We start from the raw sequence: 249709 nt of genomic DNA, 5'->3' as shown, positions 1-249709 counted from the left end.
TTAAAACTCTGAGTGCTTTTAAGGTACAGTGCAAGGTTACTAACCCATATTAAACTAGTGGGAGTAGAATGTGGTCCTGAGGGATACAAGTAGCTGAGATATCAAAAGCAAAGGATAAATTTCTAGTATAAGTCATAGTGGATATATTTACAGTCATGAAGGCATGGGAATATAAGCATCTCTCTAAAAGCTTTCATTGGGCCTTGAGTTTTTATCTTTATTTTATCACACTCTATCCACACACACATATGCATACACACACACGCTGCATATACGTTAAACTTCATAAAATAGAAATTATCTTTTTTTTTCACTTACCTTTCCACAGAAGTGATGTTTACTAAATTCCAAGATGTTAAATATAGTAAATGCAAAAGCCTTGCTGTTTATGGATCCTTAGGATTTGAATTCCCCCATCTCAAGGGAATTAAAGGCTGACATCGAACAGTAAAAAATTCAGGGAAGGATCACTGGACTGCCTTTCCCTGTGCTCCCTCTGGACATTCCTTCATAAACTGCCAAGGCCAACCTCTGCTGATTAGATGTCAGTTCTCTGCTGTTTGGTACAAAGGTTATCCTCTGGAGCAAGCATATTATCAATGACTCATTTCCTCCCATTCTTAAACTTCCCTAGATATTTTCTTGTTTACTTTAGTTTTCCACAGACCACTCTAAAATCAACTTATTCTTGGATCCTCTCTGATACATTTTAGTTTGTAAAATAATTTTATTGCATACTCTGCTGTGTTGAATATTTACATCCTGATTGCTTACCCTGTTTTGTGTGTTTTGCTTTCGAATAAGTTTGCCTAGCTTTATTTTTGGAACATTTTGGCAGTCTATCTTTCGGTATTTTGTGGCAAGTATGCGTATGTATTTAATTTCATAGGGAATCGTGCATTTAAAAGTCATTTAATTTCTTAAGCATTAAAAATTGAGCTTTAAGAGCCTTCTTTAAAATGTCCAATACACAGAATCAAATTCTTTTCCTAAACCGCACCCATTCTATCTCCTCCACACCTCATATTACCAAATCATTCTGGTAAAAACTTAAGCCAACAAGAGACTGGAAAGGCAAGAGGAGACAAGAAGTAGATTTCTCATATGCTGATTATACTGTCTTATTAATTTGTTAAGTAATTTCCTTCTGCGATATAAGGTGTGTCATTGAGGTAACACTGTAGAGACATTTTAAATATATTTGGGAAAATGGGATTGTACTGTTACCTCTAACACGTCACAACTTAAAAACAATTTTAACTTTCAAATCCCTTCATATGTATTGAGTATTTGATCCTAAATGCCTTTCACAAGTCTTGTAATAGAATGTGCCAACAGTGAAATGTTTGCTTATTGTGATTAATCTGGTTTCCACAAATGAGTTCTTGTAAATGGAAAGAAAACACTGGAAAGTCAGAAAGAACACACACAGTTATTTTTGAACTTAGTTCACATAGTTCCTTTCTTCATAACATTCCCCCTCCCCCCTACTCCCTCATACACATTTTTTCCTTCTTTTACTCTTTCCACAAGGTCATGAAGAAAGGTTAAATATAGTTAACCCTTGATATCCACAGGGTACTTGGTTCCGGGATCTCAAATATGGATACCAAAATCCTCCCACTATGGATACCAAAATCCGAACATCCTCAAGTCCAGCAGCTGGCTCAGCAGAACCCGTGTGTACAAAAATTCAGTCCTCCTTATAGGCAGGTTTCACATCCCACAAATATTGTATTTTTGATCTGTGTTTGGTTGCAAAAACTCCACTTGTAAGTGGACTCACGCAGTTCAAATCCTTGTTGTTCAAGGGTCAACCATATATTACTTGACATATGTGGTTAAATTTTATCTTGGAAATAGCAACAAATGCAGTTATTAGTTACTTCTGTGAGGATCAAGGAGTTAAATGAAAGTTAGAGACCCACTGTTTGATACCAAGATGAGGAAAAGGAAGCTAATTCCCTGTCACCACTTACTCCACTGCATCTCTGATCTCCCATTCTCCATTCATTTAGATAATCTTATCTACGGGTGAGTGTAGAGGTTTTGACTTCAAAATACTCCAGAGTCTGGGAGACGGTGTACAGCAGCAGCTGTGTAATTTGTTTTCAAACTTGGGGGAAAAAAGCTTTGATATTACCATTTATCATAAATCTTTCATCAGATGAAAATTATTTGACTTTGAATTTTTTTTTTTTTTTTTTTTTTGAGACAGAGTCTTGCTGTGTCACCCAGGCTGGAGTTAATGGTGCAATCTCGGCTCACTGCAGCCTCCGCCTCCTGAGTTCAAGTGATTCTCCTGCCTCAGCCTCCTGAGTAGGGACTACAGGCACATGCCACCACGCCTGGCTAATTTTTTTTTTTTTTTTTTTTTTTTTTGCATTTTTAGTAGAGACAGGGTTTCACCATGTTAGCCAGAATGGTCTCGATCTCCTGACCTCGTGATCTGCCCGCCTCGGCCTTCCAAAGTGCTGGGATTACAGGCGTGAGCCACCGCGCCCTGCAACTTTGAATCTTAATAACACATATCAAACATTGCTGTCTTGCCTTCCACTGTCTTTGTGCTCTGATTTTTTGGCGTCTAAATGTAGGCAGAAATTATACAAATTAAATTAATTTTACCACTAGTATTGTGGGATGAGTCATTTTTCCTTTTTAATTTAGGAGTTTGAGGCAAGAGTTTCAAAGGAGGGTTTCTGAACCTAGTAGGTGAATATCAGAAAACAGAATATCAATGTTTACTATTTTCTTTTTCCTTACCTCCTTCTTTATCTGCCATAGGAAAAGAGAATATAGTATTTAGAATAGTAGAAAGTCTCAGCCACTTAAATACCAAGACAATATAAATGAGACTGAAAAGGACTCAACGTTTTCCCATATAAGTGGAAAAAACATACCATTTCAACACTCATTTGCTTTTATTTCCCCTTCCTGAAAGAAATAGCAAATATTGAGGAATCTAGGGTCCATCAGAGGGAATTATATACATACTGTAACATACTGTAAAAAAATTATATACTACTTACATATAATTATTGTTATGTATACATACATACAAACAATTGCAGGGAAACCCAGTGGAGCTTAATGGCCATAATTTTTACAGAGGATCTTCTTGATTACACTTCCCTGGGACTTGCTCATATCAGAGAATTGGGTTGTTTTTTCTCTTTTAAAAAGTGTATTTACTTATTTTAGATTCAGGGGTACATGTGCAGATTTGTTACATGGATATACTACATAACAGAAAGGTTTGGGCTTCTAGCATACCCATTACCCAAATAGTGAACATTGTACCTAATAGGTAAATCTTTTTTAACCCTCACTCCCATCTCAACCTCCCCCTTTACGGAGTCCCCAGTGTCTATTATTTTCATCTGTATGTGCATGTGTACCCTTGGTGTAGTTCCCATGTATAAGTGAGAACATACAGTATTTGATTTTCTGTTTCTGAATTATTTCACTTAGGATAATGGCCTCCAGCTCTATCCATGTTGCTGCAAAGGACATGATGTCATTCTTTTTTGTGGCTGCATAGTATTCCATGGTGTATATATACCACATTAAAAAAAAATCCATTCATCCATTGATGGATACTTAGGTTGACTCCGTGACTTTGCAATTGTGAATAGTGCCATCGTAAACCTACAAGTGCAGGCGGCTTTTTGGTATAATGATTTCTTTACTTTCGGGTAGATGCCCAGTGGTGGGATGGCTGAGTTGAATGCTAGGTCCTTTGAGAAATCTCCATACTATTTTCCATAGACGTTGTGCTAATTTACACTCCCACTAATGGTGTATAAGGGCTCCCTTTTCTCCACATCCATGCTACCATCTGTTGTTTTATAATTTTATTTTATTATTATTATTATTATTATTTGAGTCTGGTCTCGCTCTGTCGCCCAGGCTGGAGTACAGTGGCACTATCTCGGCTCACTGCAAGCTCCACCTCCTGGGTTCACACCATTCTCCTGCCTCAGTCTCCCTAGTAGCTGGGACTACTGGCGCCTGCCACCACGCCTGGCAAATTTTTTTTTTTTTTTTAGTAGAGACGGAGTTTCTACTATGTTAGCCAGGATGGTCTCGATCGCCTAACCTTGTGATCCACCTGCCTCGGTCTCCCAAAGTGCTGGGATTACAGGCATGAGCCACTGCACCTGGCCTTATAATTTTTTAATAATAGCTGTTCTTACTAGAGTAAGGTGATATCTCATTGTAGTTTTAATTTGCGTATCTCTGAAAATTAGTGATGTTGAGCATTTTTCACATGTTTGTTGGCTTCCTGTTTGTCTTTTTTTGAGAAATGTCTGTTCATATCCTTTACCAACCTTTTTTTTTTTTTTTTTTTTTTTTTTTTGGCAAGAGATTGCCCTGCTATGTTGCCCAGTGTACAGTGCAGTGGTATAATCATAGCTCACTGTAGCCTCAAACTCATGAATTACCCACTTTTTAATGGGATTTTTTTGTTTTTTCTTGTTGAGTCGAGTTCCTTGTAGATTCTGGATATTAGCACTTTGTCAGAGGCATAATTTGCAAATAGTTTCTACAAGAGACTGAAAGGGCAAGAGGAGATAAGAAATAGATCTCTCATATGGTGATTATACTGTCTTTTAATTTGTTAAATAATGTGCTTCTGTAATATAAGGTGCCTCATTATTTAGGTAATACTGTAGGTTGTCAGTTTATTCTGCTGATTATTTCTTTTGCTGTGCAGAAGCTTTTTAGTTTAAGTCCCATTTGTCTATTTTTGTTTTCATTGCATTTGCCTTTGGGGTCTTAGTCATAAATTCTTTGCCTAGACCAATGTCCAAAAGAGTATTTCTTAGTTTTTCTTCTGGGACTTTTATAGTTTCACGTCTTACATTTATGTCTTTAATCAGCTTGTGTTAATTTTTGTATGTGGTGAGAGAAAAGGGTCCAGTTTCATTCTTCCGCATATGACTAGATAATTTTCCTAGCACCATTTAATGAATAGGGTGCCCTTTCCCCATTGTTTATTTTTGTCGACTTTGTCAAAGATCAGCTGGTTGTAGGTATATGGCTTTATTTTGGGGTTCTGAATTCTGCTCCACTATTCTATGTGTGTTTTTTTGTACCAGTACCATGCTGTTTTAGTTACTATAGCATTCTAGCATAATTTGAAGCAATGTAATGCCATGCCTTTGGCTTCGTTTTTGTTGCTTAGGGTTGTTTTGGTTATTTGGGCTCTTTTTTGGTTCCATGTCAACTTTAGGATAGTTTTTTTCTAATTCTGTGAAGAATTACATTGGTAATTTGATAGGTATTGTGTTGAATCTGCAGATGGCTTTGGGTAGGTTATTTTAAGGACGTTGATTCTTTCAATCCATGAGCATGGGATTTTTTTTGTCTTGTTATGTATAATTTCTTTCATCAGTGTTTTGTAATTTTCCTTGTAGAGATCTTTCACCTCGTTAGTTAAATATACTCCAGTATTGTATTTTTTTTCTGTGGCTATTATAAATGGGATTGAGTTTTTGCTTTAGTTCTCAGCTTGAAAATATTTGGTGTATAAAAATGATACTGATTTTTGTACATTGATTTTATATCCTAAAACTTTACTGAAGTTGTTGATCAAGTCTATGAGTCTTTTGGAGGAGTCTTTGAGATTTTCTAGGTATAAGATTATGTCATCAATGAACAAAGATAATTTGTTTGGATGCCCTTTATTTATTTCTCTTGCCTGATAGCTCTAACTAGTTATTTCAGTACTATGTTGAATAGCGGTAGTGAGAGTGGACTTCCCTGTCTTGCTCTAGTTCTTAGGGGGAATGCTTTCTACTTTTCTACTTTTCCAGTATGAGTATCAATTGGCTGTGGGTTTGTCATATACGGCTTTTATTATTTTGAGGTATCTAGTTTGTTGAGAGTTTTTAATCATAAAGGGATGTTGGTTTATATCAAATGCTTTTTCTGCATCTATTGAGATGATCAAATGGTTTTTGTTTTTAATTCTGTTGATGTGGTTAATCACATTTATTGATTTGAGAATGTTGAATCATCCTTGCATCCTTGGAATAAAGTCCACTTGATCATGATGAATTATCTTTTTTATGTGCTGTTCAGTTGGGTTTGCTAGTATTTTTGTTGAGGAGTTTGGCATCTATGTTCAACAGCGATATTGGCCTGTAGTTTTATTTTTTTGTTGTGTTCTTGCCTGATTTTGGTATTGGGTTGATAATAGTTTCATAGAACATCATAGAATTTGTAAACCAACTTATCAAATTTAGTAGGACAGATCAATTTACTCATTTGGGAATGTTTTAATGCTAAATTTAAATATTTATTTTAAAGTGAGGTCAAGACTATATCTACATAAAATGAATATTTTAAAATAATAAAGATAATTTGACATTCATATTAGAAATAAGTAAATTATGTTAAATCTACAAATGGACATTGTACTATTTCTGTGCACCAAGGCTTGTGTTCTTGGAAAACACAGTACAAAGTCTTTATGTCAGTGTTATGTTGTGAATGTGTTATGTATGTATTTTCATTTTAATTATTAGAGACATAATTTGGTATGCCATATTTCAAAGTTGAAAAATGTATTAAGACTTAAATTTCATTTGCAGGGATTAGCTTATTGAAAAAATGGAAGCCTTTCAATCTTGTTTGATGTAGTATATTCACCATCTAGTGGCAACTCCCTAGAAATCAAGTGCATGTAGTAAAGACAAAAATTGTCCAAACGGTATTTTGGGAATTAGCCATAAGGAAAAATGTGGCAGATATGTGTAATGCTCCCTGATTTCCTTAAAAACCACTTTTATTTTTGTTACAAAACAACTATCTAGTCTCAAGTGACGTAATAGAAAATGTAAATAATTATAGAGAAGAAGTGAGTCACTCGTATTTTCACAACCACCCAAGGATAACCACTGTTAACATTTTGGGTGTGCATTTCTCTAAAATGTTTCTGCACATATGTACATACATTTCTTGGTCTAACAGAACTATCTTTATTTAAAATTTTCCCAATTTTATAAATGCTCCTATCCTGATCAGCTGCTATTTGAATACTCTAAGCATGGATGCTGGTTGATGATCTGAGAAATAAGCCATAATTGCCTGCCAGACCCACATAATCTTGGAACCCATGAACATTTCCAGTATGCAAATGGATGATTAAACTCCATGACCTCTTGATCCAAGTTGGCCTATGCACAGCTCAAAAAAGTTACACTAGGCTAATCAGATTGCTCTGCTGAGTTCAGAAAATGAGAAACAGATTAATCAATTAGCAAGTGTAATAAAAACAAAATAGAAATGTAAAAAATAACTATTTAAAGGCAGTATTATGAGATGATGTTGTGAGGTAGAGTTGGAATCAGACAAGCCAAGGCAAATCAAAATCTCTTGCAAGTCAAGTTAGTATGAAGGTACAGAAAACATATAGGGAGATCAGTTTCCTCTGGTCCACTGACCCTGCTTCAAAGTGATACTGTTAGAAGTCAAATCCGATTATGTCATCTTTCTGCTTGAATACCCTTAAAGAGGCTTCATAGTCCCTAGAGACCTGATTCTTCCCTACCTTTGTTGTGCCACTATCAAAATGCTGGAGTCACCTATTATGCTTCATCTGTGCAGAATTTCTGTATCTAAAACAGTTACCTTTCCTGGGAAGCTTTCTCTGATTCCAACACTATAACAGGTGGCCCTACTGTGTGCTTCCATGGCTCCATGTAAGCTTCAGAGCCTAACACTAACACAGCACCTGGATCATAGTAGCCCCTCCATGATTAGACAAAGCACCAAATAGAAGCAGACATTCCACAAGTTTGCATGAGGTTCCATCCGGCCAATGAGAGAGGGAGATAGACAAGAAATGGCCCCAGATGTGGCTCCCCTTCCAAAGACTTTCAGTTCCCAGTTTAACCTATGTGATCCTTTCATTAATGCCACCATAACGCATGTGGTCCAGTCCTGTTCTTTAGGTTGCACAAAATTATTAGCACAAGCATACAAAAAGGCAAGAGTAACATTCAAAATGCTGAAGAGCTATGGTACATTAAACTGCCCTGGGGGTAAGTCTGTGTGTGCCAGGCTGCAGCAGGTAGTCTCAGCCCTGGAAGGAACAGCCTGATGGACAACATGCATCCCTTCTGGTGTGCAAGCACTATCGCAAGGAGCGCCATCTCCAAAAGGATCTGGGCCCACTAGGAGCACATGGGATGCAGTCAAGTGTAGTCAGCTATGGCCAGTCACCTGGCAGGTGCCAGGTGGTTTCTTCATCAGTACCCTCTTGGGGATCCTTTGAGCCCAAGGAAATGCTCACTGGCAGTGAGCAGTGGCTATTTACCAATCATTTTGGAAGTATTTCAATGTCTTAACAATCACATAGCCATACTGATGTTTATCTGATGAATACTAGCCTCGCAACAGGGCCGATTTAACTTGCTTTGGATATGAAGCAAAGAAGAAGGGAAAGGATCCAGAGGAATTCATTACTTAACTCTGGTACCTCCAAAACCCTGGGATCCATAAGGATACTCATTCATGCCCATAGTGAAAAGGAGGGAATGGTAAATCCCTTAAGTGCTATTGGGTTACAGCCCTCAGAGCATCCCATACTACCTTTTTTGTGATTGATAAATTGAAATGAACATTGCTGTCTGGAGTCAGTGAATCAAGCTCTATTTTCCCAAGTTCTTGTCTGTAGTAGTTGGACAATGCCCTACTTCTTGGCCTTTAGTTGTATGACCCAGGTCTCTTTGTTTGGGATGACACCAGGGACTTCTTGCAGGTGGTCTACATTCTGTACATCCGTGCATCCCACAGTTGGCCTTGGCCAAAGTGGTAACTCTGAGACTTCCATGCTTACATCCTTGGGGTGGCGACCAGTGAGCTCACTGTGGGTCAGAGAACCTTGCTCTGGCTTGGCAAGGAACGTTGGCGTCAAATACACTCTTCACTCAAAAGACCATTTTGTAAATTTTTGGAAAAATCACAAATGCAAAGGAAGGAAAACGAGTGGGTTTTAGCACATTTCCAAGAGGCATGAAAGGGGTAGAGGGCTGAGTCTTGAGATTTCCTACTCACCCCATGAACGAGGAGGCAGAGTAGAGTTGACTAGGTAACACAGCCCGTTAGAGTTAGGAAAAGGCAGGATCTCAGAGGTCCTTCCAGGTGTGGACTATTGGGACAATCAAAATAAGCATCTTGCATTTCATTCCTGGCATTCTCAGACATCCTTCATTGGTGGTAGAGCTTCAGGGAGAGGGGTTGAGACAGGGCTGGATGTGCTGAGGGGCCTCAGTCCAACAAGAATGACTTTTTGGCAGGTTCTCCAGAGCCTTCATTGATTGCCAATCATTGATTTCCAACAAAGGAAAGTAGGAGGGAGTCACTTTTCTCTCCTTCAGCCCTTGTGCTGGCTCCTGGATAATCTTTCACATGTTATGGGTTCTTACATCAAGGAGCACTTGCATTCTGACAAATAAATTTTACAACTTTATTTTTTCCACATTAATGCCAGGTTTCTACTGGTTAGAAGATAACAAAGTAATTTGTACACAAAATTTCCTTCATAATTAGTATATCAAATTTGTAAGCCCTCTTACCATGTCCCAGCACTAGGTTTTTGAAAGATTCAGACAAAATATAAGATACAGTTCATATCCTCAAGGAATGTACAATTTGAGAGAGAAAATTAGCATTCAATTAAGACAAAAAATTATGTAAGAAGTAAGTCATAAGCCAGGTGCAGTGTGTGTGCCTGTAGTAACAGCTACTGGGAAGGCTAAAGTGGAAGGAACACTTGAGCTCAGGAATCTGAGTCCAGCATGGGCAACATAGTGAGACTTCATCTTAAAAGAGAGAGAGAGAGAGAGAGAGAGAGAAGTAATGAACTATGAATTAGAAGTATAATTGAAATTCAGGTAGGAGAGCTCAGTAGAGGTTACAGTAAAATACTACTGCAGAAAGATAAGACTTGAGCCTTTAGGATGAACAAGTTTTAGAGGAGGATAAAAGAAGAATGGCTTTCCCGGTATAAGGAATTGCATGGACTGAGGAGCAGTGGCAGAACATCAACATTATATACTCAGAGGCATCCAGGAGAGATGCATGTGACAGGAAGAAGAGCAGGTAAATGGTAAATAAGGTTGGGTAGCTAAGGTGTAGCCTCGTTTCTGATGCCTTAAAGCCAGTCAGTTTGAAGGGAATGTTCTAGACCACTGTTGTTTAATACAGATACAATGTGAGCTGCATATGTAATTTAACTTTTTTTTTTTTTGAGACCAAGTTTTGCTCTTGTGGCCCAGGCTGGAGTGCAATGGTGCAATCTCAGCCACTGCAACCTTCGCCTCCTGGGTTCAAGCGATTCTCCTGCCTCAGCCCTGGGAGGAACAGCCTGTGGCTGGGATTACAGGCATGTGCCACCATGCCTGGCTAATTTTTGTATTTTTAGTAGAGACAGGGTTTCACCATGTTGGCCAGGTTGGTCTTGAACTCCTGACCTCAGGTGATCCACCTGCTTCGGCCTCTCAAAGTGCTAGGATTACAGGCATGAGCCACCACCCCCAGCCATAATTTAATATTTTCTAGTAGCCCCATTGAAAAGGTAAAAGGACACGGGTAAAGTTAATTTAAATAATATATTTTTTCTAACCCAATATATCCAAAATACTGTTACTTTAACATGTAATCAATATAAAAATTTTAACACTGCTTTAGTTTTTAAATGTAAATTTTTAAAAATTCAGTTCCTCAGTTATACTAGCCACATTTTAAGTGCACAGTAGTCACCTGTGTCTAGTTTTGGACAACATAGCTATAGACAATTGTGAGATTATTTAGCAGCTGAATAACACATCAAAAGTTGTATCCTAGGAAAATTTATTTTCAGTAAAATGCAGAATGAATTGAAGGGTGTGATGGTTGAGGGACAAGAGAGAAGTTAGATCTGGAATGAGTTACAGGTAGGTACTAGAATGGTAGCAGTGGAGGTGTTGAGAGGATAGAACAAATCTGAGAGATCTTTCAAAGAAATAACTGGTATGGCTTGATGACTGATTGGCAATGAGGAAAGAAAAAATAAAATCAAGTATGATAGCCAGGCTCCAAACAGCCTGAAAGGATCCTTGCATCCGAGTATTCGAACTCTTGTAAAATCTTCTATACTTTACTGGGGTTGGTCCACATGACCAATAAAATAAACAGCAGTGATGGTTATAAGATACCGTGGCTTCTGTCTTGGTGGCTCTTTCTCTGGGCTCTTTCTCTCCAGAGGAAGCCAGCTGCTACACTGTGAGCAGCCCCATGGAGAGGCCCATGTGGCAGGACCTGTAACCTGCCAACAACAACCTGAGTTTGGAAGCTGAGCATTCAGATGACTGCAATCCCAGCCAATGCTTTGCAGCCTCATGAGAGACTCTGAGCCAGAACCACCTGGCTAAGTCTCTCCCTGATTCCTGAGCCTTGGAATCTCTGAGAAACAATACATGTTGGTATCTTTAAGCTGCTAAATTTTAGGGGTAATTTGTAGCAGAAATAGATAATTGAACAATAATTTTAAAAGACAATATCAAACACGAATAAAAAGATAACCCAATTAGGCTGGGTGCAGTGGCTCACGCCTATAATCCCAGCACTTTGGGAGGCCAAGGCAGGTGGATCACCTGAGATCAGGAGGTTGAGACCAGCCTGACCAACAGGGAGAAACCCCGTCTCTACTAAAAATACAAAATTAGCCAGAAGTGGAGGTTGCAGTGAGCCAAGATCGTGTTATTACACTGCAGCCCGGGCAACAAGAGCGAAACTTTGTTTAAACAAAAAACAAAAAACAAAACAACAGCAACAACAAAAACCCAATTTAAAAATGGGCAAGAAAATTAAAAGAAGATAATAAGCATACGAAAAAGTGCTCAACATCATTAGACACCAGGAAAATGAAAATTAAAATCACAAGGAGATAACACCAAGCACACACCAGCATGACTAAAATTAAAAAGACTAATAAACACAAAATGTGACTGAGAATATGGAGCAACCAGAATTCTTTATTTAAAAATTAAGATGTAATTTACATACCACACAATTCACCCATATAAAGTATATGATTCAGCCAACCATCACCACTATCCATTTTAGAATATTTTCATTACTCTACCAGAAAACCCTGGACCCCTTAGCTGTCACTCTCCAATTCTCCCACCTCCTCTCCAGCCTTAGGCAACCTGTAGTCTACTTTCTATCTGTACACATTTGCTTATTCTAGACACTCATATAAATGGCATCATATAATATGTGGTCTATTATGACTGGCTTCTTTCATTTAGCACAGTGTTTTCCATGGTTACTCATGTTGTACCACGTATCGATACTTCATTTCTGTTTCTTGCCAAATAATACTTCATTGTACAGATATATAACTTTTGTTTTTACCTATTTATCAGTTGATGGACATTTGGGTTATTTCTGCTTCTTGGCAATTATGCTGCCATAAACATTATGTACAAATTTTGTGAGGACTATGTTTTCATTTATTTTGGGTATATACCTAGGTATGGAACTGTTGGGTCGTATAGTCACAACTGTTGGGTCGTTTAGCCATTTGAGGAACTGCCAGACATTTTTCCAAGATAGCCGCACCATTGTACATTCTCACCAGTAGTGTCTGAGGATTCCAAATTCTCCTCACTTAACACTTGTTTTTTAAAAAATTACGGTGGGTGTGAAGTCATTGTGGTTTTGACGTGCATTTCCCTGATGGCTAATAATGTTGAGCATCTTTTCATATGATTGTTGATCATTCATATATCTTTTTTGGAGAGCTGTATAGTATATTCAAATGTTGTCCATTTTACAATTCGGTTATTTAAATTGTGATAGTTCTTTACATATTATAGATAGCCTTTTATCAAATATATTGTTTGTAAACATAATTCCTCATTCTGTGGATTGTATGCCACCAGAATTCTTGTCCAAAATGATACAAAAGGGTCTGGCTGTTTCATATAAAACCAAACATTGACATACTCTATAAACAAGACATTCTACTTACAGATAAATATACTCAAGAGAAAAGGAAACATATGTCTACAAAAGATTTACACAAGAATGTTTACAGCAGCTTTATTCATAATAGCTCCAAACTGGCAACAGCCCAGGAATCTATCAGGAGGAGCATAGATCAGTAAACTATGGTGTATTCATATAATAAAATACTACTCAGTAATAAAATGGAGCAAATTATTGATACACATGATACACACGATATGGACAATTTGCTAAGTGAAAAATGCTATGCACAAAAAGTGCACACTGTATGATTCCATTTTATATGAATTTTTAGAAAATGCAAAACTAATTGATGGTAGAAAAAATCAGACTGGGTGCAGTATTTAACACCTGTAATCCTAGCATTTTGGGAGATCGAGGCGGGGAGATCTCTTGAGCCCAGGAGTTGGAGGCCAGCCTGGGTAACATGGCAAGACCCTATCTCGCAAAAAAACAAAAACAAAAACAAAAACAAAAACTAGCTGGGCGTGGTGGCATGTGCCTGTAGTCCCATCTACTCAGGAGACTGAGGTGGGAGGATTGCTTGAGCCCAGGGAGGTTGAAGCTGCAGTCAGCTATGACTGTGGCACTGTATTCTAGCCTGGGTGTAGAGCGAGACCCTGTCTGAAAACAAACAACAGTGGTTCTCGAGACAGAACAGTGGTTACTTCTGGGGTGGGGGTTGGGTGGGGAAGGCAGTGATAGGCAGAGAATGTCTGGAAAATCATGAGAGGAAACTTTTTGGGGTGATGACAATGGTTTATATCTCAGGAATTTTGGTTACACAAGTGTATATGTTTGTCAAACTCAGTGAATGTACACTTAAGATTTGTGCATTTCATTGTATGTAAATTTTGTGGCAAAAGGGAAAATATGTAAACAAATATTTAACTCTAGATAATAAGACACATGCCATATTTTGGGAGAAGTAAAACGATGCCTGTAATTAACTTTGAAAAGCATTTAAAAATAAGGTATTTGGGATAAGGAATAAAGCAAGACAAAATGTAAATCTAGGTAGAATCTATGTGGTGAGCACATGGGTGTTTGCTTTAAATTTTTATAATTTTGCTATATGTTTGAAAATCTTCAGAATAGAATATTAAGATAATTTTTTTTAAAGGACTAAGGTTTCTAGAGCTGGGGGCCAGAAGATGATAGCATCATTAGAAGAAATAGAGAATTTGGGAATAGGAAGGACAGCTTGGTGGAAGGTGTGGCATAACTGACAGGTCTTGATACCTACGAGGTCCTAAGTAATTTATGCACATATTTCCTTCTATATTTCAATGGATCTTCACAAACACCTCTAGTCTTTAATCATCAGCACATCCATTTTCAGATGAGAAAATGGAGGTTCTGAAAAGCTATATAATTTGCTCAAGGTCATTAAACTATTAGTGTGCTAGGGATAGGACTGATTATGTAATTTGCAGGCCTAGTGTAAAATGAAAATTTGTGGTTCCTTGTTCAAAAATTATTAATAGCACAACATTAAAACAAGCACAGGGCCCTTCTAACGATGAGGCCTTCTGAGACTCAGGTTTCACACACATGAAGCTAGGGCGGCAAGGAAGGTTTGAATCTCAGTCTGTCTAACAGGAAAGTCCATGCTTTTTCCAGTAAACCATGCTAGGTCAGATGACTGGTTCATTTCTGTGCTCAGTGAATGAGGCATGATGGTGATGTCAGATCGTGATGTCCCGTAGCCAGTTAAAAACCAAATTGCAGGTAAGGAGTTCCTTTTGTGATGTCTGTTGTCTGTCCTCTTCTCAGTGGGCATTTGGTTATTACATTTGACCTAGGTTAGAAACGTAATTTTTTATCAAAGTCTCAACAGTGTATCTCTTTAAGTATCAAGGTACTAAGAATAACTCCTTTCATGTGTCCTCTCTGAAATTTGTCACCGGATTTCTTCTTTCTGATAAATGTTTCAATACTTACTAGTGGCGATGAAATGTCTTCTGCTAGACATCTGGGTGGATCTGGAAGCAGAGGAACTTTTTCCTCAATTTAACAGTGGATCCTAGTAGTTAAGTTAAATGCGGGTTTCATTTAAGAGTAAGCTACTTTCTGAATGCAATTAGGCTTTCACTGATAACAGTAACTTTTACTTTAGTTGGGAAGACATATCTATTATCTCTTAATCAGACAACTCTTGTCTGTCTTTGAGGAAGAGTGGGGGATCTATAACTTTTCCCAAGAAAACTGAAAATGTCTCAATCCTAATGTTAAAGGAATTAGGCTATATTGGGTTAGGAATGAATAAACTACCCCGATGTCCTTTATCAAGTGTAATTCCTCTACTTGATTCTTAAATAATACTAAGTTTACATTTTAATAAAAAATTACTAAAATTCCAGAAAAGTCTTTCACATTAGTTCCTGCTGGTCAATTTTGCAGGTCAAGCCTACAACAGTTGCGCTTTACGCTAAGACAGCCTCTAGAGGGCAATCTCCTTTCCTGCGAATCCGCCCTAGTCTGCTCTATCCTCCCTCTCACCGCTCCGCCTCAGCTCGCTCTCCGCCTTCCCCCTGGCCCCGTCCCCGATCCCAGGCCCGCCCCGCACCGGTCCCATCCCCCTTCCCCGCCCTCAACTATTTCCTCCAGGCGTCGTTCTTGCCCCGCCCCTCCCTGCCGCGTAGCGGAAACGGTCGCTCTGGCTTTCTGGAGGACTTGTCATCTGTGCCCAGCGGGGCCGGACGGCGGTGGGCGGGGCTCACGCGAGGCGCTGGAAGGGTCCGCGTGATTCTCACTACGTTGCTTTAGCTCTGGAGTGTTTGGCGATGGGGCAGCGGGAGGTGTGGAGGCTCATGTCGAGGTGAGTGAGAGAGCGAGCAGCCAAGGGCAGGCTCTTCAGCGGCGCTCTCCAAAGTGGGAAAAGGGCCGGGGGTGGAGACTGCTGGCCTCGAAGTTTCGAGTCGCGCTCAGAGGCGCAGTTTTGAGACCCCAACCTTGGCCCACCCCAACCTTGGCCCTCCCCAAGCCCCAGCCCCCGTCCCTGTCTTCCCTTTCTCCCTCTAGCATCTTCTTTGCGGCGGCACCCGCGTTTTCTGCCACTCTAGCTCTTAATTCAACCTTGTCCCCACACGACTTGCATTCTTTTGGCCTCAATTTCTTTTCTTTCTTCAAAGTTGGGTGCAGTTTGGGGACACGGAGGGATTCAGCTTAGAGGAATTGTGCGGCATGTTTTGTGCAGTCAACACACACAGGTGCCTTGTCACTTGCTGCACCTCTCTCTGCCCGTGGTATGATTTTATTCAGCTTTCTTGCATGGCTCCAGCGTCAGTGCAGGCATCTGGAACTTTCAGGCTAGTGTTGAGGGACATTTAACGTGGCATGGGGGAGCATGTTTGCAAACGTTGTTTAACTTTTCAAAAGTACCCCTCACTGCACCTTGAGCTCAGCCTAAGAAATCTGGTAGCCACATCTTTAGGAAGTTAGGCTACATGCGTCTTGAACAGCCCACTGTCTGGCCCTGTACTGTCATGTCAGGTAGCAGCTGCGCCCACTTGAAGGGAGAACCATGTTTATTTCATTAAAATAAGGACAACTTAAATTATTGGATTCTTTAAGCCTTAGAGTTTGCCTTCTGGGTTTCCTGAAAAGGGATGGAGGTGTTTCTTTGAATTAAGAAGAATAGTTTCAGGGGAAAGTGTCTAGACTTCTAACACTGTATCCACAGACCTAATTCTCAGTATATATTTGTTATACATTTAAGAGTTGCTTTTCTGCTTGTTTTTTTAATACCTTAAAATTTAGTCCTTGCACGAGCTCATGGAGAGATTTAGTAAATAGTAAGAAAATCAGTACCCGTAATCGTTGCTGCCGCTTTTTCAGTGTTGTCAGCAAATAGCAAATAGAGAAACAAACTGGAAAGACATGTTCGTTAAAGTTAACTGACTTAGGACAGGATCTGTCATTTCCACAATTCAGCTTGGCTTTCTTCCACCCCACGTTCCAAGTTGCAGACTCTGTAGGTGAGGGCAGGACCATTTTGGGGGCTTTGATCTGAGATGCCTTTTCCAAACTCAGCCCTGGAGTGGGCATTATCTTGGAAAGCAGAGGCCAAAGTGGTCCAGTCCGCAGTAGCCTAACCCTCAAGCGTGTAAGGGAATACGGTGCTACGGAAAGTGTTTCTGAGAGGAGAAAAGGCCTTGGGCCATGGTTGACAGTGTTGGGCAACCCCACTTGAACTCTGGCCTCCCTTGGCTTCTTTGGTACTGGCCTATTTTTCTAATGCCACTCTCCGCCGCCTCTCCTCTTACCCCAGTGCCAGTTTAGCTCTTGGACTTTTTTTTTTTTTTGGTTCCCAAATCATCTCTCTTAGCGTAACTCAAATCTTTGTCTAATCTGACTTTCTCTGAGCTCTAGTGCTGGTCACAACCCTCTTAATATCTCAGCTGCAACTCACATATAAATTTACACTTAAGGGCTAGGCGCGGGGGCTCATGCCTGTAATCCCAGCACTTTGGGAGGCCGAGGCGGGCATATCATATGAGGTCAGGAGTTCAAGACCAGGCTGGGCAACATAGTGAAACCCCCGTCTCTACTAAAAATACAAAAAAAAATTAGCTGGGCGTGGTGGCAGGGGCCTGTAATCCCAGCTACTTGGGAGGCTGAGGCAGGAGAATTGCTGGAACCTGGGAGGCGGAGGTTGCAGTGAGCCGAGATTGCACCACTGCACTCCAGCCTGGGTGACAGAGTGAGACTCCGTCTCAAAACAACAACAACAACAACAACAAACAAAAAAAAAAAGGAAAAGAAAAACAAATTTGCACATAAATATAACCCTTATTCTTTATCTCTCTTGGCACTATCATTCTTCTAGATTCTCAAAGTTACCTAAGTTCTTCCAGACTCCTAAACCTTAACCTCTTCCTGTGGATTCAAGTTTCAACAGTAGTCTCAAAGTTACCACTTTTTCCTCTTGCCAGTGTGAATTGTTTCCGTACAAGAGTGCCAGGTTAATCTCGCTGAGGTTTTACTTTAGTGACTGCCATTCTTCTCAGAAGCTCACAGAGGTGCACTTCTGCTTATGCAGTTAAATACAATTTTACCAGCCTGAATTTCACAGATTCGGCCCCAGTATATTCATGAATGAACAGTTACCTACTGTTCTGTTCTACTTGCTGGGAAGCACAGTTCTAGGCATTTTTGTTATCCTATAGCCACCGTGGACTACTTGGTGTTCCTACTGTTCCTTGGAGTCTGAAAGGAGAGCAGATAGGAAACATAATTAGACAAAAGTAATTTTTAGTTACCAATTCTGGTAAGTGTCTTAAGGGACACAGTTATGAGAGCCAGATTAGGTAGGGAGAGGGAGTCAGGAAGCCTCATCAGAGAGGTTGCTTTTCGCTGGGTGTGGTGGTTTATGCCTGTAATCCTAGCGCTTTGAGAGGTCAGCGTGGGAGTTCAAGACAGTTCTGAGCATAGCAAGACCCCGTTTCTATAAAAAATAAGAAAAAACTAGCTGGGTATGGTGGCATATGCCTATCCTTCCAGCTTGGGAGACTGAGGTGGGAGGATCACTTGAGCCTCAGAGTTCAAGTTTACAGTGAACTGTGATTGCACCACTGCCCTCCAGCCTGGGCAACATGGAAAAACCTAGTCTCTAAAAATAAAAATGACAGGAAGAGATTACTTTTTAGGTTTTTAATAGGCCTCATTGCCTTTTCCATCTGCTCTGTACTCTGCTGAACTCTATTGTTTTGGTTCTTGCTCTTTGACTGCCTCTCTTTTTTACTTCTACTTAGTTGTTTCTTAGTTGATCAAAGGCTCAATCTTTGATGCTCTGTTAGGTTGTTTTCTGTGTTAGGAATCATGAGCCTGAGTGCAGAGGCCGAGAAGGAAGCATTGAAAGATGCTGGCTAGATGGTAGCGTGGGGAAACTGGTGAGCTGGATAGAGTGCTCTGGAGAGGAGGCAGCTTCTCAGCTGCAGGCATTGTTGCCCTTATAGAATATAGACTCAGGGTTTCCATTGCTACTGATTTTTCTGGAAAAGCTGGAAAAACTGCATTTTTAGGTGAAATCTCTTGATTTTTAAATGTTAGTAGTTTTCTTTTTCTTCTTTTTAATCTCTGCCATTCCATCCAGATAATGTTAGTAGTTTTAAAACACTGCTCAGCTGGGCATGGTGACTCAAGCCTGTAATACCAGCACTTTGGGCAGCTGAGGCTGGAGGATCACAGCCCATGAATTCAAGACCAGCCTGGGCAACATAGACTGTGTCTCTACAAAAGATTTAAAAATTAGGTGTGGTGGTGTGCGCCTGTAGTCTTAGCTGTTCAGGAGGCTTGAGTCCAGGAGATTGAGGCTGCAGTGAGCCCGTGATCATACCACTGCACTGCAGCCTGGGTGACAGTGAGACCCTGTCTCTCAAAATAAATAAATAGAATACAGAAATAAAACGCTACTGACCAATACCACAGTTGCAGTTGGCATCCTTCTGGCAGTTAGTTTTCAGCTGTAGCCTTCTCATTTATTCCTTACAGAAAACGGAGAGATTCCAATGCCTCAGTGATTGTGCATGCATGTGGCATGAGACATACCTTTAGTTCTAACTTCCCTTTCAAGCTCTAGTTGTTCTTCTGTTGAATATTTCTGCTTATGTCAGTACAAACTCAAATTCAGAATTGAATTTGTATTTCATCCTGCAAACCAGTGAGCTTCTTTCCCTGTCTTTTCTATAGTCTCCTAGTTGTCCTGGTCTGAAATCTTAAAGTCGTTTTTGACATTCTTTTCCATTGAGTTTTTACTCTATAATAACTCGTAATAATATCACTCCCTTCTGTTTCCACAGCTGCTGTTCTTCATCACCCCATGCCTAAATTATTGGCCTCCTGGACTTGATTTTCTGCTCTATTCACACCTTGCCTACTTCTGGGATAATAATTTTCATTAAGCACTACTTTGTGATGTCGTCTTCCTGCTTAAGCAGTTTCATGTAGTTGTTTAATTGCATGAGGCCATGTTTATTTTATTGGATAATTGCAAAAAGTTCCTGAGTGATAAAGTTCTCATCTAAGACAGTTGTTTATTTAAACTACACACATCATAACCACCTGGAGGATTTGTTAAACACAGATTTCTGGGCCCCACAGTTTCTTGTTCAGTAGGTCTGGCGTGGGGCAGAGAATTTCAGTTTCTAGTAAGTTTCCAGGGGATGTTGATGGTACTTGTCCAAGAACCATACTTTGAGAATTGTTCTAAAAAAAAAAAAAAAAGCCAAGTTAACATCAGCTGAAGGAAATAAGCCTGATAAAGTTAATTAAGAAATTAGGAGTAGCAGGCTGGGCGCAGTGGCTCACACCTGTAATTTCAGCACTTTGGGAGGCTGAGGCGGGCGGATCAAGAGGCCAAGAGATCATGGCCATGCTGGCTAATATGGTGAAACCCCGTCTCTACTAAAAATACAAAAATTAGCCGGGCATGGTGGCCGGCACCTGTAGTCCCAGCTACTCGGGAGGCTGAGGCAGGAGAATGGTGTGAACCTGGGAGGCAGAGCCTGCAGTGAGCTGAGATTTTGCCACTGTACTCCAGCCTGGGCAACAGAGAGACTCCTTCTCAAGAAAAAAAAAAAAAAAAAAGTAGCAGAGATGTGTGTGCCCTCTTCCTCTCCACCAGATGGCAGTTTTGGAGCCAGTAGAAAGGAGAGATCATAAATTCAGAATTACTTGGGGACACTGAATTCTCAATTACATTTTGAGATATAAAAGCTAATATCAAATTTTAAATGACAGCTGAATTTGAATTAGAACAAGTGGGCCAGGTGTGGTGGCTCACGCCTGTAATCCCAGCACTTTGGGAGGCTGAGGCAGGCAGGTCACCTGAGGTTGTGAGTTAAAGACTAGCCTGGCCAACATGGAGAAACCTCGTCTCTACTAAAAATACAAAAAATAAGCTGGGTGTGGTGATGCACACCTGCAATCCCAGTTATTCGGGAGGTTGAGGCAGGAGAATCGCTGGAACCTGGGAGCAGAGGTTGCAGTGAGCCAAGATTGTGCCATTGCACTCCAGCCTGGGTGACACAGCAAGACTCCGTCTCAAATAAAATCAATCAACCAACCAAATGGAAGCAATATGATTATATAGTATTTGGCAAGGAATTTGGTTGTGTATATATATATATTTTTGTAATTGGTCCACAGATTTTTGTGACCTATAAATTTTGTGTACAGTGGCTTTGTTTGATAGGTTTACATTAACTTTGAGTTAAATTCTGCCTTATATATAAAACTGGGACTTGGAGTTCTCTTTATTTGTTAAAACACTGCAGTTAGTACTTAAACTATTACATAAGAGTTGCAAATCTGGCAACACCTTCTTGAACTGACATTTGGGTACTGGCCTCATTAAGGACTAAAGTCATTCTGGATTTTTATACTTAAAATTTACAAAAAGATAAAATTGAGTCAAGTTGAAAACATTTTAGAAATGGTGTTTTAGGGTAGTGTAGTTCACACTTTAAAAGTAATTATGAAAACCTTATTTAGAAAATATCCCTAAATAAGATACGCTCTGTTGCTTCAGTTTCATAATTATAAAGTGTTAGTGTTGATTTTTAATGACAGCTTCCTTCTTTGAAATCATTTAGGGGAGCTTCAAACAAAGTATCTGTGCCTGTGCCCCACCTTCAGAGTTTGATTTAATTGGTCTTGGGTGTGACCTGAGCTTTGGAATTTTTACCTGTCTCCAGGTGATTTTTTTTTTTTTTTTTTTTGGAGACAGAGTCTCACTCTTGTCGTGCAGGCTGGAGTGCAGTGGCACAGTCTCAGCTCACTGCAACCTCTGTGTTAGAAATACCAAAATTGGGCTGGGCGCGGTGGCTCAAGCCTGTAATCCCAGCACTTTGGGAGGCCGAGACGGGCGGATCATGAGGTCAGGAGATCGAGACCATCCTGGCTAACACGGTGAAACCCCGTCTCTACTAAAAAATACAAAAAAAATCTAGCCAGGCGAGGTGGCGGGCACCTGCTGTCCCAGCTACTCAGGAGGCTGAGGCAGGAGAATGGCGTAAACCTGGGAGGCGGAGCTTGCAGTGAGCTGAGATCCGGCCACTGCACTCCAGCCCAGGCGATGGAGCGAGACTCTGTCTCAACAACAAAAAAAAGAAATACCAAAATTGTTAGATGATTGGTGCTGTGAAGAAAAGTCAGCATAGAGACAAAAGGATTTCTCAGCAAGCCATTTTTACTTTCTGCAGAAAGGGTGCTGAATCGCAGATGGAACAATGGCGAGAGCAAACTTGACAAAGGAAAAGCAGACATATTTATCCCTTACGCATTTATGTTGTCCTTACTGCTGTGTCGTGCATCCTTTGGCTGGAGCGGGACCTCACACTCTTAAACTGATACCCAATATGCTAATAGCCTAAATAGGTAAGTGCAGGGAAGAACAAAGAATTTGCTTATGAAAGGTTTAAGGAAGCAGTAACATTTTTAAATAAGGAAGGGCATAGGCTGTGAGCTGGAACGTGCCTGTGAGTGTGTCCAATAGTTATGCAGGATAGGGCTTAACAAGGAGTTACTAGCACAAAGCAAGGAGACCTGAAGAAAGTCTTTAAAAGAAACTATTATTTCTAACACTTAAAATTTATTCTTTAACAAGGAGAAAAACTTTGAAGAGGAAACTTTTTACTTTCTACACTCTGCCTCCCAGGTTCAAGCTATTCTGCTGCCTCAGCCTCCTGAGTAGCTGGGATTACAGGCGCCTGCCACCATGCCCGGCTAATTTTTGTACTTTTGGTAGAGACGGGGTTTCACCTTGTTGGCCAGGCTGGTCTGGAACTCCTGACCTCAGGTGATCCGCCTGCCTTGGCCTCCCAAAGTGCTGGGATTACAGGCATGAGCCACCATGCCCAGCCAAGTCTCCAGGTGATTCTAATGCACAGACCAGTGTTGGAATCACTGGGCTAGGATAAGAACATTTTACTTGTGGTGAGACAGATTCAAAAATGCTAGTTCAGGAATGTAAACTGTGACCGACTTAAACAAATAGATCGTTTCTCTCTATTGTATAATTCAATTTGAATGTAATATAAAAAGAAAGTAATATAAATTTTGAAAGGTAAGTTGGATTACAAATATTTTTATAAATCCAGTCATCCAAGTTGTGGTTACAAGTGGTAACTGGTCATACTGCCTTTTGTGAAACCTCAGGCTGTTGGTCTTTGTATAATCTCAGAGTATCCTTGAAAAATTAACAGATTGTCAGTTTATCGGTTCCATTAGATAGTATATGTATCTGCACATGTGCACAGCCCTTATCAGGCTGCTGCAGCTACTGATTCTAGCTTTGACCTCTTTCCATAGATCTTAAATTTAGTTTCTTAAACAAAAAGCATTCATCTTAGTATATTCTAACTATAGTATTTTTATGTGCACATCTGTCATTGCATTGTGGGTTTCTCAAGGGCAAGAGCTATGTCTTTTAGGAAATTTTTTAAAAAGCCCAAAGCATAATGATGCAACTTGATGAATTTTCACAAACCAAGCATACCTAAATCACCAGCACCTGGATCAAGAAACAAGCTTTCCAGAGGCCCTCCTCATGCCTCTCTCAATCAGTGCCCTTCCTGGTGTTGCCTTTTACTTTCTTATTATAATGTACATAAGGCACTTGAGTACACTGTTCTGAAGTTTATAGCTTAGTGAACTTATACCTGCAGTCCTGTAATCAGCATCAGGATAGGGACAATTTCCAACGTTCCATGTGTTTGTTCATGCCCCTTACCAGGTGACCCCACCCTCACCATTTTCATGTCCGGAGTGGTCACTTTGGTCAAGCTGTGTCTCGGGCTTTGTATTCCTAGCCCAACAAGCACTTTTAAAACAGCAAAAATAGAAGTGTGTTGTGTTTATTGTTTTGTAGCCTGCTCTCCTTTTCTGGTTTGTCATGACTGCTTTTCCGTGTTAGTATTTTTAGTGGTTGTGTAATGGCTGTGTGTATTAATAGACACGGTCTTTAAAATAATGCTCTATTTTTAGACATTTACTTTGTTTTCAGTTTTTCCATCATGTAAATAATTGTGAACATATTTATCAATCAAACTTTGGTCATATTTCTGAGATTTCCCTAGTGCACATGCTTGCAGAATTAGTGGATTGAAGGGTGTGATCATTTTAAAGGCTGTGGATTTGTATTTCCAAACTGTTTACCAGAAAGGCAGTACCAATTTATACCTCTCTCTACAGTGTCTGAGAATACTGTTTGTATTGCATCTTTAACAAACGTTTTTTCTTAAGAGTAATGACTTTATTTTTTAGAGTAGTTTTAAGTTGGTGGAAAAAATGACCTGCAAATTTGAGCAGAAAAGTTTGACAAATAATAAGGACATGTATCAACCATTACAGTATCGTACAGATAAGTTTCACTGCCCTAAACATCTCCTGTGTTCCAACTGTGCATCCCTCACTCCCCCAAACCCCTGGCAACCACTGATCTTTCTACTGATTTCATAATTTTGCCCTTTTCAGAATATCATACAGTTGAAATCAGAGTGTGTAGCCTTTTCAGGACTGGCTTCTTTTGCTTAGTAGTATGTATGTATGTAAGTTTCGTCCAATTTTTTTTGTTGTTGCATAATAGCTCATTTCTCTCTTTCATGGCTGAATAATATTTTATATGGTTGTATTGAAATTGGTGTGTCTTCCAGCCATTGAAGAACATCTTGGTTACTTCCACATTTTGGCAGTTATGAAAAGTTACCATAAAATTCATGTACCAAGTGGCTATACCATTTAAAGTTCCCACCAGCAGTGAATGAGAGCTAAACCTTTTAAAACTTTTTGTTCTAATAATACCTTTTAGAAGAGGCTGAAGCAAAAGGTGATATACTATTTGTAAACTGAAACATGACTACCCACATTACTGTTCTCATTTTATTCCACATTTGTTTCAGGTTTAATGCATTCAAAAGGACTAATACCATACTGCACCATTTGGTAAGTTTTGCGGGCATTATTTGTATGTGTAACTTAAAATGTCATTGTTAGAGAAGTAGAGAAATACTGGTATGGCAGGTTTCCTTGTCCTTGGTACATCATGGTTCTCAACTGTAGCGTCAAGACATGGCCCACATACCTTGTAGGAGGTGGCATAAGATTATGGTTAAAACCATGGTTCTTACAAGTCAGAATGCCTGGGTTAAATAATGGGTTCACTACTTCATCTTGGGTGGATTACTTGGTCTCTTACAGCTTTCCTTTTGATATATATAAAATGAGAATAATAATAGTATCTACCTTAGAATGCTTTTAAATTATAAATAAGATAATTGTATTAATCAGCGTTCTCTAGAAGGACAGAACTAATAGGACATATGTATATATGAAAGGGAGTTTATTAAGGAGAATTGACTTACATGATCACAAGATAAAGTCCCATGATAGGCCGTCCACAAATTGAGGAGCAAGGAAGCCAGTGATGGATCAGCCTGAGTCCTAAAACCTCAAAAGTTGGGAAGCTGACAGTGCAGCCTCCAGTCTGTGGCCAAAGGCCCAAGAGCCACTGGCAAACCACTGGTATAAGTCCAAGAGTTCAAAAGCTGAAGAACTTGGAGACTGATACTCGAGGGTAGCAAGCATCCAGCACCAGAGAAAGATGAAGGCTGGAAGACTCAGCAGGTCAAGCCTTTCCAACTTCTGCCTGCTTTTATCCTAGCCATGCTGGCAGCTGATTAGACGGTGCCCACTCAGACTGAGGGTGGGTCTACCTCTCCCAGTCCACTGACTCAAATATTAATCTCCTTTGGCAATACCTGCACAGACACACCCAGGAAAAATACTTTGCATCCTTCAATCCAATCAGGTTGACACTCAATATTAACCATCAAAATAATGCATTAAAAAATCTAGCATAGTCTTTGGGAGGCCGAGGTGGGCAGATCACGAGGTCAGGAGATCAAGACCATCCTGGCTAATGAGATGGTGAAACCCCGTCTCTACTAAAAAAATACAAAAAATTAGCCAGACATGGTGGTGGCCACCTGTAGTCCCAGCTACTCGGGAGGCTGAGGCAGGAGAATGGCGTGAACCCGGGAGGCGGAGTTTGTGGTGAGCCGAGATTGCGCCACTGTACTCCAGCCTGGGTGACAGAGTGACAAAAAAAAAAAAAAAAAAAAAATCTAGCATAGTGCATGGCATGTAGCAGTCATTTTATACGTTAGCTATTATTGTAATGGTACCCTTGCAAAGTTAAATATCCATAGTTTACCAGATTGTAAGGAAGAAATACATTTTATTCACTTTTATATCTCTTATAGAGGCTGACAAGTAAATTGCACGTAAAAACAATAACAGGTCATCTGATATCACTGTATTCTAGGTGGTACTGTAAGTATTTGTCGTGTTAGTAGCTCAGTTAATTCTCATGATAGTCCTCTGTAGTACATACTACAGATCTCTTATTTGCAATTCTAAAACCCTAAAACCAAAAGTTTTTTTGTTAGTTTGTGGTAAATGCATTGGCAAAATCTGACCTGGATGTACTTGAAGCTCTTTTAGTTTTTATCCTAACTAGTGTGAACGCTTATGGTTTGGTGCATAAATATAAAAACACTGTATTACTATGTAATCAAGTATTACAAGGACCTAGACTCCTCTTGGGGTATTTTATAAAGCATTTAGTATGTACTGTTTTCAAAATCTAGAAAATTTTAGGAATTAAGGGATTGTAGCCTTATCTCTGTATAACAGGGCAGAAATTGAGGGACAGAGAGGCTAAGTAACATGCCCAGATGTCACAGCTAGTAATTATGAGGTGTGATTTGAATCCTGGCTCTCTGTCTTCATAGATTTACTTTGTACGCTCTATAGCCTCTGACAGAGTGAGCACTAAGTAACTACTGCAACTGTGCCTCTGTTAAACCTAAGTGGAGATGGGGATACAAAGCCTGGCATATCCCCTCCTAACTGTGTTAGTCTGTGTTTTTCTGTTGCTTATAACAGAATACCTAAAACCGAGGAATTTGTAAAGAAAAGGAACTTATTTCTTATAGCTAATGTAGGTTGAGAAGTCCAAGGTCAAGGTGCTGCATCTGGTGTGGGCCATTTTGCAGGTGGGTCCTCTCTGTAGAGCACCAAGGTGGTACAGGACATCATGTGACAAGGATGCTAAGTGTGCTAGCTCACTTCTCCCTCTTCCTCTTAGAAACCCATAGTCTTACTCCCATACTAACCCATTGATTCATTAACTCATTAATCCATTAACCCATTAATTTATGAATGGGTTAATCCGTTCATGTGAGCAGAACTGTCATGCCCAATCACCTCTTAAAGGACTCACCTTTTAGTATTGCCACATTCTTTGGAGGGGGCAAATATTTGAACCACAGCACTACCCTTACTTATTTTATTCAGCTGTTGTACATGGAGGCTGAGGAGTTTCCTAGAAAAAAAAACTAGAAGTGGTATCAGTGACTCGTATTTAGACTAAGTACATAGGTGGAATGGGAAGACATGACAGAATCCAGATCACATGGCGACTATGGTGACATGGGGCAGAAAACACCTGGAAAAAAGATAAAGACTCTCAGGGCCTGGGGGTTGAATAGTTCTGAGTCTCAGTGTTTGTTTTTATGAGTGCCTCAAGGGTAGAGAAAATGTATCCCAGGCAATTCTTCTGTGGCCTTTCTGAGAGAGTGAGTGAGTGAGAGAGAGAGACAGAGAGAGATCCTTTTTATTTCATGGTGGAGTGATGGAAGTATGCCATTGATGGCAGTATTGCAGGCAGAGTTATGAGAAGTGGACAGGATTATTTTGCATTAATAGTGTGACATTCGTGGTGATGCTTCCAAGATAGAGGTAGGGAATAGAACCCAGAAGGGAGGACAGAATTCTCCATTTCTGCATATAAGGTTTTTCAAGCTAATGAAAGCCAGTGGAACCTGTCAGTGAAGCCTCATTTGTATCTGTAGACTAATTTGGAAATATTCTTACTACAAAAATATTCAGGGAAATACTTTTTTTTCTTCTTTCTCCATAATCTATTTTAAACTCGTGTTTTTTGTTTGTTATTGTTTGAGACAAGGTCTTGCTGTGTTGCCCAGGCTGGAGTGTAGTGATACTAGCTCACTGTAGCCTCGAACTCCTAGGCTCAGGTGATCCTCCTGCCTTAGCCTCTCGAGTAGCTAGGACTACAGGTATGGACCACCAACCCAGCTAATTTTTAAATTTTTTGTAGAGATGAGGTTTCTATGTTGCCCAGGCTGGCCTCGAACTCCTGGGCGCAAATGATCTTCCTGCCTTGGCCCCTCAGTGTGCTAGAATTATAGGTGTGAGCCACCATGCCTGGCCTATTTTAAATTCTTAAACAGCATTTTAATTTAGTGAGCAAAAGGTCATTTAATTTTGATCTGGATATGGAGAAAACTTCTATTTTCATTTTCTTTTTTTCCTTTTAGAAAGTAGTTCTATTCAGTATTGAGGGTATAGTGTTTGGAGTGCATGAAATGATACTGTGCATATCATTTTCATGACAGCACACATGTTCTTATTATATATGTCCAGATGGTGTCCTAGAATTATTCATAGCCCTTTTAATCCTACATCTGAATCTCTTTTACTCCACATCTAGATACCTAGTTCCCAAGAATACAGTAGATGATAGTGTTTTAGTCCATTTGAGCTGCTGTAACAAAATACCGTAAACTGGGTAGGTAGCTTATTAAAAACAGAATTTATTTCTCATAGTTCTGGAGGCTGGGGAGTTCAAGATCAAGGGGCCAGCAGATTTGGTGTCTGGTGATGGCCAACTTCCTGGTTCATAGACAACCTTGTTGGCCATCTTCTCTCTGTGTCCTCCTGGGGTAGAAGGGGTGAGGAAGCGCTCCAGGATTTCTTTTATAAGGGCATTAATCTCATTCATGAGGGCCAACGTGACCTAATCACCTCTCAAAGGTCCCACCTCTTCTGCCATCACCTTGGGGGTTAGGATTTCAACATACCAATTTTGGAGGGACACAAACATTCAGTCTGTAGTGCTATACAAGCTAATAGTTAGCTTGTTAATATTTCATGGATGCTGGCAGAAGACATGACAATCTTGGATTAGAAAAAAAAAATTTTGTGAGTGGTACAACGAGCAACACTGAGCAAGTTTTCTCTTGCTCCTCAAGCCTCAGGGGAGTGATACAGAGGACCCATATGAGTGTCTGCATTTGCAGAATATTGCATGACAGTACAACTGTCATGCGATTTGGGAAACCTGCTGGTTTTAGCAAGCTGTAAATAAGTCTGTTGTCTGTCTCAGAGGAAGGCCTTACCTCCTTCTTCATGGTGGCTCACAGCAAAGACCTTCTTCTTCATGGTGTCTACAGCAGAAGACCTTCTTCTTCATAGTGGCTACCTTGAAAATGACCTGGGCAAGGAGTGGTCAGGCCCTTGGGTTCATGGCATACCCATTCATAGCACATCCAGCAGGGGAAATTCCAGTGCTCATGCCAGATAGCATCTCTCAGAAGCTAAGTTCCATTTCTTGACCTAGGTAGTGGTTACAAGAGTTTCGCATTATAGTAATTGACTAAGTTCTGTATTATACTTTGGGTGGTTGTCTGTGTGTGTGTTTTATTTTACCATAGAAACATAGAAAAAAATAAGACAGCTTTATCTGTAGTAGTGACATGGAAAGATGACCATGGCATGTTGCTGAATTAACCATGGGAGGTGCAGAATAAGGTACAGCATTCTATTTTTGCTAATAGTTTATGGAAAAGTACCTGAGAAAGATAGACACTAAATCAGTAGTGTTGCAAACCAAGGCAATTTTGGTTTTCACCATTTTACCTGTGGTTGCACCCTTGAATTAAAAACAAAACATCTTACTGAGATTATGGGTTCAGCTGGATGTGGGAAATCTATTTTGCTTATTAAGAAAATGTTATATTTTATCAACTGACTTTATAGAAATAAGTTTTTAAGATAATTTTTAAAATTATTTTACAGTTTTAGATCTACAGGTAAGTTTAAAAGATAGTACAGAGTTCTTACGTACCTCTCACCCAGTTTCAGTTTCCCCTAATGCGTTTCTACATTGCTATTATGGATTGCATTGTGTCCCCCAAAATTCATATGTTGGAGTCCTAGTCCTCAGTACCTCAGAATGTGACCTTATCTGGAAATAGGGTTGTTGTATGTGTAATTAGTTAAGGTCATAATTGAGTAGGGTGGGCCTTGATCCAATATGACTGGTATGCTTATAAAAGGGAAATTTGCAGATGGTCATGTACACAGGATAATGTCATGTGAAGATTGGAGTTATGCTGCCGCAAGCCAGAAAACTATATGAAGCCAGGAGAGAAGCCTAGGATAGATCCTTCCCTAGCACCTTCAGCAGGAGCATTGCCCTGCTGACCCCCTGATTTCAGACTTACAGCCTTCAAAACTATGAGACAGTAAGTTTGTGTTGGTTAAGCCACTTAAGTAGTGGTACTTTGATATGGCAGCCCTAGCAAACTGCCTAATATTCTTACTATGGTACACTTATCAAAACTGAGAACATTGGTTTTGTGGTTTGAATATTTGCCCCCTCCAGAATTCATTTTGAAATTTAATCCCCAGTATGGATATATTGAAATGTAAGGCCTTTGAGAGGTCACTGGGTCACAAGGCCTCTGTCCACACGAAGGATGAATCCATTCATTGATTAATAGGGTTATGGGAGTGAGACTGGTGGCTTTGTAAGAGAAGTAAGAGAGACTTGAGCTAGCATGCTTAGTTAGCTTCCTTGACATATGATGCCCTGTACCTCCTTGGGTCTCTGCTGAGTCCCCACCAGCAAGAAGGCCCTCACTAGATGTATCCTTTTGACTTTGGACATCAGCCTCCATAACTGTAAGGAAAGGAATAAATTCCTTTTCTTTACAAATTACACAGCTTCACATATTCTGTTGTGAGCAACAGAAAATGAACTAAGACAATTTGTATATCACTGTTAACTCCAGACTTTATTTGGATTTCACCACTTTTTTTTCATTAATATTCTGTTCCAGGAATCAATGACACTGCATTTACTTGTCATGCTTTTTAGTCTCCTCTAGTCTGTGATAGTTTCTCAACTTAGCTTTCCATATTTTTCATGCCCTTGACAGTTGTAAGGAGTGCTGGTCAGGTAGCCTGTAGAATACCATCTCATCTGGCCTTCTCTGTTGTGTTTTTCACAATTAGACTAGAGTTAAGGTTTTTGGCAAGAACATGACAGAGGAAAATTGCCCTTCTAATCACATCATATCAGGGAGTATTTGTGAGTTTTGATAAATGCATCAGGGAGTATGTGATGTCTACATGACATCATTGGTAATGCCAACTTTTATCCCTTTGTGTAAGTATCATTTATTGTTTTCCACTGTAAAGTTACTATTTTTCCCTTTCATGCTCTGCTTATTGAAAGCAAGTTAGTACGTCCAGCCCACACTCAAAAGGTGAGGGGACAAAGCTGTGTCTCTTGAAAGGGAGATAACTACGTATGTCATTTAGAATTCTGTAAGGAAGATTATCTTTTCTCCTCCGTTTATTTATTCTGTGTGAAGTCATGGATATTTATTCTTTGGGCTATCATCTAATATCAAATTATTGATTGTTTCATTGTTCCAGTTCTGGCCATTAGGAATTCCTTCATTTTGGCTTCTGTATTTCTTTCACGTGACCCCATCCTTTTAATTTTTTTTTCTTTTTGAACATTTCCTTTCTGGTGCTAGAAGGTGTGCTCTGGACTCATTTTTTGTTTTCTCTATCTTAGTGCTGGAATCAGCCATTTCTCTAAGGAGCTCTGGTTGCCTTTATTGGAGAATTGCATTTAGAAATCAAGATCTAGACTCTGGGAGTGCTCTTTGCTACTGGGTGTCATGCCTTTCTCTCAGAGAATAGAGCTAGGGTAAGGTATGTATGTGTAATAGAATACATATACACTATGTACTTACCCATATATTCATGCATATCTATAATTGTTTCTGTACTTATTCTGTGTATGTATATTAAACTAAACATGAGTTCATAGTGATGTCTTTGTCTTTAATCCAGTACCATAGGTCAGAGTTCATTCTGTCTTTCTCTTCTAGTTCTAACTGTAACTCTGCTCCTGACAGTGAGAGCCAGGCTCCATTACTTACTAATTTAAACCTAGTATATATGCAAAGCAGTTGCAGAATTGTTACCTGCTCCCCGCTACCAGGAAAAGCCGTGTTGATAAGAGTACATTGTTGATGTACAGTTCCTTTATCATCCATATAGTTTTCAGTCATTTCACTGATTTCCAAAGTTAGTTAGCTTCCTCATCACCACAGTCACTTCACTGAGGTTATGTCATAATGTGTAATTCAGTTAGGTTCTGAGAAAGAAAAAATCTGTTTCCCCAAATGACTAGATCCCCCTCTCAGCCAAGGGGACCCCAGAGAAAGCTGAAAAAATGAATTCCTGGCCAAGATAGATTGGGAGCTTGGACATACTTTGTAATACTTCCTCCCTCGTTAGCCACCATTAGGCTTTCTTCCCTAAGAGTTAAACAGAATTTTTCCCCTGCTAATTTCAAGCAACCACCTAACTGTTGCCTTCTTTTTGCAATTTTGACACAGCAGCTGACCAGCATTCCTTCCTAATAAAAGACCAGTGATGATGGAGTGGTTCTGGCCAGTCTGTGGAGGGAGGCTGCACACAGTGGGACTCCATTTCCTCTGTTTCATCTTTTGATGTATAGGGCCTAATTGTGATACATTTAATTGTTAAGTCTCCAACCCAGAGTTAACGTGGCATGCATGTTGCATATATGTTGGCTTACTGTACATGCATGTGCCTCCTGTTTGTGAATATTCATAGCTCCTCCTATAACCTCTTGAATATGTTTGTGTAGCCAGCCAGTTCAGCATAAATTCCCATTTCATCTTTCCCTGGCTAGAAGTGCTTGCTCTTGACTTCTGCCAGAGGCTGTGCTTCCCAGCCTGTGGGTTGGTCAGCCTGCAGCCTCTTTTATGAGAAGTAAAGCTGTCTTTTCCAAACTTACGAATCTCTGATTCTTCAGTTGACAGTTCATCTGTCATAGTCTGCATGCCGTATTGGAATTCCCTGATATCCTGGGTAATTTTTTTCCTTTTTAAAAGATAGTTCATGCTATGGTTTGAATGTATGTGTCCTTCCAAAATTCATATGTTGGAGCCTAATACCAAATGTGTTGGTATTAAGAGGTGGGGCTTTTTGGGAAGTGATAAGTCATGAGCACCCCACCCTTATGGATTAGTGTTCTTATAAAAGAGGTTGAAGGGAGTTAACTAGTCCTTTTTGCCCTTGTCCTTCCTTGTGCCATGTGTGGATACACAGAACTCATGAAAAATAAGGTCTTACCAGTCTCTGAATCTTGAACTTGAACTTGCCTTGATCTTGATTTTGAACTTCCTAGCCTCTATAACTGTTAGAAACAAATTTCTGTTCTTTATAAATTACCCAGTTAAAGGCATTTTGCTGTAGCAGCAGGAATGGACTAAGACAGTTGGTGTACATTAAAGTTCACTGTTTGTGATGCACATTTCTGTGAGTTTTGACAAATTTATAAATGGTGTGCCCACCACCCCAATACCACGCAGAGGAGTTCCATTCCCTTACAATTTTCCATGCTTCCACTTTGTAGTCAGCCGCTTCCCCTTCCCCCAACTCCCTCTCCCTCCTCTGGGGATTGAGATTGACTGCCTTGTTAAATTTTCCTTTTCTTTTGTCCCCAATTCCTTTTCTTCAGCTGTTGTTGACAAGCACTAAGGTCCTTAGGCTATGGTCTTAAAGTGCTTCTCTTTTGAGATGAAGACTTTTATTTAGTAGGCCTCTATTTCCTTCCCCCACTGGAATGAGACATCAGAGCCCTAGGGCTACAAGCTTGAGGTTTTCCTTCCCCTCCCTGCAGATAAAGCCTTTTGTTCTGTGTGGGAGATAAAGGGAAAGGATTTAGCAGTAATCTCTGTTTCCCTCCTGAGCCCGCACCCTCTGGCTCCTGTCTTTGCTAGGAAAGCCTGGTTGGGTTCCAGGAAAAAAAGTCAGGAAGAGAGTGGGAAATGTTAACTAAGATTAACATTTTTAGTTAATCTTTCTTATGGCTTATGCCCCTGGTAAGCAGGGGCGGCTGCTTCACTTCTAATTACAACATTCATGTAGATTTCTCTTTAGACTAATTTATAGCCATTGAGACAGACAAGTGTCTGATCTTTGACAAACCTGACTAAAAGAAGCAATGACAAAAGGATAACTTATTCAATAAATGGTGCTGGGATAACTGGCTAGCTAGATGTGGAGAATTGAAACTGGACCCCTTCCTTAGACCATATACAAAAATTATCTCAAGACGAATTGAAGACTTAAATGTAAAACCCAAAGCGGTAAAAACCCGGAAGACAACCTAGGCCGTATCGTTCTGAACATAGGAATGGGCAAAGATTTCATGACGCAGATGCCAAAAACAATAACAACAAAAGCAAAAATTGACAAATGAGATCTTATTAAAGTAAAGAGCTTCTGTACAGAAAAAGAAACTATCAACAAACATACAGGCTACAGAATGGGAGAAAATGTTTGCAAACTATGCATCTGACAAAGGTCCAATATCCAGCATCTATAAGAAACTTAAATTTATGAGAGAAAAAAAACTTTTCAGAAGAAGATACACATGCGGCCAACCACATATGAGAAAAAAAAAAAAAAAAGCTCAGTATCACTGATCATTAGAGAAATGCAAAACAAAACCATGATGAGATACCATCTCACACCAATCAGAATGACTATTATTAAAGTCAAAAAATAACAGATGCTGGGAGGTTGTGGAGAAAAGGGAACGTGTATACACTGTTGATGGGAGTGTAAATTAGTTCCACCGTTGTGGAAAGCAGTGTGGCGATTTCCTCAAAGAGCTAGAAACAGAACTATCATTCGACCCAGCGGTTCCATTACTGGGTGTATACTAAAGGAATATAAATTATACTACCATAAAGACGCAGGCACACATATGTTCACTGCAGGACTATTCACAATAGTAAAGACATGGAATCAACCCAAATGCCCATCAGTAGCAGATTGGATAAAGAAAATCTGGTACATATACCCCATAGAATACTATGCAGCCATAAAAAAGAAGAAGTTGTGACCTTTGCAGGAACATGGAGGGCATCATCCTTAGCACACTAATGCAGGAACAGAAAACCAAATACCGCATGTTCTCACTTATAAGTGGGAGCTAAATGACGTGAACACATGGACACAAAGAGGGAAACAACAGATACTGGGGCCTACTTGAGGGTCGAGATAGGAGGAGGGAGAGGCGCAGAAAAAAATAACTGTTGTATTCTAAATTTATGTGACAGTCTGTACAACAAACCCCCATGACATGAATTTAATTATGTAACAATCCTGCGCATGTACCCTGGAACTATAATAAAAGTAAAAAAAAAAAAAAACCTTAACACTGTTTCCTAGCATTTAGAAAAATAAATCCATGTGTATCTATCTGTGAAAAAAAGTGTCAGACTGTTTTTTTCAGGTTCTGTAAGTTTATCCTTCCCCAGTACGTTTGTTTACTTGTACTCAAGAGTATATCGGGGGGGTGTGTGTGTGTGTGTGTGTGTGTGTGTGTGTATCAGACTTTGATAATTGTCAATATGATTACAAAATATATCTTACTATTGCTAAAGTTTTGATTTAAATTTCTCATTAGAGAAACTCAGAAATTCAGATGAAATTGAACACAACTTTTTCTGTTTAATAATTGTTCCTGTAACTTTAAGCGAATATAAATTATTTCTATTTTTATCTGATAATTTTAACAAAAATTAACTCCAATATTAAATGTGCAACTTGATTTCATAAAGAAGAACTTAAACATTGTGTAAACATGTTGCTTAATGCAGTCAAAATATGTACTTCTAGTTATTAGATTTTTGCTAATAAGTATGCTGTTTAGTTTTAATTGGCATTCTCCAGTTAAAATTTTCCAATTTCAATTTTCAATTTTACATTACACACTTTTCCCATGCAAGATTTTAAGTGTTGGCTTTACATAAAGGAATGTGTTAAGAATGGTGGTGCCATTTTCAACATACCTGACACAAACAAGCAATGGGGAAAGGATTTCCTATTTAATAAGTGGTGCTGGGAAACTGACTAGCCATATGCAGAAAGCTGAAACTGGACCCCTTCCTTACACCTTGTACAAAAATTAACTCAAGATGAATTAAAGACTTTTTTTTTTTTTTTTTTTGAGACGGAGTCTCGCTCTGTCACCCAGGCTGGAGTGCAGTGGCCGGATCTCAGCTCACTGCAAGCTCTGCCTCCCGGGTTTACGCCATTCTCCTGCCTCAGCCTCCCGAGTAGCTGGGACTACAGGCGCCTGCCACCTCGCCCGGCTAATTTTTTGTATTTTTTAGTAGAGACGGGGTTTCACCGTGTTAGCCAGGATGGTCTCGATCTCCTGCCCTCGTGATCCGCCCGTCTCGGCCTCCCAAAGTGCTGGGATTACAGGCTTGAGCCACCGCGCCCGGCTGAATTAAAGACTTAAATGTAAAACCCAAAACAGTAAAAACCCTAGAAGAAAACTTAGGCAGTACTATTCAGGATATAGGCATGGGCAAAGACTTCATGACCAAAACACCAAAAGCAATTGCAACAAAAGCCAAAATTGACAAATGGGATCTAATCAAACTAAAGAGCTTCTGCACCACTAAAGAAACTATCATCAGAGTGAAAATGAACAGGCAACCTACAGAATGGGAGAAAAGTTTTGCAATCTACCCATCTGACAGAGGTCTAATATCCAGAATCTCCAAGGAACTGAAACAAATATACAAGAAAAAACAACCCTATCAAAAAGTGGTCGAAGGATATGAACAGATACTTCTCAAAAGACATGTGTACGGCCGACAAACATGAAAAAAAGCTCATTACTGGTCATTAGAGAAATGCAAATCAAAACCTCAGATACTATCTCACGCCAGTTAGCATGGCGATTATTAAAAAGTCAGGCAGGCTCACGCCTGTAATCCCAGCACTTTGGGACGCCGAGGCGGGCGGATCACGAGGTCAGGAGATTGAGACCATCCTGGCTAACACGTTGAAACCCCGTCTCTTTAAAAATACAAAATATTAGCCCCATGTGGTGGTGGGTGCCTGTAGTCCCAGCTACTTGGGAGGCTGAGGCAGGAGAATGGCATGAACCTGGGAAGCGGAGCTTGCAGTGAGCTGAGATGGCGCCACTGCACTCCAGCCTGGTCGACAGAGTGAGACTCCGTCTCAAAAAAAATAAAAAGCCAGGCAACAACAGATGCTAGTGAGGCTGTGGAGAAATAACACTTTTACACTGTTGGTGGGAGTGTAAATTCAACCATTGTGGAAGACAGTGTGGCGTTTCCTCAAGGATCTAGAACCAGAAATACTGTTTGACCCCGCAATCCCATTTCTGAGTGTGTACCCAAAGGATTATAAATCATTCTGTTACAAAGATACGTGTACACATATGTTTATTGCAGCACTATTTACAGTAGCAAAGACTTGGAGCCAACCCAGATGCCCATCAATGATAGACTGGATAAAGAAAATGTGGCACATACACACCATGGAATACTAAGCAGCCATAAAAAAACAATGAGTTTGTGTCCTTTGCAGGGACATGAATAAAGCTGGAAGCCATGATTCTCAGCAAAATAACACAGGAAAAGAAAACCAAACACCATATGTTCTCACTCATAAGTGGGAGTTGAACAATGAAAACACATAGACACAGGGAGGGAAACATCACGCACCGGGGTCTGTTGGCGGGTGGGGGGCAAGGGGAGGGAGAACTTTAGAACAAATACCTAATGCACACAGGGCTTAAAACCTAGATAACAGATGGGTGCAGCAAACCACCATGGCACATGTATACCTATGTAACAAACGTCCACATTCAGTACATGTATCCCAGAACTTAGAATAGTGATGCCATGAGTCCTGATGGTTGGGTATAGCAGAGTCCTGGGAAATCACTGTGTAGTTAAAACTGTGTTCCTGACAGGTGTTTTATTAGTTAGTACTGCAAAATCAATTATTAAGTCTGTCGTATTATAATCTGGCTGCAAACTACTTATTCTGCCTACCCTTTCACCACTCATTTCCTCAGCTAGCCTTTGTTCCACTAACGTTTTAACATCTTAAGAAACATTTCCAAATAATCATTGCTTATGGCTTAGCATGTGCGGTTTCCTCTACCTGGAATTCTCATCTCCCCTTTTTCTTGGGATACATCAAGCCCCAACTCAAATATTCTCTCTATTTTCAAGTTGACCATAGCTACAATAGTAAGAATTATTTGCCCTCTCTTATTCATCTTTGCTCTCTCAGCATGTAACATAGAGCTTTATATACAGTAGTAAATTAAAAGATTTAAGAGTATTTCAAAGTCCAAGAAATTCTAGACTGGGGTCTATAGTAAGTCAGTTTATTCAGTTGGCTCAGAAATAAAAATTTAGGAGGTGTGTATGATTTGCTTTGGAATCGTCCATCTACATAATCTAAATAACTTTAGAAACTTGTAAGATGTACCTATTCATTCCTTTAGTTGCCATTAATATGCAAGATTTGCATTTGATATGCATGTTTTGATGTTGGCTTGTGATAAAAACTTAAGAAATTTTATCATAAAGTTATTCTTTGTTTATACAGAGAATGTCCAAGCACACAGATGCAGCAGAAGATGTGCTATTGGAAAAAAAAGGTTGTGCGGGAGTCATAACACTAAACAGACCAAAGTTCCTCAATGCACTGACTCTTAATATGATTCGGCAGATTTATTCACAGCTAAAGGTTTGTAATTTTCTTATTGCAGTTATATGGATTCTTCTCAAAGTATATCATAATAGGACACTTCTGGTATTTTCTCCTATAGAATCACATAATTATCTGGGATCTGCATCTCAGTAAGCCCCACTGATTCTTGAGGTTTCAGTGTTTCCCCTGTGCAGTTATTCTTGAGCATCCCTGGTGATAGGGAGCTCACTGTCTCCTGAGGCAGATTCTTTGACTTTTATATAGCACTGATTTGTTTGCAAGTTTCTTTTTGTGTTCTGGCACTCTGTGTTTCTCTGACCTTTAAACTAGTGATACTTTTTCTGCCTCTGAGAGAATGAGTGTACAAATCTAATCTGCTTCCACCTGATGACCTTTTCATTTGAAGACAGCTGCTTTTTTTTTTTTTTTTTTTGAGACAGAGGAGTCTTGCTCTGTCGCCCAGGCTGCAGTGCAGTGGTGCCATCTCGGCTCACTGCAAGCAAGCTCTGCCTCCCGGGTTCACGCCATTCTCCTGCCTCAGCCTCTGGAGTAGCTGGGACTACAGGCGCCTGCCATCACACCCGGCTAATTTTTTGTGGTAGAGACGGGGTTTCACTGTGTTAGCCAGGATGGTCTCAATCTCCTGACTTCGTGATCTGCCCACCTCGGCCTCCCAAAGTGCTGGGATTACAGGTGTGAGCCACTGTGCCCAGCCAGACAGCTACTTTTAAACTGCCTGCTTTTTCTCAGAGAAGGCCATAAACTCTCATAAGTGAACAGCATGGAATAGTAGAAAAACAGGACTTAAAGTCAGACTGTCTGGTTTGAAACTTGGATTTCTATTTATTAACTGTGTAAGCTGGGAAAGTTAATCTCTCCGTACCTCAATCTCCTCAGCTCTGAAATGGGGATGATGATATGTAAAGATTAAGTGAATAGTGTATTTAAGTACCTAATGTAGTCTGCCATGCAGATGTAGAACAAATCCCAGTTTTCCCCTGACGACCAATTCTTTAATTCTTCATTTGATGAGTCTGTCTTCCATTCTTGTGTTTCTGTTTGAGATACCATTATAATATGTCTCAAAATGTGATACATAGAAATAAGCCAAATGTTGCAAATAATAGAGTTGGGCCAGAGTGGAAGAAATTAGAAATGTTCATGTTATAATAACATTTCTATTAATGTAATTAATATAGTCCAGTATTGCGCGAACCGTTTGGACAATCACGTCTGTCCAGCTACGTCTTCCTTGTGCGTTACATATTTATTCTGTAGTACAGGTTGAACATCCTTAATTCAAAATGCTACAAAATTCAAAAACTCTATAAGTATGGACATGACGCCGCAAGTGGAAAATTCCACACCTGGCCTCATGATGGGTTGCAGTCAAAACACAAGTGCCCGACACACTGTTTATTCAGCATCCCTAAGGGAAAAAATTAATTACCTTCAGGCTATGTGTATGAGGTATATATGAAACCTAAAGGAATTTCCAATCCCCAAGATATGTTATTCTGTATATGCAAATATTCTAAAATCTAAAAAAGTCTGAAACACTTCTGGTCCCAAGCATTTCAGATGAGGGATACTCAACCTGTATAGATTGATAGAACCCCTGTTAAGTTTTCTGTCTGTAGGTAACTAATTTTTCATTTCGTCCATTGTTCTGGATTTTCACATTTTCATTGGCTCTTGATTCTTTCATCCTACTTATTTGTTAGCTGTCTTTACCAATCCCAAATCCCTTGGATTTTTTATCAATATTATACGTGGTTTCACTCTGTTACTTATACATTAAGAGTAAGACAGTGAGCCCTGTATCAGCACAGTAGAAAGGTTATTGCTATATTTATCAGCAGTCTTTGGGTCGATTTGTTCTCCAAATTTATACGTTTATGTAACATCATTATTATGCCCATATTTGTTCATCTTGGTATCAAAGTTATGGCAAAGATTTCAGGTGCCATCTTGAAATTTGGATCACACAATGTACTCGTCTAGCAACCTTTTGAAATAGCCTAAGCCTCTACTTTATCTGGGAAAAGCAAATGAAGTTCATTCAATGAAGAATGGGATGAGATTTGTTCTTCTGGATATCCCTTATATAAGAATATGTACTGTCACACACATATATGTATATGAATATATTATTGTGTATATGTGCATATGCGTATAACTTTAATGAGTTTGTGTTTATAATATGTTTATATCATTTTCTGTTACATTTGAATAGAAGTGGGAACAAGATCCCGAAACTTTCCTGATCATTATAAAGGGAGCTGGAGGAAAGGCTTTCTGTGCTGGGGGTGATATCAGAGGTAAAAACTTTTCCCTTTCACCTGAATGCTTCCCCGCCCCACTAAAACTGATCAAGTATTGTCAAATTTTTGTAGTAATTTGTAATTTGCTTTACTTCTTTGAACTTTTTATTATAAAGTTAATACATTCTTAACTTAGAAAAATTTGAAGACTTAACTTTCTGCAGTTAGTATTAGCAAACGAGGAGAATAGCTGATATTTTTTCTCACTACACAAATACCCTTTCGAAATTTAAATATGTTGTCTCTCTCCCTGAATCATCACAAATAAAATGTCCAGTTAGGGTATATTTGTCCACTTTATATTTTAGAACAGCTGATATTAAGCAGTTCTGCTAGTCTTATGACCTATCTGGCCATGTTGACTTGCCATTCTCCAAAAATGACGTGCTCTCACATGTTCATAATTTTTCCTATGCTTCCCACTAGTCATGATCCCAAAGCAACCATCTTCTATGTACTTATTTATAGCATTTATCCTGTTATATTGTAAATATACTTTACATGTGTTTAAACATGCTGAGATAAAAAGAGAAACTGTCTTTATTTTTCATAGTTGTTCAGGTCAGTCTGTCTATACACATTTAAATGTTAAAGACAAAAGAGAAGAAGTGTCTGTTCTCAGCATCATTGTCATGGTCATAATCACTATAATCATGATTATAGTATAATCAGAGTATATTATATTATATATAGTATATTATACTCTGAGTATATATAGAGACACTGATGCTGAGAACAGACATTATAGTATAATCATGATTATAGTCATAATCACTATAATTGTCCATATTATATATACAGTATATTGAAACTTTTTACATTTTGTATTTTGTTCCTTGTGGAATTGGTAGGGTTCGGGGATTGTTTTTTTGTTTGTGTTTTAATTTTATTTGTTTGTTGTATTAAGACAACCATCTTTGGGCTTGTTCACCATACTTATGTAAACCATTACCTTAGGAACAGGAAAAAAGCTGGATTCAGGATATAATTTCAGACACTTATTAATGAATTTTAAAATTGCAGTTTAATGAAAACTTTGCTTAAACTGATCTGTTAACTGAATTGTTTTTGAAATCTGTTGTTTTGCCTACAACATGCATTTTTTAATTATTATTTATTTATTTATTTATTTACTTTTTTGAGACAGAGTTTCACTCTTGTCACCCTGGCTGGAGTGCAGTGGCGTGATCTCTCCTCGCTGCAACCTCTACCTCCTGGGTTCAAACAATTCTCCTGCCTCAGCTTCCTCAGTAGCTGGGATTACAGGTGCCTGCCACTATGCCCTGCTAATTTTTGTATTTTTGGTAGAGACGGGGTTTCACCATGTTGGCCAGGCTGGTCTTGAACTCTTGACCTCAGGCGATCCGCCTGCCTCAGCCTTCCAACAACGTGCATATTTTTAAAATACTGTTTTTCAGCCTTGAGTTAGCCTTTCATCTGGCCTGTGATCTTGTCAGTTTTGTGTGTTGAGTTTATTAGCTGCTTCTGACTGAGCTATTTCTGCATATAGGCCTAATTTTATACTGATGTTTGGAAATAACAGTTACAAATTGTAGAATTATTGTAGTTTACACATATAAAGCAGTGGATTCAAGTCCAGGAAATGTAGTTCCTTGAAAGATTGTAGTCCAAAACGATAAGTGGACACTCAGAAAATTTTCAAAAAATGATTGTGAAGGACATTTAACTTTAATTTAGATGGAACTAATTGATTAGAATAAAAATTAGAATAAAAATTAGGTCAGAAAAAGATTTGAAGGAAATTTGAGAAGGTTTTTGAGGTAAAAGAGTTTCATTCCAAAGGCGATAAAACTTATGTTCCTTTCCTTTTAGAATTGGTAAGCAGTTATAAGAGCTGAATAAAAGATGATAGACAATGACAGTAATTTTTTGTTTGTTTGTTTAGGTATATATGAGTGAAACCTCAGAGTGGTAAAAGTAGATGTCAGATCTTTCTTTTAAAAACCAGTAAAAGGGCTGGGTGCAGTGGCTCACAACTGTAATCTTAGCACTTTGGGAGGCTGAGGTGGGAGGATTACCTGAGCTCAGGAGTTCAAGACCAGCTTGGGCAACATGGTGAAACCCCGTCTCTACTAAAATACAAAAAAGAAAAATTATCCGGGCGTGGCGGCATGCGCCTGTATTCCCAGCTACTTGGGAGGCTGAGCCAGGAGAATTGCTTGAACCTGGGAAGTGGAGGTTGCAGTGAGCCGAGATCACGCCACTGCACTCCAGCCTGGCGACAAGGCAATACTCCGTTTCAAAAACAAACACCCCAAAAAACTAGGAAAAGAAGTCAACATATGAAACATTTTGAAGGAAGAGATAACAGAATTCTAGAGTTAGGAGGCCCAAGCCGGCAGATCACCTGAGGTTGGGAGTTTGAGACCAGCCTGGCGAATATAGTGAAACCCCGTCTCTACTAAAAATACAAAAATTAACCGGGCTTGGTGGCACATGCCTGTAATCCCAACTACTTGGGAGACTGAGGCAGGAGCATTGCTTGAACCCGGGAGGTAGAAGTTGCAGTGAGCCAAGAGCCAAGATTGTGCCACTGCCCTCCAGCCTGGGTAACAAAGCGAGATTCTGTCTCAGACAAAAAACAAACAAGAGAATTCTAGAGTTAGTGTAAAAATCGGTAGACAACATTTTGTGTGTAATACTTTCCCATAAAGGAGGAAACATATTTATGAAATGTTTAGTTTGTGTTTTAATAGATAAATCTCAAAGGACTTAAAGATAGGAAAGGCATATGAGTTGCAGTATATAGAAGAGGAAACTTTGTTAGCAGTCTTGAGATTGACTGGAGGAAGAATATGGTAGGAGATGTGAACTCTGGGTAATAGAAGATTGCAATAGAAGTGAAACCATTTGATAGTGTTCACTATTCAGTAGATATTTACTGAGCATTTGTTTTTTAAGCCAGGTAATGTTATGCTGTAGCAATGTCTTTGAGAAGTTACATTTCTATTTATGTTAGTAAATAAGAATGTCAGTATATTATTTACCTGTCTAGCCTCACCTTTTCCCTTTGCCCTTTAGTCTTTTAAACTGTTTGATTCTTGATTTTACTCTTCTTTCTTGACTTTGAGGCTTTGTAGGGTACTACTTCCCCTACTCAGAATTTTTCTTCCTGTCATTTTCTAGGAAATTCCTATTTACCTTTTCAAACTTGGCTTAGGGTTACCTCTTCTAGGAAGCCTTCTTTTAATTAATTACACATCTCCTGCTCCCATTCTCACAGCACCCCAATTCTTATAGGAGAAAGAATATGTTTTAGTATCAATCTGAACTCCAGGACAGCCATCTTGTGTTGCTGTCTTTATTATCTGCAACACCTAAAACATTACTTGGTATGTAGTAGATGCTCAGTAAATGTTTCATGGGGGAAATGAATGTGACAGAAGTATTTAAGGACATGGGGTACATTGTAGCGCTATACACACACAGGTATAATATATTTTGTATTAAGATATATTACCAAAAGAAATGTATGTCTAGCAAATGTTAATTTAAGTGCTAGAGAAAATAATCAAAAGCAAATGTGGTTTGCTACAATATATTATTTTTTTTTTTTAAAGACACAGGGTGTCACTCTTCTGTCCAGGCCAGAGTACAGTGGTATGATCCTGGCTCACTGTAGCTTCAGTATGCTGGGCTCAAGTGATCCTCCCGGCTCAGCCTCCTGAGCAGCTGGTACTACAGGCACATGGCACTGCAGCCAGCTAATAAAACATTTTTTGTTGAGTCTCACCAGGCTGGTCTCAAACTCCTGGCCTCAAGGAATCCTCCCACCTGGTTTCTCAAAGTGCTGCAATTACAGGTTTGAGCCACCATGCCCAGCCTGTAATTTCTGATGTAACATTTTGTAAGAAGCATGGAAGACAAGAATAGGAATTTTTGCCTCGAAGCTTTGACATTGGACTATGGATCTGTGACTATAATATAATTTCTGTGGCAGGGGCAACTTCAAAACTTTAACAAGTCATTTTAGAGTACTCCCTTTCCCCCAGTATTTAATTATCATAATACTTTTGATCTAGTTGACAACATTGACTATTAAATCGTTTTTTTTTTATTTGTAATCTTTCCTTCCTAGTGATCTCGGAAGCTGAAAAGGCAAAACAGAATATAGCTCCAGTTTTCTTCAGAGAAGAATATATGCTGAACAATGCTGTTGGTATGTGTGTTCTGCTCAGAGCTTTGGAATGGAATAAAGAAATGAGGTGGACAACTGGGTGCAGTGGCTCACGCCTGTAATCCCAGCACTTTGGGAGGCTGAGGCGGGCGGATCACGAGGTCAGGAGTTCAAGACCTTTCTGGCTAACACAGTGAAACCCCATCTCTACTAAAAGTGCAAAAAATTAGCCGGGCGTGGTAGTGGGTGCCTGTAGTCCCAGCTACTCGGGAGGCTGAGGCAGAGAATGGCATGAACCTGGGAGGCGGAGCTTGCAGTGAGCTGAGATAGCACCACTGCACTCCAGCCTGGGCGACAAAGCGAGACTCCATCTCAAAAAAAAAAGGAAATGAGGTGGATGTATGTACTTTGTTAAAAATGTAATCAATAGGCAGTCTTACTTAAACTTTTAATACCATGTGCCAGGCGTAAATAAAGTTGATTAAACAATTTTGAGTGCTTATTTAAAAACAGTAACCCTTTAATATTAGTAGGCTATACTTAACTGCTGTTTGTTAAAAAATCAATATGAGGCCGGGTGCGGTGGCTCACGCCTGTAATCCCAGCAATTTGGGAGGCTGAATGGGTGGATCACCTGAGGTCAGGAGTTTGAGACCAGCCTGGCCAACATGGTGAAACCCCATCTCTATTAAAAATACAAAAATCAGCTGGGTGCGGTGGCACGTGCCTATAATCCCAGCTACTCGGGAGGCTGAGGCAGGAGAATCAGCTTGAATCTGGGAGGTGGAGGTTGCAGTGATTTGAGATCGCACCACTGCACTCAGCCTGGGCAACAAAGCGAGACTACGTCTCAAAAAAAAATCAGTATGAGAATATGGATTTCTGATCATGTGGTAGCTTTAGCTTTCTTGGGGGGAAAAACCTTGGGTTCCAGTTTTCTCTATAAAATGAAGTATATAGTATCATTTCCTAATTCTTAAAGAACTTGGGAATAAAAATTTCTTTATATTCAAGGTTCAAGGTTTCATTGGAGGTGAAGCAGTGTTTTTATCAAGCATGTGTTTCAAAAGTTAAGATACAGGAAGTAACATAATAAGTACTTGTGTACCCTCTAGCCCAGAATTAACAGACATCAATATTTTATTTTTGCTTGATGATTTAAAATGTCTTCAAAAGAAATATAATACTGCAAGTCTGGAAGTTACATTTCAGTTCATTTTTTTGCTTTCCTCAGTGCCATTACTTTCCCCAGAAGCAACCATTTATCCCTCCTCAAAAACAACCATTGTCATTAATTTTCAGTGTATTCTCCTAGACCATATTTGACATTTTTACTAAATATTTATGAACTAAAATATCTTAAGTTAGAATTTGATTGAGTACGTGATATTAAAGTATTTTGACATAGTTGAAAAAATAAATTCAGTTTTTCTCACGTGCCTTTTAGACAAACGTATTTATATATTGGCATAAAAACATGGATTAATATCTAGTAGATTAAACACATGGGGATATATATGTTTTTGTAAAAACATGAATTGATGAAAATAATTACTAAGTGATGAAAAAAGCTGTGCAATAATTTAACATTGAAGTATTTAAAATAGTAAAACATAAGTTTATTTTAATTTTATTATTTATTCATCTATCTTTTGAGACAGAGTCTTGCCCTGTCACCCAGGCTGGAGTGCAGTGGTGCGATGTTGGCTCACTGCAGCCTCTGTCTCCCAGGTTCAAGTGATTCTCCTGCCTCAGCCACTTGAGTAGCTGGGATTACAGGCATGCACCACCACACCCGGCTAATTTTTGTATTTTAATTAAGGACAGGTTTCACCATGTTGGCCAGGCTGCTGTCGAACTCCTGACCCTAGGTGATCCACCTGCCCCGGCCTCCCAAAGTGCTGGGATTACAGGCGTGAGCCATCGCACCTGCGGTGTATAAGTTTAAATGTATAAGTTTAAAGACAAAATAGAAATGCAGAACATTGTATCATATTTTATACAGCAAAGTAGACAAATAGAGGCTGCCATTTTTTAAGCTTTCCAATTCCTTTTGTTTTTTAGCTTTTATTTTAGGTTTGAACTAAAAGATTTTTACTTTGTATTTAGAAATTTACATAAATACTATCTTACTGTGTATACCATTCCATAAATTGTTTTTAACAACATGGAATATAACTGTTCTGTGGTGTCCAATATTATGATTATATCCCACATTAATTATCTGTTCTACATTAATGGATATTTTAGCTTCCAATAGTTACTAACATAGATAGTTGTACTCTTGTACGTGCTCCCTTATTTCCCATGCGCAAAAGTTTCTCCAGAAATAATATGTAGAATGGATAGATCATAGTGTTTATGCATCATTACTTTGTTTCCAAATTCTTTAAGATGCGTTTTCTACGTGTCTTTTGTCTTGGCTGCTGTTGGACTTTGGGTCTTCCATATGAATCTTAGAATTGTTTCATCTGGTTTCACAAAAGTTTCTACTGAGATTATGATTAGACTTAGAATGAATTATGGGTTAATTTGGAGAGAGTTGACATCTTTGAGATGGAGTCTTCTCAACCATAATGTAGCATAGCTCTTCCTTTTTTTTTTGTTTTTTTTAAAGATAGGGTCTTGGTCTGTTGCCCAGGCTGGAGTGCAGTGGCGTGATCACAGCCCACTGCAACCTCAACCTCCTATGCTTAAGTGATCAAGTGTTCCTCCCACCTCAGCTTTCTGAGCAGCTGGGAGCACAGGTGCTTGCCACCACACCTGGCTATATATTTTTTAAGAGATGGGGTTTTGCTGTATTGCTCAGACTTATCTCATACTGCTGACCTCAAGCAATCCTCCCACCTTGGCCTCCCAAAGAGCTTAGATTACAGGTGTCAGCCACCACACTGGGCCCTGGTTTTTTGTTTAAAATCAAAGGTTAAGTTGTTAAATGATAACGAATAGATAGGATTGTGTTGGATTGACATTTAAAAATACGTATTTTATAAGCCATACATTTAGTCATCTTTGGTGTTTCTTGCTAAAATTTCCTAGGAAGAATCTTGAGTATATATAATGTGGGTTTTTTTTTAGAAAAAGGGAATGTATTATAAACACTGTAACTAAAATTACAGCTCTATTTCTTTCAGGTTCTTGCCAGAAACCTTATGTTGCACTTATTCATGGAATTACAATGGGTGGGGTAAGTAGACTTTTTACTCCAATCATTGATGTGAGTTGTATTAAAAATAAGTTAATAATTATTAAACAGAAGTGAGCTGATGAATGTAATATAATAGACCTCGTTGAAACATAATTGTGTGGATTTTGGATCCTGACAGATTTGAGATAAAATATTTGCTTATAGCACTTTTAGACTATCCCAGCCCAAAAGAATGTTTTATGTTCTTAATTATGTTATATGGCTGGGCATGGTGCCTCACATCTGTAATCCCAGCACTTTGGGAGGCCAAGGTGGACGGATCACTTACGTTAGGAGTTTGAGACCAGCCTCGCCTACATGGTGAAACCCTGTTTCTATTAAAAATACAAAAATTAGCTGAGCATGGTGGCACACACCTGTGATCTCAGCTACTCAAGAGGTTGAGGCACGATAATTGCTTGAACCCAGGAGGTGGAGCTTGCACTACTGCACTGAGATTGCACTACTGCACTCCAGCCTGGGTAACAAAGTGAGACTGTCTCAAAAAATAAAAAAAAAATACACACACACACACACACACACACACACACACATTATATGCTATTTTAATTTTTGGAATTAGCAAGTTTTTTTAAGCAATGGAAACTTTTTATCTTTTAATATATAGAGCCTTTTTTCTACTTAAAAATAGGAACTTCAGAAGAGAAACTAGAATGTTGAGTTTTTTTTTTTTAATTCAGTATTAGAGATTTGGTTGCCTAAATTGTACCTGTTACTCAAAATTTCACCTTAGTGGAAGTGTTTGGATTCTTTATGAAGTTCTCTATAACTGCATTTCTGTCAGTTGACAAATATTCTGCCTCTGTGCTATTACAGAGAAGTCTAAAATGTAACTGACATTGATTAACTTGACCTGGAGTTAGAGAAAACATGAAATAATTACAAAACAATTGGTAAATTGTAAGGTACTGACAAAGATTAGCCTTTAAAGAAGTGAGGGGTCAGAATGGGTCTTCATGGCAGGAAAGGGCTGCATGGAGAAGATGGTGAATTGAACTGAGCCTAGAAAGGTAGTGGAGGAGAGAAAAAGTAATGTCTTTTCCTCACCGATTGCAGGGGTCATGGCCAATATCCGTATAACAAAAGACAGATTAACAATAGAGAAGCATAACACATTTATTTAATCAAAGTTTTACATGACATGGGAGCCTTCAGAAATGAAGACCCAAAGACCCACAGATCCAGGAAAAACTGTGTTTTTGTGTGTAAGTTCAACGAACAATGGATGGTCACATAGAAGTATGATTGTACAAAAACGGTATTATTCATTAGTAATAAATGGGGGAACTTAGGTAGGCTTGTTTGTTGAGATTCTTCTTGGCCTCTCTGTGTAACATTCCTTTCCTCCAGGTATAGAATGGGGCCCTTGTCACATGAGGGTTTAATGACTTTCAAGGCCAGGTGTCGTGGCTCATGCCTGTAATCCTAGCACTTCGGGAGGCTGAGGTGGGTGAATCGCTTGAGGCCAGGAGTTCGAGACCAGCTTGGGCAACATGGCGAAACCCCATCTCTACTAAAACTACAAAAATCAGTTGGGTGTGATGGTGCGCACCAGTAATCCGAGCTACTGGGGAGGCTGAGGCACGAGAATTGCTTGAACCCAGGAGGTTGTAGTGAGCTGAGATCATGCCATTGCACTCCAGCCTGGGTGAGAGAGCGAGACTCTGTGTCAAAAAAAAAAAAAAAAAAGAGACATACTTTCAGAAGAGGTAGGTTAGAGAACTTCTTTATGGCCAACTGTCCCACAAAAAGGTGGGGGAAAGTCACAGTGGCCTCCAAGTGGCCATAGTTTGGGGTAGCATGTCCTGAGCCATGACAATAGGTAGGACATAGGTAGGTAGGGCCCAGGTAGGTAGAGTCTAGGTAGGTAGGTAGTATGAGGCCAAAAGGTGGAATTTTTGAAATTCCACCTGTTCAGTGTTTTAAGGAACGATTTGGAATACAGGTAGTTCCCCACTTTGTTCTAGTAGAACCACCCTAAATAAGGACCGGAATTGCTTAGATCTTGCACATCATTTTGGGAAGGGATTCTACTAGCAAGGGCGATCTGTACCTCTGTGCTTCGCAGAAACTGAGTGTGGGTTGGTTGTGCTTTAACCTGGGGAAGATGAAAGCTCTCTGAAAAAAAATACTGTAGAATAAGAGGAAGGGAAAGAATCTGAAGCATTGAAGGAAGAGCTGCCCTGTGAATGTGAAAGAAACCAGGAGGAAATGAGGACAAAAACAATGGGCATACCCAACAGCATGAAAAATAAATGTGACCCCATTAAAACAGGAAAGAAATCCCATAAGGAGAGAGCAGACTCAGGTGAAAGGGCTACAAGTTGAAAAAGGGAAACAGATAACAGGGAGGATGACGGGGAACTAATACACAGTAGCAAAACTGACATTCTATTTTAATGGCATTAGATTAGAAAGAGAGGAATTTAATATTACAGATAGTGAAGTATCTGTGGAGAGTAAACTTGAGAAACTCTCACAAAGCATAAAAAAAATATGTAAGTGATAAAAATGAGTGTTTTGAGGTAATGACTATGAAAGAAAGTTACTGGGAACCCAAAAAAGGAGTGATAAATACTCCATTGAAAGTAAATCAAACACTTGGAACAGAAATAATGATCAGATATGATGAAATAAGACTTTAAGTAAAAACAAAAACTCCCAAACTCAGATATGTATAATTAAAGGAAACACAGAATTTCATATAAGCGAAAAGAGACCCACACCTAGATAAAAGCTCAGGTAAATTTTTTAAAATTATAAACCTTAAGAGAAAAAAGCTAATTGTGAGTAGTCAGGCCAAGGAATCAAGGTAAATGGGGTGATTAGTGAATGCATGTTATATACAGATTTCTTCAGATTGCTCTGTTACACAGTGTGACAGAAGTCAGTGGGTTGAGAAGTTGTGAAGTAGTTAGGATCCAAGAGTTTTCTCCCCAACTAAGTTGTTATTAGTATAAATATAAAATAAAAATATTATCAGGAATGGTAAATACATTGCTGACATATTATTGAGAATATTTCAATAACTATTTGGTCTAGTTGACCAAGAGATCACTTAAAGTTATAACTCAAGACTCTTTCTGTTATGAAAGGATTGGTGAACTGCCCTTGGTGCTATTAAGTGGGCAGAACTTCCATTTTTTTACAGAAGCCTGAGAATTATATTGCTTTAGCACAGCATGTCTGAATGCACTGGCCATGTTCTTCAGTACTGGGGCTTGTATAGCGTTTGTATATATTCCTCATGTATAACAACCAAGAATATTTATTTCAAAAGAAAGACTGCAGTGAAACAGACCAAGATAATGTTGTCTTGAATAGATGAACATGCTGCTGCTTCTTCATACTGGTCTCTGTTTTCAGTATTTAAAGAACATAAATTACTTTCAAATAAATATATACTTTATATCAGCCTTTCTTAACCAGAATTCCACCAGAGGATTAAGTCTTAATGCCCTAAAATGTTCTTGGGTTTGCCTAGAGAATCCGTCTCTAGACTGGGGCCTAGCAGTCTGTTTGAACAAGCCAAGCTCTGCAAGTAATTCTGAGTCATGTTAATTTGAGAAATAGGGCTCTAAGCCATCCCTTGAATATAATTAATTAGTTCCTATTTCTGTCCTGTGCTTCTTGAATGGTACTAGTTATGTACTATCCTTGGAAGAATTGAGAATATAATCACATCATTTGCAGTGATCTGTGGTTCAGATGAGGAACCCCTGAGAAAGTTTGTTTTATACTGTATTTTATCTGCTCCCTTAAAAAAATTGTGTCTTTTCTTCCATCAGGTATGCCCAACCACATGCATCTCCTTAAAGACTGAAGTTCTACCCTCTTTTTTAATAGTCATACATAGTATGGATTGAGCATCTCTTGTCTGAAATGCTTAGGACCCGGAGTGTTTTGGATTTTGGAATATTTACAATATGTTATAAATAAAGTTTCAGTGCTGCAAAAGAAATAGCACTCGAATATAACATTTTATTTTTAATTCTCAGCAAGGCGATGTACTTCTATAGAAGGGTGTGCCCTTACAGATGGAGCAGTGGTGAGCACACACCTGGAAAAGGAAGGGGGAAGGAGTTCTTATTCCTGATAAACATGGCCCCTGCTGCTGTGTCATTCCCCTATTGGCTAGAGTTAGACCAGACAGGCTAAACTAATTCTGATTGGCTAATCTAAAGAGAGTGATGGGGTGAGTGGTTTGGCAGAAAAAATGGTTATGGCAGAGCAGTAAATTGGAATGAGTCAGGGTGGAGCAGGTAATCGAGAAAGGTTGCGTTATGGGGAAGTTAAGTTTAAAAGTAGAAGGCAAAGAATTGAACATACTGACACTGATCCTTTGAAGAGAAATTTAGAACTCCTATCTAACAACTTAAATCTTAAATCCAAAAATCTGAAATCTGAAATGTTCCACAATCTGAAATATTTGGAGCACCAACGTGATACTCAAAGGAAATGCTCATTGGAGCATTTCCGATTTCAGAGTTTTGGATTCAGGATGCTCAACTTACACTACAATTAGATGTGATTTCTTCTTCCATTGAGTCAGTGCTTTCAGTCTGTACTCTAAATTTGGTGTTTGTACTTTATTGTTACTTTATATCTCATCTTCCCAATTGTATTAGATGGTCTGGAAAGGGCAAGGATTATCCTACCTTTTTTTTGTTTTGGCCTTACCATAGCAACTAGGAATGTACAGTTATAGAAAAATTTTTAAACAATTATACCCTAAATAATAAACATCTTGTATGGCCTTTGAAAGGGTAAACAACAGGCTGGAAGTGAACAGTCTCTTTCTTTTAGTAGTGGGGTTTTGTGTTTATCTTGGTTTTGAAGGCCACACTTTTCACGTCTGATTTACAAACTTCTGTGATTTGAGCATGGGTTGTCCCCACCAAAACCCATGTTGAGGCTTGTTTCCAATGTGGTGGTGTTGGGAGGTGGTGCCTTTAAAAGGTGATTATGTTGTTAAGATGGATTAGTATCTTTCTTGCAAGACTGGGTTAGCTCTTGTGGGAATGTTAGTTTCTGCGAGAGCAGGTTGTTGTAACGTGAGGTTGCTTCCTATGTTTTGGGCTTTTTAAATGTGCCTGGTACCTCTTCTATTTCTCTGCCATGTTTTCATGTAACATAAGGCCTTCACTAGAAGCTGCCAGATGCAGCCTCTCAATCTTGAACTTTCCGGTTTGTAGAACCATCACCTAAAAAAACCCGTTTTTAAAATTTGTTTTATAAGTTACCCAGTCTGTGTATTCTGTTACAGTAGCACAAAATGGACTGAGACAGAAAATTGGTACTGAGAAGTGTTGCTAATAACAAATACCTGAAAATGTGGAAGTGGCTTTGGAATTGGGTAATGGATAAACACTTGAAAGAGTTTGGAGGAGCAGGATAGAAAAAACCCTGTATTGCTGTGAATGGAACATTAAGGGTGATTCTGGTGAGGGCTCAGAAGATGACAAGGCTGGGGAAGATGTGGAACTTCTTAGAGATTATTTAAGTGATCATGGGCAGAATGCTAATAGAAATATGGACAGTAATGGCCATTTTGATGAGGACCCAGATGAAAATGAGGAACAAGATATTGGAGTAAAGGGCATCCTTGTAATAAAGTAGCAGAGAACCTGGCTGGATTGAGTCCATGTCTGAGGGCTTTATGGAATTCAGGATTTTAGAGCCGTGAATTAGAATGCCTGGAAGAAGACCTATCTAACCCGCAAAGCATTCAGGCTGCTGCATGGCTACTTTTAATAGCTTACATGAAGCTGTGAGAGGGAAAAAAATGACTGAAGATGAAATTTATAATCAAAAGGGAAAGAAAGCAGAAAGATTTGGAAAACTCTCAGCCTGGCCATGTAAAGAGTGAAAAAATTTTTTGGGAGAGGAAACCAAGGTGTGGCCCATCAATTTTTGCTAAGGAGAGTAGTACTTAATAGAAGGGATTATCAAGACAATGGGAGAAAGACCCTCAAGGCATTTCCGAGATCTTTGAGCCTCCCTTTCTCATCACAGACCCAGAGCTCTAGCACAAATGGTTTTGGGTGATGGACTTGGGCCTCTGTCTATAAACTTACTGCCCAGGGCTACTTTGGGCCTCTGTTCCCAGAATTCCAGCACAGTGTTCCTCAGTTGTCCCCACTATGGCTCAAGTGGCCCTAGGTGCAACTTGACCTGCAGCTCCAAAAGATATAAGCCATAAGCCTTGGTGGCATCCATGTGGTACTAATTCTGCAGGTTGTCAGAAAGCAGAGCTAGGAAGTCATGTGAGCCTCTACCTAGATTTCAAAGGATATATTATAGACAGTCTGGTGTCCAGGCAGAGACTTGTTGCAGGGGTGGAGCCACCACAGAGAGCCCATTCTGGAGAATGCCAAGTGGAATTGTGAGGTCAGAGCTAGAGCTGCCCTTGAGATTCTAGAACTGTGACCCACTGGCAGCGCATGGCACCAGTTTGTAACTTCAACTGGAGAGAGCTGAAGTGTGGGCTTGTTAGCAGTGGTGGATCCATACAGGTCTGAAGCAACTTGATTCTTGCCTCCTCGAAGGAAAGAATTTGTCCAAGGGGCGTAAGGCAGAGTGAGAGACCAAGGCAAGTTTTTGAGCAAGAGTGAGAGTTTATTAAAAAGTTTTGGAACAGGAACAATGGGAAGTAAAGTATTCTTGGAAGAGGGCCAAGCAAGCAATTTGAGAGATTCAAGTGTTCTCTTTGGCCCTTGACTTGGTGTTTTATACATTGGCGTGGTTTCGGGGTTTGAGTTTCTCCTGCCTTGATTTTTTCCTTGGGCTGGGCTGTCCGCATGTGTAGTGGCCTGCCAGCACTCCAGAGGGACCACATGTTCAGTGTGTTTACTCAAGTTGTGCGCATGCTCATTTGAGGCATTTTTGCCTTGCTAAGTTGAACATTTTTAGAGGAAGGGTCATATACCAGTTAAACTCTGCCATTTTGCGTCTTAGTGCACATGCTTGGGCCCACTCGCCTAACTCCTGAGATCTTAATGGGAAGCTGCTGATCACCAGCTTCAGGTGTTTTCTGTCTGCTGGGAGACTGCCTTTCCCTGCTGCCAGCTGGGACCAGTTATTTTAGGGAGACAGTTTAACAACCACCTGACCATCACTTGATGGTCACCTGACATTCTGGGTGTGGGGGAGTCCTCTGCCCTGCTCATGTCTGCCTAGCTACCTACTCTTAACTGGTTGAGCCCAGAAAGCTCTAGGAGTAGGGTTGCTTGATACCTTGCGAGCCTACCTCCCCAACCCCACCCCAGTGTGCACAGGATTCAGACATGGAATGGAGATTACTCTGTAGCTTTAAGAGTTAATGTCTTCTTTCCCAGGGTTTAGACTTACTTGAGGCCTGTTACTCCTTTCTTTTGGCCTATTTCTGCCTTTTAGAATGGGAATGTTAGAAATGCTTGTTCCCCGGTGCTGCAAAGAAATAGCACTTGAACGTAAATTTAATTTTCTCAGCAAGGCCATTTTACTTTATGCAGAAAGAGTACACTTGCCAGCAGTTTTGCCACGAGAGTACAGCGAACAGAGGAGACAGGGTCATTTATAACCTGACACGGTCACCCTACTGCTGTGTCCGGTTTCCATTGACTGGAATGGGACCTCACATTCTGTATTTGTCCCGATTGGAACTTTCTAAAAGAGGCAAAGGCAGAGGAGAACAAAGGAAGGAGGAAGTAACTTGTGGAATGCTGAGCAAGGTAAAAACACCTCCAAATAAGGAAGAGGAACAGGATATGACCTAATGCTTGCTTGTACCAGTATAAGCATGCCAGGGCAAATATTTAGGCTAAATTGTGGGAGCTAAGAACACAAAGTACATTGATTTCTTTATTAAGGCTAGCAGGTATCTAAGAATGTTAGCACAGGTCTTTGAATAAATTTTGCTTCTAAGAGAATTTACTATTTATTCCTAATTAGACAGGGAGGAAAGTCTCTTTGAAGAGGAACCTCTACTTTAGTTTTTACAGGAATACCCTATACCTGTCCTACCATTGTATCTTGGAAGTAGATAACTTGTTTTGATTTCACAGGCTTCACAGATGGGACTCTGGACTTTGGAATTTTGAGTTGGTGCTGAAACAAGTTAATACTTTGAGGATATGGAGCTAGAGTGAATGTATTTGTATGTGAGAAGGATATGAGTTTGGGAGGTCAGGGATGGAATGCTATGGTTTGAGTATTTTTCCCTACCAAAACTCATGTTGAAACTTAATCCTGAATGTAACACTATTAAGAAGTGAGGCCTTTAAGAGGTGATGGGGTCCTGAGGGTAGAGTAGTTTGATCCATTCTTGGATTAATAGGTTATCACAGGAAGAATGGTTTAATTACCATGGGAATGGGTCTGTTTTAAAGGCCAGTTTGGCATGCTTTTGCCCCCTCACCACATGATGCCTTGCACTGCTGCTGGGCTCTGCAGAGAGTCCCCACCAGCAAGAAGCCCCTCAACAGATATGGCCCCTCAACCTTGGATTTCCCAATCTCCAGAAGAGCTGTAAGACATAGATTCCTTTACTTTGTAAATTACGCAGTCTCAGATATTCAGTTACAACAACAGAAAATTTAAGACACCAGCATTTCTTAATATAAGATGTTTTATGAACTCTAACTTCTGAAAATGTAATCCTCTAGATCAGTGGCACTCAACCTTGTTTGCACTTTAGAATCATTTGGGAGTCTTTTTAAAATTCCAGTGCCTAGGCTTTCCTTATCTCCCATAATCATCAAATTGGATAGTGGAGTGAAACCTAGGCTTTTTTTTTTTTTTTTTTTTTTTTTTTTGAGATGGAATCTTGCTCTGTCGCCCAGGCTTTAGTGCAGTGGCGTGATGAGACCTAGGATTTTTAAAGCTCCCTGGTGTTACCAATGTGAAGGTAAGGTTAAAAACTGCTGCTCAGCAGGTTCTTATGTGTGGTTGTGTCTCCTGTGACTTTTTTCTAAATCTCCCAAAGACTGTTTTTCACGTTTTAGTTTGTATCAGAATAACCTGGAGGGCTTGTGAAAAAGCAGATTCTAGGCTGGGCATGGCGGCTCATGCCTGTAATCCTAGTACTTTGGGAGTTCTAGGCGGGTGGGTCACTTGAGGCCAGGAGTTCAAGACTAGCCTGGCCAATGTGGTGAAATCCCATCTCTACTAAAAATACAAAATTAGCTGGGTGTGGTGGCAGGGTCCTGTAATCCCAGCTACTCCAGAGGCTGAGGCAGGAAAATTGCTTGAACCTGGGAGGTGGAGGTTGCAGGGAGCCAAGATTGTGCCATTGCACTTCAGCCTGGGCAATAGAGTGAGACTCCATCTTAAAAAAAAAAAAAAGCAGATTATTTCCTTGCCCCATTTCTAGTTTAGTCTGGAATGTGGCCTAAGAATTTGCATTTCTAACAAGTTCTCAGATAATGATGATTCTAGGGGGAGAGGAGTTCACTTTAGGAACAATTTTTGTAAGGTGTTCAGACTACAGTTTGTTCAAAAAGCCCTTATTTTCAGAATTTTTAGTAGAATTTTAGAATTACACATAATTGCTTAGTGTAGGCTTAGTATAGATACATTTTTAATCTGTTAAAAGAAAAACTTCACACAAATTTAACACTTTATCTGAGCAAAGAACAATTCATGAATCAGGCAGCATGCAGAACCAGAAGAGGTTGAGAGAGCTCCACCTTGCAACATGAGCAGTGAGCTTCCATAGGCTGAATGTGGAAGCAAATTAGAGAAATTACCTGATTTGCTACCACAAGGCATTTGCCTTATTTGGGCATGATGTGATGAGATGTTCACCCTGTATTGGTATGGTCTGATCAGTTGGCTGCCTATGATTGGCTGAAACTTGGCTGTTTGTTACAAAACTATACTCTTAAATTAGGTTTCAGTTTATTTCTATACTAAGTTTGCAGTTTTTTATGCAGGAACTCAAAGTGCAGAGAGACAGTCTCAGTTCAATGACTTCTGCTTATTTAACATACCCTAGTACAGAAAGAACTGTGAGAATAATATGGAGCTGGGATTACAGGCCCCTGCCACCACACCCAGCTAATTTTGTATTTTTAGTAGAGATGGGATTTCACCACATTGGCCAGGCTGGTGTTGAACTCCTGGCCTCAAGTGATCCACCCGCCTTAAAAGGCATAGGAATAGTACTTGTTTGATTCTGGTCAATAAATTTTTTCTTACAATAATGTAAGAAAGAATTTTGTTAAGAATTTGTACAGTCCAAAAGATGGCGCCATAGAGCTTGGTTCCCCCTGCTTTCCTTTTGTTTTTATTATAGAAGGTATTATTTTTTTCCAGTATAGAAAATGACAGTTTTATTTTCTCTCGTTACCCACCATGAAGAGTAGCACAGCATTTTGTAGAGTCCCGGGATTGCTAAATTCTGTTATCTTTAAGATTTTAGAAATTCATTTACTCAGTTTTTTGAAATACAGTAAAATAAAAATGTTACTGAGTTCTCCACATGGTAGATCAGAATTATGTGAAATTATTCCAGTGTTTCTGAAACAATTTTTTTATGAATAGATACTTAAATGACTAAATTTATTCTGTTTCTGGGGAAGACAAATTTTGTTACCCTTTTGCCCTTTATATAAAACATCTGGGGTTGCATTTTCTTAAGCTAATATGAGGGGACTTCAAAAAGTTTGTGGAAAAATGGAATTAATTAAGATAGAAATAAAAAATAACTTTTTTTCTCAACATAAGCTCCATCAAATTTAAGATATTTCTTTTGTCAGCAGTGATACCAGTCATTTAGTCCATCCCTAAATAAATGAGGGTCCTGGGAATTTAAGTAAAAGGAGTCTTTTTTATATTGGTAACTGAAGAAAAAAGGGTGCCATTTACAGATTTTTAAAGATTGGTGTGTTACTCTGTTTGGGTTGCTATAAAAGAATACCTGAGGCTGGGTAATTTATTTGGCTCACAGTTCTGCAGGGTGTACAAGAACCATGGCACTAGCATCTGCTTCTGGTGAGGGCTTCAGGTAACTTCCAGTTATAGCAGAAGGGGAAGGAGAGCTGGCATATCACATAGCGAGAGAGGGAGTGAGAAAGAAAGGAGACGCCACATTCTTTTAAACAGCCAGCTTTTGTATGAACTGATAGAGCGAGAACTTACTCATTACTCTGGGGATATACCAAGCCATTCATGAGCGATCTGCCCCCATGACCCAGACACCTTCCATTTGGCCCCACCTCTAATGTTGGAGAATAAATCTCCACATGAGATTTGGAGGGGACAGATATCCAATCTATATCAATTAGGAAACATAAAGGAGTCAGAAGGAACCAGATCGGGTTATAAGGTGGATGCCTAATAATTTCCCATTGAAACTCTCAAAATTGCCCTTGTTTGATGAGCAGAATAAGCAGGGGCATTTACGTAGTGTACGAGGAGTCTCTGATGAAACTTTGGGTGTTTTTCTGCTAAAGCTTTGGCTAAGTTTTTATGATAGTTCTTTGGTGCTCCAGAAAGTCAACCAGCAGCCTGCCTTTGAGCATCCCCAAAAATTGTTGCCAACCTTTGCTCTTGACCAGTCTGCTTGTGCTTTGACTGGACCACTTCTCTTGGTAGCCATTGTGGTTGTGCTTTATCTTCAGGATCATACTGGTAAAGCCATATTTCATCTGCTGTTACAATTCTTCAAAGAAATGCTTCAGGATCGCAGTCTCACTCAAAATTTCCGTTGAAAGATCTGTTCTTGTCTGCAGCAGATCTGGGTCCAATGATTTTGGCACTCATCGGATGGAAAGTTTGCTTAGCTTCAATTTTTTAGTCAGAATTGTGTAAACTGAACCAATTATAAAAGAATTGTGGCATTAGCTATTGTTCATGCTGTTAGCCATTGATCATCTTCAGTTAGGGCACAAACAAGATGAATTTTTTTCCTCACAAATTAATGTGGATGGTCTGCCACTGTTGGCATCTTGAACATTTTCTCGTGCCTTAAATGAGTTATCTATTTGTAAACTGTTGATATCTTTGAGGCATTTTCCTCACAGACTTTTCACAACTCACCAGTGAGTTTACTTTTCTTCCACACAAGCTTTACCATAAATTTGATATTTGTTCTTGCTTCAATTTTAGCAGAATTCATGTTACTGTGATAGGGGCTCTTTCAAACACTGTCTTATCCCTCTTAGGACCTCAAGCTAGATCCTGTTGTGGTATGTTATGACAAGTTAGTAAGAGTTTATGTTCATACAAAAAAATTTGAAGTTCATGCATAGTTTTTTTGCAATAATGCATATTCCGTGAACTTTTTGAAGATTCCTTGAATATAACAGAAATGCATATTTGTTTAAAAAATAAAATTAAGTAGATATAGAACAGAGGAAAATCCTTAAATTTTTGTTTCATACATGTAGTACCACTCCTATTTCCTTCCCCAGCTGAATTGGATTTAAAGAACATTTTAGGTTCTTCTCTCCTTCTCTCTCTCCCTCTAGTCTTCCTTTTCTCCACCACCTCTTGCATTTTAAAATAGAAATGAAGTTGGCTACCCAACCTAACTCAAAATACGGCACAGTATGGTATTGTTTTTGTGTTTCTCAGAGTGCTCTTAAGATGCTGCTAGTGAGAGGATTTTGTGATTATAGGAGACCACAATATGCCACCCTAAATATGCCACTTTGGCATATAAGGATTATTTTGAGCAGATTATTTTGAGAACCAGCAGACACAGGGTCATCTCTGAAAACAGTACAAGTTACTTTTTTGTAACAGAAATGTGTACCTAGAAAGGAAATCTCTATTTGTAAGAATGTCTCCCTTTCTGGGGAAGAGAAGGATAACCAAATGGCAAGAGACGCCTATCAACAGAGGCACCAACTTAATTCTGCAAAACAATCGTTTCTCTTATTTACCATGCTTTTTGTGGTTACCTTCCTTCACATTCTTCTTTCTAGTTGAAGTTGTTATGTAAGCTGGAGTTCTAGGCCCCCTCTTGGAGAGTTCTTATTTCTCCCTGGATAATCTCCTATGTATACATGAGGTGTACATGTTAATAAACTGTTTTTCTCTTGTTGGTCTGTTGTTACAGCAGTCCCAGCTAAGAACTCAGAAGGGTAAGGGGAAAATCCGCCCCCCTACCCACAATCAATAATAGAAAATTAAGTTTTAAAGCATATTTTAGAAAGGGCATGTTGTCATGACTAGAGAAGTGGGAACTGGAATGGAATAAAAATAATGAGCATATACATTACCCAAATGACTTTATTGCAGTACAAACCACCCACGTGAAAGTTGACTAGTGCTCAGTTAAATGGGAACTACTGAATCAGATTGTTTAGCCACTGATTAATGTCATTGAAGACATGTTCTTATTTTCATAAAAAGAATGAACAGTGCTCAAAGATTGAATTATGTTAATGTATTGCAAAGATTTGTTAGACATAATAGGTACCTTTTTCAGTTTTAAAAGGTGTTCTGTTTTTTGCTATTAGTGACAGTTGAATAGAAGACATTTTAAGAAACCATTTTTTAATTAAATAATAAAGTGCTGCGTTTTTCATAACAACATTTATTTTACTTAGTATGGAACCTGAGAGGCTGGGCGCAGTGGCCCATGCCTGTAATCCCAGCGCTTTGGGAGGCCAGCATGGGAGAGTCACTTGAGACCAGAAGTTCAAGTCCAGCCTTGGCAATATAGCTAGACTCTGTGTCTCCAAAAAATTAACCAGGCATTGTGGTGCATGCCTGTAGTCCCAGCTACTTGGGAAGTTTGAGGCAGGAGGATTGTTTGAGTCTAGGAATTCAAGGCTGCATTGAGCCATGATTGTGCCACTGCATCTGAGACCCTGATGCAGGGAAAAAAAAAAAAAAAAAGAGAACCTGAGAGTTTATGAAAGAAGAGATGAAATAATTTTATTAAGATTTTTAGAGAAACTTGTGAGTTCAGCGTCCTTTGGTATACTTCTTCCCACTCACCTATGTCATTTAAATCTCTTTAAAAAAAAAAAAAAAACTGGAAGATATGAAAAGAGCTTTCTTTAAGACTGAAATATCAGTAACACAGCAGGAGCTGAGAGAGGAAAGATAGAGGGAAATTTCCCTTGGATTTCTAAGTGTATAGGTTGTATGTTTATATGCATTTATTTTTATCTATATCGATTATTGAACTTTCTCCAACTATGGATGGATATCTTGTTTTGATAGAGAGCGGTAGATCTCTCCTCATTCCCAGATGAGATTCTCTTAGATTTCCTTCTGTCTTATTAGGGGAGAGTTAGGATTGCTTTTATTTATTTATTTATTTATTTTTATTTTTATTTATTTTTGAGACGGAGTCTTGTTCTGTCACCCAGGCTGGAGTGCAGTAGTGTGATCTTGGCTCACTGCAACCTCCACCTCCTGGATTCAAGCAATTCTTCTGCCTCAGCCTCCCGAGTAGCTGGGATTACAAGCGCGTGCCACCACACCTGGCTAATTTTTGTATTTTTAATAGAGATGAGGTTTCACCATGTTGGTCAGTCTCCCAAATTGCTGGGATTACTGGCATGAGCCACTACGCCTGGCCGTAGGATTGCCTTGAGTTGCGTAGTTTCTTACAGTAAATTTTTCAGAGTCATTTAGTGTCTTAATGAGATTTTTTTTTTTTTTTAAAAACAGGTAAGCATTGGGTTATATTGATTTTTCAAGATGTAATGGCTTATCATCTAAGTGATGTTCCTCTGGTGCTTGGCAATATACCACAGATAGTCTGTTTAATTGTATTTTACCACTTGTCTGTCTTATTAGATAGAGCCCTGTTTTTTACTTTCCTATACCCCATTTCCATCTACCCTTTAGCCCAGATGTCTAAGTTGGAGAGCGCTTTCATTTTCTTACCAAGAACTTGACTTCACTGCCTTCTGTCCCCCTGCCTCCCCATTAAGGTATTGTATTCTGGGAAATTTTTGACTTGCTGGGAGTATAGATATTCTTGGCAATTTTGACAAACTTACAGATTCTGAGATGTACAGGGAGTTTTTTTTTTTTTTTTTTTTTTTTTTTCCCCGTGGCCATTTCCTGTGGCTATATTGGTCAGGTTTTGGGTTCCTTTCATTTGTAATATGAAACCACCCTAGATTCAAGGTCAAGTGGCAGGCACTTTTGCCCTGTGCCTTTCTCATCTGGCCTTGATTCTGCCCCAACCATGTTGGTTTGGATGATTTTTGGTCTAGAGGTTTCTGTTTCTTACTGAGGCATGAAAGTATTTCAGAGAAGAAAAGTGGAGGAGAGCTCTTTGCCTGTAAAACGAGCTCATTCCCCTGAGGATATATGGATATGTGAGCTTCGAAACTAACTAGAGCCTGATTATTAATGACTTTAGCCATCATTTGAGATTGTTCTCAACTATTTTACTCAAGAAAGTGCAAAACTTACTGGATGTCTAGATGTGCTCGATCCTGGTTGGGCTCTGGTGATAAAATACTGAACAAAACAGGCATGTTTTCCTTTCTCCTAGAGCTTACTGTCCAAACAGGCAAATGTGGGGTAGTCTGGAAATACATTAAACAATACTAGCCTTAACTGTGTGTATGTGTGAATAGTGTAGTGATGGGGGTAGTGTAGGGAAAGCCTCTTGGAGGAAGTTATATTTGAGCTGAGACTTAAGGAAGGAGGAATTTAATGAAAAGTCGAGAGTAGTAAAAGAATGCAATATAGTTGGTTCATTTGTGTGAGGGTTTGATGCAGTGTTGAATGACAGTGTGTGAGTGGGAAGATAATAGCATATGTGAAAAAGAGGTAAGAGAGAATTCATATTTGAGCAGAGTTCAGTGTGCCTACATTTTAGACTGTGGAGGAGATAGGGGTTAAATTCTGAGGCCATAGAGGTAAACAAGAAGCCAGATCAGCTCTCTTATAGGACGTGTTAAGTAGTTGATCTTCAGATCAATATGGAGAGCTAATTAAGTGCCTTTTAGCAGGGTCAATGTCTAGAACAGATTTGCATTTTAGAAAGATAACTCTGGTGTGAAGAATTGACTGGAGGAGGGTGGGATTGGAAGTAAAGTGATTATTTAGGAAGCTGTTGCAGGGAACTGGGTGAGAGATTATGGTGATTAAACGTAAGATAGAGGCCAGACACGGTGGCTCACGCCTGTAATCCCAGCACTTTGGGAGGCCGAGGCAGTGGATCACCTCAGGTTGGGAGTGTGAGACCAGCCTGGCCAACATAGAAACCCTGTCTCTACTGAAAATTCAAAAAGTTAGCTGGGCCCAGTGGCACTCACCTGTAATCCCAGCTACTTGGGAGGCTGATGCAGGAGAATCGCTTGAAACCTAGGAGGTGGAGTGAGCTGAGATTGCACCACAGTCCTCTAGCCTGGATGACAGAGCGAGACTCCCTCTCAAAAAAAAAAAAAAAAAGAAAAGTAGGGTAGAGATAATGAAAGGGTAGATAGTTAGATTTAAGAGGGAGATTTTGGAGAAGACTTGATGGGTTTTGATGATGGATTGATTGTATGTGATGGATAAAGGTGAGTAAGAATGACTTTCAGGTTTCTAGGCTGGGCCATGGGATGAATGGTGGCACTATTTACTAACATTTGAGAAGAAAAGTGGCTATGGAGTGAGCTGGGGAGAGTGAAGGGAGATGAATTTAATTTTGGGCTGGACCTCCTAGAATGGTAGACTGTTAATACGTAAATAAGTTAAATATTTTCTCTCAATTATTTGTTGTTGAATATCATTTTTGTCATTTTAAAAATAACATGAATTATACATACCCAATAGCAAAAACTGTTTGGTGCTAATCTCTATGTGTTAGTCCATTAAAATATATTATTATATAATCAATATATTAATATGTATTAAGATGCAATATGAGCCCATTAATATGAGAAACATAGTAAAAAGTCTTTGTTTTTACTTTGCAGCCTGCTGTTTTGTTAATCTAATGCATGTGGTCCCAGAGATATATTAAGAAACTTATTTAATAGTCATAATAGTAACTTTTATGCCATACTGAAAGCATGTGTGATGACAAATCTACGTGAATTTCTAACAAAAGAAATTGAAGTGGTGCTATTTCAAAGCACCATTTATCCTGAGTGATAGTGGTAGGCTATCACATACTGTCCAATACTGTGATGCAGTGTTTATTCTGGGCAGGAGCTTACTCATTCCCTCTGGTTAGATTTAAATCCATGACTTTTTGTGTAAACATCAGTCATGTCACCCCATTGTGTATCTTTATGAGTTTGTCATCTTCTTTACTCTGGTTATTAACTGTTTACTTTGGAATATTTACTTTTCGAGCACCAAGCTGAATTGTTTATGTGTGTCTGTGTTTATGCATTGAGGGATTAATCTTGCCATTAATATAAATCATGGGTGGTTAACTATGCCTTAAAATAACTTTAAATATCTTTTTTTAAAAAAAAAACAGGCGTAATAACAATTTATTTTTACTAGTACTTTTTAAAATTTTTATTTTACTTTAAGTTCTGGGATACATGTGCAGAACATGCAGGTATACATGTCCCATGGTAGTTTGCTGCACCTGTCAACCCATCATCTAGGTTTTAAGCCCCGCATGTATTAGGTATTTGTCCTAATGCTCTCCGTCCCCCTTGCTCCCCACCTCCTGACAGGCCCCGGTGTGTGATGATCCCTTCCCTGTGTCCATGTGTTCTCATTGTTCAACTCCCACTTATGAGTGAGAACATACGGTGTTTGGTTTTCTGTACCTGTGTTAGTTTGTTGGAAATGGTGGCTTCCAGCTTCATCCATGCCCCTGCAAAGGACACGAACTCTTTTTTTTTTTAATGGCTGCATAGTATTCCATGGTGTGTATGTGCCACATTTTCTTTATCCAGTCTGTCATTGATGGGCATCTAGGTTGGTTCCAAGTCTTTGCTATTGTGAATAGTGCTGCAGTAAACATATGTGTGTATGTGTCTTTATAGTAGAATGATTTATAATCCTTTGGGTATATACCCAGTAATGGGATTGCTGGGTCAAATGGTGTTTCTGGTTCTAGATCCTTGAGGAATCACCAAACTGTCTTCCACAGTGGTTGAACTAATTTACACTCCCACCAGCAGTGTAAAGCATTCCCATTTTTCCCCAGCCTTGCCAGCATCTGTTGTTTCCTGACTTCTTAATAATCACCATTCTAACTGGTGTGAGATGGTATCTCATTGTGGTTTTGATTTGTATTTCTCTAATGACCAGTTATGATGAGCTTTATTTCATGTGTTTGTTGGCCACATAAATGTCGTCTTTTGAGAAGTGTCTGTTCATATCCTTTGCCCACTTTTTGATTTTTTTTTTCTTGTAAATTTGTTTCAGTTCCTTGTAGATTCTGGATATTAGACCTTTGTCAGATGGATAGCTTGCAGAAATTTTTTCCCACTCTGTAGGTTACCTGTTCACACTGATGACAGTTTCTTTTGCTGTGCAGAAGCTCTTTAGTTTGATTAGATCCCATTTGTCAATTTTTGCTTTTGTTGCCATTGCTTTTGGTGTTTTAGTCATGAAGTCTTTGCCCATGCCTGTGTCCTGAATGGTATTGCCTAGATTTTCTTCTAGGGCTTTTATGGTTTTAGGTCTTACGTTTGAGTCTGTAATCCATCTTAAGTTAATTTTTGTATAAGGTGTAAGGGTGGTCCAGTTTCTGTTTTCTGCACATGGCTAACCAGTTTTCCTAGCACCATTTATTAAATAGTGAATCCTTTCTCCATTGCTTGTTTTGTAAGATTTGTCAAAAATTAGATGGTTTTAGATGTGTGATGTTATTTCCGAGGGCTCTGTCCTGTTCCATTGTTCTATATATCTGTTTTGGTACCAGTACCAAACCAGTCTTTGTAAATTACAACCAAACTTGTAATTAACCAGTCTTTGAAAATTAATATTGGGCTACTCTGAGCACATTGCCTATGGGTTAGCCCTGCTCCACAAGGAGCAGTTTTAAAAAATTGCTTTTTGTCTAGAATAGTAATATCTGGACATATGGGAGTGAGTGCTGATTCCTAGTTGCAGATTAACATATTTATATGTTTGAATGGATTTAATTGTCTTTTTAAAGTAATTATAATGAGATGTTCTTTTAAAGCCAAAAATAGAGCTGTGTCAGCTTTTTTCTCCTATTGAACAGTCTGAAAATTCATCTAGCTAGGTTTCTTAATTAAAAAGTAGAGTCTTAGGTTGCCTAAATTTTGCCTTTAGGGATGCCAAAAACTTAAATAGGAAGTCATTTTTATAGCGACAGAGTAGGAGTTTGAGTACAGTCACATCCTTCTTCCATTTGTGTTCAAATGTTAATTATGCTTGTCCATATTAACATTCTTTATAGTAGATTATGTTACTACCTGAAGATGATTGTTTAATAATAACGCAGTTAAGAAACAGTGACTATCAGAGTGCTTGGGACAGCATAAATATAAGGCACAGAAGGGTTAAAAGAAAGAAGATAACATACCACACTAACTAGAGGAAAGTGGTATAACTTTTTAAATATCACATGACGTACATTTTATGACAAAAACTTTTATTTGAGGTAGGACATACCATAATTGCAGAATGGTTAGATAGTACCTTTAAATTTTAATGTCCTATGAGTCTGTTTCTGTTGTGTCTTTAGCTGTGGTCTTTTCTCATATGTCTGATTATTTCTGAGTTATTTTTGAGTATTTAAAATGCAGATATTTTTGAGTCCTAGGATGATATTCTCTCTCCAAAGAAGATGGACCTTTGTTTCTGGTAGGTGTTCAGGCTAAGGGCACTAGCAGTCCCAGATCATCTCAGTCTAGTCAGGACTTCAGAGAATTTGAAGTTGGACTTAATTCTAGGTCATCCTAGAATGATGTCTTGAATCTAGGCTATCCTAGTTCCTGAGGTGTAGCACTTAGGGGCCAAACTTGGCAAGCCCTAGATTTCCGTTTTTGCTTCTTTAGAAGATAAGGCTTAGCTCAATCTGTTTCAAACTTTATTCAGCTTTTTACCATTTTAAGATCACTGATTATTGAGCGCAGTCAATACTTTATAATCGATCAACTGCAGAAAGATACTTTGTAAGTACTTGTCGAAAAGCCTTGGTTTATAACTAAATATGAAGCAGAATTACTTAATGAATTCCATAGTGAACAATATGGCACTAGTACTAAAACGGAGAAACTATACGAACAAACCTTTGCCTATCTGAAATAACTCTCCTGGTATGATATTTTCAAACATTTTTAAATGACTAATCTTGGCAGGGTGCGGTGACTCACGCCTGTAATCCCAGCCCTTTGGGAGGCCGAGGTGGGTGGATAACCTGAGGTCAGGTGTTCGAGATCAGCCTGGCCAACATGGTGAAACTCCGTCTCTATTAAAAATACAAAAATTAGCAGGGCACGGTTACATGCGCCTGTAATCCCAGCTACTTGGGAGGCTGAGGCAGGAGAATCGCTTGAACCCAGGACACAGAGGTTGCAGTGAGCCGAGGTCACACCACTGTGCTCCAGCCTGGGTGACAGATGGAGATTCTGTCTCCAAAAATACGAAACAAAACAACAACAAAGTCATGAGATTTATAGATGCTGTCTTCACCTCACTCTCCCCATCACCCCAGCCTCACCTAAAACATTCATACACTGTGGACAGAATTGGTCTTCTAAAAATTAAAAATAAAAATAATAAAAATAGAAATGACTAATCTTGGCCAGGTGCAGTTTCTCATGCCTGTAATCCCAGCACTTTGGGAGGCTGAGGCAGTTGGGTCACCTGAGGTCAGGAGTTTGAGACCAGCCTGGCCAACATGGCGAAACCCCGTCTCAACTAAAAATAAACAAATTAGCCTGGTGTCATGGTGGACGCCTGTAATCCCAGCTACTTGGAAGGCTGAGGCAGGAGAATTGCTTGAACACAAGAGGCGGAGGTTGCGGTGAGCCGATATTGCGCCACTGCTCTGCAGCCTGGGCAACAAAGCAAGACTCTGTCTCAAAAAGATAAATTAATTAAAAATAAAAATAAAATAAAAATGACTCATTTTGTGACCAGGTGCAGTGACTCATGGCTGTAATCCCAGCTTTGGGATGCCGAGGCAGGTGCATCACCTGAGGCCTGGAGTTGGAGACCAGCCTGTCCAACATGGTGAAATCCCATCTTTACTAAAAATACCAAAATTAGCTGGGTGTGGCAGCGCACATCTGTAGTCCCAGCTGCTCTGGAGGTGAGGCAGGAGAATCACTTGAGCGCAGGAGACTGAGGTTGCAGTGAGTAAAGATCGCGCCACTGCACTGCAGCCTGGACGACAGGGTGAGACTTTGGCTCAAAATAAATAAGTAAATAAAAATGACTAATCTTGTAAACAAGTGGAAAACTCTAAAAGGGGAGATAGGTAAAACCACAATCATAAGAAAGAAAAGATTCAAACATATTTCTTTCAGTAACAGATGAAACAAAGACATACTGAGTACATATATTTTCGTGCACATATTTTATATGCACATATGTGATTTGAATGAACATTGTTTAATAAGCTTGACCTAATGAACATGCACTCAGTAACTACAGAATTCACATTCCATTTCACGTGTGTATTAAACACTTGCCAAAATAGGCCATGGAATTCGTCTTAATATATTTTAAAGGATTAGTTTTACAGAATATATTATCTGTCCCCAGTGGAATTAAGGTTGCAATCTGTAATAGAAAGATAACAGGGAAATCCCAAATGTTTGGAACGTGAGCAGTAACCTTATATGACATCACAATGAAATGATCAAAATACAAAAAAAAAAAAAAAAAAGAAATTTAAAATCAATAAACAGTAAATATCAAAGCTGAAAATTATTTTTATAGACCATTAAAACTGATAAATCCTTAGTGATAAGTTGTTAAAGACAAAGGTAAAAGCAGAGTGTGTTACAAATCTAGAAATGAAAAATAGCACATCCCTATAAAACCCATAGCCATAAAAAAGATTACGAGAGGATGTTATGTACAACTTTATGCTCATATATTTCAAAATTTTGATGAAATGGTCAAATTTTTATATAATCCGTAACTGTTAATGAAAGTAAATCTTTAAAAACCTTTTCACAAAGAAAATTTCAATCCCAGGGGTTAGGGAGGGATTACTTAAATAATACACTAAATGTACCGTAAGCAAAGTGAACAAACTGTAATGTGTTAAGAATGAGAACTTCTGTTCATTCCAAGCCATCCTTGAAAGAGTGAAAAGGCAAGCCACAGACTGAAAGCATATTTGGTACATATCTGATAAGGGAATCATGTCTAGAATATATGAATTTCTACCAATTCAAAAATCCAGTTAAAAAAAAAGAGCAAAAGATTAGAACAGACTTTTCACAGCAAAAGGTTAGACATTTCACAAAGATACCCAGATAGCTAATAAACCTGAAAAAGCTCTCAACTGCATTAATCATCAAGGATATGCAAATTAAAACTGCAGTGAAATACTAACATATAGTCATTAGAATGCCTAAAATGTGAAGGACATCTTGAAGTGTTGGTGAGGATGTAGAACAGCAAACTTGTATACAGCTAGTGGAGTAGAAATTGGTACTACCACTTAGGAAATTTTGATATATTTTAAAGTTGAATGAATCAATAGGTTTTTTTGTTTTTTTGTTTTTGTTTTTTGTTTTTTTTTTTTTGAGATGGAGTCTTGCTCTGTCCTCCAGGCTGGAGTGCAGTGGTGCAATCTCAACTCATTGCAACCTCCACCTCCCAGGTTCAAGCGATTCTCCTGCCTCAGCCTCCTGAGTAGCTAGGATTATAGGCACATGACACCATGCCCAGCTAATTTTTGTAGTTTTAGTAGAGACAGGGTTTCACCATGTTGGCCAGGCTGATCTTGAACTCCTGATCTCAGGTGACCTGCCCACCTCGGCCTCCGAAAGTGCTGGGATTACAGGCGTGACGTGAGCCACCATGCCTGGCTGATTAATAACTCTTTGACCTGACACTTTTACTCATATCTGACCAAAATGTGTGCACTTATGCACCAAAACATATGCAGAATGGCCACTGAATTGTTATTTGCAGTAGCCAAAATGGAGACAACACAAGTAGCCATTCATATTAGAATGGATTAACAAATTGTTTATTCATACAAAGGGATGCTATGCAATGAAAAAGAACAAATTACTGCTATATGCGAGAACATAAAATCACAAACATAATGTTGACTGAAAGAAGTCAGATAGTAATATATATTCTGTGATTCTATTTACATCTAGCTAAGCCAGAAAAAGCTCTAATCCTTTGTTAGAGGTCAAGGTAGTAGCTACTTGAAGGATGGAGGGTGTAGTGACTGACAGGGTGCATAATGCAATTTCTGATAGTTTTTATCTGAGTTTTGGTTACATGGGTGTGTTCATTTGGGGCCAACTCATTGAAACTATATGCTTGCGAACTTACTATTTGTTACTGTTTGTGTACCTTTAAGTGGATATTATACATCAAGAAAGTTAAAAAAAAAAAAAAAAAAAAAAAAAAAAAGGAAAGCCCATGTGGCTTACTGGAGAGAAAGTGAGAAAGTGGGGAATGGTAGTCTATAAAATCAGGAAGGTAGAAAGGGACCAGATCATATGGGACCATATCAGTCATGATAATATTTTAGTGTGATGGGAAGTCACTGGAGACTTTTGGGCAGGAGAAGGACATGAGATGTTTTACATTTGAATAAGCGTGCTTTGACTGGTATGGAGATGATAGATTGTGGCAAGAGTAGAAGCAAGATACACTAGCCCGGGCAAGAAAGGATAAAGGCTTCAAGTAGGGTTGTAATGGTGTGGGTGGTGAAAAGTGGCCCAGTCCAGGATATATTTTGAAGTTAGAGCTCTCAGGATAGTTCATAGATTACATTGTGGGGTAGGAAGGAAAGAAGGTAATGCTGAGATGTTTGACCTGAGCGGCTTGGTAAATTGTGGTGCTATTTACTGAGATGAAGACAGAGGGAGGAGCACACTTAAGCAGAAATCAAGAGATTTACTTTTGATGTGTGAAGGTTGAGATACTTACTAGACATTCAAGATGAGATGTTAAATAGCTGAGTAGAGAAATCAGGGATGGGGAAATAATTTATTAGTGTTTTAGGTGGTGCTTAAAATCCTAGGGCTGGAAGAGATCTCCTAGGGAATGAATGTAGACAGGACAGAGTTCAGTGGGGTAGAGTGAAGTGGAGTAGAAAGATGGCATCTAATTATTGTGGCAGATCAACACTTTGATATCAGGGAGAAATGAAAGAGCAAACTAATGAGTTAGATTTCAAAATAGGAATGTATGGTGTCTCAAAATCCAGTAAAGCATTTCATAAAGTAGGAATGAGCAACTGTCATATTACTGAGCTGTTTAGCTAGTGGTCAGCTTGATGAAAAATGAGATTTGACTACTGGGTTTGGTAGGTTTGGGGGAGAGTATTTGGGGAGAGTAGGAATTGGAATAAAGTATTGTATTTGGAGAATGAATCTGTATAAAAATTAGCTAATACAATAAAACTTGAAGACTTTGGAGCCTTTTTAATCTAGCAAAGGAGTATCAGCTAAGATTAATGGTCAAATAAAATGTAAAATCAAATTTCAGAAGTTAAGGGGGACTGCTTACAAGTAACCTATAATAGATTCTTTGATGTAAGATAGAAAAATTAGTTATGAATCTGCCATTAGGGTTTTACATTTGAAATGGTTCAGCGTATTCCTAGTATCTTCAAGTGAAGTGGCTTGACTATTCTGAACCTTCATCTTTATTGAAAGGCTTTAAAATTGGCTCTTAATGATACTTTTGTCTGTGGTCTCTTATTCTGATAGTTTTTCATTAATAACTTTTTACTCAAATCCTGATGTCTTTTCTTTAATTCACTATTATCAGCCAATGCTGAAACAAAACATACTATGTAATACAAGATAACGAATGGAATCAATGGATCAATTACTCTGCATGGATCTGTAGTTTCTATGTGAAGTAATATGGGGCTTTTAAGTTTCTTTTTCCATAGAGTTCAGGAGGTGGAGAGGGCCCTCTGTAGAGAATTTGGTCTGTTAGGTTGTTCTTTTGTAAAGGAGTTAAGATTCCAGAAGATGTGATGGGAATGGCTAGTCAGGGACACCAGTGTTAGGAGGTTGTGTTGGGAGGGAAAGCACAGGACAGTATTTCAGTGAATATATGCTGGGGGCCCAAATACTTATGTTGTGTGTTGCTGACGACAGGATCTAGGTCTAGTTCTAACTGAAAATGTGGTAAAGAGACATTTTAATTTGGAAAGAACAGAGACTCACTCAAAAAGATCCTCAAAAGAGAATGGGGCAGTTATTAGACAAGTTCAGGGACCATAAGCATTGCTTATGTTCCTGAAAATTGGACTGCAGGTGTGGGCTTAAGGCAAATTTAAGTTGTGTGTTTATTTTTCTATCTCCGCTTCTTTTTATGTGTTTGTTTTGTCTTCTGTCTTGTACAGACTACAGCATTCTCAGGGTTTTTTTTTGTTTTTTTTTTTTTTTTTGTCTCTACCGCATACAATAACAGCTTTTACTTGGCTATCATGTCATCTTTAACTCAAATGTCAGATGACCTTTAAGCTTCACTGCCTGTCATCAGCTGACAACTGCGCACTGTGTTTTAGTTTAAGTACCTAGGAGTAAGAACCTTGTCTAATTCACCCCTGCCCCTTTGCGCCCCAGGCCTCTGAATTCTGGTTAGTCTCCATTGGCTGCCCTTGGGTCCATTGCCCATCCCTAGTTCAGCCCTTCCTGGGGAAAGGAAAAAAAAGTCTCTGGGAAGAGCAGATTCCCTTAGAGAAAAACAGTGATTGAGCAGGCAGTGGCCTTCTCTAGTATGTCTTCTTACCTTAGAGGTTTTATGATTAATTGAAATTGTAAAAGCTTAAAATTTTGGAGGAATGGCATGAAGCCTCCATGGCTAGTGGAATGAGTGCGGGAAGAGTGATGGGAGATAAAGTCAAAGAGTTAGGCTAGGCCAGGTGTTGTAGAGCCTTGCAGGCCATGGAATAGAGTGTGACTTTTATATATGTATAGTTGTATATATTATTATATATAAAATATGTATCAGATAAGTATATACATTTATTCAAATATAAGAAATACATAGGGAAAAAAATCTGTGGGTTACTTACCAAATTGATAATAGCTATGTGTCTCTGGAGGAAGAGAATGACCAGACTAGGATGGGTGTGTGGTCAGACTTCATGTGTAAATGTTTAATAAAGGGGAATATAGTCATGTGCTGTTCGTGGAATTCAAAGTTAATTGAAGGAGGTGGGGACAGCCTATCTCTGAAGCAAGTTCCTGTGGAGTATAAAGATAATTTACTTGCTTCGTACTTTGTAATGTAATGTTTGTAAGTTTGTGAATTGTTTGCTTTTTAACAACATTTTTAATCCCCCCCTTTCTTTTTTTGCCTTTTTTCTCTAGGGAGTTGGTCTCTCAGTCCATGGGCAATTTCGAGTGGCTACAGAAAAGTGTCTTTTTGCTATGCCAGAAACAGCAATAGGTAACAACCAGAATTTTTTTAATAATTACTTTTAGCATCATCTTCTTTTGATACATTTCAGAGTTTACTATTGTTGAAGGAATTGAGGAATCTTGTGTGAGATACAAGGAAAGGATTTTAAAAAAGAAATTAAAGAGGAAAAGTCAGTATCAGCTCAATAATTGTATCTGAAAACACAAAACTGAGAACATTAAAGGAGACAACACACTATAAATAAAACATTAACACTATAGATAAGATATCATTAAGGGAATATATTTTTGCCTTTAGATCTGTGCAGTTTTGAGTTCTGATCAAAACTCTCATATGACACTTTTGAGTTAATTTTTGTATATGGTGAGGGGTATGGATCATCTGTATAAGTCAAAGTTTATTTCGTATATGGAAATACAATCATTCCAGTACCAACTGTTGAAAGAGTATTGTTTTGCCACCGAATTGTCTGTGTAGCTTTGTTACAGTTGTCTGTAGATGTCAATCATGGTTGTTGTCTTGGTTAGTGTTGCTTTATAGTAAGTCTTAAAATCAGGTGGTGATAATGTTCCACCTTTGTTCTTTGTATCTCACCAAGTTGCTTTGGCTGTATAGGTTCTTTATATTTCCATATGTATTTTAGAGTTACTTGTCAATTTCAACAAAAAAGCCTGCAGGTGAATTTAGAGAGAATTGACATCTTAACACTATCGAGTCTTTTCAGACCTGTGGTCAAGATATATTTCTCCATTTATGTAAGTGGTCTTTAATTTCTCTGAGCATGGATTTTTAGTTTTCAGTTTATAGGTCTTATCTTTTGTCATATTTATCCATAAGTATTTCATATTAATGATATTTTTGGAAAAGCTTTCAGTTCTAATTGTTATTTACCAGTCTGTGGAAATACAGTTGATTTTTGTATTTACCTTTATCATGCAGACTTATTAAACTCACTTATTAGTTTTAGTTGCTTTAGAATTAAATAGAATTCGATTCTACTGTACTGGAATTCCTAAAGAGACAGTTATGTCATTTACAAGTAACAGCAGTTTTGCTTTTTCCTTTCTAACCTGGATACCTTTTATTTCTTTCTCTTACCCTATTGCGTAGAATAGAACTTCCAATATAGTGTTGAATATAAGTGGTGAGAGTGGACATCTTTTCCTTGTTCCTGATTTTAGGGGAAAGCATTTAATCTTTTACCAATTAAGTTAGATATTAAGGTATATGTTTTTCATTTAAGATCAGGAACAAGACAGTGATTCCTGCTCTCATTGTTTCTATTCAATACTGTATTGAAAGTCCTTGCCAGAGCAATTAGGGAAGAGAAGGAAATAAAAAGGATCCAAACAGGAAAAGCAGAGGTGAAACTGTCACTGCTGATGACATGCTCTTATATATATATATGTAGAAAACTCTAACAGCTCCAACAAAAAACTGTTTGAACTAATAAGTAAATACAGTAAAGCTGTAGGATATAAAATCAACACATAAAAATCAGCATTTCTATACACTAACAGCAAACTATTTGAAAAATAAGAAAACAATTTCATTTACAAAAACATCAAAAATAATAACATACTTAGAAATAAATGTAACCAAGGAGGTAAAATCTGTATGGCAAAACCCCATCTCTACAAAAATAACAAAAAGTAGTTGGGCGTGGTGACGTGCGCCTGTGGTCCCAGCTGCTCAGGAGGTGGAGGTAAAAGGATGGTTTGAGCCCTGGAAGCAGAGGCTGCAGTGAGCTGAGATCACGCCACTACACTGTAGCCTGGGCAATACAGCCAGACCATGTCAGACACATACACACACACAGACACATACACACACACAGACACACACACACACACACACATCTGTATACTGAAAACTACAAAACTGATGAAAAAAATTGAAGACTCAAATAAATAAAAAGATGTATTCCATGTTCATGGATTGGAAGAATATTTTTAAAATGTTCATACTACCGAAAGTAATCTACAGATTCAATGTAATCCCTATCAAAATCCCAATGTCAGTCTTCAAAAAAATAGAAAAAACAATTCTAAAATTCATATGGAACCAAAAAAGACTGCAGATAACTAAGGTAATCTTGAGCAAAAAGAACAAAGCTAGAGACTTTGTACTGACTTCAAACACTATTGCAAAGCTTTAGTGATCAAAATAGCATAGTACTGGAATAAAGATGGATACATAGACCACTGGAAAAGAATAGCAAGCTCAGAGACAAATCCATATATTTGCCGTCAAGTGATTTTTAAGAAAGATGCGAAAAATACATAATGGTGAAAGGACAGTTTCTTCAATAAATGATGTCAGAAAAACTGGATATCCATGTGCAGAAAAATGAAATTAGACCCATACCTCATATTATATTTAATAAAAAACTGAAATGGATTAAAGATGTAGTCATACAACCTGAAACTGCAAAATCACTAGAAGAAAACATATAGGAAAATGATATGACATTAATCTGGGCAGTAATTTTTTTGCTTTGACCCCAAAAACTCAGGCAACAAAAACAAAAATACACAATTTCCTTTGAATCCATCCAACATCCAGTCTACACTGATGCAAGGGGTGGCTCCCAAGGCCTGTGCACAGACAAGTAGAATTACATCATGTAAAATGCTTCTAGAAGCACAGCAAAGAAAACAGTTAGCAGAGTGAAGAGGCAACGTCTTCCAATCTCTGCTTGTTGCCTAGTTCCCAAGTCACTTCTACATTTTCAGTTATCTTTATAGCAATGCCCTACTTCTCTGGTACCAGTTTTCTGTATTAGTCCATTCTCACATTGCTATAGAGAGCTACCTGAGACTGGGTAATTTATAAAGAAAAGAGGTTTAATTGGCTCACAGTTCCACAGGCTGTACAGGAAGCATGACTGGGGAGGTCTGCAGAAACTTATAGTCATGACTAAAGATGAAGGGGAAGCAAGTGCATCTTCACGTGGCTGGCAGGAGAGTGAAGGGGGAAGTATTGCACACTTTAAAACAACCAGATATCATGAGAACTCACTATTATGAGAACAATGGGGGGACATCTGCCCCCATGACCCAATCACCTTCCACCAGGCCCCTCATCCAACACTGGGGATAACATTTCAACATGAGATTTGAGTGGGGACGCAGAGCCAAACCATATCAGGGCCTTTCAAGGAATTTGTCAATTTGTTAGCATAAAGTTGTTCGTAATTGCTTTTTTGTATATATCCCCTGAAGTTCACGTGTTGGAAACTTAATTCCCAACTCAGCAGTGTTGAGAGTTGGGACCACTAAGAGGTGAGTGGGTCATGAGGGCTTTTCCAGTTTTTGCAGGTTGGTTCCCGATACAGGGATAACTTCAGCCCCCTTTCCTCCTGCTCTCTTGTCCTATCTCACCCTTGCCTTTTGCCATGGGATGATGCACCAAGAAGGCCCTCGTGTGATGTTGACACCATGATATCGGACTTCCTAGCCTCCAGAACTGTGACAAATAATTTTTTTTTTCTTAATTACCCCAGTCTGTGGTATTCTGTCATAGCAACACAAAATGGACTAAGACAATAATATTCCCTTATTATCTTTTTAATATCTGTAGACTCTGTAGATATTTCTGGCTCTCATTCTTGATATTGGTCATTGTGTCTTCTCTTTTTCTCCCTGATCAATCTAGTTAGAGGTTTATTAATTTTATTGATCTGAAACAGATTTTTGTTTTCATTTATTTTTTATTTTGCTGATTTCTGCTCCAGTATTCATTCCTCCTTTTTTTCTGCTTATTTTAGATCTTGTTTGCTCTTCTTTCATTTCCTCAGGTGAAACCTGAGTTCACTTGTATGAGATGTGGGTATGGAATTAGATTCTACTCTGGTTTTTAATTTCAGTAATTTAAAGATGTTACTACACTGTCTTCTCATTTAATTTCCTACAAAACATCTTTTCTCTTCTTTATTTTTGTTCCTGTGTCTTTTTATTTTCTCTTGCTGCTCTTAAGATTTTCTCTTGATCACATGTTTCAGGCCATTTGGTTATGATGTGCTTTGGTGTTCTTTGTATTTCTAATGCTTATGGTTGTTGAGCTACTTAGGTTTATAATTTCTGTCAAATTTGGAAAAATTTTTGCCATTATTTCTGCAAATATTTTTCTTCCACCCATTCCCTTTTCAGGAGTTCTGGTCATACTTCTGTAAGGCTCACTTATGCTTTGTTCATTAAAAAAATTTTTTTTCTCTCTTTCATTTTAGATAGTTTCTGTTCCTATGTCCTTAAGTTCATTAATCTTTTCTTCTACAAGATCTCATCTGCCCTTAATCTCATCCAGGTATTTTTCAGCTTATACATTCATTTCAGTTTTCATCTCTAGAAGTATGATTTTTTTTTTTTTTTTTTTTTTTTTTGAGACGGAGTCTCGCTCTGTCACCCAGGCTGGAGTGCAGTGGCTGGATCTCAGCTCACTGCAAGCTCCGCCTCCTGGGTTTATGCCATTCTCCTGCCTCAGCCTCCTGAGTAGCTGGGACTACAGGCGCCCGCCACCACGCCCGGCTAGATTTTTGTATTATTTAGTAGAGACGGGGTTTCACCGTGTTAGCCAGGATGGTCTTGATCTCCTGACCTCGTGATCCGCCCGTCTCGGCCTCCCAAAGTGCTGGGATTACAGGCTTGAGCCACTGCGCCCGGCTGGTTCTTTTTTTAAAAAGAAAAATCTTCTGTGTCTCTATTTAACTTCTTGGATATAGAGGTTATGTTTGTGATAACTGTGTTAATGTTTTTTTCTACTAGTTTTTATATTTATGTCAGTTCTCTTTTTTTAAATCACCTCTTTATGGTTAGTATTTTCCTGCATCTTTAGATAGCTCATAATTTTTTATCGAATTATAGATATTGTAAACTTTGTTGGGTGCTGGATATTTTTGTATTCTTTTAAGTATTTTTGAGATTTCTTCTGAGATGAATTTAAATTCCTGGGAAACATCTTAATGTTTTCAAGTGTTATAAGATTTATTATTAATATTTTTTTGCAGGATTGGAGCAATGCTCCAACTAGGGCTAATTATTTCCCACTACTGAGGCAAGATCTTTCTTTGTGTTCTGTGCAGTGCCCCATGACATCAATCATGAGTTTTTCTAGTCCAGGTGGTGGGGAACATGCTGTTTTTAGTCCTGTCATGGGTTCCCAGTACTGTTCTCTGTAATCATTTTCTGTATTTCTTTCCTTAGTCTCATGTAGTGGTATGGTTAGGTGTTGTGTCCTCCCCCAAATCTCATCTTGAATTGTAATCCCCGTAATCCCTACGTGTCCAGGGAGAGATGTGGTAGGAGGTGATTGGATCGTGGAGGCAGTTTCTCCTTTGATGTTCTCATGGTAGTGAGTTCTTACGAGAGCTGATGGTTTTATAAGGGACTCTTCTCCCTTTGCTCCTCACTCTTTTCACTCCTGCTGCCATGTGAGAAGATCCAAGCTTGCTTTGCCTTCTGCTATGATTGTAAGTTTCCTGAGGCCTCCTTAGCCATGTGGAACTATGAGTCGATTAAACCTCTTTCCTTTACAAATTACCCAGTCTTGAGCAGTGTGAAAACTGACTGATCATGTAGTTTCTTCACACACACACACACACACACACACACACACACAGTCCTTTCCTAAGCTAAGTACTTAAAAGAGACACCCTGCAGATCTCCAGGGCTTTCTCTCTGCAGCTCTCTCCGCTCTGGTACTCTGTTCTGGGATTTCTAGCTCTCTTGATTTCCCTAGACTCTTAGCTTCATCTTCTCAAATGAGGGACTATACTGGGCCTGGGAACTCACTCAAGGCATGAAGTTGGAGCTGTTCTAGGATTTACCTTGTTTGTTTTCTGATATTCAGAGACCACTTTTCTTTATTGCTTGATGTTCAGTGTGTTGAAAACACTATTGATCCATATATTGTGTTTGTTTTTATAGTTGTTTCAGGTAGGGGGATAAGTCTGGTTCCTGTTACTCTATCATGTCCAAAGTGTAAGTCTCCCAGATAGCTACTTTAAATTGGATGATTAAATATGCTCTCAGTGGAGTTGTCCTTTAAGCTGAAATTTGAATGATAAGAGTCAGCTGCATGAAGAACTGAGAGAAGAATATTGTGGCATTGAGAAAAGTTAGCTCAAGACCCTTAGGTAAGAATGAACTTGGCCTGTTAAAGGAACAAAATGGAGGCAATCTGTGTCTGAATCGAGGGCAGGAGTGATGTGACATGCTCTCAAAAGGGTACATGGGGGCCTCTGGTGAGGAGTTAAGATTTAAACCTAAATATGGGAATTTGTGGAAGAGTATAAAACAGGCAATGACATAATCTAGTTTGTATTTTAGTACCATGATTCTGGCTGCTTTGAGGATAATGGATTGTAGGGGTTGCAGAGTAGAAGCAGTGAGATTGGATAATAGGTTATTACATTAGTCTAGAGCTATATTGTCCAATACTGTATAGCCACTAGCCACAAGTGGCTTTTAAAATTTTAATATACATTAATTAAATTTAAAGAAAAATTCAGTTCCTCAGTCACACCAGCCATATTCCAGGTGTTTAATAGCTACATATGGCTAGTGACTATCTTATTGGACAGCAGAAATTATAGATTTCATCATTGTAGAAAGTTCTGTTGGACAGCACAGTCTGGAGAGATTTTGGCTTTGGAGTAGTGTGGAGGTGTAGAGTTGAATACAGTGAATAGATTTGAAACATGTTTTGGGCTTAACTGACTTGCTGGTATAATGAATCAGGAGTAACTCCAGGGTATTTAGCTTGTGCTACTTGATGGATGAGGCTGATTAGGGAAGGAGCAGGGTAGTTGGAGGTTTGTGAATTAATAGTTGTACTTTTGCCACGTTAAATGTGAGATACTTATTATCCATGTGGTTCTGTTTAGGTGGCAGTTTTAAGAGTTCGGTATTCAAGGGAAAAGGCGTGACTGATTTCGTAGTATATTATGCTTCTAGGGCTGCATAACAAAATACCACAAACTTGGTGGCTTAAACTGCTGAAATTTTTTTTCTCACAGTTCTAGAGACTAAAAGGCTGAGATCAAGGTATCAGCAGATGGTTCTCTTGAGCCCTCTCTCCATGGCTTATAAACCGCTGCCTTCTTGCTCTGTCCTCATATGGCCTTTTCTCTGTTCACATGCATCCCTGGTATTTCTTCCTCCTCTTATAAGGACACCAGTCCTGTTGGATTAGGACCCCACCCTTATGACCTCACTTAACCTTAATTACCTCTTCAAAGGCCCTGCTTCCATATACAGTTACATCAGGGTTAGGGCTTCAACATAGGACTTTTCGAAAGGACACAGTGCAGTCCATAGCAGGGAGTAATCAGCATACAGATGCTATCTAAAGTCATAGGAGTTAAGGGAAATGTGTATGTAGGAAAGAGGAGATAGCCTAATATGGAGCTTGGGCGCAGTGAGCGAGAGGTCAAGCAGAGGAGGTAGCGTCAGTGAGGGAGACTGAAAAGAAGCAGAATTGGGGCAAAGGGGAAAAAAGAGAGAATGTGGTACCCTGGAAGAGAAGAACGTGTTGTCAGGATGGAGCATTTTTCCACTTGGGCAGCATGCTGCTAAGGCTCTGGGGCAGGAAAGAGTGTAGAATGTTAGGGAACTGAAAGAAGACCAGAGTGGCTGGAGTATAGGGAGTGAGTAGTAAGGGATGTAGTGGAAGAAGTGGTAAGGGGCCTTGAAGACTTTGATAAAGCTGTTTGTTTTAATCCAGAAGAAATAGGCAGCCATGGGAGGGTTTTAAGCAGTGGAATGCAAGACTCTAGTAAGGATTTGTGTTTTAAAAAGATCAAATTTGGCTATTGTGTGGAGAACAGTTTGGAGGGGAAATCAATAAGACGTGATCACTGATGGGGATTAAGGGGATGGTGTGAGAAGGTGTCAAGGCTGGATGGTTGCATCCTTTATTGAGGTAGGTGATGCTGGAGGAAGATTGTGGGAATGGCACGGGGAGGTTATGAGTTTATCTTGAGACCTAGCTAGTTTGAGGTACTAAGAGATATTTCTGTTTACAGGAGCATGATGCTTTTTCTTTTAAGTCTAGAACCTTTTTGTAAAGTAGAACTGGAGAGAATTTTAGTTTAGTGTTTGCATTTTTATCCCAACATAATTAAAGGAAACTTCAGAACAGATACATAAATTATAAAACTAGAGGGTCACAATTGTTTAAGATCTTAAACACCCAAAGGAATATGCTGGTAACTACTTGTATATATGCTATTTTCTTTATTTTATTATTATTATTATTTTTTATTTGACATAGAGTCTTGCTCTGTTGCCCAGGCTGGAGTGCAGTGGCGTGATCTCGGATCACTGCAACCTCTGCCTCCTGGGTTCAAGCGATTCTCCTGCCTCAGCCTCCCCAATAGGTGGGATTACAGGCATGTGCCACCATGCCTGGCTAATTTTTGTAATTTTAGTAGAGACAGGGTTTCACCATGTTGGCCAGGCTGGTCTTGAACTCCTAACCTCAGGTGATCAGCCCTTCTTGGCCTCCCGGCCTCCCAAAGTGCTGGGATTATAGGCGTGAGCCAGGTACCTGGCCTTATATGCTATTTTCAGTTGTTACCAGTAGAGAATTTTTAAATACTGGTGGTTAAGAAAAAGGTAAATACAAATGATTTTATTAGGTATAAACCTGTTCATTTAGTAGGACTCGTGGTTTTTGCATCAGTATTTAAACATCTTGAATATTAGATAATTGACTAAGTTTGGGAAATGATTTAAATGGTAATAATTTTGCTATAATAGGCCATAGATTATGTTTTTTTTTTTCCTGCGCTGATTTGGAAATAGTTTTTTGAAATTTTTACCTATTTTGGAGATTCTTCAAAAGTAAATCAGTGGTGAGAAAATTTAGGTAACATACTTCTAATATACAAAACATTGTGTCATCAAATACTTCACTGACTTCTATAGAAATGAGACATGAAGGTTTTGAAAAATACCCAAGTTAGTACAGTTTATTATAGCAAGTCTTTTGTGATATTGATTGCACTGTATAGTACTTAGTTTAATAATATTTGTAATGTATATTCAAGCTCCAGAGAGAAATGATTGTGTGATCTACAGCAAAGAGGTTATATTTATCTTTTTCATTTGAATCACCATTATCTCTTTTTGTTACATTTAATTACAGGACTGTTCCCTGATGTGGGTGGAGGTTATTTCTTGCCACGACTTCAAGGAAAACTTGGTTACTTCCTTGCATTAACAGGATTCAGACTAAAAGGAAGAGATGTGTACAGAGCAGGAATTGCTACACACTTTGTAGATTCTGAAAAGGTACTTTTTCGGATGTTTGCATTTTGTATTGTTGGAATAACAAGACAAAATAGTGCGCGGGAAGGTACAGTGGGTGGTTGAGATCCACAGACTTTTGGTGAAATCGTGGTGTGAATCCTGGACCTCTTAGTTTATAGCTGTGTTACCTTGGAGAAAGTGCATAAGCTCTCTAATTCTGTTTCCTCATATGCAAACTGGAGATAATGATACCTGGATTCAGGGTTGGTACCTTCAGTGAGTATTTTTAAGTGAACAAGTAGAGTCTCTTAAATCAAAAGTCATGCCTACCTTAAGAAAGTCTAATGTGTACAAATCTAAATTTATATATAAAAAGATAGCCTTTATTTGAAGACATTTTGAAGGCTTCTTTTGGTTATGAGTTTCCCTAGTGCATTGAAAGTAATTGACTTTGGCTTTTCTGAAATACATCTGTTACAAGGAACACATGTTACTTATCTTTGCTTTTTTTAAAAAAAAAAAAACAAAACCAGTGTGGCCAATTTTCTCAGCACAGGATAACATAGTGGAAAAGAATATGTAAATAGTCTGAGTTTAAATCTTAACTGGAACTTAGCCTCTTTTGACCCCCATTTTCCCATCTGCAGAATGGAGATGACACTATTACATAGTCATTGAAACTCCTTCTGTTACATGTGACAGAAGACCCAATTCAAGGTAGTTTTGCCTCAGAATTCCCAGCAAGAGACTTAGGATGTATTTTGCTTCACCTGGCTTAGTTCACTCTGACCGAACTGGCTTATCTCATTCCTGAACCATATGAGTAGGTAGAATATACCTTCTGGCCTATCCTAGGTAATGCATGCTCTATCCTTGGATCTGTGGGGTAAAGTCAGCTTCCAAGGAAGCACATGGTCATCAGATCAATAGTTGATCTGAAAGGAAGGGTGTTTTAGGATATGGGAAGGAAAGCTATAAAATTATATTAGAAAATTTATGTTACATGCTTAGCCCAGTAACTGACGTATAGTAAACACTCCAAATTTAATTATTATTATACTTTTAATGCAGTTTTATATTTTTAGAGGTGACCAGATTTTTCATTGAGAGTCTCTTTTATATTACAAAGGATGACACTTTTTATCCTCATATCTGTAACATTCTTCTGTTTTGGGTAAGGATGCCAGAGATCATACTGACAGTTGGACTATCATGTGAGTCCCCCCAAGGACGTTTTACAAATGATGATGGTTTATTCTCACACGTCCTCTTTGGCCATTGAAGTAAAACAGCTGGATAGTATAAAAATGTACTGTTTGGTCACTAATAGAATTATCTTCACAAACTTTATAAATTGGCTGTGGAAATTTTTATGTTGATGAGCTTTGATCTTGCTTCTCACACTGTTACAGATTCTGTAAAATGTATGAAGCATACAAAATTGAAGGTTGTCTCTGTACACTGTTATGAAGGCCTTCTGTCACGTTTGGCCGAAGATTCAGATCTTTGTGTTGTGGGCATCCTCAGTCACATTGAGTAATCTCATGCTTCCCTTGAGCTATAACAGGAAGCAAACATGGGCATGCGATTATCCTGTCTGAAAGGGACACCCTTAATTACAGTGGAATTTAGTTTAGAATAAGAGAGAGCTGATGCATAACCCCTTTCTTTGTCAGTGTGTTCAATACTAGTATCTGCAATGAGTAGACAGACATCCTCAGGGCCTGTAGAGGATATGAAAAAGAGAAATATACTTTGGGGATGTAATTAGAAGTGGGTACAAAAGATAAATAACCATCTTTCTCATCTGGCAGAGGTAAAGTGGTAAGTGTAAAAACAATACAAAGAAAATACTCAAAGAATTGAAAGGAGGAAGAGCTTACCTGTAAGAAAGGACTAGAAGCCTTTTCATAAAGGTTGCAATACAGCCAGCCTTAAGGTGAGTATTATCAGGAAAAGGTATTGTCAGGTAAAGGAAACTTTTAATGAAATCACAGGGGCAAGAAAGCATTAGCTATGTTTGGGGAATAGTAAAAAGTCCTATTCGGCTCAGTGTAGGGTAGATTAAGTGAGGGATTAGATGGAGAAATAAGTGAAGCTGCATTATAGTGTTGTGCGTTGACTGTGGTAGCCACTAATCATTTGTGGCAATTTTGGTTAATATTAATTAAAAATAAAATAAAATTTATGATGTAGGTCTTTGGTTCCAAGTACTCAATAGGCTGAGAGAAATAAAGATAAATGTCTCTATTTCTCCTCCTTAATTTCTTCCATCTTTTTTAATTCCTTTGAAGGCTAGATTTGCTGTATGGGAATACCTGTTCATTCAACTTAAGTCAAAATTTCTTTCAGTGATTCACCTGAAGAGAGAGCATCATAATTTAAAGTCAAGAATTCTAAAAAAGAAGATGAGATTTTATAAAACTTTCTGTTTCTATTGGATCTCAGATCTTTCCTTTTTTTCCCCCTCCCCTCTAGTTGGCCATGTTAGAGGAAGATTTGTTAGCCTTGAAATCTCCTTCAAAAGAAAATATTGCATCTGTCTTAGAAAATTACCATACAGAGGTAATCTTGTTAATATTCTAACCTCAGGTTTTAATTCATGGAGAGGGGAAGTAATTTAAAAACTAGCAATTGGTGAATATTATAGTTTGTAAATATAAGTAAATGTACTAAGGATTTATTTAAAGCGTGGTAGAAGAATCAGTGCTTCACAGTTGTTAGTATAGCCAGCTAATAAGATGACTTCTTTCCTGTGCAGCTGCATAGCTGTCTTCCCACTGCTGGTTAACTTCAGTGCATAACCTTGTGATCAATCTTTGCAAGGGTTTTGGCATTTCTGTAAAAGGTGTTCAATGTTAACGCTATTTGTGGAGCTGTAAACTCTTGACATTTATTTATATTTAATAAAGTATATTACAGCATGTATTTTTAATTCCTTACGTTGTCTGACTTAAATTTTCTTGTAAGAGCCAAGAATCTTTAAAAACACTCTATAACTTCTAGTTAAACATGATTGAATACGTCCTGCCTCCTAAAACACCATTCAAAATTGTAATAAGTGAATAAAAAAGGCACAAACCCACAAAGACAAGTAGAACAGAAGAGGAGACAGTGGCAGACATGAGATGTTAGTATTTTGGAAGCTTGAAATCAGCAGGATGAGTGCTGCTAACTTAAACCAAAGAACTCTGAAAACCAGTAAGAAGTCAGCTGATTCTTGCTGTAGACCCTTTTAAAGGGACCAAGTCCCTCTGAAGACTAGTGTGTAGAATGGGGCAGAAAAGCAGGAGGATTTACTATAAGTTTGGTTTTTTTTTGAAACAATCTAGCTCTGTCACCCAGACTCGAGCGCAGTGGCGCAATCTCCGTTCATGGCAACCTCCGCCTTCCAGATTCAAGTGATTCTCATGCCTCAGCCTCTTGAGTAACTGAGATTACAGGCATGCGCCACCATGCCCAGCTAATTTTTGTATTTTAGTAGAGACAGGGTGTCACCATGTTGGCCAGGCTGGTTTTGAACTTGTGACCTCAAATGATCCACCCTCCTCGGCTTCCCAAAGTGCTGGGATTACAGGCATGAGCACTGCGCTGGGCCCCTCCACAAGTCTTCTTGTACAACTAAGAGTAGCTGTCTTCCAGTAGCCTGGCAGAAGAGTAGGACTTACTCCTTAGAGAAACCAAATCAGGCAGGTCTAGCTGACAGTAGAGATTGGCGAAGTACTGTACTGAAGAGAGGTGAGACATACTGAATTGGAAGACCTCTGTCCCTTTTCCCTAGTTGGCTTGCAGAACCGCTGCATCCCACCCCACTCCTAAGCGATACATTGGAAGAAAAGAAAAACCCATAGACATTGAAATTAATGGACCCCTTAACACATCTTGCCTGATCATCTTACAGTGTATCATACAATTGAGAATCCCACAACTGCAATTGACATTAGACACAAAGCTTCCTAATTTTAGTGCTTTGCATAGAAAAACAAATATTCCTAGGCCAAAACAAACAACAAAGGCACTGGAAGGAAACAGTTAATGCAAGAAGAAGGAAACTTAAAAAGACAAACACCAATCTATAACTGTTATCTTGAGATAAGAGGAAAATATTTTACCTGTTAAACAACAACAGATGTTATAAAGATAATTCAAAGAATAATATAGGCATGCCTCAGATAATCTGAATTTGGTTCCACACCATGGCAATAAAGCTAGCTAGTCACATGAATGTTTTGGTTTTCCAGCACTCATAAAAACTTTTACACTGTACTATAGTCTGTTGAGTATGCAGGAGCATCATTTCTAAACACAGGTACATATCTTACTAATTTATAATTATAAAATAATTTGACTGAAAATACTAATGATCATCTGAGCTTTCAGTGAGTCATAATTGTTTTGCTGCTGGAGGGCCTTGCCTAGATGTTGATGGCTACTGGCTGACCTTGGTACTGGTTATGCCTGTAAAATTTTAAAAATGATAACAAAAGTGGGGAATAAAAAACCCAGAACAGATGAAAATCCGTCGTTGAGGAAAACTCTAACAGAAAGGGATAATGAAATAGAAAGGGAGAGAATGGAAAACTCTAGAGGTATTATTCCAAGAGGTCCAAAATCTAATTATTAGGAATGCATAATAGAGAAAATGGAGGGGAGGAAATATTTAGAGAAATAGTACCAAAAAAATTACCCAGAACTGAAGAACATGAGTACAGATTGGCAGGGCCACCAAGTACTTGGTGGAGAGAATATGAATACACAGCGCATGAGGATTTCACTTGTTTTTATCAGAGCATTTGATAGTCTCCTGCTGTCGAATTGAGTAAATATGGGATGAATTATGGTTTGTGGGGGTTGACGGGCTTATCAAAGAGTTCTACTAAATGTATAGGAGTTAGTTTGTAGGGAAGTCATCTTAGAATTATTCAGTATTTTTCGCAAGTGATTTGGAGACCACTGATAACATTTTGATCAAGTTGATTTAGAACTAAGAAAAATAAATTAGGAAAAAGAATGTGGATGAAAAAAACAACCCTTAGAGTTTAGAGTGATCTGCCCAATAGTAACAATGTGAAATTTAAAAAAGATAAGTGCAAATCTTGTGTTTTAACCCAAAGTACTAAATTCATTAAGTACAGAATAGAAGAAACAGCCTACAATGGAACAGGTTAAAAAAAAAAAAAGTCTTATTTAATTGGAGCTTAGTGTGAATCAGTTGCAATCATAGGCCTGTCTCAACACTAACTCAGAGTTAGTCCAATTAAGAAAAGTATATCCAAAGCAATCAAGGGCCTGCAGAACCCTCTTGTACTTTGCTACCATCCAGCCACACTTGCAGCTAAGATAAGTGTCCTGTACTTGGGAGAATGACCTTGATAAACTGGAACTTGACCATAAGAAGGACCTGGATCATGAGGGGACACAAAATTGTGTCATGTGAGAAGTGGTTAAGGTGAAACAGATTAACTAGAACTATAAACACGGTAGCATTGGTTTTTGTTCCAGAATTAACAACAGAAACCTCATTACTCGTTGTTCCAGCATTTGTGAGCTCCTCCTTGAGAGGTGCTGTTTTCTCTCCCTGAAGGTCAGAGCTGCAGGCATACCAGGCATATGGTGGGAATTTCTGACTAGGATGGAAATTTGGGCAGGTTGATCTTTCAGGTCCCTTACAATCCTTAAATTCACAGATATATTTTAATGATAATGTGTTAAATGTAATAGTGGTTACATATATTTATACATGTAAATAATAATACTAAAACATTTTTGCTGTTGATACTTTTAAGAGCTAGTCTAGAGTTCTACATGCTGTCTGAATTTTGATCATACAGTGGTAGTTATTTATGAGACAGTTAGATGTAATTTGAAAGTGACAAGTGACAATCTTTCACAAAGGGTATCATTAAATATGAATTTTTAAGGATTAAAAAAGTGTGTTCAAAGTTACTAAAAAATTTTTCTTTTCAAACAGTCTAAGATTGATCGAGACAAGTCTTTTATGCTTGAGGAACACATGGACAAAATAAACAGGTACCTAAAAAGAGATCTCAGTTATATATTCCTTTGGAAAGACTATGTTAAAATGAATTTACTAACATTGTAATTACCATTTTAATTACACTGTGTTTGATAGTGCACTGAATTCTGAGATCAGATAGTATAGCGTTTTCTTTCCTTCCTTTCCTTTCCTTTTTTTTCTTTTCTTTTTTATTTTCCTTTCTTCTTTCTTTTCTTTCTTTCCTTTCTTTTCTTTTTTTCCTTTCTTTCTTTCTTTCTTTCTTTCTCTTTCTTTTCTTTTCTTTTCTTTTCTTTTCTTTTCTTTTCTTTTCTTTTCTTTTCTTTTCTTTTCTTTTTTCTGTCTTGTCTTGTCCTGTCCTGTCCCTCGCTCCTTCCCCCAGGCTCTGTCCCCCGGGCAGTGGTACAATCTCAGCTCACTGCAACCTCCACCTTCCGGGTTCAAGCAGTTCTTATGCCTCAACTTCCTGAGTAGCTGGGACTACATGCACCTGCTACCATGCCTGGCTAACTTTTGTATTTTCAGTAGAGACAGGGTTTTGCCATGTTGGCCAGGCTGGTCTCCAACTCCTGATCTAAGGTGATTCGTCCTCCTCGACCTCTCAAAGTGCTGGGATTGCAGGCGTGATGCCTGGCCAGCATAGGACTTTTTTTTCACTTACCTTTGAAAGTAGCTTCTTTCCCTCTCTTTCTGGGCGAAATAAATTCATTATATTTAAGTCATCTACCATGAGAATTCATCCTAGTACAAAATACCTTTTTTTTTTTTTAAGTGGGGGAAGAGCAGCTAGAAAATAATTGAATTAACTTTTATTTTTGTAAATTCGCCTTCTCTGAAGATCTTAACAAGCTGAACAGTAAAAAGATTTTGTGCAGTGATTTGAATTTATATTTGTACAAAATATCTTTTTTTTTGAATTGGGGAAGAGAAGCTAGAAAATAATAATTGAATTAACTTTTACCTTTTTAAATTCATCTTCTCTGAAAGTCTTGATAAGCCGATTAGCAAAAAAGGTTTTGTGCAGTGATTTGAGAGATTGACAGACTGGCTTTGGGAAACAGGAGGAAAAGTATTAGAAAATAAGACAACCATCTCTACAATTTAGAAGCATCGATGTTTGATTGTTGAATTATCTCTTTATATGGAAATATAATAGATGCAAAAATGCAAAAGAAAATAAAATTTAGATTTTATTTTGTTAGTGAAGGTAGACTGCAAATGCTTACCCAGGGAAGCAGTGCTCTCTTTCTTTTTTTTTTTTTTTTTTTTTTTTTTTTTTTTTTTTTTTGAGACGGAGTCTCTCTCTGTCGCCCAGGCTGGAGTGCAGTGGCCGGATCTCAGCTCACTGCAAGCTCCGCCTCCCGGGTTCACGCCATTCTCCGGCCTCAGCCTCCCGAGTAGCTGGGACTACAGGCGCCCGCCACCTCGCCCGGCTAGTTTTTTGTATTTCTTAATAGAGACGGGGTTTCACCGTGTTAGCCAGGATGGTTTCGATCTCCTGACCTCGTGATCCACCCGTCTCAGCCTCCCAAAGTGCTGGGATTACAGGCTTGAGCCACCACGCCTGTCCTCTCTTTCTTTTTACATCCTGTTAAAGAAGTTAGACAATTCTTCATTATTGAAACAGAGGTGTGGGAAAGCCTATGTTCAGATTCATCAGTATGTTAGAAATAGGAAATCACTTACACATTGGTGAAGTCACATTTCCTTTTTTTACAGTTGTTTTTCAGCCAATACCGTGGAAGAAATTATTGAAAACTTAAAGCAAGATGGTTCATCTTTTGCCCTAGAGCAATTGAAGGTAATATTGGAATCCTTTCTGTCCTGACTGAACACAGTGAAGTCCGGTGACAGGGAAGCCTCTCTAAGGGGGTATTCGTGCTCCATTGGTGGTGACATAGCCCACGCATTGTGTTTTCTTTTTTCCCAAATTTAGGTGAGCTTCAGAAATCAGTTCTACTAACCTTGACCTAAATCCAAGTGCCACGTCTACCTGCTGGTTGTTCAGGGCAAAGCCAATCTAGTTTTATGTCCTTTGAATGTAACAGAGGACTTTAGTAAGCATGCTTCATTTCCAAATAGTCCTCCTTGTCTTATGGAGGAAGGTTTTTAGGGACACTTTAATTAGAAGGGCTGGGTCACTGGAGAATAGTCACCTTATGATACATTGCAATTGTGACATCGATCTATAAATTCTACTTAATATGGTCTTTCTAAACAGGAGGTTTAATTAAAAAGCGATGGTTTTAAACAAGTGAGAGACTCCATCTCTTGCCATAGCTGAGTCTTATGTAGAGTTTCTGTGTTAGGTACACTTTGATCTTTTTGGCACATAACTGTTAGGAGAAGAGCCATTTTTGTATAAATGTGTACATACTAGGTATTGACATTCATGGACCTCTAGTATGATTATGAAACTTGGAGTACTTCAGACTTCTGGACAAAGGAAAGAAAAGGTATGTTTCCTTTTACTTAAAAGGTGTTTTAGCTTGTCTTCATCTGATTGCATTTTTCATATATATATATAAAATTACTTTAAGCTCTACATCATGATTCCATAATGTTTTTCTGTTTATAGATGTAATCATAGCATTTCAGTTGTCAGGAAACATATTGAGAAAAAATTTTAATAGTCTTACCTGTAAAAGTGAAAACATTTCCTCCATTGTCACTGTATTTTTTTGTTTGTTTTCCTTTTTTTGAGACAGAATCTTGCCCTGTTGCCCAGGCTGGAGGACAGTGGTGCAATCACAACTCACTGCAGCCTCAGCCTCCCAGGCTCAAGCAATCCTCACACCTCAGCCTCCTGAGTAGCTGGGACTATGGGCGTGTGCCACCACGCGTGGCTAATTTTTTGTATTTTTTTGTAGAGACAAGGTTTCACCATGTTGGCCAGGCTGGTCTCGACCTCCTGGGCTCAAGTGATTCACCCACCTCTGCTTCCCAAAGTGCTGGGATTACAGGCGTGAGCCACCACACCGGGCCTTTTACTGTATTCTTAGGGGGGAAATCCAAAGTTAATTTGTCCCATGGGATCTTATACAGTATTAGAATTTTATTAACTTTCAAGGATAGGCATAAATTAGAGCAGGTAGACCAGCCATTTATTTCCCTAACTCACAAAAGTAGATTATTATTGTTAACAACTTCCAGGAATGTTTGCGTAGTCATTTTGTAATTCAAGGAATCTGACTTTAAGTTGGTGTATTAGGGTTCTCTAAAGGGAAAGAACTAATGGGAGATATGTATATAAAGGGGAATTTATTAAGTATTAACCTGCATGATCACAAGGTCCCCCAGTAGGCTGTCTACAAGCTTAAGGAGCAAGGAAGACCAGTCTGAGTCTCAAAACTGAAGAACTTGGGGTCTGATATTCAAGGGCAGGAAGCATCCAGCATGGGAGAAAGATACAGGCTGGGAGGCTAGGCCAGTCTCTCCTTTTCACATTATTCTGCCTGCTTTATATTCTCTGGCAGCTGATTAGTTTGTGCCCATCAGATTAAGGGTGGATCTGCCTTGCCCAGCCCACTGATTCATATGTTAATCTCTTTTAGCAACACCTTAACAGACACACCCAGGATCGATACTTTGTATCCTTCAATCCAGTCAGATTGACACTCAGTATTCACCATCACAAGTCCACCCCTTGTCAACTTGAACCCATACACATCTCCTGAGGCTTCAAATAAAGACAATAATAAGGTCATAATTATGCCTAACATAATGCAACTATCCTTTGTACAACCAGAAACGCACCAATTCCCAACCCAAATACTATTACATAAAGTTAGCAGTACTTCAATGCTAATATGAAGTCAGTAAATCTTATGTCACATGATAAAGGAAAAGGAAATAAAGATATTTTCTTAGTATAAGTATATACATGCACAAACATGTGTTTAGCAAAAGGTGGAGGAAATACTCATGACAATTACAGTCTCCATTTCTGTGGCTGATCACATGGTTGTAACTAGTATTGATGACTACCTTCTTCTACTACCCATTCTGTATTCCCTATGTCTTTAGCAAGCACCTCACATCAACAAAAAGTACACCCACACAAAAAACTCCATTCAGAAGCCATCAGCATCAAAGATCAAAGGTAAATAAACACACGAAGATGAGGAAAAGCCAGTGCAACAATGCTGAAAATTCCAAAAACCATAATGCCTCTTCTCTTCCAAATAAATGATTACAATTCCTCTCCAGCAAGGGCACAAAACTGGATGGAAATGAGTTTGATGAATTGACAGAAATAGGCTTCAGAAGGTGTGTAGTAACAAACTCCTCTGAGCTGAAGGAGCGTGGTCTAAACCAATGCAAGGAAGCTAAGAACCTTGATAAAAGGTTATAGGAACTGCTAACTAGAATAACCAGTTTAGAGAAGAACATAAATCTTGAAGAACAAGTATCAGTAATCGAATCAATCAGGCAGAAGAAGGGATATCAGAGATTGAAGATCAACTTAAATGTGAAGACAAGATTAGAGAAAAAAGAATGAAAAGGAATGAACAAAGCCTCCAAGAAATGTGGGACTATGTGAAAAGACCAGACCTACGATTGATTGGTGTACCTGAAAATGACAGGAGAATGGAGCCAAGTCGGAAAACACACTTCAGCATATTGTGCAGGAGAACTTCCCCAATCTAACAAGACAAGCCAACATTCAAATTCAGGAAATACAGAGAACACCACAAAGATACTCCTTGAGAAGAGCCACCCCAAGACACATAATCTTCAGATTCTTCAAGGTTGAAATGAAGGAAAAAATGTTAAGGGCAACCAGAGAGAAAGGTAGGGTTACCTACAAAGGAAAGCCCATCAGACTAACAGCGGATGCCTGTGCAGAAACCTTACAATCAGAAGAGAGTGGGGGCCAATATTCAACATTCTTGAAGAAAAGAATTTGCAACCTAGAATTTCATATCCAGCCAAACTAAGCTTCATAAGTGAAGGAGAAAGGAAATCCTTTCCAGACAAGCAGATGCTGAGGGATTTTGTCACTACCAGGCCTGCATTGCAATAGCTCCTGAAGGAAGCACTAAATATGGAAAAGAAAAACTGGTACCAGCCACCACAAAAACATACCAAATTATAAAGACCACCAACACTATGAAGAAACTGCATCAACTAATGGGCAAAATAACCCACTAGCATCATGATGACATGATCAGATTCACACATAATAATATTAACCTTAAATGTAAATGGGCTAAATGCACTAATTAAAAGACACAGACTAGCAAATTGGATAAAGAGTCAAGACCCATCAGTGTGCTGTATTCAAGAGACCCATCTCACATGCAGAGACACATACAGGTTCAAAATAAAGGGATGGAGGAATATTTACCAAGCAAATGGAAAGCAAAAAAGCAGGGGTTGCAGTCCTGGTCTCTGATAAAACAGACTTTAAACCAAAAGCAATAAAAAAAGACAAAGGCATTACATAATGGTAAAGGGATCAATATAACAAGAAGAGCTAACTATCCTAAATATAGATGCACCAATACAGGAGCACCCAGATTCATAAAGCAAGTTTTTAGAGACCTACAAAGAGACTTAGACTCCCAGACAATAATACTGGGAGACTTTAACCACCCTACTTTCAATATTAGATCAATGAGACAGAAAATTAACAATGATATTCAGGACTTGAACTCAGTTCTGGACCAAGTGGACCTAATAGACATCTATAGAACTCTCTACCCCAAGTCAACGTAATATACATTATTTTCAGTACCACATAGCACTTATTCTAAAATCAGCTATATAATTGGAAGTAAAACACTCCTCAGCAAATGCAAAAGAACGGAAATCATAACAAACAGTCTTTCAGACCACAGTGCAATCAAATTAGAACTCAGGATTAAGAAACTCACTCAAAACCACAAAATACATGGAAAGTGAACAACCTGCTCCTGAATGACTACTGGGTAAATAACGAAATTAAGGCAGAAATAAATTAAGTTCTTTGAAACCAATGAGAACAAAGATACAATGTACCAAAATCACAACACAGCTAAAGCAGTGTTTAGAGGGAAGTTTATAGCACTATATACCCACATCAGAAAGTGGAAAAGGTCTAAATTCGACACCCTTACATCACAGTTAAAAGAACTAGAGAAACAAGAGCAAACAAATTAAAAAAATAGCAGAAGACATGAAATAAGCAGAACTGAAGGAGATAAAGACACAAACCCTTCAAATAATCAATGAATCCAGGAGGTGGATTTTGAAAAGATTAACAAAATAGACCACTAGCCAGGCTAATAAGAAAAGAGAGAAGACTCAAATAGACACGATAAAAAAAAATGATAAAGGGGATATCACCACTGATCCCACAGAAATGCAAACTACCATCAGAGAATGCTGTAAACACCTCTCCACAAATAAACTAGAAAATCTAGAAGAAATGGATAAATTCCTGGACACATACACCTTCCCAGGACTAAACCAGGAAGAAGTCGAATCCCTAAATAGACCAATAACAAGTTCTGAAATTGAGGCAATAATTAATGGCCTACCAATCAAAAAAAGCCCAGGACTAGACAGATTCACAGCCGAATTCTGCCAGAGGTACAAAGAGGAGCTGGTACCATTCCTTCTGAAAATATTCCAAACAATACAAAAAGGGGGACTCCTCCCTAACTCATTTTATGAGGCCAGCATCATCCTGATACCAAAACCTGGCAGAGACACAAGGGTAAAAAAAATATTTCAAGGCTGGGTGCAGTGGCTCACACCTGTAATCCCAGCACTTCAGGAGGCTGAGGTGGGCAGATCACCCGAGGTCCAGAGTTAAAGACCAGCCTGACTAACATGGAGAAGCCCCATTTCTACTAAAAATACAAAATTAGCTGGGCGTGGTAGCACATGCCTGTAATCCCAGCTACTCAGGAGGCTGAGGCAGGAGAATTGCTTGAACCTGGGAGGCAGACGTTTTGGCGAGCCGAGATTGCCCCATTGCACTCCAGCCTAGGCGACAAGGCAAAACTCTGTCTTGGAAAAAAAAAAAAATATATATATATATACACACACACACACACACACACACACACACACACACAGGCCAATATCCCTGATAAACATCAATGTGAAAATATTCAATAAAATACTGTCAAACATAATCCAGGGTCACATCAGAAAGCTTATCCACCACCAATCAAGTCAGCTTCATCCTGGGATGCAAAGCTGGTTCAACATAAGCAAATCAATAAATGTAATCCATCACATAAACAAAACCAGTGACAAAAACCGCATGATTACAATAGATGCAGAAAAGGCATTCAATAAAATTGACCCCTTTGTGCTAAAAACACTGAATAAACTAGATATTATGGAACATATCTCAAAAAATAAGAGCTGTTTATGACAAACCCACAGCCAGTATCATACTGAATGGGCAAAAGCTGGCAGCATTCCCTTTGGAAACTGGCACAAGACCAGAATGCCCTCTCTCACCACTCCTACTCAGCATAGTATTGGAAGTTCTGGCCAGGGCAATCAGGCAAGAGAAAGAAAGAAAGGGTATTCAAATAGGAAGAGAGGAAGTCAAATTGTCCCTGTCTGCAGATGACATGATTGTATATTTAGAAAACCTCATTGTCTCAGCCCCAAAACGTCTTAAGCTGATAAGCAAGTTCAACAGAGTCAGGATACAAAATCAGTGTGCAAAAATCACAAGCATTCCTATATACCAATAATAGCCAAATTATGAGTGAACTTCCATTCACAATTGCTACAAAGAAAATAAAATAGGAATACAACTTACAGGTGACGTGAAGTTTGGGCACGGGGGCTCACGCTTGTAATCCCAGCCCTTTGGGGGGTGAGATGGGCAGATCACCTGAGGTCAGGAGTTCAAGACCAGCCTGGCCAACATGGTGAAACCCTGTCTCTATTAAAAATACAAAAATTAGCTGGGTGTGTTGGCGCATGCCTATAATCCCAGCTACTCAGGAGGCTGAGGGAGGAGAGTCACTTGAGCCCGGGAGGCAGAGGTTGCAGTGACCTGAGACTATACCATTGCATTCTAGCTTGGGCAGAGGAGGGAGACTCTGTCTCAAAAACAAAACAAAAACAAAAACAAAAAAGGAGAACTGCAAACCACTGCTCAAGGAAGTAAGAGAGGACACAAATGGATAAACATTCTGTGCTTATGGATAGGAAGAATCAATATCATGAAAATGTCCATACTGCCCAAAGTAATGTTTAGATTCAGTGCTATTCCCATTAAGCTACCATTGACTTTCTTCACAGATCTAGAAAGAATTACTTTAAATTTCATATGGAATAAAAATAGAGCCCGTATACTGAAGAGAATCCTAAGCCAAAAGGACAAAGTTGGAGGCATCATGCTACCTGACTTCAAACTGTACTACAAGGCTAGAGTAACCAAAACAGCATGGTATAGTGGTACCAACACATATATATAGACCAGTGGAACAGAACAGAGACCTCAGAAATAACACCACACACCTACAACCATCTGATCTTCAACAAACCTGACAAAAACAAGCAGTGGGGAAAGGATTCCATATTTAATAAATGTTGGGAAAATTGGCTAGCCATATGCAGAAAACTGAAATTGGACCCCTTCCTTACACTTTATACAAAAATTAATTCAAGATGGATTAAAGACCTAAACATAAGACCTAAAACCATAAAAACTCCAGAAGAGAACCTAGGCAATACCATTCAGAACATAGTCATGGGCAAAGACTTCATGACTAAACCACCAAAAACAATTGCAACAAAAACCAAAATTGAGAAATAGGATCTAATTAAAGAGCTCTGTGCAGCAAAAGAAACACTCATCAGAGTGAACAGGCAACTCACAGAATGGGAGAAAATTTTTGCAATCTATCCATCTGACAAAAATCTAATATCCAGAATCTACAAGATTCTTAAATTTACAAGAAAAAACCCCATCAAAAAGTGGGTGAAGGATGTGAACAGACACTTCTCAAAAGAAGACATTTATGGCCGGGTGTGGTGACTCACGCCTGTAATCCCAGCACTTTGGGGGGCCATGGCGGGCAGATCATGAGGTCAGGAGTTCAAGACTAGGCTGACTGATATGATGAAACCGCATCTCTACTAAAAATACAAAAATTAGCCAGGCATGGTAGTGCACGCCTATAATCCCAGCTACTGTGGAGGCTGAGGCAGAAAAATTGCTTGAACCCGGAAGGCAGAGGTTGTAGTGAGCCAAGATTGCCCTACTGCCCTCCAGCCTGGGTGATAAGAGCAAGACACTGTCTCAAAACAAACAAAGACATTTACGTGGCCAACAAACATACGAATAAAAGTTCATCATCACTGATCATTAGAGAAATGCAAATCAAAACCACAGTGAGATAACCCATCTCACACCAGTTAGAATGGAGATCATTAAAAAGTCTGGAAACAACAGATACTGGTGAGGATGTGGAGAAATAGGAATGCTTTTACACTGTTGGTAGGAGTGTAAATTAGTTCAACCACTGTGGAAGACAATGTGGCAATTCCTCAAGAATCTAGAACCAGAAATACCATTTGACCCAGCAATCCCTTTCCTGGGTATATACCCAAAGGATTATAAATCATTCTACTCTAAAGACACATGCACACGTGTGTTTATTACAGCACTATTTATAATAGTAAAGACCTGGATCCAACCCAAATGCCCATCAGTGAGAGACTGGATAAAGAAAATGTGGCATATATACGCCATGAAATACTATGCAGCTGTGAAAAAAGAATGAGTTCATGTCCTTTGCAGGGACATGGATGAAGCTGGAAACCATCATTCTTGGTAAACTAATACAAGAACAGAAAACCAAACACCACATGTTCTCACTCATAAGTGGGAGTTGAACAGTGAGAACATACTGACACAGGGAGGGGAACATCGCACACTGGGGCCTGTCAGGGTAAGGGGCAAAGGGAGGGAGAGCATTAGGACAAATACCTAATACTTGCGGGGTTAAAACCTAGATGACAGGTTAATGGGTGCAGCAAACCACCATGGCATGTGTATACCTATGTAACAAACCTACACATTCTGCATATGTATCCCAGAACTTAAAGTATGTGTGTGTGTGTACATGTATATATATATGAACTTAAAGTGTGTGTGTATATATACGTGTGTGTGTGTATATATATATATGAACGTGGGGCACCTAGAGCTACACATTGCAGCAAGAATGCAGTTTGGCAGTGTCTTACAAAGTTAAACTTACCAAGACCCAACAGCCCCACTCTGCGAGATTTATCCAAGAAAGTGTAAACACGAATGCACACAAATGCTTGTATTTACAAGTTCATTGGAACTTTGTTCATAATAGCCAAAATCTAGAAACAGCTGAATGCATATTAATTACTGAATGAATGAACTTATTGTGATTTATTTATACAATGGAATACTACTCTCTAAGAAGGAATGAGCTACTGATACAACATGATAAATCTTGGAAGCAGTATGTCAACGAAAGATGGTGTATGCAAAGGACCACTCCTTGTATGGCTTTGTTTTTATGAAATTCTAGAAAAGATAAAAGTATTTGAATAGAAAACAGATCAATTGCCAGGGGGCAAGGAGAACTCCTTGGGGTGTTAGAAATGTTCTATATCTTGATTGTGGGGATAATTATACAACTGTATACACTTACCAAAACTCATAGAACTTTGCACTTAAGTGAATTTTATTATATATAACTAACATCAGTAGAACTATTTAAAAAATAAAAGGACATACTAACAGTTTGACCTATAGATGTATGCATTATATTTGCTGAATGTACCCATTATAGTATACCATTTATTGCTACTAATGAGAGCAGTTTAATGCCAGTGTTGATGGATACATTGTGCTTTGGGGAAAGAGTATGATAAAGGGAAAAATGCATCCGTTTATGTAGACAAGAAGAGAAAATAGTTTTCTGGTTCACTGATGGGCCTTAGTAACCTTTAAATGCTATCATTGGCATTTAGGAAACATAAAATAGTAGTACTTGTATCTTTAGATAGTATCTTTTCATTTTATATAAATTGTTAATGTCTTTAAGAAGTTAATAGAAAAGTCTTAAGATCAGGTTGCAAAAGGCAGCCTTCTTGCACTGGCTCTAAACCTTTTATTATAAGATACAAAAAAGAATATTAGTACCATGTTTTGAAGGTCTGTTTCGATCTTTGTATAGTAATATGACGTTTCAGATTGGTGAAAATATACTAAAAAATAGAAATATTTCTGTGAAACTGAACTAGTCAGTGAAATAGACATTAACTTGTTTAAGTATTTTGTATTTGTATCAGTTTATTGTCAGTTGGAACACCTCTGGAAATGATTTATAGATATATGTATATAAGGTATAAGATGATTACTTAGAAAAATATTTACAATTAAAAGCAGAACATAACTCTTAAATATGGTTGATTTAAACTAGTTTAAAAAATTAAAGACCATTTAACAGAGTATAATAGAGCTTTTGTCGCTTGGTTTTAATATAACAGATGATATGATTTGTTATTAAAATACTTGTGAATTAAATTTGACCTTCAGCTTAGTTTCATTTAACCCTAAGGACAAATGCCAAGAGACATTTCCCATATAAACCTTACAGCAACACAACACAGCTCCAGATCTTTAGTGGCAATATTGTAAAACACCTTAAAATGACAGTGTTAACTCCATGAAGGTCTCTGCACCTCTGTCTGCTTGTCTCCATTCTATTATGTGTCTTTTTCTCTCAACCTTTTACCTTTTTGCTTTATTGAGTGATATCTAGCACACACCATTAACTCCTGGAAGCTTGTTTAACCCTTATCTCCTGGCACCTATGACAGAGTATTTACATGGTATGTATGATGAATGAATGAATGGGTAAGATGCCATAGCAGCCTCTGAAGTATGAAAATGACAATCCAGTATCTGTTCTCAGGGAGTTGGCAATCTAATGAAACACATATATAAATGAACAATTACAATACAGTGTGGCAAGTGCTGCTAAAATAGAGGCACAAATTATGGATGTCCATAGAACGATGGAGGGATTCTGAGAAGCCTCATGAGGAAGTGAAATCTGAGCAAAGTCTAAAAGATGAAAGTGAGTTGCCAGGTGCCAAAGGGTGTTCCAGAGAGAATACCACATACTCACACAAATGTTTGGAAAGTGCAGAGCAAGGAACAAGGAGTAACATACCAGGAAATATGGCCAAAAAGATGACTGGGGGCAGATCGTAATGGTCCTTATATTATACTTAATTGCTTGAATTCTGTGAGTTTTTCCGCGTATGTGTATTTTAAGAACTCACATTTTTAAAGTGTAACATACAGAAAAATACAGAAGTCATGTATATATACCTCAATATTTTTTCACATGAACATAAGAAATGTTGGAGGCCGAAAGATTGAGGGTCGTGATCCACTCAGTATACCACTAGAGGCCATATGAGTAACAGCAAACTGTTCTCATAAACGCAGAATGTTGGCAAAGTGACAAACTGTATGCCACCCATAAGGAATGCTGAGGGCAGTCATGCCCAAGTGCAGTGTTTCTTTTGATTAGGTACATCTGAAGCCTGTTATTAATAATATGAACCTGTGATCAATTAAGCAGCTGACCAATCATTACCTCTTCCGCCTTGCTCTTGTTACCCAATAAATACAAAGGGCTGTAGAAGCTCAAGCACTGCCTTTGCTCACTAGAAGCAGGGAGCCCTCTTCTTCTTCCCCAGCCCCTTCCTTTAAAATAGTTACTTTTGTCTTAAGTTTTTACTTCTATGTTCCTCCCCCTTCATTCAGTCTGGTAATGACAGTCTCAAGTAGTAACAGTAGTAATTGTCATAGTGAGGGTCTCAAGTAGTAATTGTGGCAGTCTACCACAAAGAAACATTTACAGAGTGCCCCAGATGTCTTACTTGTGTGCCCTCCCACTCGCCACGTGTGTGCCCTCCCACTCGCCACGTCTTCTCCAGGATAAATAAATAACCATTGTACTGGCTTCTCACATCATACATTTTGTTTGAGGGTTTTTGTTTGTTTGTTTGTTTTTTTAAAAGACATAGATTTGCTGTGTCACCCAGGCTGGAGTGCAGTGGCACAATCTTGGCTCACTGCAACCTCCGCCTCCTGGGTTCAAGCGATTCTCCTGCCTCAGCCTCCCGAGTAGCTGGGATTACAGGTGCCCACCACCATGCCTGGCTAATTTTTGTATTTTTTAGTAGAGCTGGGGTTTCAACATATTAGTCAGGCTGGTCTCGAACTCCTGACCTCAGTTAATCCACCCGCCTTGGCCTCCCAAAGTGCTGGGATTACAGGCATGATTGTTTGAGTTTTATATAAATGAAATTGTATCATTTTGTGTCTAGTTTCTTTTGCTCAGCATATTTGTGAGATTCATCCACATTGTACCTACGTAGCAGTAGTTTGTTCATTCTAAGATACTCCATTGTTTGATGTGTTGCATTTCACTTACTCATTTCTACTGTTGGACATTTGAAGTTATTTGCAGGATTTTACTGTAAGAATTCTGCTATAAACAGTTTTGGCCTTGTGGTAACATAGACACAAACTTCTATGGGTTATATACCCAGAAGTAGTGCTATAAAATCATCAGGTAGGTGTATATTCCTCTTCAGTAGTTATTGTTAAATAATTTTCTAATATAGTTGTATCAGTTTACATTTAAGTACTAGTTGTTCCACATTCTCACCAGCATTTTTGTTGTTGTTGTTGTTGTTGAGATGGAGTTTCACTCTTGTTGCCCAGGCTGGAGTGCAATGGCGTGATCTCAGCTCACTCCAACCTCTGCCTCCCAGGTTTAAGCTATTCTCCTGCCTCAGCCTCCCAAGTATCTGGGATTACAGGCATGTGCCACCATGTCCGGCTAATTTTTGTATTTTTTAGTAGAGACGGGGTTTCACCATATTGGTCAGGCTGGTCTTCAACTCTTGACCTCAGGTGATCCACCCACCTTGGCCTCCCAAAGTGTTAGGATTACATGTGTAAGCCACCATGCTGGCCTGAAATTAAATTTTATGTATTGACCTTGTATCTAATGATTTTGCTGAACTGACTTATTTTTTAAGTGAGTTATTTATGGTTTGCACATTACTTTGAATTTTCATCATTTGTATACATAATGTCATATTTCCTTCTTCCTTTATTCCTTCTTTTCCTTTTCTTCTCCCTTCCCTCTCTCCCTTTCATACCCCCGTTATTTCCCCTTTCTCACCAGCTTCCTATACTGGCTAGCACTGCCAACAAAATGTTCAACAGAGGTGATGATAGTGATAGCCATCTTTGTCTTATTCCCAGTCTTAAGGGGAAAGCTTTTAAGAACATTAAAAATGTTGATTTTTGTAGGTTTTCTGTGGATATTCTTCATCAGTGTGAATAAATTGATTCTATGCCTAGTTGGTGAAGAGCTTTTTCGATAATTATTGTTTTGAACGAGTGTTGGATTTTATCTTGCTTATTTTTCTGCGTCTATTGAGATGATCGTATGATTTTTTTCCCCTTTATTAATGGAAATTACAATAATTTTTGATGATCAAATGTTTTTAACTTTGAGGAAGTCTAATTTATCTTTTTCTCTTTTATGAGTATTGATTTCTGTATCCTAAGAAAACTTTAGCTACTTACAGAATATCTTCCTGTGCTTCTGGAAGATTTCTAGTTACTGCTTTTTCGTTTAGGTCTAGATCTACCTCACATTAATTTTTTGTGCATAGTGTAAAATATAGAAGTCCAGGTTAATTTTTTCTCACATTGTTACATAATTGTTCCAGCACAGTTTGTTGAAAAGACTTCTTTCTCTTTCTTCCCCATTGCATTGCATTGGTGCCTTTTGTCAAAAATCAAATGACATTGTAGATAGATGGGAGTCTGTTTCTGGGATAATGGCTTTTCAAAGAACAAATTTTTATATTTTTGAAAGAAGCCTTATTTTTTCTTGATATGTGTTTTACATATTGTTGGATTTGATTTGCTAGTATGTTTAGGATTTTTGCATTATGTTTATGAGAGATTGGTCTATAATTTTTCTTGTAATTGTCATGTCAAGTTTTGGGTAATAAGGTTATGCTAGACTCATACAATAAAGTAGGAAATATTTTCTTTTTCCCCTGTTCTCTGGAAGAGTTTATATAAATTTAAAATACAAATTTTATTAGTAAAGCCATCGGGGACTGAAGTTTCCTTTGTGAGAAGGTTTGTAATTATAGATTATATTTCTTTTTTTTTTTTTTTTTTTTTTGAGATGGAGTCTTGCTCTCTCGCCCAGGCTGGAGTGCAGTGGTGCAATCTTGGCTCACTGCAACCTCCACCTTCTGGGTTCAAGTGATTCTTCTGCCTCAGCCTCCTGAGTATCTGAGACTACAGGCACGCACCACCACACCCCGCTGATTTTTGTAGTTTTAGTAGAGACGGGGTTTCACCATATTGGCCAGGCTGGTCTTGAACTCCTGATCTTGTGATCTGCCTGCCTTGGCCTCCCAAAGTGCTGGGATTACAGGCATGAGCCAAGATTATATTTCTTTAATAAAGAATATGTGACTTTTTTTTAAGTTGTCAAATTTATTGGAGATGTTGTTCATAATATCTTTTGATGTCTGTGGTACCTGTAATGATTCCTTTTTTACTATTACTGTTTTTTTCTCTCTCTCGTCTACCCATCATCCTCATTTACTTTATCTTTCCATCTTTATATTTTCAGGCTCTTTATTGGTCAGAATTATTAGTTGTAGAAAAGAGAGTTCACACCAGGTACTCTTAAGCAGAAAAAGTATTATTAAGGGACACAGACAGCACAGACAGCTTACAAAAGCATTAGGGGACCCAAACAGAAACCCTTTAATTTTACTGATTAGAATGGGGAGCTTACAACAGAGGCAAGTATTAACATGAGACGGTATTCAGAAGATTGTGAGCAGGCATATATGAGAGATTTCATTACAAGCTCTCTGCAGTAACCAACCACAATGCAGAATAGAAATTCATTACTTTGGGCTTTTGCTACCTCTCAATTTAACTGTTATGTTTTTACAGACTTGTTAAAAAAAATGATTGGATAGACTTTTTGATGTTCCTTAAAAAAAAAAAAAATCCAGCCATATAAGATGCTTCTAACAGTAGTGTCTCTTAGTTTAGTTTTATTTTCTATGCACTGTTTGCCCTTGTAGAAAACATTGTTTCTGCTGAAAATGCTTTCAGGTAATGTATGTTTTGAACTGTTTTGCATTGATTTATTTCTCTTGTGCCTTGCAAGTGTTTAAAAAATTTGCAATTCATATTATTTCTGTGGTATAATATGAACAAGTGCTTTATCCTCCCCTCTGACCTCTGTAATGGGGAAAGAACATTCATTATTTCTTAATTGGTTGCCGTCTGTGGCTTACTTACACTTTTTTCTTGATGATATTTTTAGCAGTTCAAAGAAAGTTTTTAGAAATAGTGAATTTGGTTTCTGAATTGAAGGATTAGAAAGTTTATCTCACAGCATGTTAGCGGATTTGAAATATTCTATGGCCTTTATTCAGAGGAGAGCAAAATTACATCCATGTATATATTCTTCCTACACCTTTAAGCATTCCTTTGAGTTGGATAGGAGGTAAGCCCATTTTTTTTTTCTTTAATTAGACTCTTAAGCCCTCATTTGCTGTTCATTGTCTCTACTCTGTACTTAACGGAAGTGAATATCAGTTCTGTTTTTAATGCATATTTTTTAAAGTAAATTGATCTTAAGTAGAAAGCTGAAACTGGATCCCTTCCTTACTCCTTATACAAAAATTAATTCAAGATGGATTAGAGACTTAAATGTTAGACCTAAAACCATAAAAACCCTAGAAGAAAACCTAGGCAATACCATTCAGGACGTAGGCATGAGCAAGGACTTCATATCTAAAACACCAAAAGCAATGGCAACAAAAGCCAAAATTGACAAATGGGATCTAATTAAACTAAAGAGCTTCTGCACAGCAAAAGAAACTACCATCAGAGTGAACAGGCAACCTACAGAATGGGAGAAAATTTTTACAATCTACTCATCTGACAAAGGGCTAATCTCCAGAACCTACAAAGAACTCAAACTAATTTACAAGAAAAAAACAACCCCATCAAAAAGTGGGTAAAGGATATGAACAGACACTTCTCAAAAGAAGACATTTATGCAAGCAACAGACACATGAAAAAATGCTCATCATCACTAGCCATGAGAGAAATGCAAATCAAAACCACAATGAGATACCATCTCACACCAGTTAGAATGGCAGTCATTAAAAAGTCAGGAAACAACAGGTGCTGGAGAGGATGTGGAGAAATAGGAACACTTTACACTGTTGGTGGGACTGTAAAGTAGTTCAACCATTGTGGAAGACAGTGTGACCATTCCTCAAGGATCTAGAACTAGAAATACCATTTGACCCAGCCATCCCATTACTGAGTATATACCCAAAGGATTATAAATCATGCTGCTATAAAGACACATGCACACATATGTTTATTGTGGCACTATTCACAATAGCAAAGACTTGGAACCAACCCAAATGTCCATCAGTGGCAGACTGGATTAAGAAAATGTGGCACATATACACCATGGAATAATAGGCAGCCATAATAAAGGATGAGTTTGTGTCCTTTGTAGGGACATGGATGCAACTGGAAATCATCATTCTCAGCAAACTATCACAAGAACAGAAAACCAAACACTGCATGTTTTCACTCATAGGTGGGAATTGAACAGTGAGATCACTAGGACATGGGAAGGGGAACATCACACACCGGGGCCTGGTGGGGGGAGGGGGGAGGGATAGCATTAGGAGATATACCTAATGACAAGTTAATGGGTGTAGCACACCAACATGGCACATGTATACATATGTAACAAACCTGCACGTTGTGCACATGTACCCTAGAACATAAAGTATAATAAAAAATAAATAAATTGATTTAAAAAAAAAAGTAAAATGATCTAAATATACATGAATTCCAGACAATTAGAGTTCTGTTTTAGGGTTCTCTAGAGAAATAGAACCAATAGGAGATACATAGGAAATCTCAGGATATAGCCTCTACCTTTGCATACCCCATACAGTATGCATGTCACACTGTATATTTTTGGATGTTCTGGGAGTCTTTTGAAGGGAGCGCTAAGGGCAATATCCTGAGTTTTCCTTTTTTTTTTTTTTTTTTTGAAATGTCCCATGTCTTGATAAAACTTGTCAAAAGAAGGGTTCTTTGGGGTGTTACCCAAAGGGCAGTGATTATAGTTCTGATAATGCTTTTTAAGTGCAAGAACCACGTCCTGTTTGTTATTGTCTCCTCTGTAGTGCATTGTAGGTGCTCAACAATATTTTTGAATTGAAATGAGAATATGAATTGCTTGTTAAAGGAAAAAAGAAGTTGTCTCTTTGACAATAGGAGACAACTGATTTTCCTTCCCCCTAATCTTTAAATCTTTAAAGGGTCAGATAAATGGGTTGGGCCACTGACCAGTGTTCCACAAGAAGTAGAAATGTGTTCACTAGGTTGTATGGGTACAAAATTATATCAATATACATTTCTGGCATAGCTAAAGATCCCAATAATCAAATATTCTAGAACAGTCTGTGTTCTTTTTTTTAAATTATACTTTAAGTTCTAGGGTACATATGCACAACGTGTAGCTTTGTTACTTATGTATATATGTGCCTTGTTGTGCTGCACCCATTAACTCGTCATTTACATTAGGTATATCTCCTAATGCTATCCCTCCCCCATCCCCTCACCCCAAACAGGCCCCGGTGTGTGATGTTCCCCACCCTGTGTCCTAGTGTTTAGTTCCCACCTATGAGTGAGAACATGTGGTGTTTGGTTTTCTGTCCTTGTGATAGCTTGCTCAAAATGATTTGCTATTGTGAATAGTACTGCAATAAACATACATGTGCATGTGTCTTTATGGAAGCATGATTTATACTCCTTTGGGTATATACCCAGTAATGGGATGGCTGGGTCAAATGGTATTTCTAGTTCTAGATCCTTGAGGAATGGTCACACTGTCTTCCACAATGGTTGAACTACTTTACAGTCCCACCAACAGTGTAAAAGTGTTCCTATCTTTCCACATCCTCTCCAGCACCAGTTGTTTCCTGAGTTTTTAATGATTGTCATTCTAACTGGTGTGAGATGGTATCTCATTGTGGTTTTGATTTGCATTTCTCTCATGGCTAGTGATGATGAGCAATTTTTCATGTGTCTGTTGCCTGCATAAATGTCTTCTTTTGAGAAGTGTCTGTTCATATCCTTCATCCACTTTTTGATGAGGTTGGTGATTTTTTTTCTTGTAAATTTGTTTAAGTTCTTTGTAGATTCTGGGTCAGATGGGTCATTCTACCCCTTTGTCAGATGGGTAGATTGTAGAGATTCTCTCCCATTCTGTAGGTTTCCTGTTCACTCTGATGGTAGTTTCTTTCGCTGTTTAATTAGATCCCATTTGTCAATTTTGGCTTTTGTTACCATTGCTTTTGGTGATTTGGTCATGAAGTCCTTGCCCATGCTTATGTCCTGAATGGTATTGCCTAGGTTTTCTTCTAGGGTTTTTATGATTTTAGGCCTAACATTTAAGTCTTTAATCCATCTTGAATTAATTTTTGTATAAGGTATAAGGAAGGGATCCAGTTTCAGCTTTCTACATATGGCTAGTCGGTTTCCCCAGCACCATTTATTAAATAGGGAATCCTTTCCCCATTTCTTGTATCTGTCAGGTTTGTCAAAGATCAGATGGTTGTAGATGTGTGGTGTTATTTCGAGGGCTCTGTTCTGTTCCATTGGTCTATATCTCTATTTTGGTACCAGTACCATGCTGTTTTAGTAACTGTAGCCTTGTAGTATAGTTTGAAGTCAGATAATGTGATGCCTCCAGCTTTGTTCTTTTGGCTTAGGATTGTCTTGGCAATGTGGGCTCTTTTTTGGTTTCGTGTGAACTTTAAAGTAGTTTTTTCCAATTCTGTGAAGAAAGTCATTGGTAGCTTGATAGGGATGGCCTTGAATCTATAAATTACCTTGGGCAGTGTGGCCATTTTCACGATATTGATTCTTCCTTTCCATCAGCATGGAATGTTCTTCCATTTGTTTGTGTCCTCTTTTATTTCGTTGAGCAGTGGTTTGTAGTTCTCCTTGAAGAGGTCCTTCGCAACCCTTTTAAGCTGGATTCCTAGGTATTTTATTCTCTTTGTAGCAATTGTGAATAGGAGTTCACTCATAATTTGGTTCTCTGTTAATGGTGTATAGGAATACTTGTGATTTTTGCACATTGATTTTTGTATCCTGAGACTTTCCTGAGGTTGCTTATCAGCTTAAGGAGATTTTGGGCTGAGATGATGGGATTTTCTAAATATACAATCATGTCATTTTAAAACTGGGACAATTTGACTTCCATTTTCCTAATTGAATACCCTTTATTTCTTTCTCCTGTCTGATTGCCCTGGCCAGAACTTCCAACACTATGTTGAATAGAAGTGGTGAGAGAGGGCATCCCTGTCTTGTGCCAGTTTTCAAAGGGAATGCTTCCAGTTTTTGCCCATTCAGTGTGATAATGGCTGTGGGTTTGTCATAAATAGCTCTGATTATTTTGAGATACATCCCATTGATACCTAGTTTATTGAGAGTTTTTAGCGTGAAGGGCTATTGAATTTTGTTGAAGTCCTTTTCTGCATCTGTTGAGATAATGTGGTTTTTGTCCTTGGTTCTGTTTATGTGATGGATTACGTTTGTTGATTTGCATATGTTCAACCAGCCTTGCATCCCAGGGATGAAGCCAACTTGATTGTGGTGGATAAGCTTTTTGATGTGCTGCAGGATTCAGTTTGTCATTATTTTATTGAGGATTGTTGCATCAATGTTCGTCAGGGATATTGCTCTAAAATTCTCTTTTTTTTGTTGTTTCTCTGCCACACTTTGGTATCAGGATGATGCTGGCCTCATAAAATGAGTTAGGGAGGATTCCCTCTTTTTCTGTTGATTGGAATCGTTTGAGAAGGAATGGTACCAGCTCCTCTTTGTACCTCTGGTAGAATTTGGCTGTGAATCCATCTGGTCCTGGAGTTTTTTTGGTTGGTAGGCTATTAATTATTGCCTCAATTGTAGAGCCTGTTATTGGTCTATTCAGGGATTCAACTTATTTCTGGTTTAGTCTTGGGAGGGTGTATGTGTCCAGGGATTTATCCATTTCTTCTAGATTTTCTAGTTTATTTGTGTAGAGGTGTTTATAGTTTTCTATGATGGTAGTTTGTATTTCTGTGGGATCGGTGATAATATCCCCTTTATCATTTTTTATTGCGTCTATGTGATTCTTCTCTCTTCTTTATTAGTCTTGTAGCGGTCTATCAATTTTGTTGATCTTTTCAAAAAACCAGCTCCTGGATTCATTGATTTTTTTGAAGGGTTTTTTTGTGTCTCTGTCTCCTTCAGTTCTGCTCTGATCCTAGTTATTTCTTGCCTTCTGCTAGCTTTTGAATGTGTTTGCTCTTGCTTCTCTAGTTCTTTTAATTGTGATGTTAGGGTGTCAATTTTAGATCTTTCCTGCTTTCTCTTGTGGGCATTTAGTGCTATAAATTTCCCTCTACACACTGCTTTAAATGTGTCTCAGAGGTTCTGGTATGTTGTGTCGTTGTTCTCATTGGTTTCTAAGAACATCTTTATTTCTGCCTTCATTTCGTTATGTACCTAGTAGTTATTCAGGAGCAGGTAATTTAGTTTCCATGTAGTTGAGTGATTTTGAGTGAGTTTCTTAATCCTAAGTTGTAGTTTGATTGCACTGTGGTCTGAGAGACTGTTTGTTGTGATTTCTGTTCTTTTACATTTGCTGAGGAGTGCTTTACTTCTAACTATGTGGTGAATTTTGGAATAAGTGCGATGTGGTGCTGAGAAGAATGTACATTCTGTTGATTTGGGGTGGAGAGTTCTGTACATGTCTGTCAGGTCCGCTTGGTATAGAGCTGAATTCAATACCTGGATATCTCAAAACTTTGTCTTGTTGATCTGTCTAATGTTGACAGTGGAATGTTAAAGTCTCCCATTATTATTGTGTGGGAGTCTAAGTCTCTTTGTAGGTCTCTAAGGACTTGCTTTATGAATCTGGGTGCTTCTATATTAGGTGTACATATATTTAGGATAGAATTGATCCCTTTACCATTATGTAATGGCCTTCTTTGTCTTTTTTGATCTTTGATGGTTTAAAGTCTGTTTTATCAGAGACTAGGATTGCAACCCCTGCTGTTTTTTTTGTTTTCCATTTGTTTGGTAGATCTTCCTCCATACCTTTATTTTGAGCCTATGTGTGTCTCTGCATGTGAGATGGGTCTGCTGAATATAGCACGCTGATGGGTCTTGACTCTTTACCCAATTTGCTAGTCTGTGTCTTTTAATTGGAGCATTCAGCCCATTTACATTTAAGGTTAATATTGTTATGTGTGAATTTGATCCTGTCTTTATGATGTTAACTGGTTATTTTTCTTGTTAGTTGATGCAGTTTCTTCCTAGCATTGATGGTCTTTACAATTTGGCATGTTTTTGCAGTGGCTAGTACTGGTTGTTCCTTTCTATGTTTAGTGCTTCCTTCAGGAGCTCTTGTAAAGCAGGTTTGTTGGTGACAGACTCTCTCAGCATTTGCTTGTCTGTTAAGGATTTTATTTCTCTTTCAGTTATGAAACTTAGTTTGGCTGGATATGAAATTCTGGGTTGCAAATTCTTTTCTTTAAGAATGTTGAATATTGGTCCCCACTCTCTTCTGGCTTGTAGAGTTTCTGCCGAGAGATCCGCTGTTAGTCTTATGGTCTTCCCTTTGTGGGTAACCTGACCTTTCTGTCTAGCTGCCCTTATCATTTTTTCCTTCATTTTAACTTTGGTGAATCTGACAGTTATGTATCTTGGAGTTCCTCTTCTCAAGGAGTATCTTTGTGGCGTTCTCTGTGTTTCCTGAATTTGAATGTTTGCCTGCCTTGCTAGGTTGGGGAAGTTCTCCTGGATAATATCCTGAAGAGTGTTTTCCAACTTTGTTCCTTTCTCCCTGTCTCTGTCGGGTATACTAATCAGACATAGATTTGGTCTTTTCACATAGTTCCATATTTCTTGGAGGCTTTGTTCATTTCTTTTCACTCTTTTTTCTCTAAACTTCTCTTCTTCCTTCATTTCATTCATTTGATCTTCAATCACTGATACCTTTTCTTCCACTTGATCAAATCGGCTATTGACACTTGTGCATGCGTCACGTAGTTCTCATGCCATGGGTTTCAGCTCCGTCAGGTCATTTAAGGTCTCTATGCTGTTCATTCTAGTTAGCCATTCATCTAATGTTTTTTCAAGGTTTTTAGCTTCTTTGCTATGGGTTCGAACATCCTCCTTTAGCTCAGAGAAGTTTGTTATTACTGATCATCTGAAACCTTCTCTCAACTCCTCAAAGTCCTTCTCCGTCGAGCTTTGTTCTGTTGCTGGCGAGGAACTGCGTTCCTTTTTAGGAGAAGAGGTGCTATGATTTTATAATTTTCAGCTTTTCTGCTCTGGTTTCTCCCCATCTTTGTGGGTTTATCCACCTTTGGTCTTTGATGATGGTTTAGTACAGATGGGGTTTTGGTGTGGGTGTCCTTTCTGTTTGTTAGTTTTCCTTCTAACAGTCAGGTCCCTCAGCTGCAGGTGTCTTGGAATTTTCTGGAGGTCCACTCCAGACCCTGTTTGCCTGGGTATCAGCAGCGGAGGCTGCAGACAGCAAATATTGCAGAACGGCAAAGGTTGCTGCCTGATCCTTCATCTGGAAGCTTTGTGTCAGAGGGGCACCTGGTTGTATGAGGTGTCAGTAGGCCCCTACTGGGAGGTGTCTCCCAGTTAGGCCACTCGGGGGTCAGGGACCCACTTGAGGAGGCAGTCTGTCTGTTCTCAGATCTCAGACTCCATGCTGGGAGAACCACTGCTCTCTTCAGAGCTGTCAGACAGGGACGTTTAAGTCTGCAGAAGTTTCTGCTGCCTTTTGTTATTTTGAGGCCTATGTGTGTCTCTGCACTTGCGACGGTCTCCTGCATACAGTACGCTGATGGGTCTTGACTCTTTATCCAATTTGCTAAGCCCTGCTCCAGAGGTGGGGTCTACAGAGTCAGGCAGGCAGGCCTCCTTGAGCTGCGGTGGGCTCCACCCAGTTCAAGCCTCCCAGCTGCTTTGTTTACGTACTCAAGCCTCAGCAATGGCAGACTTCCCTTTCCCAGCCTCTCTGCCGCCTTGTAGTTTGATCTCAGACTGCTGTGCTAGCAGTGAGCGAGGCTCCGTGGGTGTGGGACCCTCCAAACCAGGTGCAGAATATAATCTGCTGGTGTGCCATTTGCTAAGACGGTTGGAAAAGTGTAGTATTAAGGTGGGAGTGTCCCAATTTTCCAGGTACCATCTGTCACTGCTTCTCTTGGTCGGGAAAGGGAATTCTCTGACCCCCTGTGCTTCCCAGGTGAGGCAGTGCCCCTCCCTGCTTCAGCTCACACTCCATGGACTGCACCCACTGTCCGACAGCCCCAGTGAGATGAACCCGATACCTCAGCCGGAAATGCAGAAATCACCCTTCTTCTGTGTTGCTCACTCTGAGAGCTGTAGACTGGAGCTGTTCCTATTTGGCCGTCTTCTGTGTTCTCTTTTTTAACAATTGAAGATATATTACATGCACTCCTTTAGCTTTCTTCATCTTCCCTTCTTTGATTTTCTCTAACATGTCCCTCACTTCCTTGCCAAGGGAAATAGCCCTTTCCATGCTCTCATTCTATCCTTTCCTGCCTCCTCTAAGAACTAATTATATTAATTTTCTCCCTCTTTCAATCTCTTCAATTTTGCCTTCTCGGATTAGTGGCACATTTTCTTCTACCATTATTTTCAGAAAGCTTTTGTAAACAAATCAAAAAGCCTTCCCTTGACTCTGTTTTTCTTCAAGCCTACCATCCCAACTCAGCAATATTTATTGAGTGACTACTACTTATCAGGCATTGTTCTTGGAGCTAAGGAAATAGTGGTGAACCAAAAAGCAGTTACTTAGTAGGGCATGGTGGCATGCATGTAGTACCGTATACTCGGGAGGCTGAGGCAGGAGGATCGCTTGAGCCCAGGAGTTTGAGGCCAGCCTGGGCAACATAGCAAGACCCTGTCTCTTATTTATTTATTTATTTTATTATACTTTAAGTTCTGTTTTACATGTGCAGAACATGCAGTTTTATTACATAGGTATACATGTGCCCTGGTGGTTTGCTGCACCCATCAACCTGTCACGTACATTAGGTATTTCTTCTAATGTTATCCCTCCCCTAACCCCCAACTCCCAACAGGTCCCAGTGTGTGATGTTCCCCTCCATGTGTCCATGTGTTCTCATTGTTCAACTCCCACTGATGAGTGAGAACATGCAGTGTTTGGTTTTCTGATCTTGTGATAGTTTGCTGAGAATGATGGTTTCCAGCTTCATCCATGTGCCTGCAAAAGACATGAACTTATCCTTTTTTATGGCTGCATAGTATTCCGTGGTATATATGTGCCACATTTTCTTAATCCAGTCTGTCATTGATGGACCTTTGAGTTGGTTCCAAGTCTTTGCTATTATGAATAGTGCTGGGTAAACATACGTGTGCATGTGTCTTTCTTGTAGAATGATTTATACTCCTTTGAGTATATGCCCAGTAATGGGATGGCTGGGTCAAATGGTATTTCTAGTTCTAGATCCTTGAAGAATCGCCACGCTGTCTTCCACAATGGTTGAACTAATTTACACTCCCACCAGCAGTGTAAAAGCATTCCTATTTTTCCACAACCTCTCCAGCATCTGTTTTTTGCTGACTTTTTAATGATCGCCATTCTGATTGGCATGAGATGGTATCTCATTGTGGTTTTGATTTGCATTTCTCTAATGACCAGTGATGATGAGCGTTTTTTAATATGCTTGTTGGCTGCATAAATGTCTTTTTTGAGATCCTCACTTCTAATTATTACCTGATGCAATGTTCTCTTCTTGGGTTTTTTTTCCCCCTGTCCTTTTTTGACTTCTTCTGCCTTTGACATTCTTGAACCTTGGACAAATTCATATGGAAGCAGGAAATTTTCCCTGATGCCTTCATGGGTGGTAACTATAGTGCACAGGTGCTAGGACTCGCTGGCTGTTTCTGTGCCAGCAGGGACAGACTCCATTCGCTTTGTCCTGCTACTTTCCACCCCTCACAGGAGGTGGGAAACGCAGGTGAGTGGGTGCAGAAGCTGGGGTGAGTGCTTTTGGGCACTGACAGGAGCAAAACTGTGCAGCCCAGCAGCAACGTCTTGAGGGGTACCTGTGACCCCTGAAGCCCAAAAAGAGTGTAACAGTCAGTGCTTTTTTTAGCTTTGCCGTCTGCTGATGGTTGAAGTGTTAGCAGCTCAGTGGAGGGTCAGTGTGCCAGACTTTGGCACCTGCACCTGAGTGAGTTCTTGTCCGATATCCAGGGGGAATGAGGTCTCATGAACATATTGGAGATGGTAGTGTTTCTCAAGGAAGGGGAGCTGAAAAGGGAACAGAGCGGGAAGATAATCTTCCCTTGGAGTCTGGCCGTCCCTGGCCAAATTCCTCTCCAGAGCAACACTGTCAAGCCATCCCTCTGAAGTCAAGCGGCTTCTCTCCAACGTCCAACTGTAGTCTCCATCATCTTGCTGCTTCTCCTCTCTGCTGGCTGAGGTTTTTATGGGAACTGGATGGGGGGCGGGGCAGGCCAAGGGTGATTCTGAAAGAGGCAACATTCGAGCAGAAAAATAGGAATGTGTGTTCGCACTTTGGGCCATGGTTTCACGCTTGAGGGTGGGGCTCTTACGGGGGGTCCCACCCTTTCCCAGAATTTCTGTGCCTCCTGTCCCTATCCGTATCACAGCAGGGTTTCCTCATCTGTAAAATTTGTATGCTGCCATGCCCTTTCCCAAATTGTGATTGAACATGTTAAAGTATCCTCATGATAGCTAAGGGAAATGTGTTTAGTAAATATTTCTTCTCGTCCCTGTTTTGCCTGGTTTCAGTGCACTGTCATGCACTGCCATATCATTTTTATGAGGTTGGCAGTATTATTATCCCTGTTTTACAAATGAGGATACTATGGTCAGTCATCTAGAAGGTGGTGAAGCCTAGGATTCTAACCCAGTGCTCTCTGACCGTAGAGTCCAAACCCGAAGCCTCTGCTAAATTGCCAGCATACTAAGAGTTGTTAGAAACTGTAAGGATCCTTAATTAGAATTTTATGAAATCTCTGAACCAACAGAGCTTTTAAAATAAGGTTTTCTTCCTATTTGTGTGTGTGTGTGTGTATGAAACAAGCACAGATAAATGGGCCCTGTGTGGCCTTTCTTATGAAATTAATTGATAACCAACTGAGGAAATATAGCAAAAGACAGATTTTTGTGTTTTGAGAAATCCAGGTTACATATAAAGCACTAAACCAAGAAATGGAAACCATAAGCAGTAAACCATAATGGTAGTGCTGAGGAACAGTTGTGTGCTTGCACCTGGCAGCACTGTTAGAAAGGGAATTGGAGCTTCATTGACCTTGCAGATGAAGCCAGAAAGTGGTCATGTCACTCCCTTAAACACACCTTTTAGCATTGTCAGTGAAGTTCTTCCAGGTTTTCACCTAAGGTAATAGGGGTATTGTTCCCTGCTAAAGAAAACTAGTGATTTTGTCAGCAAAATGGACTCAGTGTCTTCTGCTTGCCTGTGGAAAGGGTGGGGCCTTTTAGCACAGTGTGCAGACTGCCATGGATGCCCTGCAACCAGAAAGGCCAGTGGAGTACACTGTAGTCGGGGGCATTAAATGGGATAATGTTCATAAAGCACCTAGGGCAAATAATGAGTTCCATGAAGAACCAGTTTTATCAACGCCCTTAATCATTTTTCTTTCCTTCTCATCTTTTATCTTCAGCAGCACTGTGACTGTAGGTAGGATACTGATTTTCCTTGAACTTTTCCTGTACAGCAGTCATCTGTTTAAAGCTCTGGCAACTGCTATGTAAGATACTGTCCTATCCATTTACTCTTCCTTGAATCTGGTTGCCAGAATTAAGGATGCTGCCAAGAATACAGAATCTTGAAGTAGGGAATTCTTGAACTCAGGTAAAGTCTAAATCTTTGACATAATCATTCAACAATAAACTTGAAAAGTATCTGTTGCAATTATAAAGGAAAGCACAGTCATCATATGTACGTAGCATGTAATGACCTCTTGCAGCAGCTGTTGAAGTCACAATCATAGATATGTCTTGGAACTAGTGATAGCACATTTAAATTCAAAAGGAGTGACATAGCATTGTAGCCAACAAGTCAGGTCTGTAATTTTTATTTTATTAAATACTTAAATGCTATAGAAGAGTGCTGTATGCTATCTTGAATTGTTTTCTCTCTTTCCAAGGTGAGTAGATTTATTTTTAGGTGAAGACTATAGTTAAGACACTTCTCTGGAGTCAGAGTAGGAAAGAGCTACTCTATTTCTACTTCTTCATCTTCTTTACGTTGTAAAATAAAATATCCTCTTTTTGAGAAACAAATAAAATGTCCTCTGTTTGAGAAACAAACTCACCCATCCAAACCCACAGAATGGACTCAGAGACCCACAATAGTGAAAGTGAGACTTTTAATGATGGTCTTGCAAGATTGTGTGTCTGATGTGCAGGCACACCCAGCACGGTTTTAACAAGCAGTTTATCCCCTGGTGCACAGGACCCTCCCCCGATTCCTTATAGGCTAATTACTGTAGGGTCACAGTCTTCCCGGACGTCACCTATTGATTGTTAGTCAGGGCTTTAGGTGTGTTTTTAGGGTTGTCTTGCTGCATTTAGTTGTAGCCCACAATGCACTGCAATCCTAGTTAGCTCAGGGGCTCTTCAAGTATTTGATTTATGACCTAAGTTGCTGGGCAGGCTGGTAAGAACAGACAAAGTGAGCTATCTTGCAGACTAATAAAATTTTATTTTAGACTAAACTTATTTGGTTCGGGTGAGGGAAACTAAGTGGTGGAGGAAGTGGGAGGCCGACAAGCAGACATCAGCTATCCAAGCAGGGGCCTGGTGTATCCTGTTTCTTCTGTGGTTTGCTGACCTAAGCCGATTCAGGGCACTTTGTTTTGGAAATGGACCATGGTATACATTGTTTCCTTCAATTCTCTCCTTTTTATCTTTCTCCTCCTATTTGTTTCATTTCTGCATTTATTTTTGTGTCCTTTAGTTCTTAAATGTATTAGGTACTCTTTTACAGACTCCTATTGAGTTAATATAAATGTTAGAATTAAAAGAATTCGTTAGATTTCTCCAAATTCAGTGGCCATGTGGATTCTTGGAGATCTTATGGAATGCCAAGGTGAATGGAATGGCCACGTGAACTAAGGTACAAGTCCCAGTCCAAATGGACGGTAACAGGCTATGGAGGTTCCCTTTATAATACCACCAGACATTAGCCTGGGTTATATGAAGAGCTGAGTAGTTGCCTTTGTTTGACTTACCAGTAACATTTAGGATGTGGGTACAAGTTGAGAGTTTTCCCACCAGCTTATTGAACTCTGCCCCCTGTCTAGAGAGGCAAGAGGAGTGGTTTATGTTCCCTATGGAGAAAGAAGGGATCGCTCTAGGATTTGAGCTTTGCAAGGTGGGAAAGAGCAATAATAAACTTTTCAAGTCTCATTGCGCCATACATCCCTATCCTGTTACAGAGCCAACATGCAATGCATTCCTTTGGGATTGGTATCCCATTTTAGGGGAAACGGAACTACCTGTGCTTGAGGCCGCCCAGCAGAGCATGCGTAACTGTTGAGCATGCTAGTACTGAAAATTTGACCCATTCAACCCAGGCAGTTACATCCCCGTATTTTTAATTTTTAAAGTTTGCCTTAAGTTAGTTGTCTTAATTATTTTTACTCTTTTAGGGTCATTGTCTGGTAGGTTAAAGGAAGTAGTGAGACCAGGAGTTCTGGTAATTCTAGGTGGGCTTGGGGTGGAGTTGGTGATTTGTCTGAGAGCTAACTGTCCCACGGAATCCCTTCCTGAGATATTTATTCCTAATTTATACCTCCAGGGTTCCTGGTCTAGAGTAGCTGGGTTGTTTATGGTAATTAATATAGGATTGCATTTTAAATGTTTACAGCTAGGTAGCATGGAGCCCTTATCTTTTATTCTTTAAGGGTTTGTTTTCGGAAGAATGACTCAGCTGGCCTTGATATTGTGTGGTCCACCAGACCTGATTCCAGCTAGCACAGGGCTTTTTTGAGAGGGTCCAATAACGGTCTGTTTTAGGACATAGATATTTGTCTGCTTGTGACAATTGCCTTTGGTTCCATAAATTCCCGCAAGGTAAGACTTGGCAGGCATTAAATTTTATAGTTTGGGGGCTGGGGGTGGAGGTTTTAGTTATGTTGACTATTAGTTTGATTAGATATTTCCTACTTTCCACCCCTAGTATTGGGCTCTATCAGGTACTTAGGTTTCCTTTCACCCCTTGTGTTAGGATTAATCCTAACTGTATCCACCCCCAATGATGGAGCCTGCTCATAGCTTCCTTTTAGGTTTTCCTTAGAGTAGCTTTAAGGCTTTCTTAGGTGATTTATACACTCCCCATTCACCCTTTTTCCTTTCTTTTGGGGGTTCTTTTACCAGTCTCTTGACCCGAGTGTAATGTGCTCACCCCTGTTGAGCTGTTCCTATGGCTGTTTTAGTGATCAGGAGTACCTGATATGGGCTTTCCCAGCTTGGATGGAACATGTCTTCTTTCCAGGTTTTAATTAGCACCGAGTCACCAGACTGGAAGTGGCTAACTGTGAACTCAAGAGGCAGGGTTCAAGTTAGAAGTTTTTTTAACCTAAGGGATGACAGGGTGGAGGATATGCACAGTATATAATTCTTAAAAAATTGGTCATTGGTTTTCATAGTAGAAAGGTTAGTAGTCCTGTCTAAATATGGCCTTAACCCAGGAGGTCTTTTTCCAGTAGTCTGGTTTTGTTGTTGTTGTTGTTGTTGTTGTTGTTGTTGTTGTTTTTAGACAAAATCTCGCTCCGTCGCTCAGGCTGGAGTGCAGTGTGTGATCTCGACTCACTGCAACCTCCAGCTCCTGGGTTCAAGCTATTCTTCTACCTCAGCCTCCCAAGTAACTGGGATTACAGGCATGTGCCACCACACCCAGCTGATTTTTATAGTTTTAGTAGAGACAAGGTTTCACCATGTTGGCCAGGCTGGTCTTGAACTCTTGGCCTCAGGTGATCCACCTGTCTTAGCCTCAGAAAGTGCTGGAATTACAGGCTGGAGTTAGATTAGGCACTTCCCCAGGGCCCATTGACCCCAGAAGGAACTTGGGGAGGCAAGGGACTTACCAGCTGGCTTCTCAGGGTACCTTTGATCAGGCCCTGCTGGGTCTGGCACTGGGCCGAGAGCTGCTGGTTTGAAGAGCTAACAGCCTATGGTACCTTTCCTGAGGGGCACTTTCGTTAGGAAAAGCATCCCTGCTCCACCCTCACTTCCTCTTTCTTTGCTTTGAAGACACCATTCCTCTCCCTGGCAGGCCGAAAGCTGCACTGTTTGTATTCCACGCCACCCCTGCTGGTGACCCAACAACTGCAAAGGGTCTCTGGTTTGTCCCGCTCTGGGAGGGGACTTAGTGGCTTTTCCTCCTCCTCAGCTGCAAGGATCCTCCCCCAGGCCCAGCCAAGCTCTGGGAAACAGAACTTTTATATATCCCACCTAAAGCGTCTTGGCAGACTTCTCCCCAGCAAGAGCTCTCTCTACTTCAGGGATTGCAAACTGGCATCCTCTTTTGCCTGTATTGGGTTTTTAAGTTTTTTGAACTGATAACCAGCATTTAAAAATCCCATTTTACATAAAAAGTTAGAATTCTGGCCTCTGACAAAGCAATTTGGCATCACAGCTGAGTGGCTGTGGCCCCTTTAACAGGGTGTGCCCTCTTCAGTTAGCCACAGTCCCCACACAGCCCTGCAGCCCTCCTTCTTATCATTTACTGGCCCTATAGTCATTTGAGTTTACTACCCTCTGATCTAATTTATGTAGCCCCCCCAGACCTTCTGCAGCCTTACTGACAGCTGCCCCTGGTGGACTTACAGCCTCTCAGTAAAACAGCAACAAAACCTTACTGGTCATTTCATCCATTTACCCTTCCATAACCTGAAGGCTTTCTACCACCTTCTGACAAACAGCCATCTAGTCTTTGCCATATGCAACCCACTACTCCTGATCCTGAACTTTCCTCCACATCCCTTTCTCACTTGCATCGCTCAGTTCCCGGGCTCTGTCCCTCCTCAGTGGCCACATTGCACCCTTTCCCTGCACCTCCTTGTTGCTTGAACCTCTAGAACCTTCCCCCAGCCCTGCCAACCTCTCCACGTTCTCTCACCTCCTCTTGTACTTTCTTCTTTTTACATTATTTCTCTCCCCAGTCTCACCTGTGTCTCTCTTTGATCTTTGTCTTTTCCAGTCTCTCTCTCGCTCATTTTCTTCTTTTATCTGTCTCTGTCATCCCCTATTTCCTTTTTCCCTCACACTCAGTTTCTTCTTCTTTCCCTCTCTGGGCATGAGCTGAGCCTTGCTGTGCCCTGGCTCCCCCATGTCTAACAGACTCTTTTTCTCTGGGCACCCAGTGTACCTGCACAGTGTCTTACACTGCCTTACACTGCCTTCCCTGTCTCGGCTGCTTAGTCCAGTGGCTCCCCCACACACAGCTGTGTACCGGGCTTTCCCTTGCTTTCAGGGTCAGCAGCTTACCTCTTTTTCTGGCCCTCTACGTTTCCTCCCCTTTATCTTTCCGATTTCCTTTCTTTATATCTTCTCCCTTTCTTCTTACAAAAACCTTCTGAGCTTCCCTTAGTAATTCCTTAATTGGTTTTTCATTCCATCCATTAACCTTTTGCAGTTTCTTAGTAATATCAGGCCAACTTTTAGTCAGAAAATTAACCTTTAAAATTAAAGGCCTTGCCCTACTGGGTCCTCTGGATTTAATCCTGAATATTTTCTCATTTGATCCCTGAGCCTCTGCAGCAACACAGAGGGAGTCTCCTCTTTTTTGCTGTTGAATCTCAAATGCTTTTGAGACGTTTTATGACGGAGGAGTGGATTTTTTAATCCCTGTAATTATTAGTTCCCTTAGGTCCTGCATGTGGGCCCGATCTCTTTATTGTTATCCCATCCAGGATTTGCATTTGGGAATTTCTGCTCATTTAGCAGGACTTCTTACCCGGGAGGATGCTGTCTTTCCCAAATGGTTATGGCTGCCCTTATAATTAATCCCCTCTCTTCCCCAGTAAACAGGATATTCCTGATTGATGTCATCTCAGCCCAAGTATAAAAATTGGGTCCTAAAAATTGATCTAGCTGCTTTGCTAAACCGAGGGGATCTTCCAAGAATGGCCTCATTTCCTTTTTAAAATTCCTAACCTCAGTACTTGTTAGAGGCGCATTCACAAACCCAACTCCTCCCTGTCCCATAGGGACTTTTCTAAGAGAGTATATATTAGACGTCTACTGTTCAGAAGAAATAGGGAAATTCTCAATGTCCTTCTTACATTGTTCTAATTCTTTCCTCAAGTTCGGATAAGGATTTAAGGAGCATTGGGTTTAGCTCCTTTATGACCCCCAGATTTCTCTTTCTCCAATTTTCCTGTTGCCCCCTGATCTCTCTGTCCTCTACCTTGTGAGATGTTTGGGGGAGGGGCAAGCATGTTGGGGGGTCCTAGGGCTTTTCATTGGGTGAGGGCTCTTTACTGTGCTCTTCCTCTTTAAGGGGGAACAGGGGGTTCATTCACTAATCCAACAAAGAACATAACCCACATCCTCTTGTGTGGATGGGTTTTATCATTCACGTAGAGAATTAAAGCTTGGCACACCCAATCCTCATCTGAGCCAAACTTAGGCCAAAAGACCGAAGGCTGACATGGGCTTTTTGGGCCAGATAAAACAGCAATACTCTATCATTTTTTGCTTTTCCTTGTTCCTGGTTTGAGGATTATCCATTCAAACCTGCAACATTCTCCCCAACGGACTATCTGGGAGAATGTCAGAGGGGGTCTTTTTAGTTCCCTCTTTCCTTTGTTCTCTAGGCCTAAAATTCCTGTTTCACATTTTCAGTTAGTCTCTGTGTCTGAGATTTTCCCTGTGTACTCAGCCCCACTTACTGGAGGTTTCTTGCACACCCCGGGTTCTCCAAAAATGCCCCACCACCAAGGCAGGGCTCATAGTCCAACTTTCCTACCTTGAATCATGCACAAGGTTGGCTGGTTGCCATGGTGCCTGCTCTTCTCCCTGTGTCACCTCCGCTGCCTCCTGAATAAGTCTCGAGTTTGTCTATGGCTTCTGTGGGGAGCCAAGACATCCAGAGCAGGCCACATAAATCAAGTGGGGTGCATCTCCCTTCTCGGCTGGAGTCTTAACTCCATACAGGCACAGAGATAGCCGTATGGGCCACCAGGTTGTGAGAAACAATTCAACCGTCCAAACCCACAGAATGGACTCAGAGACCCAGACAATAGCGAAAGCGAGACTTCTAATGACGGTCTTGCAAGATCGGGTGTCTGGCGTGCAGGCACACCGCGCACAGTTTTAACAAGCAACTTACCCCCTAGTGTACAGGTCCCTCCCCTGGTTCCTTATAGGCTGAATGCTACAGGGTCACAGTCGTCCCGGACGTCACCTGTTGAGTGTTAGGCAGCGGCTTTAGGTGTTTTTTTGGGGTTGTCTTGCTGCATTTTGTTGCAGCCCACAATGCACTGCAATCCTAGTTAGCTCAGGGGCTCGTCAAGTATTTGACTTATGACCTAAGTAGCTGGGCAGGATAGTAAGAACAAACAAAGTGAGCTATTTTGCAGACTAGTAAGCTTTTATCTAGACTAAACTTTGGTTCGGGTGAGGGCAGCTAAGTGGGGGGAAAGGGGATGAAGGGGGAGGCTGACAAGCAGCCTTTGGCTGTCCAAGCAGGGGCCTAGTATATCCTGTTTCTTCTGTAGTTGGCTGACCTATGCCAATTCAAGGCATTTTGTCTTGGAAGTGGACCACTGTATGCGTTATTTCCTTCACTCCATGAATATGATTGGTTTGTAAGGTGTGTATTGATTTTATTTAAGTATAATTGCTGTTTGCTTAACTAGTTGGCATAATTTATGCTAGGCAGACTACAAATATGGATTTATTTTACTACTTTAGTCACAGGTACAGAATTTTTTTCACTTGTGGAATGATGTTTTGTTTTTGTAGCAGATTAGAAAACTTCTGTTTGGTGCTTTGGCAGGATTAAGCTAGGGTATAATCTTTTATGAGATTTTGGCATATTTTAATATTGTTTACATAGATACTCTGCTCATTTATTATAGACAGTAAAGGAACTATTGGACTAACAGTAGTACATTTTTTTCCCCCAAAAGGTAATTAATAAAATGTCTCCAACATCTTTGAAGATCACACTAAGGCAACTCATGGAGGGGTCTTCAAAGACCTTGCAAGAAGTACTAACTATGGAGTATCGGCTAAGTCAAGCTTGTATGGTAAGAATTTAAAAAAAAAAAGTAATTGTCATTTTTTAGTTCTGAAAGTAACATACATTTATTGTAGAACTTGTAAAATACACAATTGCAAACAAGAAAATTAAAACACCTGTAAATTTACTCTACAAAAACACAACGGGCCAGTTAGTTTTAGATGTGTGGAAGTATTGCTATCCAGATTGTTACTAAGCCTTTATAAAATAGCAATTACATTTGTATGTCAGTATAAGAAGCTCTCTAACTTCATCTTAGAGGAATTCAAAATAGAAATTAATGTCTTTCAGCGATGGTCTCTGTGACCTTGGGCAAGGCGTGTAAACTCTGTAAATGTGAATTCCCTCATGGGTAAAATGAAGAGGCTTATTTGTAAGCAGATATATATAAAGTAAATGCACAAATGGAAGTTATTAGTCTGTTACATGTTTAAAATAATTAGCATTATTAAAGTACCATTGTAAACATAAAGTGGACAATAATCACATGGAATATTGATTTCATGAAACATTTCATATTTATATTTGTTTCTTCTTCCAGATGACAAACTCTTTAAAGGCAGAGTCATCCTTTATTTTCAGAGGGCCCCTAAGAAGCATCTTATTATTTAGACTAACATATGGACTAAAGGGAATATTTGGCTTAATAGCTGGAAAGCAGACATTCCTAATGACTTTAATTGTTATTAAGATGTTCAGTGTAGTTCATCTAGTTAGAAATAACTCTATTAGCCATGTCTTAAAGTCACTCCTTGTGGGATGTAAATGGCAGCTGATGTCTATTGTTTATTACCTGCAGGTACTATGCTAGGCACTTTATATGCATTTACTCCATTAAATCTTACAGTATCTCTAGAAGGATAGGTACTGTTATTGATTCCATTTTACAGATGAAGAAATTGTGATATAGCGGTCATAGTGGTGTGACCGGCCTAAGGTTTTGCTGCTATTAAGTGATAGACATATGGCATATGAAACCAGATAGTCTTACTCCAGTGCCTGCAGTCTTGACCACTGTCCTGTATACCTCACAAATTCCATGTTTTTCATTACACTTTCACTGCACTTTCTAGATTGATTGATTCTTGCCTTCATTCTCTCAGCAAACATGTTAGCTATGTGCCAGGCACTATGCTTAGTGTTAGCCTTATGTTGTTGAATCAGAAGACAAGTCCTTTATTTTCATGGAGTTTAGTCTACTGAGACTATAAAGAACAAGTAAACTAAGTAAAATAATTATAAATTGTGATAAGTACTTTAAAGGAAAACATACAGGGTTGGTGGTAGATTGATGCAGGGACAGGAGGGAGTTGGGGGGCAATGGGAAACTTCCTTTAGGTAAGTAGGTTAGGGAAGACATCTTTGTGATGTCACTTCATTTGTGACCTAAAGGATGAGAAAGGAGTATGTTGAGAAGCCTCTTAGGCTTAAGCAGGAGGTGATTTGATTTTTCATTTGATTCGGTTCAATTTGCTTTAAGAAGGAAATTATTGCTGCTATGTGGAGATAGGGTTGGAAGGGTTCAAGAACAGTTTAGAGACCAGATAATAGATGTCCTGCAGTGATCCAGGTGTGAAATAGTAGTGCTTAGACAAACGTGGTGGCATTGGAGAGAAGTAAATGGATTTGAGACACATGTAGGAGATAGAATTGATAGGACTTGCTGGATGTGAGGGAAGGAATGCATTTAGGAGTTAGAGATTAGAGGAATGCGTTGGAGATTTAAATCTGAAAGACACCAACAACAATTAAGAAAACCTTGGGGATTCATTATTTACTAAACAAGAGTGCTTAGTATGTGGTAGATACTGTTAGAGATACCCAGGTACATAGGTTCCAGGTACATAGGTGTGCTCCAGAGGTAGAGGTTGAAAAGGCAGAAAACAGTTTAAATCATTATCTTGGGGAGTAGGGAGTAGGATAACAGACAAAATCCCTGCCCTCATGGAACTTACTTTATAATGGGGAAATAGACTGTAAACAAGATTAATACATAAAATATATATTATATGATTGTTAACTATTAAGGAGAAAAAGGAAGCAGGATATGTGATATAGGGTAACAGGGATGAATTGTAGATGGGATGATCAGAGGAGGCCTCACTGAGATGTTCTTTGAGTGAATTCCTGGAAGAAGTGAGGAAGTAAGCCATGCAATTACCTAGAGGAAGAGCATCCCAGGCAGAGGGAACTGCAAGAACAAAGCTCTGAGGCAGAAGCATGACTGCCTATGCCAGGGACCACAAAAGGCTGTGTGGAAGGGGGTGGGGGGCAGAGGTTGTGGTGAGTGAGAGATGAGGCCAGAGTAGAGAAAGGCTGTGCAGAGCATGCAGAGCCTTGAAGGTCTCTATAAGGACTTTGGCTGAGTAAAATGGGAAGCCACTAGATGATTATGAGGAGAGGAATGCCATGATCTTACACTTTAAAGAACTGATCACTCAGGCTGCCATGTTGAGCACTGAATAGATAAAATCATATAGAAAGAAAATGAGAGTCCAGACCTGAGCCCTAAGGAACTCCAACATTTTGAGGTGTGGTAGAGAAAGAGCAGTAGGAAGGAAAAAAAGGATGGAGAGGTAGGAGGACCAGAGAGTGTGGCGTCACAAAAGGAAGAGAGGAATGTTTCGGGGAGGAGGGTATAATGGACAGTGTTGAACACTGTTGAAGTGTAGATGAGGTTTGAAGTGTCATTTGATCTTGGTGATGCCGACATCATGGGTGGTTTTGGCAAGCCATTTTAGAGGAGTGGGGGCAGAAGTTAAAGAGTAGTAAGTTGAAGAGGGAAAATGGAATGTGAAGAAGTGGAGAGAATATGTGTAGATGAATACTCTTGAAAGTGAAATAGGAAAGAAGCTGGGACTGTGGAGTCAAATGAAGTTCCTTTTTTATTTTGTAAGATGGAAGGTACTAGAACATGTTTAAAAATGATTGGGAATGATCCAATAGAGAAAAAAGATTATGTTGATGATACTAATGGTAGTTAATATTTACTGAACACTTAGTGTCAACCACTGTGCTTGGATGTGGATTAAAATAATCCTACGATGGATGTATAAATTACCTTTTCATGTAAAGAAACTGGGGTTGGAGAAATTACTAGTCCAAGGTCACATAGTTAATATGTAGCTATCAGGATGTGAACCTAGACATTTGAACTGCATGCATTTAGCCACTCAGTTATATTGCCTACATTGATGATTCTAGGAAAAGAAAAGTGAATGACCACATTAAGCAAAGTCCGTCCTTGAGAAGGCAAGAGGAGATGTGAATTGGAATGCAAGGGAGGACTGGTCTTTGAAAAAGGGATGGTCCTTTCCTCCACGGCATTGAAAGGGAAGGCAGGTGCAGATGGCCGCAGTTGCCTACAGGCGTTTTAGTGGTGGGAAGACAAGACTTCATATCTAAGGGCTTCTTGTATTTTTAAAGAAGTCAGAGGTTAAGTAATTGACTGAGACTATAGTAAGAGTGTGCTCTAGGGGTAGAGGTTGAGAAGGTAGAAAACACTTTAAATCATTATCTTGGGGAGTTGGGAAGAGATCTTTGATTGTTTGGCAGTTTTCTGTGCCTGTTTGAGATTTTTGATCATGAATTTTAAATGAAACCAGTCACAGTTGTATGATTTTCTGCAGCAAGACTTAGCTGCTGAAGTGCAGGCAGGGGCACGTGGTAGGGTTTAGTTGTTGCCAGGATTTTGCTAGGATTGTAAAAAAGAGAAAAAGGTTTGAGGGAGATGATGGCATTTTGACAGGTAAGTGACCATATTAAAGGACTGGTGAAACTGGGCTGGATGAAGAGCAGAGTGAAGCCAGCACAGATGGGGAAAAAGTCATAGGATCAGTGGACTTCAGTAAGATCAAGGATGTGTAGCAGTGGAGATACTTGAGCAAATAAGATTAGGAGGTGTTGATCAGAGAGTGGGCTGTCAGAGGTGGTTCAGTCTCTGAATGTCATGATTCAGGTTGTGGCCATGGAAGTGGAAGGCTGAAGTGAATAGAGGAGAGACAAGAAAACCCAGAATAAGGACACCCAGAAATTATCCCCATTTAATCTCAATTTTCTTTCAGAGAGGTCATGACTTTCATGAAGGCGTTAGAGCTGGTAAGTGGCAAATGGGAACTTACCATTTTGGAGAAATGGGATTTGTGAGCATATGCTGTTAATTAAAGAAGATACAGATTGTGCATCCCAAATCGTGAAATCCAAAATGTACCAAAATCTGAAACTTTTTGAGCACCAACATGACACTCAAAGGAAATGTTCATTGGACTGTAAGTATAATGCAAATATTCCAAAATCTGGAAAAAAAAAAAAAACCTGAAACACTTCTGATTCCAAGCATTTCAGATAAAGAATATTCAACCCATAGTTGTTTTAGTAGTGAAAGTTAAACTTTTATGAAGGTTGAAAAATTGTGTATGTTTTTAAAAAATGTGTTACCATCTGGGATATGAAAAGGAGGATCAGTCTTTGATAATTGTTTTAAAAATTCACATAACTTGGCCACTGTTCCCTAATTTATATATAAGGTAATCCTGCCCCTACAATCATGGACTACCTCTGATAAGTGCAGCATTGAGCTTGTAAACTCATCCTGCTGCCATCCTGCTGCTGTGTCCTTTGAGACATGCATTTATTCCCTTACAGAAAGCCCTCAAATCCCCTACCCTTTCTCCCTCTTTTGTGCTGGTCTGGCAAAACTGACCAGTGGTCTAACCCTACTTTCCACCTGCCCGTACCTCAGCAGTTAAACATTGCTGGGGAAAAAGACTGTATGACATCATTAGTAACATCTACAGATTGTCTTATTAATACTTTCCATTTTGCTTATTATCTCCAGTGTCAGCAGATTTAGAAAAAGCAAGTGAAGTGCTTGACTTTTTTCTAGCAAACTTGCAATAATTCCTTTTTATGTGTAACTCTTAGCCCTATAAAAAGCTGTTATTTATGTTGTATAAAATGAGTTGTTCCTTCTCCATGTATTTTGCATATCTAATGTTCCTGTTTTTATTATTTTACTATAGTAGTGCAGACTCTGGATAAATTTTTTTTTTGAGACAGGGTCTTGCACTGTCACTCAGGCTGGAGTACAGTGGTGCAGTTTCAGCTTACTACAAACTCCACCTCCCAGGTTCAAGTGATTCTCTCATTCCTCAGCCTCCTGAGTAGCTGGGACTACCAGCCCGTGCCACCATGCCTGGCTGATTTTTTTATTTTTAGTAGAAACGGGGTTTCACCATACTGGCCAGGCTGGTCTCGAACTCCTGATCTCATGTGATCCGCCTGCCTCGGCCTCCCAAAGTGCTGTGATTATAGGCATGAGCCACGGTGCCCAGCCTGGATATACTTTTTTATCTTAATAAAAGGTTGTGTTATGTTCTCTGAACTCTTAAGCTTTGATAGACAATCACTCTTCATGGAGTTATTTTCATTTCTGACATGATACAATATCAGAAATAAGGACTTGATTGAAATCTTTTTAGGATTCAGCACATGGAGTGTCTTGTAGACAGAGGAGATGGCAATGTGTCTTGTAGAAACTAAGTAACATAGGCATTTTCCTCACGAATTCTCTGCACATTCTTGCTGCATGTGGATTACAGCCTAGACCTCTGATTTTAGAGGACCTATAAGCATACAGGGTTATATCGTTCAAGTATTCATTATATGTTGTAATAGCCCTTCTTTAAAAGAAAGATATGTTTTTAGATAAACACTGTTATTTTGAGGAAAAAATGTTGAAACCAATCAGCATCAAAGTTCTGATTCATAAAAGAAGTGCTTATTATGCTACTTTTTTTGTTTTGTTTTTTGAGATGGCGTCTTGCTCTGTCACCTAGGCTGGAGTGCAGTGGCAAAATCTCAGCTCACTGCAAGCTCCGCCTCCTGGGTTCACACCATTCTCCTGCCTCAGCCGCCCAAGTAGCTGGGACTACAGGTGCCCACCACCAGGCCTGGCTAATTTTTTTTGTATTTTTAGTAGAGACGGGGTTTCACCATGTTAGCCAGGATGGTCTCGATCTCCTGACCTCGTAATCTGCCCGCCTCAGCCTCCCAAAGTGCTGGGATTACAGGCGTGAGCCACCGGGCCTGGCCTGTGCTGTTTTTTAATGAAGAGCAAGTATATTGCCGCCTCTTTCAGAAAGCAGTGTCTGTTCTTGAGAGTGAAAATTGTAGTGTTCTTACATAGGCAAATGTTTGCTGCAGTTTGCTAATAATAAAAACACATTAGCAAGTTAAAGTAAGTTAGCAAATTTAACAGTTGTTAAAAATTCTTATTGTTAACATCTAGAACAAATTACTTTCTGGCTATAGAAGGAAAAAAAAAAGACTATCTTACTGTAGCTGGATACCCACTCAAACTCCATGTAGTGGCTATCTCAGGAGACTTGCAAAACCTGAGCTGTCTACATGGCACAAACTTATGTTATATCTATTCTGGTAAAAAAATTGTTAGCTTGAAATAAAATAACAAATTTGATTAATAGTCTCTTTCCTCTGATCCTTCAGTGGGATCTCAAGGAGACAGGTAGTATTGACCAGAAGACTTAACAGTGAAAAGGATTCTTGTGGAAAGAATGTGCCAGGGTTGTTCTTCGTTTACACTGTCCATGGAATATAAAACTTTCAAATAGTAGGGGTCAGAACATCAGTGTTTAATATCCCACTGATCTGATACCAGAATCTCATAGTAGGTAGTTAAATCTTAAAAACAAAACCTCCAGTATCTGCATTTAATTGTGTGTAAAAGCTTCCTTCTACCTACCTTCTTCCTTGGTTCCCATACTGCTTCTTTAACTATTTTAGCCTTTAAATGCTAAATTAGGTTTTTCTAATTCACTATAGTTTGCACATTTAAGTATTTCCATTCTTCACAAGAATTATGTGCCTTTAAAGCATGGTTGAAATTTGCTACCACAACCATAACTTAAAAAATTTGAGATCATTGTAGATTCATGTGGTTGTAAGAAATTATATAGAGATCTTGCATACCTTCCTCCCAGTCTCCCAAATGATAACGTTTGTGTAACTACAGTATACTGGACATTCCTCCCCCCTTTTTTTAAGAAGTTACAGATTGCCTCATAATCCTGTGGGGATACTATGTGGCTATAATGAGTGATGACTACACTGAAATAGAAGAACTAGAAGGTTTCATGATAACCTGATTTTTTTAAATCCAGAGCTGTCTGAACTGGAGGATTCAGCAGAACAACAGTATCCACATTTAATTATGTATGAAGTCCTCTTTTCTCTACCTTAAGCAATTAATTTCGTCCCAAAATTCAGTGTGGAGGAGGTTAGAAGGCACACCTGGTCCCTCTGCCCTCCCCTGCCTTTACTTTAAACCACTGGTTTTAGCTGTTTTGTATGTGGAGGTTTCATTTGCAATTTTATTTCAAGAAGAAAAAAAGAATTCTGTTGTTTAAACCACTGGATTAATTCAGTAGGCTTTATTAAAGCTAAGACATGAGGCTTAGGAAGTTAGAAAATATCCACCCACTCATCAAAAGTATATTGCTGTCCATCCCTGGAGGTTTAATTTAAAAGATAAATAGAAAACATATAAGAACTTTGCAGGAAAAAAGTATTATAGAAAAATGTGCCTAGTATAAGAATTTCTGTCAATTCAGTAAGTAAAATCTGGTAATATTAGAAAAAAAAAATAGTACTAACATTTGTATCTTCTCTTGACAGTTTTAATTGATAAAGACCAGAGTCCAAAATGGAAACCAGCTGATCTAAAAGAAGTTACTGATGAAGATTTGAATAATCACTTTAAGTCTTTGGGAAGCAATGATTTGAAATTTTGAGGTAACAGGCTTTTAAGGTATATTTCATAGCATGGGTTGGCAATCTACAGCATGTGGCCCAAATCCAGCCTGCTGCCTGTTTTTATATACCCTGCAAGCTAAGAATGGTTTCTGCGTTTTTAAATGGTTGGGAAAAGAAATCAAAGACTCATATTTCATAACATGAAAAGTATATGAAATGTCAGAGTTCACAAATAAAGCTTTACTGGAACTAGCTATACTCATCTGTTTATACATTATCTGTGACTGCTTTGAAATGAGTAGTTGCAATAGAGAAGGTAAAGCCTACAAAGCCTAATTATTTACTGTCTGGTTTTTGTCAGAAAAAGTTTGTCAATCCCTGTTTTAGAAGATGGAAAAATGTGAAGGTCTTTAGAGATTCTCTAGAGTAGTATATCTAATTGAAATGGGATCTTTGTTTGGCTTTTGGTAGTGGCTTGTATGTTGATGAAATCAAGTATAAAATATAAAAAATAAAGACCCTGAAAATTGTTTTGGATACTGTGTTAATGCCTCATAGAATTTTCTCCATATATGAATGTTTTAAAGTAACTGAGTTACTGTAGCAGAAGAGCTCCTTTTATAAATATTAGAAACCAAAGAGAAAAGATTTTTATTAACGTCCCTCTTCAGTATTAACTCAGACTTGGTCTTCCCTAAAATAATCAGAATACCATCCCATGGTGAAACTGAAAGCATTATTTTCTTGTTATTTGTGATATTTGTTAATCTAGTATAATGAGAAATTAGGAAACTCCAATCTCTTAGATAGAGACACTCTGTTTTTTTATAATTTACGTAAGACTTTTGTGTGATAATTATCCTTACAAACAAGGTTCAAGTCAGGAGAAAAAAAATAATTGAAAGCAAGAAGACTTTTGTTCAAAAGATATATTCAATAATTAATATTGTTAATAAGTACTTTTTAAGGTATGAAAGAACTAAAAGGTATTCCAGACTCAGAACCTTAAAGTTCTAGGCAAGAATAATTTTTAAACTAAAGGTAAGTTTATAAATTAACAAAATAAAATTTATGATTTTGTTTTTTGTTTGTAATTTTTGTTTAAATAATTTTAAAGGTAAGTTTATAAATAAAATTTATAATTTTTTGTTTGTAATTTTTGTTTATAAACAAAATAAATTATAAACAAATTTTTTGTAACTTGTTATAGTTTCTCCTTCATCCCATACTCTGAAAAAGACATTAAAGATCATGTCCTGCACCCTTCTCATAGATGAGGAAGTGTCAGCCCAGAAGGTACTGCTTTATGTTTTCTCAGTTCTTACTCTGTTTTACGTGAAGCATTTTTCTTTCGAATAATTCAGTAACAGATCTGGAATAAAGATGCCATGATATTGGATACATTTACGTTTATACTCTTAAAGATCCTAAATTGGACCTGAACGATCCAAGAAATTATTTGTATAAATGGGTTTTTGTTCTCTGTATTTATTAACAATGCAGAAAATGTCTTTTATATTGTTAAAAAATTCAAAGTACACAATGTCAGAAAGCATTTGCTTCAGTTAAATAAGAACTCACACTACTTAATTGCAACTGGACTTTTATTGTGCAGTTACAACAAATGTTTTCAGAAAAATATTTGGAAAAAATATACCACTTCATAGCTAGCTAAGTCTTACAGAGAAGAGGATTTGCTAATAAAACTTGAGTTTTGAAAATTAAGATGCAGGTAGTGCTTCTGAACTAATGCCCATAGCTCCAAGGAAGACATGTCCTATTTAGTCATTCAAATACAAGATGAGGGCATTGTGATTAAGCAAACAATGTATTTGTTAGAACTTTGTTTTTAAATTACTGTTCCTTGACATTACTTATAAAGAGTCTCTAACTTTTCATTTCTAAAACTATGTAATACAAAAGTATAGTTTCCCCATTTAATAAAAGGCCAATGATATTGAGTAGAATATATGCGTATCATGCTACTTCATTCAGTGTGTCTGTTTTTAAAACTAATAAGGCAGTTTGGCAGAAATTATTTCTTTGGGACTAAGGTGATCATCATTTTTGTCCCCTTGAAAATTGTGCTTTAAATGCTAATAACCACAGGCAGATTGCAAACTGATAAGGCAACAAAAGTAGAGAATTTTAGGATCAAAGGCATGTAACTGAAAGGTAACAAAAGTACATAAGAGACAACTGGGGAAGGCAGCAGTGAAGCATATTTGTGGGGTTGAGTTGTTGTAAATAAGGAATTTGCACTTTTATTTTCTCTGATAACCTGCTTCCACAGTTGCCACCTGGAGGTTCTTTGTTGTGCTGGTAGAAGCCCATTTGCCCTTACATTGGATGTTCCAAATGTTTCCCTTTCCAGGAGCTAGTCAGTCTTTCAGATTCTTTCAGTCATCTGTTTTATATGTCTCCTGCCTTCTCAGACTGTCCTTCTACTCTCTTTTATTGTTCATGAAAGACCTTCAAATTGAAGTAAAACCCATATTTCAATATAAAGATATGAAAGAAGGCTAATATCCTATTAGTGATATTCTCATCCATCTTGAATGCCAACCTATATCGTGATAACTGTCACATGTAATGTAAATTTGTTTATTCATCTCTTATTCATTTATTCATCTTTTTAATGCATTTGCTTATTCATCTTTCTCCAATCTGCTCCTGTCTTGATTTATCCACTAGCTCACTGATTATTCAAGCCTTGTAGTTCATATATGTCATGGATTGACATACAATACAGCATATATTTCAGACATAAGTTTTTCGGAAATATTGTACACAAGATATCGTACTCTATTAAAATGTGATTCAGGGACAAGGGAATGGTGCTTGGTGATAAAACTATACTGCCATAGTTGCTGAGGAAGGGCAGCAACAGAGATCAGACTTCTAGCTAATATGGATCTGGCAGGCATCCCACTGTTACACCCCTGGGAAATAGTGGCCCAGGGCACAGAAGGAACCTGAAATTAAAATATTTAGATACAACCAAAACTCACTTGTCTCTGTCCCTATGTACACTGAAAAATTTAGTGGGACATGCTGCTTTATGTGGCTTTGTGTTTTCACCATTGTACTTATTTTATATACCTAACTGTACATTTTAAGCAGCAAATGACCTTGCAGCAAAAAAATGTCGTGGTGTGAGATGCAAAATGAATGAAAAACAACCACATCTATGCTTTTGTCACTCAACCTGAACTACTCTTCATGACCTGGAAATGTTTTATACTTACGGGAAACTTTCTGCCCTTAACCTTATAACTTCAGATCCTTGTATGAATGGGTTTGGTTGTTTTTCTATTAATTATATAAATTGTAGATTGCAAGTACAATGGGACAGTACAAATCCCAGGACTTGGTAAAATTAGAGTTGAATGATGACGTGTCCAAAGGCAACTGAAATATGACATTTCAAACAATGTTTTCCTTGCTCATGTAACTTGGAGAATTCACTCTGTTTGATTGTGGGTTTCAAAGTATTAGTGTTAAAATTAGAGGTAGAGTTTCTGCGTGCTTACAAGACAAATACATATTTATCTCATTAAAGAGGTAATAAGCCTTTTTTTTAACCTTTATATTTTCAATACCAGTGGTGTATTGTGGATCTAACACACACAGGCTTAAATAATTTCCTTTCCATTTAAACTCATTGTGTACCAAATCTTGATGAAAAGATAATTCTAGAAAGTCAGGTCTTAATTTTCCAACAAGTTATGTCTTAATTTCTTCTTCCCCCTTCCAAATTTTCTGTTACTACTGATCTTCAAACAGTACTGATCTTCAAACAGTACTTAATCCCTTAAAACAAAAAGGTGTGTATGTGCTGTGACAGTAAAAATGAAAAAGAAAAAATACTTCCCTAAAAGGTAGCTAGGCTTATGGAAACAGTATAATAGGTGGCTATAAATGCCCTATAGGCTTGTGTTACCACTAAAAAATAACAAAAACCCAGAAAACGAGTACTCTCCTCAAAGGACAGTTTTATCTTTTCCGTTTTGCGATACAACTGTAAATCTTCATGCATTATCTGGTCTCACAGTAATTTTAATGGCGACCGCCTCACTAGTCAAGAAAAAACTGGGAATAAATGCCCATATTCCAGCTCTCTGTACCTCTGAGATAGTAAAGCTTAATACACAATTAAAACTGAAACTTTCTACCTTGCAGACCAAGTTTCTGTTATTTTTAAGATTCACTGGATTGCTCTTTATAAACGGTACCCATACTTGTTTTCTTGTATAGTTATATCACTGGGCTTCTTAATTCAATGCAATAAACACTAATGTCATGGCTTCTATAAACTGTTATCTTTAAGATGGCTTTAGGCACAAAGTCGGCAAAGTCTGAGTCGTCCAATAACAGCTGTAATTAGTTAGGGCCCTGAGGTCCAAGGTGGTAGTTACACTTCTCATCTACAAAAATAAATATCTTATTAAAGACAGGGTTCATTTGTGTCAAGAAGTAGAGATCCTTGACAAACAAGACTTACTGTTAATCACTATGATTTGAGTGCCATTCCTGTGCCAAGAAATTTTAGAAAAGCCCTTTTCATATCTGGACTTTTTTGGGTATAAATTTAAAAAAATTGTTATTTTAAAGGACAACCTTTAAAATAACCATTGGAATTTGGGGCAGTTTTTATTCCTTAGCATTTTTTTTGGTGATGCCATTACTTAGGAAGAAGTGCTATGACATTCAGTTGATTATTGGGTATCACAGGACCTCTGTTCAGCCCTTCAGATGACTAAAATCTAAGAGTAAACAGAGAGAAATTTCTGTTAACATAGAAGTACTTAAAATGCATTTCATCCTAGGTGTTCTTATACTAGTGACATTATCGTAGACACATTTTTAAATCCAGATAGGTATTTGTACTTTTTCACACCAGTTTTTGCTTTTGTCGCATGTATTCAAACTAGCACCTCCACAGTCAAAGTGTTGTCATCCTACAGCCTCAAGGCCCCTCACTCTCAATGTATGGAATGTCATGGTACTTGATATTATTGCATGCCCATTGCTGCAAGGCATCACACAAGATATCCTGAGACAGGCGGTGTGCATATTCCAAGATCACAATATTGGTCCCTGGGGGTTCCTTCACTTCCTCTTTGACATTAACTGGAGAAGTCATCTTAGGTAGACATCTCTCTTCTGGCATAAAGGGTTCTTCACTCTCATGCTGCTTCTCACCTTCATATATAGTAGGAAATGGGAAAGTTTGCTTTGATTTCATGCAGCCCATGTTATGAAGAGCTGTTTGTGGAGGAAGCAGTGGCAGACTACTTCCAGGCCATCTTTAGAAAACAATGAAATTTGTCCATGTGATGTTAACCAGTGCTTTCCCTCTCCAGGCCACTTCAGTATTCAATGTTCCCTTTCACCACTCTTCACATGTAGTTTACCTGTCAAGAGAAGGTAGGTTTCATTTTGAAGTTACAGAATGCAAAACAGTGTATGATTGAGTGGCATCACTTTGGTCACGTGGAAGAAATCTGAGGTAAAGACAAACAGCTTTATCTTACCAGTGGAAGAAAAAGATAATCACTTAATAAAAATGGCAACTTGCAAAACAGGAAAACATTTTTTTCAAGATCTTGCCAATTTTATTAAACTGAAAAAATTCAATTTTTGCTAGCTTAGATTTATCTATACCAAGGGTTAGCAAACCAGTGGGCCAAATTCCAGCTACCTATTTTTATACAGTCATGCTCACGTGTTTACATGTATCCATGGCTGCATTCATACTACGACAGCAGAAGTGAATAATTGTGACAGACTATGTGGCCCACAAAGCTTAAAATATTTACTGTCTGACCCTTTACAGAAAATGTTTGCTGAGTCCTGATCTATGCTGTCAAGCAAAACAAGCACATCAAAATTTGTTCCTCCCGAAACCTCATGAGCCTACAGACCTGCGACTACTGTTAAGAGTCTGGCTTTATCCCCTGGTCACGTATTTACAACTGAAAGAGTAGTAAACAATGTTTGCTTTACTCTAGTGCCACTTCTAAACAGTATAGATTACATATAGCAAAGCCACCTATTTTTCCTTCTGACTGTTCCCTGTGAAATTGTACAAAAGCTCAGATTAAGGTTAAAAGTTTTTCCTACTAAATGTATCATTCCTACCCTTGTTTGATGTTTCGTCAGTAAATAGATGACAATGTTTGTGACGTGCCTTCTAAGCCTCCCAAGTGTGTGTTATCACAGAATGAACTTCTCTTAAGGGACTTAAGGATAACTAAAACAATACAAGACAGCTTCATTTTAAAGAGGACTAACCTGTAAGAAGCACAGGTAAATCTCTATAAATGAGATTAATGGTCCCTGATTGTATCTTAGTTTTGGGACTAAAAACATAGCTCTAAAAATTCATAAAATTTGTTTCTGAAAACACTTTTTTTTTTTTTTTTAAGACAGGGTCTTACTCTGTTAGGCTGGAGTAAAGGATGCAATCATGGCTCACTGTAGCCATGGTTCAAGTGATCCTCCCACCTCAGCCTACTGGGTAGCTGGCCTGCAGGCACAAGCCACCATGCCTAGCTAATTTTTTGTAGAGACAGGGTTTTGCCATTTTGCCCAGGCTGGTCTTGAACTCCTGGGGTCAAGTGATCTGCCCACCTTAGCCTCCCAAAGTGCCTGGATTACTGGCATGAGCCACTGTGCCTGGCCTGAAACCACTGATCTTAAGGCAAAAGCTTACGTGCATCTCATTCATTTTTTTTTAATAGTTTGTAATTAAAGATGTCCAGAGGAGGTGATGTTTGCCAGGTCTACCACCATATATTATTCTATAAATTCTACCTAGTTTCTCATAATACTATATCTGTTCCTACCCCTAATGAGAGTGATATGAGAGTAAGAAAGGAAAGGCAGTCTTCTGCTTTTAATTGCCTTTAGTTCCGTATGCCCTACTTCATGCTGCAAACTCAGACATGTTACTTTTAAAAAGGAAACAGATATATGTGGTGTCTGTCTTGCTTACTAGCCTAAACTGAAGATGGGGACTGTCTTGGTTGTTCATCATCACCATGTTATGATTTTTTGTAGTGTCTATTTTTTACTGTGAAGGATGGTTAAGAGAATTGGACATGGTTAACCTGAAAAAAGTTACTTGGAGAACTCAATGAGTGTCAGATAAATGAAAGGCTATGAGTGGAACCATCAGTGGAACCATCAGAATATTCTGTGTTTTTTAAGACCTTTTGTTTTGCAAAAACAGCTTTTTCTTACCCTAACAAAGTAACTAGTGCCAGATTTGTGCATTTGCCAAAACCAGTTTTAAAACTGGACAAAATATATGTTGCCATGTATTTTCAGGCATAGAGCAACAAGCAACACTGGATTGTGATCCCTGAGAGAAGAAAAACACAAGATGTTAACTCCCCCAGATGGTCATTGTGGGATTCTACCTGGGGGTATTTTCCAGCATTACCATGGGAGTTGAGCCCCAGGAGAGTCAGAGAGTGGCAACTCTGATGGAACAGAGGTTTGGGTACTAAAACAGCTGAAATTTATAAGATAGAGTTCAAGATTGGGAAGAGAGGCAGAAATCTGCATGAGACTTGTCAAAGGTACTGGGATGTGCATGTCCAGGATGAGGCTCTGCAAAGTCTTAGCAAACGATTACTTCCTCTAGGACTTAAGGGTTGAACAGTGACACCAGAAGTTATACAGTACTTAGAATCCTTGGAATTGCAGCCTGAGTGGAGCAATCTCATTGAACACTTCTGTATTTAGTTACTACTCAAGAAATGTGACACCTTAGGAATCAGTAGCATACCCTATGCAAGGGTTGGCAAGTGTTTTCTTAAAGGGCTATGACTTAGGCTTGTGAGCTAGGATGTTTGTGGCTTCTCCAAATTCATATATTGAAACCTAATCCCCAACGTGGTGGTATTTGGAGGTGGGAGCTTTGGTGATGATATTAGAGTGTTAGTGCTCTCATAAAAGAGACCCCAGAGAGCTCCCTTGCCCCTACTGACATGTGGGGCCACATTGAAAAGCTGTGAACCACAAAGCAGGCCTTCACAAGATACCATATATGCTCATGCCTTAAACTTGGACTTCCCAGCCTCCAGAACCATGAGAAATAAATCTGTGTTATTGATAAACACTCAGTCTTATAAATACTCCATACTAGTCTCTGGTATTTTGTTATACCATCCTGAATGGACTAAGACACATAGGGTCTATGTCACAACTACTCAGCTCTGCTATTATAGCACAAAAGAAGCCAGATAATATATTAATATTAAACAAATGGGCATGGCTATATCCAATAAAACTTCATTTACAAAAATAGGCAGCCAGCCTATGGACCACATTTGACTAAGTTCAAACAGAAATAGTCCCCTTTAACAAGAAATAAAACAATACCTTTTAAAGAAAGATAAGCCAGATGCCTTACAAGTTATTAATCACAATGCCTACCGTTCAATTAAAAAATTACTAGCCATACAAAGAAGCAGGAAAATCTGACCCATAATCAAGAAAAAAAAAAAGACCCAGCATTTCTTAATAGAAATTAATAATAGAACTTTAAAGTAGCTATTTAAGTATGCCCAATAAAATAAAGGAAAAAACTGGTGAACAAAAAAAGAATTTCAGAGAAATGGAAATTGTAAAATAAAAATGGAAAATCAATAACTGAAATGTACAAGACGTGAAATGAAAAATTCATTGTGTGGACTACTGAATGTTGGAAAAGATAGGATTAGTGAACTTGAACATAAATCTATAGATGTGTCCAATCTGAAAAATGGAGGGAAAAGATTTTAAAAATAGAGCAGCAGCCACTAAAGAGATAATGCAAGTATGACTTATGAGGAAAGGAATTAGACACATTTAACCCAGAAGAAGACAGGAAAGGAAGAACATTGGGGGTTGGGAGGGACAATTAGAAAACAAACATATGAAAAAGCCTCTGTATGAAAAATTACCTGAAAGAAAAATGGACTAAAAATAACAATTGAAAGGCAGAGATGATCAGACTAGTTTAAAAATCCAAACCACACATATATAGTCTTTTCAACACTGAGTGCTGCAACAACCAAATCATCCATATGCCAAAAAAAAAAAAAAAAAAGCTGGACGCAGATCTTAAATCCTTCACAAAATTAATTTGAAATGGATCATAGACCTAAATATAAAATAGGACTCCTAGAAGATAACATAGGAAGCAATGTAGATAACCTTGGGTTTGGTGACAACCTTTTAGATTCAGTGCCAAAGGCATGATATGTTAAAGAAATAATTGGTAAGGTGGACTTCACTAAAAATCTGCTCTGTTTAAGACATGGTCAAGAAAATGAGAAGACAAGCCACAGACTGGGAGAAAATATTGTAAAAGCTTATTTGATAAAAGATTGTTATCTATATTTGATAAGATTGTTATCTAAAGTATACAAAGAACTTCTGAAAGTCAGCAATACAAATATGAACAAGCTAATTGAAAAATGGGCAGAAGATCTGGACAGACACCTCACCGAAGTCATCTTACATATAGATGGCACATAAATGTATGGAAAAATGTTCAGCATCATGTCATTCAGGAATTGTAAATTTAAACAGTGAGATAATGGCAAAAGCAACAGAACTCCCATTCATCGTTGGTGAGAATGCAAAATGGTACGGTTATCTTGGGAGGACAGTTTGGCAGTTTCCTACAAAACTAAACATATTCTTACTATACGATCCAACAGTTATGCTTCTTGGTATTCAACCCAATGAGTTGAATGCTTAAATCCATGCAAAAATCTGCACATAGATGTCTGTAGCAGCTTTATTCATAACTTTGAAAACTTAGAAGCAAGCAAGATGTCCTTCTTGGTGAATGGGTAAACTGTGGTACATCTAAACAATGGAATATATTCAGCATTAAAAATAAATGAGTTAGGCTGGGCATAGTCACTCATGCCTACAATCCCAGCACTTTGGGAGGCTGAGGCGAGTATCACTTGAGCCCAGGAGTTCAAGACCAGCCTAGGCAACATAGCAAGACCCCATCTCTACAAAAAAATTAAATATGAAAAAAATTAGCCAGGCATGGTGGTGCACACCTACAGTTTTAGCTACTCAGGAAGCCGAGGTCGCTCAGGCCCAGGAGTTGGAATTGAAGGTTATGGTAAGTTAAGATTGATTGCACCACTCTACTCCAGCCTGGGTGACTGAGCAAGACTCCATCTTAGAAAAATAATAATAATAATCCAGCCATGGAAAGAAAAGGAGGAACCTCCAATGCTTATTACTGAGGTAAGCCAATCTGAAAGGGGTACATGCTGTATGATTACAACTATATGATATTCTAGAAATGGCAAGACTCTGGAGGCAGTAAAAAGACCAGTGGTTGCCAAGGGTTATGGAAGAGGCTGAGATGAATAGGTGGAACAGACAACTTTTAAGGCAATGAAACTATTCTATATGATACTAATAACGGATTTCTGTCATACATTTGTCAAAAACCATAGATTGTACACCACCAGGAATGAACCCTAATATAATGTGGACTTCAGGTGATTGTGATGTGTCTAGTGAGAGATGCTGCGTGTGTGTGTGTGTACACAGGATATGTGGGAACACTCTACTTCCTGCTCCATTTTTCTGTTAAAACTACTCTGAAAAACAGTATTTTTTTAAAAATACACCCACTATATGCTATCTATAAAAGATACACAACTTAAAACTGACAAACCCAGAAGCATAGCTGGAGACTTAAAACATTACTAGAATATTCAAAGAAAAAATAATATGCATTCTGAACAACATTACGCTCCAACTTGAGTTGATATTCACAGAACACTATACCCAACAACTATTACATATTCTTATCGACTGCATATGGAACATTCACCAAGATAGACTATTGATAGTCTCAGCAGATTTCAAAGGCTTAAAACATTACACAGTATATTTTCTAACCACCCCAGATAGTAAAATATCTAGAAAAGCCTCATATATTGGGAAGCTAAACATATTTCTAAGTAACCCATGGGACAAAGAAGAAAATCACAGGAGAAATTAAAATATATTTTCAACTAAACAAAAGCTGAAACATCAGAATTTTGAAATGCATTAGTTAGAGCTTAGAAATAAATTTATATATTTAAATGCTTAGAAAAGAAGAAAAGTTTAAATCAGTGACACAAGCTTTTACCTTAAGCTTAAAAAAGAAAAGCAAATTAAACCCAATATAAGTAGACAAATAGGTAAGAACAGAAATCAGTGAAGCATACCATAGAGACAACAGAATGAATGCTGGTTCTTTAAAAATATCTAATAGATACATCTCTATACAGACTGATCAAGAAAAATAAGTCACATATTAAGATGTGTAATGGGTATTATGACATCTATATACATTTAAAAGGCAAACAGGAATAATATAAACAATTTTATGCCAATATCAAATTACCAAAATTGGCACAAGAAGAAAATCTGATAGCTCTCCATCAATTAAAGAAATTGTATATTCGGCAAAATTCTAGCAGGCTTTTCTGTAGACATTGACAAATGGATTCTAAAAGTCCAATCAAAATCCCAGCACTCCGTTTCTTAAAATGTTAACCATGCACTTACCCTGTGAACCAGCCATTTCATCTCTAGATATCTATCTAAGACAAATAGAAACATAGGTATTTTAAAAATCTGTATACCAACATCCATAGCCTCTTTATTCACAATAGCCAAAGCTGGAAACAACCCAAATGTCCATCAGGAGGCAAATCAAATGGATAAACAAATTGGGGATATCCTTAAAATGGAATATAACTTGACAATAAAAAAAGGATGAACTATTGGTATGTCAAACCACATGGATGAATCTCAGACATGTTGAGCCAAATAAAAAAGATGGATCATATATGAATTTCAAGATCGGACAATAGTGACCCTATGAATAGAAATAATAGTGATTCCCTTTGGGTGGGAGGTAGTAAAGACTGTTTGGAAGAGGCCCTGAAATACTTTCTAGGCTATTAAAAATATTCTATATCTTAATTGGTATGTTAATGAGGTATATGTTTGTTAAAACATGTTAGATCGTACCTTTAACATCTGTGTACTGTATTTCACTGTAATTTTTACTTTAATAAGTATAAGAACCATTTTTGAGAACATTCTGGGGCACCTAAAGCCAGGGGACTGATGTATTTTATCTGAAAAAGACTGCCTGTGGGCAGCATCCAGAGCAGAGTAGCTCCCTGTGCTGGAGGACTCCAGTGTGAGGCCTGCTGCTTCCTTTCTGCACCGACCTAAAACCAGCCCAACTCTGGTCATAGTCTTCTGGGCCTACCGAAGAACAAAAGCCTACTTCTAGTTCTTCCAGTTGCCAGTTAAAGGGCTTTATTTATCTGTCACTTCCTTTGGGAACAGGTAGAGTGCTTTGATTTAGAATGACGGCAATAAATGAGAAGCCAATTTGAAATTGGGTATGAGAGTCTTCTGTCCGTCCTTTATTGTGCTGCTCCTGAACTTGTAGCTAAGGAGGGTAGAGTAGGGAGAGGGATCTATAACCTTATCCAAGGAACCAGATTAGTAATATTTCATCCCCACCACACTTTAATTTGCACATATTTCTAGAGTATCGGACATAAAAAATACCTAGATAGTAAAATATTTATGTTGTTAACCTTCAGCTGGTTTAGCCATATCTATTAAGTATAGAAAACAACCGTTCTTCAGTTACTTATCACATCTGCTTACTAATTTATGTTGTTTATCATTTCTTCCCATCTAATAGATGAAACAGGCAGATAGGTCTGGCTCTTTCACTTGCTGACCCAGAGTTCACATGGCAAATAAGAATGGAGCTGTCACTCCGAATTCCAGCCTCTTCTAAAAGTGCTCCAACAATACTTTATCCAATCCAGCCTATGTTTTTAAGTGTTAACTTTCTCTCTTGAACTTATAGAACCTCTGTCCCAACTTTGAAGTTAATTCTTGCCAGTAAAGACCAAGATAGCTCCTTCCCAGGGTCTCTGTTTCTCTCTCCTCATTGCCCCTGTCCTTGACCTGATCTCTGGACTGTCAGCAAGAACTTGATGGCCCAGACCTTCCCAGTCTCCCAAACAGGTCTCTGGGTACTACTGCTCCAGGACTAGCTGTCAAATCTGGCCTTCAAGTCCTGTGTTGGGAAAAATGACACTGATATATTCATGTAATTAGGTAATCATCTGCTCCAGTAACTGGCTATCTAATGGAACTGCTCATGGCATGTTGAGAAGGTGCAATTGCCTTAATTGAATGGGATTAGTAAACTGCCACCACATATTTGTTAATCAGATTTTCGTGCTATAGTTTCCATTCCACAGAAGCCTCTTAAGTTTTATCATGAATAAAAAAGCATGATCCTTAAAGTAAGGGCCAAGGGGGAAAAAAAGTTCATGTGCAGCATCTACTGTTCATGGTAGCAGCTGTTTAAATACTTTTAAATACTTAAAAGGCAGTTACAATACAGAACTTTAAATACTTAAAAGGCAATTACAGTACAAGCCTGCACGCCATTGAAGAACAAACTTTGTATAATTTCAATCACTCCTAATAAGATAGTTGATTCATAAGGAGGAAATAAAGTTTCAACAATGTTAGCCATTAATGCAAGTCAGTGGCTAGGCAGCTATGATTAGCCTTAGCAGGTGTGATCAGCTGTCCTGAATTAATTTTTAGTCTTATTCATTTGGGAAGTTACTATGGTCATCAGTTGAAGGTGTGATACATTAAATGCTGCATATCAACCAGGAAAAGTGTTTTGGCCTTCTTGTCATTTTAACTGGCTAATTACAGAAATATAAAATGTTTAAAAAACACAGTTTCTCAAAAATATTTAAATCAACCTTTTATACCTTAGTTCTCAAGATACACCAAAAAACTATCAGAGCATCCCTTAACCATCCAACCAGTCTATATTGAGTGTCTACTATGTGTTTGGAACCTGTGTCCATAGAATGTAAGTGCTTCCAAAATTAACAATCAAAAGGAGAAAGAGAATATAATTTATTCAGGCTGTAAGAACATCTAACAGTGCCCTTCCACCCACCACTCCCTCTCCCTCTGTCCCCTACCCCTCAGATCACAATGCACAGACACATACACACACATTACAGTCATACATGACGAAAAGAAAGCCCCTTTATGTGTTTCAATGTTATTTGAAGCCTCAAAGCACTAAAAATATAGAATGAGCCCTGACAGTATCCTCAGGAAGAGGTCTAGCAACAACTGGGGCTTCTGTTGGGTCCGTCAAAGAAAAAATGTGATTTACTGCAGCTCCCCACCTTTTTTCCTCCTAGAGCCAGGTTCTCAGTCCATCGCCTGGGCTGGAGTACAGTGGCCAGTTGTGGCTCACAGCAGCCTCACAAACTCCTGAGTTCAAACTGTCCTCTGGCTTCAGCCCCCTGAGTACTTGCGACTATAGGCACATGCCACCATGCCCAGGTAATTTTTTATATTTTTTGTAGAGACAGGGTCTTGCCATGTTGCCCAGGCTGGTTATGAACTCCTGGCCTTAACTGATCCTTCTGCCTTGGCCTCTCAAAGTGCTGGGATGATAGGTGTGAGCCAACATGCCTGGCTAGCCCATTCTTTGTAGTTCATTTCGTAGCTGTGTTCCTCCATTCTGGGTGCAGTGTCATCAAAAGGAGTAAATTTCTTGGGAATATGCCAGTGGAAGGTATCACAAAAAGGCCATAATTTGGACATAAGCTAGACCCAAACACAAAACTAGCCGGGAAAAAAAAAAAAAAAAGTAACTTCCAAAATCTGCTCTGTAAACGAATAGGCTGTAACTCCCAAGAAGTCCATCTTAAACACTAGATTAACAGAGATGGTTTATTTTACCTTTGTCCCATTTTATGTCATATTCTTAAGCCTTTACACAGGTTTCTAATGCCTTATATCTCAAGTTATGGCTTAAAATTGGTCTCACCCTGAATTAATGTAAATATGTAATAAAAACCATGTTATAATCTTTCAAAAAGTTTTTCTTTCCAATTTCAGTGTAGATGTGATTAATAGAAATACCAATTCATTAAAACATAACTCAAAGTGGGCAGATCACCTGAGGTCAGGAGTTTGAGACCAGCCTGGCCAACATGGTGAAACGCTGTCTCTACTAAAGATACAAAAATCAGCCAGGTGTGGTGGCAGGTGCCTGTAATTCCAGCTACTCAGGAGGCTGAGGCACGAGAATCGCTTGAACCTGGGAGGCGGAGCTTGCAGTGAGCCACTGCACTCCAGCCTGGGCAATAGAGTGAGACTCAGTCTCAAAAAAAATAAAAATAAAAAATAAGTATAAAAAATATATGTAACTCAGTTTCTAGTAATATGTTTGTCACTAATAATGGATACTGAGAAAGAATATACTTTCTTGTAGGGCTCTGTGAAAACTGGACAGTAAATGGAAGTCTGTACTGGGAGTATTGAGAATCATTCACTTGGACTATAAATTCACAGCAGGATCCAATGACACTGGTTAAACAGGCAAACAGAAATGGACACAATTTAAACGTAATGTTCTTAGTCTTTCACCAAAAAGTAAAAGCTACAAAATACTGTAAATATGACTTTGGTCAGTATGAAGGTCACCAAAAGAACACTACTATAGGGTCCTTAGAAATGGAGAATTTGGTTTTGTCCTCAGGCACTTAGAGCACACACAGTGTACAGCTGCTCACTGACAGGATGGGCTCAGGATGACTCCATGTGGTCACTCTTGGGGCCAAAATTTCTCAATAGAGTGGCAGAGAAAATAACCTTGTTAAGAAATGAGACAATGGAGACAATGTTTGAGATTCTAATAAACCTGAATAAAGCGGTATGGTATGATTTTATCTGTAAACTGGGCTCTACCTCAGTCATCTAAAAATTGTGATTTTGGTCAGGCACGGGGGCTTACACCTGTAATCCCAGCACTTTGGGAGGCCAAAGTGGGTGGATTACCTGAGGTCAGCAGTTCATGACCAGCCTGGCCAACATGGTGAAACCCCATCTCTAATAAAAATTTAAAAATCAGCCGGGTGTGGCGGCACACGCCTGTAATCCCAGCTATTAGGGAGGCTGAGGCAGGAGAATCGTTTGAACGTGGGAGGGAGAAGTTGCAGTGAGCTGAGATCACGCCACTGCACTCCAGCCTCAGTGACAGAGCGAAGACTCCGTCTCAGAAAAATAAAAATTGTGATTCTATATGTAAAGCATCTAGAACTTCCTTGGAACATGGAACATGTTCTGTGTTATTTCCATTCCTTCTCTCTCCAGTGTCTCCTAAAGCTACTAACATTTAATTATTAAGTGTTCTATTATATCTCCAGATTATAATTGAGGAAAGAGAAGTATAATCTAAGAATGACAACAGTAATTTAGGATTTGGAACAATTAGATGATAGACTAACTGTTGAACAGGAGATAGATGTCTTAAGTCCAGGTATCAATACTTCATCTTATTTACCAGGTCCTCCAGGTAGAGGATAAAAACCACACACATACTCAAGCAGGTATTTCCCTAAGCCCTTCTGGGTGTCACTCTGGCTACCAGGTGGCTTCATCTGGCCACTCCTGTTTATGACCATGAATGTTGACCTTCAATCTGCAGCAGTTCCTCCAGCACCATAATATAAATCCTCACAGAAAAATGAAAAGGAGCTCTGACCAACTAGTTAAGAAAACCTGATCTAGAACCTCTCCTCGCTCTATCATTTTGTTAAATTGGCAGATAAGCCCCAAATTCTAACCACCTCCTTGAGTCACATTTCTTTTGCAAACTCCTGTGCATATGTGTGTTTAAATCTGTTCTATTTATGCCATTACTCTTTTATCAGTTTGATTCACAGGCCTTGGTCACAAACCTAAGAGGGTAGAAGAGCATTTTTCCTCCCCTACAGATTCAATTTCTATTAGTCTTTAGTAAAACCACTTCATTTTAGAACAAGTAGGAGGCATAAATTAATAAAAGAGTGTTAAGTGCTATGCGCTGAATTAAGTTCTAGGCAGCAGTATATGTAATTTCGAGCACTGAAAAGAATCATTACTCTGGTATAGAAACATGGAAGAACAGTGTTCAAATTCACTAGGACTCTAGGTCAGAGGACCAAGAATTCAGAAAATTTTGCCATTTAAAGTTTCATAGTTCTTTCATGATCCATATACTCCACTTCTTTACCTAAGGAGTTATTGTAGGGCTCTTATTTTCTGTGGCCAACAGTACAGTGTCTCGGGGGCAAGAGAGGTACATTTAATATAAACATTTTTTTAAAGCCCTGTTTTTACCCAATGGACTTAATTTCTCACTAATACAAGGAAATTTCCTCTCCCATCAAGTGAGTCTGCTTGGCTCACCCATGCTCATTTCCTACTCCTAGTCCTCCTTTAAGCTGAAACACACCACCTCGCCTTTATCTCCACCCAGCACCCTTTTTCCTGTTCCCTACTTAAACCCAAGTACTATCTTTGAGGATAGGGGAAGCCCCATCTCCTTCCTGCAGACTTCCCAGTCCTCCTCCCACCCTTCCTCAGAATTCTGTTCTTGAACTGAAGTCTCGTCTTTAATGTATAAATGCTGTCTCCCCAAATGAGATTAGATATTCCTCAAAGGCAGGAGTTTTTTTTTTTTTCTTTATTTTGTACAGAACAGTTCTCTACATCAAGGTGACTAATGAATGCTTATTAAAGTTTTCCCATTTGTCAACTCTCCATATGCCTGCAGTATGTTAGATGTTGGGAATAAAACAGTGACATTTCCATAGTTCTGCCTCTTGCAGGCTGTTTACATGCAAAGGCTACAAACTTGCAGTAGTGTTTGGGCCAGTGCAGTGTTGAAACTGTTCTGAATTAGAATACTTCTAAGCTAGGCATTCACTCTTGGGGTCACATATCTGTTACTCCCTCCCATTCAGCTTCAGTAATTTATGTTACCTTCAGCGCCTTGTGAAACACTCTTAATTTCACAACTTTTAACTTACAAGGAATAAATTCATTCTTAAAATACAAGGCTCTTCGCATGTGAGGTACTGATTAGAGTTATTTACTACTGCCAAAACTTTCAACATTATAACACCTTGAGTGGTTCTATTTCTCAACCACCGACTTAGTGCATGTTGTGCATAGTATACTTACTATACGGAAAATGTAGTAAGAAAGGCTCATTTTTAAAATTCTCAAATCCAAGGATAGATGGCGTATTAACTAATGAGAAAGAAAACAAAACTGCTCAGCAACTGTTTTGCTGCCTTAAAAGCAAATGATTTCAAGCTGGAAAGCATGGAAACCTCACTAAGAGAGAACTAAGGTGCAAGAAGAAGAGGTCACTTTAAAAGAATCCATGCCTTCACATTCTGGTGAATTATATTCCAGGGTACCAGGAGAACCTGCGGATGTCAGCACAGAACTATCCTGGCAACCTCTGGAAAAACATGGAGAAGAAGGGCAGCCTCAAGAGGCTACAGATTCAAACACAACTTTTCCCCCCAGTGTTTTTATTTTTAATATTCAAAGCTAAAGGAAAGAATTAGAATTCCTAGATTTCACAGACTAATAGTTTGACATCTATCTCTAGCAAAATTCAAACTTAAACATTAAACAAGGAACAATGGGGGGTGGGGAGAAAGACTGGGGATTTCTAGGAACTAGCAGTGTGCTAAGAATCATTCATTTTTAAACTCATGTTATTTACTTTTGTGGTAGATCAGGGAATATGCAAGATCTTTACTTGTCAGCAAGACATTTTTCTCATAATGTCTTTATGGAGAAGACTGCTCTATGGACTAGAATAGTTTGATAAGAAAGGGCTGAGTCCAGCTAATTCATTAGTTCAAGCAAAATCTACTGAAGGCCAACTAGATTTCCAGCCAATATTGTACCTGGCGCTTTTATTACTTTGAATTTTAACAACCACCCTGAAAGGCAAATGTTACCTCATTTTATTGATACTGAAAATAAGTTTCTCAAGGTCACAAAGCTAATAGGTATCAGGGCCAGACTCCAAAACCAGCCTCCAAAAATCCAGGACCATTCCTACTGTGCCACAGGTTTCTAGAGGTACCACAATCATAGCAAAAGAACATGTCCTATCTATTGTCAGTGACTTGAATGTCTGGTGAATAAACTCAGCAAATGTGTAGGTGACACAAAACTGAAAAGTAGAATTAACATGATGAATGACATAAGATGAAAACATCTATCTAACAAACTGCAAACCATACAGAGGCTTTAAGTAATACAAGCCAACAGAAAAAAAATCAGATTCAAGAAATGCTTAACTGCATAATTAAAAAATTAATAAAGCCTACCTTTATTTTTGTCTCCTTTGCTTGACAGCAAAGCACATGGGGTATGGAGGTGAGGTTTTTAGTCAACTTCTGTGTATTTACTACAAATGCCAATTAAGCAACAGATGATTTCATTTGAAGATGGCAACTCATTGCACCCTGCACTGTTTGGGTTACACTGACTTATTGAATTCAATTTTAGGCTAAGGATCTTTAGCAGAGAGAAGGGTCGTGGGTAAGGAAGGAAACATAAAAAACTAGTATTTATTGAAGATAACATTTACTGACTCCTAGGCACCTCTACTAAGTACTTTATTAAAAGATTATTAATTTAATCCTCACAGTAACCCTAGGGTTAGACAAAGCATATTATTCCCATTTTACAGATGAGAAACTGAGGCTCAGGGATCTGAAAGGCTGTCAAGCAAAGGAGACAAAAATATTATTTTGTATCACTTTAGACCTTTCGTTTCTTAACTATTTTTGGGTTACGGACCCTTCTCAGACTCTGACTAACGTTTCAGATTTTTTTGCAGAAAAATCTTGTTTCTAAGTTCACAGTTGGAGCGCTATTCGCCAGGTAGGACTAATGAGAAACAGGTGCGGCTTCCTAAGGGGTTGTCAGTTCAGCGTAATCAAGGCCTTGCTAACAACAGAAAAGGAGGAACCCCTCAAAATGTAATGAGCTCCCTGTCACTGAAGTGTTCAATGAAAATGTGGCTGGCCTGTCAGGAGTGCTATAGAGGAGATAATAAAATGGATTGGAGGTTGGTCTACAATTTTAAAGCACCCTTTTGTTACAAGATTGTGTGAACCTAAATAAGTAATGCTTATAATTTTTGTTTAATGGCAAAACAAAATTAAAACAAATTATTCTTCCAGACCATGCTCCTTGAAAGCAGAATGCATAAATAATGTTATTTCCCATCTATTTATGATAGCCATATTAAGTGCTTGAAAACAGCCTCATCCAAAGGGAAAAAGAGCCAACTGTTGATCTTGGTTTGATTTATACTTTGTCATAATACAAGTAGATTCCATATTCCTCTGAATTCTTATCTAAAAATTTCCCTGAGAGAGCTGTCACATACACTAGATCCTAAAAAGATGGTCTTTGATAAGAACCTTTACTAGTTTACAATTTTATGTTAACGTAATCCCCTAAAGGATAGGGGAGGGGCTGGTGTCAGACCAGAGACATAAGCGAGACAACGCCAATTGTTCTGCTTTGCTGCTTTGACCCCTTCACTCATGGCAGGATCTTACCTGTCTACTCCTCTTAATTTCTTATTTGCATCATTTCACCTCAATATTCAGCCTCCCACAGCTCCAAAGAGCACAAGAGCTAATACTTTGCTCATGATATGCCATTCAGAGCACAAGCCTGACAGCTTGGCATATCAATGCAATGTTCATGAGCAAATCTCTCACCTGAAAATCTTCACTCACTCTTCAGATAGGAAGCAGGGTGGAATTGCAACTCATAATGAGGTACCTTTCATTGGGAAGCCCAGAACAAGATTGAGGCGGTGGGGGCTAACTCTTCTCCATTAGGGGACGGAGATGTGAGGCTCTATCCACGGCAGCGGGCTGAGAAAGGTCTCGTTTAATTAAAGCCTCCTGTAACTCATGGGTTTCTGCCATTGAAAAATCTAAAAGGCACAGCTGACAATGACCGACACACTGTCGCCCTTCATCAGTCACCCACCTCCCAGATGTTCACTTACACATCGCCTGGCAGCTGCGCGCCCATGGCACGTCCGGACAGCCGTGCGGACCCCGGAGGCAGCCTGCGCTCAGGCCCGGGGCGGGTCTCCGAAGCTCCCGGGGCGGTGCTGCAGGGTAAGGGGGGCTTGCTGGCGTCTGGGCGGGCGGCAGCTGAGGCCCGGCGGGGGCAAAGTGCAGTCCAGCTGCCAGGGCAACGGCGCCGCCTTCTCGCCGGCGCCCGGCTCAGCCAAGTGGCAGCATGTGGAGGACGGGGCGTCCTTCGGCTGCGCTCGGGCTCCCGGCCCCTCCTCCTGCCGTCGCCGCCGCGCCCGCCGCGCGCTCCTCGCGGGTTTGCGCCCCGCATCCGGCCCCCAGACGGCCGCCTAGGGGCGCTCAGCTTCAGGGCGCGCCCTCTGGGAGCGGCCCACGAATTTCGGGTGGCAGAGGGTTGCCTGGATACTTCCTCAGGCGCAGGGTCCGAGACAGGGACGGGCGGGGCGGAGCTGGGTTGTCAGCCGGTCGGTCTGGGCCACCACCCTCACGCCCCCCGCAACTACCAAGCAGCTGCCGGCGCCGCAGCGGGAACAGACCCGCAAAGATCAATGAAAGCAGAAGCCAGTGAGGCATCGCAGAGGTCAATGAAAGAAAGAGCCAGGGAGGCATTTCGCTGTCCCGGCCCCTGGCCCTTCCCCTGGTCTCGGCCACCTGGGCTGCGAACTCTCCTGAGCTCCGCCCTGGTGGGAGGGGGCTCTGCCCTCCAAGGCCTCTCCCCCGCGGGGCCTGCCTTGGGACAACAGGTGCTAGGCCGCGGCGCTGAGCCGGCCTGCAGGGGGCCCCGCAGCCTGGCCGCGGCCTTCCCAGCTAAGGGTTCCGCGCTCGGGCCAGGCTGAGCTGCCAGACCTGCTTTGACCTGAAACCCCACTCTTGCAGAGCTAGGCCAGGGATTCCGCCCTTCCCACCTCATTTGCACCATGAGTATGCAAACCAAAAGTGTTGGAAGTACTTAAACATTTAAAGGACACATGCATTTTATACTTTTCTATACAGAAATACTCAAGAACATTTTCCAAGCTTGTTTCTCTTTCAAACAAAGTATCTCTAAAGGCCATTTTCTCACTTTTTAAAGCATTGAATATCACTGCCTCAAAACATGGCCATTATTCAGTTACATTTCCCCGCACAATCCATGTGATGCCTGCATCTGCCCAGCATGATTCTTAGCAATAGTGAAAGTCCCAAGAGCACTACAAAAGAACCATTATTTTCCTTGTGTTCTACAACAGATTATTCAATGCAAAATTCATGCTTGAAGGGACCTTAGTGATAATTTTGACTCCACATTACAGATGAGGACACAGAGGCCCAGAGTTCAGCAGTACAACGAAAGAGAATGGAACTTAAAAAACCAACAATCTATAAACTGAGACTTAGCTCTTTGAAGGTACATTACAGTAAAAAATAAACCTAGATTGCAGAAGAGTTGAGAAATGTAAGTTATACAAAAATTTAGCGCAGAATCTCTTAGATTTTAAATGAATCAAGCATTCTTATTTTTCTCCAGGCTTAAATTAGCTAAAGTTATATTCAAACGCAGTGGCCCAGAAATGTAATTTTTCTTCATGCTAGTATGATTAATGGGATTGGAGTTGGTACATCCTGGCAATCATAGAATGTGAGTATACCTATACGAATTGATTTGTCTGATAAGTATCAATTTTTTTTTCTTTTTCTTTTTTTTTTTTTTTTGAGACAGAGTCTTGCTCTTGTCACCCAGGCTGGAGTGCAATGGCGCGATCTTGGCTCACTGCAACCTCCACCTCCCAGGTTCAAGCAAGTCTCCTGCCTTAGCTCCTGAGTGGCTGAGATTACAGGCGCCTGCCACCATGCCAGACTAATTTTTGTATTTTTAGTAGAGACAGGGTTTCACCATGTCGGCCAGGCTGATCTCGAACTCCTGACCTCAGGTAATCCACTCGCCTTGGCCTCCCAAAGTTCTGGGATTACAGGTGTGAGCCACCGCGCCCAGCCAGTATCAGTTTTAATGTATACAAATTGATTATACTTACATAAAACAAATTATTCAGTTCTATGTATTTCAGGCACACCATGCTAAATAGTTATGCTCAAATGCAAGGTTCCACTTATAGGCCTAGTTCTTCACTTAAGTTATGTAATTTTCTTGTGCTCTTCCTTCCCCAGCTTTAAACTTCTATCAACCTAGTGCTGGAATCATCCTTAGGAGACCCCTGGGTTCCACACTGAGGGGATGGTGTCAGTTCTTGATGTGATCTAGGCAGAGGAGACACTTAGAAATTTGTGTTTTTTACTTCCCGGTTACCAGTTCAGAAGGAAAGAAAAAGTGGGTGAGAAGGTCTCTGGCCTCCATCAAAAGAGAAACCCATGAACTTGCAAATTTCTTTCACTCAGTTTGAGAACAAACTGGACCAAGTGTTAGTCCTAGTCAGCCTTTGGTCTACCAATGAAGCAGGCCACGAGGGAGCGAGGCCTACACACCAGGCCGAGCTGCTCCTGCCAGGCTGGAGCCGGACCCTTCCTTCACCATCTCAGGGGGCCAAGGCGATCAGGTCTGGCAGGGATGACTAAGGGAGAACTAGTCTGGCAGGGATGACTAAGGGAGGACCTAGCCCGTGGCCTCTGCGATCTGCTTGGCTGCCCTCATGGGTGTGCACTGGAGAGAGTGGAGCAGGGGGGACAAGCCTGGGGCTGGTGGGGAGACGGCACTGCCACCCTTCTGTGGGTGGCCCTCTCCGCTCTCCTCTCTGCGGGGCCTCCCTCAGGTCCAGGCCAGTGTGAGCAGGTCCTTGCGGGTTGGGCCTGGAAAAGAGCCTTGACTTCTCTCCTCAGGGCTGCAGGCCATGCTTCTGGTCAAGATGGTGCCATGTAAGACTTGGAGGGAAGATGCGTCGAGGGAACATGGCGCCCTCTGCTGCTGGGATTCGGGAAAGCTGGCTCTCCTCCCAGCCGCCCAGCCTAGAACTGGGAGTCAGGGCACAGCATTTCTGACCCTCTGTCCTCACCTGGGCTTGAACAAGGATAGAGGCGACAGGAACCAAGAACTCCTCAAACTGGTAGTGGCAGAGACCAACTGCAGGATTTTGAAAGTGCTGATACAACTTTTTAAAAGCTGGGGAATGAAGCTGGGGTGAGGAAGGACCCAGCAATGGCCTGAGGCGAATGTGGTTAGGATGAGGGGCTCTAGCAAGTGTTTAGTGGCTTTGTTTTCTCCAGAGTTCATGGAAGTAAAAGCCATAAAAACAGCAATGATAAAATCCTGGAATTTGTACGTAAGCAATCTCACCCTAGGGTCCATGCTGTTGACAGGAAAGAAATACTGAGCTGGATTGAGGATTGCGTGTTAAATAGTAAACTTGCAGTTAACAGAATCAAATCAAGGCACTCACTTACTCTTTGCTCTGTAAAGAACTCCCATTTCCATCCCCGGCCCCAAGAAACTTCCACATCAGACAGACCACAGAGGTACATAGCTGACTCCCTCCACTGGTTTCTCTACTTAAAGGAGCACCTTTAACTTCCATTTTTGCCTCAGGGAGACCAGTCAGAGCTTGCACCTCTGGGAGAAGCAAGGGACGTTATGCCAGTGAGGCAGAAGGGACCTCGTTTCTAAAAGTACTCTAAGCAGTGAGATGATGTGACCTTGTCAGGAAGGATCCAGGCCCTGGGATTCTTACAAGCATATCAGAGAGTCAAATGTCTCAGTTGTTTTCTGATAATGAAGTGGTGAGGACTGGAGAGGGAGTTGGCATAGTTTGCGAGTGTTCATTCAGATGGAGACTAGAGAACTCATGTACGCTAGAGAGAGGTAACGCAAATCAGAGAAAAGATTTATAAAGAATAGAAAATGACACTAATTCCCCACCTGCTCCCATCACCTCCACCCCTACGCCCAGAACTTATCTCAGGTTACAAAATAAAAAGCCAAAGCCAACTGAGCGGACAGATGAAAATTTAAATGCAAACAAGATAAACTTACTGAGGAGACAGAAAAAAAAAATACCATTATGGGATATGAACCCTGATAGAACAGCACATAGGTATGACCATTGAGGAAAGTCATTTTGAGATTCTGCCTCTTCGTTTCTCATATAATAATAGTCCACTGGTCTAGGGAGAAAAAAAAAACTTTTAGTGGTTATTGGAAAACATGGCTATTTCTTACATATATTTCTCATTGATCCAGGTTTTATGTGCTAGTTTTTGTGTGTTCAATTTAAAATGATCTCTCCCAAACAGTGAACTTATCTCATATTTGCTAAGATTTTATTTGGATTTGGCTGAGAGGCCCAGATATCTTCTCTGAGTAGGCAACAGACACATTTTCATGTCAGACTCTAATTAAGGTTTTAGGATAAAAAGCTTTAAAAATTCAGAAGCAAAAATGGTGTTATTGATTCTTTAACACTTTCTGTAACTCAAGACACCTAAAAATATTTCTTGATGAAGAACTAGGAGTAGGTATGAAAATGATGTCTTGGCTGGATGCAGTGGCTCACGCCTGTAATTCCAGCACTTTGGGAGGCCAAGGTGGGCAGATGACGAGGTCAGGAGTTTGACACCAGCCTGGCCAACATATTGAAACCCTGTTTCTACTAAAATACAAAAAATTAGCCAGGCATGGTGGCAGGCACCCATAATCCCAGCTACTTGGGAGGCTGATGCAGGAGAATCGCTTGAACCTGGGAGGCAGAGGTTGCAGTGAGCCAAGATCACGCCATTGCACTCTAGCCGGGGTGACAGTGCGAGACTCTGTGTCAAAAAAAAAAAAAAAAGAAAAGAAAAGAAAGAAAGCAAAAGAAAATGATGTCTTATCCTTTGCTCCTGAAATTTTTCCTTAACTCTTTTTTACTACTCCTAGTTGTTTCTATGCCCAAGCAGGCTTTAAAACCTTGTTGTGAACCTTAATGACACTGTGGGAAAGACCTCTTCTTATTTACCATTTTCCCAGTATCAAATTGGAAATCATTAGATTACCTTGTATAGGTACAGCCAAACAAGTGAAAATGTAAACCTACTAGCAGAGTTTCTGTTCTAGTACATTCTGTGCTACTGTGACAGAATACCTAAGACTAGATAATTTATAAAGAACAGAAATGTGTTTTCTCACTGTTCTGGAGGATGGGAAGTCCAAGATCATGGCATCAGCAGGTTTGGTAGGTTTTCTGGTGAGGGCTGGATCCTCCAGATGTGGGGAACCCTAGCTAAATGCTGCAAAAAGCCTCGTTTAAAGGGGTCTTAATCCCATTGACAAGGGAACAGCTCCAAAGGCCTAATCACCTCTTAAAGGCCCTACCTCTTAATCCTATCACATCGGCAACATCTGAATTTTGGAGGGAACATTCAAACCATGACAGTTTCCCATAGTATTTTAATATATATCATGATATGATTAAAAGCTCTTATGAATTAAATTTTCTAAACAGTACTGTAGGCCATTGTAGTCTTATTCATTATGTCACTGAAGTGAGAAGTGATTGACATTATCTTCCTTATGTGGAAGACGAAAATCAAATAGCCCCTCCAAGCTTCTCATTCTTGAAGAAAAAAATTCTTTAGTTTTTCTCACAGAATTTTCTTTACTCCCATTTGTCAGGCTTCTCTAGACCCATTCTGGTTCTCCAAGTGTAACTAAATGTCTGGCAACCCAAACTAGGGAACAGTTCCAAATAAGAGTTTAATGCAGAGCATGACAGTATTGTGGAACAGTATCTCCTGACCGTGTCATGTATAATCCAGTTCTGCTCATTATATTTACAACTCTATAAGCTGTCAACTATACTGTCAGTCTATTTCCTATCACTTGTTTGCTTCTTAAAGTTGTTCTGCATTCATTTTTCTGTTGAGTTTGCTCTTTAAGTTTACTGATGTGCATCTGTCAATAAACAAGCCTCATGTTCCTATACAAGATCTGTCAAAAGATCTTTATGCTGAACTTAAATACATTTTGAAATCTTTAAATCATCATTAATAGACACTATATTTCTATGGTATAAGTAGATTTAACAATCCCCAAAGAGGTAGACATGCCTAGAAATAAAGAAGCTTCTGATATTGTTGTTATTGTTGTTGTCTTTTATGGTTACCTATATTTGTTCTACCATTCCCCCCAACCAAATTCTGAGCATCTTGAGGATAGGAACTATGTGCTCTGTGTAATCTATGTATCTTATGTACTTATTTCCAGCACCTGACATATGGAAGGCATGAAATGTTTGTGGAGTTGAGCATGATTCTTTGCTTTGGTACTTTATATCATTTCATCTCAGTTTAAACAGAGAAGAAAAGCATTACTGCTTAGGCCCATGAATCCAAACTTCTATAAGTCTTCACCTACATTTATTTTGATAACCATTTTTGGCGTTAAGATGGGGCCAACTTTTATTTGCTTACAAATGTGAATATAAGACATAGTTAAAAATCAGATAAATACTGCAGTAACCATTGGTCCAAAATTTACTATTTCAAATTTCATATTATATTGCATGTTTTGTTTTTTTACTTAGGGCATATGTGCCTTTCAATATGAGTCACTTTCCATTGTCTCACTGCCTTGGGTGTTAAAAACAATCTGTCCCAATTTGATCAAAATAGTTTAGCTTCTCCCTGGAATTATGGACTTTCACATATTTATTAGCTCATGATTTTTAAATTAAATATTTGACTAATATAGCTTGAAAGGGGGCATAGCCACATAACTGAAGACATTAGAATATTTATCCTGAAGAAGTTAAGGGGAATGAGAAGAGAGATCTGAGGGGTATTCGTATGGACAAGGGACTGTATTTAATCTACATTGCTCTGACAGGCAGAACTAGAACCAGCAGGAAGAAGTCATGGCAGTGTTGGAAGTAAATGCTCAGTGCCGCCAAGTGAAAATAGCACTCAGGCAAAAGTTTTCTCAGCAAGGCAATTTACTTATATAGAAGGGTGTGTTTTGCAGATGGAGTAATTGCGAGAGCACACTAGACAAGGGAGGGGAAGGGAGCTTATTCCTAATGCAGCTAGTCCCTACTGCTATGTCTTTCCCCAGGTAGGGTTGGACCACACAGTCTAAGCTAATTCTGATTGGGCTATTTTAAAGAGAGCAAAGGTAGGAGCCAGAGTGGCAGGGTGAGCAGTTTTGGTGGGAAGGATGGTTACAGAGCAGGTGACTAAGGATGACTAAGGACAGAGCAAGTGACTAAGGACAGAGCAGGTGATAGAGGGTAGGAGGGGGTTGTTTACTGAAACTCGGGACAAAGAGACGTAAAGAACAAGAAAGACGTTGAGATGGAGAACAAAGAACAGGGAAGCTGAACATACTGACATATTGGTTCTTTGGAGAGGAACTCAGAACTCATTGTACTTAACAATTTTCTCCGTCTTGAATTTTAAAGGAAGTTAATAGGCGAAACTTTGAAGAGGAATTTACTGTATCCTACAGCAGGAAGTTCTGGATTTAATTAAGAGAGGACTGTCTATTGGTTATAATTTAGAAGACGATGGTCTGGTTTGTGAAATGATGAGCTTCCCCTTCAACCAGAAGTCAGGTGATCTATCTGGGAAGCTATGAGGGAGATTTTTACAAAGAAGAATAAAATTTCTCAAAGCCAAGATTCTATCATTTTAGGAGTTGTTTCACAATATAAATTCATATGCACTTGGCATTTGAAATGCATTCATCCCAGCACTACAGGCATTATCTTGACGTCTTACAGTATATGCCCTCTATGAGGACAGAGTGAGTTCTGCTGTGGTCCTTGGCTAAGGAGGCAGTTTTCAATCTTTTGAACATTTTTCCTTAGAAAGCAAACCAACTGCCAAATGTTGAATGAATTGGTACTCACGAATTCCAGATAATTCAACATAAGAAACTATCTATGTAGTCGTATTTTATGGTGTGTGATATTTCACCTAACTGCTAACCTTATTGGATATAGTGGAGAATTAACTCTAACTTAGAGATAATAATAATAGTTACTATTTACTGAGCATCTACTATGTGCTGAGAACCATAACAGCCCTTCACATGCCATCTCATTTTTATTTTATTTATTTAATTTTTTTTTTTTGAGATGGCGTCTCTCTTTGTTACCCAGGCTGGAGTGCAGTGGCATGATCACAGCTCACTGCAACGTCTGCCTCCGGGGTTCAAGCGATTTTCCTGCCTCAGCCTCTAGAGTAGCTGAGATTGCAGGTGCCCACCACCACGCCCAGATAATTTTTTTGCATTTTCAGTTGGGATGGGGTTTCGCCATTTTGGCCAAGCTGGTCTCCAGCTCCTGACCTCAGGTGATCTGCATGCCTCAGCCTCCCAAAGTGCTGGGATTACAGGCGTGAGCCACTGCACCTGGCCATGCCATCTCATTTAATCGTCACACTAGCATTGTGAGGTATGTATAATTTCTGTTTTAAATATGAAAAAATGGAAAAAGTAAGGTAACTTAATATGTACTAGAACTTGAATTTGAACCCAGGCCTGAGTCCAAAGCCAGTGCTCCTTCTATTATTCTGTGTTGCTTTCCAACATCTCAGGTGTCCTCAGAATGGCCTGCTAAATCTGGCCCTAGTTCTAGGCAGCAAACCTCCTATCTAATTCCTAATCCCTTAATTGTTATGAGCAGTATCCATTGTAAAGGTGTGGAGATTTGGAAAAATGATGGGTTGTCAACAAAACTAGTAGACTTCTGATGGTAGAATATTTGGCTTGAATAGGGCGATAAAGTATTCTGAACAATGATATTTTCTAGGTTTTCTGTATTTCTGGACAAGGATCTATACCATGGATATTATATTTCATATTACACGGGCAATTCCAACATACAGCCAGCCACAGAGATAAGATAGTTATAAAATAACTAAAGTGTAGCTATAAGCAAACAAACTAGTAAATGCATAATAGTGGGAGAGGACAGAAAATACTGTAAAATGCAAATAACAGGTCAATGAGAAGTGGGTAAGTTTGGATCGTGGGTAAGGCTATATGCACTCATTCCCTTCTTTCAACAATTTAAATGCTAAGATCTTAGCTGAAAGAAGGGAATGAGTGTTAGCATTTAAATTGTTGAAAGAAGGGAATGAGTGCATATAGCCTATGCCAAAGAACAGGTGTGGCAATGAGCATAGAGCAGATAGAACACATATGGACGGGAAAAAATGAATCTATGAGAGAATAAACTAGCAAAGCATGTTCAACCCGCTGGTGCCAAGCTAGGGTGATTTGTTAACATAAGTAACAGACACCCACTGAAAGTTCTTAAATTGTAAAAATGATGTAAAAAATTGTTCTTGAATAGATTTAGGGTTAATCTGGCAACTCTGAGCATGTGGGTAGAGATCAGTGGCATGAACCAATCATGCCACAGAAATCCAGATGAAAAAGTATATTGACCTGGCCTACCACAGTGCCTGAGACAATAACGAAGAAATCAAAGAAAATGTTTTGTTTTCCCCAGCAAGTTATTTCCTCCCCTAAACTTAGTCTATTTGTGGATATTCTTGCCACTAACTACCAAGATCTGAAGCTCTTAAAACTTAATGGAATCACTGTCCATTGAGTTTAAGTATTTCCAGTAATATGAATTTTTTTTTTTCTGGCCAAAAAAAGAGAAATAAATATCCACCAATTATATATGTATTGAATAGAGTTGAAGAAAAATGGAATCACGTCAGTGCTCAGTAAAGCGAGGTAAAGTTATTAGCTGAGACTGTGAGAACTAAGAATTTTAGAGAAAGGCTTGTATTTTTTGAACTTATAAAAAAAGTTTACAACACAGATTGATTATACTTGTAGTCAGAAAAAAAGTCCAATAAAATGATTTTCATTTTGAAAAGTTGAATAGAATAGTTTTGGATTACCTCTAAGAAAACCATGATCATTTTAAGGTGTCCTTAGGTGGGAATGAGCTACTAGTGCAGTTTTCTCGCCTCTTTTGGCCTCATTTTCAGGCCTTCCTTCACCTTCAGTAAAATATTTGAAACAGTATGAGAATTGCACTGTTTTTTTTTTAACTTTTCTTCTATTTTACTTGCATTTTGTAATAAAGAATTGGAATTATTGTTACAAGAGGCAATTTATGGATAACCCATTCTCTATATGAAAGGACACAAGGTGCTTGTTTGATTGGCTTCCTAGAGGTCTTTCTAAGAACCCAAATATACTTCCTGGTTTTGAACTAAATTACCATCTCAATTTAAAGGACTAGCCACCAATTAAAGACAGTTCCTGGGAACCCATCAGATAGTTAAATTAAAATTTTATTTCCCAAGAGAGTGGTTAGCTCAGTTCCAAAGATAGTTCAATTCTTGAGACATTGCTACTTTATCTGATCTAAGACTACCCAGTTTTTATGTACAAGGAAGTTCAATGTACACAGTCTCTTATCAACATTCCAGACTCCCAACCAGCCTGATCTGAAAACTGAGTTTGACTCTACACATCTAATTTATGTAAAGTGATGAGAAAATAGTGAATCTAACCTCTTTATCACAATACATCATCCCAATTTGAGATTACATGTGAACAATTAGGCTGCTGTCTCATTAAAAAAAAAGCTTCATAGGAATTTCTATGATTAATATCAGTTATCTTCTCTTTTCTAAGAGCAAAATTAAAACCCATCAATATGACATAGTCCATCTTTGGGTCCTGGTTGGGGATGGGGGATGGGAGGCAGCGGATGAGGAGACAGAAACATAAGGAAACTAACATTGCTTGGATTGAATCCCCAACAGCAAAAACCCGAAACCATGAAAAACAGGTAATAATATATGCATACATAAAAGATGAAAAAACAGTTCAGAGAGCTAAGTATGTCTCTTCCCAGTTCCAAAGTTGATGTTCCTGGCAATATGCCACTGACAGAGAAAATCTATACCACATCTGATCATAATAAATAACTCAGCTAGGAATCAGCCCTGTAAGTCTATGATGGCCTAAGTGTTTGTGTTTCCCCCTGCTCCCAAATTCATATGTTGAAACCCTAATCCCCAATGTGATCATGTTTAGAGATGGGGACTCTAGGAGGCAATTAGGTCATGAGGGTGAAGCCCTCAGGATGGAATTAGCACCCCTATAAAAACAGAAACCAGACAGCCTGCTTGCCCTGGCTCCTTGACAGCCCTCACTAGAACCCAATTGTGCAGTCGCCCATGATCTCGACTTCCCATCCTGCAGAACCTGGACATAAGTTTCTGTTGTTTAAGGCCACCCAGTCTGTGGTATTTTTGTTACATTAGGTTGGTGCAGAAGTAATTGCTGTTTTTGCCATTACTTTTAATTGCAAAAATACATTTGAACAGCTCCTATCTTCTTGTGTTCTCTTCTTCAAGGACAAACAAGTGTCTTGGCAGGCTTAATTTCAAAACAACCTGTACCAGTTTAAGGCTATTAATATTTCTCCCACAGAATCACATCTGATAAGTCTTGCCACTTAAAGCCATTTGTTCTACTCTTACAGCATCCAGCTAATATGCTGTATCTTAAGCCCAAACCACCTAAGCCTAATCAGTGTTACCACGTGGAGTCATGCTAACCCAAGTCCCCAAAGGCAAATGCATATTACCTCACTGAGGGAGTAGCTGATCATATTTTATAATGCTTAAACATCTTCTCCTAAAATGTGGTGGAATAGGAAATGCAAATATCCAACTTGGCTTCCCTGTTATTTGTTCATAAGAAGCCTGGCTACCTAATTCTCTAATGTCAAATTTTGGACCTTTTCTCTATCTTGTAAATCACAGCAAGTGTTAGTTACTCTGTTATCAGTGAAACTGAGAAGGTCAGGCCCTAATCTTCCATATCTTTATCAGAGTGCCTCATGCTCTTAGTGAGATGGTCCCTCACATTCAGAGCACCTCACCAGCTTGAGCTGCAGGATACAAGGGACTATACAGCAATGCTATATGATATGGTTTCGCTGAGTCCCCACCCAAATCTCGTCTTGAATTCTCATGTGTTGTGGAAGGGACTCGGTGGGAGGTAACTGAATCATAGGGCAGGTCTTTCCTGTGCTGTTCTCCTGACAGTGAATAAGTCTCATGAGATCTGATGGTCTTGAAAAGGCCTTCCCTTGTCCAGCTTCCCTGGACAAGCTCTCTTTTCTTTTGTCTGCTATCATGTAAGATATGCCTTTCACCTTCTGCCATGATTGTGAGGCCTTCCTAGTCATGTGGAACTGTAAGTCCAATAAACCTCTTCCTTTTGTAAATTGCCCAGTCTCACATATGTCTTTATCAGCAGCATGAAAATGGACTAATACAGTAAATTGGTACCAGTAGAGTAGGGCACTGCTGAAAAGATACCTGAAAATGTGGAAGCAACTTTGGAACTGAGTAACAGGCAGAGTTTGGAACAGTTTGGAGGGCTCAGAAGAAGACAGGAAAATGTGGGAAAGTTTGGAACTCCTAGACTTGTTGAATGGCTTTGACCAAAAATCCTGATAATAATACGGACAATGAAATCCAGGCTGAAGTGGTCTCAGATGGAGATGAAGAACTTGTTGGGAACTGGAGCAAAAGTGACTCTTGTTAGGTTTTAGCAAAGAGACTGGTGACATTTTGCCCCTGCCCTAGAGATCTGTGGAACTTTGAACTTGAAAGAGATGATTTAGGATACCTGGTGGAAGAAATTTCTAAGCAGCAAAGCATTCAAGATGTGACTTGGGTACTGTTAAAAGCATTCAGTTTTATGAGGGAAGCAGAGCATAAAAGTTCAGAAAATTTGCAGCCTGACAATGCCATAGAAAAGAGAATTCCATTTTCTGAGGAGAAATTCAAGCCAGCTGCAGAAATTTGTATAAGTAATGAGGAGCCAAATGATAATCCCCAAGACAACAGGGTGGGGAGGGCAGTGGAGGGGTGGGGGTGGGATGTCTCCAGGACGTGTCAGAGGTCTTCACGACAGACCCTCCCATCACAGGCCCAGAGGCCTAGGAGGAAAACATAGTTTTGTGGGGCAGGCCCAGGCTACCCATGCTGTGTGCGGTCTAGGAACTTGGTTCCCTGCATTCCAGCCACTGCAGCCATGACTAAAAGGGGCTAAGGTATAGCTGGGGCTGTTGCTTCAGAGGGTGGAAGCCCCAAGCCTTGGCAGCTTCCACATGGTGTTGAGCCTGTGGGTGCAAAGAAGTTAAGAATTGAGGTTTAAGAACCTCCACCTAGATTTCAGAAGATGTATGGAAACACCTGGATGTTCAGGCAGAAGTTTGCTGCAGGGGCAGGGCCCTCATGGAGAACCTCTGCTAGGGAAGTATGGAAGGGAAATGTGGGGTTGCAGGCCTCAGAGTCCCTACTGGGGCACCACCTGGTGGAGCTGTGAGAAGAGGACCACCATCCTCCAGACACCATAATAGTAGATCTGCTGACAGCTTGCACCGTGTACCTGGAAAAGCTGCATACACTCAATGCCAGCCCATGAAAGCAGCTGGGAGGGAGGCTGTACCCTGCAAAGCCACAGAGGCGGAGCTGCCTAAGACCATGGGAACTCACTTTTTGCATTAGCATGGCCTGGATGTGAGACATGGAGTCAGAGGAGTTCATTTTAGAGCTTTAAGATTTGACTGCCCTGCTGGATTTTGGACTTGCATGGGGTCGGTAGCCCCTTTGTTTCAGCTAACTTTTCCCATTTGGAACAGCTGTATTTACCCAATGCCTTTACCTCATTGTGTCTAGGAAGTAACTAACTTGTTTTTTATTTTACAGGCTCAGAGGCAGAAGGGACTTGCCTTGTCTCAGATGAGACTATTGACTGTAGACTTTTGAATTAATGCTGAAATGAGTTAAGACTCTGGGGGACTGCTGGGAAGTCATGATTGGTTTTGAAATGTGAGAACATGAGATTTTGGAGGGGCCAGGGGCAGAATGATGTGGTTTAGCTGTGTCTCTACCCAAATTTCACCTTGAATTCCCATGTGTTGTGGAAGGGACCCAGTGGGAGGTAATTGAAACATGGGGAAAGGTCTTTCCTGTGCTGTTCTCGTGATACATCTCATGAGTACTGATGGTTTTTAAAAGGGGAGTTTCCCTACACAAGCTCTCTTTTCTCTTCTTGTCTGCCACCATGTGAGATGTGCCTTTCACCTTCTGCTATGATTGTGAGGCCTTCCCAGTCACATGGAACTGTAAGTCCAATAAACCTGTTTCTTTTGTAAATTGCCCTGTCTCGCATATGTCTTTATCAGCAGCGTGAAAAACAAACTAATACCCTATATTTTTCTTATATTTTGGATGGTATCCAAACTTGCTGAACTTTCAATAATTCTAATACATCATCTGTAATTTAAAAATTTTCGATGTAGACAATGTTCCATCAAATAAATAATTGGTCTTTCCTTTCTAGCCCTGATGTCATTCATTTTTCTTTTCTTTTTTTGCTGGCTATAATTGCATAGTAGTAGCAATGGCAGAGTTATTTTTGTTCCTGCTTTTAAAGGGAATATTTCCATGTTTTACTACAATGTTTGTTGTAGGATTTGGCAGTTAAGAAAATCAGATTAAGGAAGTCCCATTCTATTCCTACTTTCCTAAGATATTTTTATGAATGGGTGATTTTTAAATAAGTTTTTCCATCTGTAGAGATAAGCAAATGGTTTCTCTACTTTGATCTGTTAATGTGATAACTTATATAGATTTTCAAATGCTAAATCATTTATTCATTTCTAGAATAAACCAAACTTGGTTGTAATTCTTTTTAATACATTGCAGGATTTGGTTTGCATATGTATTTTCTTATTTTTGTATTATGTTCATGAGTGATATCAGCCTATAGTTTTTAAACAGTTCTCCTGTATTGGTATTAATGTTATAATGGTTTTGTAAAATGAGTTGGAAAGCACTTCATTTATTTTAGTCTTTGGAACAGGTTATATAAGATAGGAACAATCTGTTTTGCAAAAGTGTAGCAGACCTCAGCAAAAAAAAAAAAAAAAAAAAAAAGTGGATTTTTTTTTTTTTTATTCCTTCACATTTTCAAGTTTCACACATGCTGGGTCAATTTTGGAAATCTGTATTTTTCCAGATGATTTCCCATTTTCCCTAAGTTTTAAAGTCTATCAGCATTACATTGCTCATTTTATTCTCTCATATTTTATTTAAATAACTGCTTTGCATGTTTCTCTTTTTCATTTATAATATTAATTTCTTTGTTCACCAGTGCTTCTTATATAATATTCCTTTGTTCTAGATTTAAGTTTCTTCTGCAGTTAGTACATTCTTTAGTAATCTTTCTGTCAAGATCTAAGTGGTAAACTCACTCTTTTTCTAAACACAACCTTCTTTGACATTCCTTCTGAAATATTTTAGCTGGCTTTTCAAGCCTAGACCAATAGGAATGTTCCCTTGGCTCTTTGAAGATATTATTCCTTTCCTTCAATTCCTTTGTAGGTAATCTTTATAGTTTCTTTAATATTCTTTCTTATATTTGGTGCTCTAAAATTTTATGTGTAGGTATGGGTGTTTAATTATTCTGTTTGGAATCTGCTGAGTTCCTTAAATCTGAGGATTAATGTCTATCATCTAACATAAATACTGTTCAGCTATTATCTCTTTGACTATTGCCTCCCCCCATTCTCTCCTCCTGGAACTTCTCTCTGACATATGTTGGACCTTCCCATTCTACCTTCAATGTCTCTTAACTGCTCATATTTTCCATCTTTATATCTTTGTGCTGCATATTGAATAATTTCTGTAAATTGAAAGTTCTATAAATTGTCTTCAGCTATGTCTAATTCTCAACTTAGGTCATGCTTTGGGTTAATTTTTGTTACTGTTATTTTTTTTTCATTTCTTGAAATTCTACTTGGTTTTAGTTTTTGTTTTGTTTCATTTTGTATTGTTTTTGAGATTGAGTCTTGTTCTGTTGTCTAGGCTGGAGTACAGTGGCAGGATCTCAGCTCACTACAACCTCTGCCTTCCAGATTTAAGTGATCCTCCTGGCTCAGCTTCCCAAGTAGCTGAGAGTAGAGGCGCCCACCACCATGCCCAGCCAATGTTTGTATTTTTAGTAGAGATGGAGTTTCACCATGCTTGCCAGGCTGGTCTCAAACTCCTGACCTCAAGTGATCCACCTGCCTCAGCCTCCTGGGATTACAGGTGTGAGCCACCAGGCCTGGTCTCTATTTGGCTTAACTTTTTAAATTTAATTCTAATGCTAATAATATAATCAGGGTTCTGGTTCTTATAAGATGAAATAAATGCTTCTGGAATTCTTTTATACCGTAAATGAGAGGAAAACTTGGGGCAACCACGTTGGGAAATGCTTAGTATTATCACCTAAAGCTAACACATACCTATGATATGACTTAGAAATGATAATTTTTAGATGTATAACCAACAAAAATCGTGCACATGTACTCTGAGAGATAAGACTATCCATAACATCTGTGTTTATAATAGTTCCCAAACTGGAAATGCCTGCTAACATTAGAATATCTGGCAAATATTGTGCACTCAAGGAATATAAGTTTTATTTTTATTCTTTTTTATCCTATGAAAGTTTGTCCATACTTTGTATATTCCAAAAATCTGCCCATCTGAGAACTAATAGCATTCCTCTAAAATACCTGATTAAATATATTTGAAAATGGCTGAATAATTCTTAACTGAAGAATTATTAAACATTTGTGGTAGATTGAATCACTGAAAAAATTTATTTTCAAGTACCAATATTCTAAATAAATCACAAATAAATTTTATTTGCCATTAATTAATTAATTAATTTGAGACAGAGTCTGGCTCTGTTGCCCAGGCTGCAGTACAGTGATGCAATCATGGTTCACTGCAACCTCCACCCCATGGCTCAAGCAATCCTCCCACCTCAGCCGCCCCAGTAGCTGGGACCATAGTGCCAACATGCACAGCTAGTTTTTTGTATTTTTAATAGAGACAGGGTTTCACCATGTTTCCAGGTTGGTCTCAAATTTCTGAGCTCAAGTGATCTGCCCGCCTCAGCTTCTCAAAGTGCTGGGATAACAGGCATAAGCCAATACATCTGACCGATTTGCCTTTATTTTTAAGAGACATACTTTTATCATACTATAATAAAGCCTTTTCTTCCTATTGAATCGCAGGACTAACTTTTTCAAATAGATATCTTGTAAGGAGACAAAACAATTTTTAAATGAATTTTTTCACTATAAATCACCAATTAACCTATTCTGTCTCGCAGTTAAAAGAAAGAAAAAAACCCTGAAGTTACCAGGTTCACTAAACTGTCTCCACCAGTCAGTCTCATTCAGTAGCTGTGAGCCCAATATATGGTTTCTGTGTAGATCACAGTGCCTTGCTTTTCAGTGCTTCTCATGTTCCCTTTCTAAGTGAAGGCTGAAAAAGATTTAATAGATGCAATCTGAATCCTAAAATCACTGGTTTAAAAACTTATACAATGCAAACATATGAGTACATGGAACTTAGTATAATGTTATTGGTTAAAATTCATGCATATTCTTTCTGGAAAATGGGGAAATGAGTCATTCAGCTAGTAGTAAAGGGCCTAGTTATACTAAGTCATTGATTTAGATCTTTCCCCTATCTTCCTACTACATTTTATGTATGTATCAATAACAATAAATAATTATAATAAATTGTATTTAGTATCCTCACTCAAATGGCAGAAATGATGTATTTTAAGTATTCCCAGTTCCTAGTTGAGTGCCCGGTAATCAGTGGGAACTCAAGATATGTCTGTTAAATAGATGAAAACTAAAGGAAGTTGTAAATATATTAGGAAGTACTGTGAATTTCAGGCTAAGATCTCAGATTTGTAAATCACAGGGCAAGACTCCATTTTATAGGACTTGATATCTCCTGGATGATCTAATAAAAATCTAATTTCTACAACTATAAAATCAAGAAACACATTGGTTGCATAATGTTTACATCAAGATGATCCAATAATCTGGCGAGGTCAATCCTGAAACAGGCTTATGCATATTTAATATAATGCACTCCACTTGCTTTTTAACAGTATTTGCTTATATAAGAACTTTTGTTCTTTTATTTTGGGTAGAATATGAAAAATAGATTTACTCTCAAATATCTAGACAAATATATAATTTCTCAGCTATAAATTTACCTTCATTTTTTTCCAGGCAAGAAATATTCTTGTTAAAATATCTCCTAAAAAAATTGCTTCCATGTGCTCAATGTCTTAAATAAGAAAACTCCAAAGGAATCCTCTGATATGTCCATCAGAGCTTAAATTTGAATTGTATTTATTATTGTTAAACCTTAAATAAGGCTCTTAAATAAGCAGCTTACTATTTTCCTGGTATTTTATTAAGTAAATATGGGAATATTATCATTCCAGTTTTACTTATGGAGAACACAAAAGAAATAAATCCTTATTGCCTTACCTCAATAGTCATAAATGTAGTAGCAGAGATTACAGTAGGATTTGCTTCTCTCTTTTGTGAGAAGCACGGTATTGTTTTTGTGGCACTATTAGCAATTCTACTTTTTCCCCAAAGCTTCTTTTCATTGACTTTTAATTACAAGCTTCTCTTCTGTACATATTCAACATTATTTTGGGCCTTGTTTTCCTTCAAAAGATTTTAACTCTGTTTTTCCCCAACTTAGACTACTATTACTGAGAGTGGTTGGGGAGAAGAATATTCTGCTTAAACAGAAAGTGATAAAATCAATATGTGTATAAGCAATTTAAAATATTACTGTATTAGAATTTTAAAATTACTCATATTTACAAGACAATAACTTCTCTATTTCCTTTAAGCTATCCTAATTAATCTTGCTTATGAATCTTCTACTCTACTAGTCATAAAGAAGGTAAGGGTAAAATTATGAGAAGAAAACACATTTGCTCACATAATCATCTTAATCCAGAGGTATTCTCTGGATTTAAATGTCATGCCCTTTGCACCACAAAGGAGCATCCTAGGTCACAATTACTTTGAGGAAACTTGATTAATAGAGATGTCAATTATAAACTAGGTGAAATGTCTACCAAAAATAAACACCTTGACTTTAGGATAGTTGATCTGAAGCCATTTTCTTCTTTCTGGCAGTGATTAGAGAATAGAACCAGTAGTCTCTAAGTCGCTCCTAGTTCCAGATAATAAACTCATATCATCTGAATATGGGTCTTTGCTTTTTGGTGGCTGAGAGGGAAAAAAGTGAATGCAACTTGTTTATCCAAAAGTAAGTCCAGAACACATTCCTATTTTAATGAACTGGCAAATATTTTCTTATCCAATAAGAGAATACTTCTACTGCTCAGTTCCTGCTTCTGCATAAGCATCTGTAATGGGGGATCAATACTGAGCTACTGCATTTTGTCTTATAACTGATTTCTAAGCCAGGAGTCAAAGGCTGATGAAAGGTCAACAAAAATAAAAATAAGGATATTTTATGTTGAGTCTAAGAGATCTCTCTATAAGATGACATGACAATAGTAAATAATGGAATGGTTATACCTAGAGTCTACTTACTTGCTACTTGTTTAGAATGTGGGCCTGAGAAGCTGGGATGTGTTGCTTATGGAAAATAAATTTGGTATGATTTTAGATGCCTATTAATAGGTATGCTACTTGATAGGGTAAAGAAATGCCTTTTAAAAGCTGGTATAAACTACATTCTGAGTTCAGGCCTACTGGACCATCCATGTAGGACTGATTAAGGCAAATAAAGTGACAAATTAATATGTCACTGTAGGAAGTGACATATTGGTAATTTCTGAAGGCAAGAATTTCCTAGCATGAGGTCTTTCTTCAAGCACGAGCACAAAGAACTTACTGCAATTCATGGAATTCTCTTTCCACTATGTATATTTTATTTTAAAAAGTTTAATTTAATGATATCTAATAATCCAGAGAACTGAGTTGAAACCCTGGTTTTGGCCCTAAAATATTGGGGAGCTTTAAAAAATGTTCCAGTCTCTTAGAGACAGTTTGCTTATCTATAAATCAAGGATTTTCTAATGAATCATCTAAGACCAAATATAAAGTTAACATTTAGTGTTCTTCATCTGTAAGTACTCAATTAGATTTCATTTAAAGCAAGTATGATTAGACTTTCATGTAAATGTAAATAAGAAAATGTCACTGTCATATTATGAATTAAAAGTTACTTATCCATGCAATTCTTATACTTTATCTGTCTTGGAATCTTTCAAACATTTATTATCCCTCATACTGAAATCTGTTTATAGTTAATATTTAGTATCTGTCTTTAATTTTTCAAAGTTTCTTCTTTTTTTAAAAAAAATCACAAATGAAGAAAGAGAGTTAATTACCTAAAACATTTTGCCTTAACATCACTTTCCTGAATCAGTGTAGGTCAAAAGTCTAGTCATACTTTCATTAAATGGGAAAGAAGTATATCCCAATATTCCAACTTGTTTCCCATTCCATGAGTTAAAACATGAGTTTCATTTAGTCATGTTTTATAAACCTCATGGGAGAAAATAAATTTTAAAGTCTACCATTTTAGCACAGATAAGGTATGCAATTTTCATAAGAACTATAAACAAAAGGCCAAGAGACTAATATTTGGGTTTGGCATTTTGATATAGGGATCACTAAAGAGAAACATGGACGAATATTACTATGACCATGGTTTAAAAAAAATCTTATTCTAAGCCTAGTGCCAACCAGACAGGTAGGAAAATCAGATAGGAGCAGAGTTTGGGGATATTAGAACAATGTCAAATAGCAGCCCATAAATGACCATGTTATTTACGAACTCTGAGACCATTAAATATGTAGCTGTTTGCAAAGCAACTTAAGAAATAGAAAGAAAAGATCAAAATCACCTAAGATTGAAAGTCACATCAAAACTAGATCCATGAAAACCTCAACTAAGTCCTGATTGTCCCTCTTAAATTCTCATAACTTATATCTTCAAAAATGAACTTCCCCTGCCTGGATCTAAAGAAATGTTTCAACTCTACACTGAAATACTAAAAGAAAGTATTTGATGATGTTTTATTGGCAATGACATTTTAAACTCATAAAATTGCTTTCAATTTGGCATTGGCAAATTCTAGTTCACAATAGCTTAATGTTTTCAGATACAAAGACAGCAGTTTCAGAAGTTAAAAGAACAGACATTTAGAAGTGGCCAACAATGGCTCTTAAGAACAGATTGTTGCAACTTGTCTTTTCACATACTTTCTTCATTGGCTTCCATGTATGCCAAAAGACTGGTTTTATGAGTCAATGAATTTAGCCTTTTTTCTTAAAGTGATCTCTCAGAGATTACAGAGTTACTGGCAAGCTTTGTTGGTTTACATCATGTTGGCTAGAAGAATGTGGTTACGAAGCAGTCATCAGCCAAGGACCTTAGGGACGAGAGAACTTGGAACACTGAGCTTCACAAAACAAAGGGAGCTCAAAGAAATGAGTTTCACTCACAGCCAAGTATGACAGAACCACGACACTCTAGCAGTCCACATCCCAAGTTGAAGTAGGGCACGTCCTGAATTCAGGGAAGAAAACCAAAAGTCCCCAGAAATTGAGTCTAAAGAGTTTCACTTGTAAGTAGAGAGTAGATGTTTTATATTCATGAAATAATCATTGTAAGTGATTATATAGACAGTGAGAATACAAAGGCTCAGCACAACAGTACTCATCAACCCAGAACTCTAGTGAGCCTCCTGGGAGACTTTGCCCTTCCGCTCCACCGCTGTCACCGTGCCCATATAACAAATACTGGAGGCAGGTCCAAGTGCCTGGGACCCTTAGGCAGTTATGGCACCAATATCATTTGTACACAGTTGGGTGGAGGCCAGTTGCTGGTAATCATAACTTTCCTTTACAGGGAGAAAGGCAAGTGCCTAATCCCAGCTCAGACCTCCTACCTTGTCTAGTGCCCTACACCCTTCTCTATTTTCTCAGCTTTGGTAACTCCCACTATTATCCTGCATCACAGCCCCTTGCACTGCAGCCTTTGGAATCCTAATCCCTTGCTAATCAACTTCCTACATCCTCATCTTGTCTTAGAAGTCTCTTCATCTCCAGGCTCTACAGGAATCCTGAGCCTCCCCTGAGGATAGCCCTTCTCCTGCAGCCTTCTCTCCAAAATGGATAGCAACAGAAATTCTCCTGCCCACTCCTGACTCCAAACGGATGTTTCCCCTGCTTCTGTGAGGCTTCTGCCCTGTGATCATATCTGCTCTGCCTCATCACTTTTAGATCTGCCTCTTACACATGCTTTGCCATTGAGAGAGAACTTTGGGACCTGGGTCCACTATTTCTCTCCCCAACAGGGTCTGCATAATGCCAAGGCAATGATAGCCCGGGAGAACAGAATCAAAAAAGAAAAAAATAGCTTAAATGATAACACGATACTATGAATCCCCTCAGAAATTTACAATGTAATCAATATCATTAAAAGTAATGTAAATACAGTTTGTTTATGGCAAAATACATTTAAAGTATATAAATATTTACATAGACTCTATATACAAATTCTTACCATTTCCTATTCAATAGGTGAAACACACTGTTAAATTTACTTCATATTTGTTAATGTGAGAAATACATCACCAATTTTTTAAAGGAAACTGCTTGTTTGAGAGGTCTGCATACACTAAAATGTAGATTAAATTTTACTTCTGCTAAAAAACCCTGCTTTCAAGACCTGTTTGGAGCATTTCATTTTAAGCCTTATATGTAATAACTAAACCTTTTCTTGTCAGCATTAATTTGTTTTAAGTTCTAGAGACATGGGAGACATAGTCTTGAGGCAAATTTATAAAATTATCATTATGTCCCCATTAATATAAATTTTTCCCACAATGGATATAGTCTCCCCTTCCCTCAATTATCTATGCTCATTTAAAAAAATACAATTAAGTAATTAAAAACAAAGGCAAAAATAAAAATTATATAGAATCCATCCCCATCAGATAATCATGAAAAGTGGTAATTCCTTTATACAAAGCTTTATGAAATTATATCCAGCATTTTTCTTTTTTACCATGAAGAGTAAATGTAGTTCTTCCAAAAGTAAAAATGTTAAAAACCTAATATTTAACCTTCTTTTCTGGAGTACAAACCTACTCTAGATATATAGCATCCTGTGATGTGTGTGTATGTGTGTGTGTGTGTACAAGTTTAGGGAGTCATTTGTTTCATAATAATGTGATCTTATTTTCAACTGGCATAAAGAGAAAATTGAGAGATTTTGAATGTAGGTCTGTGAGGCCTTGGGTACGTTTTCAAAAACTCTCTGTGCTTTAGTTTCCTATCCGGTAAAACTATTACCACCTACCACATAAGGTTGTGGTGAGGATCAAAAGAGGGCCTAGCTCAGGGGAAGTCCTTAATAAGAACTAAATTGATTTCTTTTAATGGCTGTATGATACTAATGATATGAGTGTGCCATAATACAGTATATTGAGCCATTTGTCTACTGAGGGGCACTCACTCTGTCTCCAGTCTTCCATTAGTACAAACAATGATGCAATAAACGTAACTGGGTGCATACCTTACCTAGTAGTGATTTTATTTCCATGGGATAGATTCCTATGATGGGATAGGTAAATGTATTTTTAATTACAATGGATAATACCAGATTACATTTTTGAAAGACTGAAACAATGAACATGTCCACATACATGAGAATACTCTTCTTTTTCAGCAGCAATTTTCACTGTTGATTTTTGCTAGACTAATGGCTATGACATTATATATTGTTGTTATTTTATTTGCATGTCCCTTACTCCCAGCAAGGTTGAGCGTGCTTTCATGTTTATTGGCCATTTGGATTCTCTTTTCTGCAAATCTCTTTTGCCCGTTGTTTCTTTTTGGTTATTTATGTTTTATCCATTTGTAAGCACTTTTGTATAGTCCAAATCTTCTCTATCATGTGTTTCAAATAAATAATTTCCCCTAATTTATCATTCCCTTTTTAAAATTTTTCATTAAAGCATAGCACTCATTTTCTTTTGATTTAAATTTAATCATCTGTCAACAGATTTTGAAATTATGTGTGTCTTGTCCTTTATAACTTCTAGGTCCTATCTTGGTTAATCAACAACTTGAAGGATGTTTGTATGTATATAAAATCTATTATTTCTTTTTTCTTTTCTTTAATCAATCTGGAACTTATCTCAATATATTAATACTTTTTACCAGATTAACAGGATGTTGGATCAGCACCATTTTTAAAATAACCCATCTTTTCTCCTTTTAATTGAATATCAAATATCCACATGTACTGGGTCTATTTCTGAGGCCTCTATTCTATTCTTCTGACTTATCTTTTTTTAAGCCAAAACCAAGGCCAATAAGGAGGTCATGATATGCTCCAATCTGGTGAGGCAGGTCACTCCTCACCAGTTTTCCTTTTTACGTTAATTATTCCATATAGCCTTTAAGATCACTTTATCTAATTCCCCAAAACCCTATGCAAATTTAAATTAGAATTGTATTACATTTACTTAATTTGGGGGGGCATTCATGTTTCTATGATAATAAATATACCTAAAAATTTATTATTTAATGTCCTTATGTATCATTTTATTATTTTTCAGGAGGTCCTTTAAAATTTTTTCCTCTTTTATAGCTTGTTGCTAGCACAGAGAAAAGTATTTTTAATCTATCCACCTTAGGTTAATTTCAACCTTAGTATTCCAATGACCATTCTAAAGCTCCTCGATGTTCAAGCTACTCTTTCTCCCCATTCTTACTTCCTACTTCATTAAAAAAAATTGAAGTTATTAGCTTTCCAGACTCCTGTCTGCACAATCACACTGAATAGCCATCAATGTACTCTGAGGAGTGCAAGTTCAAATGCTGGCTTTCTCTTCCAGTGCATGTATGGTTCTTAAGAAAGCCTTAGAAAAGCAGGGGAAGTGTCTCCCTACTGCACATTTTACTCAAGTAGGAGACCTGCCTCCAGACACAGATCTCTTCTATACTCCCCAGTTAGCTCTTACATAGGCAGTCCACCTCACAGCCTGGAGTAGATCTGGTCCCTACCCAAATGGCCACAATATTGTGTAACTTCTCCCTAAGAGTGAAGTTTATTTATACTCTTTGAATCTAGACTGCCAGGTAACTTGCTTTGGTCAGTGGAACATAGTTAGATGTGAATTTTGGGATTTGTGTGCATGCAATAAGTCATATACTTCTATCATAAAGCAAAATGTAGCCCTGTGTTGTATACAAGAGACACTTCTAAGACAAGACAATTCAATCAGGATAACACTATGAGCAAATATGAACTAAAAGAAAGCACAGGCAGTGATTTTAATCAGTAAATATAGGACTCACACCCAAAAGCAATTTATAAAGACTTTTAAAAAATGCTAAGTATGAGAATTCACAAGGAAGATAAGTTATGAATATCTGTGTACCAAACAACTTAGCAATTACTTGCATGAAGTCAAAGCTGTAGAATATACAAGGAGAAACAGAAATACACTAAAAATAAGACAGATGAATTCACTTTCCAAACTAAAATACAGCAAATGGTTAAAAAAATAAGAAATGAAAAGAGTAACAGAAACAAAAGGGATTATGAAGCTGCTTTGCACAACTCTGTGCAAATAAACTTGAAAACCTGGAAGATGAAACAAATGATTTTTCCAGGAAAACTAAATCATTCAAAACTCATCCCAGCAGACTTAGAAATTCCACAGGGGTCAATTACCATAGAAATTAATATATTATAGAAGCATAAGCATAATCAAAAATATCAAGGTTAAATGCTGTAAGATAATACTGAAATTTTGTGTTGAAATTGAGGGAAATCCTAAAGAAGAGGTTGCAAAATAGCTTAATTATTGCTTACATATGTTGCAAATATCTCCTCAACTCCAAAATGTACCCATCTCATCTCACAGAGGAATCTTTAGAGAGTAGGCAATGCTATTTGAATTGTTCCAGATTTTAGAAAAATGAAAAATTCCAGACTATAAGTTATAACACTGATGATACTAAAGCCTAATAGATTGCAAAAAAAGAATTATCAGCTTTAGTTATGAATATCAATTCAGAAGACTTAATAAAATATTAACAAATTAGCACATTAAGAGAATAATATACCATGATCAAGTGAGATTCCTTCTCAATGCTTGTGTAAGAATGCAAGAATAACTCAATAATACAAAATATATTAATGTAATTTACCATATTAATAAATTTATGGTGGAAATTTTTGTTTATATTTATAGTTGCTAAAAGGAATTTAATAAAAATCAAAACTATTCCTGATTTTTTAAAAAGCACTCAAAATAAGAATTGATGAAAACTTTATACTATTATACATATTTTATCTTAACTTTAAGGCTGCTGATTTCCTAGTGGAGAAACACTGAAGATATTCTTCCTAAAGTCTGGAACTAGACAAAGATGCCCAAAATCACCCCTACTAGTTAACATGTTCTAATTGATTGCCTATACCTCCAATACCATAGAAAATTAGAGGTATAAAAATTGGGGAAAAAAATATTTCTATATTTTCGGATGGTATGATTGTACACCTGAAAAATCCAACAGATACCAAATGAAAATGATTATAAGAAAATTCAGCAAAGTAGCAGGATATAAAATTATTAATACACATAAATTAATAGTCTTCATATATGTAAACAATGACTTAGAAATAATGGGCAAGTGGCCAGGCACGGTGGCTCACGCCTGTAATCCCAGCACTTTGGGAGGCCGAGGTGGGCAGATCATGAGGTCAGGAGATTAAGACCATCCTGGCTAACATGGTGAAACCCCATCTCTACCAAAAATACGAAAACTTAGCTGAGCGTCGTGGTGGGCATCTGTAGTCCCAGCTACTTGGGAGGCTGAGGCAGGAGAATGGCATGAACCCAGGAGGCAGAGCTTGCAGTAAGCGGAGATAGCTGCACTCCGGCCCGGGCTACAGAGTGAGACTCCGTCTCAAAAAAAAAAAAAAAAGAAAAGAAAAGAAAAAAAAAGAAATAATGGGCGAGTAAATCCCATATCAATAACAACAAATGACAAAGTATTAAGAATTATTTAAGAAATATTCAGAACCTAGAGGAGAAATTTTCTAATAAAAAGGATACAAAAGTTAACTTAGACAAATGTAGACTGTGTTCTTTGACAGAAAGACTCATTATCATAAAGCAGTTGTATTATATTTATAAGTTACTAAGGAACAATAATAACAAAAAATACAGATTTTCTTTCCTGGAACTAGACAAATCAATTATAAAATTCTTATGGGGGAAAAAGTGAACAAAACATAGCCTATGAAATTCTGATTAAAAAAAGCAATAAAATTACTATTCTTTTTAGGGGTTTAAACATACTGTAATGCATCAATAGTTAAGAGTGTGGGATTGGCTTATGAAAAGACAGACTAATGAAACAGAATAGAAAAAGTCCAGAGAAAGACTTAAATGCATATGGGGATTTAGTGCACAATGAAGGCTGAATGCCAAATCAAAGTTACGATGGACTTTTAAATAAATAAACAGCGTTGGGAAAATGGAGTGGCAAGTTGAAAGAAAAGAAAGCCAGTTCTGTACTCACGCTATGTTATGGGGATACAGAAATAGGTCCAAATGGAGCAATGATTTGAATGTAAAAAAATGAAATGTTAAAAGTATTAGAAAACAACATAGGTGATCTTTGTTAGAATCATGGGAAGACCTTTCTTTCTTAAATTAAAAATATTTTTAAATTTTTTGTAGTGATGGAGTCTCATTCTGTTGCCCAGGTCTCAAACTACTGGCCTCAAGCAATCCTCCCAATTTAGCCTCTCAAAGCACTGGAATTAGAGGAGTGGGCCATGGAGCCAGGCCAAGACCTCTCTCTCTCTCTCTCTTTTTTAAATTGAGACAGTCTCACTCTGGAGTGCAGTGGTGCAATCCCAGCTCACTGCAACCTCCGCCTCCCAGGTTCAAGCAATTCGTGTGCCTCAGCCTCCCAAGTAGCTGAGATTACAGGCGCCTGCCACCATGCCTGTCTTATTTTTTATATTTTTAGTAGAGACAGGTTTTCACCATGTTGGCCAGGCTGGTCTTGAACTCCTGGCCTCAAGTGAACTGCCCACCTTGGCCTCTCAAAGTGCTGGGATTATAGGTGTGAGCCACTGTGCCTGGCCTGGCCAAGACCTTTCTAACTATAAATCAAGTCTGGATAGTTGCTTAGTTTGTTCATTGCAGCAATATTCACAATAGCAAAGACATGGGATCAACCCAAATGCCCATCAATAATAGCCTGGATAAAGAAAATGTGGTACATATACACCATGGAATACTATGCAGCCATAAAAAGGAACTAGATCATGTTCTTTGCAGGGACATGGTTGGAGCTGGAACCCATTATCCTCAGCAAACTAACACAGGAACAGAAAACCAAACACTGCATGTTCTCGCTTACAAATAGATGCTGAACAATGAAAACACATGAACACAGGGAGGGGAACAACACACACTGGGGCCTGTCATGGGGGATGGGGAAAGGGAGAACATCAGGATAAATAGCTAATGCATGCGAGGCTTAACACCTAGATGATGGGTTGATAGGTGAAGTAAACCACCATAGCACACATTTACCTATGTAACAAATCTGCACATCCTGCAAATGTATCCTGGAACTTAAAATTAAAAAAAAAAAATCTGGATAGCATAATAGTCAAATGTAAACACAAATAAACCAAACATTTATGTATGTCAAAAATATCCCATTAGCAAAATCAAAACAGAAATGACAAATAGGAAAGACATTTGCAATTCATAGCACAAACTGAGTGCTTATATGTATTCTTATATAAAAACTTCTAGAAATAGTGAATGAAAAGGCTAATTTTATAGATAAGTAAGCAAAGAATATGCACGAATAGTTCACAGAAAAAAGAAATACAAAGAGCCACTAAAAAAAATGAGATGATGCTAAACTTCACCAATAAAAATGCAAATTAATATTACACTGATAGAATTCCTCAACTATCTGATTGGCAAAATCCAAAACTCCTATAGTACTTATTGGAGAGGCTATGGGGAAACAGACACTTTTAAATATTGCTGGTAGGAGTAGAAAAATGGAATAATGAAAAAAAAAAAAAAAAGCAAGAGATCTTGGCAGACGGGAAGCAGGACTAGATTGCAGCTCCGACAGAGCAGTTTGCAGAAGCTGTCATTTGAATTTTAGCTCCAGATTGGCTGCAAGAACAAACCTGCAATCCCGAGAGGACCCACAGACCCTCTGAAGGAAGTGGACTGATCCTGCAGGACCCAGGACCCAAATACCGTAAGTGCCCCAACTGCAGAATTGGGAAAGGGAGACCCTCCTCTCCCAAACACGTCCCCACTGGAGAGGCTGAAGGTATGTTTGTGGGAGAAATTTCTGACTTTACCTGGAGCTGAGTCAATTTGGAGAGCCGAGTGATGTACAGTAGTAGAGGAAGCTGCGGAAAGGACCTGGGAGCTCGCTGCATCCCCTAGCAGGCCATTCCTGCCTGGCACCACAGAGATCCATCAGGAGGGTGACCAGAGGAGCAGGGGGTGAAACTCCACAGGGAGAAGGAAATCTCTAGCTGAACTTTGAAAGAATTTGAATGGGTTGAGAAGCCTCCTGGCCAGAACTCGGGGGAGGGTACAAATCCAGTGTGCAGCCAAGCACTTTTCTTTTGCAGCTGGAAGGTGGGTAGCCCAGGGCAAGTTTTCAAAACTGTTATGCTCTCTGCCTGGAAAAAGACTGGGGGCTGTTGTGGGGGGCACAGTGGGAGGGAAACTGGCCCTTCGGTTTGCATGGGAGCTGGGTGAGGCCTGTGACTGCCAACTTTCCCCCACTTCTCGGACAACTTGCATGACTCAGCCAAGACAGCCATAATCCTCCTAGAGATAGGCAGCAACACAATAATAGTGGGGACTTCAATACTCCACTGACAGCACTGGACCAGCCACTGAGACAGAAAGTCAACAAAGAAACAATGGATTTAAAGTATACCTTGGAACAAATGGACTTAACAGATATATACAGAGCACTTCATCCAACAACTGCAAAATACACATTCTATTCAACAGTGCATGGAACTTTCTCCAAGATAGACCATATGATAGGCCATAAAACCTCAATCAATTTAAGAAAACTGAAGTTATATCAAGCACTCTCTCAGACCACAGTGGAATAAAACTGGAAATCAACTCCAAAAGGAACCTTCAGAACCATGCAAATATATGGAAATTAAATAACTTGCTCCTGAATGGACAGTGGGTCAAAAACAAAGATGGAAATTTAAAAATTATTTGAACTGAATGACAGTAATGACACAACCTATCAAAACCTTGGGATACAGCAAAGATGATGCTAAGAGAAAAGTTCATAGCCCTAAGCACCAACATCAAAAACACTGAAAGGGCACAAACTCACATTCTAAGGTCACACCTCAACAAACTAGAGAGACAACAACAAACCAAACCCAAATCCAGCAGAAGAAAGGAAATTACCAAGATCAGAGAACTAAATGAAATTGAAACAAAAAAATACAAAAGATAAATGAAAGAAAAAGCTGGTTCTTTGAAAAGATAAATAATGGGCGTAGTGGCTCTTGCCTGTAATCCCAGCACTTTGAGGGCAGAGGAAGGTGGATCACCTGAGGTTGGGAGTTCGAGACCAGCCTGACCAACATTGTGAGACCCCATCTCTACTAAAAATACAAAATTAGCCAGGTGTGGTGGTGCATGCCTGTAATCCCAGCTACTCAGGAGGCAGAGGCAGGAGAATCGCTTGAACCCGAGAGGCAGAGGTTGCAGTGAGCTGAGATTGAGCCATTGCACTCCAGCCTGGGCAACAAGCGTGAAACTCTGTCTCAAAAAAAAAAAAAAGAAAGAAAGAAAAGTAAAGAAAAGGTAAAATTGATAGACCATTAGCAAAATTAACCAAGAAAAGAAGAGAAAAAATCTAACCTCACTAAGAAATGAAACAGGAGATATTACAACGGGCACCACTGAAATATAAAAGATCATTCAAGGCTACTGTGAACATCTTTACACACATAAAGTAGAAAACCTAGAAGAGATGGGTAAATTCCTGGAAAAATATAATCCTCCTAGCTTAAATCAGGAAGAATTAGATACCCTGAACAGACCAATAACAAGTAGCGAGATTAAAATGGTAATTAAAAAATTACCAAAAAAAGTAGTCCAGGACCAGATGGATTCACAGCAGAATTCTACCAGACATTCAAAGGAGAATTGGTACCAATCATTTTGATACTATTCCACAAGATAGAGAAAGAAGGAACCCTCCCTAATTCATTTTACAAAGCCAACATCACCCTAATACCGAAACCTGGAAAGGACACAACCAAAAAAGAAAACTACAGACTGATATCCTTGATGAACATTGATGCTAAAATCCTTAACAAAATACTAGCTAACTGAATCCGGCAACATATCAAAAAGATAATCCACCATGATCAAGTGGGTTTCATACCAGAGATGCAGGAATAGTTTAACATATGTGAATCAATAAATGTCATTCACCACATAAACAGAATTAAAAACAAAAATCATATGATTATCTCAATAGATGCAGAAAAAGCATTTGACAAAATCCAGCCTCACTTTATGATTAAAACTTTCAGCAAAATCAGCATACAAGGGACATACCTTAATGTAATAAAAGCCATCTATGACAAAGCCACAGCCAATATAATACTGAATGGGGAAAAGTTGAAAGCATTACTGAGAACAGGAACAAGACAAAGATGCCCACCCTCACCACTCCTCTTCAACATAGTACTGAAAGTCCTAGCCGGAGCAATCAGACAAGAGAAAGAAATAAACGGCATCCAAATTGGTAAAGAGGAAGTCAAACTGTCACTGTTTGCTGATGATATGATTGTTTACCTTGAAAACCCTAAGGACTCCTCCAGAAAGCTCCTAGAACTGATTAAAAAAAAAAAAAACATCAGCAGTTTCCAGATACAAGATGAATGTACACAAATCAGTAGCTCTTCTGTACACCAACAGCAACCAAGCAGAGAATCAAATCAAGAACTTTTACAATAGCTCCAACAACAACAACAAAACCTTAGAAATATGCCTAATCAAGGAATTGAAAGACCTCTGCAAGGAAAACTACAAAATTCTGCTGATAGAAATCACAGACAATACAAACAAATGGAAACACATCCCATGCTCATGGATGTATAGAATCAATACTGTGAAAATGTCCATGCTGCCAAAAGCAATCTACAAATTTAACACAATCCCCACCAAAATACCACCATCGTTCTTCACATAGTTAGAAAAAACAATCCTAAAATTCACATGGGACAAAAAAAGAGCCCGCATAGCCAAAGCAAGACTAAGCAAAAAGAACAAATCTGGAGGCATCACATCAAACTATACTATAAGGCCATAGTCTCCAAAACAGTGTGGTACTGGTACAAAAATAGGCACACAGACCAATGGAACAGAATAGAGAATCCAGAAATAAACCAAAACACTTACAGCCAACTGATCTTTGACAAAGCAAACAAAAACATAAAGTGGTGAAAGGACACCATTTTCAACAAATGATGCTAGAATAATTGGTAAGCCGCATGTAGGATAATGAAACTGGATCCTTATCTAGCACCTTATACAAAGATCAACTCAAGATGGATTAAGGACTTAAACTAAAACCTGAAAGTATAAACATTCTAGAAGATAACATTGGAAAAACCCTTCTAGACATTGGCTTGGGCAAGGATTTCATGACCAAGACCCCAAAAGCAAATGTAATAAAAACAAAGATAAACAGCTGGGACCTAATTAAAGAGCTTTTGCATGCCAAAATGAACAGTCAGCAGAGTAAACAGACAACCCACAAAGTGGGAGAAAATCTTCACAATCTACACATCTGACAAAGGACTAATATCCATAATCTATAATAAACTCAAACAAATCAGTAAGAAAAAAATAAACAATCCCATCAATAAGTGGGCTAAGGACATGAAAAGACAATTCTCAAAAGAAGATACACAAATGGCCAACAAACATGAAAAAATGGTCAACATCACTAATGATCAGGGAAATGCAAATCAAAACCATAATGCAGTACCACCTTACTCCTGCAAGAATGAACATAACCAAAAAATCAAAAAACAGTAGATGCTGGCATAGATGTGGTGAACAGGGAGCAATTCTACACTGCTGGTGGGAATGTAAACTAGTACAGCTGCTATGGAAAAGAGTGTGGAGATTCCTTAAGGAACTAAAAGTAGAACTGTCATTTGATCCAGCAATCTTACTACTGGATATCTACCCAGAGGAAAATAAGTCCTAATTTGAAAAAGATACTTGCACATGCATGTTTATAATGGCACAATTCACAATTGCAAAATCATGAAACCAACCCAAATGCCATCAATCAATGAGTGGATAAAGAAACTGTGATATATATAAATGACAGAATACTATGCAGTCATAAAAAGGAATGAATTAACAGCATTTGCAGTGACCTGGATGAGACTGGAGACTATTATTCTAAGTGAAGTAACTCAGTTATGGAAAACCAAACATCGTGTGAGAGCTAAGCCATGAGGACGCAAAGGCATAAGAATGATACAATGGACTTTGGGGACCTGGGGGGAAGATTGGGAGGGTGGTGAGGGATAAAGACTACAAATATGGTACAGTGTATACTGCTTGGGTGATGGGTGCACCAAAATCTTACATATCACCACTAAAGAACTTATTCATGTAACCAAATACCACTTGTACCCCCAATAACTTACAGAAAAATAAAAAATAAAAATAAAAACTTTAAAAAAAAGAAAAATGGAATAACCATCAGGAAAGGGTTTCTAGAAATACCTATTAAAATTTCAGATGCATTTACCTTTATTTCTAGCAATCTCATTTTTTAAAATATATATATGGTTATATATATATATTTTATATATACACATATACATATACATATATATTACACCCACATATATATATAGAGAGAGAGAAAGAGAATCATGAGTTTCTTAATAACAGAAATACATTCTGAGAAATGTATTATTATGAGATTTAGTCATTGTGTGAACTCACAGAGTGTACCTACACAAACCTAGTTAGAAACTTAGGCTGTAAGGTATAGCCTATTGCTCCTAGGCTACAAACCTGTACCACGTTACTGTACTGAATACCAGAGGCACTTGTAATACCATCTAAGTATATGTGTATCTAAACATAGAAAAGGTACAGTAAAAATATGGTATTATAATCTTATGGGATGGCCATAGTATATGTAGTCGGTCGTTGACCAAAACATTGTTATGCAGTACATGACCGTATATTAGATAGACAGTATCTGTGCTAATATGATAGTTGTACAAACAATTGCAATGTTTTTGTTCATAAAGCAAAAAATTAGAACACAAGTATCTGGCAGTAGGGAACTGGTTGAATAAATCACAGTATATCTGCATCTGCAAAAAAAGCAAAAGGAAGAGTTCTATCTACTACTGACTTGGAAACATCTCCAGAACAAGGTCTCACTTTGTCACCCGATCTCTGCTTACTGCAACCTCCACCTCCTGGGCTCAAGTGATTCTTCCATGTCAGCCTCCTGAGTAGCTGGGACTACAGATATGGGCTACCAGGTCTGGCTAATTTTTAAACTTTTTTAGTGGAGATGAGGTCTCACTATATTGCCCAGGCTGGTCTTGAACTCCTGGGTTCAAGCAATCCTCTTAGCCTCTCAAAGTGCTGGAATGGATTACAGATGTGAACCACCATGCCCAGCCTTTCCAGAATAATTTTGTTTTTTTGAGACAGAGTTTCACTCTTGTTGTCCAGGCTGAAGTGCAATGGAGTGATCTCAGTTCACTGCAACTTCCATCTCCTGAGTTCAAGTGATTCTCCTGCCTCAGCCTCCCAAGTAGCTGGGATTACAGGGGTGTGCCACCATGCTTGGCTAATTTTTGTATTTTTAGTAGAGATGGGGTTTTACCATGTTGGTCAGGCTGGTCTCGAACTCCTGACCTCAGGTGATCTGCCCACCTCGCCCTCCCAAAGTTCTGGGATTACAGGCATGAGCCACCACTCCCAGCCCAGAATAAATTTTTATGTTAAAACAAAAGCAAAGCATAAAATAGTGTATATTCTAGACTACTTTTATATAAGACCTTTTATATAAGACAGGAGGGAAAAGGATGCATTTATATTTGCATAAAGAAATACTGGAAGGGGCCGGGCGCGGTGGCTCAAGCCTGTAATCCCAGCACTTTGGGAGGCCGAGACGGGTGGATCACGAGGTCAGGAGATCGAGACCATCCTGGCTAACACGGTGAAACCCCGTCTCTACTAAAAATACAAAAAAAAAAACTAGCCGGGCGAGGTGGCGGGCGCCTGTAATCCCAGCTACTCGGGAGGCTGAGGCAGGAGAATGGTGTGAACCCGGGAGGCGGAGCTTGCAGTGAGCTGAGATCCGGCCACTGCACTTCAGCCTGGGCGACAGAGCGAGACTCCGTCTCAAAAAAAAAAAAAAAAAAGAAATACTGGAAGGATAAAAAATACATGAATACAAACATTAAACTATAGCAACTAGAGAGAAAAAGGGTGGAAAGGCAAATATTGGAATGAGATTCCTGTGTGTTTTTTTCTTTTTTAACATATTTTTATATTTGAATCAAAGAATTAAAATGAATAAAATTGAATATTTTCTTAGAATTTGGTGCCAAGTTTTAGAGCAAAGATATCTGAATAAACTTCAGCAAAGTAATGCGGTTTAGATTACAATACAGGGAAATTGCCAGTTGTTTACAGCCAATTTGCTAACTTTTTATTAGAGTACTTTATTTTTTAGTGAGACTTGAGAACTCAAAAAATCTTGAAGAAATCCTTTATGTCAGACACTGAGAACACAGTAATATGGATAGAAGTTCTTGCTCTCAAAGAGTTCAAATCAGGGAGACAAAAACATAAACATATGATTATAAGGCACAAGAACACCAAAAGCTATACACAAGGTGTAATGTGATCAACTACTCCCATTTGCCAAGAAAGGCTTCCTAGAAGAGATGAGAGCCAAGCTAGATCTACAGGATGACTAGGAGCTTGAAGGTCATCCTGCAAAGGGGGGACATTTCAAGCACAGGGAACGGCACATGCCATGGTGTTTAGGGAACTATAAAGTTCAGGGTTGCTCTATAAAGTTCAGGGTTGCTTTTTTTTTTTTTTTCTCCCTACAGGATAAAGTTTGACAGGAATAATACAGGGTGGTTTCAGGAGAATAAAAACACTCCAGGCAGCAGTTTCACATGACTAGAGACTATGGGCTGATAAAACCCTGAAAAACAAGGTGTGGACCAAGCTAGCTAAGACTGACTGGACCCAACATGGCACTGGATTTGACCTAGGTTTCACAAATAGGACCTTATTATATGCTCATTAACATACTAAATCACACACCCCCACCCCCCAGTGCCATGACAGTTCCAAGAACATCCATATTTAGTATAAAAATGGGTGGCATTGCAGATTCCCAGAAATCTCCACCTTTTTCCAGGAATTTTCATGAATATTCCACCCCTTGGTTAAGGAAACACATAAAGGTAGCAGCCCCAAACCCCCTTGTGGGTGACTCTCTCGAGTACACCCACACTCCCTTTTACTGAGGGTGTACTTTTCCCTTTGCAATTAATCTGTGTAACCTTCACTATTTTCTGACTTGTCCTTGAATTCATTCTTGCGATGGTATCAAGAGCCTGCACAGTGGCTGCAGTCAAGGTCCCACCAGCATTTGGGGACCTCCCCCAGCCCACTAGTATCAAAAGTACCAGTTCGTTAGCCTCAAAGCAACCCTTCACAACTTGGCTTTCTTTTCACCTCATTTCTTACCACTGTGGAGGCCTACAAGTTTACTGGCATATAAGATTTCACAGATAGGGAAGCCTCTGGTCCAGGGAAGCTCCAAGAGTGGCCCCTTGGAATTGTGGATGTCAAGGAGTTCTGAAGTGGGAACACTGGTGAGCTAATCAAAGTGTGGTGGCAAGAGTTTGGGTAGAGAGCAAAACTGTGACCCAGGTACATTATACCTCATAAATACTGGAAAGCAAGGCCCATGTGAATATAACTTCATTTACCAAGCAAGTATTGTGTTCCAAGCACTGTCCTCAGAGATCTTTTAATTGCATAAATGATATTACACCTTTACTTAAAATCATTGCTTCTCATGACATTTTAAATGGAAGTAATGAAACTGTGCCACAAAGAGTTAAAGAAGCCCATAACTAAAAGAAAGTCTTGAGTTTGCAGGATGGCAGATAAGAGAAACAGCTTGCTGAAACACTGAAATTCCCTCCACTTGTAAGATAATGAAGCCGGCTGAAATCAGTTGGAACCAATATGACCGATTGGAGTCTGCACAGAACAAGCCTGCTGACATCACCTGAATTTCCACTGCATGTTTCATACTAACTCGCTCTTGAATATGCACATGGGACCCATGAAGTAGCATGAAGAGGTAACTGCACATGCCTGAGGACTTTCCAGACCTCACCTTTCCTTCTGCCAATCACCTGCTAATCCCAGAATCCTCCCACTAAACCCTTTTAAATAAAATTACTGCCTTAAAATCAGCATGAGGAGAAAGATTTGAGCTTGACTTGTGTCTCTTGTGAGTCAACTTGCAATATAAAGCTTTTCTCAAAAACCGGGTATCATATTATTGGCTTCTAGCACATTGGGCAGCAAGCCCCCTTTACTCAACAACAGTAAAACTCCTTTGATATGGTTTGGCTGTGTCCCCACCCAAGTGTGATCTTGCATTGTAGTTCCCATAATCCCCACATGTCATGGGAGAGACTCCGTGGGAAATAACTGAATCATGGGGGTGGTTACTCCCATGCTGCTGTTTTCTTGATAGTGAATGAGTTCTCATGAGATCTGATGGTTTTACAAGGGGTTTTTCCCTCTTTGCTCAGCAGTGCTCCTTGCTGCCACCATATGAAGAAGGATGTGCTTGCTTCTTCCACCATGATTGTAAGTTTCCTGAGGCCTCCCCAGCCCTGCAGAATTGTGAGCCAATTAGACCTCTTTTCTTTATAAATTACCCAGTCTCAGGTATTTCTTCACAGCAGTGTGAGAGGAGACTAATATAGTAAACTGGTACCAGTAGAGTGGGGTGCTGCTATAAGGATACCTAAAAATGTGGAAGCAACTTTGAAACTGTGTAACAGGCAGAGGTTGGAACAATTTGGAGGGTTCCAAAGAAGACAGGAAAATAAGGAAAAGTTTGGAGCTTCCCAGAGACTTGGAAAGCTCAGAAGACAGGAAGATGTGGGAATGTTTGGAACTTCCTACATTTACTGAATGGCCTTGACCAAAATACTGATAGTGATATAGACAATGAAGTCCAGGCTGAGGTGGTCTCAGAGGGAGATAAGAAATTTGTTGGGAATTGGAGTAAAGGTCACACTTGCTATGCTTTAGCAAACAGACAGCTGGCATTTTGCCTCCACCCTAGAGATCTGCAGAACATTGAACTTGGGAGAGATGATGTAGGGTATCTGGCAGAAGAAGTTTCTAAGTGGCAAAGTGTTCAAGAAGAAGCAGAGCATAAAAATTTGGAAAATTTGCAGGCTGACAATGTGATAGAAAAGAAAAACACATTTTCTGGGCAGAAATTTAAGCCCGTTGCAGAAATTTGCATAAGCAATGAGGAGCCAAATGTTAATCCCCAAGACAATGGGAAAAATGTCTCCAGGTTATGTCAGAGACCTTCACAGCAGCCCCTCCCATCACAGGCCTGGAGGCCTAGGAGGAAAAAATGGTTTCATGGGCCAGGTCCAGGGCTTCCCTGCTGTATGCAGCCTCAGGACTTGGTGCCCTGTGTCACAGCCATAGCTAAAAGGGGCCAAGGTACAGTTTGGCCATGGCTTCATGGGGTGCAAGCTCCAAGCCTTGGTAGCTTCCACATGGTGTTGAGCCTGCAGGTGCACAGAAGTCAAGGATTGAGGTTTGGGAACCTCTGCCTAGATTTCAGAAGATGCCCAAATGTCCAAATAGAAGTGTGCTGCAGGAATGGAGCCCTTGTGGAGAACCTCTGCTAGGGCAGTGCAGAAGGGAAATGTGGCATGGGAGCCCACACTGAGATCCCACTGGGGCACTTCCTAGTGGAGCTGTGAGGGGTCCTGTAGACCCCAGAATGGTAGATCCACAGATAGCTTGGACCGTGCACCTGGAAAAGCCACAGACACCCAACAGCAGCCCATGAAAGCAGCCAGGAGGGGGCTATACCCTGCAAAGCCACAGGGGTAGAGCTACCCAAGACAATGGGAACCCACCTCTTATATCAGTGTGACCCAGAGGACATGGAATCAAAGATCATTGTAGAGCTTTAAGATCTGACTGACCCACTGGATTTCAGACTTGTGTGGGGTCTGTAGCCCCTTTGTTTTGGCCAATTTCTCCCATTTTGGATAGGTGTATTTACCCAATGCCTGTACCTCCATAGTATCTAGGAAGTAACTAACTTGCTTTTGATTTTACAGGCTCATAGATGGAAGGGACTTGCTTTGTCTCAAGATGAGACTTTGGACTTGGACATTTGGGTTAATGATGGAATGAGTTCAGATATTGGGGGACTGTTAGGAAGGCATGATTGTGTTTTGAAATGTGACAACATGAGATTTGAGAGGGGCTGGGGGTGGAATGATATGGTTTGGCTGTGTCTGCACCCAAATGTCATCTTGAATTGTAGTTCCCATAACCTCCACATGTTGTGGGAGGTAATTGAATCATGGGGGTGGTTACCTCTATGCTGCTGTTTTTGTGATAGTGAGTTTTCATGAGATCTGATGGTTTTATAAGGGGCTTTTCCCTCTTTGCTTGGCACTACTCCTTGCTGCCACCATGCAAAGAACAATGTGTTTGCTTCCTCTTCTGCCATGATTGTAGGTGTCCTGAGGCCTCCCAGCCCTGAAGAACTGTGAGTCAATTAAACCTCTTTCCTTTATAAATTACTCAGCCTCAGGTATTTCTTCACAGCAGTGTGAGAATGGACTAATATAGCCTTCATATTCAGGTCCCATAAATTCTGCCCCAGCCTACATCTCTGACTGCACTCTGTAACACCTCTCCCTTTCATAATGGCCTTTTTTCAGTATCTAGAAAGTGCCAAGCTGCCTTATGTCTGTAATGCCCTCTATCCTTTGCTCCTTTGCCTAAATCCTACTTATCCTTCTATTGTAACTTTAAATGTTACCTCCTAACCAAGCCTTTCTCCTAACCAGCTCACCACCATCTAAATTTTACTTCCAATTAAACACTTGATATATTTTCTTTCATATCAGATTTTGTCATTGTGTTTATGTATTTACTTGTTTAAAGAAGATTTTATTCCCCTCATGAAACTACAAGCTTCATGAGAGTAGGAATTATTTGTTTTGTTGAGTACTTTAAAAAGTGCCTGGCACATAGTAATCCACAAAGGCTTGTGAAAAGAATGTATAAATTTAATCCTCGTAACAACTTTGCCAAATGATATTGTTATCCTTCTTTTCAGATGTGGAAATTGAGGCTCAGAAAGGTTAATATCTCCAAATAAGGGTCTATATCCAAATCCTATGCTCTTAAGTCATATATTGTCTCCCAAATGAAGACAGGCTTCTCGTGAAAATGGCCTAGAAGTGGCATGGGGAGCTAAAGATGATAAAACCTATCTCTTGGCTTTGGCTTATGAGGTATGGACAAAGAACAGCCTCTGTTGGAGGGAACTGAGAATGAAGTAAGGTCCTTGGGGTTCCAATTTTAAAAGATGTGATGGAGTGCCCTGTGAAAAGGTTGAGGGCACAGAGGAAGTGGGTTTACAGATAAATAGGAATGAGTTAGGAGACTGGACAGCTGTAAGAAAATGAGCAAGGAGAGTGGATGAGACTTCTCGGCAGCCATGGGGATAAAAGGATGAATGCATGGTTGACTGAATGCAAGTGTACACTTAAGTATTTAGTGACTGTGTGAACAAGAAGCTTGGACAGAATTAGAGGAGCTGAACTGCCTAGGAGTATCAGGAAGTACTCAAACAGTATTAGGCTATAGTACTTACTGTATACTCCTTCAATTTTTGTGAGCACTATTCTCCCTGGAGGGACTTCTACTCCACTAATGTGGCCCATCTGCTCCTCATCAAGTTCTGGCATAACCTCTAGTTACTCTACCATCTACTGCTTCACTTCTGTTAACTTAGCTCTATAGTGCTGCAAAGGTCAGGGGCAAGAAAATAAATCATGATCAGTAGGGAAAGTAGTAACTACACAAAGAAGGCCAGGAATGAATTTTTCAGAGGATGAGTTAAAAGTTTCTGAAGCATGTTTCATACCACCTCTTACACTCTCAGTAGTAGGTAGAAACCTGGGTGTAGTCCTAGACCACTTAAGAATGTGCTAGAGTTTAGACCTAAAAGGAATGGACATCAGTGGTTTTTAAAAACATGAAAGTACCCAACTTCAGACATATATTCCATTATAGTTAAAAAGCTGTATACTTTTTACATTCAGAGATGGGTAGAAAGTGAGGGTTTAGTGTGTCAATCACTAAAAAGCAAAATATTTAGTACTGCCTTAAGAGTTGCTAAGAAAAACTGTACCTTACAACTGGAATCCAAATAATCCAAAACAGATGTAAAGTATGTAGAAATAGGCTGATAGCTCCTGAATGATGACAACAGCTGGCTCCCAGCCACTCTGCCTAGAAACAGTTGCTAGGCAGCATGAGATTTGCTCACAAATGCACTTTTCACCCAATAATCAGTATTATAACACACATGCCACTCTCCAGTTTTTCTGCTCCTGTGTAGTTTAAAGGCAAAAGACTCTGGTAAATATTATTTATGAAGGCTAATGGTCTCAGGGACAGTAAACCAGGCTAGGCTATTTCCTGCACAAAAAGATGAAGACCTTTGTCTTCTAGGTCTAGGAGTGCTTTATAAAAGTCTGAAAGCTACATATTTCATTTGTTCTTAATTTATTTCAGGCTGAGTATAAATGTTATCTAGGGACCAGGATAATGAAATAATAGAGCTGAAACTTACTCTCTTTCAAGTTCTTTTTTTGGTTCACAAAAAGCCAATACTGCAAACCATTTCATTTAAATTCATTTAAAACATATCTAGGTAGACAGAATTTGAGAATTTGAACTATACAAAGGAAACAAAGATATAATCATTCCAGAATTTTAAAGTTTTCCTTTGTTTTATATTTTCTTACTGCTCATCAAAAATTTGAAGTTCAAATTTTTATAGATTCAACCATTTTCCACACAAAATTGACATTATTAGGATAAAGCAAAGCTGGATTGCCTAGCTTATGGATGATATGGATGACATAATGTGACAATTTTGAAAGTTTGATGCTAGTAATGTGCTCAACAATACAAAAAATAAAAGGTAAACATATGATTGTCCCTGTTCTGAATGAAGTGCATTCTGCTACATCAACACATTTACTGGAAGTACTACCTTCAACACTTCCAAAAGCAATCTTTTCCTCAAAGGAGCTTTTACCATATTCCCATTTTTGCCAAAAGCACCTGGTCCTTCAGACTTAAATCTTAGAGTCATAATTGCTTCCTGCACTACATATTCTCCAAAATCTAATAACCAAATCTTGGTTCGTATCCCTTTTACTTTCTCTTCTACTAACCCATTCCATCTACTAATGCTTTTCTGTATTTACTTTATTTTATTTTCCAGAAAAGAATACAATTTCTCTATTTCTCATAGTTAAATGTGGGAGATTGGTCAGAGTGGTGGGAGAAACTATAGGGAAAGGAGCAGGCCTTCTGAAAGGTCAGAAGGCTTTGGCTCTGCATGGCTTTGGGGGAGAATAGCTGAAGGCAGCTGTTCTCTGACCCTGAGGCAGAGGGCAAGGAGTAGGTACAAGGAAGTGTAGGGGAATTTATCTGAAACAGGCTTGTTTACTTATGTTGTCCAGAAACCAACCTTTGATCATCTGCGTGCGTGACTGCTCCCTAAAAGTGGGAACAATAATGTTAATTACCTGCAGATTGTGTTTGCTCCAGGCTTTTGGCATTATGTCTGTGCTGAACGAAGCAAGCAGCTCCAGCTTATGGAGACTACTCACTCTTGGGCTGCTAGTGCCGGGCAGTCCCCTAGCTGCTCTTACACTTCATACCTGTGTCTGAGTACTCCTTTCATCCATTGCTTGGCCAGGGTCTGTGGGATGGACCTGGCAGTTAAAGCTAACATTTTTAAGTTTGGAATTAAGATGATTCAATCTTAGCCCCTGAGCTGCCTAACAAACTTTCTGATTCTAGCCACTCTATCCCTTCCTCAAAATTCCTGGCACATAGTAGACACCCATATATTTATTTATTCACATGTAGTAGACACCCATATATTTACTGGTTCCTTAGAAGGAAGACACCAAATAAATACATCATTGTCTACTACATGCCAGGAATTTTTGTTTCACCTGGAATGCCCCTAATGCTTTTGTTTCTAATCAGTCTCAAATTTAGTTACCCCATAAAACTGTTCTAAATTCCCACTTTCTCCATGGCACTTTCCTCACTCCTTCAAACTCATACTAATGATGAGAATGCCCCAACTAGTATCTTTCAAGTAAATTGGCATCTTCATGTGTTCTAGAATGCTAGTCAATCAAGAATCTTAAATTATGAAGAGTTCATGTTTGTATAGTGCTTATTCTGTACCAAGCACTAATCTACATACTTTACATCTATTACATTTAAATATCACAACTTCTTGAAATAGATACTATTATAATCTCTATTTTTCAAATGAGGAAATTGGAGCATGGAGATGCTATATGATCTGCCCAAGGTCACACAGTAAGCAGTAGAGCTGGGACTCAAACTCAGACAACACTGGTTTCAGAACCCATGCTCTAAACCAATAATCCTTATTATGAGTTCCTTCCAGTTTTAAAATTTCTACACATTATTTGGCCAACCCCATCATTTGACTGAAGAGAAACCAAGGAGGAGAGAGATTCAGTGACCTGCTGAAAGTTGCATAACACAGAATTTTTCAAAATTTAGTGTGCATATAAATCACGCAGAGCTCTTTAAAAATGCATACTCTAGTTGAATAGGTATAGGATGAAGGCTGAGATTCTACATTTCAAACAAGCTCCCACATGATACTGATTTTACAAACCATGTTCCACACCTTGAGTAGCAAGAACAAAGGGAAATGCTAGCTGAGACTGGAACTCAGTTCTGATTTACAGCATCCAGTGCATCTGGTACAGTAGGTAGGAGGGAGAAAATGTGACTGAGAAGTTACCGGGAAAAAATCTACCTCATTTTCAATCACCCTAAATTTATTCATGCCGAAATAGATAACAAATTCACCTTTTAGTAATCCAAATACTAAACATAAAAAAGTTGCTTAAAATGTTTTTGATTATTAAAGTAGTGACAAATGAATAGTAAATAAGATGCCTTCAATGAAGACTCTGTTAAAATTTTAAATCCTGAAAGTTCCTGAAATTTAAATGATCCCATAGCTTTGAAGAGTTATAATATCAATAATTCTCCTTATAGGAATATATCATAATAAATACTCCAAACAAAGAAAAATATTTATGCACACTGATACTTATCACTGTTCATAATCATTTATAAACAACTGTAACCAACTTCAGTATTTAACAATATAGAATAGTAATACAGAAAGATGCACCCTTGGGAAAACATAGATTAACAAAATAGATCTAATTTAACTTAACAGAAGGATAAATTAAAACACACACATTTAAAGTTAACTTCCCTGCAGAGACTTAAATAACCATTGGCGATCTGGGAATAGGAAATAAGCTTCTTATTTTTAAATCCATCCTATTTCACTATGCCTTTTAAAATTTAAGAATTTTCTAAAAATATTAAAGGTTTTATTACTGGCTTCTGTGTAAATAATTACAAGATGTAATGGTTATAATAACCTTATGACATTAAGTATTAAACTAAAAGATACCCATGTTATAAATACATTTTTAAATCATTCAACACCTTTGGTAATAAATAAATTTATTACCAAATAAAGGTATTACATAAATACATTTTTAAGAGCATTTAATAAAATACCAATAATTGATAAACTTAAACCAACCAGTTCTATGTTAATCCTTTCTCAATTTGTATAGTTTATTTTAAAGCTATATCCCACAAAGCATCATTCAATAAAACTATTGCATTCCTGGTCCCAGGAGTAACATCAATTTCTAGCAGGGTTCACCTTTAACAGTAGTATTTTATATTTTCAATGAACAAGACCCCATATAAGTTCAAACACCTTTCCTATGTACTCTGTCTTCTAATTCTGTTTTTAGTTCATGGGTTTCATTTGTACACTCTCACTAACCAGTCCTAATGCTACAACTATTTTTTAAAAATTGACAAAAATTATATATATTTATGGTGTACAACATGATGTTTTGAAGTATGTATACATTGTGGAATGGCTAAATTAAGCTAATTAACATATGTATTACCTCATGTATTTGTGATGAAAACACTTAAAATCTACTCTTTAAGCAAATTTCAAGTGTATGATACCTTTTATTAAATACAATCACCATAATATACAAGAAATCTCTTGAATTTATTTCTCATAACTGAAATTTTGTGTCCTTGACCAACATTTCCCCAATATCCACTTTCTACAACCCCAGACCCAGGCAGCCACCATTCTGCTCTCTGCTTCTATGAGTTCAGCTCTCCTAGAGTCCACATTTAAGTGAGATCATGTGGTTTTTGTGTTTCTGTGCCTGGCTTATTTCACTTAACATAATATTTTCAAGGTTTATCCATGTGATTGCAAATGGCAAGACTATCTTCTTTTTTTAAGGCTGAATAGCATCCATTCATCTGTTGATGGACACTTAGGTTGAATCCACATCTTGGTTATTGTGAACAGTGCTCAATGAACATAGGGGTGCAGATATCTCACCAACATACTTTCCTTTGCTGGATCATATGGTAGATCTATTTTTTGAGGAACCTTCATACTGCTTTTCATGCTTATATTCCCAGGAACAGTATATATTCCCTTACCTTCCACACTTACTCATCTTTTTGATAATAGCCATCCTGATGGATGTCAGGTGATATCTTATTAGAGTTTTAATTTGAATTTCCCTGATGATTAACGATGTTGAGCTTTCTTTTTTTCATATACTTGTTTGGTCATTCATATGTCTGTTTTGAGAAATATCTATTCAGGTTCGTTTGCCTTTTTTTTTTTTTTTTTTTTAAGATGGAGTCTCACTCTGTCGCCCAGGCTGGAGTGCAGTGTTGTGATCTTGGCTCACTGCAAGCTCCACCTCCTGGGTTCATGCTATTCTCCTGCCTCAGCCTCCTGAGTAGGTGGGACTACAGGTGCCCACCACCATGCCCAGCTAATTTTTTTTTTGTATTTTTAGTAGATATGGGGTTTCACCATGTTAGCCAGGATGGTCTCGATCTCCTGACCTCGTGATCTGCCCACCTTGGCCTCCCAAAGTTCTGGGATTACAGGCCTTTTGCACATTTTTTAATTGGCTTATTTGCTTTCTTGCTATTGAATTGTTTGAGTTGCTTATATATTTTAGATATTGACCCCTTATCAGATGCATGATTTGCAAATATTTTCACCCATTCTGTAAGTTATCTTTTCACTCTGTTGATTATTTCCTTTATGTGCAGAGCTTTTTAGTTTGATGTAATCTCATTTGTCTATTTTTGCTTTTGTTGCCTGTGCTTTTGAGGTCATCTCCAAAAAAATCATCCCCCAAAGCAATGTCGTAGAGCTTTCCCCCTGTGTTTTTTCCTAGTAGTTTTGCAGTTTCAGATCTTATGTTTAAGTGTGTTTCATCTATTTCGAGTTGATTTTTTATATGGTGTGATCTAAGAGTCTGATTTCATTCTTCTGCATGTGGATATTCAGTTTTCCCTACACTATTTATTGAAGAGATTGTTCTTTCTCCCATTGTGTATGCTTGACATCTTTGTCAAAAATAAATTAACTATAAAGGCGTGGATTTATTTCTGGGCTGTCTATTCTGTGTCTGTTTTTAATGTCAGTACCATGCTGTTTTGATTACTGTAGCCTCATATTATGTTTTGAAATCAGACAGTGTGATGCCTCCAGCTTTGTTCTTTTTGCTCAAGATTGCATTAACTCTTCAGGGTCTTTTGTGGTTCCATACAAATTTTAGTATTATTTTTTCTATTTCTGTGAAAATTGTCATTGGAATATTGATAGGGATTATGTTGAACCTGTAGATCACTTTGTAATATGGACATTTAACAACATTAGTTCTCCTAATCCATGAACACAAGATATCTTTCTGTGTCTTCGATTTATTTCATAATGTTTTATAGCTTTCAGTGTACAGATCTTTCACCTCTTTGATTAAATTTCTTCCTATGTTTTGGTAGCTACTGTAAATTGGTTTTCTGGATTTTCTTCAGATAGCTCATTGTTAGTATACAGAAATGCTATAATTTTTTATATGTTGATTCTGTATCCTGCAAAATAACTTAATTTATTTTTTAGTGCAAATTTTGTTTTGGTGGAGTCTTTAAGGTTTTCTATATGTGAGACTGTTGTGATATAGAAAAACCCGAGTGTTTTTCCTACTCTCTACTTTCACACAGTCACTCAACACCTCTGACGTCAGATGTGTGGATATTTGTTTTCCTCTACATACCAAGCAATTTTCTGGCAGATTCTGTGGCAGACACCAGCTCTAATTCAGTTTAATTCTGATACTGTCCCACAGGAGATAGTATCAGATCCCACACGTTAAGGGTTTGATCCTACAAGACTGCTCCAACTTCAGATGCCGACTGCAGACCCCAGGCTGTGGCCTGATCAGCTGACTATAAATTGGAGTTCCAATGTCTCCCACCTTGAATTCTATTAATTTGCTGGAGCAGCTCACAGAACTTGGGGAAACACTATATTTACCTCCACTCATTTACTATACAGAAAGGATACAAAGAGCCAGATGGAAGAGATGCATAAGGTAAGGTATGTGGGAAGGCACATGGAGCTCCCATACCCTCTCAAGTCACTTCACCCTCCAGGAATCTCCACTATCCATTCTGCTATCCAGAAGCAGTTCCCCAAACCCCATAGTTCAGGGATTTTTATGAAGGTTTCATCATGTATGTATAATCAATTATTAACTCCATTTCCAGCCTCTCTTCCCTTTCCTGATAATGGGGAATAGAGGAGTGAAAGCTCCAATCTTATAACTATGGCTTAGTCTTTCTGGTGACCACTGCCCATCTAGGAGCCCACTAAGAGTTGCCCCATTAGAACAAAAGATGCTCCTATCACCCTGGAAACTACAAGGGATATTTAGGATTGCTGTGTCAGGAACCAGGGTCAAAGACCAAATATTAGAACAAAAGATTCCCCTAGCATCCCTATCACTCACGAACTTACAAGGATTTTAGGAGCCCTGTTCCAGGGAATGGGGGCAGAGACCAATACGTATATTTCTTATAATTTCACAGCCTTCACTCTGGTCTCTGGCCATGGACCCCTTACAGCAAAATGATCATATCTATCTGAGCATTTATATTTAGTGTCACATTTATACAACAGATATAGCAAATACCTAACATTTGGAGAAGCCAGTGTAGGGTAGGGGTAGATTTAAAGAAACAATGAATTTTCCCTAAAAATCCATTATATACAGTTTCATATTCTGGCCCCAATTTGCTTATTCTCTTTCTCTGTTGATCTACTGCTGTTTGTACCTTACGATAAACTTGTGCAGAACTATTTAGCATAGGAATAAACTGATGGCTAGCTAGATCCAGGTCCTTCTCAAGCCAGTCATTTTCTATAGATATTACATCCTAAGGAGGCTTTACTTCAATCTCTCTGTACATTTTTTTTTTTTTTTTTTTTTTTTTTTGTGAGACGGAGTCTCGCTCTGTCGCCCAGACTGGAGTGCAGTGGCGGGATCTCAGCTCACTGCAAGCTCCGCCTCCCGGGTTCACGCCATTCTCCTGCCTCAGCCTCCCGAGTAGCTGGGACTACAGGCACCCGCCACCTCGCCCGGCGAGTTTTTTGTATTTTTTACTAGAGACGTGGTTTCACCGTGTTAGCCAGGATGGTCTCAATGTTCTGACCTCGTGATCCGCCCGTCTCAGCCTCCCAAAGTGCTGGGATTACAGGCTTGAGCCACCGCACCCGGCCTCTCTGTACATTTGATCATCAATACGGTATTATCCTAAGACTTATTTACATGAGGTAGTTGAATCTTACCAACAACACCTATATTCCACTATACTGCAGGGGCAGCAGAAGAAAACCAGCATGATTTAGCTTTTTAAAATTTTTTTGCACTGCAACTACTGTATGTATCTACTAAATTAGAAACTTGCATCTAACTAAAATGATATGTTTGAATATGGCTGGCTTGATGAACAAAAAGATTAGAATTTGATGTTCTCTGTCTCCAATGTGTCTTCCTCCTTATTTGTTCCCAACATCTAACTTTCAATTCTAGTATTAGAAAATTTCCAGGTCAAGGCCTTTTCCCCAGTTAAAATTCAAATACCTTAGAGACACTGAGACCTAGTCATCAATTATTACACTCCCTCTTTGAGAAATTGAGAAGGAATTTCAGTAGACGGGTGAGAAAAAAATACCTGGAATGAATGATAAGAGTACTAGTTATAAAAACAGTTTATAAAATCTCTCTGTATGATCTGTGATAGGTCACTTAGCCTCCCCTGGTTTCAGTTTGTTCATCTGTAATATGAAAAAATTGAACTAGAAGTCTATTCCTGTTGTAACATACTACTTCTTCAGGCCCCAAACTCAGCCCCATTTACAAGAATGAATAAGCATAGTAAAATAGAAGAAGGCCCCTGTAAACCAAGTAACCACAAGATAGAAAAACATCCTGGGCTGGATGGGAAGGGATCTCTTAAAAGGAGGAGAGGCACTCAGAGGAAGAAGAAGGACAGAGAAGGTTCACAGTCATACCTAGAGCCAGTTCTCTTTAGAGATAGGTCTATCTTTGTGAGATTATTCATGTAGGTATTCTGAAGGTCCTGCTAGCTACAGGATCTTCTGATCATGGTGACTTACACAAGACTCACATCTCTCTACCTCTCCACTTGTCTGGTTTGGTTACTTGCTAATATTATTGCCTCTGTTTTCTTCTCCAACAGATGCTGAACCCCACCAAGAAGAACATTAGACTATACTATGCCCACATTAATTACTTTCCCCCTCATCACCTTAGAAAATCCTTTCATTTTTCAGTATTGTGTGGACACCTGTGAGCTGGTTGTTTTGAAAAAGGAAAAATCCAACCAATTAAAATGGACTGCTCTATTAAAGAACATAACATGATCATGGCAGATGGCAAGTATTTATTTGTTTTTAAAAATAAGTATGTTGAGGGATGGGGGTGATTCTATCAGATATTTTACAAAGATATTCAGAAAATCATTTATATTTTGTCTGTGAATAAATTTTAATTACACAAATAATTTATGGGTCCAATTTTCTAATTGAAATCTTCCAGCATAACTTTTCACGGTTGCAACCACACTTTTATAGAAAAAGTTTAGATGTAATCCAGACATCCATAAATAAGGAATTAAATTATAAGGCATCGGTAAATGGAGTACTCTACAGCTATTAAAAAATGAGGCAGATGTACATGTACTGATTTGTACAGAAGCCAAATATATGCCAGTTGATGTACATGTACTGAATTCTAAGACACTGAAATATATGCCAGTTGTAGAACGTTATGTACAACCTAATTTCAATTGTGGTAAACACAGGTATACACATATAATGCTTAAGTCATATCATTAAAAATATTCCAGGTTCATAAACAGAGCTACCATATACGGTAAGTGTTTTCTGAAGTGCAAGGAGACATCATTCATAGTCTTCTATGATAATCAATTGACTGGCATCCCCTCAAGGGGGATGTGCAACATGGAAATCCTATAAATATACATAGCTCTTAAGTTTAGTATGTCACCTTTAGATTGTTATACTATTAGAGACTTTTCTTCTTCATACATTTCTACGTTGAGGGGTTTTGTTGTTTGTTTTGTTTTGTATAATATGTATTACATCCGTTTTATGAATATATAAACATGCAAAGAAGCATGTAAACAAACCAAAAACCTATGATGGCAAATCTGGGTAGGAGGAAAAGCAATGCATTTATTAAGCATTCATTGAAGATGTACATCATAAACATGTATTATCTCTGTGTTTAAAATATCCCGATTTAAATGGGCTGCCCTGGAGCATATGACCAATCTTTGGCAGAACCAGCACTGGACTCCAGTGCCATTGCGCTCCCTCTCCTTCTCCGTCACAGTTCCTGTAGCACTTGCCCTTTGTCAAGACCATAGATTAGCTGAGTAGAGGTTGGCCGCCTTCTGTGCCTTCTGAATAGATTTCTGATTAATCCATCTTTAGCTCTAAACACTCTTGGTTATTACCATGTCCAGATTCCCTGTAAAAACACCCTCTGTATATTCCAAGCATTTTTAAGTTCTTTAGATGCATTGGTTTCTTTTTTGACCTCTCATTGGATTTTTGTCAGTTTGATTAGATAGGGCGTGTGGACACCCTAAATAATGCTCTCTAAGACTCCAGTGAAAATTGCTATTTCACTTTCCTAAAGAGACATGAGCTCCGTTAGAGGAAAAAGACACAAATGCTATTTCATACTAAGAATCAGTTTCTTTCCCTGTAATATATAGCTGTATTTCCACATTGAGTGCCACCCTCACATTTTTCCCCTCTGAGTGCCACCCCTACTGTTATTTCCTTATTACTTTATTAAATTGACTCACTTTATTTTGTATAAACTTATTTAAATTTTATATCTGTGAATTTGCAGGTTGATGTGTTTCATTATATTGTTTTATTATATATATTGACTGTAAAAGTAAAACCTCCTTGAATCACATAAAACCATCTGAGGTACCATCAGCACCATATGTACCATGCTTTGGGAAACATTGTTTATGGTCATCTGGGACTGTTGGTGGAATGGCCAGAGAAGGGAGAAATAAAAAAGATATGAAACAAAAATGATGTTGATATAAGTTTACAAAAATATAACTCAATTTATAAAATAACTTCAGTGGTAGTAAACATTGCCTTCTTGGTATGGTTTGACTCAGATTTAGATTAATACATTATTCATGTTCTAATATAATACCTGAATATAATTTCCTCCTACAGATCTTGAGTGGCTAATAAACTTTATGGTGCTTTTTTACATACATTTTTATTTCGTAGTAGTATAAAAGCTACCTTTAGACAGCTTTAATATTTGCCACATCTCTCAAATACGCACAAGTACTCAGCTTGTCCAGGATATATTATCCATAAATCCATTATTCACTTCTCAATATCCCATTGACTTATTACTCTTGGTGGTCATTTGGGGATATGGGGTTAGAAGAGGAAAAACTCTGTGGGTGGAACTGGGCTTCCCAAGATCCTAGAAAGCTAGAAGTCTTCCAGGAGGACAACATATGGAGGTGGAAACAATGATATTGATGATTCTGACCCTGTGTAGCCTAGGCTAATGTGTGTGTTTTTGTCTTAGTTTTCAATGAAAAAGTTTAAAAGTAAAAAATAAAAATTTTAAAAATAGAAGAAAAGTTTATAGAGTAAGGGCATGAAGAAAAATATTTTTGTACAGATGTATAATGTGTTTATGTTTTAAGCTAAGAATTATTACAAAAGAGTAGAAAAATCTTTAAAAATTAAAAACGTTTTATAAAGTAAGAAAGTTACAGTAAGCTAAGAGACAGGGTCTCTGCCACCCAGGATAGAGTGCAGTGGTTTGATCACAGCATACTGCAGCCTTGAAATGCTGGGCTCAAGTGATCCTCCCATCTCAGACTTCTGAGTAGCTGGGGCTACAGGTGTGCATGACCATGCCTGGCTAATTTTCTTATTTTTTGTAGAGATAGGGTTTTACCATGCTGCCCAGGCTGGTCTTGTGCTCCTGCCATTTTAAAATCTTTTATACTGTAGTTTTAAAGTACCTTTTCTATATTTAGATATACACATACTTACCACTGCATTACAGTTGCCTATAGCATTCGGTAGAGTAACATGGTGTACAGGTTTGTAGACTAGAAGTTATAGGGTATACCATATAGCCTAGGTGTGCAGTAGGCTACACCCTCTAGGTTTGTGTAAGTATACTCTGTCATGTTTGCAAAGCGATGAAACTGCCTAACAATGCATTTCTCAGAACATACATCTGTTGTTAGGTGACACATGACTACACAGATATGACAGGGGACTTATCAGGGGAATTGGCTCACACTATTATGGTGATTAAGAAGTCCCATGACAGGCCATCTGCAATCTGGAGACCCTGAGATGCCGGTAGCATGGCTCATAGTCTGAAAGCCTCAGAACCAGGGCAGCTGATCATATAATTCTCAGTACGAGGCAGAAGACCTAAGAACCAGGGACACTGCTGGTGTAAATCCTTGAGTCCAAAGGACTTGAGTCCAGAAATCCGTGGAGTTCTGTTGTCTAAGGTAGGAGATTAGTGTATCCCAGCTCCAGGAGATACATCAATACATTCATCATTTCTGTTTTTGTTCTCATGAGTTCCCCAGCTGATTGGATGGTGGCCACTCACATTGAGGGTGGATCTTCTCCACCTACATGCACTCAGACTCATGCTAATTTCCTCTGGAAACACCCTCTTAGACACAACCAAAAATAATGCTTTACCAGGTTGCTAGATTTTTCTTAATCCAGGTTAGCTGGCTCCTAAAATTAGCCATCACAGCATCATTACACTGACAGGGGTGGGCTTTCTGTACAATTTACTGTGGTAAGTCTTGCAATCCTGAGCTATCAGCAAAGCTATGGATTCACACCTTCCAAACTTAGAAGCATATACATTAGAGATAATTTGACATTTTCTGAAAATACACTTAAATTAATGTGGAAGATCTGAAGTGGAGAAAGAATTTAAAAGCTAATAATATTATCTTTTGATAATCCTTATGAAAGCACAGGACTGATTTTACAGCACACAGAATAACCAACCTTCACACCTAAATATCAAGCTTTGCCAGGGAAAAACATTTGGAAGGAGGAAACAAACAAATCACAGGTAGTTTTGCAGGTAAAATAAAATTATATAAAGGAAAGTTAATATAAGCTAAGTAAAAATCAGAGTGCTAAGGAGCAAGGATGATTTGACAATAAAAATCAAGAAATGGGGGGGCACCGAAGATGGCCGAATAGGAACAGCTCCAGCCTCCAGCTCCCAGCATGAGCGACACAGAAGACAGGTGATTTCTGCATTTTCAACTGAGGTACCGGGTTCATCTCACTGGGGTGTGTCGGACAGTCGGTGCTGGTCAGGAGGTGCAGCCCAACCAGGGAGAGCTGAAGCAGGGCAAGGCATCACCTCACCTGGGAAGTGCAAGGGGGACAGGAATTCCTTTTCCTAGCCAAGGGAAACTGAGACACACAACACCTGGAAAATTGGGTAACTCCCACCCTAATACTGCACTTTACCAAGGGTCTTAGCAAACGGCACACCAGGAAATTATATCCCACACCTGGCCCGGAGGGTCCTACCCCCACGGAGCCTCCCTCATTGCTAGCACAGCAGTCTGAGATCTAACTGCAAGGCGGCAGTGAGGCTGGGGGAGGGGCGCCCACCATTGCTGAGGCTTAAGTAGATAAACAAAGCCACCAGGAGCTTGAATTGGCTGGAGCCCACCTCAGCTCAAGGAGGCCTGCCTGCCTCTGTAGACTCCTCCTCTGGGGACAGGGCATAGCTAAACAAAAGCAGCAGAATCCTCTGCAGATGTAAAAGCCCCTGTCTGACAGCTTTGAAGAGAGCAGTGGTTCTCCCAGCACAGAAGTTGAGATCTGAGAACGGACAGACTGCCTGCTTAAGCAGGTCCCTGACCCCTGAGTAGCCTAACTGAGAGACATCCCCCACTAGGCACAGTCTGACACCTCACACCTCACATCGCTGGGTACACCTCTGAGACGAAGCTTCCAGAGCAAGAATCAGACAGCAACACTTGCCGTTCAGCAACATTCTATCTTCTGCAGCCTCCGCTGCTGATACCCAGGCAAATAGAGTCTGGAGTGGACCTCAAGCAAACTCCAACAGACCTGTAGCTGAGGGTCCTGACTGTTAGAAGAAAAACTAACAAACAGAAAGGACACCCACACCAAAACCCCATCTGTACATCACCATCATCAAAGACCAAAGGCAGATAAAACCACAAAGATGGGGAAAAAGCAGTGCAGAAAAGCTGGAAATTCAAAAATCTGAGTGCATCTCCCCTTTCAAAGGAATGCAGCTCATCACCAGCAATGGAACAAAGCTGGATGGAGAATGACTTTGATGAGTTGAGAGAAGGCGGCTTCAGTCAATCAAACTTCTCAGAGCTAAAGGAGGAACTACGTAACCAGCGCAAAGAAACTAAAAACCTTGAAAAAAGAATGGAAGAATGGATAACTAGAATAATCAATGCAGAGAAGATCATAAAAGAACTGATAGAGATGAAAACCATAACATGAGAACTACATGAAAAATGCACAAGCTTCAGTAACCAACTTGATCAACTGGAAGAAAGAGTATCAGTGATTGAAGATCAAATGAATGAAATGAAGCAAGAAGAGAAGTGTAGAGAAAAAAGAGTAAAAAGAAATGAACAAAGCCTCCAGGAAATATGGGATTATGTGAAAAGACCAAATCTACCTCTGATTGGTGTGCCTGAAAGTGATGGGGAAAATGGAACCAAGTTGGAAAACACTCTGCAGGATATCATCCAGGAGAACTTCCCCAACCTAGTAAGGCATGCCAACATTCAAATTCAGGAAATACAGAGAACACCACAAAGATACTCCTCGAGAAGAGCAACTCCAAGACACATAATTGCCAGATTCACCAAAGTTGAAATGAAGGAAAAAATCTTAAGGGCAGCCAGAGACAAAGGTCGGGTTACCCACAAAGGGAAGCCCAGCAGACTAACAGCAGATCTCTCGCCAGAAACTCTACAAGCCAGAAGAGAGTGGGGGCCAATATTCAACATTCTTAAAGAAAACAATTTTCAACCCAGAATTTCATATCCAGCCACACTAAGTTTCATAAGTGAAGGAGAAATAAAATCCTTTACAGACAAGCAAATGCTTAGAGATTTTGTCACCACCAGGCCTGCCCTACAAGAGATCCTGAAGGAAGCACTAAACATGGAAAAGAACAACAGGTACCAGCCATTGCAAAAACATGCCAAAATGTAAAGTTCATCGATGATAGGAAGAAACTACATCAACTAACGAGCAAAATAACCAGCTAATATCATAATGACAGGATCAAGTTCACACACAACAATATTAACCTTAAATGTAAATGGACTAAATGGTCCAATTAAAAGATACAGACTGGCAAATTGGATAAACAGTCAAGACCCATCAGTTTGCTGTATTAGGGAGACCCATCTCACATGTAGAGACACACACAGGCTCAAAATAAAGGGATGGAGGAAGATCTACCAAGAAAATGGAAAACAAAAAAGGCAGGGGTTGCAATCCTAGTCTCTGATAAAATAGACTTTAAACCATTAAAGATCAAAGAGACAAAGAAGGCCATTACATAATGGTAAAGGGATCAATTCATCAGAAACAGCTAACTATCCTAAATATATATGCATCCAATACAGGAGCACCCAGATTCATAAACCAAGTCCTTAGAGACTTACAAAGAGACTTAGACTCCCATACAATAATAATGGGAGACTTTAACACCCCACTGTCAACATTAGACAGATCAATGAGACAGAAAGTTAACAAGGATATCCAGGAATTGAACTCCACTCTGCACCAAGTGGACCTAATAGACATCTACAGAACTCTCCACCCCAAAACAACAGAATATACCTTCTTCTCAGCACCACATCGCACTTATTCCAAAACTGACCACATAGTTGGATGTAAAGCATTCCTCAGCAAATGTAAAAGAACAGAAATTATAACAAACTGTCTCTCAGACCACAGTGCAATCAAACTAGAACTCAGGACTAAGAAACTCAATCAAAACTGCTCAACTACATGGAAACTGAACAACCTGCTCCTCAATGACTACTGGGTACATAATGAAATGAAGGCAGAAATAAAGATGTTCTTGAAACCAATGAGAACAAAGATACAACATACCACAATCTCTGGGACACATTTAAAGCAGTGTGTAGAGGGAAATTTATAGCACTAAATGCCCACAAAAGAAAGCAGGAAAGATCTAAAATTGACACCCTAACATCACAATTAAAAGAACTAGAGAAGCAAGAGCAAACATATTCAAAAGCTAGCAGAAGGCAAGAAATAACTAAGATCAGAGCAGAACTGAAGAAGACAGAGTCACAAAAAAACCCTCCAAAAATCTATGAATCCAGGAGTTGGTTTTTTGAAAAGCTCAACAAAATTGATAGACCACTAGCAAGACTAATAAACAAGAAAAGAGAGAAGAATCAAATAGATGCAATAAAAAATGATAAAGGGGATATCACCACCGATCCCACAGAAATACAAACTACCATCAGAGAATACTATAAACACCTCTATGCAAATAAACTAGAAAACCTAGAAGAAATGGATAATTTCCTGGTCACTTACACTCTCCCAAGACTAAACCAGGAAGAAGTTGAATCCCTGAATAGACCAATAGCAGGCTCTGAAATTGAGGCAATAATTAATAGCCTACCAACCAAAAAAGTCCAGGACCAGATGGATTCACAGCTGAATTCTACCAGAGGTACAAGGAGGAACTGGTACCATTCCTTCTGAAACTATTCCAATCAATAGGAAAACAGGGAATCCTCCCTTACTTATTTTATGAGGCCAGCATCATCCTGATACCAAAGCCTGGCAGAGACACAACAAAAAAAAGAGAATTTTAGACCAATATCCCTGAGGAACATTGATGCAAAAATCCTCAATAAAATACTGGCAAACTGAATCCAGCAGCACATCAAAAAGCTTGTCCACCATGATCAAGTGGGCTTCATCCTTGGGATGCAAGGCTGGTTCAACATATGCAAATCAGTAAACGTAATCCAGCATATAAACAGAACCAAAGACAAAAACCACATTATTATCTCAATAGATGCAGAAAAGGTCTTTGACAAAATTCAACAGCCCTTCATGCTAAAAACTCTCAATAAATTCGGTATTGATGGAACATATCTCAAAATAATAAGAGCTATTTATGACAAACCCACCAATATCATACTGAATGGGCAAAAACTGGAAGCATTCCCTTTGAAACTGGCACAAGACAGGGATGCCCTCTCTTACCACTCCTATTCAACATAGTGTTGGAAGTTCTGGCTAGGGCAATCAGGCAAGAGAAAGAAATCAAGGGTATTCAGTTAGGAAAAGGAGAAGTCAAATTGTCCCTCTTTGCAGATGACATGATTGTATATTTAGAAAACCCTATCGTCTAGAGCCAAAATCTCCTTAAGCTGATAAGCAACTTCAGCAACGTCTCAGGATACAAAATCAATGTGCAAAAATCACAAGCATTCTTATACACCAGTAACAGACAAACAGAGCCAAATCATGAATGAACTCCCATTCACAATAGCTTCGAAGAGAATAAAATACCTAGGAATCCAACTTACAAGGGATGTAAAGGACCTCTTCAAGGAGAACTGCAAACCACTGCTCAGTGAAATAAAAGAGGACACAAACAAATGGAAGAACATACCATGCTCACGGATAGGAAGAATCAGTATTGTGAAAATGGCCATACTGCCCAAGGTAATTTATAGATGCCATCCTCATTAAGCTACCAATGACTTTCTTCACAGAATTGGGAAAAACTGCTTTAAAGTTCATATGGAACCAAAAAAGACCCCGCATTGCCAAGACAATCCTAAGCCAAAAGAACAAAGCTGAGGCATCATGCTACCTGACTTCAGACTATACTACAAGGCTACAGTAACTAAAATAGCATAGTACTGGTACCAAAACAGAGAGATAGACCAATGGAACAGAACAGATCCCTCAGAAATAATACCACATCTACAGCCATCTGATCTTTGACAAACCTGACAAAAACAAGAAATGGGGAAAGGATTCCCTATTTAATAAATGGTGCTGGGAAAATTGGCTAGCCATAAATAGAAAGTTGAAACTGAATCCTTTCCTTACTCCTCATACGAAAATTAATTCAAGATGGATTAGAGACTTAAATGTTAAAACTAAAACCATAAAAATCTTAGAAGAAAACCTAGGTAATACTATTCAGGACATAGGCATGGGCAAGGACTTCATGTCTAAAACACCAAAAGCAACAGCAACAAAAGCCAAAATTGACAAATGGGATCTAATTAAACTAAAGAGCTTCTGCACAGCAAAAGAAACTACCATCAGAGTGAACAGGCAACCTACAGAATGGGAGAAAATTTTTACAATCTACTCATCTGACAAAGGGCTAATATCTAGAACCAACAAAGAACTCAAACAAATTTACAAGAAAAAAACAAGCAACCCCATCAAAAATTGGGCAAAGGATATGAACAGACACTTCTCAAAAGAAGACATTCATACAGCCAACAGACACATGAAAAAAATGCTCATCATCACTCGCCATCAGATAAATGCAAATCAAAACCACAATGAGATACCACCTCACACCAGTTGGAATGGCAATCATTAAAAAGGCAGGAAACAACAGGTGCTGGAGAGGATGTGGAGAAATAGGAACACTTTTACACTGTTGGTGGGACTGTAAACTAGTTCAACCATTGTGGGAAACAGTGTGGCGATTCCTCAAGGGTCTAGAACTAGAGATACCATTTGACCCAGCCATCCCATTGCTGGGTATATACCCAAAGGATTATAAATCATGCTGCCATAAAGACACATGCGCACGTATGTTTATTGCAGCACTATTCACAATAGCAAAGACTTGGAATCAACCCAAATGTCCATCAGTGACAGACTGGATTAAGAAAATGTGGCACATATACACCATGGAATACCATGCAACCATAAAAAAGGATGAGTTCATGTCCTTTGTAAGGACATGGATGCAACTGGAAACCATCATTCTCAGCAAACTATCGCAAAAACACAAAACTAAACACCACATGTTCTCACTCATAGGTGGGAATTTAACAATGAGATCACTTGGACACAGGAAGGGGAACGTCACACACTGGGGCCTGTTGTGGGGTGGGGGAGGGGGGAGGGATAGCATTAGGAGATATACCTAATGTAAATGACGAGTTAATGGGTGCAGCACACCAACATGGCACATATGTAACAAACCTGCACGTTGTGCACATGTACCCTAGAACTTACAGTATAATAATAATTTAAAAAAATGAAGAAACACTGAACAAATTCTTAAATATATGCTTAAAAAGGATTGATGAGAAAATGAGAAAAATTAAGATAAGATACACATAGATTTTAAAACTCAGAATAAGTTATATAACAATTAAAATATTCAAGTTCTTATACTTTGTTTCTTGAATATTCTATATTTAGTGTGTGTGGAGGTCTGTAATCCCAGTGCTTTGGGAGGCTCAGGCAGGAGGATCACTTGAGGCCAGGAGTTTAAGACCAGCTTGGGCAACATAGCGAGACCTTGTCTCTATAAAAAATTTTTTTAAATTAGCTGGGCATGGTGGCATATGCCTATAGTCCCACCTACTCAGGAGGCCAAAGTAGGAGGATAGCATGAGCCTAAGTGTTCAGGGTTACAGCGAGCTATGATCATGCCACTGCACTCCAACCTGGGTGACAGAGAAAGTCCCTGTCTCTAACAAAAGAAAAATAAAAGAGAGAGAGAGAGAGAGAGAGGTGATCATCATTAAAAGAACAAAGTCTGAGCATTACCATGTCAATAATATTTTCCATATTAATACAATGCAGTGTGAAAATAATAAATATAGTTAGTAATAAGCGTTTGCAAGGAACAAAGGCTACATTAAACAGTAAAAACCCAAGGACTATTAAGGAGTCAAAGAATGAGAATGACATTTAGAATCATCTTGGAATCCTCTCACATGAAAAACTTACTGGAATTAAAGAAGAGTATGATCTGAATTACCTTAATTACAAAAATAAAAGGAAACAGAAGTCTGTTGTAAAGTGAAACTGATTAAACAAATAAACTAAGTGCAACCAGTGTGAGAAGATAAACTATGGTGGTTTTGTCAAGGTCTTCATCTTTAAAGAGACAAACTGATGTAAGTGAGCAGAAGCTTCTGATAAAGTAGAAAATACACAAAATTAACAGCCTCAAGGATATGGTAACAGCCATCCTTTCCCCATTTTTAGCCCTGCTCCACCATGATTTCAGATCAGTCTTCACAAGGGCACAATGGACTTCTGCCTGTTCATTTTCATCTTGAATTCAAATGCCCCTTTTATCAATGGCCTAGAATGAATGCAGTCACTTTTTTTTCAGTTACAAACTCACCACTAGGTTGCAGTCTTAGCTCAACTGCTTCTTTTAAAATATCTATCCACAAATACTTTGTCATTTTATTGGTTAAATAATTGTTACTTCTCCCTTAAGACAAAAGCTGATACAAGCCATACTCAGTTTATCAATCAGTTCAGTAGCCTACCTAGATCCCGTTAACAGATACCTTGTTTTTCAAGAGCATTAAAACTCACAAATTTCCCCTCAAAGAACTTCTCACTCATCAGCAAAACACATGATCATGTAGTTAAAAAAAAAAAAAAAAGAATCTCGTGGGTATTTTAAGCTTCTAATTTCAATATAGGGCCAACTTCTAAGTAGTAAGTATATACTTACTGCTCTCTTTGTTTCCATTGCTTTCTTTGGGTCCTAAAATTTCCACGTAAGAATCAGTCTTGCTGACCTGATTCCTTTGAAAAGTCTACCTGTCTATAATCATTATGGTACTTCCATTAGTAGTTCCCCAAATGAGCTTCATGTAATATTAATTCCTTAATCCCCAAAAGCATATTTTAAAGGAACTTGGCACTTTTTATTTTTAAAGGGAAAACCCAGAGATAGATGAAAATAAAGTAAGGAAATGAAACAATATCATATTTATTAAAATTCCATTTTAATACTTTTCCAATGGAAGTGCCCATAAATGTGGTGTTTCCATTCCATGAATAACTCATAAGTTTTGTGAATATTTTGGAGGGGGTAGATAGCTATCAAAAATTGTTCTGAAGAAAATAATAGACCAGGCCTGGTGGCTCACACTTGTAATCCCAGCACTTTGGGAGGCCAAGGCAGGAGGATCACTGGAGCCCAGGTGTTCATGACCAGCCTGGGCAACATAGAGAGACCCTGTCCTTACAAAAAATTAAAAAATTAGCCAGGTGTGGTGGCACATGCCTATAGTCCCAGCTACTTGGGAGGCTGGGGTGGGAGGATCACTTGAGCCTAAGAAGGCAAGGCTGCAGTGAGCCGTGATACACCACTGCACTCCAGCCTGGGTGACACTGCAAAACCCTATCTGGAAAAAAAAAAAAGAAGGAAAAAACTTAGATTTTTAGTTTGGAATACATTAAAAAAAAAATCCGACATTAATAATCTAACAAATTTTAATTATTAAATAAGTCATACATAATCACACGAACTCCCCCAAATTCCTAAAAGAATAAGCAACTGGTAATAGTCACATAAAACAGAGAACATTCCTTAAGAACCTAATGCATATCAGATCTCATAGTTGGTGTTGACATGCACTACTTCTTTCAATCTGCCCAACAATCCTGTAAAGTAAATTCCTTTAACATCCGAGCAATCTCTGCCTTGCATGGAAGTGTGGGACTTTAAAAATGACTGTGCAACCTGAAACTGTGCCAAGAGAGCCTAATAATCAAAGTCAAAAATTAGAGTTGCTCTACAACTTCAAAAAATTCTGTCAAAACTTAAAAAAATTTCCTACTGCTGGTTATAAATATATAGAGAAATTTAAAAATTTATAAAACAAGTTAGCATACTGCAATTTAAAGCATCAAAAACATACAGAATTAAAGTGATTTATGTCTTCAAAAATAATCAAGAGTAGTTTGGTTCCAGTCTTGTTCTTCCTATCATATAACACAATACAGCGCAGGTATATCTATGCCTTGGCAAATTTTTATACTCCTTTCTAAGTTTGTATCAGCTTTAATTTTATCCTTTATGCTTTCAATGTCGTCAAATATCTCTAAGACTGCCTTTCGTGTGAAGTTTTCTTGCCAGCATCACTTCCTCTGAGACAGGGTCCTCCAACCTTTTTGGCACCAGGGATTTGTTTCATGGAAGACAATTTTTCCATGAAAAATTAGGGGGTGGGAGTGGTTCGTTTCGGAATGAAACTGTTACACCTCAGATGATCAGGAGATTCTCATAAGGTGTGTGAAACCTAGATCCCTCTAGGGGTCTTTAAATTGTAAAGCAGTTTACAATAGGGTTTGCCCTCGTATGGGAATCTAATGCTGCAGCTGATCTGACAGGAAGTAGAGCTCAGGCTATAAACAAACTTGCCCCCTGCTCACCTCCTCTTGTGTGGCCTGGTTCCTAACATGCCATTGACTGGTACCCGCCCGCGGCCCTGGGGCTGGGGACCCCTGCTCTGAGACAGCAGCATCTTTTCCATTACAACTACTTTACTCATTTGTGTTGATAAGTTTGCCTTTACAAAGTTCCTCTAGTTATATATCTAGGGTCTTTCATACGGCAATAATATTAACATTCCCTCAGTCTACTATTTCTCCTATAACTCCATTTATGTTCGATTTGAATTTCATTTCCAGCATTATCACTTTTCGTTTATTTGCTGCACTTCATCTTTTTGTCCAATTTTTTCTTTCGAATATCTGTTTTTTTCAAAATGTCACATGGGTTTATCACTGGGAGCCAAGGAGTTAACACTAACTGTGGTAGGAGTTAATAATTAATTATTTTAGGCAGAGAGAGAGGAAAAAGGGGTCCTTGGAAGGTTTTTTCGCAGCTCTTGTCTAGCATGAAAGCCCTGGCTCTTAGACTCAGGCTGGCAACCTTTAATATGCAAATGCAAGCCGTTAGAAACTGGGTCCAGCCAACATGGCGATTCCCACCATTGTCCTCTTGCCCTTGCCCCCACATGTGCCTGGCAGCATGGCCGCCCCCACATATCCCTAAGTGTGTGGAATATCATGGTGCCCTGCATTTGTGTATTAAAAGACTAAGGTGGGAGGGCCAGTTTTTTTCCAGGGGAGCGGCTACGTGAATGACACGTCTAGTCAAACCAATACCCTGAGCCTTATGCAAATCAGACACTGCCTCCTCCAGTCATCACATATAACTGGCTGATATTACCTAAGCGCGGGGTTCCCTCTTTAGGCTTTAGAGCCTGCCTCCCTCTATCTCTGTACAGGGGAGCCTCTTCCTTCTGCCTTCTCACCTATTAAACTTTCTGTTCCTTAAAACCACTCCACGTGTGTCCATGTCATTTTATCTAAATCGGCGTGAAGACCAAGAACCCTGGTGTTCCTCCACTCATTGGAGCTGTATCACAACTACATGTTTTACTGTTTGAGTGTGAACTGAATGATAGATGCACAGTGACTAATGGCCATCAGGCTTTAAAAAAAAAAGATGTGACTTGTCACTAATCAAGATATGCATTATTATTTACATAGTGATTTGAGGACTTAAGGAGCTGATAGCAGTTTGTATTTTATGCAGTTACTCACAGTTAATGTAGCATGGTAACCAAAGTTTGAATCATGCTGTTGGGCACTGGCATTATTTAACTAAACCATGGTAACTGAACTGTACACATAAAAGAAATGTGAGAAGTGAGGACCACCTTATGGACTTTATGTAGTAAGGAGGATTAAAGAAATCAAGTCATTTTCCCAGTATTATACTGCTAGGATTCAAGCCTAATTCTTTCTAGCTGTAATACTTAGGTTTTAATAGTTTTAATTGCTTTGATGATAGTTGCCTTTTATTCCTAGAAGTACGTGAGTTCTGTTTAAAGATGTGCCTTTTACCTTTCAGTTTAACAAAGGGATAATATCTCATATTTTGAGGAATATTGAACTATTCACTAGCCTGTTTTCCAATCTGTGTTTCCAGGAAGTTACTAATAGTTGTGGCAAAGGCCTTAGGGCAGTGTGCCTGGGGGTTCAAGGGGCATGAAGGAGGCCAGTGTGGCTGGAGGAGGGAACATGGGAAGAACTAGGGATGCAGGAGCATTCCCAGGGGCCTAGGAATGCAGGATCTTATAGGCCTCGGCTTTTATTCTGAAAGAGATGGGAAACTACTAGAATATTTTTAACCGTCTGGGCATGGTGGCTCATGCCTGTGATCCCAGCACTTTGGGAGGTCAACTCAGGTAGATTACTTGAGGCCAGGAGTTTGAGACCAGCCTGGCCAACATGGTGAAACCCTGTCTCCACTAAAAGTAAAAAAAAGTAGCAAGGCGTTGTGGCGCATGCCTGTAATCCCAGCAACTCGGGAGGCTGAGGCAGGAGAATCGCTTGAACCCAGGAGACAGAGGTTGCAATGAGCTGAGATCATGCCACTGCACTCCAGCCTGAGTGACAGAGTGAGACTCTGTCTTGAAATAATAATAATAATCATAAATAAAAACAAATGATTACGGTGTAGAAAAAAATGAAAGAACATCCTTCCCTTTCTCAGGTCTGGTAGTTAAGGGAAGGAGATGCAACGGAGAGAGGCAGAGAGTGACAGAAACAGATATGTGGACCACTTTCTGCTCTCTTGGCTTTGGCCTGGAGATGGAGAGGAGTGTTCAAGAAGTGAGGGGAACACCATGGGCAGAGGAGCAGCTCTTGTCCCCTAGAAGGAATTCTCTCAGGCTTCCCCCAGGAGCAGTTGCATCCAGGAAGCATTGATATGGCATGGTCAGGCAGAGGGAAGCCAAGAGGTCGAGCTTTCCTGAGCTACCTTGAATCCTGGGTGTTACTTAGTCTGGCTGAGAATCTTTCCAATGGTGGTTGTGGCAGGGAAGGTACCACGAAGAACCATAGCCAGAAGGTGGCTAGAAGGTGGACTTCTTAGGCAGGACTTTATGAGAGTCACAGGTTTCAGAGGGGAGCCTTACTATCTGGAAGTATGCAGAAAACTTTTATTTTCAGTTAGCATCAGCATCAGCATGACCTAGGAGCTGCTTAGAAGTTTAAATTTGCAGGCCTCACCCCCAAACCTACTTCATCAGAATCTGCGGGGGTAAGGCCCAGGAATTTGTGTTTTAGTTATTTCTCCAGGTGATTCTTATTCATGTTCAAGTTTGAGAAGCACTAGTCTATAGCACCAACAGGAGCTAAAAGGCTGTTAGTCAGTGGGTATCACAGGAAGCTTTGCCTAATCCAGAAGTATCAGTAGCCTAAGTTAGCAAACAAACAAAAACGGGACCTTCCCAGACTACAAAGGAGACAGCGAATGTAGCACATTCATTGTGGATCCAAAGAGTCCGTCTTCCTATATGCCTTCAGATTCTACAAGCCACACACTTCTCTCCTCATATATCTGGCTTTCTTTGGGGGAGCAAGAGGCTAGATAAGAGACAGAGGCTAGATAAGAGACAGTATTTTATGCAAGAGAAGTTTAGTGCTATCTAAAATAATTATTTAAAATATTGGATAGAACTTTAGATTGGATTGGGCATTGTTGTTTTTGTTTTGTCCTTCTAAGCAGTGGGTGATGGGCACTGGGAAGACCAGATCCACTACAAAGTAAAGAAGCTACAAATTATCTGCACACTTAAATTACTGTGTTACAATTACAATATGTTAACATGTATTGTGAAACTCTAAGAATGAAAGACTGTGTGTGTAGCATTTCCACATGAATTTAAACACAGAACCCTACTTTTTTTTTCCTTCAAGAATAATAAAAGCTAACTCTATTGTATACTTACTATTTGCCAGGGTCTATATTAATTAAAAATATTTCACAATAACATTATAGGATAACACTAAGTTAGAATCTATTTTCATTCCCATTGTAGCCTGGGAAATTTGCAGTGAGGCTCATGAAGATTTCAGTCTCAGGGGTTCTTACTTGCACAGGCCCTTTTAAAATTTTGTAGTTTTCTCTTTAAGAAAGCCACTATATTTCAGCTCCACAACACCTTGCCACCTGACTGCTGCTTACATGATATGGAAGGTCCACAACACAGCCTAGCTGGTAAAGAAAAATAACAAGGGGAAAAGATCTGTATTATCTGCTTACATTTTAGAGATCAGAAAACTGAGATCTAGAGAGATTAAGTAACTCATTCAAAGTCATACCATTAGTGAGTCTCATGAGCTGGGATGTGAACCCTGGTCGGCCATCTGACACCATACCTTCATACCATTAATCACTAGGCTATACTGCCTCTCTTCAGCTGGATCTATTATTTCCATAGTAAGCTAGTTTTTAAATTCATGTAGTAGAGTAGTGTGATGGGCCTTGGGGAAAAAGTATGAATCTGCCTAAATACATTCCTAGAAAGTTAAATAGCCATACAAGAGTTTAAGAATAAATCAAAACCAGGTCTGGGTCAGACGGGAAACTAAGACTAGGCTGCCAGCTCCTGCCTCACACCCAACTCTGGGCACACCAGAAGAGAGAAATGGAAATTTATAAAACCCAGAGCCATGCTCAGTAGTGAAAACAAACCCTGTGAGTGGTCCTTAGGAATTAAAAGGTAGTCCCAATGTAGAGAGAAAATGATGGTGAAGATGGAGGGCAGGGCTAGCAGGCTACAACTGGTATATGGATTGAGGTAGAAAATGTGATATAGTTTAACTGTGTCTCCCAAAAGGCATGTGTTGGAAGCTTAATCCCCAATGCTACAGTGTTGGGAGATGGGGACTAGTGAGAAGCATTTAGGTTTATGAGAGCTCTACCCTCATGAATGGATAAATGATGATTATAAAAGGGATTGAGGCTGCAAGTTCAATCTCTTACTCTCTCATATGCACTCTCTTGCCCCTTTGTTTTCTGGTAGGGAATAACTGCAAGAAGGCCCTCACCAGATGCAGTTCCTTGATCTTGAACTTCCCGGCCTCCAGAACTATGAGCCAATAAATTTCTGTTCATTATAAATTACTTGGTCTCAGGTATTTTTTAATATAAGCACAAAATGGACCAAGAATGCTAATGGCATACTGTTATTTTTCCCTTTTTTTTCCTGTGGTATCACAATACTGGAGGTACAATCAGAGTCAGTCAAGCTGTGGCCAGAGTGAGAACATACCTCTTCATACCCTGTTGAAAGTTCGACAGGGGATTGCAGGTTTGCATAGAAATTAGAGCTGTGCAAAACAGAACATGTGGAAGGCATCAACATGTACACATACACATGTATATAGTGCATGAGTATGAACTTCCTAGAACATTGCCCATTACTTTCATCTCATGAAGATGGAAAGCAAGAGTATCAACTGGGGGCGGCCATGTGAAAATAGGATAGAGCCTGGATCTAGCTGGAGTGAGGAGTCAGAAGAGGTAGTGCCCCGTAGGCCCCTGACCATTTCTCCCATTCCTCACCTCATTCTCTGACCAGGAAAGGACATCACAAAGAAAGGCATTGTTCTGAGACATGAACAGTGTCTCTAGTGGAGGGACTGAGAATATTCCAAGGGAGAAGTAGACCCTTGAAAGGGAAAATAGGAAATAATGGAATCCAGATTAAAATATATGCTCTTGCCTTTTCTCTCCTTCCCTCTCCTTTCTACTTCTCCTTCTCTCTCTCTCTCCCCCTCTCCCTCTCCCCCTTCTCCCCCATACACACACTCACACACACACACACATACACACACTCTCTCTCTCCCCCTACCCCCTATAAACCAAAGCCTAGGCTTTTGTTCCAGGTAAATGTCATTAACCAAGGGAATAGATTATGCCAAGGAATAAAGATGATCCTAAGGTGAAAAACAATTAGATCTCTAAGGAACATGAGCATTTTGAAATAAAGATAACAAATTACAACAAAATTTAACAATATCAAAGACTAAAAGAAAATTCTAAAAGCTTCCAGGCACAAAAAGAAGATAACAATTTCAAAAAGATCACATTAAAAAAACAAAAATTAGGCATCAGACTTTTGAATAGCAACACTGGTTAGAAGAAGACAATTATATTTTCAAAGTTTGGAAGGAAAATACATTTACTCTTAAAAACTTTCTTTTTGGCCGGGCATAGTGGCTCATGCCTGAAATCCCAACACTTTGGGAGGCCAAGGTGGGTGGATCACCAGGTCAGGAAATCAAGACCATCGTGGCTAGCATGGTGAAACCCCGTCTCTACTAAAACTACAAAAAAATTAGCCGGGCGTGGTAGTGGGCACCTTTAGTCCCAGTTACTCGGGAGGCTGAGGCAGGAGAATGGCATGAACCCAGGAAGTGGAGCTTGTAGTGAACCGAGATCGTGCCACTGGACTCCAGCCTGGGCAACAGAGCGAGACTCCGCCTCGAAAAACAAAAAACAAAAAACAAAAAAAATCCAAACTTTCTTTTCTAGCTAAACTATAATTTAAGTGTGAGGAGAAATAAATTTCAGAAAATGTATTATACATCCCTTTTGAAATAACTATTATAGGCCATACTCCAGGAAAAAAGAGAGATGAATCCAGGATTAGGCAGTGAGATATGATAAGTATGAATGAGTAAAGAATTATAGAGTTTCTTATTGTCTAAATGAGAAATTACTACAAATAAACCCACTCAATCTTTATGAATCCAGAATTAAAATGCTAAATGACACAAACAGGAACTTGGGGCATATGGATATAGATCAAAGTATAAGAACCAATGAAGCTTATTGATTTGTTTGGGGAAAAGACTGAGATATCAAAAAGCTTTAGCTATTTTCCCTACTCTTAGGTGGTGCAGTAACCTAAGAGTAACCAGCAGAAGAATAAAAGTAAAATAAGAGTAACTTTCAGAACAACGTAAGCAAATTGATTATCCAATAGATGGTAGGAGAGGAAGAAAAGAAACAAAACCCAGGAAGAAAGCAGTGTCTTATCCTAGTTTCCTTTAAAAAGAAAGCCTGAATCAAGCTCTTGTATGCAGGCAGATTCCTTTGTAAAAGTATCTCAAGGAACAGGGGCAGGGGACTGGGAAGAATGAAACAGGAAAGGAAAGCCAATTTATGGGTGCATCAAGTTGATTACCATAGTGGGCAAACTAGGACTCCATCCTCTACGGAGGGACTTCTGAGGAGTCATGCAGAATGCACTCCAGAATTGTCTACTCCTGGGATAGAAAAGAGGAATGTTTATCTTCTAGCTCCTATACTTCACTGATTAATGGTTATCCACGGGTGTTAATTCCTCTGCACTTCTTGGTTTGTCCATATGTCATAAGGGTGAGAGGTTCTTGCAGGTATGCCAGGCAGTGGTGATAAAGAAGGCCTGAAGTAGAACTCTAGAGATCCATTGTGCAGTTGAGACGATATGCTGTCTGGAGTAAAATGATGACCCAAAAGATGACAGCAATAATTATAACACTGTTAATGGGCTCAACTGATCATACTGTTAAAGAAATGCAGTACTACGTTAAACTTGGAAGAATGCATACAAATATATTAACACACACACACACACACACACATAAGTTGAGTGTCTTTTGTGAAACTCTTGCCCATTCTATTAGATTGACCCTCTCTCAGTTACTGATTAAAGAGATAACAAATTAAGGAGAACATCATGAGGAAAATTTCAAAAGACTTCACACTAAAGGAAAACGCTGAACAAGAGAAAAAGGAAGGAAGGTGTGAATAAATAATATAATGCACAAAAAAGTGAAAATAGCTGAAAGACTTATAGGATTTCTTAAATTTTGAGAGAATACCCTGAATTTTAAGTTAGTAAATTTGAAAAAAAAAATTGATGAAACAGAAATAAGTTTTAGAAAAAAATAAAATTTCAAAATTTCCCAAGGTGAAAGGAAACTTGAATAGACTAATGGAACTAAGAAAATCTGGCCAGTTATTTAATAATAAAAAAGACCTTCCAAAATTGGCCACGTCTAGACTGTTTTACAGTTTTCCCAATTAGTGGGAAAGCTACTGAATTCATTTTGTAGTACTAGCATAGTCTTCACACTAAACCTGATACAGATAAGAGAAGAAAAGAAATTATGGGCAATTTCACATATAAGCATAGATGCAAAAGTCCTAAAATATTAACTGAATCCAAAATGCTGTAAATAATAATAACAATAATACCACATCATGATCAAGTATGGTTAAAATCAGAAAGGCCAGATCTAAAGGAGGAAAGTCATTTGACTAACTCAACAGATGTAGAAAAAGAATTTGATAATGTTCAACAACTACATATAATAAAAAGCTTATCAGAAAATTAAAAATGGAAGGGAATTCCCTTACTTTGATAGTTATCTATCAAAAACCTATTAAAAATCATATTAATAGAAAAACCTTAGAGGCATTCCCTTTACATTCAGCATTTGGGAATAAGACAGGTCCTTATTTTTGACACAGAACACTGTAGGTCCTGGCCAACAAAAGACAAGCCTGAAACTAAGTAAATACAAAGAAATAAGAAGTAAATTTGAGATCAACATATAAGAATCTATAGTGTTCCTCTTTCTGACAATTAGAAAATAAGATATCACTTACAACTGCAACAAAAACATTAACAAGTCTCCCTACATAAATCAACAATAAAAAAATGTAAAATTCTATTAAAGGTTACAAATAAGGCCAACATAAATGGATGAATATACCATGTTCTCATGCAGAAGTGGGAAGAAAACACTTTTTTGTAAATCTAGCAATATGAAAAAATTTTAAAACATGATGTTGATCCTGGCTAACACGGTGAAACCCCATCTCTACTAGAAATACAAAAAATTAGCTGGGCGTGGTGGTGGGCACCTGTAGTCCCAGCTACTCAGGAGGCTGAGGCGGAGAATTGCTTGAACCCGGGAGGCAGAGGTTGCAGTGAGCTGAGATCGCGCCACTGCACTCCAGCCTGGGCGACAGAGCAAGACTCCATCTCAAAAACAAAACAAAACAAAACAAAACAAGCAAACAAACAAACAAAACACAAGAAAACCCATGATGTTGAATAAAATAAACAGAAACAAAGTATATAATGTGTGTAAAATTTAAAACAAACACAAGAAACAATTGTTTTTAGGTTTTGTGTGTGTGTACATGTGCACATTCTGGTATGAACTCTGCTACTTTCCCCCATACCCCCAGGATATAGATCCTGAGAACTCTGCTTCTTGATATCTCTTCTTTTCTCTGTCTCTCTGTCTGTCTGTCTATCCATGTAATTTTAAGGCAGGGAGGCTTATTATTGCCTGCATAAGTGCCTTAAATGGTAACCTAGGCTGGTCCTGGAAGACTTAATCTCTCAAAATACCTAGCTCAGTTTATCTAAGGTTGAAAGAGACTATGCTGGCACTTTCATTAGGTTAGAATGATAATAAAAATTCTCCCAATGCATTTACAGTGTAATATCATACCTCTACTTAGGTTTATTAATGTAATATCACTTGATGGCTAATGGACACTGGGCACTCTAAGGCTCAGTCTTCTATTTGAGATGATGCACCACTCAGTAATTTGATTACTGAGTCCCAGTATTGGGACTCAGCCATGAGAAGGAATCTGATTTCATTTCTGGGGTGGAAAGAAGCAAAGCAACAGATATGTTCCAACACAGGTTTTGTTTTGTTTTGTTTTGTTTTCAAAGTAGGCATTTTCATGTGATATCTGGGTCACCTGGTAGATCCTATGCCTTTCTCAACTGGTAACCTCCTTGCTGCTAGCAATCCCCTTGCTATGCCCATGTATGCGTCAGGGCTTTCCCTGTGCTCTTGGAGGGGGGGGTGCTCTCTGCTCTCCCAGAAGCCTAAATCACCTGCCTTTGGCACAAAATTAGAATCACTGCTTTCCATTTCTCTACCCATTCCCTTAGAAAGATTAAGAGTCATAAAGAAATAGTTCTGATCTTGTACCCTGTCTTTAAGCTTCTAAGTGCTTTGAGATTAGCACCTGGGGCACGGTGAAAGCTCTCTGCCCTACAGTGACAGCACCCTACATTCTTCATCTCCTCCTTATGGTAGACTTAGAGTGCGTAATAGAGACGAAGGACATTCTCAGAGATGGGCAACACGGCATCGCAAAGTGGCAGCATACATTAACAGCTATAAGGCTATAAGACATGACCAGAAGCATTTCATTCTCCAACTTTATCTTCCTATGTATCACTGATTGCAACATTATTCTTGAGACAAGGTAAATCTGTGATAATAAATAGTGATGTTATTTAAGTGACAAAATTGTCCTATGTAAGAGAAGGAAATAAATGGCCAAGTTTTCTTACTATTCTGTTATCTAAAACTGAATTTATTCAATAATATTATTATTTATTCTCTTTATTATAACTCTGGTTTCAACTTATATCTGAGCAGAATCTGGGCTAACTCCAGGATTAGCTATTGGGAAAGAGCCTTTAAAGGAAAACATGCTTAATTCACTTCCTGATACACAAGGGAAAATAGTATTACAATAGAATGCAAAGACCACTGTTTTGTATGGCCCTGGAAAACAATGCTCTTTATTCTCTGTGAAAATTTGAGTACAGTTGATGCAATGGGGAGGCTTGGCAGTTTTTGAGATGACTCACCATCTCATACTGTGATATTTTATCTGAAATGTTTTCCGTTTTTAAGATAAAGGTAGTTTTCAACTTACTGCAAACAGCTTTACATTCCTTGGCTAAATATACCCTCACTATGTGACACTTACGAAGCAGCATGTTTCACTGAGTAATCCAGACATTCTGATGTTGAACTACTACATTTTGTTGTGATTTTCTCTAGGTCTCATCTACACCAGGACTAGAGTTTTTCAAAATGTGGTTCTTGAGCCATCAGGATCACTGTCATCTGGGAACTTGTTAAAAATACAAACTCTCTCACCCTACCCCAGACCTACTGAATTAGAAGCTCTGGAGCCAGCGTTCAGCGATTTCTATTTTGTAAACATTCCAGGTGATCCTGACGCATACTAAAGTCTGAAGTAAGTCAGGCAGTAAGATACTGCCCTAGGCCAATCACACCTTCAATTGTGGCACCTGATAGTAGCACCATGGATATCTAAGTGAACCAGATTTTCTGATGTTGGATTATTTCATTTTGTTATGTGAGCCCTGTTTCCCTAGGGCTCGCAGGGCAAGTCCACACTCTGAAGTTACAGGTTTCTTTAGAAGAAAATGGACAGTACCATTTTAAGGACTCTAGAAAGAGGCAGATCCTGAAATAGGCAATAGTGACCAAGACACCTTAGCTTGCAGGTGAGTGGAGATGATTTCCTTCTCTCTGGATTTGATGATTATTTAGGCCTTGAGGAGTGGAGGGGAAGTCCCCTTCCTGCTTAGGAAGAGTGACCAAGTCGGCAAGAGTCCCCCTCCCAAGAGGCAGGCGTATGGTGGAGCAACATCCGCAGCAGAGGATCTGCTGGAGTTCTGGAGTTCTGAAAGACACTGTCTACCCCATGCGGAGGGACTGCATGAGGCCCCTGTCAGCGGAGGGGGCAGCATGGAGGTCTGATTAGGAAGGTGTCTGTGTGACAGTTCTCTTTCTGACACTGTCAGAAAAAAAAAAAAAAAAAGCTGAGAAAATATAGAGGCTAAAGACAGGATGGTGGCTGCAGGTATTGTAATATTGACATCATAAATAAATGTTGCACCCACAGACTGGTGAAACCTAGATATACTGTTTACACCTGCTGAAATGCTTCATTAACACAAATTCTTTCACTTCTAGTTTGTTGACCTACAATTCTAACTCTTGATGCCTAGAGTTGGAATCATAGCTTACAACACGCCTATCTTTTCTGTTGGCTCCGGCATAACATATGCAAAATCAATGAGAATTGAAAGGCAGAAAATATAATTTCACAGAAGTCCAGGATACTATGAAAACAGATCTTATTAATATAGATTCTTCCTTCATTTCTCTCACAATATTACAAACCAACACCTATGAAGTAATCAGAGCCAAAGAAAGCAGAAATCTCACACAAGAATTTTGCCAACCTATGAAGTCTTTGACTTTTCTTTGTAAGTTAGTCTTCTGTTTAAAGTTTTTTAGAGAAAATATTTTCTCCTATATCTCGAAATGAGGGCTTTATGGAATTTTACTAAGAATTCCAGAAGTTCAAAAAACAAACCAACCACAAACAGGCAAAATAGCCTCTACTACCAGCTCTATCACTTCCTTTCCATTCTAACTTCTTAATCTCCCATTCTCCTTCTGATTCCAATAGACCACTCTTAGAGATTTATTACGCATTTCATATCCAGGCTGCCAAGATGAAGATCTTATTTGAGACCTTCTCATACTCATTGCCCCTGAATCCAGTCATTTAAATCACTTGAGCATTCTTTCAGGAGATAGCCATATTCTACAGGGAGAATCTGCCATTTAAGCACCAAGGATAATCATAGACAACTCACACCCAGGCAAATCATAGACAAGAGCTTGTGGTCTTTGCAAACATTTACAAGAAACTTTTGGCCGAGCATAGTGGCTCATGCCTGTAATCCCAGCACTTTGGGAGGCTGAGGTGGGTAGATCACCTGAGGTCAGGAGTTTGAGACCACCCTGGCCAACATGGCAAAACTGTCTCTACTAAAAATACAAAAATTAGCCGGGTGTGGTGGTGCATGCTCGTAATCCCAGCTACTCAAGAGGCTGAGGCAAGAGAATTGCTTGAACCTGGAAGGTGGAGGTTGCAGTGGGCCAAGACCGCGCCATTGCACTCCAGCCTGGGGACAGAGTGAGACTCAAAAAATAACAACAACAACAACAAAAAAAACCCAGAATTTTTTTACAATAATAAATTTAACAACCTTTATATAACTAGAAATGATTGCATTGGTTTATTATCGTTTTGAGCTTCCTTATGTAAAATTTGGACAACTTCTTAAATTTCTACAAGGACCAGAAATTGTTTCATCAGAAGAGTTGCATGGCAAATGTACTGGATTGTCAGTAAAGAGAAATGCCTTTGTTAACTTGAGCAAGTTACTTAACTTCTCTAAGCCACAGTTTCTTCATCCATAAAATGAAGGCATTGGGTGCTGAAAGGAGGGCACTGGACTCTGACCCTTCACAATGTTTAAAATCTAGGAAGTCTAGTCCAAAGATAAATATTTTGAAGCTATAAAATTATATTATTTGATCTGTTCTTTTGCATCACTTCACGTTGTCTAGTTAAGTTTCTTTGCACAGAATAGCAATAAATGTTACTGGATGACCCATGTTTCCAAAACTGTGCCCTGGCATTGATTTCTTGAGATACCCACGCCTGACTTTGTATGACCCCACTCTTTCAGCAATACACTTCTGGAACAAGCAGTACTCATGCTGCTGAAGGATGAGGCTGGACATCATCCTGAAATCAAATAGACTCATCTAAATAGCCTACTCCTATTGGCAAACCAGTTCAATTCCATATTTCTTAAACTAAAATGAAAATCCATTTAACTTCCTTCTCCAACTTGAAATTTTGAGACCAAGTACATATGGATGAGTAAGAAGACAGAAAAAAAAAGTGAAATCACAACTTGAATGAGAATTTGTTTAAGTAATTGCCTATTTTGTACCAGATGTTCTGTCAGGTACTTTGAATTTCTTTTAAAATTTATTATCTTAGCAAGCCAGTGAAGTATTATTTTTTTCCATTTTACAGATAAAGACATAGTCTCAGAGAAAGTTGGTGGCTTGCTAAAAGTCACACACCTAGTAAATGTCAGAATCAGTTAGAACCCAGGTCATTCTGAAGGTTCTTTCCACTACATCACCCTCCTCTCACATTTTAGATATTGAGTAATAAACATTTAACATTAAAATACAGAAGAATATCACAGATATTTGAGTAAGAAGAGCATTATTTCATATAAATATGGCTCTTCTCCTCAGTACACCTAGATGTGGCCCACATCATTGCCAAAGATTACTTGGCAGTCTCTAATTTCAACTCTTCTCTCTCCAGCTTATGTTTCTTGCTGGCAGAATAGTAGGATCTAGGAATAGAATCTCCTCAGTTGGTGAATTTAAGCTGTTCCTCAGTGATGGTCACCACTTAACATTACCACAACAAAAAACACACTTATTGAGTTGCTAGACGATTGTTTACCCTAAATCCTAATGAGAAAACACACATTATAGTGAAGTAGTAGTACTTATTTTTTTAAGATTTTTAGACACAGACAAATAATATAGTCCCTGAAAAGCATATTGTTGAATCTGCTGAATTTCCTGGATATTTAAGATGATGATTGCAATAAGATACCTCAGTTGGACTATGACTAGGATTGGCACAGACAAGAATTAATCTCTATCAAAGAGATAAATGCCCCATGGTTAGCAAATTCAGAATAATCTAGAAATTCAGATAACTGATGATAAGGAGATAGGCCAGGAATTTAAGACTACTAATGGTTAAGAGCTTGAAAACAAATTAAGAACAGGAAAGTCACCAGAGGTAGGGTAGGAAAAACGAACAGTGAACAAGCAGAATTAGGATTAGGATTAGCCTGAGTACTTCCACATAATGGCCCACATGGTTAGAAATGTAGGAAAGAGATTTTCCTAAGGTAGAAAGTAGAGCAACCCAGTAAAACTGAATGTATTTTACAAGGCTGAGAATGTATTTTGAATATATAAGCTAGCAACCTCCAGTGACAAAATGTTCAGATATCCTTGAGTCTCAATGTAATTTAGGCTCCTCAGAACAGATATCATAGAGGCATATGAGGCCATTTAGATGTAAGCACAAAAATACAGTTAAATCCTATGTTGATGTAACTATACTTTCAATTATTATTATGTCTCACATACCTTATAAATAAGAAACAAAATATATGTTTGTCTCTTTTGCCATAGTTTGAAAAGTTTATGTCAGGTGTTAATGTTGTCACACAATACGAAAATTGCAATTAACTTCTTTTTTCCTACTTATGCTTCTTGCATTAGTACCTTGTTATTCATTCCAGTCCTCATTCATCCATTTTTCATGCACTTATTTCCCACACTTACAACATGCTAGGAAATGTGCTAGATGCTAGAGGAATAAAGATGAATAAGAGAAGGGCCCTATCTCCAAGGAATTCTGTTTAGTGTGATAAACAGATATACAAACACAAACCCCAAAACAGTGTGATCAGTGCTAGGGCAGAGTCATGTCTGAGGTTTGCCAGGATTTCAGAGACAGGAACCACATGGGAGCATTACCAGGAAGCCCCGAGGGCTAAGCTGAGATCGGAGACAATGAATTCATAGTGACATCAACTCACTCTGCTGGTAAAGAAAAATCACAAAATATATCAATGCAGGTAAAGAAGCAAAGAAATCAAGTGGATTATTTCAGACACAGAGATTTTGCAAGGTTGCAAGGCAGAGGAAAAAAAGAGGAATAGTGAAATATAGGGTACTTTTCAACAAAGAGCTCAGTCTAAACTGGCTAGGTAAGAAATAAGGCTAAAAGATGTCTGGGGAGAGTTTGTAAATTAGAATAAAATAAGAGGAATCCAATAAACCAGGAGTCTCAATGAGATTTTATGAGAAGGAATAGGAGACAACAAATTAGGTATTTTGGTTCAATAAATCAATCAGCCAGTAATTATGGTGTTCATACAACTTATTACTCAAATTGAGTGAAAAAGAGTGAAAGAGACTATTAATAATTAGTTGAGGCAGCCAAGTAGAAGCTGGGATGATCCCAGGTGTATAAGTTAAGTTGTCCAGGCCAGGGGTGGTGGCTTACACCTGTAATCCCAGCACTTTGGGAGGCCAATGCCAATGGACTGCTTGAATCCAGGAGTTCAGAACCAGCCTGGGCAACATGGCAAAACCCCGTCTCAACTAAAAATACAAAAAGTTAGTCCAGGGTGGTGGCACATGCCTGTAATCTCAGCTACTCAGGAGGCTGAGGTGGGAAAGTCACCTGAGCTGGGATTTGAGGCGACAGTGAGCCAAGATTGTGCCACTGCACTCCAGCCCTCCAGCCTGGGCAACCAGAGTGAGACCCTGGTTCAAAAAAACAAAACAAACAGAACAAGCTGCCCTGTCAAAATTCTGTGTTAGGCACTGGGCATAAAGTGAGAAACAAGGCAGAAATTGTCACTGTTATTATGGAGTTTACAGTCATCCAGCAGACACACTTGGAAAAAGAAAGTAGAACTGTAATAAGTATTACTAAAAAGAGAGGTTAAGGAACCACGGGAGTTCTTAACAGAGGAAACCAACATCTTCTTTCCAAAGGGTCCCCTTAAGAAATGACATTTAAGCTGAGACTACAAAAATGAGTGGAGTTTGAAGGTGAAGAAATGAGGCATAAGTGTCTGGGCAGAGGGAGGAACATTTACTACACCCTTGGGATGGGATAGAACATCATGTTTGATTTCTACATTTTCTACTAGGTTTTTCAAAAATTATTTTTTCTTTTTTAAATAACTTCAACTTACATCTTAGATTCAAGGGGTACATGTGTAGGTTTGTTGCATGGAAATACTGCATGATGCTGAGGTTTGGGATATGAATGATCCCATCACCCAGGTAGTGAGCATAGTAGCCAACAGTTTTTCAACCCTTGCCCCTACCATTGGTCTCCAGCTTCTATTGTCATATTTATGTTCATGAGTACCAGATGTTTATGTCCCATTTATAAGTGTGAATATTGGCATTTGGTTTTCTGTTCCTGCATTAATTCACTTAGGATAATGGTCTCCAGCTGCATCCATCTTGCTACAAAGGACATGACTTCATCCTTTTTTATGGCTGTGTAGTATTCCATGTTGTATATAGAGCACATTTTTCTATATCCAATCTACCATTGATGGGCACCTAGGTTGATTCCATGTCTTTGCTATTATGAATAGTACTGTGATTAACATATGAGTATATGTGTCTTTTTGGCAGAACAATTTTTCTTTTCGATATATGCCCAGTAATGGAATTGCTGGATCAAACAGTAGTTTTAAGTTCTTTGAGAAATCTCCAAACAGTTTTCCATGGTGGCTGAACTAACTTAGATTTCCACCAACAGTATATAAGCATTCCCTTTTCTCAGAAGCCTCACCAGCATTTGCTGTTTGTTCATTTTTTAATAATAGCCATTCTGACTGTCATGAAATGGTATCTTATTGTAGTTTTGATTTGCATTTCTCTGATGATTAGTGATATGGGGCATTTTTTCATGTTTGTTTGTCTTCTTTTAAGAAGTGTCTGTTCATGTTCTTTTCTCACTTTTTAATAGGTTTTGCTTTGTTTTGTTTTGTTTGAGACAGGGTCTTGCTTTGTCACCTAATCCAGGGTGTGGTGGTGCAGTTATGGCTCACTGCAGCCTCAACCTCCCAGGCTCAAGCAATTCTCCAACCTCAGCCTCCTGAGTAGCTGGGACTACAGGAACACACCACCATGCCTGGTTAATTTTTGTATTTTTTCTTGAGAAGGGGTCTTGCCATGTTGCTCAGGCTGGTCTCAAACTCCTGGACTCAGAGATCCAGCCACTTGGCCACGCAAAGTGCTGGGATTACAGGTGTGACACACTGTGCCTGGCCAGGGTTATTTGTTTTTTGCTTATTGAACTGTTTAAGTTTGTTATAGATTCTGGATATTAGACCCTTGTCTGATGCATAGTTTGTGAATATTTTCTCCAATTCTGTAGGTTTCCTGTTTACTCTGTTAATAGTTTCTTTTGCTCTACAGAAGCACTTTAGTTTAATTACATCCTACTTGTCAATTTTTGGTTTTGTTGCAGTTGCTTTGAGGACTGAGTTATAAATTCTTTCCTAAGGTCAATGTCCAGAATGGTGTTTCCTAGGTTTTCTTCTAAGATTCTTACAGTTTGAGGCCTTACATTTAAATCTTTACTCCATCTTGATTTAATTTTTGTATATGGTGAAATGTGGGGGTCCAGATTCATTCTTCTGCATATGGCTAGCCAGCTATCCTAGCATCATTTGTTGAATAGGGAGTCCTTTCCTCATTGGTTATTTTTGTCAACTTTGTCAAAGATTAGATGGCTGTAGGTGTAAGGCTTTATTTCTGGGGTCTCTATTCTGTTCCATTGATCTGTGTGTCTGTTTTTGTACCAGTACCATGCTGTTTTGGTTACTGTTACCTTATAGTATAGTTTGAAGTCAGGTAATGTGATTCCTCTGGCTTTTTGTCTTTTTGCTTAGGATTGCTTTGGCTATTTGGGCTCTTTTTTGTTGCATATGAATTTTAGAATTTTTTTTCTAATTCTGTGAAAAATGACATTGGTAGTTTGATAGGAATAGTATTGAGTCTGTAGATTGCTTTGGGCAGTGTGGCCATTTTAATAATATTTATTCTACCAATTTATGAGCATCGAATATTTTTCCACTTGTTTCTGTCATCTGTGATTTCTTTCATCAGTGTTTTGCAGTTCTCCTTGTACAAATCTTTTACCTCCTTGGTGAGATATATTTGTAGGTATTTTATTTTTTTGTGGCTATTATAAATGGACTGTGTTCTTGATTTGGCCCTCAGCTTGAACAATATTGGTGTATAGAAATGCTACTGATATTTGTACATTGATTTTGTATCCTGAAACTTTACTGAAATTATTTACCAGTTCCAGGGCCTTTTGGCAGAGTCTTTGGGACTTTCTAGGTATAGAATCATATGGTTAGCAATGAGATAGTTTGACTTCTTTTCCTATTTGGATGCTTTTGATTTTTTTCTCTTCCCTGATTGCTCTGGCAAGGAATTCCAGTACTATGTTGAATAGGTGTGGTGAGAGTAGGCATCCTTGTCTTGTTCCACTTCTCAAGGGGAATGCTTCCAGCTTTTGCCCATTCAGCATGATGTTGGCTGTGCATTTGTCATAGATGGCTTTTATTATCTTGAGGTAGGTTCTTTTCATGGGTAGTTTGTTGAGGGTTTTTATCATTAAGGGATGTTAGGTTTTATCCAAGGCTTTTCCTGCAACTATTGAAATAATCATAATGCTTTTGTTTTAAATTCTGTTTATGTGGTAAATCACATTTGCTTTGCAAATGCTGAACCAGCCTTGTATCCCAGGAATGAAGACTAGTTGATTGTGGTGAATTAACTTTTTGATGTGCGCTGGATTTGGTCTGTAGCATTTTGTTAAGGATTTCTATATCCATGTTCATCAGGCATATTGGCCTGTAGTCTTCTTTTTTTGCTGTGTCTCTGCCAGGTTTTGGTTTCAGGGTGATGTTGGCTTCATACAATAAGTTAGGAAGGAGTCCTTTCTCCTTGATTTTTTGGAATAGTTTCAGTAGAATTAGTACCAGCTCTTCTTTGTATGTCTAGTAGCATTTGTCTGTGAATCTATCTGTTCTGGTGCTTTGGTTGGTTGGTAGGTCTTTTTCTTTTTTTAATTACTGATTCAACTTTGAAACTCAGTATTGGTCTGTTCAGGGTTTCAATTTCTTTCTAATTCAATCTTGGCAGGTTGTGTGTTTCCAGGAATTTATCAGTTTCCTCTGGATTTTCTAGTTTGTGAGCATAGAGGTGTTAATAGTAGTCTCTGAGAATCTTTTGTATTTCTGTGGGATCAGTTTTAATGTCGCCTTTGACAATTTCTGATTGTGCTTATTTGGATCTTTCTTTTTCTTTGTTAATCTAGCAAGGAGTCTATTGATTTTGTTTATCCTTTCAAAGGATCAACTTTTGATTTCATTGATTCTTTGTGTGAATTTTTGGGTCTCAATTTCATTCAGTTCTAGTCTTTTGTTTAGTTATTTCTATTCTGCTAGCTTTGGGGTTAGTTTCTTGTTTTTCTAGCTCCTCAAGGTGTACGCTAGATCATTAATTTGAGATCTTTCTAATGTTTTGAGGTAAGTGTTTAGTGCTATAAACTTTCCTCTTAAGACTGCTTTTGCTGCATCCCAGAGATTTGGGTATATCTGTTTTCATTTATTTCAAAGTATTTTTTATTTCTGCATTGATTTCATTGTTTACCCAAAAGTCATTCAGGAGCAAGGTGTTTAATTTCCATGTGTTAGTGTGGCTTTGAGAGATCTTCTTTGTATTGATTTCTGTTTTTATTCCACTGTGATCTGAGAGTACGGCTGGTATTATTTCCATTTTTTAAAAAATGTATTGAGATTAATTATGGCAGAGCATGTGGTCAACCTTGGAGAACGTTCCATGTATAGCTGATAAGAATATATATATTCTGTGGTTAATGGGTGGAGGTATTTTGTCAATATCTATTACATTAGACAGGTCAAGTGTTGAATTTAAGTCCAGAATTTATTTGTTAGTTTTCTGCCTCAATGATTTGTTGAATGCTGTTAGTGGGATATCCAAGTTCCCCACTATTACTGTGTGGCTGTCTAAGTGGTTTTATATACTAGAAGTAGTTTTTTTTTTTTTTTTTTTTTTTTTTTTTTTTTTTTTTTTTTTAATGAATCTGGGTGCTCCAATGTTGAGTACATATATATTTAGAATAGTTGTCTTCTTGTTGAGCCTTTTATCATTATGTAATGACCTTTGTCCTTTTTGACCTCTGAATGCCTGGTGATCTGCCTGAGCATAGAGGGGAGAGCCCTGCTGCTCCAGGAAGGTAGGAGGCTGAGGCTGCTGGTCCAGGCAAATGTGTGCTCTAAATGCCTGGATTTCTGCCTGGCGGTGGAGTGGAGAGAGCCCTGCTGCACCACAATCTCAGGGGAGCAGGGTAGGGCACCCAGCAATGGCACACACAGACTGGTTCCAGGTTACCAAGCTGGTCCTGGCTGCAAGACTTGTTGCCCAGGGGATGCCACAACTGTAGCAGCTCTCCTCCTGCCACAGGCCTGTGACAGGTGAGAACATAATTCCAGGGCCTACTGGTGAGGTACTTTCCACAATTCTGGCCTGTAGAGGCCCCTATCTCACTCCAGAGCAAGCACTTCAATCTCTGGCCTGAGACAAAAATGTCTGCTTGGCCACACTGCCAGGCTGCCAAAGAATGGCTGACTTTCTATGTGTCTAGATTAAAAATGGCATCCTGCTCTCAATCCTGGGTCTGGGAAATTGCCTGCAGCTTTTCCCAATGTCTTTCCCTCATAGTATCTCCAAGCCTCTCCCAAGTTAGCTCCAGGGCTTGGGAGGAACAAAGTACTCTTTCTCAGCCTGGGGTGCTTGGATCCCCAGTGGAAGGGTGAGTCATAGAGGGAGGCTCTCTGCCTCTCTCACCTACTAGGGCTTCACTCACTTTTATCAGCTGGACACCATCATGGGGCCAGTGTTCTCCTCCCTATCTGGAGTATCTTTCACAATTCCAGTGGATTCTGATTTTGCTTCTTGAATTAAAGCTCACAGTTGATCTTTATGTACTATCTTGCTATTTCCAAGTGGCTGAGGCATGCTAAAACCCTCTAATCAGCTGTCTTGGAAAAAAAAAATTCTTATTGTTATTTTCTTCCCTTATGGTTTATAATCCTTCCTTCAGCCCTGTGCATATTTTAAACATACTTTGTAAATATTTCTGTCAGGTTATTCTACTCTTTTAAGCCTTGGCTTAGATTTCTTTCATCTGCTGAGTCTCAAACGTACTTACTTGTTTTATGGTATGATTTACAATGTTTGACCATGACCTACTCATTAGAAGAGAGTTCTCTGTGGAAAGTAGTCTATAGGATACTTTTCCTTTGTCTCAACTTGCAAGAAAGAACTGGATTCCTTACAGAAGGAGCAGGACTGAAAACCAAACCAAACCAAAACAACAAAAACGAACTGGATCCCTTTTAGCTGATTTCCCGGCTTCAAAGTCCTTCCACATAGGCAGCATGATTTCAGACTCCCCATCTGGGCATGGCACATACCTGGGTTTTTTTTATTTCTTGCAGGTGATATTTTCTCATTCATCATCCTGGGATACTAATAAACCTTCTTGTTGCTTAACTGGGCTGATGGGCAGAGTTCCCTTATTCTCCATTTCAAAGTCAGCCCAACGCTTTATGACTCCCAGATTTATCTAAATAGCTGTTTCAGCTTCAATCCTAGAGTCTGAAGCCTGTAATCTCCTTTTGGGGAGACAATTAGTAGAACCAACTCCAGTGTTTAAGGCCTATATCTGATTGCAACAATTCTATGAGCAGTTTGGGCATAAGATTCTGCTTAGCACTCTGACTTTAAGTTCCCTTTTTAATTCTAATACTCGGGGGACTTTCTTTCTTGATTTCAAACTCAGCTTCATACCTAAAGAAGTTTTAGCCATATGTTATTCTATGTTTAGAGCAGAAGAGTTAAGGATTAATTCCCATCAGCTCATGTTATATCATGATAAGTTTGAGAAAATTTTCAGAAAATGTATTTACTTATCAAGAAAAGTATGGAGCATCTACAATGTTGAAGCACAAGCACACCTCATTTTATTGCATTTCACTTTATTGTGCTTTACAAAGACTGTGGTTTTTACAAATTGAGTTTGTAGCAACTCTGCATCAAACAAGAATATTGGCACCATTTTTCAACAACATAAGATCACTTGCTGTCTCTGTCGCATTTTGGTGATTCTTGCAATTGATTTCAAATTTTATTATTATTATTATATCTGTTATGGTGATCTATGATCAGTGCTTTTTTGATGTTACTTTTGTATTTGTTTTGGGGCACCTGGAACAGTGTCTGTATAAGACAGTGAACTTAATAAACGTTGTATGTGTTCTGATTGCTCCACAAACTGGTCATTACCCTGTCTCTTTCCTTCTCTTTAGGCCTCCCTAATCCCTGAGATACAACAATATTGAAATTAGGCCACTTAATAACCCTACGATAGCCTTTAAGTGGCTGAGTGAAAGGAACAGTCACATGTGACTCACTTCAAACCAAAAGCTAGAAATGATCAAGCTTAGTGAGGAAGGCATATCAAAAGCCAAGACAGGCTGAAAGGTAGGCCTCTTATGTCAAATAGTTAGCCAGGTTGTTAATAGAACAAAAAAGCTCTTGAAAGAATTAAATGTGCTACTCCATTGAATACACAGATAACAAAAAAGCAAAACAGCCTTTTTGCCAATAAGGAGAAAGTTTGAGTGGTTGAGACAGAAGATCAAACCAGCCACAACATTCTCTTAAGCTGAAGCCTAATCCAGAGCAAAACACAAACTCTTTTCAATTCTATGAAAGCTGAGAGAGATGAGGAAGTGCCAGAAGAAAAGTTTAAAGCTAGCAGAGGCTGCTTCATGAGGTTTAAGGAAAGAAGCAGTCTCCAAAATATCAAAGTACAAGGTGAATCAGTGAGTGCTGATATGGAAGCTGCAGCAAGTTAGTTAGCCAGGAGATCTAAACAACATCATTGATGAAGGTGGCTACACTAAACAACAGATTTTCAATGTAGATGAAACAGCCTTATATTGAAAGATAACATCTAGGACTTTCACAGTTAGAGAGAAGTTGATGCCTGACTTCAAAGCTTCAAAGGATAGGTTGACTCTCTTGTTCTAAGGGCTAATGCAGCTGATGACTTTAAGTTGAAGCCAATGCTCATGTGTCATTCTGAAAATCCTAGGGCCCTTAAGAATTATGCTAAATCTACTCTGCTTGTGCTCTAGAAATGAAAGAACAAAGCCTGGATGACGGCATATCTGTTTACTGACCATTTTAAGTCCACTGTTGAGACCTACTTCTCAGAAAAAAAAAGATTTCCTTCAAAATGTTACTGCTCATTGACAATGCACCATTGGTGCATTGCTCTTGGGTGACCAGAGCATTGGTGTACATCCTCAGAAATACAGAGAGCTTAATGAAGATGTACAAGAAGCTTAATGTTGTTTTCATGCTTGTGAACACATCCATTCTGTAGCCCATGGATCAAGGAGGAATTTTGGCTTTTAAGTCTATTATTTAAGAAATACATTTTATACGGCTATAGATGCCATAGATGGTGATTCCTCTGATAAATCTAGGCAAAGTAAACTGAAAATCTCTTAGAAAGAATTCACCATTCTAGATACCATTAAGAATTTTAATTCATGGGAGGACATCAGACTCTCAACATTCACAGGAGTTTGGAAGAGGTTGATTCAAACCTTCGTGAATGACTTTGAGAGATTCAAGACTTCACTGAAGGCAGTAACTGCATACGTGATGGAAATAGCAAGAGAACTACAGCCTGATGACATGCAGTCTCATGAGAAAACTTGAACACATGAGGACTTACTGCTGCTTCTATCTTTTTTTCTTTTTCTCTTTCTTTCTCTCTCTCTCTCTTTTTTTTTTTTTTTTTTTTTTTTTTTTTTTTTTTTTTTTTTTTTTTGGTAGAGACCAGGTCTCACTATGCTGCTCAGGCTGGTCATAATTCCTGGGCTTAAGTGATCCTCCCACCTTGGCCTCCCAAAGTGCTGGGATTATAGGCATGAACCACCACCACACTCAGCGAGGACTTGCCCCTTATGAAGGAACAAAGAAACTTTTTTTTTTTTTTTCCCTGAGACACAGTCTCGCCCTGTTGCCCAGGCTGGAATGCAGTGGTATAATGTCGGCTCACTGCAACCTCTGCCTCCTAGGTTCAAGTGACTCTCCTACCCCAGCCTCCCAAGTAGCTGGGATTACAGGTGTGCGCCACTACGCCCAGCTAATTTTTATATTTTTAGTACAGACAGGGTTTCACTATGTTGGTCAGGCTGGTCTTGAACTCTTGACCTCATGATCCTCCCGCCTTGGTCTCCCAAAGTGCTGGGATTACAGGCGTAAGCCACCGCGCCCAGCCAGAAACTGGTTTCCTGAGATAGAACCTACTCCTGATGAACATGCTGTGAACATTGTTGAAATAAAAGAAAGAATTTAGAACATTCCATAAACTTAATTGACAAAGCTGCAGCAGAGTTTGAGAAGATTGACTCCAATTTTGAAAGAAGTTCTACGGGTAAAATGAAAGAAGTTCGATGGGTAAAATGCTATCAAACAGCATTGCATGCTACAGAGAAATCTTTTGTGAAAGGAAAAGTCAATCTATGTGGCAAACTTCATTGTTTTCTCATTTTAAGAAATTGCCACAGATACTCCAGCCATCAGCAACTACCACCCTAATCAGTCAGCTGCCATCAATATCTAGGCAAGACCATCCACCAGCAAACTAATGCAGGAACAGAAAAACAAACACTGTATGTTCTCACTTATAAGTGGGAGCTCATTGATGAGAACATATAGACACATCGGGGGAAACAACACACATTGGGGCCTGTTGCGATAGGGGTTGGGGGAGGGAGAGCATCAGGAAGATTAACGAATGGATGCTGGGCTTAATACCTAGGTGATGGGATGATCTGTGCAGCAAACCACCATGGTACACATTTACCTATGTTAACAACCCTGCACATTCTGAACACGTACACCTGAACTTAAAAGTTGAAAAAAAAAATAAAATTTTGAGACTTGGAAATTTGAGAAGGGAATTGCTCTGGTTTGAATGTCTGTGTCTCTCTCCAAAATGCACATTAAAACTTAATCCCAGTGTAACAGTATTAAGAGGTGGGGCCTTTAGGAAGTGACTGAACCACAAGGGTCCTATCTGCCCTCATGGATGGGACTCATGGGAGTGAGTTGGGCTGTCTGTCGCCTTTCTGTCTTCTACCATGTAAGGATGCCATGAGAAGATGACATAGATGGAACAGGCCCTCACTAGGTATTATATACAGCTACAGCAGAGTTTGAAAGGACTGACTCCTACTGGTGCCTTGATCTTGGATTTCCCAGCCTCCAGAACTGTGAGAAGATACATTGTTTAAAAATAAATGATCCAATCTGTGATATTTTGTAATAGTAGCATACATGGACTAAAACGTCAATTATCGGGGAAGAAGAAAGGGAAGCAAAATCAGAGCAGAGTCAGTGATAGCATGAATTAGTTAACAGCAGCGAAACAAACCCAGCACCTTGCTCTCCAGGCCAACACTGACAGGCAGCAAACTCCCTGAAATAGGGCTACATGACCTAGGCTTCATACCTGCTAAATGTGCAGGGAGACAGCAAGACCCCTAAAAACAATGGCAGTGTGCTACGTTAGTCAGAAGGCATCTGAATTCGTCTCATGAAGAGTTCATTCTATTTTGGCCAAAAGCATTTTGTCCATTTTATTCTAGTGCTATACACATAATAATCATTTCATTTACTGTGGTAACTTTGTAATGTACCAACATGGCTAGCCTGAACTAAAGTCTCAAGTTTCCCTTTCCTGTATGTTTCTCTTGTTAGGTTGGGCCACAGGAGACCTTCGTGGGAGACATGGAGGGCAGACATGAAGTGGCAGCCATTTTGCAGCCCAACCATGTTGTCACTTATCTAGGAAGTATTAGAGGCCATGGACACTACCAAAACTGCCTCACCTTTTCCTAGACACTCCTTTAGCTTCTTTGACTCCTGAGACCAGGATGGGTGTTTAGCTACATAAAGAAAAGCCCAGCTTCTGTAGGCCACCCACACCACCAAGGTCTAAGACAAGAACTGACGTGGTTTCAGTCTGTCCTGTGGGCTCCACCTTATTTATGCTTGTGGGGTCCAGCTTGTTCTTACTCTCCCCTTCTTTACATCTATCTTGCCTTCACACCTGCCTGCCTTGTAGACTTACAAGTTCCATCGTCAGATGTGAAGACAGCAGCCTTACAGAGACTGCCCAGTTACATAAGCTCAAATTATTGTGATAAATTCCTTTGTGTCTATCATATATAACACACTACAAGACAATATAGAAATACATACATCCACTCTGCTCCTCTGATTGAATCCTGAGTTCCCACCATATTTGTTTCTGATTGTGTCAGTCCATTTGGGCTGCTATAACAAAGTACTAGAGATTGGGTGGCCGATAAACAACAGAAATTTATTTCTCACAGTTATGGAGCCTGGAGGTCCAAAACACAGTGCTAGGATGGTCAGGTTCTGGTGAGGGTCCTCTTCCAGGCTGCAGACTGCTGTCTTCTCATTGTGTTCACACACGGTAGAAAGAAACAAGACAGTTCTCTGGGGTGTCCATCGTAAGGGCACTAATCCCCTTCGCGAGGTCACTCTCATGACCTAATCACCTCCCAAAAGTCCCACCTTCAAATACCATCACACCAGGGATTTGGATTTTGGCATATGAATTTTGGGAGGGACATAAACATTCACTCCATTGCACTATTACCAAAGGTATTTTTCAATTTCTGTGATGTATAGCAATTATATTTAGTACCTTTCATGGATCATTGTCCTGGTTATTTACTTTTTTTTTTTTTTTCTGAGACAGAGTCTCGCTCTGTCACCCAGGCTGGAGTGCAGTGGCGTGATCTCGGCTCACTGTAACCTCTGCCTCCCAGGTTCAAGGATTCTCCTGCCTCAGCCTCCCGAGTAGCTGGGATTACAGGTGTGGGCCACCACACCTGGCTAATTTTTGTATTTTTAGTAGACATGGGGTTTCACGGTTTCACCATGTTGGTCAGGCTGGTCTCAAACTCCCGACCTCAAGATCCGCCCACCTCAGCCTCCCAAAGTGCTGGGATTACCGGCATGAGCCACTGCGCCCAGCTTATTTACTCTTTCAATTTATCCCTCACTGTCTTTGAATACTATTTTTCTTGAACCAGCAGAATTGGAATGATCCATATTCAGAAAAAGTAATCATTTGTTTCCTACTTAAAGTTATCTATAAAATGCCTGACCCCACCTCTCCCTTATCATCCTTGCAAAAGCCTTGAAAGGATCATTCAAAATACATAACTCGGATATAATGCTAATGAGGAACCAACAATCTATAAATTATGAATAGTGACAGAAGGCAAGGCAGTGTTTGTGATTCAGCTCAATAGGCTTTGCTGGCAGGAAAACATCCTGTAATAAATCCTTTGATTGCTGAAAAACATGGTTCAAATAAAAAATCAAGTAATACTGCGTATCTAAACAGAAATATAAGAATAAACACTTGCAAACTTTGAACTCCACTCCCCTGACCTTTTTAAACAAAACTTAAGCTGCATGGAAAGAGTAAGGAATTTTGTAATAAATCAGGTGTGGGTCTCAATCACGGCATTTTTGAGCTCTGTGACTTTAAGCCAGTGATTGAACTTTTCAGAAGCTGAGTTTTCTTACCTACAAAATGGCAGTAACAGTATCAGCCTCACAGGACTGGTGAAAAGATCAGAAATAATACACAAAATTTCTGGCATACTAAAGGCCCTGGGGGAATGCTTTAAACAGCATGTTTCCCCTTTTGAAAAAAAACTTTAAAGATATTTCTCTGAAAATGATGTCCTAGAAAATCCCTACAAAAGGAGATATACTTTCCTGTTGCTCAAGCCCACTCATCTTGCTTTCCAGCCACAAGATTCCTATTTACCAAACCTTTCCCCAGTTGGTGGGAGGTCAAACTAAAGAAACCTAGGAGCTTACTCTGTCGCTGTGGAGAGGATAAACATTCTTGCAGGGATGTGGGGCCTTAGAAAATGCAAGGCTCTGGTCCTTAATAAAAGAGCTGCTGCTTTTGCAACAGCACCATGTGCTTGGTCACAAGACAGATGAGGACAAATAGAGGGTAGGTCCTTCTTGACCCAAGTTGGAGATGAGTGGGTGAGTAGACTGCTATCGTCTCTGACTGCTGCTAGCCATGTTTCTACCTTCCTGATTGTGGTCAAGCTACCAACGCAAGAAATTCCCAAAGTGAAAATATACTGACAGCTGTGTTTGGAATCTATTAACAACCTTTCAACAATTACACACAGGGGCAAATTTGACCTTGACATTGTAGAATTCATAGTTCCAAAAGACTGAATGAAAGTGAAGAGATCACATAAATAAAAATAATCCAAAATGAAATGAAATTATGGATGAAGAAGGGGAAATACGAAAGCAAAATATCATCCTATTAGAGGCAATAGTTTAAAATTTTATCAGGCCAAGAGTATGAATCTTTATTCTATAACCTTAAACAAAACTCTGTTTTCCTCTACTTCTGCTATAAGTCATCCAACAATGTTTATTTTCTGATTCTTGTCTTATACATTAATATTTTAGTTTAGTATTTAATTACTTTTTTGTTTTTTTTTTTTTTTTGAGACAAAGGCTTGCTCTGTCACCCAGGCTGGAGTGCAGTGGTACAATCTTGGCTCACTGCAACCTCAACCTCCCAGGTTCAATTGATTCTCCTGCCTCAGCCTACCAAGTAGCTGGGATTACAGGAATCCACCACCACTTGCAGCTAATGTTTGTACTTTTTTTTTGTAGAGACGGCGTATCACCATGTCCCAGGCTGGTCTCAAACTCCCTAACCTCAGGTGATTCACCTGCCTTGGCTTCGCAAAGTGCTGGGATTATAGGCGTGAGCCACCACGCCTGGCCTTAATAACTTTTTAAAATGTAAGCATTCATCTAGTGCCCTGATACTTATACCTATACTAACCATATACTTTCTACCTATGGTTTGAAGTTTCTTCAAATGTGTGGTCCAGAAAAGCATCATCTTCATGAATACAAAGTATTATATTCCTGAAAAAGAAAAATTTACAACAGAGTATTTCTGGTACTTTCCTTTTCCTCTGCTTCTAGCAATAGACTCGCTGTAAGTAAAACTCATCACAGAATTTAGAATTAGTCAGTAGAACTCTGGTTTTAGTACCTAGTCCTCTCCTTTGATCTGGTATAAAATTATCCTCACAAGAAGGAAATAATATTTTTCACAGATCAGACCGACAATGATTTCTTAAAAGGCTATTATTCTGGACTGGCAAGGATTTGGGGGAAACACGTGCTTTTGAATACTTCTGTTAGACTTCTAAATCAATATATCTTTCTGAATGATAATTTGGAAATCTGACTCAGATTCTTAAAAATATATGTATTAAAATGTGTATGTTTTTAAATAATACATATACATGTTGTTTTGAGGTGGACAGGTCTATGCAAACCTACCCCAAAAAGTCCAAGGAAGCGGAGAGGCCAAAGAAAGAGGCTGACACCCCAGTTTCTCAGAAAGAAACATTTGATAGGGACGTAGGAACAGAAGCCATGCCTGTGTCTCAGGAGTGGCGAGACAAAATGGTGGATCCCTGTGCCCTTAGCCCGGACACCCAGGACTTAACAGAACATAAGTTAATGGTAGGTGTGATTCAGAAGGAATGTGTAGGACAATTGATGTATAATATCAAGGTTGTTTTGACCTAAGGGCAGAATTTACAGGAAGTACATTCTCTTACACAAGGAACAATCAATAAACTGGAAGTCTTAGAGGCCTTCTTGGAACTGGAGTTAATCAGCAGTCAACATGGCAAATTAGCATCCAGATAATGTTGCTTTAGCCTCCACACACGTATTTACAAAAAGATTTGCCATCAAGTATGTGTTTTGAATTTTATTATAACAAAAATTTGAAACAATCTAAGTGTCCTACTGTAGAATATTAATGAAATAAATTGCCACATATTAACATGACATAATATAGTATAGTCATGTTTAATGATAATACAGTCATTAAAATATGTAAAAATATTTAATTTCTGAGGATGATATTGTAGTCAGTCAATTTTAGTTTACTTACTGAGTAGATAAACAAAAATATTAATATCAATTATTCCTGAATAAAGGAATTATGAGTGATTTTTAGTTTTGGCTTTGTGTTTTCTATATTTTATACATTTTCTGTGATGAATATGTATTACTTTGCAATCATATTATTTCAAGTATTAAAAACTATTTTAGAAACCAAGAATTTTAAGCCCACTTATATTTTCTGTGTTTATAATTAGAATCCTAAAATTTTGTAGTTGAAAGAGATCACAGGGATATTCTGGTACAAACTCAAGATTAAAAGTTTGGCCTCTAGAAATTGAAGACATAATTTACACAATCAATTAGGCTTTGTAATCAATAAAGTAAATTACATGGCCTCTTCAGTTCTTAAAATGGTTCTATTTGGGCTACTTGTATGTGTTCTTTTTTAATAAAAAGAGGATAAACTCTACTAATTTGATACAAATAAATTCTTTTACTTTAAGAAACATAGGAAACAGTTCTTTACTTTCAAAAGTAGGTCACTCTTGCAGCATATTTCAGAACAGCTTGAATAAATTCCCTTCAATTATTATCAAAGTATCTCTTAATGTTAGAATTCCTGTGAGATAGCAGACTTTCTGAAATAAATTCATATGTGTCAAACTGAAAATTTCTGTAATAATATTTTTTCAGTCTTTTAGAATTAAATTTAAAATGAGTTTCTGTTTCAGTCCCTGAATGTAGACATGTGCCAGTGACACACTGACAAGTTATCTGATTTACATGGCACTAAAAAGTTTCTTTTTAAAGGCAGTACATTGTTGAACTTTATAGGCATTTGCTATTCTTAGAAATATTAAGCAAAGTGTCAATTGGTAAAGAGCAAAATTCAGTTCTCAAATTGTGTGGATGGTTCTTCTATTAATATGTTAGCAACTATATGGTAAAAATATCAAAGTTTTTTTAATAAGGTGTACACATTCAAAACAAAGTTATTCATTTATTACAACAAAAATTTATGTTATTACCTACTATGTGCCGGTATTGTGCTAGATGCCAGGATATATCTGTAATAAGCTAGAGTCCATGCCCTTCAGGAGCCTACAGAATAGAGTGAATATTAAAAATAATCAGGCAATTAGACTACAGTATGCTAAGTATAAGTAGTGTTATAAGAAAGTACTAGTGGTAGGGGAGAAGCAGGACAGGACATTGATAGAAACTATTTGAAGGACCTCTTTGGCTCACACACTTTACCCTGGGAGTCACCTTCTGCCTTTTATCAGAGCCTTCTCTGAACTATGTACCTCCATCTTTCACACATGATCGGGCAAGGGACTAACCTTACGCAGGCTAGGACTCAAAGACACGTGATCAGTTAGCTATGTTGGTTATATAAAATCAAGAGGTGGTTGTTTGAGGCTATACATAAGTAGAAAAAAGACTGTTCTGAAGAAGTCTGGAGAAGAGAGGAGACTCAATCCTCTTGGGAAGAATCTGCTTTGAAGGTAGGTATCTCACTAATGTGCCTGGCAAATTGGTGCTGGCTATTGACAGGAGGCCTCAGATCTTCTCCATGGCACTGCTTGAGGCATGGCAGCTGGCTCTCAGTGAGCAATCCCAGAGACCAAGGCAGAAGCTGCAATGCCCTTTATCACCTAGTCTCAGCAGTCATACACTATCACTCTCACTGTATTTGTCACCAGGCCATCCCCCACTTACTGTGAAAGGAGTGTATAGAAGGCTTTCCTCACTTGTTAACAACTGGAAATAAACCCAACTACCTGCCTAGATGAGGACTTTAACACAATAATATTGGAAATAGCAGCAGCAGCAGGAGCGCTGCAATTGAAAAGGGTAACACCAATCTCTGCCAAAGGAGCAGGCAGGTAGTTAGAAGGAGGAAAAGGGACAATGAGATTACA

General features: G+C 38.9%; 2 protein-coding genes and 2 long non-coding RNA genes across 5 annotated transcripts; 3 read left to right on the top strand and 1 right to left on the bottom strand.

Annotated features, from left to right (window-relative positions):
• The first annotated feature begins 15788 nt into the window (after positions 1-15788).
• On the top strand, positions 15789-133951 carry HIBCH (3-hydroxyisobutyryl-CoA hydrolase). Of its 2 annotated transcripts, none has more exons than XR_013402082.1 (14): positions 15789-15847; positions 24930-24972; positions 38683-38823; positions 41024-41108; positions 45211-45291; positions 48384-48436; positions 74827-74905; positions 84026-84171; positions 86608-86694; positions 90101-90159; positions 91865-91946; positions 125529-125648; positions 129706-129909; positions 133337-133951. XR_013402082.1 is itself a non-coding variant. In XM_015110551.3 (14 exons), the coding sequence occupies exons 1-14, from the start codon at positions 15813-15815 to the stop codon at positions 133450-133452; spliced, it is 1161 nt and encodes a 386-aa protein (XP_014966037.3). In that variant the 5' UTR covers positions 15789-15812; the 3' UTR covers positions 133453-133951. The 2 variants fall into 2 exon arrangements, 1 of the variants encoding a protein (XP_014966037.3); XM_015110551.3 differs by having other exon boundaries at positions 129706-129739.
• Positions 133952-134585: 634 nt separating this feature from the next.
• On the top strand, positions 134586-139606 carry LOC144333436 (uncharacterized). Its single transcript, XR_013402083.1, has 2 exons — positions 134586-134710; positions 139254-139606. It is a non-coding gene; the product is annotated as an uncharacterized LOC144333436 (long non-coding RNA).
• On the bottom strand, positions 137415-154551 carry C12H2orf88 (chromosome 12 C2orf88 homolog). The gene is given in 2 exon segments (NM_001194771.2): positions 137415-138831; positions 154394-154551. A coding segment is annotated over 1 exon segment (288 nt). The 5' UTR covers positions 138672-138831; positions 154394-154551; the 3' UTR covers positions 137415-138383.
• A 47529-nt stretch (positions 154552-202080) lies between these two features.
• LOC114671380 (uncharacterized) lies at positions 202081-204688 on the top strand. The gene is made up of 2 exons (XR_003721355.2): positions 202081-202326; positions 204497-204688. It is a non-coding gene; the product is annotated as an uncharacterized LOC114671380 (long non-coding RNA).
• The last annotated feature ends 45021 nt before the right edge of the window (positions 204689-249709 follow it).

The sequence above is a fragment of the Macaca mulatta genome, chromosome 12 (assembly GCF_049350105.2).
Source record: "Macaca mulatta isolate MMU2019108-1 chromosome 12, T2T-MMU8v2.0, whole genome shotgun sequence".
NCBI lineage: Eukaryota > Metazoa > Chordata > Mammalia > Primates > Cercopithecidae > Macaca > Macaca mulatta.
This window is presented reverse-complemented; position numbering and strand designations above follow the sequence as displayed.

Coding starts and splice junctions, on each gene's coding strand:
- HIBCH (XM_015110551.3), top strand. CDS start 15,813: ATGGGGCAGCGGGAGGTGTGGAGGCTCATGTCGAG. Junction 15,848..24,929: donor GTGTGGAGGCTCATGTCGAG/GTGAGTGAGAGA, acceptor CATTTGTTTCAG/GTTTAATGCATTCAAAAGGA. Junction 74,906..84,025: donor TATGCCAGAAACAGCAATAG/GTAACAACCAGA, acceptor ATTTAATTACAG/GACTGTTCCCTGATGTGGGT.